The following is a 288,358-nucleotide window of genomic DNA, read 5'->3' on the forward strand; positions in this document are numbered from 1 at the left end:
AGAGCATAAGATTTCTATCCCCGCCATCCTGTTTTGACTGAAAAGTTTGTAGAGTTTATTCGTGCTATCAATATAGTTAGCGTTCTATGAGGGTTTTTTTTTTGTAGGTTTTTACCTGCTTTGTTCTACAACAGTATTCTCTAATTATTTTCTTTTTGTATTTTTGTATTTAACTTTTATTATTATTATTATTATTATTATTATTATTATTATTATTATTATTATTATTATTATTATTATTATTATTATTATTATTATTATTATTATGCTTTTTCACAGCTCGTTTTAATTCTTTAGATTTTTTATTTTGATCAAGCCTTTTATACTTTTCTTTAGGAGCCTTATTTTTTATTCCTAATACTCTGTCAGCCCTTTTCTGAACAGCACGTGTCAGCCATTGGTCTTTCATCACGAGTTCAGATAGTCTTACTTTCGATGTCCCCATTAAATGCAAAAATTAATCAATGTATCCCCGCCTCAAAGAACGTTAAAACCAGTGTACTGGAAAGTAAGAAACTATGCTTGCTGATACTCAAACTTCAATCTCCTTTCATATATATATTAACTAACTAACTAACTCTATGGCTTATGGAACCCGGAGGTTCAATGCCGCGTTCACAAAAGCTCTCCACTGACTTCTATCCTTAGCTAACTGCATCCAGTTTCTACTTTGTATTCCAATCTCTGCGAGATCCATCTTAATATTGTCCTCCCATCTGCGCCTAGGTCTTCCTAATGGTCGTTTTCCGATTGGTCTTCCAGTCAAGACTTTGAAAGCATTTCTACTTTCTTCCATTCTAGCTACATGACCTGCCCATTTAAGCCTCCTAGACTTGACGACCCTAACAATGTTGGGTAAACCGTATAAATTATGTAGTTCCTTGTTATGAAGTTTCCGCCATTCCCCATTCCCGTTCCTGTTGGGTCCGAATATTCGTCTCAGGATCCTGTTCTTAAATACTTTCAGTATATGTTCTTCCCTCAGAGTAAGGGACCATGTTTCGCAACCATACAGAACAACAGGTATGATTATCGTTATGTATATTTTAAGCTTCAAATTCCTCGACAGAATTCGCGACGACAAGAGATTTTGAACCGAATAGTAACACGAATTCCCTGCTTTTAGTCGACATTTAATTTCTCCGTGAATATGATTTTCCTCTGTTAATATTGATCCTAGATATTTGAAAGTATCCACTTTATCAAAAGTATTATTTAATATTTTAACACATCCATAAGTTGCTGTATTCCGGTCCCGACGCACTTCCATGTATTTAGTCTTCTCTGCATTTACTTCTAAATCCATGTCCCTGCAAGCGTTTAATAAGATCTCTGCATTTCTTTCTATTGTTCTCCTATCATCCCCTATTAAATTTACATCATCAGCATATGCCATAACCTGGTGCATACCGTTCAACTCTAGGCCCTGGTTGCTATCTTTGATTTTCCTTATAGCGTATTCCAGAACGAAGTTAAATAATAATGGCGACAACGCATCTCCTTGTTTCAGGCCATTTTCGACCGGAAAGCTCGTGGACAAAAATTTTCCTACCCGGACTTTACTTTGGAATTCATTTAAACATATCTTAATTAATCTAATTAGCTTTCTCGGTATTCCAAGTTCTGTAAGAACGTTGTATAATGTCTCTCCTAACCGAGTCGTATGCCTTTCTAAAATCAATAAATAGTTGATGTACCGGAGTATTATATTCGCACTTTCTTTTTAGAGTATTTGGCGAATGGTAAATATTTGGTCGATAATTGATCGATTTCGTCTAAATCCACACTGATAATCTCCAATAATTTCATCTGCGTATGGGGTCAGTCTTGCTAATAGAATATTTGAAAGGATTTTATAGGATGTTGACAGAAGAGAAATACCTCGATAATTATTACAGTCAGTTTTGTCGCCTTTTTTGTGAATTGGAACAATGATTGATTCTTTCCACTCTTGTGGCAATTCTTCCTTGTTCCAGATAAGGAGAATGAGTTTGTGTATCTTGTTCCACAATTTTTCGCCTCCAGCTAAAATTAACTCAGCCGGAATTTCATCTACACCCGGAGATTTGTGTTTCTTTAATTTCTTTATAGCGGTTTCTACTTCTATTCGGCTGGGTTCTGGAATATACGGTTCTGCGGTGTATATCTCCTTTTCTCCCCGCACATTAGTTTTTGACTGCGTGTTCAGCAAATCGTCAAAGAAATCTTTTCATCTATTTAAGAGGCTATCCATATCAGTGAGAACTGTTCCGTCAGCTTTTTTTTAATATATAAGCACGAGGTTGATAGCCTTTCGTAAATTCGTTGATTCCCTTATACATGTCCCGGATGTTTTTATTTTTATCATTATCTTCAAGTTCCTTAATTTTAGCTTTCAAAAGATCGCGTTTCTTTGTTCTAAAAGTTTTGGAAGTTTCCCGCCTGATATCTGCGAAATTTTGTGTAGTTATTTCATTCGGATTTTGTAGCCAGCGTAATTTTGTCTGTTTTCTCTTCTCTGCTAGTTTTATGCATTCCTGGTCGAACCATGGTTTGTTCCTACGTATTTCCGCGTGTCCCAATTTTTCTTTTGCTGAAATTTTAATGCTATCTCCAATTTCAATCCAGTTATCCTCAACACTAGTGCACTCCAAATCTTCTAAAGCCGAGAATTTCATACACATATACAAGGAAAAATGTATTAAAACAAATTATTATCAGAAAATAGTTAAACCACTCTCACAATACTAAAGAAAATAAACTATAAGAGCTTTCGCTAAATATTTCATCAGATTAGAATTCAAGGAAGTAGGAAGAAAATCAAAATTATAGAACAGAAAACAAGTTTGAAGCATTTTTCAGATTCGAATCGTAGTGTACAACTAAATGTTTCACACCTGACAATGGGATTGGCAAGCTTGTAATTAATCGCTTGAAAAAATGATTAATTTATTCAATTAAAAATTTTGTTAATTTTTAATTTATTGAATTAAATTTTTCAGGACTTAATTTTCAATTGATAAAGGTTAAAATGGTATGAATTGTAATTTTATTTTTATTTTTATTTTTATTTTTATTTATTTTATTTTATTTATTTATTTATTTATTTATTTTGAAAACTATGTGAAATGGTGTTCTGGTCAAACTTTTCTTAACTTGTTTTAAAAACTTCACGGACCGTTCCAGTATAGAAGTGATTAATGCAGGTCCCTTTTCTCAAAGTAGGCTCAACTTGCCTTAAAGTCTGGGTCATGGACCTTATAATAATGAAACGGCCATTAATGAAGTTTGTTATATGTATCTAATATGATTTTGACATGATATATACTTACTACTATTACTATATTTTAATATATATAAAATCTAAAAATTGTGTTTATTACCCAACAGATACACTAAAAATTATATGAAAAATTCATAATTTTCATTAATATTGTCCCCTCAATTTTATGACATTTTTATTTTATTTTCATTAATTATCATATATGTTTAAAAGCAGTAACTTTTCATAATAATCGATTCATTTTCTGATGCTCTTAATTCCATCCATTAAATTTTGTATTAACTGTCATAACTCAAGACAATACTCATTGCACAATAATCAAAATTATTTTTAATTTCAATTTTAATCGATCAATTTTGAAGTTGAAAACTATGCCCTCTATCATGTATTCTGTGCGCTATAACAAGGTGAAGGCTTTTAGATTGCTGTAAACTTTTATTTTATTCCCACACACCATAAATATTCGCAGAACATTTCGAGAATATCCCAGGTTTCTTACTTGTATGATCTCTGATAAAAATTAACTTCAGCACCCCCATGAGGTAATCAATGCAAAACCCTAAATTTAAAAAAGAATTAAAATGTTGATGCCCTTATTCATCCGGCATTCGACACATGTAACTCTCCATTTTTCCTAGTTTTAGTGTTGTCCAAATTACCTGAAGGAGAGCCAACTACCACCGACCTATGTTAGTTAGACAAACTATGAAGCCATGATCTAAAATATCTAATTCTTTATCAGTTTTCTTTTTGAAGTTCTAACTTTTATCACGTGTTTCATATTCTTTTTTACAACTTTTATCTTTCTTATTTTCCTCACGTGTACAGAGAATTATTTTGAACATTTTCTTTCAGGCTTTAAGTGAATCCGGAGACTTTGATGTGCTACCAGGAACTCCAACAGACGACTAAACCTTCTCAAACAAGGCAAGAAGCAAGACGTTTAACAGGCCTAATCACTGCGAAATTTAAATACCGCTAATTTTATAGTAATTATTGATATCTTCAAATAGGTAAAAGATAATCGAAAAGTGGAACAAGAGTGCGCTAGACAATATTATTTTACATGAGGTACCGTTATCACCATTCACTTACCTGCTTTCGATTTCCAACCATTTAGAAAATCGGCATTTATTTTCGCGTTTCTAAATGGATGCAGACTCAAAGCTACTAGGTGACTCGTGATAAATGCAAAATAATATTGTTTAGCGCACTCTTGTTCCAAATTTCGATTATCTTTTATCTATTTGAAGATATCACACAATTACTGTAAAATTAGCAGTATTTTAATTTCGCCGTGATGGAGTCTCTTAAGGACTAAATATATACCATTATATGTACAGTAAGTGTTATTCAAATGTGCCAATTGTGCTTTTTTCCCCTTCAACAAAATACAGAGATTACTAAATTTTCTTACCTTTAAATACCATCAATTTCTAATTTTTGTTTTATACATAAATGTAATGTTCAAACATATCAAATATAAATATGTACATAACAATATAAATATACAAATAAAATTCTTAAATAAAATGAAAAGCAGTATTTAATTTTTAATAGTTTTATTTATCCTTTAAAATATTCTAGTTATTACAAACGCACCTTCATAACAAATACAGCAAACTCTATGCGTGTGGCATGCAATACAGAAGAAGAAGCCGACGCTATGTACAACAGACAAATGATGGACAATACGCTATATTTTGTTAACTTTAACAAAATATTAAACAATTTAAAGCGCAGGAAGGCAATAAGTTCAAACTATTTAATATTCACTGAACAAGCTGACCGAACTTCTCGTTCGAAGATGAGTTTGCGATCATTGAATAGCTGGAAAATGTTTAAAAGAAAGAGAAGCAAGAAGTTAAAGAAAGGTCCTTACTTGTTTTATAATGGCACAGAATTTGTGCTTTTACGTCACAAACTGTGCTTGATGAAACACAAACTTTGATCTCCTTTTATATACATATATAATATAAAACGTATATAAAACAGAGTAGTTACCAGATGAGTTATCACAACTCATGTAATAGCAACTAAAAGAAGTTTCGCTAAAAATTTCATCACATCAAAATTCAAAGTAGGAGGTAGAAAATCAAAATTATAGGATAGAAAACAAGTTTGAAACGTTTTCATATTCGAATCATGGTATCCAATTAAATGCTTTACAGCTGCTTTCCCGTTCATTAATCGTATTTGTTATTGTGTGTATTTCTCTGCTCCCATCTGATGAAAAATGTAGCGAAAGTACTTAAAATTTATTTTTTTTGTAACAGTGATGTTTAATTAATGGCCCGCAAGTATTCATTCGGCCCAGGAATAAAAAAGTATTATTTGATCCTGGGTCAAATTGAGAGAAAAACGATCTCAGCATCTTTACTTTCCTAATTATGTATAATTTATTTTTCCAAACCATTTTCATTTAATCTTATTTGATCGTACTTGGAATCGGAAATTCATTTTTGAAAAAGAAGTTCGGAAAGTTTGCACGGTAAGTATTAAACAGTTTGTGAAAATACCCTGTTCTTTCTTTGTCAAATATATATTTGACAAAAATATCTAAATATTTTTTTATATATTTACTAAAATTGCTCTCGTTATGTACAATTTACAGAAAATCTACATTACACACCTGACTAATTAGTTGTTTGATCAGAGAAAAATAAATACGTGGTCATTGATTTACACTTATTCTTTGGTGTTGGTAAACAATCTACAATAGATGCAGGTATATTAAGAATATATGAAGTTTATCTCCCTTCGGAGAAGGGAAGTGGATTTTTTAAGGTTCGCTTCTCTGCTCTGGAAGTAGGTAAACTTTATATTGTTTCAGGTTCTCTTTCGATTAGATTAATTTCCTTGGTAATAACATATTAAACATTCTTAGTTACAAAAAAATTAACATAAAACTTGAGATAAGTATCTTCTACAAATAATGTTCAAAAACAAGTATTATATAGATGCAAAATGATATTTACAACTGAAATTTTATGTTTGATCAGTTATGAAATGAAATATTGACAAAATGGTGTTAGTTTTGGTGACTCTTAAGAATATGAACTCTATAGTTAATTATGAATACGAAATAGTTTTACAATATAGTTTCAAAATTCTAACAATATGACATCCTCTGAACAAAAATAAAGGATTGTTATTTAACTCTGCAACACTACCATCTAGCAAAACAGAGTTAAGGGTTTGTTGGTGAAAAAAGCCATAAATTTAAAAGATAACAATGCAGGTATGTAAGGGAAGAAAAGCCTACAGATTTTAAATTTTTCCCACATAACTTACACACTAAAATCTTGAATCCGCTTAAAGTAATTTGGACAAAAAAGAGTTTACATTGTGGCTTGACCCCTTCACTTGGACCCAATATCCCAACATTTAAATCTGTTTTAAATGTGTTATCTAATGCATACAAATTATGTATTTGCGCTGTAGGACCATGTCATGTTTCTGATGCTTAAAGATCATTAATTACTTTATAAAGGTAAACAGTACTTTTTTTTTTAAATGTTCGCGAAGCAAATGTAAAAGCAGTCATAGATCTACATAGTGAAAAAATGTTTCTCTGCATTTTCTAGCATTAAAATATACACATACTTCCATTTTTACATAGTTATAACTCGTAAGTAATGACATCTTGAATAAGAGTACTGAGCAAATAATAATAATAATAATTATAATGGAAAATGTTATTTTGGGGGTGATTACTTTACTAACTTTCTTGTGAAACAAGATGATCTTTAATGAACAGATTTTTTTAAAGGAAATTTTATGAAAATATGAAACCAGTGATATATGAATGAAGAATCATTGGTTGCATCCGAGTTCAACGTCCTCTCTCAATATCGAAGCAACATGAAACGCGGACCTACAATTCAACATAGAATTCGAATTATATTAACTTGCTATCGAACCCAGGTCTTCCATATTAAATACGATATTCCTAGCTATTTAGCCATAAGGAAAGTTCATAAGCCCATTATATATGTGTGTAAGGGAAATTTAAGGTCGTGTAAGGAGTGGGGTGGGGATGGGGTGTGAATTAAAATTTAGTAGCTATTCAAAGTTCTTGCATCCAGGAATAATAACCAAGACAAGAAAATAAAAACAAGCTCCAAACAAGTACAAGCAATGCAATGCCGATGAGATTCGTGTTGCAGAGAGTGAAGCCTATCACTACCATCTGCAGAACGTTCAAATACATTTTTAAATATTCCGTCAAAAGTTCAATAGGAAAAATTGTAGATGCTACATAGGGAAAGATAAAAAAAAAAAAAAAAAAAAAAAGAAATGCAATTGTTGTTAAACTATACATGTAACACAGTGACGTATCTAAGTTACTGCCGGGCCCCGGACGCCGGATCGGGAGGGGCACGCAAAATTGGGCAAATATTTATTTTTACTATAAGGCAAGGAAAGGTTAGCAAACTGAAGATCATAAAAAGATATGTCAGAAACTTAACAGGACAACAATGACTCACCAACTTTAGGATCATATCCATAGAGCATAAGTAAGCTATCTTTTGAGGACATTGTAAAAACCTTTGCAGCCAAAAGAGCCCGCAAAGTTAAATTTTAGTTCCAGCTTTTTGTGTTTTAATTTAATTTGCATCGATTTAAGAAATTTGCAAAAATGTCCGATTATAATACATTCATTCTTCACATACGCACATCTCGATGTGTCAAGCATGTTACTCTTAGGTTATTTGGTAATCAAATACTAATTAGTTTGGTGTTTTATTTTGTACTAAAAATTAAATTATGTACTGTAACTTTGAAATCAAGCTTTACCACTTGAAGAAAAAATGGAGTAGGAGAATCACGTGTGATGCCAATTTCAGGTGTAATCGGGAAGCGTTTTAGTTTGGTTGATCAGGAGGGGGGGGGGGGTTCTTGCCCCAGGCGGCAACTAGCTTAGTTGCGACGCTGATGTAACTAATTGAAATGATATATATATACTTTTTTTCACTCACTTCAGATATCGTATCACTAGGAAAGTAAAAGAAAAAAGTTATAAAATTTCGCAGAAAGTACATTAAGGACAACCTTTCATTTCTTAAGAATTAAAATTTCTACCGTTAATATTTACATTTGTGCTCGCATTATGGTACAATACGAAAAGTTTCGTTACTTAAAAAAAAAAAAAAAAAAAAAAAAAAAAAAAAAAAAAAAAAAAAAACCTAATGAAAAATAGAAAATCCGTAGTCGTAAAGTCACGAAATTGTAGCTTGATGCAGTAAGGAAATTCTTTATATTAATCGTTATTTAATTTTGATAGACCTAAAGTACTTGAAGCTTCAAATACCAATGTTTTTAAATTGTTATTAAATGTATTTTTCACGTAAAAGACCAAACTAACAATAACGTACGTAAGACTAGCAAATATTGGTATAAGAAAAAGTAGTTAAAACGCCGGACGTTTATACCTTTGTTACTTATTGAGGATTAAACTAAATGATGCCACATCACAAACTCCATTTTTATTCTTCTTTTAACTCGTCATAACAAACTTTCAATTCAAATCTAATGCAGAGTTGACATCTAATCAGATAGATCTACGTTGATTCTCTAAAAGAAAGAAGCATCTATATTTACCTAAACATTCTTCAAGTTAATTCTCAGCACTAATAGCCTTATTTGGTACTTCAAATCGATTGCATACCAAAATTAGAGAACTTGTAGTTGAAGTTTAACAGAAATCGCTTAACAAATAAATTCTTGCGATGCAAATGTTCCATTCTCACATGTTTATCTACCTTAAGAAACAGTAATACCTTCGATAAACTGAATGCCTTAGAAAAATATACGGAATAATATGACCTCCGTATAAGGATATGAAGAACAATATGGCGTCCCTAAATGCCAACAAAATTTAAATCTTTGATCACGTGAAGATCAAATAGCAAAACAATATAGCAAACAAATTTCTGTTCATAGGATCAGAAATGACGGAGAATGATCAAACGAAATAAGGAATCCCCTGGAAAAGAAATAGTGCCATGCCGTGGCTTGGGGAAGCGGGGCGACGACCCCGGACGCCGAAGTAAGGGGGCACAAAATTCGGGAGGAAAAAGGAAAGATATATATAAAATGCAAGGAAAAAAGTAATAAAAAGTGCTCAAAATCAGGGAAAAGCAAGGTTTATTTTTGAAAATTTTCTTACGTTTCGCACCAACCATTGTGGCGCTTCGCGGCTGGTCTGTCGATTTGATTCATTTGTACGGGGGCACCGTCGTATACTCTCGCCCCGGGCGCTGATTTTCCACGGCACGGAGCTGAAAAAAAGCCTTAGGAAGGCAAGAAAAGGATGAACAGGGAAAGAAATTATTAGGGAAACACTCAACAATCCAGATAATAGTAGAAAACTCTCTGCTACTTTTGTATGAATGTGTTGAAAGGATGAAGTTTTTCCCTAACATAGGAGTTGTTAAAGATTTAAATGATCACAAGGAACTCTAAGGAACAAAGGAAAAATAAAGTAGAAAAGGGTGTAGAAAGAAGAAGAATATAACTACGTTTTGTTGATAGCGGTGAAAAAGAGAACATTTTCTGTCTACAAAATATTACAATAACAATATACATATTCAATATGACTCTCAGTTGAGGATTCGGTTTATTGATAAATATTGTTACTAAAAAAATCAGAAAGAAAAGAAAAGACCTTACTAAATTCGCATAAGAACTTACTCAAACGTTCTTTTTTACAACGAACTTAAAAGTTCGTTACTGAATACTCTACGTCTATGTGTGTGTGTGTGTGTTTCGATAGAGCATCAAAAACTACCTGAAAGAAGTAATGGAATTTTTTGTGTCACTCTTAACGTTCTCGAGATATTGTCCAGAAAGTTCTGATTTCGAGAGATTTAAGGAACCATGTCTCGGGAACCGTAAGAGTGACGCGAAAAACACCAATATGATCTCTGTATGAGTTACGGTTTCCGAGTTATGGCTCCTTAAGTCTCCCGAAATCGGAACTTTTTTGGCCAATATCTCGAGAACGGTATATCATAGAGAGATGATCTTGGTGTTGATCAATACCTAAGAGGATGGTGAACATGTTGGTACCAAATAGTAATCGGTGACCAATGGTTATATCTGCATTTTCAGTATACATGAAGTGATAAAAAGTGGTAGCTCAATGTAGCTAATTCAATAGATCCCTTAATACGCAGGTTCCAAATATATAAGTGTATTATCTATTGAATTTAATCAAATAATTTAATATACTATTTCATATAAATTTCAAAAAGATTATTTTTTTAAAGTTCATTCTGGCAATGCTCTTGGATCATTCTCAACTGGTTTTAATTTGAAAAAGCAATATGCTCCAATAGAGAAATTAAGTCATCATCAATGGCGTATTGAATATGTACGTTGTCAATGTTGTTGTTTGTACACAAAAAATGTTTTCTTCTTCCACTTTATCAATGAAAAATATTTGATTAATACGTTTCAAAATTGATCACTTTCTGTTGAGGTTTTTTCCAAGGTATTACTGACTCTTAAGAAAGCAAATTTAACAGACATACTGTTGCTGATCGCCTTATCAGACACACGCACACGTATGCTTTTTTTATTTAAAACATATAAGATGATTACTTAGATTAAATTGAGTTTTAAAAAATAGATGATTTACATATTACAGAAGAGAAGTATATACAACATACAACACAAATGTTTAACAAAATGTTCATAAAACAGAACATTGACTAAAATGATTTGGATATGAAATTTGTATCGTACAAAACCTTTTTAATACATATTACAGAAACACGACGACTGTCTTAGTCCACACTCGAGATAAATTCCCATTTATATGTCTTTCATTGTATCCACACACATTTCCTTTCTTATGTTGATAGAGATGGCTTATCAGTAACATAAGCTTTCATCAATCTAAATTTCGAACATTGTAATCCGTTCGACGAACGAAGGCTTCAATAACGTTCAACTCACTTTCACCTATTGAATGTTCAACTTCTTCACATCCTTCAATTGTCTGCAGATTTATAGACAAGCTCAAATGATCCGATCAACTGGAAAGTAAACATTGAGAACAATCCGCCACAGACTTCATTCAGAGATAAATGCTTCTTTCATTCAGCTGCCATTCGTTAATTATAATTAAAGTAAGTAGATGAATTAGAACACTAGATTTTAAACCATTAAAATCAAATTATTTTAAATGGTACCACAATTATTTTCTGTAGATCTTTCAGTGGATGTTTGAGAATTATTACAGGTCCTCTGAACCTGGATCTGTTCTTTTCTGTATAAGAATCACATGATTAAAAAAAAAAAAATATGTTAATGAAAAGAGTCACTTTATTTACTTACACTCGTAGCACTAAAGTTCTAATTGTCGAAGAGGTAGACACTTTCATATATTAGCGTACCAGCACTAATAATGTAAAAATAATATTAGGTTATTTCCTTGGTCTGAGACTGGGAATCAGAGAACAATTCCCTTAGGACCTAAAACAATCACTTACGCCATCTTATATTAATATGAGCAAATATTTTTAGTAAGATTTCACCTCAATAAGTGATGTTGATCTTGTGAACACGATATATCGATTACATTTTATTTCTGAATGTATATTTTAATTCCAGCTGTCTATGTCTATATTTACTAATATTGAGTGACCAAGTTAAATGGCATTCTGAGTGGCGTCGCCAGGCACTGCCCTTCAAATACGTTAGAAAATTCCCCTCCCATTGCCAGCAAGGAAGATATAGTGTGTGTTATTTGTTGAGGACAGAATTTGGTTTGTTTTCTTGTGTTGACATTGGAAACAGTCTGACAGGTAGTAAATAGGTTTATTGTTATTATTGTTATTCAAGTTCATGATTCATAAGTTAAAGCTATGGTTCTCAACTTGTTCTCAGATAAACATGATGTAACATCGGCTTTATCATATTTACCACTCTAAAGTAACCTTTTTCTTTAAAACATCGTTCAGCAACTTGAACGTTTTAAAATTATTATCCAAGGGTATTGTTATCATACTTAAGATTAAATCACTACTTAAATGCCCAACTTCCATAACATTTAAACCCTCTGTATGGTTAGAACGTCTCGAGTCAGGTGTTTTTTCTCTAAATCAATACCTGGCGAAGCCACTCTTACTCTTAAGCCAGACTTCATGAAAAAACACAACTTCCCCATGTTCCCTCTTATATTACTATTTCACCTTCGATGTTTTCCATTTGCCAGCTGCCTTGAACACTTACAAACCGATCAACCAGCCTTCTGTTGATGCAATGATGCATAAATATTAAATAAAATGTCCATTGGAGATTGACTATAACGCCGCATCAGTGTTTTCCAAGAACTCTAACGACTCAGGGTTCGAATCCTCGACGTTATCTGCCGTCCCATTGGCAAGGTTTTTATTTGGGAAGTACTTCACAGGAGTGTTGTGTTCCTCGTCTGCTTCCTCTTCTTCATGCGACCTGCAAAGAAAACAATTCGCTCTTTACTTTACTCGTTTAGTTGTAAAAGAAGCGAGAGAGTTTCGTCTAACATTGAGAAACTTCGGTAGACTTCCAAACAACACGAGTCAAATATTCTAATCAGGAGTCATAAATTTATCAGAGGACAACATGAGAGAAGCTGTTCTGAGGATGCTGGACCTATATCATTGTACAAAGAATAGATTACGCATTTATAAGGTAAAGATTATACAAATTATAATACTCCTTATAGATGTTTTATTCCAAAATAATGTTGACACTCTCCAATAATAATCGTAAAATAATAAAGTACAGCATGTCCACAAAAATACCATCATATTTGAAAGTGGTATTACATTGCTTTGGATAATCGTTTTTAAATGAAATTTGGTCACATTAAAAAAAAAAAAAACTAAAATATTTGTAAACATGTCAACAATGAACAACAATGTCAGTAATAGACGAGATCAAACACAGAAAAAGTAAATTCACTCATGTTTACTTTGTGATTAGTTGATATGGGTTCATTGTTGGATATTTAGCAGGAAGTTGCTGTTTCTGCTGGGGGCCATTTGGGAAGCTTTTATGTTTCTGTACTGTTACGTCTTAATGTGCTAACATAAATTTATTTCCTTTCGTTGTTTTGTGTTTTTATTAAAGAATAAGTTGTAAGGAGTTATGGCGACCCCACAAGAATGAAGTTGGTGTGTTTTGGAATGTCACAGCACGCAGAGTCTGGTGCAGGTTCAGCGTGCTTTTAGGCGAAAGTTTGAGGATCGTGACTCCATATGTCATCAAACGAAAGGCTATCCAGGGAGACCATCTGTCAATGCGGAAATTGTGGAACAAGTGCGGGAGGCATTTGTGCGTAGCCCTAAGAAGTTTGTCTGCAGAACTAGTAAACAGTTGAATATCCCTAAATCCACCGTATCTAAGATCCTGCGTACACCACTAAAGTTTCACCCCTACAAATTACAATTAGTGCATAAGTTGAAACCTGATGACACTGTAAAACGATTAGATTTCTGTGAACATTTTATGTACTAATGGAGGATAATGAAGAACTGTTTGGAAAAATAATTTTCAGTGATGAGACAACGTTCCACGTTAGTGAAAAAGTGAACAGGCATAATGTTAGGGTTTAGAGGAGCGACAATCCACATACCATTTTGTAAGTTGAAAGAGACTCCTCTAAAGTGAATGTCTTTTTTGCCGTATCGAAACATCAAGTCTAGGGCCCATTTTCTCTCAAGAGGCCACTGTAACAGGTCCAACTTATCTTGATATGCTCATTGATTGATTATTTCCACAATTAGAAAAAGAAGAAGGCAATGACTTTATTTTCCAATAAGATGAAGCACCTCCTCACTGGCATTTACCAGTTCAGGAACATCTGAATGAACGGCTTGCAGCAAGATGGATTGAACGTGCTGAAAATGACGATAAAGTCTTCTACAAGTGTCCGCCAAGGTCACCTAACTTCTTTTTATGGGCTTTCATAAATAATTATGTCTATGAACCCTCATTGTCTCAAAACCTGCAGTAAGTGCAAGTTCGTATCAGTGTTGCCATCCAGTCCATTAAATAAGATATGTTGCGTGAATGGGAATATCGTCTTGATGTCTGCATCGCCACTCGTGGGGTCCACATTCAATGTCTACTGGGTATAGTAAAAAATATTAAAATTTTTCTTTCAAATGTGACCAATTTCATTTAAATACGATTATCCAAAGGGACGTAATATCACTTTAAAGTATGATGGTATTTCTATGGACACGCTGTATATTTCTCCTATTAATATAAATATAATATAATAAGGGAATTTTAATTAGTATTACTTTAAATATAATCATTTATGTTTAAATAATAATAATAATAATAATAATAATAATAATAATAATAATAATAATAATAATAATAATAATAATAATAATAATAATAATAATAATAATGTTTTCGAGAAGCACAAGATTAGAGTGGTCCATAGAACATTCTGACTGACTAAAGTTCTCTTTAAAAAAACGAGAAATGTATATTAAAGTAAAAGCAATCATAGTTGAGTTGATCAATTAAAAAAAAAATCTCTTGGCCCCTTTACAAAAGTATCGAGAAATCAAGTTTTATTTTTCTTATCATCTTAATTTATGTGCCTGAAAATAAGCAAAATAAGTTTTTCAAAATGTAAATTAAATGCCGGAACCCATTAAACGGGATACATTATCTGAAATTATGTATTAACAAATAAAAATAATGAAAAAAAAGTTTCTAAAATGTGGACAAGAGACGTTTTGGAATTGGGTGAATCAGTTAACGTATTATCACCAATAGTTCTCTTAAGAATACTTTCAAGGAACAATTTTCAACTGTAAAACTGGTTTAGAAAAACTGAAAAGTGGCTCTAGTAAATTTCTTGAACATATGACTTGCCACAAAGTTGTAGTTGTTAACGAACATACATAATAAAGCTATGACAAAACAGGTTTCCTGTTCGTGAATTCAAAGGAACATACTTTATGTATTCCAACACTTTTGAGTACACCTGAGTAGCCAATGAGATGCTTGGGTGATATAATACATACCACATAGCTTTATGATGACGTTGTAAATAACACAGTACTACTAACTTAGTAGAAACTTAATTATTTTCAAATGGTTTTACGTTAAGTTATTAATATTCAGAATACCTGGCAAACACATATGACTTACATGAATATTCTTTTCCAGTTCCATGACGTTCCATTCTGCCATTCTGTTTTCTAATAATGTTTTTGTTTCGAATGACAAAGCCAATGTAAAAATATATGATGATCTAAATGAATGAGATTTGATTCCTGCACACACATACACACATACGAAATCCAGAACTTTATTCACATGACTACTTCGTAGACTAACAAATTTACTTTCACTTTTTTCTCCTGGTGGCTTCATTCTTCTATATTCTTTGATAATTACTTTTACTTTTTTCTCCTTATAGCTTTATTCTTCTACATTCTTTGATAATTACTTTCACTTTTTCTCCTTATGACTTCATTCTTCTATATTCTTTGATAATTACTTTTATTTTTTCTCCTTATGGCTTTCTTCTTCTACATTCTTTGATAATTACTTTTATTTTTTCTCCTTATGGCTTCATTCTTCTACATTCTTTGATAATTACTTTTATTTTTTCTCCTTATGGCTTCATTCTTCTACATTCTTTGATAATTACTTTCTCTAATTTACTCGAAAATTTCTAATACGTTTGGAATATCTTTTGACTAAGAGTTCGATTTTAAGTGTTTATTAATAAAATTAAACACTATATAACTCTATATTTTTTTGCAATGTTGTTTAGATAACTTGTGTATTTTTGTAAAAAGTTATAGTGATCCTCTTCGAATTACTTTCAGTAAAATCAACTAGCTTCAGTCTTGCTTTTTTTTTTTTTTTTTTTTTTTTTTTTTTTTTTTTTTTTTTTTTTTTTTTTTACAAAAGATCGGCCATGCCCTCATCAATGTATCTCCTCGAGTTTTTTACATAGTTTACAATACTACTTCACGTGAGACTCATATTTTCTTTATCTTCTGTACATGTTCAGGATATTTAATAATTAGCCACAAAGTCGAAAAATACGTAACTTTTCTTTACATAAATATTCAAATTAATCTGCAGTCAAAGGTTATCTTAAGAAAATTTTAAAAACTCTGTGACAAGGTTGATATTCAATTTCTAACTAATTGTAAGAACAACGAGATTCTTTCAAAACTATTAAGTGCAAAATTCCTGTAAAATCAGCCATAAAGAAACCGGTTTTGTCTAATCAACTTTATCTGTCCTTGCACCACAAAAGTGCACATTTTTTTATAAGAAATCGACTAATAAGCTCCTGAGTGACCCATTTCTGTTGACAAAGATTGTAGCAAGAGCTGTCGAAACAATACAGGAAAGAAAATTGTGACACAATGTAAAGTAAGTTCTCAATCCTTATAATGTTTCAGAAAACTAATTAATTCTTCTCTTTAAATAAGTAGACGGACGTAAAGTGATTTTAAAATGACCAAATTGCTATAGAGATTTGATAGGATGCAAATTACATACTAATTAAAGTTATATGAATCTGTCAATTTTCTGAAAGGATCCATGGGGAGGTGACAATTATCTTTTTCCTAAAGGTTCATGGTTGAAATTTTGACTTTTTTTTATACTTTGATTATTAAGTTGCTACTAATTGGCAAAATAGCATTACTTAACATATTAATACGCTTAAAAATAAACTGTATGAAGCATGTATAAAATATCCCAATCTTTCTCATTGATTATTTTAATGTATTTAAGAATTTTGAAATTATCTAAAATGTTATCATTGTTGGGATATGACCTTCAAATGTTGTTGGGCAATAACTTTGTTATTTCTTGTTATTGGCAGCTACATCTTTATACAACATCACACTCTGAAGGCATCTACTAAATCCACTTCTTAAATTTTCTAAATGGGTTTTACAGATGGGAAGTATTCCTCGTTAGTGCAAGTGGAATGAAGTATAAGAATGTACCATTAGTATAGGTAGAATGAAGTATATAAGAATTATCCTTACCTTCTTGTTGGACAACTGAGGAGCTTGAAATCTGCTCCAAACGATTCCCCCTCCTCCAGCGTCTGTGGGAGATGAATATTGAGAGTTTCTGGTAAGAAAATGGAGGCAATTGCACCTGCCACAGACAACGCTCCCATGATGATTAGAGGCAGCACTCGACTGTACACCGCCTACAATAAATCATTAATACTTAAGATATTCTATAATAACTTTTCAATTTTTACATTTCAATAAATCGTGTACACAAACCAGCAGATTGTATTGTTCATATACAAAACAGAGAGAAGTTATAAAAATGATAAATTAAAGGCAATACAACAGTAGAGAAACATGTACTTATCTGGGTACCATATCAAGATATACACAAGACATTTCTTCCATTAGAAAGAACAAAAATGAACAGTATGTTGTTTATTCTAACAAATTATCTATACTAATTAAACAAATTCTTACAAATTGACTACTGAAGTAATCAGCTTCTACAAAAGAAAGAAATCTGTATAAAAGCAAAGTTAATTTCTCAGACTTTATCTGGAACTGCCAGCCGAAGAGGCTAGTCATACAATGCATCCGAGTCTCCAAAGTAATCATATTATCTGTTGCAGTCCTATTTTATTTGTATATATAATTAACAGATAATAGAGTATTAATTAATAATATAATATGTAATTGGACAAAAGTCAATCTAGTTAAAAAAATAGACAAACATTTCAAATAGTTGTTTTCAAGTTGTTGTTTTTCTTAAATAATGTTTCCATACAAATAAACAGTTTATATGAAAGTGTTTGATATATTTACAATAATTTTAACATAATTTTTGTGTTTATTTCAGTCTCAGGATCAAATTTAGACTTGTTGTTGTTTACTTTTATGCTTCAAATCAGATTTATAGAATAATGTTTATATTATATTCTTACATTTAGAAAATCTTTTACAGACTGAATGTTTCATATTCTATGAAGCCAATGCTCTATGTTAAAACGTAAATTGTAATCCTTTTAATACAAACGTTAACTCTTCTTCTATCCATTGCTCAGCTGAAATATTGACCTTACAACTTCATTCTTTGAATGTTAATAGTAACTATTTTCAGAAAAAATAATTTCCTGTTTTTAGTAGTACTTTCTCTACACAACCAGTATTTGCCAAGGCAAGAAAAGAAGGCCTAAGGAGAATTTGCTTATATAAAGAGTGAAAATATGCAGAACTCCAACAACAGAGAATTGCAGCGATATAAAATTGGTTATGTTTTACGTTTATTATTTATAATACATAATACGGCTGATTTACAAAACAGTGTGTGGGCCGCGGTGGCTCAGTAGTAGGGAGTTCACCTCTGCTGCATAGGGTCTCTGGTTTGATTCGAGTTCGCACCAAGTGAGCTTTGTGGTGGACGAACACCGTGAGCGTGGGTTTTCTCGGGGTTCTCTCACTTCCTTTCATTTTCTTCATTCCACCATTTCTTTCATTTCATATCATCACCGTCTCCTTTAGCCTACCCGCCATAAACGTGGGACGTAAACTGAAAGATTTCATTTCATTCTATTTTAACAAAACAATGCAATGACATATGGAGGAGAAACATGGTTAAAAAAAAGAAAGTTCATGAAAATAGATTAACGAAATGACAATGCTACGGCTGGATGTGTGAGATAACAAGAAGAGAAAGAGTGAGGAATGAGAAAGTAAGGGGAACAACCCAGGTTGTAGAGATATTTAAGAAGATCCCAGAAAGGAGACTGCAGTTCTATGGCCATATATTGAGAAAACGATTAGGTGGTCAGAAGAGTAGTGGTTATAGCGTTGGACTCACGTCCACGTGGTCCCAGGTTCGATTTCCGGCCGGTGCTTCCCAATTTTCGGCGTCCACCCAATGTCGTAAGGCAAACTCGGGAGTCACGTGAATAAAAGACGTGACGGTCACTTCGTCTAGAAAGCTCTGGATACACCTGTTACTGACAGAGTGACGCAGCGCCTTGATCACGTGTTCGTCGTTAGACTGGACGTAGTCCAGCTGGTCACTAACAGATGGCGTTGGAGAGGCTCAGGCCCACAAGAGCCTGTCACGACAAGTGTTTTGGTCAGAAGAGTGGCGGCAATAGAAGTGGATGGAAAGAGAGATAGAGGAAGATTAAGAAGGAAATAGATGGATATGGTTAACAATGACTTCAGGGGAAAAAGGTATAACAGAGGTAGAATTCTAGACAGGGCTAATCAGACTCTGTAGCTATATTACGATAGGTTTCTGTTGGGAATGAGGCTATAAGGCTACGGATACGTAATATTTTGGAATAATGGCCCATGTCTACATATTGAATATGTGTTGCTAGGTTAGATTCTGTGCAGACAAATCATGTTGGATTGTAATTGGATGAAGATAGTGTTGTGTGTCAAAATTTATTTGTTCAGAAAAAAAATCTCAACGTATGTATGCATTTAAGATAGGTGACACTGTCATAAGTGCTTACTAGCTAGCTACCCTGTTCGCTGGCTAAAGTAGTGGATGGTGTTGTCATCTGCGAGCTTTCGTAGTTGTGTAGCAAACCTCCCCTCTTCAGTTAGAAGAAATATTTAAGCAGAGGAGTTTTTTTTTTTTACTAAACGGAAATAACATGATGATGATGATGATGATGATGTTATTTTCGTTTAGTAAAAAAAATGTTTGCTTCTGCTATTAATCCTTTTGAGAATATACCACTAAACGTTCTATCCGAGTGGTTCTTTATAAAAATCCATAAGAACCTGCAACAATGGTTTAGGACTGAAGAAATCTCATGTAGTAGAATCTCTTTCTCTCATTATGTTGGTATGATTATATGAGGATTGATTGGATTACAATTAGTAACAGAAATTCTATTGCGGAATATGGAAGTGGAGAGTAATAAATATCTCTTGAGTAAATAGTGTGTTTATGTTTGGTTTTGAACAGATGCTTAAGCCTAACTCAGAGCCAAGGAACGTACTCTTATGAATGTTGAAATACTCAGTTGTTAATGCAAGTTAAGAATAATTGTGGCACAGTTGCAGTTTACACGTTCCATTACAAATATCTAACAGTTTTCAAGATTAGAATTGAAACTACAATTCTCACAGTTTTCGTATATATCGTAGTTTAATACGAAGGGCAGTCAAAAAAGGCCCACGAATTTTGTTGCAGCTCTTTATTCCCACAATATAAGTAGACATCACTTAATCGCCTTCAAAGTAGGAACCTTCGGAAAACACACTTCACCTCTCTTGGAAGCATAAACGAAAGTCCTCTTTTGGTATTTTCCGAAGTTCAATCATCACGTTGGTTTTGATCATCTACAGTGACGAAACGAGTATCTTTCAGCCCAGTTTTTCCTTAAAGCATTATCACCGTATCCGTAAACTGTTTTTAAGGCTATCAAGTCTTAGAAGCAGATTTTCTCCAATTTGCACATGAACTTGTGATGTTTATGCGTTGCTCGATCGGTGAAATTTGCCAAGTGATCACCACCTACTCCTTCATTCAACCAGACTACTCGTACACTGCCTGTTATTACCTGTTCACACTTGTCAAATTCAGAATTATCCAACTTAAGGACTGCAGTGTAGAAGATTCATTGTAATTGCATCACAAGTGCCAGAACTACAACATTCCGGGATCTTTCTGACTGCCCCTCGTAAATATATTGCATTTCTTCTGCTTACTGAAGAGCTTAGGTATGTTTGCAGAGCAGACTATCATGAAAAGTCTGACGAGGCAACACTCTTGAGAACAATACAAACTCTCCAATTAGCAAGAACTTCTTTCAATGAGAACCAAACACAAGATGCATTCATTTCTGCCCTACTTACACACCAACTGTCATTATTTTTCTAAATCAATCTCAATCTCAAAACGAACCAATATTAATTCAATAGGGGGTGATTCATAGTCCATTGCAAAGGAATAATTATATAGGCGCTACTAATTTCTGGAACAGCACCATTACTCACCAGATACACTATGTAAGGAAAGCCTAGCAGACCAATGCCTGCAATGAAAGACGCAATCCCCATGGCCTGGCTTCGGAGAACAGTCGGAAGCAATTCTCCAACAAACACGTAGAATACAGCAAAGGACGCTGCGATACCAAATTTTCCCACCATCGCAAGGGATACGGTCACCCAAACTGCATCTGAAAGTAATATTAAAATTATCAAGAATCTTTTTTTAAATCAATTTTAGTGTCTGATATACAAAAGCAAATTTTCATCAAAGGAAATAATAAATAAATGTCTTTAAGAAGAGGTTAATATAAAGTTTAGGAAACAGAAAAAAAATGTGATTAACACTCTTTTATTTTTATTTCCTGACGAAAGACTGAGAAATTTACTAAAATTAGTCAAACGACAACTTTTTTCAGCTAAAACTATTTCCAAAATGTTTCTCTTCCGTAACTAGAAATATCTTACAGTGCTAAACTCCTTGACCCACAGAGCAGTCTCCGTAAGTGACAGGAAAAGTTTACAAGAGAAATTCAACCATCTTCGTTCGAGGCTATAAGAGAATGGCTATCTGGCCTTTCCTTGCAAAGAGAAGTGAGGATAATTGGGAGAGTCTGAAATTTAGTTTAATACATACAATACTATACTTTATTAAATCTAAAAATACATAATCATAGAAAAAATAGGAAAATTTAGGCCTTGAGTTTGTACGTAGAGTATGAAAATGTTTTCCGCAATGAAGATGCTTGACAGCGGAGCTTTATTATGCAGCCGCTTTACAAGCAACAATAAAAGGAAGTCACAATAGTACTGTATGTAATTACGCTCAGTTATAGTATAAACAAATATAATCGTTGACAGATTGGCGCGACGTCATGCAGCAGAGGAGAGATGTAAGGCAGGACTATTGAGGGCCGGATTAGTGAGAGTCTAGTGTAATACATTTTATGTTTTAAAAAGTTCTGTTATTAACAATAAACACGCATCTAATCTCAAAATATCGCTGAACTAACCTATCAGAGTTATCAAGTAGAGAAAACATTAGGAAGAAAAAGGTTTAAAAAAAAATAATATAATATGAAGCAATAAAACCTTTTTCTAACAATTTTAAACAAATTTTCTGGAATAGCACCCGTTCTTTATTTATTCGTTTGTGGTATCGTATATTATTTTTCGATACAGAAAAGTTTCCAAAAGAATTATTACTTCTTTAAATCTTGAAAACCTCATTATTCCAACCAGTCTGAACTCATTTTTCAAATACATGATTTCAATACAGTTTTTCACATGATTTCTTTCTGTTAAGCGACCTTACTATGCAGGCCTTGAAAATTATCTCGAAAAAGCATTAAGAATTGCTTCATAAGAAAGAAAGAAAAGGCATTCTTTAAACTTTTTAAAAAAACTGTTTCATTGTCACAGATTACGTTTGAAGACACCACCAATAACATGTACATAAAAATTCCAATTTTTAGTCAAGTAATCTGTCTGGCTTTTAGTGGGACTATTTTAAGCTGTCCATTTGTACGACAAACCACCCTCTGGATATAAATGTAAGGAAATAGCCTTATGCAAATTTGAAATAACCCAAATAATCACTATAAGCTTATTTTGCATTTAATCTGTTCCGAGGATAATGAGGCTAGGGGCCAACGTGCTATGTGGCAGGGTATGTGTACAAGTTGGCACGACAGGGATAGGGCTGCACACATAATAAGTCACTTCCTACAACTCGGATCCGCATTGAATCTACATATTTAAACTGTAAATTTGTGTTCCATATATAGCCTATCTCAGTACCAAAACATGTTTCTTCTTTTCAACCACACGTAGTCAAAATTCAAACCTGACTTTTTTTGCTTCTTCATTTTTTTTTTCAATGTGTGCATTATACGCTTTAGAATTTCAATAAATGAATTTGGCTTAACACAATAACATAATATTCGAAATAATTATAAGATTCTACCTTCATTTGCAGGGAACTAGCTGCAAACTGAAACACTTAATGGTACTCAGCTAAGCTCTTTACTATTATTATTAGAAATGCCACAAAGCAGGTCAGAAATAAGTTAATAAAATTATGTATAACGTTATTTAAAATCAATCTCAATATGACGATACATATTCATTGGTGAAGGTAAAGTCTTTGATACGGAGATTATTTTCGCAACACAAAGTTTACAGGTTACAACAATGCTTTCATTTTTCTTCGTTTCCTTAAACGTGAAGTTTCTATTATAAATAAGCCAAAGTATTTCTTCTCTCTTCGGATCACATATAATTATCCTGTTTCTGCATAAACGTGATACAAATACATCGATTTCTTGATAAATTCTAGATAACCAAGATGTAGGTTTATCCCTCTTCCCCCCGTTGCCTTGAGGAACTATTTCTAGAGCTATTCTTCCTCACCGTGTGCCGCTTGTTTAATGACACTATTACAATATCAAGTCTCTTCTCAGAGATCGAACAAGACTAAACTTATATATGGCCGGGTATTTCGTGAAAATAATAATCGGAATTGAGCGTGAATTTGAGAGTAATTTTCGCTCAAACTCATCTATATTTCGAGTTAAACTTAACTCAACGCTCACATCTTCAAAACGAGTTAGCTCATGATAAAATTCACGAAAAACGAGCGAGCTCTAGTGAGCTAGCTCAAATGAATGTGCTCGTTTACAACCCTGCTTTTCCGCAATATACTCGTAGAATAGTTCTGTAAGAATTTGATATCAGTATTAAATATTTTGAACATCCACATAGCATGTTTTGCTTGTTCTTACTGGGTGAACAAATTATGATGACTGAAAAAAAAAAAAGAGCGATGTGAAAAATATGCATTTAGAAATCATAGTGAAAGAAAAGGTGTGAATTACGGGAACTACCCTTTGTGCAAACGACTTAACTGCCCTCCAACGCAAACTTAGAATGAAGCTAGATATACCATAACGCTACTTTGCATGAGTCTTAATTTCACATTTTCTGTTCAGACTATTTGAGAATAAAATGAAAGTATCCTTATATACTTATTCCCAACCCAAAAATTTGGACAATTCAATTCAACAAGTGAATGATAATTTGCACAGCATTTACTTGTGATCAAATGAAAATAGGTTAACCATAAATCCGCTTAAATCTAAATCCATTTGTGTCTTCTCTAAACGACTTATACAAATGCACTGTTTGAATATACCAGCGGTACAGATAAATGGAACAATTATTACATTTTCTGAAACCATCACAAATCTCAGGATAATAATAGATCAGTTTCCAGATTTGGAAACCTCATATCAACGCTGTATGTAAGAAGTCTTTGCACTCACTCACTAGACTAAAGAGAATTCTACTTGCTGAAACAAAGTTACTACTTGTAAAATCTGTAATATTTCCTTACCTTGAATATTGTGATGTAGCTCTATCAGACTTAAATGAAGAATTATTGTAGCGGTTACAACGTATCCAAAATGCCTGTATACGGTTTGCTTATAATCTTAAACGATCACATCATTTAACCCAATACTACAGAAAGCTGAGCCTTCTAAAATTTGCCGATAGACGTTATCTGCATCGTCTAATACTTCTCTTTAAGACTTTGCGTTTTGAACAACCTTCCTAGTCATGTCAACGATTGCAACCATTAAATGCTCATCACGCTCATGATACGTAAATAAACTCCTTTCTCTTCCCCTCGACATATTACTCGAATGCATTCTTTGCATCCACTATCCGTGCATGGAATGACCTTTTACCTAACATGTGACAATCTCAGTCAATCAATCTATTTAAGAAATCGGTTGACCAGACTCTCCATGAAACTCTCTAGACTTACTAATATCTGACAAAAATGCTGACTTTTATTCTTCTTACCTTTTATTTGTTTCTCTTCTTCCCTAAATGTATCCGAATATGTTATCTGTTTATTAGCAATAGTTTGTGTGGTGCATGTGATGTGTAAGTATGTGTGATTATGAGTGTAATTTTTGTTGTCGTCATTTCAATTACACTGGTCGGCATGAAAATCCTCCCACGAAGATACAAGAGTGTACCGGATAGATTTCGAGAAGCTGATTACGAATATCTCATCGAGAAAGTTCCAGCACGTAAGTTTTTTTTTTTCGGGGTGCTGTTTCCATAATTGACAGAAAAATCGTATTTTTCGTATTTAATATGTGTTTTGCGTGTTTGGAGCGCATAATTCTGAATTTTTATCTTAATCCAAGGCTATATTCCAGGAACATTCTTTTCTCTAGCTCACGACCCCCCGGAAACGTACCCCCTCCCCTTGCGTAGCAAAGATTTATTGTCGTTCCACACTGCATATACTAAAACCTAGGCGTTATTGACGGAGGAAGGCTTCGTAATCAACTTGCGATCATTCGCCGGCTCCCTTTTGTCTAGACGACAGACAGATTGTTGAAAAAAAGGCGCCAAGACATACACCACGTTGTCGCGTGAAACAAATATTTCAGTTTTGAGTTGATCTTCGTGTTAGAAGGTGGTGTTACGCTGTATCTGTGTATACCTAGGTGAAAAATATTTCTGCGTGAAATATTGACGTTTGTGTTAAACGAACATGCCGAGAACTGGCAACAATTCGACAGATTCATTCTGCTACATATGTGGGGAAGTGATTTTCAAGGGACAAAGTAGGCCATTGTCACCGTTCCTGAAGACAGCCTACCATTTGTACTTCGGGTGTAAAATCGGCGACCAGGATCGCGTTTGGGCTCCGAAACAAAGTTGTAACTCGTGTGCGCGTACTCTCACAGGATGGTTGAAAGATACACATAAATCGATGCCGTTCGCCGTACCTATGGTTTGGCGCGAGCCCCGTGATCATGTTTCAGACTGTTACTTCTGACTGACTAATATAAAAGGTTTCTCAAAAAACATGAAGCATAAAATACAGTATCCTAACTTGGATTCCACGAGAAGACCTGTGAAACATGATATTTGTCTGCCTGTACCAGTACCACCAGACTCATACACCCTGTGCAGTGTTTCATTCGATAAAGAACCTGTTGCTTGTGAGGATGTTGCACAATCTTCGAGTACACAGTCAGATCCCAATTACGCTCCAGTACTTGACACTAATGAACCACATGTGATAAGTCAGGAAGAGCTGAATGATCTGATCAGAAACTTAAACCTTCCCAAGTCTAAGGCCCTGTTGCTTGCATCACGGCTTAAACAATGGAATCTACTAAACCAAGATGTGAATATATCGATGTATAGGAAAAGAGAGGTGAGCCTAGTTCCTAATTTTACAAAGGATGGTGATTTAGTGTATTGCAGTGACATTCCATCGCTTATGGGACAACTGAAGTTGAACTACAACACTGAAGATTGGAGGCTATTCGTAGATTCCTCTAGGATAAGTCTCAAGGAAGTATTACTACACAATGGCAATGAAAAGCAAGCCATCCCTATTGCTCATGCTGTAGGCCTACATATGAAAGAAACATACGAGAACATGCGAAACCTATTGCAGAAAATAAAGTACGAACAGTTCCAGTGGTCTGTATGCGCTGACCTTAAGGTTATTGCCATCCTCACTGGTTTACAAGGAGGTTACACAAAGCACTGCTGCTTCTTATGTCATTGGGATAGTCGAGCCAAAGATCAGCACATTATCACAAAATTGCCGCCAAGGAAGCAACTGGTCCCAGAGGAGATGAACGTGCCTAATGAACGTCTTGTGGATCCGGAGAAAATATTCTTATCACCCCTTCATATCAAATTAGGACTCATGAAGGTCTTCGTCAAGGCCCTGAACCGGGATGGTGAAGCATTTAATCATCTCAGAAAACTATTCCCAAGACTCAGCGAGGCCAAGGTGAAAGAAGGTGTTTTTACGGGGCCTCAAATCAGAGACGTTTTTAAGGATACTACATTTTCTTCTAAGCTTAATGAAGTGGAAAGTGAGGCTTGGGAGGCCTTTCGAGAAGTGTGCAGTAACTTTCTAGGGAATCATAAGTCACCTGATTACAAAGACATTGTGGGCAGGTTAATTACTTCATTTCGTAACATGGGATGTAATATGTCCCTAAAGTTACACTTCCTGCATTGACACCTGGACTTCTTCCTTGAAATGTACAGCTTGGGGGAGGTCTCTGACAAACACGGGGAAAGGTTTCACCAGCAAATAGCTACCATGGAGAGGCGCTACAGTGGTAAATGGAGGGTGAATATGTTGGCAGACTTCTGTTGGAATGTCCCTGTAGACACCCTGTAGTAATTACAAGAGGAGTAGGAAAACCAAGTGACACATAACTTTAACTTTTTATGCAATTTTATCTGCATAATTTATATTGATATTTAAATTATAACGTGCAAATTATTATGGGTGAAGAATAGCATCTTTGGGTGGATATTGAAACACCCCCTCCTCCCTGAAAACTGGTACGTCCTGGAGAAAAACGGGTTACGGATTCAAACTCAGGAGCTCGAAACCTATAGGAATCACCTATTTTCGTTCGTGGGAGCGAAAAAAGTTTCATTTTGGCGACCAGTGTTATTATTCTATAATTACTTGATATTGTCAAATTAATCCTGATCATTACATGGCCAAGTGGAGGACAAGGCATGATTAGCCTTAACTTTGCCATGTACAATAAGACTAAATACATAAATTAGAACATGTATCCAAAAAGAACCTTTTCACCAATGTTACACATCTCGCATAATGGATATTTTGTTTCATTTACCAATTTATATGTTTACTTTATGATACAGAAAACCTACATTTAAAAAATCTGATGTGATCTTCCTTACCTTCTGGAACAAACATGCATGAGACACATGCGAGGCCACCAAGCATCATTGTGAGACAGAGGACCCACCGCCTACCCCATTTATCCATGGCATACCACGTGATCACATAACTGGGAATTTCCACCACACCACCAATGAAAAAAGCGAGATAGTCACTCACTCCGAGGTTTGTGGTGTTGTATGAGAGACCATTGTACACTACGGCATTAGCCACCCAGTCAAAGGCCACGATTATAAACTTCTTTCGAATATTGGGATACCGCAGGAGGTCCATCGGCGTCGCAGAGTCTCTGAGTGTAACTGGGGCGAATTTCTTCTCTCGCTGGAAACACAAAAACAAATTTAATGCATTGTGATGCATACTATACAAAGACAGATAACAGTAATATGTTAAGCATAAACAACATGATCAGGATAATGACATTGTATAAGACACTTACATTGAGTACTATACTAAATGTTTCTATAGAATGACTGCAAACACATAATCGTTGTCAGTGGCGCAACCAAGTTTTCTTTCGGGAGGGGCCAAGACTACCTGCAACGACGTGTTGCACTATCTGATATGGATAAAATTGAAAGTTCAAATACTCCCCACTGGAAGAAATTTAGTTATTCCTATTATTAATATACTCAAAAGCCTTAAAATAACAATTCAAATTCACAAATTTTCTATTATTAACGGTTACAATTTTGAAAACTTGCACTGTAATTATTATTTTGTACATCTTTATTTTTGCGTGTGATTACGCACTCTTTACTAACATTCATTACTCTAAGAAATTAATTTAAGGTTTTTACTGGGGTTTTCCTTTTGTACAGTGCTTCATCTTAATTCAATATTAATTTATACATGAATCTATTTTAGGTTTATTGATACATTACGAAGTTCGCAATACTACTCAATAAAATGTACAAAAAATACACTGTGCAATTTATAATGACGGACAATTAAATGTAGTCGTGAAGTGAAGTAATCGAAATTTTCAAATCCTATGATACAGGTGCTTTCCAAGATCAAACACTTAAATAGCTATGAAAATACAGTTAAATGCAAAATATAATGACTATCATCTAGGCTATCGATTTCAATTATTCTTCATGTACATGACTTCACAAAATTATCTAAGAAAGGTTAAAAAATGTATTATCATTTAGCACATAAACCTCGACAGATTAACGATTTCATACATAGCATATTCTTGTTAATCAACGAAATATACTTTATTAAATGATCACTAAAGATATTCAGTACAATATTTTACAATTAATTCACAATTTGAGAAGTTTCCATATTCACAATTTGATATCAAATCTTCTTGGTTTCTTGGCAAATCCAGTTATTCGAAAAGGACAACAGTAAACTATCGCAAGACGATATTTCGCACGTCGATGTCTCATGCCTCAACGCAGATTAAGAGCACTCCTTACGCATGGTGCGTGTGTGTAAGAGAGTTTGTTTATTTTTAAAGACACTGGACAAATGACAAGCAATAATGATTTTTGGAAATTTCACCAAAATTTGTCTGCAGTGCTGCTGTATAGGATAGACCAAGTTAGTTTCGGAGGGGCCTGGGTCCCCGAGCTCATAGCTTGTTGCGCCACTGATGATTGTTCATTTGTATTTTGCCTTCTATGTCTTTTGATAATTATGCAATAACCATTATTACGTAACACATTCTTAATTATTGTTTTAAATTTACATTTATTTCTCTTGTTTTTGAATTCACTAGTTAGATCAGTGTAGTACCCTTCAAATGTACTTTATACAGAGCCGTAGCTAGGGGGTCGAGCTGGGAGCTGATAGTAAGGGGGCGCCGAAGGAGCAAGGAGAAAGAAAAAGTGTTGGAAACGAGTAAAAGATGCGTCGCCCCCAGAAAGTATTGGCGCCCTATTAGATCAACATTCTTGTTGGTTTTTAATGAAATACGTAGATTTCTTAAAAATTTTCTTGCTCGCTTCGCTCGCAATTCAAAAGTTTAAATAACAGTCACAATAAGTTTTATTTATTACTTAAACAAAGTTAATATATATGATTTCTTAATAAACGTGTGATATATAAGGTGCCGAGTAATGATTTATAGTTTACGCAGGAGCATCTTCAGAAACAGAAACGGTCAAAGTCTAAAGTACGTGTGCGGCGTTTGATGGTGATGAGTTTACTTAGTTAATCACGCTTTTCTACGCAATCGGTTTAATCAGGACGATGAGAATGAAGGTATGGAAATAAGAAGAGTGAAGAGATACATGCAAGCCGCTGTTTGGGAGGGAATATTAAAAATGAAGGTAAACAAGGGGAATAATATCATTTTTCAACATGAAGCAGTTGTAGAATAGGGGCTTAAAGGGTCAGAACTTAACTCAATGAATTTCGACTTTTTTAAACTCTGATCACTATTTATTATTAAAGATTTATTTTTAAATTCCATTGACATATGAAATACTTCTAATTTGAAGGAATTTATTGGTTTCATGTTTTCATCAACATTTTGTATCGCCAGGATATTTTTTGTGCATACATGTCTAGTTGTGTGATTTTTTTTCTATCTACATACATACAAAACATATACACATATTCTTTATCTATGTACGTGTTAGTGTGTTTTTATATGTAATTAATAATAAGTACCTTAAATTCAGAACTTTCATTCATTAAGAAATTAAGTAATTACTATAATTTCAAACATATGTTGTAGTCAAACTATATTTTGGATTTTAAGTACAAACATTGAACATATTCTTCACCTCCATCGATCAATATTGAGAAATTCGCAAAGAAGGCTCCTGAATTTCCGTTACATTTCACAAAATATCTTTACAATAAAAAAAATCGAAATTAAAATGCTATTGATGTAGTCACATACAGAATAAAGTTACAACTGTTTACAATTACTACTGGGAATGCCGTCACCCATTTCGAACAATTTAAAAAAACACAGTTTCTAATGTATTGAAATTTCATTTCTTATCGATAGCATGAAACTTTGTAAATAGTACTAAATTTCCCTAACTGTTCTCGAAGTGGATTTTTATACAACCAAAGGTAGTTTTGTCAAGTTTAACAAAAAGTCCAGAATAAGACTCTTGAAAACAGCTCTTATTTGTAAAAGAATACATAATGATCGTTTTTGGTTGTTGCAATGGTCTTTTCTAGCAGATCAATAAAAAATCAACAGTGGTATAACAACAAAAGTTTGTTTACTTATATGTAAAAAAAAATGCTTGGTAAGGTGAGTGTAGGGGGCGCTGAATTCTACTTCGCCCCGGGCGCCGAAATCTCTAGTTACTTCTCTGACTTTACACTGTTTTGTGTTATTAAAATTTTCAATCTTTATTTTTGTTTTTTATTTTATTTTATTTCTTATATTTTCGCAGCGTTTAGTATTAATACATGTCTAAATTTCTCCCCTATTCTAGGAAAACATTCCATATTAACATATATGAATACTATCAGCATTAACAATCTTCTAAACAAGAATTTGCAATAGAAATTTTCTTCTTTATTGCTCTGATTGCTATTTTCGTTTCTTAAATATTTTCTAATGTCGATTTCACTTGCTCATAGTAAAATCTGTTCAACACGTCTTTCAAATATTATATTTTATTATTATATTTTAAAATTAACTTTTCCCGTAGGATACCTAGGGCAAAGATTTGTTAGTACGGTTCAGAATATGATTAGATCCTACAAATACAATCACATCTTAATGTTATTCTTTTGTTCAATTTTGTCAACTTCTAATCTTATTGATATTGTATTGATCTTGATTACTTTGTGATGTTTGGAAAGGGTTTTTCTTTGTTTTCGTTGTTTCAACAATTGACTCACACTTACCAAATTACCGAGCACAAATTTTACTATTGTAATTTTTATTTTTGCTTTCATTTTTTATTTTATTTATTTATTTATTTATTTTTTATTTTTATTTATTTATTTATTTATTTATTTATTTTTTTTGTGGTATGCTGCCACTTTGTACACACAATAACCTGTGTCCAGTGATATGTAGAATGTGTTTCGTCTTATACAGTTCCTGTGAAATAAATACTAAAAATCTGCTCTCCTATTTTGGAACATGGTGTATAATTTAATCAGTAGTTTTGAAAAGGCCATGAGTCAGAAAACAGGAGTTTGCTTTAGTCCAATTTTTTGGAACACCAATTGCTCTAAACAAGTTGTTCATTTCGTACAATGACAAGAAAATTTTACTTTTTCAAACAGAGATCGATCATTTCATATCTATCAGGAATTTTTAAAAAATTAAACAGTTTTTTTTTATTTTCTCATGACTACTTTTCTGACTCATGACTTTTTAAAAACTACCGATTCAATTAATTTAAACAGTTTTTAAATTTTTGTTTAAATCCATTGTTTTCTTGAAAGTTTTCTGAGTGATTTTTGGAATTTTTATTGTATTTTAGTAGTAAAACGATTATCAACTCACACAATTAAAAACAATACCAAATAGATAACATGCAAATAGTTAATGTTGATAAATTACTATAAAGAACCCCCGCTTGGTCTAGTGGCTAACACTCTTGACTTCGGTTCACGTGGTCCCGGGTTCGATTTCCGGTAGGGGTAGAGTTGAACAGACAAAGTGGTTCGGATTCTACTAAAATCAGTAGGTCCACGTCTCCTTTAGCCTAGCAAGCATAACCGTGGGACGTTAAACTAAATCAAACAAAAAATTACTATAACAATATTTAGTTCTTTCTCTACCTTTACCTTGGTCTCCGATGCTTTTTCCTTCTTCGACTGAACATTAGGAATCCATTGCAAACTTAACTTGTTAAAAAGTTATGTTCTAATATAAATACTGGATGTTTGATAAAACTTTACACTTTACGCTCTCACATTTGGATTTTAAAATAATGCAAAGACAACGAGCGATAAATTTGAAATAGATTTTCTGAACAAAACAATCTGCCTCAAGTTTATGTTTCTACTCATAAGTTGATAAATTGTGTTACCTCTAATTTTCGTAGGAAGTTTGGTGGCAGCGGTTTCCCATTGACTCTGGCCATCTGTTGGACAATGACTTCAGCCTCGTCTACTCTGTTCTTACTCAGCAGCCATCGAGGAGACTCTGGGATTATCCAGTAGTAGCTACAAGCAATACACTGATTGAAAATTAAATGGAAATGCTCATTTGCTATTCACCTTAATATCAGTAGAGGCATTAAGAACTGTGTATCACACCCAAATATTATTGGTGAACATTGAATAAAAATTTAAAATCTGACCAAAGCAAAAAATCTTATATTAATAACTTGAATTAAAGTTTCGGCAATACATTATAGCCTTCATCAGACAAAGTGATGTACGAGGAGAAATCAAAAAGTTCCTGGAATGTTGTAGTTTTGGTGTTTGTGATGTAATCTTGTACAATACAGCCCGTAGGTTGCATAATCATGAATTAGACAAGAATGAACAAGTCATAACAGGCAGAGTACGAGTGGCGTAGCTGAACGGAGGAACGTGTGGTAATCAGTTTGGTGCAATGTTGTACTTCGAGCAACACGTAAACATCTAGTCCATGAACAAAGGGGGAAAATCTGGTTCAGTTTATAATAACCTTAAAAACAGTTTACGACCACCTGATTTTTGGCTCATCCCAAAGTTAAAAATGGGCCTCAGAGGTACCCGTTTTGCTATCGTAGAAGAGATCGAAACCCACACGACGAGTGAACTGCCGAAGATTTAAAAAAAAAAAAAAAAAAATTCATCGGTGTTTTCAATACCGGCAGAAGTGGTGGAGCAAGTGTGTTCCGAAGGTATCTACTTTGAAAGCGATTAAATACATGAGTACCGATACCTATATTCTGGTAATAAAGAGCTTCAACAAAATTTTTGACTGCCCCTCGTATTGCCAAAACCGAACACAAGTTACTAATATAAGATTTTTTGCTTAAGTCAAATTTTTAGATTTCTACTTAAATTTATAGAATAGATTAGATCCAAAGCTATAACGAGTGATACACATAAGAATATCGATGCTTACAAATGATTTCAGTCAAGGAAAAATGGATCTATTTACAGGTGTCACCTCAGGTTAACCAACGTCAGTTGATTCAACCTAAATTGAATTGGAAGTAAAAATATAAAAATACAGAGTGTATCAAAAAGAACTTTACAACTTCGAAAACTCATATTGATTGATTCATCTTACAGACATGGTTTTGTTGTCATTTTGTAGCAAAATACATCAAGTTTTGACTCACGTAGTACATTAGTTGAGAAACAAGCCACCACAAGCGCTAGCGGTAGTTGCAGCAAAGATGGCTGCCTTTACTGGTCCCTTTACTGATTCCAAGCTGCGTGTTTTGGTTTGAAGAATCCAAGTCTGCGACAACTGTGCAACGTAATGTTCGTACAAAGTATGGTAAAGATCCTCCCAGTAGGCCTACTATTTATCAGTGGAATAAGTGTTTTATTGAAACTGGATGTTGGGTAAGACATAACAAATCTTTAGATTGTCTCCGTAGTCTGAAGACGTTGTAGAGCAAGTGAGACTTCAGATGGGATTTGTACTGCATCACCAATGGAAGCCACATTAAACCTCTTTAGGTATAAGGTAAAAAGATCCTCCCAGTAGGCCTACTATTTATCAGTGGCATAAGTGTTTTATTGAAACTAGATGTTCAGTAAGACACAACAAATATTCAGATCGTCTCAGTACGTCTGAAGACGTTGTAGAGCAAGTGAGACTTCAGATGGGATTTGTACTGCATCACCAATGGAAGCCACATTAAACCTCTTTAGGTATAAGGTAAAAAGATCCTCCCAGTAGGCCTACTATTTATCAGTGGAATAAGTGTTTTATTGAAACTGGATGTTGGGTAAGACATAACAAATCTTTAGGTCGCCCCGTAGTCTGAACACGTTGTAGAGTAAGTGAGACTTCAGATGGGATTTGTACCGCATCACCAATGGAAGCCATATTGAACCTCTTTAGGTATAAGGTAAAAAGATACTCCCAGTAGGCCTACTATTTATCAGTGGCATAAGTGTTTTATTGAAACTAGATGTTGGGTAAGACACAACAAATCTTTAGATTGTCTCCGTAGTCTGAAGACGTTGTAGAGTAAGTGAGACTTCAGATGGGATTTGTACCGCAACACCAATGGAAGCAACATTAAACCTCTTTAGGTATAAGGTAAAAAGATCCTCCCAGTAGGCCTACTATTTATCAGTGGCATAAGTGTTTTATTGAAACTAGATGTTCAGTAAGACACAACAAATATTCAGATCGTCTCAGTACGTCTGAAGACGTTGTAGAGCAAGTGAGACTTCAGATGGGATTTGTACTGCATCACCAATGGAAGCAACATTAAACCTCTTTAGGTATAAGGTAAAAAGATCCTCCCAGTAGGCCTACTATTTATCAGTGGAATAAGTGTTTTATTGAAACTGGATGTTGGGTAAGACATAACAAATCTTTAGGTCGCCCCGTAGTCTGAAGACGTTGTAGAGTAAGTGAGACTTCAGATGGGATTTGTACCGCGTCACCAATGGAAGCAACATTAAACCTCTTTAGGTATAAGGTAAAAAGATCCTCCCAGTAGGCCTACTATTTATCAGTGGCATAAGTGTTTTATTGAAACTAGATGTTCAGTAAGACACAACAAATCTTTAGATTGTCTCCGTAGTCTGAAGACGTTGTAGAGTAAGTGAGACTTCAGATGGGATTTGTACCGCATCACCAATGGAAGCAACATTAAACCTCTTTAGGTATAAGGTAAAAAGATCCTCCCAGTAGGCCTACTATTTATCAGTGGCATAAGTGTTTTATTGAAACTAGATGTTCAGTAAGACACAACAAATATTCAGATCGTCTCAGTACGTCTGAAGACGTTGTAGAGCAAGTGAGACTTCAGATGGGATTTGTACTGCATTACCAATGGAAGCAACATTAAACCTCTTTAGGTATAAGGTAAAAAGATCCTCCCAGTAGGCCTACTATTTATCAGTGGCATAAGTGTTTTATTGAAACTAGATGTTCAGTAAGACACAACAAATATTCAGATCGTCTCAGTACGTCTGAAGACGTTGTAGAGCAAGTGAGACTTCAGATGGGATTTGTACTGCATCACCAATGGAAGCCACATTAAACCTCTTTAGGTATAAGGTAAAAAGATCCTCCCAGTAGGCCTACTATTTATCAGTGGAATAAGTGTTTTATTGAAACTGGATGTTGGGTAAGACATAACAAATCTTTAGGTCGCCCCGTAGTCTGAAGACGTTGTAGAGTAAGTGAGACTTCAGATGGGATTTGTACCGCATCACCAATGGAAGCCATATTGAACCTCTTTAGGTATAAGGTAAAAAGATACTCCCAGTAGGCCTACTATTTATCAGTGGCATAAGTGTTTTATTGAAACTAGATGTTGGGTAAGACACAACAAATCTTTAGATTGTCTCCGTAGTCTGAAGACGTTGTAGAGTAAGTGAGACTTCAGATGGGATTTGTACCGCATCACCAATGGAAGCAACATTAAACCTCTTTAGGTATAAGGTAAAAAGATCCTCCCAGTAGGCCTACTATTTATCAGTGGCATAAGTGTTTTATTGAAACTAGATGTTCAGTAAGACACAACAAATATTCAGATCGTCTCAGTACGTCTGAAGACGTTGTAGAGCAAGTGAGACTTCAGATGGGATTTGTACTGCATCACCAATGGAAGCAACATTAAACCTCTTTAGGTATAAGGTAAAAAGATCCTCCCAGTAGGCCTACTATTTATCAGTGGCATAAATGTTTTATTGAAACTAGATGTTGGGTAAGACATAACAAATCTTTAGATTGTCTTCGTAGTCTGAAGACGTTGTAGAGCAAGTGAGACTTCAGATGGGATTTGTACTGCATCACCAATGGAAGCCACATTAAACCTCTTTAGGTATAAGGTAAAAAGATCCTCCCAGTAGGCCTACTATTTATCAGTGGCATAAGTGTTTTATTGAAACTAGATGTTCAGTAAGACACAACAAATATTCAGATCGTCTCAGTACGTCTGAAGACGTTGTAGAGCAAGTGAGACTTCAGATGGGATTTGTACTGCATCACCAATGGAAGCCACATTAAACCTCTTTAGGTATAAGGTAAAAAGATCCTCCCAGTAGGCCTACTATTTATCAGTGGAATAAGTGTTTTATTGAAACTGGATGTTGGGTAAGACATAACAAATCTTTAGGTCGCCCCGTAGTCTGAAGACGTTGTAGAGTAAGTGAGACTTCAGATGGGATTTGTACCGCATCACCAATGGAAGCCATATTGAACCTCTTTAGGTATAAGGTAAAAAGATACTCCCAGTAGGCCTACTATTTATCAGTGGCATAAGTGTTTTATTGAAACTAGATGTTGGGTAAGACACAACAAATCTTTAGATTGTCTCCGTAGTCTGAAGACGTTGTAGAGTAAGTGAGACTTCAGATGGGATTTGTACCGCATCACCAATGGAAGCAACATTAAACCTCTTTAGGTATAAGGTAAAAAGATCCTCCCAGTAGGCCTACTATTTATCAGTGGCATAAGTGTTTTATTGAAACTAGATGTTCAGTAAGACACAACAAATATTCAGATCGTCTCAGTACGTCTGAAGACGTTGTAGAGCAAGTGAGACTTCAGATGGGATTTGTACTGCATCACCAATGGAAGCAACATTAAACCTCTTTAGGTATAAGGTAAAAAGATCCTCCCAGTAGGCCTACTATTTATCAGTGGCATAAATGTTTTATTGAAACTAGATGTTGGGTAAGACACAACAAATCTTTAGATTGTCTCCGTAGTCTGAAGACGTTGTAGAGCAAGTGAGACTTCAGATGGGATTTGTACTGCATCACCAATGGAAGCCACATTAAACCTCTTTAGGTATAAGGTAAAAAGATCCTCCCAGTAGGCCTACTATTTATCAGTGGCATAAGTGTTTTATTGAAACTAGATGTTCAGTAAGACACAACAAATATTCAGATCGTCTCAGTACGTCTGAAGACGTTGTAGAGCAAGTGAGACTTCAGATGGGATTTGTACTGCATCACCAATGGAAGCCACATTAAACCTCTTTAGGTATAAGGTAAAAAGATCCTCCCAGTAGGCCTACTATTTATCAGTGGAATAAGTGTTTTATTGAAACTGGATGTTGGGTAAGACATAACAAATCTTTAGGTCGCCCCGTAGTCTGAACACGTTGTAGAGTAAGTGAGACTTCAGATGGGATTTGTACCGCATCACCAATGGAAGCAACATTAAACCTCTTTAGGTATAAGGTAAAAAGATACTCCCAGTAGGCCTACTATTTATCAGTGGCATAAGTGTTTTATTGAAACTAGATGTTGGGTAAGACACAACAAATCTTTAGATTGTCTCCGTATCGTTTGAAGACGTTGTAGAGTAAGTGAGACTTCAGATGGGATTTGTACCGCATCACCAATGGAAGCAACATTAAACCTCTTTAGGTATAAGGTAAAAAGATCCTCCCAGTAGGCCTACTATTTATCAGTGGCATAAGTGTTTTATTGAAACTAGATGTTCAGTAAGACACAACAAATATTCAGATCGTCTCAGTACGTCTGAAGACGTTGTAGAGCAAGTGAGACTTCAGATGGGATTTGTACTGCATCACCAATGGAAGCAACATTAAACCTCTTTAGGTATAAGGTAAAAAGATCCTCCCAGTAGGCCTACTATTTATCAGTGGCATAAGTGTTTTATTGAAACTAGATGTTCAGTAAGACACAACAAATATTCAGATCGTCTCAGTACGTCTGAAGACGTTGTAGAGCAAGTGAGACTTCAGATGGGATTTGTACTGCATCACCAATGGAAGCAACATTAAACCTCTTTAGGTATAAGGTGAAAAGATCCTCCCAGTAGGCCTACTATTTATCAGTGGCATAAGTGTTTTATTGAAACTAGATGTTCAGTAAGACACAACAAATATTCAGATCGTCTCAGTACGTCTGAAGACGTTGTAGAGCAAGTGAGACTTCAGATGGGATTTGTACTGCATCACCAATGGAAGCCACATTAAACCTCTTTAGGTATAAGGTAAAAAGATCCTCCCAGTAGGCCTACCATTTATCAGTGGCATAAGTGTTTTATTGAAACTAGATGTTCAGTAAGACACAACAAATCTTTAGGTCGTCCCCGTATCGTTTGAAGACGTTGTAGAGCAAGTGAGACTTCAGATAGGATGTGTGCTGCATCACCAATGGAAGCAACATTAAACCTCTTTAGGTATAAGGTAAAAAGATCTTCCCAGTAGGCCTACTATTTATCAGTGGCATAAGTGTTTTATTGAAACTAGATGTTCAGTAAGACACAACAAATCTTTAGATTGTCTCCGTAGTCTGAAGACGTTGTAGAGTAAGTGAGACTTCAGATGGGATTTGTACCGCATCACCAATGGAAGCAACATTAAACCTCTTTAGGTATAAGGTAAAAAGATCCTCCCAGTAGGCCTACTATTTATCAGTGGCATAAGTGTTTTATTGAAACTAGATGTTCAGTAAGACACAACAAATATTCAGATCGTCTCAGTACGTCTGAAGACGTTGTAGAGCAAGTGAGACTTCAGATGGGATTTGTACTGCATCACCAATGGAAGCAACATTAAACCTCTTTAGGTATAAGGTAAAAAGATCCTCCCAGTAGGCCTACTATTTATCAGTGGCATAAGTGTTTTATTGAAACTAGATGTTCAGTAAGACACAACAAATATTCAGATCGTCTCAGTACGTCTGAAGACGTTGTAGAGCAAGTGAGACTTCAGATGGGATTTGTACTGCATCACCAATGGAAGCCACATTAAACCTCTTTAGGTATAAGGTAAAAAGATCCTCCCAGTAGGCCTACTATTTATCAGTGGAATAAGTGTTTTATTGAAACTGGATGTTGGGTAAGACATAACAAATCTTTAGGTCGCCCCGTAGTCTGAAGACGTTGTAGAGTAAGTGAGACTTCAGATGGGATTTGTACCGCATCACCAATGGAAGCCATATTGAACCTCTTTAGGTATAAGGTAAAAAGATACTCCCAGTAGGCCTACTATTTATCAGTGGCATAAGTGTTTTATTGAAACTAGATGTTGGGTAAGACACAACAAATCTTTAGATTGTCTCCGTAGTCTGAAGACGTTGTAGAGTAAGTGAGACTTCAGATGGGATTTGTACCGCATCACCAATGGAAGCAACATTAAACCTCTTTAGGTATAAGGTAAAAAGATCCTCCCAGTAGGCCTACTATTTATCAGTGGCATAAGTGTTTTATTGAAACTAGATGTTCAGTAAGACACAACAAATATTCAGATCGTCTCAGTACGTCTGAAGACGTTGTAGAGCAAGTGAGACTTCAGATGGGATTTGTACTGCATCACCAATGGAAGCAACATTAAACCTCTTTAGGTATAAGGTAAAAAGATCCTCCCAGTAGGCCTACTATTTATCAGTGGCATAAGTGTTTTATTGAAACTAGATGTTGGGTAAGACACAACAAATCTTTAGATTGTCTCCGTAGTCTGAAGACGTTGTAGAGCAAGTGAGACTTCAGATGGGATTTGTACTGCATCACCAATGGAAGCCACATTAAACCTCTTTAGGTATAAGGTAAAAAGATCCTCCCAGTAGGCCTACTATTTATCAGTGGCATAAGTGTTTTATTGAAACTAGATGTTCAGTAAGACACAACAAATATTCAGATCGTCTCAGTACGTCTGAAGACGTTGTAGAGCAAGTGAGACTTCAGATGGGATTTGTACTGCATCACCAATGGAAGCCACATTAAACCTCTTTAGGTATAAGGTAAAAAGATCCTCCCAGTAGGCCTACTATTTATCAGTGGAATAAGTGTTTTATTGAAACTGGATGTTGGGTAAGACATAACAAATCTTTAGGTCGCCCCGTAGTCTGAAGACGTTGTAGAGTAAGTGAGACTTCAGATGGGATTTGTACCGCATCACCAATGGAAGCCATATTGAACCTCTTTAGGTATAAGGTAAAAAGATACTCCCAGTAGGCCTACTATTTATCAGTGGCATAAGTGTTTTATTGAAACTAGATGTTGGGTAAGACACAACAAATCTTTAGATTGTCTCCGTAGTCTGAAGACGTTGTAGAGTAAGTGAGACTTCAGATGGGATTTGTACCGCATCACCAATGGAAGCAACATTAAACCTCTTTAGGTATAAGGTGAAAAGATCCTCCCAGTAGGCCTACTATTTATCAGTGGCATAAGTGTTTTATTGAAACTAGATGTTCAGTAAGACACAACAAATATTCAGATCGTCTCAGTACGTCTGAAGACGTTGTAGAGCAAGTGAGACTTCAGATGGGATTTGTACCGCATCACCAATGGAAGCAACATTAAACCTCTTTAGGTATAAGGTAAAAAGATCCTCCCAGTAGGCCTACTATTTATCAGTGGCATAAGTGTTTTATTGAAACTAGATGTTCAGTAAGACACAACAAATATTCAGATCGTCTCAGTACGTCTGAAGACGTTGTAGAGCAAGTGAGACTTCAGATGGGATTTGTACTGCATCACCAATGGAAGCAACATTAAACCTCTTTAGGTATAAGGTAAAAAGATCCTCCCAGTAGGCCTACTATTTATCAGTGGAATAAGTGTTTTATTGAAACTGGATGTTGGGTAAGACATAACAAATCTTTAGGTCGCCCCGTAGTCTGAAGACGTTGTAGAGTAAGTGAGACTTCAGATGGGATTTGTACCGCATCACCAATGGAAGCCATATTGAACCTCTTTAGGTATAAGGTAAAAAGATACTCCCAGTAGGCCTACTATTTATCAGTGGCATAAGTGTTTTATTGAAACTAGATGTTGGGTAAGACACAACAAATCTTTAGATTGTCTCCGTAGTCTGAAGACGTTGTAGAGTAAGTGAGACTTCAGATGGGATTTGTACCGCATCACCAATGGAAGCAACATTAAACCTCTTTAGGTATAAGGTAAAAAGATCCTCCCAGTAGGCCTACTATTTATCAGTGGCATAAGTGTTTTATTGAAACTAGATGTTCAGTAAGACACAACAAATATTCAGATCGTCTCAGTACGTCTGAAGACGTTGTAGAGCAAGTGAGACTTCAGATGGGATTTGTACTGCATCACCAATGGAAGCAACATTAAACCTCTTTAGGTATAAGGTAAAAAGATCCTCCCAGTAGGCCTACTATTTATCAGTGGCATAAGTGTTTTATTGAAACTAGATGTTCAGTAAGACACAACAAATATTCAGATCGTCTCAGTACGTCTGAAGACGTTGTAGAGCAAGTGAGACTTCAGATGGGATTTGTACTGCATCACCAATGGAAGCAACATTAAACCTCTTTAGGTATAAGGTAAAAAGATACTCCCAGTAGGCCTACTATTTATCAGTGGCATAAGTGTTTTATTGAAACTAGATGTTCGGTAAGACACAACAAATCTTTAGATTGTCCCCGTAGTCTGAAGACGTTGTAGAGTAAGTGAGACTTCAGATGGGATTTGTACTGCATCACCAATGGAAGCTACATTAAACCTCTTTAGGTATAAGGTAAAAAGATCCTCCCAGTAGGCCTACTATTTATCAGTGGAATAAGTGTTTTATTGAAACTGGATGTTCGGTAAGATACAACAAATCTTCATTTCTTCCCCGTATCGTTTGAAGACGTTGTAGAGCAAGTGAGACTTCAGATGGGATTTGTACCGCGTCACCAATGGAAGCCATATTGAATCTCTTTAGGTATCTTGATGTATTTTGATACAAAATGACGCCAAAACCATGTCTGTAAGCTAAATAAAATAAATTAATATGAGTTTCCAAAGTTGTAAAGTCATTTTGATATATCCTGTATAATGTTTACACATATTTCAATCACTAGTTATTATTATCATTATCAATATCGTAAGTATTCTTCCATTATTAGCTGATCGAGGTATGCTAATTGAGAAGTTGTCACGTAGTTTGGTTCTCCATCAATTCCTTCGTTTTGACATAAGAATTACCCTCTTTAAGGTACTCCATTATTTTGAATCTGTTTTCTTTCCCCATTTACCTTCTACCGAATCTATTACTTCTTTCCAAATAATATTTCTTCTCAAATAATGACCCTGAAGGAATAAAAGCTTTCACGGGCTACAATAGGTATATTACTGATGTTTTTGGTAATCTTTTTCCTTCCTTAATTCAAAATTATTCTGTTCAATTTGTTTAAGATTCTAGTATATAATCTCCTGTTTAATATTCGTAATACAATTTTCGTTGTATGTGTTATTAAATTCATCGTTCTTCTCACATTTATTTATTTATTTATTCTTTCTTTTCTAATGGAATCATTACGGTCTGTAAAATACACGATGAACCTGAAAGATGTGCACAAACTCCGGGAGGTGATTTGTAACATCAAAGGAAGACAAAAAAAGTCTTGTTGCATGTTGTCGAATTTCGCGTCGTGTACGAGTGACAGGAGTGCAAACTTGGAATCGAAACGATGTATTGGAGTTTCGGAGTTTCGATTCCAAGTTGGAACTCTTGTCACTCGTACACGACGCGGAAGTCGACAACATGTAAGAAGACATTTTTGTCTTCTTTTGATGTTACGAATCACCTCTCGAAGTATGTGCACATCTTTTAGGTTCGTCCTTTATACTCTCGCCGTTTTCCCGTGTCATACACTGTTTTGTGTAGCATTTCTTTCTGCCCTTCTTCCCCCCAAATTCTTAATTAGCTTAATAGGTATTAGTATACTGAAGTAGATAGTATACCTATTAAACGAATAGGTCTATTATCTATCGCAGTTTCTTTCTAATTCTGCAAATCACGAAGAGCTTCTTCAAAATCTTCCCTCAGTATCATGATCCCTTTTTCGTCTTTACATACCGCTACATGTTTTTCATAAGTAACAAGTCAATGTAAGACACTAAATCCAAGGGTGAATAAGAGTTCTCTCAGCTGAAACGAATAGAAAGTATTCTAATAAAAATTTATCTTATAGTAAATTTGAGTAGCCAAATATAGAAGTACAGGAAATACAGGCTGGCTTTTTTCGTGAAGTGACTGACAACAAATATTTATAGCGAGTTGTGTAATGCCAAACAAAGTAATACAAAAGAATACTAAAATATTTAACAAATCACAAAAAAGTTTGATAAAGTTTTATATAAAAATAATTTGTTTCATGTAACAATATTTGAAAAGAAAAAAAAAGTTTCCTGTCCAAACTTACCTGAAAAGAAGAACAAAGGGAACGGATATAGCGAGGGATAGCTTGTACCAATTCCTCAGCAGGAATCCCAAGAAAGCGAGTAGAGCCATTCCAATCGCAAAGAACATGCAGATCACCATCCCAGCATACGTCCTATACCTGGGACCCATCAACTCTAGAGCTAGCGGAGGAAAATTACTCATTTACATAACACTGCAAAGTTATGATAAATTACATTTACCATTTCTAACACTCTGGCGTTCGCTTTCTTTCTTTATTTAAGGTCATAGTATTCATTTAATCCATAGTGAACGAGTTTATGAAAAATTACATATTAGAGGAAGAAATAAAAATTATTAGTTTATTAGTACGTATCCGAGCTTAGAGTAGACTGTGATATAAAGAAAATCATATAATTAAAAAGATTGTCATTGGTGTTGAGTCTTACTATTTTATCCTGTAGTTTACGCAAAATACAGGGTGTTTTAAAACAACACCGACAATGTTTGGGAGGTGATTCCTGACACCAAGATAAGACAAAAAGTATAGACCAATCTCGGTGCATAAATGCTTCCTTTCGGAATTATAGGCTGCCGAAAACATGAAAGAATGAACTTGCTCCAAAGCTATGAAATCTACTGTAGTCGGGTCAAGACTTCACTCAGGAACTAGTATATGCGCTATTCAAAAATATATGTTTCAGAATTATAAGGTACTCAAGCAACAATTATTATAGGAGTTTGCTTACGGGCATATAATTTGAAGTGGTCACCAACTACCTCTATAAAAATTGTTGCGGAATTACCGCAGGATTCTGAAACATGTATTTTTGGAGAGCGCATATACTAGTTCCTAAGTGAAGTCTTTACCCGACTACGGTAGATTCCATAGCTTTGGAGCGATGGAACTTTAAAGTTCATTTTTCATGTTTTCGGCAGCCTATAACTCTTAAAGGAAGCATTTGTGCACCCAGGTTGGTCTACACTTTTTGTCTTATCTTGGTGTCAGGAATCACCTCCCAAACATTGTCGGTGTTGTTTTAAAACACCTTGTATAATTCATTTCACATTTGTAAAAATACATTATTCTCAGAAATATATATCAATAGAACACTTCCAAAACGATTCATCCTTAAATCACTTGAAACAATTGTGCAGCTATTCTAAGAATATGTTTGTTTATAAAACGAGCAAGTTACATGGTGACATAGTGTATCGTATGAATCTCAACAAAAGTACTGAAAAAGTAGCACCAAATGGATACAGAAACTTTTTCACTCTTATACGACTCGGAATTCGACACTATGTAAGAGGATTTTTTGTCTTCTTTTGATGTCACGAATCATCTCCCGGAGTTTGTGCACTCCTTTCACCCTTTATAATTATATAAAGTTAAACAGCAGGATTGCTTTCAAGCAAAAAGAAAGAATATAAAGAAAATATGAAGTTGGGGAGAATAATTTGTGCCACTTTGTACACTAGCATTGTTTGCCCTCGTGCAGAATACTCATATGCGTGTGTTATATAACGAAGAATTGCCATTTGTGATTATTGACACCGTGGTCTAGAAAGCACTGCAATTGAGAAGCAATGTCTTTTTTAATTTAACGTACCATGTCTACACGCTTTTTAATTTGAAGGATAATGAAAATAAATCATTTTGAAAAAAAATTACGAAGTAAGAACGTGGAAGAAAATGGGATAACCCCGAGAAAACTCACGGACACGAAGTTGTCCATCACAAACTCATGTGGTCTGGAACCATCGGTGCGTGCTAGATCACTGCCCTTACAAAATAATGAGTCTCTCAGTATATTTCAAAGAACCTTTAGTCTCCACGTGATATAAGGATATCGTAAGAAAGTTCTTGATCACCAAACAGGTGGTAAAATCCGAGTCAAAATACATTATACATTATGGTTGTTAAAGGAGCAGTTCAACTTAGAAATGCATTTTTTACAATTTATTCCCATTTGTAGAGTTGAAAATTCTAAAAGGAATGGTGTTTGTTTGATCGCGATACGTTCAGTCGTTAGCGAGTAACCGAGGAAGAAAGATTTTGTGATGACGTCATAGGTGGGCAAGGAGCGAGAGCAGGCTTACATACTACACAATGCCAAGCATTTCGTTTGTGAGAGGTGCGGTGGCACGTTCTAAGCGCGGTTTCCTTTCCCAGAACTGATTGCAAAGACTTACAAATATCATCTGCATGTAGAAAATGATATCTGATGGTGGGCTGTACAAAAGTTTTTATAATATAAAACGTATCCTATAAAGCATGAGTTCAGAGTTTCAAAAAAAAAAAAATCGAAACCAATATGTAAATAGATGGCGGACGAGATTGCTGCAACACCTAAGTACCTTTTCTTTAATCATTCTTCCGATTTCCAAATATAAGTATGTTCATTTTCACGTTTTGTTGCAATTTTTAACGCTGACCCTATAATTTTGTGCTTCAAGGTATGTACAGGAGCGTAACATATGAGGCAAAAATAAAATAACATCTGTAAAGTTTGCCAGAATACGTAAAACACATCACCGGTTAAATTTCTTTTATTCTCATAGCTGTCCGCGGAACAACTCTCATCACCCGTTTCATCATCATTATTACATGACACAGAGAAATTAAACGATGGATCAATGTCTTGAGGAACAGTCATCGTCACTGATTCCTTCTACAAGCCGGTATATCTCACTCCCTAATTCACTTGTATAGCTTATTTCTAAAGCAGTATCTTCAGAATCATGAGTGACACCGTCTCTATTACCCTCTAATGCCTCGTCTTGACTACAACCATCAATTGCGTCTTGTACGATATTTGTACGTTGGTAACTGGACATAGATCGGTGCTTGTTCAATGGTTCGGATTTTAAACCTTTCAATAATATACTTGGAACAGCATTCTTTCTCAGTTTGCGTGTAAATAATTCTCCTGGCATTAGCCAGAAGTGGATCTAGACGGTAAAAACTCAGGGGGAGGGGGAGTCAGAACCCAGACTATGATATGTATATCATGTTTACTAAAAACTTTCAAAAATATCTAAATAATAGCTTAAATCAATTTTGTCACTCAAAAACTGGGGAGCCTAGGCCCCCGGCCACAACCTAGATCCGCCACTGGCATTAACTTTTATTTCAGTAAACTTGACTTCTCGAAGGCAGGCTCTTCAAGATGTTTGGAACACGAGTGATTTTATTTGGTACATTTTTCCCATTAATTTTCTTGGGACATGATTTATATCGATCTGGTGATTTCTCACGACTTAGAAACGTAAGAAAAGATACTTTACGTCCTCAGCTTCAATTGCACAAGAATTACAATCGAAAACACAGCAGGTGTTAGGCATTTCTACTTCACTTCACAGACACAGCACGCGCTGTACTAACACGTGTTTTCGACTTCACACTAGTGTTTCTTTCAGAAAAAAAATTCCTGGGGGGGGGGGAAGGGACACTTAGTATTCGGAGAGGCACATTATTTTTACACACTACTATTATATTTATTACATTATAGACGTATTATTTTGGTCTCCTCCGGGGAAATCTCCCAGAACTCCGGGAGACAGTGCCACCCTAAAAACATGTCTGGAAGAAACACTGTTTCGCACAACAAACGTAATTACTGATCTCTCTCTACTCTTTTTTATACTAATGCTATAGGAAAAACAACTAACAAAAACTTCCCTCAAGAATTCAACACAGAGCAAGACTGCTAACAAATCCAAAACACAATCTATTAAATCCAATGCACCTATTAAAGGTTTATCAGCTGCGTACAAGGGAGTGGTTGCTGACTCACATTGAGTTTCTCGCGTATCCCACCCATAACGTCACGATTTACGATTCATCAAAAACAAATGCCTGTAGAAGCTGAACGAGACGGCCTATCAAGATATAAAAAAAATACGGGTCTCTTATTTTTTGTTTCTCTTTCTATTGCACCAAACTTGTTTTTAACTCGAACTGCTCCTTTAAGATCCTACAAGCCACCCCTGTTGGTTTAACCTCTACCACGTACGTCTTCGGTGTACGTTGTCCTGCGTTCGATTCCTAGTGAAAGAGTCGAAATTTGAACGTATTACGGTGGTTCTGTTTCCACTTTAAACTCTGGGACCGCCTCATATAACATCGGTGCTGAACTTCAATAAATTAACTAATATTAAATACCTCCGCCAACTGATTCTTCAACCTGTAGATTTCTATGAAGGAGAAGCCTTCTTATGTCTTTGAAATGGACAGAGTTTTAATGGTTTGTTTCTATTAGCTTCTTTAAATTTGTTTAAATACCCCTTACTTGCTGATAATTATAATTACATTATCTAGATATATATCTAATACATAATTGGCTGAGAAACAAAAGTTGTACTAGTACTGCACAGTTTTAAGGAAAGAAAGTCCACAGGGCACAGGTAACCCCTGCATAAATGAAAGAGGTCCGTCAAGCACACATTGGAAGTATTCTATTTTCCGATGGAGCATATATTCCAGATATGGTATTAACAGAGCGGGGCAATAGTTCGTGCATGGTTATTCTTTTCTAGTTGATTGATTTCCAGACATAAAGATACCACACAGCGAATACGGTAGCCAAATTTAACTCTCACAACTTCTTATGGAAAGCCTGAAAAGAGGAGTATTTGCTATACGACCTCGAACACTGCTAATCTTAATAAGTGAATTGTAGAAACCATGAGCGAAATTATCCTCGGTATGGTAGATCATATTATTCAAAATTGCGGTTGATGCTAAGTTTAGGATTCATTCAACGTAATACTCAACATTTATCAGGCGTCACATTCAAGAAAAGCAACTGAATCGTTTGTTGTTAAAAAGGGAGGATGTGCTATTATGTTTGAATGACACATTCTCTATTTCAATGATGGTCACTTTAATTAAGTGTATGGATAACAAAATGGCACACTTTTATCTACTTTTCATTAAATCTTTCAATTACTTAAAATATGTTTCTTTATTTACATCACAAAACTCATTCTGTCCATCCAATTATAAAAAATACTAAGTAAATTTTTCCATCTACACATAATTATCTACACTTTGTTGTATAACTGGATAACTTCCCTATGCCGTAAACGTCGCCAACACCTAATAACTCACTTGCCATTAAATGTCGATCGTTGATATGGCAATGCAAGGAAGGATTGACTGTCTCCTTTAGCCTAACCGGCATAGCCGTGGGACGTAAAACTTAATGATTTCACTTCATTTCATTTTGCAAGGAAGATTGCCGCCAGTGTGTCGCTGGCGGCTGGGTTTCGTCGAGTCGAAAGAGGTATCTAGAGTCGGGGTGTTGAAGTTATCACCGCATAACAGCGAGGACTTCATTTTGGTCCACACTCCTTAGATTCGTCGCGGAGAATCGCGAAGGGACCAATACGAATTATCACTAGTCATGTGCGTGCGATTATTATTATATATTATTTTTTCTGATTAATTGTTCCTAAAGTGAGCTCGAGATTCAAGAGTAACCCCTGCCTCTACATCATGAAGTGAAAAATCTTGAGGTGAGTGCGTATAATTGTATGAATTTAGATGGCAATTGTCGCCGATCATTAGAAAGTGAATATGGGAGAACTATGAAATAAAGTAAATAAACGCGCGTCATTTTGTTATAAAATTACATAGCGAACGCATTTTATCTGATCCCAAACGGCAATCGTCGAATATACACGGTTAAAGGAACACTCTGATTGGCCAAATCAAAAAGACGTCAACGATTTTTCCCTCTAGAAGCGAGGATTTTTTCACCGCCTCCGTGGCGAAGCAGGAAGAAAACGCGCCAAGTAATCATAAGATTGGTGGTTCGCGCTCACCCCAGAGTACTTTTTTTATAGGTGTTTAGACTCACCTTAATGTAAACAAATCACACATATAGGCAGTAGGCGAGATGTCGGTAGTTGCCCATCGGTGGTCCACCGACGCTTACAGCATGGGGGCGGGTATAGATTATCCGGATTGGTTTAGAAACTATTATTTAGATATTAAGGGTTTTTATTCACTTTATTTTATTTATTCACTTTCCATTGGCCCCAGCGAGCTAATGCTCACATTAAGGAGCTGTACAATCCACTACGTACATATTTCAATAATAATAAAACATGACAATAAATGTTTGTCATAGACTAAAAAGAGACAAATAAAAGAAAGAAATAAATAAAGAAACAATAATGGAAATAAAGAAATAAAGTACAATTTTATATATATACGAGGGTCATTCGGAGAGTACAGAACGTTTTGCGCTAGCGCGTGCGCGTGTTCCCCCACCCCCGCTGCCGCTGGGTTATTGACCTGGGCATGCTTTAGCCTCAGTCTGGCACCAGCTGCGATCCGCTACGGTCCGTTATTGCTTCGCTGTGCGACTGTAAAATGTGCGATACAATTACTGATCCCGCCAAGTGTGAGGTTCGTAGTGTGATAAGATTTTTGAATGCAAGAAAAGTGCGTCCGATAGAAATTTATAGACAAATCACTGAGGTGTATGGAAATGTGATGAATGAAGCATCAGTTCGTAAGTGGTGCATTATGTTTAATGACGGACGGACGAATGTGCACGATGAGGAACGCTCGGGCCGGCCTTCTGTTGTGACTGACGAACTCAAAGGAAGAATTGAACGGAAAATTCTTAGCCCCCAGTGACTTCCACCTATTCCCAAAGTTGAAAGACTTTTTGGGTGGAAGCCACTACGGCAGTGATGATGAACTTAAGGAAGCTGTTAGTGATTGGTTCAACAGTTTGGCGGCAACTGTGTATGCCGAAGACATAGAAAAACTTGTACCACGGTATGACAAGTGTTTAAATTTACACGGCGACTATGTCGAAAAGTAACTTAAGTATCACATAGTATGTAACACAAATTTCGCCTTTGTATATCAGTTATTAAAGTGTTTATACAAAAACGTTCTTTACTTTCCGAATGACCTTCGTATATATAAGAAAAGGAAATATATATGGTAACTACTAAACACACGAAACAATAATAGAAATTCAAAATAATGCATAAGATGTTAACTAGAATAACAATATAGCGTGACAGTTATTTACAATGAGCTATAAACTGCTCCCAGTAATGCTGTGTCACCTGTTTCTTAAATATATACTCACTACAACAATTTTTAAGTTTATCTGGAAGATCGTTATATGTTTTGAGTAGACTGTATTTGACACTCTTTGTGCCATTGTTAGTTGAGTTCATTCTTCTTATATGTAATGCATTTCTACATCTAGTATTGTATTCATGAATATCGTTATTTTCTTGAAGCTTGAGATTAATATCAGTCTGGGAATTTATAATTTTGTAGATTAAAATACTTGTTTGAACTTTTGTAATTAAATTTAGTGGTAATATTCCTGAGGTCATGTGCAAACTATTGCTGGAATATCTGGGAGGTAATCCGTACATTAACTTTATTGCTTTCTTTTGGAGAATTGCTAATCTTTTTATATCTGATTGCCTACCATTCTGCCAGATTACCGGTAAGTAAGATAGGTGGGATTGTATGAGTGAATAGTATACTGCTCTAACAGTTGAATTTGGTACGATATTACGTAAACGACTGAGAACTCCCACAACTGGTGATATCTTCTGTGTTAACATTAATATATGTTTATCCCATTTCATATTCTCATCCAGTACCAGACCTAAGTATTTTATAGTACTTGCTCTGAGTATAGTTAATTCATCTACCTGTAGTTTGCCAGGGATCTGGGTTTTAAATGACGGCTTAAGAAACACTACAAACACTGTTTTGGAGGGATTCAGCACCAATTTGTTTTCACAAAGCCAGCAATTTAAAATGTTTAAATCGTATTTTATATTACACAATAGTTCTTGAACAGAGTTTTCAACATAAAGTATTGTTTTGTCATCTGCAAATAAAGCAACTTTACCTTTGAGGTTTAACTCTTTTATGTTATTTATATAAATCAAAAATAATAGTGGACCTAAAACTGACCCTTGTGGCACACCATGAAGAACTGATAATGCAATGCTCTCTTGACTATTAACATACACATATTGTGTTCTATTGTTCAGGTAACTTTTAAACCATTTCAGAGTCACTCCTCTTATTCTAGTTTTCTCCAATTTTTTAAGCAAGATTGCATGATCAACTGTATCGAAGGCCTTTTTTAAGTCAATAAACAACCCTGCTGCTAGTTTATTGTTGTCTAAAGCCTCTTCTACTTCAATTACTAAATCAATTAAGAAGAAAATAACAAGAAAGAGATTATGACAGTATATTTATACACCATACAACACATTTAATAATAATGTAAATAGATATGTTTAAAGTCTTACCCAAAATGAAAGGAATTTGGTAGATTGCGGGAAAGAATAAACCATTGATCGTCCTGAGAACAGTGTATACCACATAATTTGGAGAAAAGGCAGTGGCTATTGATAACGAAACTTCCAGAAATAAAATAGCAAAGAAAGATGTCCTTCGGCCCCATCTGCAATAAATAAACAAGGTTAACTTCGTAACTTTATTTTTTTATACAATATATGTAAGACTTAATTTGTTGTAAAAAATAAAGAAAATCTTATTGCGATAGCATTTTAAGATACGGTTAAATATTTACGTAAAAGCATTTACTCTTCGTAGGAAATGAGGAAGCTACTACAGTTAATATTTAGACATTATGCAGGCCGTACTGTTTCCTGTTTTAATAAGCCTTATAAGTCCAGTGGTCGAAGTGAGACGGTATGTGGTGATATGCCATACCACCTCTGGTTTTCCAATGATGAAGACATACTGCCTCTGCTTTTTAAATGATGAAGACATACCGTCACTGGAAAGTGGATGCTAATACAAAATCCAATTTTATTCACAGTAATTGACGAACAGCTTTGCATGTATTTCTTATGTACAAATCCAAACAAAAGGCAGTGTATTGAGGTGACTCGTTTAAACTGAAATCGGAAACTATTGTTATGAGTTCGTCGGGACTTCTTTTCTATCTACAATGATAAAGAAATACATAACTGAATCCGGTATTTACGAGAAATTGTTAGTTAGAATTCAATGTTATATTGTTAGTTAATGGAAATGAAATATTTTCAACATAGGCAAGTTTTTATGTTTTGTTGTGCCATATTCAACTATTTTTTTTTATTATGCATGTGTGTGTCTTATTGCCTTAATGCGTGTTTTGAGTATGGCCAGATTTAGGAGTTGTTTGCTGTGTGGAAGCGGAACTTTCAGTTGACTGGGGTCTGGGAATTCTCATGCGCGAAATTGCTTAATATTTGTTAATATCAAAACTCTATTTTTGAGCATTTTTGTGTTACTTACTGTGATACGACGTAAGGGGATATTTTTTTTATTTTTCTCAGAAAGCTGAGGAGGGGGCGGGGAGGAGGAAGCCTCTTCATGTCCACACGTAACTACGAAGAAGCTCTTCCATGGCTTGGAATCATTATGTAAATAGAAATGCGATTTTTTTTTAAGGCAACACACCCTCACTGTATTTCAACATTTAGATAGTCAGTATGTTGAGTCAAAATCATAATTAAACATACCGCCTCTGCTTTTATTCCACTTCGAACACTGCTTATAACACTACAAGTGCAATGTAGATTCGACTATTCAGTTGTAGTTTTATCTTAAGCCACTTTCTCGCTGCCATAGTATATACAGGACAGGATTGTTTAGTCTGCGCTATAGTGTCAAGTCTCGATGTGAGTTGTTTACCTGGATTTATCTTTGTCCACTTTGAGTCTCTTGAGGAACTTGGCCGATCACAATGAATTTAAATTGTATTTCGATAAAAAAAAATTCATTCAATCTGTGCATTAAGTCATACATAAAAGTTTGTTTTGTGCGTATATACGAGGGATTCCAGAAAGTAACAAACGTTTTGAAATAAGAAAAAGTAACAGAATAAACAAACCAAATTGTATTATATACAGTTGAAAGATACACTCTTAAGTTATTTTTTCAAATAATTGCCGTGCAAATTAAGGCACTTATAATACCGTGGCACAAGTTTTTCAATACCGTTGCGTTAGAAATCTGCTGTCTGCAATTTCAACCACTGGCTTACACTGGCATGCACTTGGGCGTCAGTATCAAAGCGTTGTGTAGCGAGCCATGCCTTCATTGCTGGGAAGAAATGGTAGTCGCTCTGCACCAAATCTGGGCTGTATGAAATGAAATGAAAACTTTGAATTTTACGTCCCACAGTTATGCCGGGTAGGCTAAAGGAGACGGTGATGATGAGAGATGAGTGAAATGGTGGAATGAAGTGGGAGCACGGTGTTTGTCCACCACAAAGTCCACACGGCGCGAGCTGGGATCGAACCAGGGATTCCAAGCACCGGAGGTGAACGCTTTACCACTGAGCCACCGCGCCATCCCTGGGCTGTATGGTGAGTGATCGAACACCTCCCGTAAACTGGAGGTCCTCATCGTAAACATTGAAACGACCATTTTAAAGTCAATGCACCATTGCCTCGCTTGGCCTTCACTCCTTATTCCATGTCCGTACACTTCACACAGTTGGCGATGGATTTCAATTGGCTTGTGGTTTTCTTGCCAACAAAACGTAATTACAGAACTCAAAGCACAGTAACAGCGTCACAGTCCTCATGCTACCACAGCTGGGTGCGTACTGAGTGTGGCAACATTCTGACACCAAGATGGCGACTCTAGCCCCGCTTACTGCCGCGATAGGCCAAAACGTCTGACAATTTCTGAACAGGCCTCGTATAAATATATATGAATTTGTGGTTAAAACAAAAGAATTCTAAAGTGTAGGCAGCGAAAACTATTTCTTCTTGCAAGAAGATAGCAACAGCATTAGCACACAACATTAGAAAGATATATTTATAATAATTATAAGTACTTTCGCTAGATATTTCAACACATAAGGGGGGAGGAATAAACGAAAAGGAAGATAATAGAAAAGTAGCTGTGAAGTGCCCAGGTGGGCGCCATATTGGAACGAACATCTATGTAAACATGTTAGAGATAATGTTTTCATTACTTTCTGGAATAAAATGGAATACTTATACTTACATGCGTAAACATTTTGAATTAACTTTGGATAAATATTGGTTGTTACTTTATTAGTATATACTTCTAAAGTAACGATGATTGGGTGTGAACACAAGAGGAGGAGGGGGTATGAAATGAAAAAATTACCATTAGTAAGGGGGCATGTGATTATATAATGGTGTGAAGGCAAAAATTGTAGGCAACTGCCCCACTTCCTAATCGCCGCCACTGTACCTCAATTATTATAAGTCACATTTATAATTATGTGATTAAAATATAGAAAAATATAAATGTACACATAAGTATTTTTCTCTCTTTATATAATATGGAAAGAATAAAGGACCCGAGCGTCAATTTGTCAAAATTAAAATATGTTCTTATGTGTTACATAGAACATTGGTTCATGAACTGAGGGTGTGAAAGTCCAGCAAGGGAGCACAGGCTAACGGCATGATGAACTGAAAAGGCTAAAGGAGAAGATAGGAGGTTCATTCATTCAGTGCACCTTCATTTGAAATGAAACGTAGGATTGTATACAACCACGCACATGTGATACTAAACTGATACTAATGCACACGTGTCTTAAGGGTAAGTCAAGATTTCTTACATTGCATTCACAAAGTCAACGAGTTATTTTATTTTTGGATTATTATTATTATTTTGAATTGTATTACTTTAATTAATTATTATTATAAAATAAAAATTATGGGACAACACAGTCTAGTGGTTAGAGCGTTCGACTTACGTTCACGTTTGCTCGGATTCGATTCCCGGCCGCTGCTTCCTAATTTTCGGCTAGGCTGGACATAGTTCAGCCGATCGCTAGCGGATGGCGCTGGAGTAGGCTTAGGACCACAAACTGGGCTGTTATGCCAAGAGTTTGGTTTTAGTATAAAAAAAATTTATGAGACTCGCCCTATGGATAAGAAAAGTAATCAATGCGTTCACCCTTTTGGGATAAGGTGTACATATTATTCCAAATATATCAAAATTGTATTGTAGAAATCCTTTTGATATATAAGCACTTACCATACAAGAAAGCAACTCGAATAGTGTTTCTGGTTATAAAATTAACTTTTTACTAGGATCACGCAGCGGGAGTTATAAAATAGTACAGTAAAACCTTGTCAACTTGGCCATCTGCTTATCTTGGCCTAGTTCGCCTTGAACCTGCATTTTCCTATAAGACATTCGTTACTTACTACTCTGTAAGTTAGCCACCTGTCTATCTTGGAAGTTGGCCACACTGAAGCAATGTTTATCCTATGATGATAATAATATAATTATCTGAGTATCTTGTCCATGCAAGATACCGTTTTGTTATTTTTCTTAACTCTTTCGTATTCCCATATGAGAGGCAGATGTTCTGTGTTTGTGACTGGAGACAAAGAAGCATGGATTCTTGTGTTCTTGGAGGTCATTGGTCAGAACACTACCCTGATAAAGGGATGGTGAAGGAAGATGTGAATAAGAAAAAGCACGTACAGGAATTCAGGAAAGGTTGTACGTATTTGTTTACTCTGTCTGTTTTGGTAAAAACCATTAGCTATATCAGTTCCTCTCATCAATGGGGAGCTTTAATAATTCCGGAAAATTCTCAAGTTTAAAACTAACCATCTCAATTGTCAACTATTGGCACCTGACGGCTTGTGAAAAGGTAGCGGAGGTTTTGAGATATAAATTCCCTCAAGATTTACTTAAAACTCTTTTGCTCTGAGGGAAACACTTGTAGCTCATTAGCAAGAGGTAGTTAACTACAATATTTGAATGTGCATATCTGCCAAAAAGAATAAAACAAATACGTCTAGAATGAACCACCATTCAGTAACAACTGAAAAGAAGTCATATAAATTGCATATGAATTTTGCAATTCATAACTTAGCTTTTCTTGTTTTCAATCTGAATAACTCAGTGTGCTATATTTCAATAAACTGCGTACATACGCTTCTATTTCATGGTTGTTTGTGTTATTGTGTTTTCAATCCGAGACTAGTTTTCAGGAAGAGAAAGATATGCACACATATTAAACATACTATAGTCATATTTTCAAGTACTGTATATTTTTTATGCCGTGTAACGTGGGTTCCTGTCACCACGGCATGGCGCGTCCTCAGTTTGCGGATCGAGGAGAAGGCCTCTAGATATAGAGGTTAGCTGCGAATATACTGAATAAGCAGTCGCGGACAGACGACTAGGAGTGGTCCTCCAGCTTGGGGGTTTGGGTAAGGCTAACACCCTCATCCTGTAAAAAAAGGTACTTGTTCAGAAACATTCACAAAAGCCTCGGACAAGGACTGATAACTTGGCACGACATCAGCAAAAGAAAATGGACATGAGATTTGGAACATGGAATATTAGAAGTCTTTATAGGGCAGGCGCGTTAAAATCTGTAACGAGTGAGTTAGAGAAATACAGGATGGACGTAGTAGGAGTTCAGGAAGTTAGGTGGGAAGGAAATGGATCTGAGAATTCCGGAAATTTTACGTTCTTTTACGGGGAAGGAAATAAAAATCACCAGTTAGGAACAGGGTTTTTCGTTCACAAACGAATATTACCAGCAATTAAACGGGTTGAATTTGTTACTGACAGACTTTCTTTTATTACTCTTAAGGGACGGTGGTGTGATATTATTGTTTTAAATGTACATGCTCCAACTGAAGATAAGGGTGACGATATAAAAGATAGTTTTTACGAAGAAGTGGAACGGATATTTGACCAACTCCCGCGATACCATATGAAGATTCTATTAGGGGATTTCAATGCGAAGGTAGGACGAGAGGATATTTTCAAACCGATTATAGGGAACGAAAGTTTGCATAAGGAAAGTAATGACAACGGTGTTAGACTCGTGAACTTTGCAACATCCAAAAACCTAATCGTGAAGAGTACAAAATTCCCACATCGCGACGTTCATAAATACACTTGGACATCACCAGACGGAAAAACACATAATCAAATTGATCACGTTTTAGTAGATAGAAGAAGACAATCTAGCATAATTGACGTCCGGTCGTTTAGAGGGGCTGATTGTGACACTGATCACTACCTGGTAGTAGCGATAATACGGGAGAGATTATCGTTGAATAAAGGTAATATTCAATGTCCGAAAACGGAGAGATTTAATTTAAAGAAATTAGAAGAGAGCCAGGTAAGAGAGGAATACCAGATTGAAGTTTCGAATAGATTCGCGGTTTTAGAAGACTCGGAGTGCACTAGTGTTGAGGATACTTGGATTGAAATTAGAGACAGCATTAAAAGTTCAGCAATAGAAAAATTGGGACACGCGGAAATACGTAGGAACAAACCATGGTTCGACCAAGAATGCATTAAACTAGCAGAGAAGAGAAAACAGGCAAAATTACGGTGGCTACAAAATCCGAATGAAACAACTACACAAAATTTCGCAGATACCAGGCGGGAAACTTCCAAAACTTTTAGAACAAAGAAACGGGATTTTTTGAAAGCTAAAATTAAGGAACTTGAAGATAATAGTAAAAATAAAAATATTCGGGACATGTATAAGGGGATCAGCGAATTTAAGAAAGGCTATCAACCTCGTGCTTATATATTAAAGAAATCTGACGGAACAGTTCTCACCGATACGGATAGCCTCTTAAATAGATGGAAAGATTTCTTTGACGATTTGCTGAACACGCAGCCAAAAACTAATGTGCGTGGAGAAAAGGAGATACATACCGCAGAACCGTATGTTCCAGAACCCAATCGAATAGAAGTGGAAGCCGCTATAAAGAAATTGAAGAAACACAAATCTCCGGGTGTAGATGAAATTCCGGCTGAGTTAATTTTAGCTGGAGGCGAAAAATTGTGGAACAAGATACACAAACTCATTCTCCTTATCTGGAACAAGGAAGAATTGCCACAAGAGTGGAAAGAATCAATCATTGTTCCAATTCACAAGAAAGGCGACAAAACTGACTGTAATAATTATCGAGGCATTTCTCTTCTGTCAACATCCTATAAAATCCTTTCAAATATTCTGTTAGCAAGATTGACCCCATACGCAGATGAAATTATTGGAGATTATCAGTGCGGATTTAGACGAAATCGATCAACTATCAACCAAATATTTACCATTCGCCAAATACTCGAAAAGAAGTGGGAATACAATACCCCGGTACATCAACTATTTATTGATTTTAGAAAGGCTTACGACTCGGTTAGGAGAGAAACATTATACAACGTTCTTACAGAACTTGGAATACCGAGAAAGCTAATTAGATTAATTAAGATATGTTTAAGTGAATCCCAAAGTAAAGTCCGGGTAGGAAAATTTTTGTCCACGAGCTTCCACGTCGAAAATGGCCTGAAACAAGGAGATGCGTTGTCGCCATTATTTTTTAACTTTGTGCTGGAATACGCCATAAGGAAAATCAAAGATAGCAACCAGGGCCTAGAGTTGAACGGCATTCACCAGGTTATGGCATATGCTGATGATGTAAATTTAATAGGGGATGATAGGAGAACAGTAGAAATAAATGCAGAGATCTTATTAAACGCTTGCAGGGACATGGGTTTAGAAGTAAATGCAGAGAAAACTAAATACATGGAAGTGCGTCGGGACCGTAATACGGCAAATTGTGGATGCGTTAAAATATTAAATAATACTTTTGATAAAGTGGATAGTTTCAAATATTTAGGATCAATATTAACAGACGAAAATCATATTCACGAAGAAATTAAATGTCGACTAAAAGCAGGGAATTCGTGTTACTATTCGGTTCAAAATCTCTTGTCGTCGCGAATTCTGTCGAGGAATTTGAAGCTTAAAATATATAAAACGATAATCATGCCTGTTGTTCTGTATGGTTGTGAAACATGGTCGCTTACTCTGAGGGAAGAACATGGAATGAAAGTATTTGAGAACAGGATCCTGAGAAGAATATTCGGACCCAAGAGGAACGAGAATGGGGAATGGCGGAAGCTTCATAACGAGGAACTACATAAATTATACGGTTTACCAAACATTGTTAGGGTCGTCAAGTCTAGGAGGCTTAGGTGGGCAGGTCATGTAGCTAGAATGGAAGAAAGTAGAAACGCTTTCAAAGTCTTGACTGGTAGACCCATAGGAAAACGACCATTAGGAAGACCTAGGCGCAGATGGGAGGACAATATTAAGATGGATCTCGCAGAGATAGGAATACAAAGTAGAAACTGGATGCAATTAGCTAAGGATAGAAGTCAGTGGAGAGCTTTTGTGAACGCGGCACTGAACCTCCGGGTTCCATAGGCCATAGAGTTAGTTAGTTAGTTAGTATATTTTTATGATTACTCTATATACACTATCTATAAGTAGCTGTCGTGCCACTGTGTATTAAAATTTTACAATCAAGTAACACTAGAAATCCTATTCTAAAAATACACCAATTACACTTATTTTCTGTAAGTTAGCCACCTGTCTAAGTTGGCCACTTTCCGATGGAAACGATGGTGGCCAACATAGACAGATTTCACTGTATTAGTAGGACTCATACGTCCGTTATTCCACACGATTATCTTGAACGAAAGCTATTTTTCTCAATAGATAGCTAGAGTGATTATCTTGGCTGTGTTTGTTAATGGCGTTACTCCGTTAACATCTTCAAGGATAACGGTGACGTGAATGGTAATTATCCATATATCATTTTCTTGTATTAAAACAAAGATAGTAGGAGTTACATTTCTCGCTGTTAGATGATAGCAAATATCTTCTAGATGTTCACCCTTATCGAACGAAATTGAAACTTCGTGTGAGTCTCGTTACTATCTCATCAAAGTTCATTTTGTCTTGTGAAAATAGGCAAATAAATAAATAAATAAATAAATAAATAAATAAATAAATAAATAAATAAATAAATAAAATAAATAAATAAATAAATAAATAAATAAATAATAAAAAATAAAACAAAACAGTTATAGTTTGAAACTATAAAAGTTAATTTTTGCATTAATGGTGCATAGAAAACACAGGTTTTGCTTCAACTATTACAGTTGGACCTCGATAATTCGAATTCTTTGATAACTAGAATTCTTTTTACATTCCTTTGAACTCTCTATAACACTAAATGTCAAAATAACCTCTGTAATTTGAATGTTTAAAAAGAGCTACTTCGTGGATAAGCGGTTAGCGCACGCGCCTTTGGCATGGGAGACCCGGGTTTGATTTCCGGTGGGAGCTCATGTGGTTCGAATTGCACGTTAATCAGTAGGTCTCTTCAATAATTCGAGAGGTTTTGTATATGGTAGTATAGCCTCTCTACTGAGAGGGGCATTAAACTCAAAATCAACTCAGCTCGAATGTTTAAAACTTACAACGTCGGTAATTGAATTTTAAGGGTTTCATAATCATATTTAAAAAGCTCAGTAATTCGAACTTTTGCATCTGTAAACCTCTACGAGACAAATTTTTTCTCTATATAATTCGAATTTCTCTTGATGTGACCTCGTCAACTCGAAGCTATAGCCTTATGCTTTTAAGTAATCGTCATTGTTGCTAATGTGTACTATAATTGTGTTTTACTCATGTGTAGTATTTTATTTTATCTTAGTTAATTTAAGGAACTTTTACAACTTTGAGTTATTGAAGTTGAATGCATAAAATTTCGAGTTATAGAGGTTATATAGTCACTTTACATGAGGAACGTGGAACCTTGGTATCTCGAAGGTTTGTTGTGGTCACCTTGATTGCTCGGAAACCTCGATAACTATTCCGTTCAGCTTCGAGTTATCAATGTTCCATTGTATAAACTGGAACAACACATCTTTACGTCTGCAGTCAAACCTATCATTCGATATTCATATCAACAGAGTAGTTGGTGAGGCCTTTAGGAACCTTGGCTTTGTGATGAGATTAGGAAGTGATTTTTCTAACACCAATGTCCTCAAAACACTATACATTGCCTATGTAAGGTCTAAGGTGGAATATGCAGCGATAACATGGAGTTCTGATAGTAAGAAATATACAAATAAAATCGAAAATATTCAAAATAAATTTGCGCGCTTTTTAACATATAAAGAAACAGGGATATATCCGAAATTTGAGAAGTATGAAGATCTTCGAAGCAAATATTCATTACAATCACTTGAAAGCAGGAGGAGTCACTTCATTTTATCTTTCTTACATAAAATAATTCACAGTACAGTAGATTCAGAATATTTACTATCAAAATCAAACTTCATGTCCCACATAGAGCAACCAGACCCCATAATAGCATATTCCATCTCTCAGCGCAAAGGACTAATGCATTGGATGTATCGCCTGTCAGAAAAATGTGTTTATTGTATAATAAGATGTCAGAAAAGCACCCAGAGATAGACGTTTTTAGCTATAGACAGAATTTTACTCTAAATAAATAAGGTGTAGATCATGTTATATGTATTTTAAAGTATTTTGCTATCATATTATTTTGTTATCATATGTGTATTTAAATTATATTATCATGATGGAAAACTGTAATTAGGCATCCGCCTGTTGTTTTTTGAAATAAATAAATAAATAAATAAATAAATAAATAGTTCCGCCTATCCTTTGATATGACAACTTACTTGTCAGCGATCCATCCAAAGACGACGTTTCCGAACAGAGAGCCAACGTAGAAGAAGGTAGTGGATGTGGAAGGCCACCAGCTGTTCTCGCAGACGAGATCTAGCTGCAAGAGAGAAAGGTGTTAGCTACTCATCTCATGCACTTCGGTGTTATTATGTACACTCATGTCCAAAATGATTCTCGCATCTCTATAAATATGTTGTTGTAGGAGTATAATTTGATAACGATTTCGACCGGTATTTCTTATAATGTTAGTATGTATATAATCGACGAAGACATGTACGTGGTAAATTTCATGTCAAAAAAGCAGTAAATAAGAACAATATAATAATAAAAAACTTTTTTAACTTCCTCCATGTTCACTCTGGAATTATTATTTAAATAATTAACATATTAACGTCTGAGGAAGATAACGTTACGTTATGGAAACTGTAACGAAATAATTTATTTTTAATAATGGAATGCATACTCTGGTCAGAAAAATGTTAATTATTTAAAAAAAAAAAACTTTATTGTCCATTTAGCAACATTTTGTTTTACTCATTCTAATTTTCGTATTCATAATTCTTTTCCTATGAAATTTATCATAAACAGGGGTGCCCACAAAAGGGGGCTATGACGCAAACTGCGTCATTGAAATATTTGGGGGGGGGTTAAAAATCTATATAAATATGTTTGAGGGGGTGTAAAAATTAATCGAAAAGATTTTTTTTTTTCATGGAAGAACACCTATAGATAAACAATTTGGGTGGGGTGCGTCATGGACATGAGGAGGGGTGGGCACCACTGTCATAAATATACATTTCTCGATTATACACATAGTAATAGTATTAAAAATACCCTGCAAAACGATTATCAAATTATATTCCCACAACAAGACAGTTATAAATATGCGACAATCATTTTGGACATGACTCTACGTACGTACATAATGATACAAAGTGGGTAACACGTCGAGTTACATATCTTTAATCAACAAAATGGAGAAATAATTAAAAATAAAAGAAAATAAACAGCATATTAACAATGAAAGAGAAAAATATGAACAATAAGTGCTGTATATTTTGTTTTCAAGCAAAATAGTGTAATACACACAACTTTGGTTGTTGGTCCACAAAAGTACTGTATATCAAATCTTTTGTCATGCATTCCTATATAGTATAAAAGATTTCGCTTAACAATATATTTCTAATTATTACCAATTTATATCTCTATCAGTTAATTTTCTTTTCCAGTCTTTCTTTTTTATTTCTTTTTTTAAACCTCAGATGGAAGATTCTTATACATGATGGTCATAGATGAAGAAAGCCCAGAAATCTGATTCCTATTGCTATTTCTAGAGTATCATATATTTTGAAAAATTTGAAGATTTTTGTTAAACGATGTGTTCTTTTGCTTGTTATGTACATTAATGATTTAGTTAACAATTTAGGCTATGTCAAATCAACATTACATGCTGATGATATAAATGTTCTTCAGTGGAGACTCAGTAGAAGCTCTCTATAAAGACGTTAACAAAAATTATTAGTTGGCTGAACATAAATAAACAAACTATGAATTTAGGAAAAACTAGAATTGTCAAATTTCGATTCCTTGGCCAAAGAAGTGAACTTATAACTATAGACTCTACAGAGTTATGTCAATCAAAATCTGTTAAATTTTTAGGGGTATATGTTAATGAAGATTTAACATGGAATACTCATGTTGAATACATTAATACTAAACTTAGTTCACTGTGCTTTGCATTCTGTAGAGTGCAGGGCAGTTTGTGCAAGAAGCTGTCATGTCTTTATACTATAGTAAAGTTTTTTCAATAATAAACTATGGTGTTATATTTTGGGGGAATTCAGGAATAAGTGCTAGTATATTCCGAATACAGAAAAAGAATATTAGAGTAATGTTTAATATTATCGCTGTATTGCGAGCGGTGATAATAATTAGAAATAACGTAAGTAAAAGGCTAATAGTCATGCAAGAAACAAACTACAAAACTAGGAAGTATTTTCATCATCTTTATCTTCAGCCTAGGCACACTTCGAAAAGGATTTAAACAATAGGAAAGATATTACGGATAGGTAAAAATGGTTAAAAAGAATTTTAAAAATATGTGAAGCAAAAATATTCTTGTCACTAAAAATAGACATATGTTAACAGTAATTCACTTGTCACTGTTCACTGTTGTTTACTGTTTTTCTTTTTTCATTACGTTTCAGACGGCGGAAATGAGTAGTAAAAACACTGTTCCAAATGGCATTTATGTTACCTTTATCTGAATTGAGTACCCGTTTCGTTTAATTTTCAGTTCTGTTGCTGTTTTTGCTTTTTCGATCAAACATCGATGTTGTGTTTAGTTTCTTTGAGATGTCATGCCAATCCAGATAACTGTTGTAAGCTACGAGAATTGGATGTACGAATGTGCTCAGCGATTCTGGTACGAATATTCCTTTTTGTTTGGCCTATATATATTTGGTCACACTGACATTTAACTCGATAGACGCCACTACTTTGTTGGGGATCAGTAAAAAAATGCTTTAAATTTTGTAATATATTTTTCTATAGATTTAGGAGGAACTTCGGAAACCTTGATGTTATATTTATGAATTTTTTTTTTTTTTAAATTTTGCTGAAATACGTGGGACCAGGGGGACTCCAATCCATTTGTCCTCTTCGGCATTTGTTATTGGCAGATGGTGGGTGCCGTCGATCTCCCTTTATACTTCTTTGTGCCACTTCACTAATAAAGATTTTTGAAAATCATTTTGTTGTCCAATTTTAATTAAATATTGAATTTCTTCGTTGAAGTCACGAGGTAGATCAGAAAATAGAAGAGCTCTCCTAAGGAAAAACTTCTTTAGGAAAATTTCGTAGAGTGGTGATTTTAACAAAATTTCTTGGAATTTTTAAAGAAAACAATGTAAAAAGGTGGAAACAATGTAAAAAACTAAATCATCATCTGATGGATATGCTGTAGTATTTTGTACGAAGTTTTCTTTTTCTTCTTATTATTAATATCTCCAAAACATTCCTGATATTTAAGTCAAATCTACACTAAACAGAATCAAATATGTAAACTGTTAGTTTTACTTCTATTTCCTTCAAATTTAGTTAAAACTGAGAAATTTAATAAAAAAATGGACCTTTAGATAAGATCTGACAGGAAAGAAACCAAATCGTCACGAGCTAGATTTAGGATGTCGAAAAATAATACGTTTTCCGTTCCAAACATCCTTTTGCTAATATTATTTCCACAATATGAACTTGTTTCACTTCCGATTCTGTTAAATCATGTACTAAGTAAGCTTTTCCTCAGCCACCTGCCACTGCTTGCTTTTCATTAACAAATTCTTGGGGGGGGGGGGGCACGATGGATCAGTTGTAGAGTGCTAACTTCTGGTGCTGGGGTCCCTAGTTCGATCCCCGATCAAGTAAGTATGTGGTGAACATAGTGTTCGTGGTTTTCTCGGGGTCCTCCCGTTTCCTCCCATTTCTCATTTCACTGATTCTTCTATCATTAGTCACTTGGTTTAATCATTGTGTCCCTTAGCCTAAGGAGCATAAACGTGGGACGTTAAACTGAAATATTTCATTTCATTTCAACAAATTCTTGAATGTGTTTGAGATTGATTATCTTAAATGATTGTATTCAGAGAAGGTACCAAAGTTTTCCTCAGTGAGCCTTGAAATACTTGAATGGACTATCAAATAATCAATTAAAAAAACAAAGTCTTCAACAAAATTATACATATTAAAACTGCTAATGTACATTGTAAGGAATCGGAGGGTGAACCATTTTCACTTCTACCAAATCAACATAAAAACATGAATATAAATTATGAAAGTTAGCTATATTTAAATCCAGATTTGAAATCTTAGCAACAGATTCTATTTTAATATATTACTAGCTGAACCTGCGCTCTCTACACAGCGCATCATTCGCACATGAACATGAATCTTCTTCTCATTCCTCACAATATATGTACATGTCCCTTTACAGACACAAGTGAAAGACGTCTTGATTAAACAAAAATCGGCAAGGAGTATCATAAAGGGGAGATTTTTCGATTATTTTTTCTCAATATCTCGCACCGTTTGCAAGATTTGAGCCTACTTCCGGTTGGAGTTTCTAATTCATGTATGACCAGTGTTTTCTTTCTTCTTGCATGCAGTATGTAATAAGCAAATACATTACATATATAATTAATTAAAATGTCAGTTATATATGGTGTTCATTGGGCAAAACACTCAAAAAATAAAGATTTATCTTAGACTCGAGAAATGGTTATCCTTCCTTTTTCACTATTAATTGGCCATGGAACAAACGCCTGAGACATAGACAACCCCAATATACATCATTATGGTGTTGGAATGTATAACACACAGGATATGATGCTTTAGTTAGTTTTTTTTTTTTTAATTTCAACGCTTCCAGTATACCCTAAAAAAATGTAATAAAGAAATAATGTCCATGTTTTTCTAAATATTCAATTAGAACTGAACAATCTACGCAAAATTTCCAATCGATCAGTGAAAACGTCATCTTTCTAGAGCCTGTAGTTTCCGAGATCTCATTGTCGAAAGGATTGACCACAAATGTATAAACATTATGAACCACATGTATGAACATGTATGAACCACAAATGTATAAAAGAACTCGGAAGATGGAAGCACAATTCACATGCATTGATTTTAGAGAAGGCTTATTAAAATACAAAGGCTTTGAGCAATAATTTTATATCATAAACTTTATGAAAAAGATATAGTTAACTAATTTAGACTATTTAAAGTACAAATACTTAAAATGTTTGTCTCTGTTAAACGTGAAATCACACATAACCGTAAATTAAAGATTTGAAAGTCAAAGTTATAGGTTGGAGCTCAGGCGCTTTTAATTGCTATTGTAGCATTTTAATAGATAAATAAGGATAAAATCTGTAAGACTTTATTTTAAGTAGTCGGGCAGCATTGAGGATGTAAACAAATATCTTAACAAAATTTAGAAAATGGAAAATTTACAACCAAAATCCGGGGAGATAATTGAGTTGAGTTGCAGACTGGTTTATGGCCCTATTTTCCTTTTGTTTTATTGTAAAGAATCAATTTTCTTGAACTCTTATCAAACTTTTCTTTTTTGAGATCTTGGCAGATAACGTGTGCCTTTCCCATGTTAACTATTTGCATGTAATATGTAAAGAGAAGACTAAACGGTTTGTTTCCTGCTTATTGAGCGGCGTGTATGTAGAAGTCTTGATAAATATTCTATCTCCAACAATAAAGCAAACTTATGTAAATACTTATGTTTTATTTCACTGCAAAACATGAAAATAGCATTGGAAAATATGGCTTCATTTCTAAAGATTTTTTCAACCATTGTACCGTATTTGCCATATTCCTTTATCATGGAAAGAAACGAGTATTTATGAGCACACCTGAAATATAGGATGTCCCAAAAGTCAGGACGGACTATTTATTGACGAAAATGCACCAGGACGTTAGTTTGAGAATGCAGGGCTACATGAACAATGGGGACATCTGTCAGAGTAGTTATCAACTACGGCCGCCATCTTAGTATCCGCCATATTGGATTTGACTCAATTCTTTTAAATGGAAAGGTAGACTTACACGTGCGATATATGAAAGAAGGCTAGAATTTTCTCAGAAACACAATGGTGAAGTCATTTTTTTGAAATTCATAGCCATGTTTTTTCCACTTAAATTGTGGAAAATAAACGAGAAAAGAATTTTGTACAACGTGCTTGTGTGATGATAATCTTGATAGGTTGGATATTTTACGATCAGAAAGTATCAAGAACATGTTCCTAAATTACATATTGTGTTCCATTTGGTTTCCTTTGACACTGATACATGTTTTTGTTTCCGACAAAAAGCCTTTGCATGAACACGTGACGAAACCTCTGAGGTGACAAATAAGGAGAGGAACTTTCCTCAATACTTCCAGCACGATGGAATCCAATTCCATTATTGACGTTGTGTTACTGAGTGGCTCACTCAACAATTTCCAGGGCATTGGATTGGACGGCGTGGTCCGGTGGAGTGGCCTCCACAGTCACCTAATATGGCACCCGAAGATTTCTTTCAATTTACGATATGATCCGGTATGCAGATATCATTATGGTTCTAACGATAAAATTTTATCGTAGGCAGCAATGAAATCACCCTCAATGATGTTATTTTTGATTGGGTCAGCGGTGCATAGTTTTGTTCAATTAAGTGACATAAAGCTGACACCACGAGTTTACTGTTTCGTGTGTATTGGGTTTAAATTTTGATTCCAATTTTCATTTGTAAATGTACGCATTTCTTTCTATTATTTTTAATAAATTATCCCATTTACAAATTTGAGTCTGAGGAACCGGTGAGCTTTACATGTTCTGTGAATCCCGCTCAGGCGCGCACCCAAGAAATTTTGTTGGGGGCGGTGAAAGCTTTTGGGAGAGACGGTCCCATATTACAAGCCACTTTCTCTATATAGTATTGAATTGGTATTTTCTGTACCCGAAAAGACAATAAATAATTGTAAAATACTTCTACCTATATTTTCAGAAAAAAAGAGAGAACTAGATTGCTTTTATAAGAGAAAGAGTACAGATGAAGTGTAAGATTAAATTTTTATGGTACATCAATCATTTCCCTGTCAAATAACTATAGTTCTATTGAGAAAGTGTGCAAACATATGTTGGGTTACGAAGTTTTGGGAAAAGGGGGTCGGGACCCGGTGGACCCCCGTGGGTACGCTCCTGGTCCCGCTTTAGTCTCATCCAAAATATATAGCCCTACTCAAGGAGCATTCTAACCTCTTCTGCACCATTTTTCAAAAGAGTATATGTAAATGTGCAATTATTTTCATGCTACTTCGGTGAATATCTATTTATAACTACTTTGCATCCCTCAATGCTTTATAAACATATACAGTTGGCCCAACGGTGGAAAACAGAAGGATAGCCAACTGCGACGTTGGCTCTACGTTATAATCAACTCTTTTGCCGACCAACTCAATTGTCAAATAAAATTGAGATTGAGAATATAAGGTCGAAACTGTTGGTTAAATGACGGCAAATCGTTGGCTGGCCCACAAATACTTTTAAATAATGTTTAACCAATGTAGCTCAGTTTTCAACTTTAATTTTTCAATAATCATTTCCAAACCATGCCCAACCTTAGCTTAATGGGGCCTATCAAAAATGCTGCTATTGTAAGAGAAACCGAATTTGACTAAACCTAGGACCTTTCGAATACGATCTACAGTATAAACACTACATTAGGAGACATTCCCCCTCTTTTTTTTCATTTAGTTATGCAACTTGATATATTTACTTTGAAACAGTCAAATAAATCAACGGTTAATTTGAATCATATTTTGTGCTTCAAAATAATTCTAAAAGTGCTTTGTTAGAATGCATAGATCCTGTACACCCACGCAGTTTATGAGCTCCATTTATACATTTTTCTGTTAGATGTGAGTAGATGATATATTTCAGATACAGAGAGATAAATGTTTAAGCTGTTCGGCACGTCACTGAAACGCAAACATTTTAATTAAAAGAAATGTGGCGTTGTTGATAGCAACACTTCATCTATCACAGCATTTGTTAGTCGAGTGACGCAATCGTATTAAGAATGGCTGCGTTTCCCCACTAATGCGTACAAACGAATGACGTATGGAATGCTGGGTCATGACAGATGTACGTACTTCAATACACGACCATGCACTCAGCGCACTTTACACAAGCACTTCGTCGTTGATAGATCTTTGAACAGAAAGCGTAAGATGAGCTAAATAGCTGAAACAGAACAGATGCTTTTCATCAGTTGGTGGTGGTCTTTTTTAGAAATATAATAGAAAATAAGTAACCAAGTAATTTTATAACATAGACTTCAGTTTCTGTTTTGCCTACTTATGCAACACCTAGCTTAAGAAGATCGAGACCCTCCGAGCCACGACAGGGGCGGTTGGAAGGGGTCGGTCTACCCTCACAATATAGCCCGTGTCTAACCGCAATATGTCGTCTCCAAGAGTTTGGGATTCAGTTCCGTGCCGTAGCGGGTCAGCGGGGCGACGGCCCCGGGCGCCGAAGTAAGAGGGACAAAATTCGGAAGGAAAAACGGAAAGATATATATAAAATGGAAGGAAAAAAATAATAAAAAGTGCTCAAAATCGAGGAAAACCAGGGTTTATTTATTTATTTATTTATTTATTTTTATTTATTTATTTATTTACGATTCGCGCCAAGCACGGTGGAGCTTCGCGGCTGGTCTGTCGACCTCACTAACATGTATGGGGGCTCCGTCGTACATTCTCGCCCTGGGTGCTGATTTTTTACGGCACGACACTGGTGGGATTACAAGGTCATGCCACTGGCCCTAGCTTTCTTGCTTCTAAAAAATGTATATAACTTATTCATTCTTTTTAGTTTCGAACCTATTTCAAGTCGACTCCTTAAACTTTCAATATCCCTCTATGGAAAGTATTAATGGAAAGCATTTGAACACATAGGTGCACCCGCGGAGGGATACATAGGGTCCGGATGCCAGTCAGAAAACGCTTCCGAACTGAACATACTTATGTACACTTTCTCAATAAAACTTTTCAGTAAGTCTTTGTATACTCGTTTAACAAGGAAACGATTTATGTTGCGTGAAAATTTGATCTTACACTCATCTGTACTCTTTTACAAAAACAATCTAGTTCTATACTTTTTTTTAAAATATAGGTGGAAGTATTTTACAATTACTTATCGTCTTTTCAGATGCAGAATACCGTATATACTCGAATCTAAGGCGCACTTTTTCTACCAAAATTTCAGGTATAAATGGGGGGGGGGGGGGGTTGCGTCTTGGAATCGCTTCTGAGTTGCTTCATTGAATATCCAGAAAGCATCTTAAATAGTGATGAGCAAATGCAAGATCAAAACCAAGACCTGGGTGGTCTTGGTCTTGAACATCCAGTCTTGGTCTTGCACACCCAGTCTTGGTCTTCGTCTTGGTCTTGCTGCAAGAGTCTTGCAAGTCTTGCTTTTAAGAAATCTTATGCCTTTCATACGTAAATTTTACTCTGGATAAATTCTACAATGCGCCAATAATAACGAAAATACAATGTATGTTTCTAAATGAAATATGGTTTACCTTCGTGTAAGTATGATGATAGTATGCAACATAGGTGATAATCTTTTTTTTTTTTTTTAATGGGTCGCCACGCTTCACTACTTATAAGATAAATTAAAATTATAACGTTTCCTAATCTTTTTATATTTTTTAACAGATTTAATACTCCACTAGTTCCCAAATTGGGGAGACGCATGAAAGAAAATCAAGACGGCACAGATTACTAAAATACCATAAATTACTAAATTATTTTTACACTCTAAAGGCGTCAGATATTTTTTATTTTCAATCAAGATTAGCTAATCTTTGAATTGAACAAACTTCCAATTAAATATTGAGATTTTATTTTACTGATTACAATATGTACTCTATGGAACATGGAGTTTACGCAAAAGTGATGAAAAAAATATCGGAGGCTTTCGATAAAAGAAGAGAATTAGCTGGGTTGAACGAAAAACGAATGAGAAGGTGTTAGAAATAGTAGCAGTAGGAGAAAAGAAAAATTTGAGATATAATTAAGAGTAGGAGAAGGAACTGGTTGGGACATTGGCTGAGGAGGAACTTTATTATGAAGGAAATGTTAGAGGGTATGATGGAAGGAAAGAGAGGGAGGGGGCAAAGGAGACTGTAGTTGAAGGAAGGTATTAAAACAGAAAATTGCTACGTCAAAACGAAGAGACTAACTGAGGACCACCGTATATCGAAGCTTCTGAGTTGCAACAAGTGACCTGCCAATAATGGTAGAATAGCAATGATGATAATATATTAGCAATATTGGCAAAAAAAAAAAAAAAAAAAAAAAAAAAAATAGAAAGAGAGAAATTAAAATAATAACGATGATAATCAAACATCTTAATATCAGTATAATTTGAGTAAAAACTGAAAACGACTCAACTATTCATGTCTTTTGTGTAAACTCAACTTATACAAATACTTTGATCTATATTAAAATAAAAAAAAACACAGCATTAAACTCCAAGTTATTTGAAATAACTGTACAAAGTCATTCTCGCTTGTGAATATGGATTATTTATTGTTATATAATGTTATATCGCTCAATCCTCGTGTGCCACATACCTGAGAAGACTAAAAGTTATATTGTTAAACAATTATTCAACGTATAAGCACCCGCCTATGAAATCAAACTTGTGGTCACATACACAAATTTTTGTCAATGTCATGAAAATGTTATTTCGATATTAATTTTTTGAGCACACATTAAAAATTTCTAACGGATGCTTGATCCTTGTAGCCAAGGCCATACCCATGTAGTCGGCACCTATGCTGTACGTAATTACCGATGTTCATTACTACATTTCTCTTTAGTTTTAGAAGAAGAACACCACTAATATGTCTTGAAATCATGTAATATGTCTAGTTTCACGTGCCACGATTATGCACCGAGGCTAAGAGAGATGGTGATGATGAGAAATGAATGAAATGGTGGAATGAAGAAAGTAGGAGGAAACGGGAAACCCCGAGAAAACCTACGCACACGGTCTCTATCCACCAAAAAGACTCATATGGTGTAAGCTGGGATCGAACCAGGAACCCCAGCACCAAAGGTGAACGCTCTACCACTGAGCCGGTACTTGTGCAAGACTCTTGCGCAAGAGTCTTGGTCTTGATCTTGTTCTAGCAGGTATGGTCTTAGTCTTGGTATTGCACCCCTTGGTCTTGGTCTTGGTCTTGCATCGGGATTCCTAGTCTTAGTCTTGGTTCTTGCATGCAAGACTCTTGCAAAAACTGCAAGACCAAGAGTCTTGCGCTCATCACTAATCTTAGAATTGAATACATGAAATTGGCAGAAGTTTTGAAGTTGAGAAATGAGAGTGCGTCTTAGATTCGAGGGCGTCTTAGATTGGAATATATACGGACTCATTTAATATAACATAGACGTAGTGACTGTAGTATCCCCCCCCCCCTTTAAAGCTTGGATCCGTCCCAACAAACATTTCTGAGTGGGCGCCTAACACTGAAAATGTAATGATAGACATTTACAATGTGAGTCCCTTTCCATCTCGCACCCTTTACTTCTCAATCCGATAGGGGATGAATTTAGACTTAAAATGGGATGGGAAATATCACTATTCATCTCAACGATTCCGAAAACTGGATTGGAAGCTAATATCGGTCGTTTTTAATTATCTTTACATGTAGGGATGCAAGCGAGACAAGAAATGAAAAAGTCTCGTCTCGTCTCGCAGCCTCAAATCTTGGTCTCGTCGCGCGTCTCGTCTCGTCTCGCAAATGTAAAGTCTCGTCTCGCGTCTCGCATAAAATTTTAAGTCTCATCTCGTGTCTCGCGCGAGACTTTCTCGCATGGTCTCGCAGTCTCGCATATATTCTGGGTCAAAATTTTGCAATGTGTTATTCTATGGCTGTTAATGAATGATGATGTTATATTCTGTCCGAAGGCAGGTATTTGACCTAAAAGTCTCTTGGCAAGGCGAATCCATGGTTGTTTGCCATTGCTTTCCATTGGATGAATGTTCATAACATCCTAAGGAGACGGAACCTAGAGTTCAACATGGTATCCGAACTTGTGTCCCCTCCGCTCCAAATTAAAAGAAAAGTTGTGGTGGAATTTGATTGCTGGACAATTAATTTTCGTCAAATTAATAGCATGATTTACAGCAAAACCAGCATAAATTGTTGCTGGATCCAACATTGTTTTCCAGCTTAGAGGCCTCTAGCAATATTTGGCTCTTCTAAAATATCGTCCCTACTATCAACATTTACACGTTTTGGTCGTTTCCATTATAAAGATGTTTTTATACCACCAAAAGCGCTTGTAGATAACAAAAGAACTCCTCACAACACAATACAACCCAATTCTTTCGGTTCGTTCGCGCTTGTAGGGCTTTCGCTTTCAACTTATATAGTGTTGCCAGATCTAGAAAATAAAATTACTGACAGATATAGGGCCATTCCTACCATCTCCCACCAAACCTATAGGGCCATCCTACCAAACCAGTGTTTGAATTAAACTTCCGAACTAGAGGTGGATGTTTTTGATAAATATATAGAAAGAAAATACTTATTCCATGTAAAAATATCATGTTATTTCTGCGAGCCGGACCGGGGATAAACTTTGACGAGAGGGGATTCCCCCGCCATCCTTCAACATTATCGCTAGTAGTAATGTGAAAAAGACAGAAACAACAAAAATATCACATTTCGCAGCAATAGGGAGTCTTATTCGCTTTTCAGACCAAAAACAGAAGTTCATGTATTCGTGCGCGCCCGCGTGTATGTGTTTGTGTCGCAAAATAAAGTCCTAAATCGATGCTGTAATAAATTTCCAATTTACAAAACTTTTCTTTTTTAGAAATTAAAGAAGGCTTTAATTCTGAAAATCAACATTGAATAATAATAAATCTCATAAAATGTCTATTGCCCCAATCACTTTTTTGTTCCTGGAGGCATTAACGCTCAACTTAGAAAACTCAATAAATGTAAAATCACTAAATATACATGTAAATGTAATTCATAAATGTTGCGAGACTGCGAGAAGTATCGCGAGACTTCTCGTGCGAGACTTAACCGAGTCTTGTGTAGCGTCTCGTCTCGCATGGTTCAGTCTCGTCTCGCGTCTCGCATAAAATTTTCACTCTCGTCTCGTGTCTCGTCTCGCAAATGCGAGACGAGACTTCTCGCGTCTCGCGTGCATCCCTATTTACATGTCACCCCCTTTCCACCACAAACCCTCATTCCCATATTGATGGAGGCAGGGGCGCCGATCCTGGGGGGCGAGGGCCCCCCAGAGCTCATGTGGGCCCCTATTGTATGTATGAATATGCAACATTTGACATAATTTGAGTGCAATTTGTCTTAAACTCTTCATATATATACACCTTCTGTATCTGAATGCCCCCCCCAAATTTACAGAGAAATCGACGCCCTTGGATGGAGGGATGAATTTCGACCAATAGGGACGCCAGCTTTAATTTCATGGGACACAATCGAAGGCGCAGAGACATCTTCTGGGGGTAGCTGTTTATTTGTATATCGGAAATAATAGTTTTATAATGCTTGACCTCACTGCAATACAAATGTGTTGGGGGGAAGTCAGTGGGGGCGCCTGCCCATTCTTCCCCCTTTAGTGTCCCTGATTTGTACCTAAACAGCATCGGAAGTGTCACTATTGATCAGAACGAACCCGAAAACTATCGATTGAGTTCTAACGTCGGTCGTTTTCAATTATTTTTACGTCTCTATTACATTTTTTTTACATAAATTATGACTCCCCCCCGTTCCTCCCTCAGGATATGCATTTAATTAATTTAACATCATAAGATCCTTGGGAAACTAATTTGGTAATAATGCCAAATATTTTAAATGATCAAGTAGTTATTGTACGATGCGATCGACATAAGCTCACATTGGTTTTTATATACGTATTTCACCATCTCTGACAGACTAGCGAAGGAGATGAAACCTATTCTTGGGACCCTGGATCAATTACAAAAAACCGCATCTCAATACCTTTTACCGTTTTGTACTGATGTCTTTCGACAGATAGACGGACGGAGAGACGGACATAGCTATTCTACAAAATTTCCAATATTTATACATAACAGAGTTTGGAACTATAATAATATAGTAGACCTACTTGTTAGAATACTTCATAATGTTATATAAAATCAAAGATAAAGTTTTTTTTTTTTTATCCAGCCATGTTTAGCACGATCATTAGTTTATTTCCTTTAACAGTTAAAAACACAAGCAATAGAATTTGATAACTATTTTAGTGTTGATAACTGCTTCACAAAAGTTTCGTCAAAGAATTAGTCACCGTTCGGTCCCAAATTGGACTATTTTAACATAGCTGACAAATCTGTTCTATTTGTCAGAGTTGATCGTTAAGTGGATTATAACTGAAATGGTCGCAAACTGAAGTGTGCCTGTTCGAATTGGGTGTTTTCTTACTATAGTGGTATGGATTATGAGTGAGTCATCTCTATTCTTTTATATAAAGGTAACCAAGAAAGTTCTGATCCTTTTTGTGGAAGTCCGTGTTCCATTGGCCCGCACACCTTGAGTTGATTGCGAATGGAGATAAGGCGAAGGTCAGTTGTTGGTGTGGGTATATCCAACATACTACTTGGTTGTGGCAGTTCAGTTACACTGTGAATTTGTGTAAGGACAGAGTGAACATGGGACTTCCACAGAGCGTCATAAGGGCTTGAATATTGTACGAGTTGAAACTGGTTTCAAAGGCAGCTGCAGAAGAGCGGAAGATATGCCAGCCCTTTGATGACGGTGTCGTGAACGCGGACAGTGCAGCGGTGACAAGTTTAAGGACGGTGACAAAACATTCGAAGATCACCACGTGCCGGAAGACAAAATGAATATCGGCCAGCGGCGAATTGAGGCGAATAGCGGCCAGACATGTGAGGAACTTGGACTACAATTCAGTGAGAGTGGAGAAACCATTCGGCAGCACATTCATCAACTTGGGAAGCACTACAAGTTGGGTCGATGGGTTCCACATGATTTGGCTCCGGGCCAGAAAGCAACGCGAGCAGACACCTGTGTTTCTTTGCTGTTTCGTCTGAGGAAGGAGAAATTTCTGGACAGCGTGTTGACATGTGATGTGAGGTGGGTTCAGTTGAAGCTCCACGGAGCCGTCATCATTGGTTAACATCCCATGAACCGATTCCAAAACAGTCGAAACCAGCACTGCATCAGAAGAATGTCCCGCTGTGTGTTTGGTGAACTGCTCGCGCCATCGTGCATCGGAAACTGCTACCATTTGGTCAGAGCATCAATCAACTGTGTAGTGTCATCAGTAGAGCCGTGTTGAAGGAAAACTCAAAACTCTGGAGGCAGCACTCCTGAATCACAAAGGGGTCCTGCTCTTACAAGACAACGGATGACCCGGGACACCATTCTACGCCTTGGGTGGAAAACATTATTGCATCGACCATACTCCCAGGATATTGCACCGTTCGATTATCACCTATTCCATTCCTTGAACAATCATCTTAGAGGACGCCAGTTCAAATCCCTAGTAGAGGTGCAAAATGCACTTGATACTTTCTTCGCTGCACGGCCTATCAAGTTCTACTACGATGGAATCAATGGCCTTCCAAAAACGTTGGCAGAAGGTCGTTGATGCTGATGGGGATCTTCCAGGTACATCTTAGGTGACACATCGATGTTCGAAGGTGGTGGGTGAAAAAGCGACAATAGTTTTTTCGTTACCTTTATACAAGTAATAGAATCTCATAAATATTTTAGTGTTGACAGCTGCTCCCCAAAAGTTTCGTTGAAAGAAACCGTTTGGTTCCATACTGGAATATTTTATCATAGCTGATAAATCTTATCTATTTGTCAATCAGAGTTGACCCTTAAACGGTCGCAAATCGAAATGGTCGCAAATGATTGATTGAAAACTGGAGAATACCTGTTCGAATTGAACTTTCTTTTTACTGCAGTAATATGGATATGAGTGAGTCGCTTCTACTGTTTTATACGTATGAATAGTATATACAGTATAACAATAATATAATAGATAGGGTAATAGAATAGGTGTATATGTACGTCTGATATGTTTTAAAAATTAATGAACACGTGACATAAACGTAAAGTTGTATATACATACTCATACAAAGTACCGTACATATTTAGAAAGTATATTGTTAAAACTTCATGTTTTATTTCATATTTCGGGACTATTGAGTTTCATATATATACTTTCATATATATATATATTGTTGCTCTCTAACTATAATTTTCGTTCTACTGATAGCATACTGTAGAATCTCTGTATAATTCAATTTGAAGTTGCTGGCTTTTGTTCTTTAAACTTGTATATCTGGGATGGTTTATATTCAGTTTGGTTTTGGGTATGACGGGACGTACCATCTCCAATAATTCTTATATTTATATATATTAGTAAGTTAGATCTTGGGAGTCGGAAGACTTATAATTTGCAGAAAATGATGGAAGGTTCCAAGGTTCCATACGTTTATGAATATGCTTGCTTTTACTTAGAATTGCAGGAGTAAATTGTGAGTAGAACTGTAATAGAAAATTGTGAATTTTAATAATTAGATAGTTATTTAGTAGCAACAGAACATAGAAAATTTATAATTTTAAATAAATTTCTGGTGTAATAAATTTTCACTGATGTTTAATACATGAGAGTGTCGAGTTAAAGCACATATAACTTGTGCTTTTGGAAATAAATAATATGATGGACAACATTTTGTCCGTGGGTTTTTTCGGGGTTCTCCCGTTTCGTTCACATGATCATTCCTCCAATTCTTCCATCATCATTCAGTTGCCTTAATTATCGTCTCCATTAGCCTAAAGGACAAGAACATGGGAAGTTACACTGATAGATTATTCAAAATAAAGGAGGCGGAATTGAAATCAAAGAATCAATAAACGGGTTGAATCTAGGAGCCTTACGCAGAAGACTACAGAAGTAGAAAGAAAGAGATAGACAATAAGGAGTGGGGAAGGAGGCTCAGAAAGTAATAGGCGTATATATATATATATATATATATATATATTATAACAAAGTTTGGAGCCCTTAAAAGTAGCAGTATGACAACCCACCGTCCCCCCCAGTAGTCGGTCCTGGATCCGCCCCTAGTTCCCATTTTATTAGTTGTAGTGTAATGTTTCTCTATATTCTGTATTTTTTATTTTACATAACAACATTGTTATTATTATATAATTAGTTTAGCAGAAGAATAATAAGCAATCATTTTTTTTCTAACGCATATTGATGGGCAAGTGTCGAGCTAAAACTCGACTCAGATTCAAGTCGAGTTTTGAATCCAGTCAAGGGTAGTATTCTCGAGTCGAGTTCCGAGGCGATTCACTGTTTTTGGCGTCGAGTTTCGAGTCGAGTTGAGTTTGATAAATAATATATAATAACAAGGTCTTCTAAAAGGTTCTTGCAATTTGAAGAAGTAAAGGGCTATGCTCCTTTCTTTTCCAGTAGAATATCGTAGTTACACAAATGGTCATAGTCAAAACACTCTCGTCATTCCTGTTCAAAATTTTACGATATTCGTCCGGCAAACAAGGACATCTTTATAGAAAACTCATTCGTCTAAGAAATATAGGTAAGTGAAAACGATTCGTCATTTATATTTGCATTAAACTGTCAATCTTTACTAATAAAAGACAAAAGTGTCGGTGTGTCACGATAATTTCTAATAGTTAACAATCACGCTAACACTTGTCGCCAGTTGCGCTCCTGTATGACGCCAATAAATGTCGCTAGCGTCCAGACAATTTGTAGATTTTAAATTGTTGTCACGTGACGATTTAATTGCGACTTAAAACTGCATTGTTTCAGGCTAATTACTTCTAAATAGAACCAAACTTAGATTTGAGATTCTATTTATCTTCCTCTAAGGCTTTTTCTCAGTTAGCTGGGGTCGGTTTTTCCTATTGCTATCCTTTACCTGTTTCTATCTTGTGTCATATCCACTGTGACACCACACTTCGCCATGTCTTAACTACTCTCAAGTAATGCATTGGAACAACTGAATAATAACTGTATTGTTTTGATTTAATTATTTGAACATAGATACTGATGACCACTGGTGCAAATCCCGGCGGGATGAGGGAACATATCCCCCAATCTTGGAACCGGGGGGCTGTCCCCCCAATAATCTGATTTGAAATGTGTTTTTTGGGGGGAGAAATGTGATGATTTGTGCTCGACTGCCAGAAAGGAAAGTGAGATGAAATTGGTGTCTCTTGACTTGTTTCATTTTTTTAAAAAAAGAATCTTATTTAAAGAAAGAATCTTATTTCAAACTGAACTTCGTGTTCTGGCGCATTTAGGTCACATTAATCCGTATTAATTTCGCTCCCGCTACTTGGACACAAATTGCAACAAGTGGATTTCAGAATATGTTCACGGCACTGACTTCCGATATGTAATACACAACAGGTTCACCGCAGAAATCAGATTCATCTCATCTCCCCCTCTTCCAGAATAAGCCTCAAATCTGCCCGCCTCCTAATGTGAAAGACAACTCTGCTCCCCTGATCCTCCACAGCATTGGTTTTCAACTTTATAAATATTTTGAACATCGCTTAAAAAAATATGGGAATGGTCTTATCTGTCCCCTGCCCCAATATTGAAGACAGATTTGCGCCTCTCCTGATGACACTGAATAATTATTACAATCTCTTTTGTTCTCTTTTTTGTAGATTGGAACAATAGTGGATTGATTCTTTCCACTCTTGTGGCAATTCCTCCTTGTTCCAGATGAGGAGAATGAGTTTGTATATCTCGTTTTCCAATCCCCCCCTTTTTTCTAAAATTAACTCAACCAGAATTTCGTCTATACCTGCAGATTTGTGTTTCTTTCATTTCTTTATAGCAATTTATATTACTATTATATTACTATTACAATTTATATTACATTTATTTATACCAGTGGCGGCGTTTGCACGTTAAAAGTGGGGGAGGTGAAAGACATGATCTGAATATTTGTATATCAATGTTAGTTTTCCTCGTTGTTTCTAACACTTTGACGAAAGGTTGTATAACAATAGGATACTATGTTTTTAAGTTAAAATATCGTATATCGTAATTAAGTAAATTAACAAGAGCAACGCAAGTAGGTACTAGCTCTTTGTACTCTTGAACAACGAAAGTGTAAAAAGAGATTTGATTCCTTGCACATAAACATTTTAAAATTCTATCTGGAAAATTGTGTGATCAGATTATTTGATAACAAATTTGCAAAACAAATAAATAGAAAGGATAATATTAATCATTGTAACGAATAATGAGGCTTGTTTTGTAGAAGTTACGTTGAAACTGGGGATTAATGAACAACTTATGTTTTTAATTTCACACATGCTATTAAATGTATGTTATTACTCCTAGAAAATGAAAGACAGTAAATACTACAAGCATATGCTACTACATTTAAAGAAACACGCAATTGCAATATTAATTGCTTTGAATTGCAATTAAAACGCAATTCCTGTAGCTTTCTTAACTCCACGGGAAGACAAATAACCAATATGTACTCACGCAACGGCAAATATTAAAAGGCACAATTTTTTCTTTTTATGAACAAGTAATACATACAAAAACTTTACATTTCCAAATGAAACTATATACATTAAGGGGTCACTTCAAAAAGTGGGGGCAACTGCCCCCTCTTGCCCCCCAATCGCCCTCCTGCTCAACACAACACTGAATTGTTTAAAACCGAGAATCTGTTTGACACTTCAAGCCCAATTCGGGCAATTGGTATTCCCCAGTTGCTCAACCCTCCTTTAATTTTTAAATTTCCTTTAATTAAATTTCTACGTTATCAGATGTTGATTATTTCCATTTTTAATAAACAATACTCTTTCAACGATAGCACATAATTTCTAAGTACATAAATAGCAAGATAAAATTGAAGTCTGACCGCGCCACATACTGTAAGGCAGCGTTTCCCAACCGGTGTGCCGCGAATGGTCCGCTGGTGTGCCCCGAGGAAATCGAAATAAAATTGTTAATTCATGGCAATCAAATTGCAAAACATAGGGGAAAATGTATATTTGTATTTCACATTACTATGAACCTCTACTATGAATTTACAATCTTAATTTTCATTTTCTGCACATTTTTAATGTTGAAAAGGGTATTTGTTATCATTGTTATGACCATTATTGCTTCTTTATTGTTGTAAACTGTTCCGTAATATCATTCTATCTTTTCCACAAAGCGAACATGCACACAAATGTGTTTTAAAAGTAAAAGAGATTTGTTTGTTCGTTCGTTATTTAGTGATCTACCTTCTTAGTGGAAGGTTGGATACAGTTTTCGAAAAAGAAAGTGTATTTTTTTAAAAACCTGAGTCTTGCAATTGCTTTCTATTTTTAATGAAAAATAAGCATAATAATTTACCGAAAACCAGTTATCGAGCTTTCTTCTCTGTGAGGAGATCAGTAATTACAGAAATAAATTACCACGGTATTTTATAAATAATAATAATAAATATATCTACATGAGTGTGCCGTGAGAATTCAAGTTACACCTGTAATGTGCCGCAAGTTGAAAAAGGTTGGGAAACGCTGCTGTAAGGTGTCCTGATTTCCCAAGTACAGAATTTACTTAAGCTATACTTGAGAGAAAATTAATGAAGATAAATTTTCATGTTATTCGTTGGTTCGTGAAATATACTCGTAAAGATTGAAAAAATGAGGACGGCAATGAACTGTTTCTACAAGCTTTTGATTTGACGAAGGAATTTCGGTTCTTGTTTGTATGTTGATTCTCTGACGTCCATTGTAACTATTCATTTTTGTTTCTCTCTCTTTTTTATCAATTCCTGGCAGTAATCTTTACTTTTTTCATTTGTCTGATGACGTCATAGGAGCTAAGTTTATGAATGAGCGTAAGCCAATCTTTGGAATGTTCTCCATTTGTGGACTTAAGTTATAAATGTATGCTACCTCCAAAGATGCCTTTCTTCCGTTATTGGACTTGATGGATGTTTTGAACTTCTTGTTTACACAAGATATATCTCCACATTTGATGTAACAAATCATCATTTGAATGTTGTTTCCATTATGGGGTAATTCATTGCATAGCCAATTGCTATGACGCAGTCATGAAGTCTATTTTAGGAAAAGCTATGTATATATGAAACATTGATAGACAGAGCAGAACATATCGACTATCAAGTGGAACTGAGTTTGTACTGTGTTATGACGTTTCTATCATTAACTGAAAATAACCACAATTCTATCTTTAAAAAAGGCAGCTCTCTTTCCTACCTTTGATGCACAAGGTATTGGGTTCGATTCCCTGTTGCGGAACATCAAACGCACTGTAAATGCTTCATATCCACCTTTGAGCTATAGGTCTCATCCTAAATAGAGTCGCTTCTAACAGAAGATCTATCAACTTTTTTAAAAGATACACAAATAGACACCCTATTCACAGATGAAGAAATTATGTAAATTAAGAAAAAGTAGCCGTGTCACGTGTATAGCACGCGAAGGAATTTGGTTTTATATAGAAACTAACTGAATGGCATACAACCAACCTGACGTTTAAGTACAGCTGGATTGCATATTACAAAGGGGAACTTTTTGTTAATCTTATTTTGGGTTGTCCATATCTCTTGGGAATAGCTGAGTGTATAACTTCAATAAACGAATTAGATTTTTAATTTTTGATCCTCTACATTCTTCACTACAAGAACTAAAAGTGTTTTAACATGTTTTTGACACATTTTAGAAACTGCTTTTGAACAGTGTTTAACATGGCAAAATGTGATTACGAAAAATGTCTGGAATGCATTCTGACAGTGGTTGATAGTAATTACTCTAAAAATGTTCAAAAGGTATCTGATTTCTGATGCGTCCAATGAGAATACGCTCAGGAGCGAGTAGAGTACCGAAAGATTGTAAGACATGATTATTTAGATAGAGTACACAGCCTACTAGTTTTTGAGTAATTCCTTAAATCACTTGAAATTTCTCTTCCTATCTAAATAAGAACTCTTTTCTTTCACTTGATAGTAACAAGTATCGTTATCTTAGTGTGTTTTCTAGATGTGTTTGCAAAATACGCCATAACTTTGTTTTTAGTGTTCGACAAGAAGTGTTTTAAATACGTCCTGATGGAACACATTCTGTTTCGAGAATTAACGTCTTTTTCTTTCGTTCTTTTTTCTTTACTTTTCTTTCTTCCTTTTTCTTTCCTTTGATACGCATGAGCACTTTTTGAACATTATTTCAGGCATTTTCTCCATAAAATCTGTTATAAAAGTGTATAAACACTGTTTTATTTGTTATAGTGTGACCAAAGTTGATTGTAATTCATCGATAAGTTGTTGAATTTTTTTGTTTACCAGACGGACAGACACAGTAAATATCTAAAGGAGTTTTGAAACCAAACCCTTTGAAAGCTTGAAAGCAGTTCTACTCAGGGGTAGAGAGATGAACTTACAGATCTATGCAAAAGAGAGGGAAGGGAATCGTAAGAGCGGTAAACAGGGAAGATCGGAAAGTGAAAATTACGCTTTACCCAACAAAAGGTTCCCTCTGCTTCTCTTTCGCATATTAATTACATTGAACCAATCTGCTTAAAGATAATTGGTGTAAAGATAATAAATAGTGAATATTGAAAAAGGAACTTATCTAATTGTAGAATCTATTACAGGAAAATAAAGGTGATATTTGAATAGAAAAATCATAAAAAGTAAAAGAAAAATCGAATTTCCGTTTCATTTTTTAAAAGACTTTTTAATGGGAAAACCCCCAATTCCAAACAAAATCCGGCTTTTCTGCATCTGTAGATGAGAACAACCAATAATTTGTTGAATGTAAAAGTTATCTATTATTTTGATGTACGAATGGGATTGCCAATAGAGTAAAGAGTTGTCTGCAGGTGTGCACCCAGAAATTTTTGTTGGGAAGGGTTCATGATTTTGAGGGTGTCAAGTAATAAAAGACACTATGTTTATGAAGTATCGAATGAACAGAATACAAAGATAATTCATTTTCAAGTACTGACACGTATATATTCTCAAGAAAAGTGATAAAATTAGGTTGTTTTTATCAGGAAAAAATGGTACAAATGATGAGTACTGATGTTTAGCAGTATTTTTCTGCTAAACATGTATAGTTTTATTAAGAAAGTGTACAAACGTACTTCGAGTTATGAAACTTTGGGTAGTTCTGGACCTGGTGCAACCCGGTTTTCTGTGTTGGTTCACCACATCCTTCTAATTAACCATGTCAGTCCCGGCGTCCCCCACAGGGAACATAAAATATGACGACATTATTATTTCTTTACAATTTTAAAATCAGACTGGCAACATTGAAAACTGATTACAAGGGATGATCCATCTAAAATCATCCCTGTAGACAGTTTTCAATGTTGTCAGTTTAATTTTTAAGTTGTAAAGAAATAATAATGTCGTCATATTTTATGTCCCCTGTGGGGGACTCCGGGACCGACATGGTTAAATAAATGTAAATAATTTTGAAATGGATTTTAACATTTCACTTTGATGGAATAACGTAGGGGATGGGGAGGAGGGGGCTGACTCGATCAAACTTTTAACATAGATAAGGTTCGGAGCTCGGATGCTTTCATCATTTTACTTTGACGGCATAATATAGGACGGGAAGGGGGGACATATATGTAAATAAATAAATAAAAGTGACTGTCTTTGTAACTTGATTACGCTTAAACCACCGAACCGATCTTAATCAAATTATCAACATAGATGAGGATCGGACCTGGGGTGGTTTTTATCATATCACTTTGACAGTAGAACTTGGAGTAGGAGGAGGGAGAGAGATATAAAAATAAATAAAATTTAATAACTCTTGAAACACCTGACCGATCTCGATCAAATTTTCAACATAGATGTAGTTCGAGCCTGAAAAGTATTTTTTTTTAAATATTTTACTTTGACGGTAGAACCTAGGGGAGGGGGAGGGGAGGAGAGATTAATATATAAAAATTCAATCATTCAGACAACAGTTTTCCTGCGCTTGCGCTGGACGTGCGGGTTTGCTAGTAAAAGTTAATTATCTTAGAAAGAAGAGAGGTTTTAAATAGTATTTCAAATCACGTCTATTATCACGAAAAAAAAAAATAATAAGTCTAATACTCTTATCCCCTGTCTTGGATGGAATGAATTTGTAATAACTTATTTGTAGGTCTGCCTTAAGTGAAGAAGTCTCAAGCATTTCCATAAATATATATGGGCGAGATATTTTCAATAGAAGGAGAGCACAAGAAAATGTATCTCCGCCACAGATCGAAGGCCACTTACTGCTTCTAAGAAATATTAAAATGCATCGATCGAACAATGATTCCGTTTCGTAGACAAATACTTATGTAGAAAAGGAAGCCTGTGAGAACAATGAGTACACGAGATTGAATTCCGTCTAGACACATCGCATCGCATCAATAAACGGGTCAATGAACACTGGATACCCACCTACGAGGATAACCAACCGTAGCAAAAGAGGATTTTAAAATGTCCAAGTCTACACATTTTTCTTCAGGTGAAGTCAACAGTGCCCGTAGTAGAAGTGATACAAACATTAAGAAAATTATACAAGAAACATTAATTGTAATAAAAAAAAAAATATGTTTATACGAGTAATAGTTTTTTTTTTTTTTTCAGTTAATGGAATTGAAAATTTTTATTTTGTACAGAAAGAACTGAAATACACTCGGTTTCGGTTACGCGATGGTGCAGTTTCGAAGAGATAAAATTAATATTAATATTAGATTTTTCTCTCTTTCTCTCTGTGATTTCAGATCCCGGGTTCGATTCCGATCGAAGAATTGTAAAACGCTTTTTCAGGCCAGACACCTTGAATGAGGTTTTCCTGGGTTTTTCTCATTCCCACCAGGCAAATGCCGGGGTGGTACCTAACTTATAAATCCCAGGCCGCTTCCTTCCTTCCCCCATCCTTTCTTCCTTCCACGGATAGTGTGCTCGCCGAGGGACGTCATCCCTCAAACGTGAAGGGCTAAATGACCTTAGATGCCGAAAGCCCTGAAATCTAAATCCCATCCCCATCTCTCTGTGATTTCAATTTAACATCCGATTTCGTTGAAGTTACGAAATGGGGCGGAAAATAAACTAGTGTTTGAAAATGCATTGGACATTTTTTTTTTTTTTTTTTTTAAGAAATTAGCTTTGGGCACTATTTGTCCTGTAAGAAAAATATCAAGAAGTGTTCTATCAGTAAACACACACAAAAAAAGTCTAGAATAGATTCTAACTTGTAAGAGTGGTTAATGAAAGCTGGTTTAAGGTTGGTTTAAAGGGACAAGTTTTGCCGATAGATGTCACTACAGTCTTCATATCTCTCTCATGTATTGTTTACCTTTCACGAAAAATGAAATGAAATCTTTAAGTTTTACGTCCCACGGTTATGCCGGTTAGGCTAAAGGAGACGGTGATGATGAGAGATGAGTGAAATGGTGGAATCAAGAAAGTGGGAGGAAACGGGAGAACCCCGAGAAAACCCACGAGTACGGTGTTTGTCCACCACAAAGTCCACACGGCGCGAGCAGGGATCGAACCAGGAACCCCAAATACCGGAGGTGAACGCTCTACCAGTGAGCCATCGCGCCCCCTACCTTTCACGAAATTCACGATTTCTCTTTTTCAACCGACAGACTTAAAATTTTTAGAGAAAGAACTTCATAAACTATCGAAGGCAAGAATGCATGCCGATTTTTTATTTACAATTTTCTTCATTGTTGAAATGGATTTCGAAACCTTTAACAGTTTCAACAATTAGAAAAATCTAAATACGAAAACGGTACGGATTCTTGCCTTCGATAGGTTATGAAGTTCCTTCTCTAAAAATTTGAAGTATCTAGGTTGAATGTGTAAGATAAAGTGTGTATTTTTCTGAAAGATAAAAAATACATGACAGAGATACGACCACTGTAGTGAGTTGAGTTTAGTTTAGCGTCCCGTTCAGCAGCGAGGCTATATGAGACGTGGACCTACTGATTAACGTGGAATCCGAACCACATGAGCTCCCACCGGGAATCGAACCCGGGTCTCCCACGCCAAAGGCGCGTACGCTAACCGCTTAGCCACGAAGGAGCTCGACCACTGTAGTGACATCTATCGGGAAAACTTACCTGTTTACACCAATCTTAAGAGTGTTGGAAATGTCACCTAAACCTCATGTCCAAGGCAAGATAAGGCATAAGGTAGAAACGATTATAATTACTTTAATTTAGTTATTACTTTAATATAACATTTTTTGTTTGAGGTTAGTAATTTATATCTCATATACGTATGATCTTATCTATTGTTCTCCGATAACGATTTTCCTGAATTGGCAAAATTAAACGAAAAAACAAAGAAACAAGGAATAACCGAGGTGAATAAGATTCGAATGCTTATTTGTGGCGTGCAAATTTTGTAAGCAAACCAATTTTTTGTTTATGTTTTGTTTTCTTTCTTTTTTAATTTCTAAAGTTCCTTTATATATTACCACTTAGCCATGCCGAATATTAATAAACGAAATATATTTTTGTGATTTTCTCCATCACTCTCTCTCTCTCTCTCTCTCTCTCTCTCTCTCTCTCTCTCTCTCTGGGCTCATTCTTTGATGATTACTCTTATATCCGATCAAAACTGGAAGATGCTGCTGTGATCTGGAATCCATCAAACAGCAATACCGTTACCACTTGAAAAAGTGCAATCTAAATTCATCAAATACTTAGCATACAGGAGCACTGGAATCTATCCATCTTATGAAAACTATCTAACATTAATAGACAACTTCTGTATTCCTACACTTGAACAAAGGCGAAATGTGATAGATATGATTTTTCTCCATAAAATAGTACAAAACTAGTTTAATTGTACGGATCTAATATCGACACTAAATTTCATGTCCCGACGCTTAAAACTCGTGCTGATAACTCTGTCGTGTTCTATTGTAAAAACGCAAGGACCAACGTATTATTGAAGTCACCAATTTGGAGAATATGCTCTTATAACAAAATATGTATCTGACACAAAGAAATTGACATCTGTAATATGAACTATATGTTTAAGAAAACTATATATTGTAAATTTATTTTGTAATGCATCGACACTGTAATTGGACTTATGCCTGTTGTGTTGTTGTTCACAAATAAATAAATAAATTTCTTTAATTGATTGTGATATTCTTTGGTTTGTGATATTCGATGGCTGAGTCGTAGAGTGTTCACCTCCAGTGCTAGGGGTTTTAGGTTCGGTCCCGGGACAAATGAGTTTCTGATGGACAATATCGTGACCATGAGTTCTTTCGAGCTGCAATGACGCTATTCTAGTCACTGGTCTCCAAATTTTAAAAATCTGTTCGGCGGTTGGAACGGAAAATAATCTATGCTCACTTCTTCGATCCTTTAATTAGAAAAGGAATCAATCAAGTCGAAGCAGAGGCTTTTTGTTTAATTTAAACAATGTATTTCTTAAAAGAGAGGGGCTAAAGCATAGTTTGCCGCTTTATCTAGTGTAAAGCAGGATTGAAGTCCATTTTATCCAGTGTAGAGTCAAGAGTGACATCCAAGGGGGAGCATCCAGTGTATAGCCCCCCTTGGACCCGCATCTGTATATATATGTATATATATCCCCCTCCCCTCCCACAACTTGCGGGGCTAAACTTGGATTTAAACGGCATTGAAGGTGTCACTGTCCATCTCAGCAATCCCTAAAACCATGGATTCGATACTAATATTAGTCATTTTCGATCATTTTTAAATATCTCTCCTTCCCTTAAGTTGCACTGTCAAAATGAAATACAAACTATCCCAGGCTCGAACCTTATGTATATTGGAAATATGATCGAGATCGGTTGTGTGGTTCTAGAATTATTAAGTCACAAACAGTCACCCATTTTTATTTATTTATATAGATATACGAAGATGAAACAAGGAATTAGTTAATGGAAAACCTATGAAACACTTTTTTTCAGAAAGTCCTGGTTCGACTTTACCTTATTTATAACATTCATTAACTATAATACAATATAATAATAGAAACAATATATTAAAATACAAAGAATTATTAATTCACTTATTTAGATCTTTCGCAAAAAGGAATAATGAACAATTGTATATGTAGTAATCTGGACTAGGAAAATTGTCAAATTTATGCCAAGTGGATTTTTTAAGCTATTACATACGAGAAATTTAGGTAAACTATCAATATATATTATTACAAAACAACTATTAATAACAATAACAAGCGAAAACCTCAATTGAGGAAGAAGGTTATTCGATATACGACAACATTAAGATAAGAATAGTTTAGCAATGGTGTGGGATGACCAGTTGCTAATATGGACAGTAAATAGTAGAAACAATAGTAAGGATGTAATAGGATACGGATTTTTTTTTTTTTTTTTTTAAGGAATTAAGAGCTTTTTGGTACAAAAGGTATTAGTTTGTAGCCGTAGTATAATGGCATGAAGGTAGTATAATGGCACGACAAATCTTCAAAATAAAGAAGAGCTACAATATGGTGGCCTAGATATTCTCAATTTGTGTGTGACTTAATTTGAATTGATATATTTTTGGTGTAATACAATAGTACGAGTAATCATGCTGAAGTGTACAAGTATCTAAAATATTTGTAATGATAGAACATTACCTTTAATATACATTTTAAACTAGGAAAATAGGTCTTATTAACACGTTATGTTTATATATAGTAAGTGTATTACTTATTTTGCTACTTTTCCTTTCACTATTCCGCTAAATTTATTTGTAATTTGCAGGAGGAATTGCAATATGAAAAGGTTCCCTGAAGCTTTCAATACGGCTCACAGAGGGATACCGAATTGTGGCGTCACCTCAAAACGCTTGTTTTTGTTATCGTGACGTAAGCAGCTTATATTTCCATTGTTTGAAGCGTTGTATCTCCGTAACGAAGAAATACTTTTCTGAGATTTTTGGTATGTGGTATATTGAAGACTAGTTCTACACGATGGTGTCTTTAAATTACAACCTTTGGTCAAAATGGAAATGTCCATTAACAATGGTACACTAAGAAAAAACGGCGTAGAAAGTTTAAAACCAAGGTATAAGTATAGGACTCGAGCTTTTGTTTAAGAGTACAGATGAGGAAAATACTTGGAAATATATCAGTTAAGTACTCCTGGAAATTCGAATCCGGAATCATTCCATTGCAAAGTTAGTACGCTGCTCACACTTCGAAGGATGCCACTCTGCACTCAAAGAAGAACTCTTTCGTTATCTATCACTTCTGCATTGCTTCTCTCAGGAATTTTAATGAATTTTATTGCACGCTCTAGTTCATACGTAATTCTCATGGGAGAAATGCCAATATTTCTTTATTGCTTTCGAGATATAGGAAATCTGTTTTATTAGTAGCATTTTACAATACGTTGGCTTCTATACTTGAGTGCCTTTCATATAAAACATGATACATTTCTAAATCTCGAATGTCGGTAACATCTCAAAAGTAACTGTTACCATTCAAAACGAGGAGAAGAGACGGCTTTTATCTTATTCTTGAATTTTGCAATGGTTTTATGGCTTTTTAGTAGATTCCATTACCAGATGTACTTGTATGTACCAGCATAATTGATTTATTATGGTCCTTCTGGAAACAGCAGCCTCTCTGTTTTGAGTCAGAGAAGAATATAAGTTGACGAAAAAGGCTTTCCGGTGCGGAAGAAACCTGATAAGAAGCTACAACATTGGCCTACTTTATTATCGAAACTCGCTCTTTCATACAAAGCAAAAGATAACGTACTTTATAAATGCTTATTAAAGGGTACCTATCTTAAGGGAATTTAATTTTTAGAATTTGTACATAACAGGGTATTAAAAACTTTCCAGCGGTGTTCAGTGCAGGCCTTCTGGAGCTGGAAAATTGTTCGGAGAATCCTTTACAATGAAAGATAGATTACATACGAGGTGCATAACAAAAAGTACGTGCGGCTTCGTTCTAATATTCAAGAATAAGGAAATAAAGGGAACTATCCTGTGTCTATTTACCAACAAACTCACGCTCTTTATTGATACACATCGCTCCATCCATTTTGTGAAGCATGTGGCATTAGGGATATGACTTTTTAACTTTTTACAAAATTTTAATTTTCCTGATATTGTATTTAATGAACTTTTGTCTATACGTTAGTTCTTTGGTGTTATTTTCGTTCGGGGTTGGAAAAACGTCCCGCACCTAATCTATTGTCATATGCGAGGAAAGTTTAAAAAAACGATATATGATAAGAATTTTTGATTCGCAAAACATGATAATGAAAAGAAGTCTGACATCTAGGAAAGGCTTAATAGATGTTGGTATAATATAAATTGTGGTAACGTAATCTATTTATCGTATATTTACAATCAAAATGTACAGGTCTTGTCTGCATATCAACCTATCAGGCACGCAGAAATTCAAAGATTCCTATGTAAATAGCACATTATGTTTTGTTATAAGTTATAAGTAAGCAACATAGATACAAGTTATTTTCCAAATTTTAATTATTCTATGCACATTAAACACTTTTGCAAATCAGTTTTATTGGTGTTACGAGCCTAGTAGGTTGATTTGCCGGTGATAAAACTTTAGTATTCTTTGCTTTTATATATTTTTGCAACAGTGCTTCCCTCAATTGTCTTTCTAATTGCGATCTCTTGTATTTTTAGATTTAAAAATGTCATTCAAAACCAAAAGATCAAAATTAGCAGTTGAATCAGCTGGAAAAGTGAACACAGAATTTAGCGACATGTAGAAAACGCCGTCCCAGCATACCAGAAATGAAAACGAACGTGAGTGAAATGTGTAAAATGCCTACAAACAGAGACATAGTTGGTAGATATTTGGGGTTGTACGATGAACTGAAAGGGCAGTCGGATAGAATAAAGATAATCTCTTAAGAATTGTGTAGACTTTCGGAAAAGCTGAATTTTCTTTTGCTTACTATGCAGCAAATTTCAGCAAAAGTTGCCAAGCTGATACAGTTGTTCGTAAAATATAGAAAAAGGAGGAATGAGGTGTTTGAAAAATCTCTTACTAGTGTCTTCGATATTACAAAAGAAAAAGGAAACTGGCTTTGCAGTGAAGACAAAGAATTGTATAGAAAACAACTTGAATCTGGTGGCCGAGTCGGATACACTACCGCAAAAGTTGCCTCTATATCAACGATCCATCCTTCAAAAAGGCGAAGTAGCTCAATTGGTGGGTGTACAAGCCAAGTGCAACATGTATGAGTGATACTCAAGAACGTAAGGTCAACAGTGACTCTGAATTTTCAGAAGAGCGTAATGAAACGTAAGTATCATACTGCTTCCCCCTATGAAACGTAAGTATCAAGCAATAAAATCTGCAGCCAAACTCGTGTTAAAACTGTATCTGTCTACAAGATAAGTAGCGACAATTCTTCAGAACTTGGCTGAGGAAGAAATAAATGTACCCACATCTTCACAATCGGGGATTTTGCGTCGAGTGATCAAGGAAGCTGAAACAATGAAGAACCGACTTAAAGAAATTGTTGGTGAACAGGAATTCTGCTTGCATTTTGATGGGGCCAGAATAGGAAGAAAAGATTATCAAGTGCATAATTGTGAAAGAAGTCTTCGCCTTGGAGTTTTGGTTTGTGAAAGTAGATCCGCCGAGAACATCTATACCTTACTGCAAGCCTTGTTGGATGAGTATAATGCATGGATGAATATTAAAATGATCATTTCTGACACCACAGCATTGAATATAGAACACAAAAGTGGTGTTGTTGTTAGACTCTAGAGACATTTTAAACAAATGGGTTTCGATGAGCCTCAGTTTATAGGATGTCAGCATCATATTCTTGACCTGGTTCTGCGACACTGGGTGGATTCAGTATTCCCAATAAAATCACGGTCATCCAGCTTCAACTATCAATTCATTGAAGTTTTTTTGGCTGGGTATGAGGATTTAGAAGAAAACTATTTTGGCACAGGGAAGGTATCGCCACGTGAAAACACAGAATGGAGAAATAATTTTCGCTTTCTATTTGAACTTCGTGAAAGATATAATTTCTACCAGAAGGAGAACAAGTGGCCTCAGTTGAATTGGCAGAAGCTATCTTCCTCAACAATGGTAGATGGAAGTCACGTGCAATCTATGCATGGTTGCCTTTTTTCTCCTTCCAAAACGAAATCAGCAACAACGTACTTACGACTTCACCGCAACTAGATGGACAAAGGTATGGTTTTCAATTTAGCACTATACAGAGGACATATACAATGAATTGCATGCTGCAATCTCCGACCTAATGTGTCCTAAAGCTTTAAAGTGTTTTGCTGCTCACTTGGTAAAAGAACGTTCTATGCTGGATGTGCCTCGATGTGGCCGAGTGAGCTATGAAAGTGATGCAAGAGCATCACAACACTTGTAAAAGTGACACATATCTCAACAGCAAGTTCATTAACAGTAATTCACAAATTTAAAACCACTTTACTAATGTACTGTATAGAATATTCAGTGCCAAATGCAGACTGTGTAAGTAGGCGAATTTTCTTCTAATGCTAAAACAGCATCAATGTAGGTGCGAGAGGTTTTTTCACAATTAAACAAAATCAAAGACATTTTCGGGGTTTGCAGCCAAATGTTCATTGTTTGCCACTTCAGGCTTTTCAATTTGAAAAAAGTCATATACCTAATGTGGCATAGTCATCTTTGGGAGTATGTTTCAGATATTGTAAAAGAGCACTTCCCCGAGATAATCTACTGGCAAAATAACGTTCACGAAAAGAATTCTCGAGGTTTGGAAACAACCAGAAGTCATTCGGGACCAAATCTGATGAGTAGGGTGGGTGTGGCAGAAGTTCAATACTATGGTTATCGAAGAATGAGATCATAACATTACCACGGTGTGTCGGTGCACTGTCCATGTGGAGAACGAAATTGCCATGTGCCACCTGTGGCCGTTTCTCAGTCAATTTTGGTTTAGAAAAAAAAAACCTGTATCCAAAAGTGTACGAAAATACTCGCCTGTAATTTTATACCTTTCGGAACGAGGTGCGATTATTTCAGTCCCTCGGAATCCCAGAAGATATTTCACTCACTGGGACCTTCTCATTGGATGAAATTTTTTGAGTAGTGGTGAATCTGTTTCCGCTGCATCATTTGCTACTATTCGACTTAGAGAAAGTATTCGACAGCTAACTTACATGTTTTAACTCCATTTAAAAAGAGAAAAAAGTTACTATCGTTTTACAGTTATGAAACTACAGTAGACCTTCAAACTATGAGCATTCAATATTGAAAGAGATTTATAACTTTCGGCTGCAGGAGAGGAAAAGTATGAATGAAACCTGTTGAGTAGTAAATTTCTACCAGTTCCAGTCTTTGTAAAGATATATAGGGGAAGATGGAGTGTTCTATGAAGATGCTGAATCAGTTGAAAAAGAAAAAAAAGGTTGTCACTGTCCCTTGCCATTTTCTTTCTATGACCATAAAGATTGAAACCGGAAATGGATGATTCCAACCACTCCTGGTTTTAATAGAAGGTCAATGGGGGAGATGGAATTATCCTTTGGACGCTGAATGCGTTCCGAAAAACTGCTTGTCGATATATATTTTGCTAAATGGAGATGAATATGAATACGGGAAGCACCAGTAAATTTCTATTCCTTTCCGTTTTAGTAGAGTAACACAAATATTTATTATCGGTTTTGTTCTAGAGCGTTCAACATGAAAACCGAAAATGGTTGATTTCTACCACTTCCTGTTTATATGGAGGATTAATGTAGGAGGCAGAAGCTATTCTTAGGAAACTGAACCGATTAAAAAAAAAAAAAAAAAAAAAAAACGAGGTGGGAAAAGGCTTTTTATGTCTCTTACCTTTGTTTCTGTATGCAAATCAATGTTGAAACCGCAAGTACTAGCAAACTTTCCGTATCTGTTTTTGGTAAAGTGTTACGGGTCTATGGTATGTTTTCTTGAGATGCTGAAAATAGATTCCAATACAATGGTTGTCGCTATCTATTACCGTGTCTCTTCTATGGCGATCAACGTTGAAACCGGAAATTGATTTCTACCCCTTTCAGTTTGAATAGATGGTTAACGGAGAAGTTCCAATTTATTCTTGGGACGCTTAATCGATTATCAAAAATCACTTCTCGATACCTGTTACCGTTTTTGTTCTGATACCTATCGACAGACAGACGGACGGGCATAGCCATTCTATAAGATTTCAGGCAATTATACATAGCATAGTTTGGAAAGTTCAAAAACGTCTCAACAGCCTATACCAGCCTAAACTATAAGTCACGGCATGAAATAAATACTAATGCATGCACCAGAGCCGAGTTTTAAAATTCCATTGGGGTACTTTATCAGTTTATCTATCTGTGTGTATACAGGGTATCTCAAAAGTCCCCTGACAGGCTAACTCTGTTATTAGTGTAGAGCCCAAACGGTCAGTCCGATTTAAACATATATATATATTCACTTTAAAATTGAAAACATCTTATTTGGAGACAGTTTCCCCTTTTACATTTTGTTGTAACTCTGATAATAACAGTTACCTTATGTCAGGGGACTTTTGAGACACCCTGTATATGGAAGTACGTGCACACATGTGTATGCGAACTACCTGTATATGAAGCTAATATGATGGGCCAACAAAGCCTGAGTGCTGCATGGCCAATAAATATATGTTCTAAACTTAAGAGACAATTATCGTCCCTGAAGTCATAAATGACGCCCCCGATCGAATCTATTTTATTTAAATTATTTGGTGAGGTGAACTGCGAATTCTAGCGGGGAATCAAAATGTATGCCACTCGCGATTTCCTTAAGTTTAAAACACGGAACTCTATATAAAAACTTGTCAACAAAAGTAAGTGAACACGTATTCAAATGTTTCCAAAAACTCCGCTTTTAAGGGGGAAAGGGGACCATTCATATAGTTTTCTCTTCACATTCGAATAGACTTATCTATCTCATCAGGGGAAAACGGCTGTACTATTTGAAGTGGATTTTCTGTCTACCGTACTCAGAAGTATTTAGAAATTGCAGAAAGTGTTTTCTGTGCTAAATACAGTTGAATTGAGAAGAAAAATCTTTAAGTTGAACGTATCACGAATATGTCCTTTAGGCTAAGGAAGATGATTAAGGCAAGTGAATGATAACGGAAGAATTGGTGGAATGAGAATAAGGGAGGAAACGGGAGTATCCAGAGAAGACCCACGAACCACAAACTTTCTTGGACGGGGATCGAACTGGAAACTCCATGCGCTAGAGGTGAGCGCTCTACCACCGAACCACCGTGTCCCCCATCAATTGAGAAGAGTTCCCGTCCTAAGACATAGGGGGAAAGTAGAATGTCCGTGTCAGTATCTGACAGTGTCCGTGCAATAGATGGATATGTTCCGTAATAATAAATATATTTTTCCAGGACAAAAACATGTCCTATTATAGAGATTTTCGTTATTGAAATTATGCTAGTATAGTATATAAAACATTCTATTACTAAAGAAATCGCTACGGTAAGATTTTGAGGGGGAGGGGGAATTTTTGGCCAGGCGAGATTGTGATCCACGAGTTTTTGTATTCAAATCAAAAAAAAAAAAAAAGACAGGTCACAAGAAAAAAATGTATAACTGGAACTCTGCCTTCAAGTGCCTTATCATTTGACAAAATAAGAACTGAATTAGTCAAGCATTTTTCTCAGAATTCTTCGCTTGGAGAGGTGTTATAGCTGCGAGAGGCGCTGCCAAAAATTTATGATAGTTGATCTTAAAATATTACAAGGAACTGAAATTTACAATTCCGCTTGGGTTTTGAAATTTGATGGGGAGTTTCATGAAATATTTGTTTATTTATATTTATTATATTTATATTTATAAATAAATAAATAGATAGTGCTTCTTTAAATATTTACCCTCTACTTCCCTCAACGATGAGTTTTTCGGGTGGGGCAATGTCTCCACAGAGAAGTTCCTTGAGGGCAATGTCACCATGTAGCAGGCTTCAACGAATGCACCCATTAATGACAGTCTATGGCAGACATCCGTGCCACTTCTGTGGCATTATTTTTCTGAAATGTGACGTGTGCCAGATACTATATTTTACTCTTTATTTGTCAGTTTTGTTCCCAAAGCGTAAGGAAATGAATAATGTAATATGAGCGTATACCTAGATGCCATGCTGGTTGTATATTATCCAGTTACTTTGAATATTCTAACCGAACTCATTCATGTGGTGCACATGTGACGCTTTCTGGCTTCTTTGTTTTAACGAAATATTAAAAACAGAATCAATCACGTCATACGGGAGGGAGGGGGGAAGAAGCTCAAAGGATGGTTTGCTTGAGAGAATGGTAAAAATTACAAAGTTCCACCACTGCTTTGCTGACGTTTTTCAGAGTAATAGAGAGCACTTTTGTCTTTTAAAAATTAAAACGCCTTCATCAAAATGTCCCTTTACCTAGAAGTTCAAAGAAAAATAAAATTACAGAGTCAAAAAGGAGAATATCAAGATACGAGATGTAGGTAAAAGAACAAATGAGGCATGTAAATCATATATTACAGACATGTCGTTAGACCCATATGTAGAGAATTCTTAAGAACAAGTGAGCATCTGCCAACGATTGAGGAAGATTCTGAGAAGCTATGCGTGGTGGTACCTACTATTTCTTCGTGGAAAGTAATAAAATTTTTTTTTAGAGAAGCCCCACCCCAGCCCCGTCTGTGGCATGGCCCTCCGCTAGCTCTGAACTAACCAAAAATTGGACACCAATCGGCGTCTTCTCTGAAAGATGCAATGATTGCATTTTGCGCCAAAAGCATTTTCTGTTCATGAAGCGGCTGCTTTTCTTTGAAGTCGCACACCAGCTCTGTGGCTGCGTTTTATCTGCTCACACACGTTCCAGGACAGGAAATAAAAGAGAACGAAATGATAAATTTGGGAAGTGTCCAAAAAACGTTACACATGAAAGGTTTGTGAACTTGTAGTGGGCGACAAATAAATTTGTCAACAAATTCGTGACCTACCATACGTCGCTCTCTCGTACGACGAATTTTAATTCTAATTCCGGCCTCGTTTCTATTAAAAAAAAAAAAAAAAAAAAAAGCTGCGCCTCGCGTATCATTCTCTTCTAGAAAATATAGAACGTACTTTAAAATGCTCAATAGTATCTGGTGCCAAACGCTCATAGCCATCTTTAAATATGTATTATATTAGTATTTCAAATGCTTACCCGAGTGGCGCAGAAATTCCCAACCTGGGAGGTGTTAAAAGCAAGCAAAGGCTGCAAGCTTCTGGCAGAAATAAACCGTGAAATTATAAACAAAGCACACTTGCAATAACCATTTTCAATTTAATCTTAGCAAACTCCATAGACGCTACGGGCGTTATGCAGAGTCGTTCTGAAGCGTGATTAGTGCCATACTAAAGAGTTCAACTAACATATATTTCCTGCAGTATTCAGGCCTTTAGTATGAAGCTAATCATACGTCAAAACGACTTTGCTTACGGCCCTACATGTTTTGCAAGGAGGTGGCGTAAAGTACGCAGGATTCACAAAAGGGGCGCCAGGTAAAAGATTGGGAACTACTCGAGTAGCAGGCTAAGGCTACGGCTATACGAGGATGCGTTTCTGATACATTGCCCCCCGCAGCGAACGCATCCTATGTGGCTATTCGGTAATTTTACTTTCGCCAGAGTTATAAGTCATACTGCGAGCCAGCCAGGGTTTCCAAGTCTTTTTGCTATATAACCCTCTGGTGTTACATAGATTTTTTGTGATTAGCTAATTTTTCGAATTTTCCTTGTGTTTTTGTGAATTTATTTTTGCTATACACGTACATACTTTGTAATAGCAGAGTTCCAATACTCTGCACAAAGCACCTTCCAAGCAACTGTTTCTTGCTAAAATCCCCTTGCCTGGCAAACATCTTTCCTTTTTTCCCTTCTTTTAGACATTTTTTTACTGATTCCGAAACAGCAGGCTGTCTATTGTTCCGAAACGCACCAAATACGTTTGAGCCAACGTATCCTGCACGTTTTTATTGTTTTCGTATTTGCAGCACATTGTAATTAACCATCAACATTTAAATACATGGTCAGCGTATTCTAAGCGTATACATGAACCATGAAAACGCTTGCGAACGCATCAAAACCATAGACTAAGTCTCCGTTCTATTCCCAGTGGGTGCAGAAAATTTTCGCTGTTGACCTAACAACATGAGGCAATTGACTTCCTTTCTTTTCTTTATTTTTTATTTATTTTTTTTTTTGAAGTGTAACGTTCCTTTCAGCAGCGAAACTGTATGAGTCGTTGACTACAGCTTCGCATGAGCTTCCACCTGGAGTCAAACTGGAAGCTATAACCATAAGAGAGCTTTGTGAGGCGATTGGGGATTATTTGGATTAAGAGGTAGCGAATCCTATCTAGAAAACCAGCTGGCAAACCAAAACTGTAGACTCGAAGCGTTTATCAAAATGTCTACGTAACTTTAAAAACAATGCCGTCTCATATAGCCTCGATTCTGGAGACCTACGTTAGACTCCAGGATTGGATTGGATTGTTAGTTTAGCATCCTTTTCAGCAGTAAAGCTATATGAGACGAGGACCTACAGCTTAACCTGCATCCAAACCATATCAGCTCCCACTAGGAATCGAACCCGGGTCTTCTACGTCAAAGAAGCGTACGCTAACCGCTTAGCCACGAGGGAGCTTACATTAGACTCCAGTCAATCAGTGAGAACAAGGGGGGATTTTCCTAAAAATTAAAGTGAAAGTTTAAATATAATGTGCCAGGTCTGTGGTCTTTAATCTAAGAAAGATGCACAATTATTCAATAATTAGATAAATGATAAATGGATATAAGTATTAGAAGAAAGAAACACTTAAAAAGATTTTGTTTTGAAGATCTTTTTGGATGCTAACCATATACAAAGCAAGCTTTGAAGGGGGCACGGTGGTTCAGTGGGAGCGTTCATCTCTGGTGCGTGGGGTCCCTGGTTCGATCCGAACTCGCACCAAGTGGGCTTTATGCTGAGCAAAAATCATGTTCGTGGGCTTTCTCGGGGTTCTTCCGTTTTCTCCCACTTCATTCATTCTACCATTTCATTCATTTCTCATCATCACTTGTCTCCTTTAGCCTACCCAGCATACACTGAGAAAAATCCGTTCTCCGGACAGAGCTATATTGTACAAATATACGGAATCCTCTTCTTTACTACAGAAATTAGTATGGAGCATAAGTTATCCATATGCTACATACACACTGTCCTTAGATGTTACATCATGCCGTTGCAGGATGTCTGACATCTAACAGTTTTCCGTATATCACATGCATTTACTTATGTTACATTCCTCAGCTATATGTTATATACGTTCATTTGTATGTGAGATCCTGACCGCTTATATTGTTTCGTACAGAAAGTACGTATAGATGGAACACTTATACAGAAAGTATTATAAAACATTCGTTTTCAGTTATACGTCTGTTGTACGTTAAGTCCAAAAGCTATAGAAATGACGCATGTAAACTACCTTTTTAAGTACGCCACCTACATTTTTTTCTCAGTGTAAGCGTGGAACTTAAAACTAGCTTTAGAGCATGGCCAGGGAAAAACATCAGTAGATACTGCCTTCGTCAGCAACTAAAGATTCAGTTAATTTCATTTCCAATGTTTATAACGTAAACGCGGAGAGAAATTTAAACTTGCAAAAATTCTATTTATGAGCAATCGTCCAGTCCTTGAAAAGTTAACCAGATTTTACTACACATGAAACAGATTCTACTACACATAGGCCAGCGCTAAGGTATAGTCTTGTTTGGGAAGTACCTGGCTTCATATCTCTCTCCTTTCGGTCTCTTTCAAAGAATGTTCTCGTAATTTTAGCTTCAAGTGAAGGACTCAATTGGCCAAGAACCATCCACAATTGTTCACTTCCATCTATTAAACAAAGTCTAATTTATCTTGTCCTCTCACTCCCGTTAAAAATATATGTTTCATAGTAGCTTCTGTAAAACTGATTTCGACACAATAAAGTGTATGTTCATTGAGGCTATAGCCAACAAAATGTATACACAGTAAAAAAAAAATGGTTGTGTTAATTCAACTCAATTTTAACACAGGGCACGGATCCAGTGTGATTTCCACTATGCGGAGTTAGTTCAACACAGACCCAGCGCTGTTGGCGTTTCGGTGTTAAATTCGGATCTGTGCTAGTATTTTCGGTGTTGATTCGACACCATGTCAGGGTCGGTAGTGCGGAGAAAAGTGTTGAGTGTTTCTTGTGGCGGTGTTGCACCAACACGAAGAAAGTAACACAGTGTGTAGTGTGTTAATTATTTTGAGTTAATATTACGCCATGTCAAGTATCAATATAACACAGTGTCTGTGTTACTTCAACATCATTTTCTTGTTGTTTCAACACACAATCTGTGTCATAATTAAAGGTCAAAGCCGTGCAAGTAACACCGTTTTGGTGTTAATTCAATACTCCTTGTGTTAAAATTCAAGGTCAGATAAGCAGATTAACACCATTTATGGTGTTAATTCGACTCCAGTTCTGTGTTACTATGACATCTATTTCGGTGCTGAAATAACTCCGTGTGCGGTGTTGATGAAATCTTTTTCTGTGTTGGAAAAGCTTGTGGTGTGCATGCTTACAATTACCGAAGATTCTACTTTTAAAATAAGAATAGTAAACTACAGAATACTTCGTTTAGAAAATCTTATGTCCTATTGGCTAAAGGAGACGAATTATTAAAGTGAATTGAATTGGTGGAATGAAAATGTGGAAGAAAACGAGAAATACCACCGACATGACGTTATCCACCATAAACAATCATGATCACCGATCGAACTAGGGACTGCTCACACCAGAGGTGAGCGTTCTACTACTGAGCTAGTCCAACTTAATATTATGTGTAGCCTATTATTATTATTATTATTATTATTATTATTATTATTATTATTATTATTATTATTATTATTATTATTATTATTATTATTATTAAAAAGTGTAATTGATGTATTAATGCGAGGCTAGTGTTAGAGCAGAAAGAGCTGTCAGCGTATGTTGTGTCAAAGTGATTCATGGGAGAAATGAACATTCTGCGTAGATGCGTTGAGAAGACAGATGAAAGATGGCCGTCCGTGTGTGATGTTTTAGCGTGGCAAAGCAAATGAGCACTTCGCTGCCACTCGCCTGTTGAGGATACAAGCAATTTAGCTGCCTTCCTTTCGTCTCAAGTATTCTCTATGCGATGGTCAGTTTAACAATAGCCAACGATAGCTGAGAGATGCTCTGTCATCACACATGTTGCTTTAACAGTAACAATCACTCACGGATATTGAACTTAATTGGCAATATAGGCCCGCATTTCTCCTATGGGGCAGATGGATCTTTGACAATTAAACAACAATTGATTATCTACAAAAACAAATCATTGCGTAGAAAGTATCCAACAGTATTACTAATCAAACACAAAATTCTGTATTTTGGATTTATGGTAGAGGCAGGAGAAGAAAACTAAAAACTTAAACAAAGAATTAAATAATTTTATATTTGAAATAGTGTTACTCAGGAGAGGAAACAAGAAATAAGCCTTCCTCGTCTCATCCAGGGGCGAATCCAAGACGGACTTCTGGGGGTGACGGTGGGTTGTTATACTACTACTTAGAGCTACTTTTAACAGCTCCAAACTCTGGGATGGGTTTTATTTATATATATAAAATAACAGTTTCCTCTTCTGGGGGGGGGGGGCGATTGCCCCTCCTGGATCCGCCACTGGTCTCATCTAGAAATTTTTCTCCTTTCGTTTTGTAAATTTTTTACAGGCACAAAATTTATATCTTTATTTCTTAAGAGTCTTCATCCCGGCGAAATTAAAACACTGTTAATTTTACAGTAATTATGCGATATCTTCAAATAGATAAAAGATAATCGAAATGTGGAACAAGAGCGCCCTAGACAATATTATTTTACATGAGAAAAAGTTATCATGACTCACTTATCTGCTTTCGATTTCGAGCCATTTTGAAAATCGGAATTTATTTTCGCGTTTCTAAACAGCTGAAAACGGAAAGCCACTAGGTGACTTGTGATAACGGTACCTCACGCAAAATAATATTGTCTAGAGCGCTCTTGTTCTATATTTCAATTATATTTTATATATTTGAATATATCAAATAATTACTGTAAAATTTTGCGGTATTTTAATTTCGTCGGGATGAAGACTCTTAATTTCATTTATAAGTCATCAGAATCCTTTGGCGTCACGAGAGATCTAAAACTATATTTATTATAGAAGTATATTGTAATATGACTTGTGTACCTTTAAACGTTGATAAATACTATTCGTTTTGTTCCCACAATCAAGTTATCAATTTACAGTTTTGAAGTGTTAATGATGTAACACTAAAACAGTGTTGTCAGATCTAAGACTCGGGTGACTTAGTGTTGCCACGAGACGAGAAATTCTCGTTTTGAGGCCAACAATAATTGACAATTAAAGAAAAAAAATATCCTACAAAATGTTACTATAATATAATGCGACGTTTCTCAATCCGGGTGTTGGGACCTATAGGGGGTCGCGAAAAGAAAAAATGAAAATGAATTCTTTAAGTTTTATGTCCCACGGTTATTCCGGTTAGGCTAAAGGAGACGGTAATAATGAGAAATGAGTGAAATGAAGAAAGTGGGAGGAAAGGGATAACCCCGAGAAATCGACGTACATGGTGTTTCTCCACCACAAAGTTCAGTTGGCACCAGCTGGGATCGAACTAATGACCCCATGCACCACAGGTGAACGTACTACTATTGGGTCATCGAGGAATCGCGAAAGGGGGTTAAAAAGATCATTTAAAAAGGGTCTAATAGCGGTAAAAAAATTTAAACATTAATATCATTTTCTTTTGAATTTACTCTTTCACTTTACGCACAATTTTTTCGGGCAGTGTCAAAGCCTACTGATTGATTTGAATTTCCAAATTAAAGTTTCCGTGTCAGGCTTTCTCGCACCTTCACCTTCTCAAGGTTTTATATATAGTAGGCCATCTCTTAAACATTATATAGTGCCCAATATTTTTAGTATTACTGACACTTTGATGACAGTAGCTACAAAAAATATATATGTTTTCTTCTTTTTAGGAGATATTTTGTAATTCTAAAAGTAAGTACTAGGGTTATAATTTGTGATTTTTTATTGTTTTCATATTGAATCAGATGTAGAAGTTCTCGTAGTCTCGCAACGTGAAATAAACTACAAAAATTACGAATATTTCCTGGATGTTATACTGTACATTCCAACGTCAAAGCGTTGTTGGTTGCATAATGAAACAGGATATGTACTCATTAGTAGATAATATTATTAATAATAAGTTTATTAATTTTACAGTAATTCGATAAGATTGTGTGAAAATGTTCTATTGTCTTCGGCTTTAGGTATCTCTACATCATTTTTCGAATTCTACTTAGGATGAAACTGCGTGGATTAGTTTCAAGATTTCAGTCTTTCAAGAAAACAAACAGGAAGACTACTACTAATAAAACATTCTAATATTCACTGAAAAAGTGCCGATCAAGTCGAAAAGGGTTGAATTAACCACCACAGGTGGAAGAAAGAAATATAACAAGTAATTAGCCTAATTTTCCAATGAGGAATCGTTAGGAGTATTTGGGGAGAAAAGAATCTTCTTGAAGAAAATGAAGAAGAGGAGAAGAAGGAATTTGTGTTCTGAAGAGAATGAAAGTAGGGTGAAAAAGAAAAGAGAAATGGAGAGAAGAATAGATGGATTGTATTCAAGTGGATTTCTTGGATGGAAAAATGCGTAATGCACGGAAATATTCTATATTTACAATGACTCACTAGTAGAGTGCTCGCTTCTGGTTCAAGAGTTCCTGGCTCGACCCAAAGTCATGTGAGTTTATGGTCAACAGCATTGTGCCCACGAGTTTTCTCAACCTTCTGGCATTTCCTTCCACATTCTTGTTCCATCAATTTGATCATAATAATTTATTTCCATTAATCATTCAACTTCTTTGCCCTAAAGGACATAACCATAGCACGAAAAACTAGAAATTTCATTTTATTTACATTCGCTTTTTCCGTGCGAAGGACGTTTCCTCTTATTTTCATGTTTCTCAAGACTTTAATTTCAGAAACCAGCAATCTTTGTTCAGTTCTGTGAGGTAAGAGACAAACTTTTACATCCACGCAGTACAATTCGTTCCCGGTTAGGCCACTCGGTCGAAAAAGTGTAACAGCTTTTTTAGACCATCTAACCTAGAGGGAGGTTTTTAATGGGTTTCCCTAATTCACACCAGAGAAATGCTGGGATGGTACTTAACATACAGGTCCCAGGCCGCTTCCTTCCCTTTCTTCCTCCCCGGATAGTGTGCTCGAAGAGGGACATCATCTCTCATATACGAGACGGGCTAAATCACCTTAGATGTCAACAACCCAGGAAATCTAATTCCTAATCCTTAATAGTGCAATTCGTAAAATTATGCTTTTCTGAACTGTAAAATACTAATACTGGTAGAAGGGAATGGTATATACCATGCTAGAATACTAGCTTTTCAACAATGACGGTGTTCTTCAAGCAGTGGACTCATTGAAATATGATAGATAAAATTATTGAATACCAAATTACCGCTAAGACAAATGTTTGTAGGGGGGCGCGGTGGCTCAGTGGTAGAGCGTTCACTTCCAGTGCTTGGGGTCCCTAGTTCGATCCCAGCTCTAGCCGTGTGGACTTTGTGGTGGACAAACACCGAGCCTGTGTGTTTTCTCGGGGTTCTCCCGTTTCCACCCACTTTCTTCATTCCACCATTCCACTTATCTCTCATCATCAACGTCTCCTTTAGCGTAACCGGCATAAGCGTGGGACGTAAACCTTAAAGATTTCATTTCATTTTTACAAATGTTTGTACTTTTGATCTTATAAATTGACTCCTAGAGGTCATGAAAACTCGGAGATTCAAACATAGACAATGTCTCTTGGTATATTTTATTCTCATCTCATATAACTTATAGATGTGGAATAGTGAGAACATATTCCTGTCGGCTAGACTGAGCGTTACAATTCCATTTGCCTCGTTTCTTGCATGTAGAGAGTATCAACTGAAACGTTAGAAGACAAGAGAGGTCCTAGTACAAGGGCTTGGTGTGATGTTATTAAACTCGTGTGACAGAGAATCAGCTGAGGGTATTGGCCCAGATCCCTCGCCAGACGTAACCGGTAGATCCTAATTTAACAGCGATCTGTCTCTTGCCATCTCCCTCCAAGCTGAAGAGCCTTCGGGGGAATGCTTCACATACAACAACCCACATTGCTATGGATTTCCCATAAATACAATACTCGTGGAGAAAGAAGGGGATTTTTCTTAATAATTCAACTATGTAGCTACAGGTATGTTTCAACTTAGAGGATTCTTGAGTCTCCAGAATAGTGTTAGTTTTTACAATAGAAGTTCACTGCCCCGAAAAATTCTTTCGGGTATTTATGTTTCGGGCTGCGACAAGGAAATTCAACAACTTAAATATATGATGCTGCAAAATATTCCAGAGAAATTGTTCGTAGGATTTATGGAATTTTTTATGTTGTCACTACCATAATTTAGAGAAAAACAATGTTTTCAACATAATGTTGTCCGGTATTACTATAGAATAGTAGAAAGGTATGTAGTACTCAAAACAATTTATAGCAGGCATTCGTTTACTAACTAAACTAACTAACTCTATGGCCTATGGAACCCGGAGGTTCAATGCCGCGTTCACAAAAGCTCTCTACTGAATTCTATCCTTAGCCAACTGGATCCAATTTCTACTTTGTATTCTTATTTCTGCGAGATGCATTTTAATATTGTCCTCTCATCTGTGCCTAGGTCTTCCGAATGGTCGTTTTCCGATTGGTGTTCCAGTTAAGACTTTGAAAGCGCTCCTACTTTCTTTCATCCTGGCTACATGACCTGCCCACCTGAGCCTTCTAAACTTGATGCACCTAATAATGTTTGGTAAACAGTATAAATTATGTAGTTCCTCGTTAGGAAGTTTCCAACATTCCTCGTTTAAGTTCCTCTTAGGTCTGAATATTTGTTTTAATATTCACCCTTCAAATTTCTAGCGAAAAGCACGTTGAAAATATTCGAATTCAAATATTTTTGCTTTACGTTTGAGTGACCATCTTCTATTTTCCACCATAGAAGCATCACCAACCCACATATATTTTGACCATGGTTTGATACCCGTGGTGCAAGTTGGTGTAAAAAGAGGAAACCCAAACATCTGGAAGATATGCAACCCGCGTTACGCCACGATTTTATTTATTTATTTATTTATTTATTGCTGGCACAAACATTATCAGAAGTCAAAGATGATTGAGTTTGAGTTTCTGATTCCGAGCGCTAGTCACTAGACAAGAGGGGAAGGTTAGAGGAGAGGATATTCTAAAATTTCACAGCTGGTATGATTTTTGGCATTTTACTTTGCTATTGATATGGCAAAGCGGTTCAATTACTGATATGGGACTTTGAAATAGATATGAAGAGGAAACCAGTTCAATTAAATTATTATCCTCGTTCGTTTCAAACAAATAAAAATAATGCTACCCCGCCTGATACTCATCAGATTTATTTTTTAAAATAATAATAATAATAATAATAATAATAATAATAATAATAATAATAATAATAATAATAATAATAATAATAATAATAATAATAATAATAATAATAATAATATGTAAATTATCATTCCCGTATGTACGTGTGAGGGAACGCGGGTCATGGTATAAGGCGACAGCTTTTGGACTCAGAGCGACAAACGTCCTTGAACCAGTTTTTTTCATTCTCCAGGTCTGGAAATTAACAGAAATGGAAGGCAAACATTGAATTTGAGGGGGCGGCTTTTCTAATGGCCCGGGTGACAAAATACCTATGTAAACGAGAAAAATCCCACGTGTAATACTCAAACTACGATAAGACTCCATAAATAAGGAAAGTCCTTATCGCTATCAATAGCTAAATAATACGTTTTCGTGCTTTGGCTGATTAGGAGCGGAAATACTGAAATATCAGGAAAATCCTGTCGAAAACAAAAGACAAACAACTATTGAATGATATCGTTTATGTGTTTGTTGCTAGCGTCATTTGTTTGCATCATAGAGATTGCAATATAGACATTGGAATATTTCTAAGACACGTTAATTGAATTCTAATTGCTTCGTCAGATGCGGAAGGAAAATCCCTTTGATTTCCAACGTACATTTCTTCTTAGAAGTATCCAAGCATGAGAAGACAAAATAACAGATAAAAATTATTGACAAATTTGTTTAATGCAAGTTGTCATAATGATTCTGTTCCCTTCTTATCTCAGCAATGATTTCTTAATCACATTTAGTTTCTGAGATAAACATGGTCAAACTTCCTTTTCCACTTTTTCCCGAAAATAGATGCTTAACGACGAAGTCGTCTAGTTTTGAACATACCTAGGTACTTACTTTGAATTAAACATTAAATGCGTGTTAGTTAATTTATTGAAGACGAACTATATACCAGTCATTGAATACACCGGTGGGAACGCATTGAAAACACAACCTTATAAATCATCCGATTGAAACGAAATTCGCAGCACATTGGGTGTCTGGGGAGGGCATGCTGACCTTTTTAAACAAAGTATTGTATTTTTAAATTGCACAAGTAATATCAATCCATTCTTCAACCAAGAATGGAATAACAAATGCAGAACGTTAGATCATTAGAAAATCAAAATGTCCGAAACAACTCTAGATACCCCTACAGTGCTTGATATGTCATCATTACTTATATATTTTCTATTTACTCTGGGTCTAAAGGTAGAACCATACCGCCCTTGTAAAGGAGAGGCTGATCGTAGTGTCTGTAGAAGCCATACTCACAATAGCTTAAAAGTTATCGGACAACATTATAAGTGAAGGTATGTGTGGATCGCCATCTATCATAATAATGACGGGGAACGCCTATACAATTGACTTCGAGCGTAGTCACATTGAAGCTGCAAAAGGGCTGATTCTCGTTTCGCAGAATTGTTGCTCTGATGAGTCGTAATCAGTTCCGGACTGGCCAAGTTAAGGAGTTAAGGGTCCTTGGCGGGGGTCCTTAAAGGCCCCCATATATATGATAAGTGACAAAATCATATTTTCTATATTGAATAAATATATAGTACAAAGCAGGCGCAGAAAAAAGTTGCAAGAATACTGAGACAATCAAACGTAATCGTGAAGTTACTTCAGTTACTTTAATAATTTTTTACGCAGTTCTTCACTTGATGACTCAACCTTTTTGGTAAGAAGACTCAAGAATGCATTTGCGATCGCGAAAATTCGGCCAAAGCCTATAAGTCCTGCGCCTTGTGATCCCTGCTGGGCCCCTCGTGTCTCGGGCCCTTGGCAATCGCCAAGTAGCCAACGTGGCCAGTCCGGCACTGGTCGTAATATTTAAACTCTATCGATGGAGTACACTATAGGAGCCAGAGGGTTCTCAGATGACATGTACGCGACGACGCTCCAGGGATCAACTGAAGCAAAAGATCCTTTGCGGAGCCATAACTGACAGGACGGCGACCAATAGAGTAACCAGAACCACCGTAACTCCCTGTGTCGACACACGAACACTGAACAACCAATTATTATTGGAGTGCAGTACTTGAAAAAAATTTTTTTTTTGACCTAGGCAAATCCAATTTGATACATAGCCTCTCTATATATATTGGCTTTAAATTATTTACGTACCAGACTCGTATTTCCGGTCGTCAGGATTTTTAGAGCCCTGATTGGAGACACTTTTACGTTCTCATGTTCCTCGAAAACGATTAAGCCTGCGCCTGGTCATTATACGGAACACTAGAAATTTAAATGATGTTGTAGCTATTTCTATGGTGTATAATACCTTGGTTCGGACCAAAATAGAATATACATGCGTTGTTTGGGCTCCATATTATAAATCTCTTCAGGAGAAAATAGAAAGTATTCAAAAGAAATTCCTAAGGTATCTCTATTTTAAAACAATGGGAGCTTCCGCTATAAGAAACAAAATATAGTATAAAACCCTTCTAGATAAATTAACTATGTTAGTTTGAGTAACAGACGTGAGTTTTTTCAACAATTATTTCTCTATAAAATTATGAATTCTTATGTTGACAATAGTAATTTCTTACAAAAAATTGGACTCAATGCTAGACCAAGCTACCTACATAAGCGACATCTGTTGACTGTAGATGTTCCGAGAACTGACATGTATAAAGGCTCACCATTATATAGAATGTGCAGTAGCTTTAATAGCATATCAGTATTAAACAAAGATCTAGATTTAGCATTACCTCTGTCTCTGTATACAAAGAAGTTGAAAAATATATTGTATTAGAATGTGAATACATGTATTTGCATATACATGTGTGAACCAATTATTTGACTTTTAATGGTTTCTTGTAATACTCTTCACGTTTAACGGTTTATACTCTCACGATAGTTATTATTGTCTTTGCCAGATATCTACAGGAATTTTGTCAGTATGATTATATTCACTATTATGTATAATATTATATTATATGAACTATCTATATTATGTACCTTCTGTAATTAGAGATTCTATTCTCTGTTGAAGGACAGTAAATAAATAAATAAATATTACATTGAATCCAGGTTAATATCCTATTTTAAATCTATTTATTTATTCCTTTACATAACTTTTTTATATTATTGATTTTGTTGTTTCATTTCTTTTTGTAATTCTATTCTTCATGTATTGTTTCTTCCTGCTCCTAAAAATAAGGGTAACTTCGCGCTTACGCGTTCGTCGCCGTTTTCAGAATGATCGGATTCTGAAGCCACTGTAATCCCGTCCGTTTTCCGGATTCTTTTATGCGTGAATACTTAAGAGAAACCACGATTTATTTTTGTTCCCTGTGATGAATACTTACATCAATTGCTTTCTTGAAGTTCCTCTACATTTCGCCCAAATCTATCTTGATACAATTATTAACCTTTATTTTCTTCCTCTGCTGAAGTTTGAAGAATTTAGATCCTGGACTAAGCCGAGGTAATTGGATTCCACTTTTTTTTATTTTTATTTTATTTTTTTTTTTTATTTACAAATTCAGTCTCGTTGTCTAACTGACATTCTCGGATCGGTTATATTTTAATTACATTTCTTCTTTAAAACTTCCTTTTTTGGAAATTCAAAGAAAAGTGGAAATTTTCTCTTTTACAGTAATATTCATAGGTCAAAACAAAACATGATCATTGCAAGTTCAATTTGTTTTTTGATGGAGGTTCACCGGAAATGAATGATGGAGAAACTACTGAAAGTATTCCGCCATGTTCAACCCATCTAATGTTCGTATCAATTTGTTAAGTTTGATACGAATTCGTCCTGCACTGAATATCATTCAACCAAATATGAGGTGAAATTATGAATGATGTGAAAATGTATTAAACTCCTTCAACATTGCGCTCAAAATAAATAATACAAATTGTTTGTTTAATGATTGCCTTCAACCGTTTGAAAAATGTACACCTAACGACTAATGATGATGGAGAGTTGTATACAACTTAATGGTTTCAGAAAGAAAAGAAATAAAAAAAGAGAGAAACACTGATTACGAAGGAGATGAAACATTTAAGTGATTCCAACAAGCTAATTGGGGAGAAGACCTTGCTGGACTGCTATTAGTGAAGGTAATTGTTTGGAGGGAATCTCAGGTGCTGATAACTCCAGGCGATGCATGACAGCATGACAACTGTAGATGATGACACAATGTTTACATAGAAGGCGAAACTTGTTCGACAATTACAGATTTTTTTTTTCTTAAATTCGAATTAACCTTGGTTTGCAACGAAGATGCTGCTGTCATTCCAAAAGAATAAATTGTTCCTCGAATCACGGAGGAGGAACATCAACAAAAAATAAATAAATAAAGAAGAAACTGAAAAGTAGGGGATGAATGGATGTAATAGTGACAAGGGAAAACAGTTGAAGTTCCACATTTTCGTCTTCCACTAGATACTGTGTATTTAAATGAAGAAGTACAGCATACTAAACTCATAACATTTGAGAAAAAAAGAAAATCTATGGATCAAACTGACCAAATTATTGAGTGATGAATAGGGCAATCCAAAAGCATAAAAAGCATAATAGCAATTTACACATATGGTTGGTACCTTGAACGTGGTTGTGGTTGCTTAAGTCCTAGGCTAGTCGAGAAAGCGTTACCCCCTGTAGCGAACGCGGCCAAAGTGGCTATTCAGTAATTTTACTTTCACCAGATGTGTAAATCATACTGTGAGCCAGTCAGGGTCTTTTTGCCAGGTCCAGGTGTGTAATAGTAGAGTTCCAATACTCTGCACAAACCATCTTCCACAAGCAGCTGTTTCTTGCTACAATCCCTTTGCCTGGTAACACGTCTTTCCTTTTTTTCCTTCCTTTTGAAATCTTTTAAACAGCAGGCGGTCTATTGTTCCGACCCGCACCAAATACGCTCGAGCTGACGTTTTCTCAACGATTTTATTGCTTTCGCGTTTATGATTAGCCATCTACATTTAAATACATGGTCAGCGTATTCCAAGAGTACGCATGAGAAATAAATACGCTTTGCGATCGCCTCAAATAGCCGGGTAGTAAGGGTCCAGAAGAAACTAATTTTAAGCATAATCTTAGAAAATAAAGCATAAAGCATAATTTAAAATATATAGCACAATTATTGGGAAATTCTGTTTAACTACAAGTATAACATACTTGTATTAATATTTTTTTTAAAAAACAATATTTACAATGCAAAATCATTGAGATAATAACAATGCAACAATGAAAAGCTAATTTTTATCTCTGTAAACTTTTCCTTGTAAGCCTTTAGTATAAAGAAAAGAAAAAAGGAAAAGAAGAAGAAAACTTTATTCCAACAATGAATAGCACACAAGAACTCCACACTATATTGTTATGTATGCCTCTTGAACTTCGACACTTTCTGTACTTTTTGGTGGCATCTTTTACTTTCCCTTTCTGTATATATGCACCTCTAAGGCGCACACAAATGATAGAAAAAACTGACTCGAGTAAAGCGTATCTCTTTACAATGCATTAAGTAGAAAGTTCATTAAATATGAAAGAAACTGGTTTCATAAAATATTAATAAATAGATCAAGATATTTAGAACATTTAATGTATAGTAAATATTATACATTGTACACGATTAACGTAAAACAGTGATTGAAATTAACAATAAAGCGTAATAAAGCATAATTTGGAAAAAATAAAGCATAATGTGGGCTGCTCTAGTGATGAACTAACGAATGTGCACTACTGTTTCTTGTTCTCCAATGTAACAGGAGAAAAAATAACTAGTTTGAAATATGTAGTCAGTTTTTTTCTTGTGAAAGCAATGGTTGGATAGGAAAATTGGGTTATATTGTAGCTTAAGGTCTTACAAAAATATTTCAGTTAGGTTGGGTGGATGTGAAGAACGTTACGTTATTAGATTATGTCATAAGGTAGAAGGTGTATAAATGTACCCGAAGTGACCTAAGAGACCCATGACCCGAAGTGACTCAATATGATCCGAATAGACCTATGACCAGAAGTAACCTGAAAAGACTCGTGATTCGAAGTGACCCAATGTGACGCAAGTAGGCCCACGACTCGAAGTGACCCTGTGTGATCCGGATAGACCTAAGACACGAAATGACACGGAAATACTCATGAGCTTAAATGACCCGAAATGACCGAACAGACCCCACGATCCTGAGTGGCCTGGGTACGCCCATAACCCAGATAGAACAGGTGTGACCTGGAGACGACGAAACATAGTTATATACATACATAAGGAATGTATGTAAGGTTGTCAATGTACTATAACTCTAACAAACATCAGTTTCTCCTTTCTGTCTTTTCGCTAAACTTTTAATTTTCTTTCTTGTTTATCATGTGCGTCCTTTGATATATCAAGACATAGCACTGAAAGATAACTACAAGATTTAACGGAGTATAAACCCGTCACAATCACAGAAAAAACTAAATGTTTTTTGTTATAAGCGAGAGTAAAAGGTTAATCTATCAAATTTGTAAAATTTGTCGTTTTGTATAAGATCTCATTGAGTTTCAACAATGTTTTGTTGATTCTTTTTTGTATAGTCTACGTATGTTCAAAAACCATTGTATTGTTTTTCAGCGTGGGAATACGAATAAACATAAAATTCTATTTGGAATATTCAAGACATGATACCTTGCTTAAGAAATGTCCCAACAGGAAAGAAACAAATGAACGTTAAAGGTCGAGTAGTGGATATCATTGATCTATTATGAATTTCTGAAGTAATGCTACAGAGCTGATACTTTGGCTGTTTCTGTGTCGAACTGTGTTTAAGAAGCGATACCCAGACCCTGACAACTCGGACAAAAGCCTTGATCCGAGAGATATGTTCCATCACTGGAGGTTATAGGAATTTATTATCTCTGATGTAGACTATCACTGGATTCTCCATCAAGTTAAGTCATTTCTGTGCGTTACTTTTGTTTCTAGTGATTTTGATTCGATCGTTCATCATTCCTACAACCATTTGAGGTTCTCCGCCTAAAGAATTGCTTATTACCGTTGTGCACGATTACTATTTATACACTGCTACACTGTATTGATCTAGTTAGTTGTTGTCTTCAGAACGTTTCACTTTCTCTATGCATGCCTGTGTCTTAAATAGCATAACTAATGTATTATAGTGTATTTACAGGATTGTGTACTGCGTGTGTCATCAACCACCGCCCTCCGCTTTCTATTTAAAGCTGATGGAAGGGAATGGAAGGTAGTTACATACCAAGCAGACAGGAAATAACTCTAAAACTACGTTTAAGTCAACAAATGACAGGCTTTTCCACATATATTTTCACTGCTTGTACATTCTCTCTCTTAACGATTTGGCTTTTTAACCAATTTCAAAAACAGGAAGAGGTTTTCAATTCCACTCGTTTATATTTAAGGGCTGATAGAAAGTAAGGACAACATTGTTATAATTCTTAGCTGGGCTTATGTACAGAAGAACGCTCTTACACTTCTTTAATGTAATTGCCTTCCATCTCTATCAAAATCTGCTAACGGTAGAAGGCATCGTATACTGTCAGGGCGCCAACCTTTGTTGATGTCCCCCAACAACCACCATGTGTCACGGATCATGGCTTCTCTTATGTTATAGTTCTTCCTGGGAAGTGGTTCCTTCATTTTGGCAGGAAGGTCATCACGAAAACCCTGAAAACATTTTTGTGTACTGCATCTTCTATTCTTCCTCTACTTTACAGGGGGTGAGGTGGCTCAATGGTACATTGCTCACCTCTGGTGCGTGTGGTCCCTGGTTCGATACCCGGCTAAGTAAGTTTGTGGTGGACAACATCGTGCTAGTGGATTTACTGTGGATTCTCCCGTTTCCTTCCACTTTCTCTTTCCACCAACTCTTCCATTACCATTCACTTGCTTTAATCATCGTCTCCCTTAGCATGATGGATACAATCATGGGACGTTAAACGCAAAGATTTCATTTCATTTTTCTTTTCTACTTTACTGCACTGCTGTTTTTGACTGAATAACACACAGTTGTTGTCGCTGGCTACACTTCTTCGCCTCACATTCCTTCATCACACCTACGGAAATCTTGTAATGCCCTCTGTCCTAAGAACAATCTTGAAACTTCTTTTTATCCAATCTATGAATATTGGTGGTGCATTGATTTTTATGATTTTTTTTTTTTTTTTTTTGAAAGAACATCCTTTCCCGGTGGTCCCATATAAATTTCATCATGATGTGATTATGGTCTTCGGAGGAAGACCATGGAATACCTTAACGAATGTACTACGAAAAGCATAATTAACCGACATTAATATGAGTATGTTTACGTATGACTTCGAGAATCAATTCCCACTTTTGATTATTCTTTTTTCCTTTGAAAAACTACTCTCTTTTTGGATCAAAAGACCGTATTTCAATCACAAATGTTCTTGTATACCTTATATCTGGAGAACTACATATAGTGAAGCCGAACACAAACTATCATGTGCTTCTTCCGTAGAAAATACCAAAACTCGATTTAGGGGAAGTTCAAAAATTTTGTGGACCCTGGTCCGAAAACTAATTATTGGTCAAGATCTTAATCTTTTGAACCTTTTAATTGTTTGTTTGTTTGTTTGTTTTCCTAAAATTCTTGTTGGTCCTATATATAAGCTTTATAAAGATCTAACAATAGTTTTTGGAGCTAGACATGAAACTCCTCAATGGCTGACAGTGTTAATTCCATAATTGTTTTCTTAAATAACTTAAAATAGAAATACAATTTATTGAGCAAAGCAGCGTTTATTTAAAAACTAGTTGAATTTACCCATGCTTCGCAAGGGGGCTGTATTTGGAGGTCAAAGCCTGTGGGAGTATCACAATTGATCTCAGCGACCGCGAAAACTATGGATTTGATACTAATATCGGTCATTTTGGGCTATTTTTTTACATGTCTCAGTATCCCCTTCCCCCGCTGACTCCTGACCCGCATACAATTGTAACTGAATTTGTAAGTCGTCGCTAATGGAAGTGTCACTATTGATTTCACCGACCGCGAAAACCACTGGGATAACAAAAAGTGGAAAAATTAAAAAAAAACTTAAAACAAAAATAACCTACTTCAAAACCTCACTTAAAAGAAACACAGTAGCCTATATATATATATATATATATATATATATATATATATATATATATATATATATATATATATATATATATTATATATTAGTGTTAAGGAACTTCAACAAGCCAAAACGAAAGTACTACTACTACTACCACTACTACTATTACTACTACTACTACTACTACTACTACTACTACTACTACTACTACTACTACTAATAATAATAATAATAATAATAATAATAATTAAAAGCATAAAAAATTTGAAATTTGTGGCAAGCTAAACAAATTAATGCTTCATAAAATTATCATTGAAGCTAATTTTATACTAGATATTATATTTGTTAGGCTTGACACAGACTTCAAAATTTTTTATAGATAATCCTAGTGAATTATTTTCTGCTTTTAAGTGCTTTATTACTATTATTTTCTGCTTTTACAGCCTTTCATTATACAGTAGACTTCCGTGTATCCGGCCAAATGGCGGAAGGGCAGGCCGGATAACAAAATAAGCCGGATAGGCCGGAGTTCTATGAACTTATTTCTTTATAAACATTAAACATAGCCCAAGAACAATTTACCAATACAGTACTGTACAGTTATAACCAGGAGCAGCGGCAAGCGGACTGTATTGAGGTCCATTACACACTGACGAAACAATGAACAAGGAGCAGAACGCTGCTCTTTTTTTTTTTTTTTTTTTTTTTTGGTCATAACTTGTATTTTGTATACGCCACGTAGGATGATCGTAGCAGACGCCGGCTTCCAAAGCCTTGGCAATGTTGCTAATGCAACGCCTTGCCTTCCTCATATAAGAAGACAAGGCCGGACACTACGGAGGCCAGATAGTCGCAAGCCGGATATTCGGGAGTCTACTGTATTCTACTTTCTAGCTGTTTTGTTGAATTCGGTTAATATTTTTTCAATTAAAAAGAAACATTTTACTGACTACAGAAATCGTTATATAAAAGGAATATTACCGGACGTGATTTAAATTACATAGCCTTTCCATCTTTGATCTTTGTATCTGAGGTCGATTTAACTCTGTGACGCTGAGAGTACTTTTAATAAAGGAGATCAACATGGCTTCTCATAAGTTCGTTACTTTACTTTGTCAGTATCGGCCATTACTCGTTAATATCCTTTGATAAGGTGACCATACTGCGATGTAATTAACAAAAGTATTAATATAGCTGAAACTAGTGGCCTAGTCCTGTAATTTAGTTGTCTTGAAGGCGAGATTGTGTGGTGGAGAACGACCTATACTGTGAGTGTTTATGATACATAATGGTCTGTGCTCCGGCTACCAGGCCCTATCTAGTTGGTCTAGGGGCCGCCCCCCTAAATTTTTGCCGGCCCCTCCTAAAATTTTGACGGTGGGCTTACAAATGAACCATAATATGGTCATGAACTATAATATGGTTGGATCGCTCCCCCCTACATTTTTGAGCTGGTTACACGCCTGCCGCCTACTAATTTGGAGTCAAAACCTCAGTCTTGGTTCAGAGACCACAACTTTTCAGTCCTTCAGAACTCTGTCTTGTATAACACAATAAATAAAGAAAGCAAGCAAGCAAGAAAGAAAGAAAGAAAAATATAAAAAATATGAACCTTAATAAAGCCAAAAGTTTGTCCTCCACTTTTCTCAGGGACAAATACAAAATGAAAGTGAAATGACATAAGCCCAATTTCCGTTTAACGTTTTACGATTGTGCCCTTTAAGCTAAGTGAAACGGGTGATTAAGGCAGTGAATGAATCGATGCCGGATTTGCGTATAAGCTAAACAAGCTATAGCTTAATGCCCCACTCTCTTGGGGGCCCCCAAAATAAAGGAAAAAAACTGGATTTACATTTCCAAAGTACAAGAGAAACTGTAAATAAGATAAAATCTACATATATCTACAGTGCTTCAAGTTGTGTAAGTCCTATGGTGTAAGTAATGGCCCGACTCTCTGCTAACCTAATTTTTAAAATATAACTAGTTTCTTCATCTGTATATAGGACACCTAGGTGCATCTTGACACATAAAGAGCCCCACTACCTTCAATAACTTAGGGCCCCACTAAACGTAAATCCAGCTCTGTGAATGATAACAAAGAAGTTTTAGAATGAGAAGGTAGGAGGAAACGGAAATACTCCGAGAAAACCTACGGACATGATGTTCATTACAAGCTTGCTTGGCCGGGAATCGAACAATGACTTCCGACAAATATAAAGAAGTAGCATTAAAATTGACTCCGCCGATTTCACCAATCTTCATGGAATAATTTAATAAGTTTTTAATTCACGGTTCTTCTGCAGTGTAAAAACTCGATAAGATAAATGAATGATTCCATTCTGAATAATGATAACCGTTTCAATTAACAAGGCATGTTACTTTTTTTTTTTTTTTTTAACAGCTGTTAACTTTAAGAATCGCTGGTGAAATCATTCCACCAGAAGATCTGACGAAATTTTGACACACTGCAACGATAAGGTCGTTTGATGGACATTTTAAAATACTAATCACATTTAAAAGTCTTCATCCCGGCGAAATTAAAATACCGCTAATTTTACAGTAATTATGTGACATCTTCAAATAGATAAAAGATAATTTAAATATGGAACAAGAGCGCCCTAGACAATATTATTTTGCGTGAGGTACCGTTATCACAAGTCACCTAGCGGCTTTCCGTTTCCAGCTGTTTAGAAACGCGAAAATAAATTCCGATTTTCAAAATGGCTCGAAATCGAAAGCAGATAAGTGAGTTGTGATAACGGTTTCTCATGTAAAATAATATTGTCTAGGGCGCTGTTGTTCCACATTTCGATTATCTTTTATCTATTGAAGATATCATATAATTACTGTAAAATTAGCGGTATTTTAATTTCGCCGGGATGAAGACTTAAGGTAATTACCGGAAACAAGGAGGATACAACTTAACTGTTAAAAAAAGAAAAAAAAAGATAGACATTTTTAGTGAATCTGTGTATGTAGTTTTTCAGTTTTAAACGGAAGAAAGTTCGAATTGATTACAAATAATCGTTATAACTATGGTAATTTAATAGTTATGGATTCAAAATACTTAAATCGCTTATCGATTAAATCAATCAGAATGTCAAACGACGTCAGATTGTGAAATGGTTTTTGAAGTTCAAAAATCAAGTAGCGAGCAAGTCATAAAATGAAAACAATATTACTTCGATTTTGTAACACATTTGACATTTCTGTCCTTTTCTGGAATCTTTTCAGTTTTAGGGAAGAAAAAATGTAATATTAAATATTTTTATATCAATATAATAGAGGAACGTATCCAATAATGAAAACGAAACGCGTAAAAGGTAACGTGAAGTAAAATTGTCTTTAAAATTTGTAGTTGTGTTTCAACGTACAGAAAGCATCAATGAGAAAAATTCTCTCAGGGAAGTTGTTTCACAGAAGTTACCACTCTTGTAATACCAGTGTACAAGTGATAAAAATCAAACTATTTACAATGTAGGTCTCGTAAGATCACAACTTTACACGACAATTAGAAGTTGCATCTCCTGTGTTTTATTACTTGGATAAGACTGGGTTTTATTACTTTCCATTTTATGGTATGTGTAGAAAAAATAAAGTTGCATGTTTCCAGAAACGGATTCTTATCGCACAGAGTATCAGGCCACAACAACAGTGGAAACTATGTTGAGAGAGCATTTCCCACTTTACACACTCTATATTCAGTTTGACTTGGGACATTCTTATGGTTACTGAACAGTGATACCAATCTATTTAAAAGTACAGTGTTATCGTACAAAACACGGTTAAACTATAGTTTCTCTTGTAAAATTATTAGCATTGTTCACAGTATTTTGAATTTTGAGTTATTATTATTATTATTTGCATAAAATCTGTAATGTTGCTTGCAATTGTGTTACGACATGTACATGGGAATGCAATTTAGACACGATTCCTTACAGTTTTGGGACAATTATTGTTATTGCTGTTTCTGTTTTTAAACGATTGATTTATTGGATCAAAAGATCCAATATATTACAATCAAAAATTTTCTTGCACGCCTTATATCTGCAGAACTACATATAATGTAGCCAAACCCAAACTATCACTTAACTTAGTATGATGTCCTTATTCCGTAGAAAGTATGAAAACTCGATTTAGGGGCCGTTCGAAAATTTTGTGACCCCTGATCCAAAAACTAATTATTGGTCAAGATAGCAATTTTTTGATGCATTTTTTGGATCATTCCTAAAATTCTTGTGTTATGAAACTGATCTACTTTAAATAATAATAATAATAATAATAATAATAATAATAATAATAATAATAATAATAATAATAATAATAATAATAATAATAATAATAATAATAATAATCTATCAGCAAGGTATAGACAAAATTAAGCCATAAAACATTAAAAATACAATATAAAATCGCTTCTACTCTTTAAAGCAAAAGAACAATATATTGTTCAAAGATATACCCTATTTATTTCTGTATCTCAGCTTTATTTTTTAAAGAGCCTTGTTTAATATATAATGATATGTCTGTCCCGAAATTCAGGTTATTGGTCTCTCTTTTAATTTTGGAGGATATTTCAGATAGTTTCGCATAAGGTAACTTCTGCAAATAACGCCAGTCGGATATTAACGCCATTTGAAGTGTTGCACCCTCTTAGCATGAATACATGTTTTGTAAGTCGATCATTCACGTTGTGTGGTATGCAATGACATTCGTTGTCTTTGTGTATACTGGTCAATCAAGCATCAGTTCAGAGAAATAAATTATCAAGTGTAGCCGTATATCAGTGGAAGAAGCGTGCAGATTTTCATCACGTAAAAATAAGTAAGCGTTGCGTTTATATAACATTAAGTTAAATACAGCTAACTGTATATGTCAATAGATAATCATAGAAGTAGAACATACATAATATGCCCAACTTTGATGCCAGAAGTCTGTATTTTCTTTAAAAATGATAAATTTATTTATTTATTTATCGACACAATAAATTAAATATATTAGTGCAAAATTTCCGAATACAGCATTTTTTATAGTCATACCTTTAAAATAATCATCATGGTAGGAAATACACTTGAAATATGTATACTTTTTAAGAATAATTGTAGCACATTGCAATGCACTTGAATTGTCTAATTTTCTAAGCATCACTGTTATTTTCATGTTTCCATTAAAAAATTAAATATATCTTCAGTTCGTATTATTAATAAATAATTAAACAAGCATTGACTAATATAAAATGTCGTAATTTAGAAATCCTAATCCAGAATATTAATGTCTTACAAATTTGTGTCTATTAAAAATGATTATATTAGCAACACCCCTGAAAGGAGATTGTTTAAGTCTTACCGCCCAGTGGCTGATGTTGATAAGAACTGTATCAAACGAGTGGGAGAGGGCGTAGCCACTTGCGTAGGAAAAGTCAAATATGATGAACTGGTCAGGTAGAACAATTTCCAGAGAAGAAGCAATGGAAATGATAAGATATGTGTACCCCTGAAATGGGATTTACTCTTGATTTTTTGTCTGTACAGTTTACAGAAAATTAATTATATCCACTATTTGATGCCAAAGTTATTTGAAAAGACGATTTTGTGTAAGTTTGTGATTCTTTTTTCTTTTTCTTTTCTTTTCTTTTTCTTTTTCTTTTCTTTTCTTTTTCTTTTCTTTACTACTTGTTAGTAATCGGTATCTATAATTAAACATCATGTGATATAAAGATAAAATTTTGTGTAGTAAGTTTTATGTGGAAGGGAAAAAAGGTTTCGAAGAAATATGTGTAAGCACTTGTATGAAATATTGATCTGCCCTATAAACTCAAGTCCACTTGCAGGTGGTTCCTGTTATCATCTCATATCCTATTTCTACTTAACCTTTTGATAAGAAACAATTCATTCATGACATCTAACATCGCAGACATATAGTACGTAGCTTAGTCAATTTTTCATATTAATCAAACTGTAACGAAGATATCCTATCTGTCTTGTAAACAGATAACACCTGCTTTTGACATACTTAGAAGATGACACTGGTCAGAATTTACCTCGCCAGTAAATTAAAGTACCTGATTTAAGAGCAACGTTTTAAAAACACACACCCAAAGAGACTGATTTGAGGTTGAGGTACACACATACTGAGAAAAATCCATTATCTGGACAGCGATATATTGTACAAATATACGGTTTCCTTATGTTTATTACAGAAATCAGTTATACGTTATCCGTATCTTACATATGTAGTGTCCTTTTCCCGTTTACATGTTACATCATGACATCTAACAGTCTTCCGTATTACATACGTATACATATGTTACATACGTCTGTATGTGAGATTCGACTGTCTATGTACACGGAAAGTACGTTTATTCGGAGCGCTTATACGGAAAGTACGTATAGAACATATGTTTTCTGTTATACGTTTGCTGTAAGTTAAGTTCAAAAACTACAGGATTTACACATATAACATACGTTTTCAAGTACGCCACACACGATTTTTTCCTGTATGTAGCTCCAGTCTCGCAGCGAAGGTGGTCTAGGAGATACCTGTCCCCCCATTCCCTAAATTCACCTTCTCCCCCAGATCTGAATGTGCTATTATCTGTTATATAAATACAAAACATGAAATTTAGATACCGATATTTGTAAGAGATATTTTATTTTAAATTCCTTTTAAACTCTTTAAAAGATACTAGATGAAAAATGTAGAAATCAAATTTTTAAATTTTACGTCCCACGAGTTTGCCTGTTAGGCTAAAGGAAACAATGATGATGAGAAATGAAGGAAATTGTGGAATGAAGAAAGTGGGAGGAAACTGGAGAACCCCGAGAAAACCCACGCACACGGTATTTGTGCACCACAAAATTTACTTGATGCAAGCTGGAATCGAACCAGGGAACCCATGCACCAGAGGGGAAACGTTCTACCACTGAGCCACTGCGAAATATAGAAAACAGTAGGAAAAGTAATAGATAGGGAGAATCCACATCTTTTGAGCGAAATTTCACAAATATCATTATAATTCCTCAATGACGTTATAGGTAAAATATAGCGAATGGAATTGAATGACAGTAATCACACCAAACGGAATGGCGTGATATACATGAATTTAGAAAAGGCCGAATTCAGGAAGTATACGAAACAAGTGGCAAAACCCGCAAATTCTGGCTGGAGTTGGAAAGTTCTTTATGTGTCTGAGCAAACGGGTAAGAGCTAGGAAGTGAAGAAAGTATAGGGAAAACTTTTAGACAGAGTTGTTGTGAGTATTTTCAGTTTTCAATTAGTAGAGAGTAGGAAAATTTATATTATTGAGTTTTAGATTTAATCTGTTGTACTATCGCATACAAGCTATCGGTATTATCATAAATAACTATTTCATTAATTAACCTATAATGCGATATAAATCATTTTCCCTGAAAAAATGTAAAAGGGATATTTTGTTTTTGAGAGAGATTTTTCGAAAAAGATTTTCCCGAACACTCCTCTAACGATTTTGTTCATATTTTACGAGTATAAACATTAATAACGCTATTTTTATTTTATTAATAAAATAGCGTTATCAAATTTTATTAATAACGCTATATTGGAATAAGTTGTTTCTCCTGAAAAGTTCACTACAAGGGCAAGTTTACTCTTAGCCAGAGTTTCAATCAATTGACTTGTTTCAAACACTGTTCAGCCAGAGTTTCAAACACTGTCCATTTTCATAAATAAATGTTAACAACCTGATAATATTCTTTTGGTCCTATTTCTTGTGGAAAATCCCACAAAGAATAGTTCACTCTGGGAGTGAGTTTTTCGGACGATTTTCTCAAAAATTAGTTACAAGGGAACATCTTATATTGATAGTAGCATTACCCAATTAAACAATGCATAATCGATAGAAGAGTGAAGAAAAGTAAGAAATCTAAAGTTTTACGGGCCGACACCCAGAAACACACAAGATATAGTGGAAAGAAGAATCTAGAATTATGTGAATATAGCAATGTAAATGATACACCGACACAAAAAGAACTTCAAAATGATTAAAATAATCAAAATTACATTTACACAACAGTATAGTAAGCAAACATTGTACCCACAGACATGCTCAATAAGGTTCAGGTTCAAGGTATTTTCCTTCCTTCTCTTCGGAAGTTTCATGATATGTAATGCAGAGTTGCCAACTGAGCACAAAATGAAGTTTTGTTAATTGACACGGAAAACAAATTATAACATCTAGAAAATCTGATTATGAGTAGAAGCATTATGAGTAGAGTAAGGGACACAGTGCTTCGTCCCTTATTTTTGTACTTCAGTGATTTTATTTTTGTTTGTGATCTCATATTTGGTTTTAACTAGTTCGAAAATGAAATGAAATTAAATCTTTGAGTTTTACGTCCCACGCTGATGCCGGTTAGGCTAAAGGAGACGGTGATTATGTAAGCGGTTAGCGATTCGTGGCTAAGCGGTTATCGTACGCGCCTTTGGCGTGGGAGACCGGGTTTTGATTCCAGGCGGGAGCTCATGTGATTCGGATTCCACGTTAATCAGTAGGTCCCGTCTCATATACCCTCACTACTGAAAGGGGCGTTAAACTCAACTCAACAATTAATATATTATAAATCAACACAACAACAACGATACGATATGGCACACGTAATTTCAGGTAGAAAGATGAACAATGATTAATTTAGACTGTTTTCCAAAAACGCGTATTTTGTTCATAGTTCATAAATAAAGGTATTAGTAATAACTGCAGCATAACTTGATATAATTTAACAAGTGGGAGAGAAAAAGTTTAGTGTAGTGGTCCTTACCTTTTATATTATTTCTTTTTAATACACTGCAGTTTAATACATTTGCCAGGTATTATTATTTCAATGGTAAAGAGTATTATACTTACTGAATCCTAGTGTTGTAAATAGAAAAAAAACCGTTCGTATTTTTTCAGAAATGTACGTTTTTTTTAGAAAAAAAAACATTGCCTCTCGTTTTTTTTTCTAAATTTCGTTTTTTTTTTTTTCAAATAGTCATTTGTAATGCATCTTACGTCTATTTAAGTATTAAATATTTTTATGTAGGTATAATCACCGTAAAATGCAACATAAATTAAACGCTAGATACCAATAAGCTACAAATATTTTACAATTTACATGAATATCATTCCTATTAACAATCCGGGTTTCAGCAGTTTTCATCAATATCAACTAAGAAATAAAAGTAGAAATGAAATTTTGTTTTTTCGTGAAAGCAGGCCTTTAATAAGTACGAAAATAATGTCACGAACAGTATAAAATTCAAATAACTTGTCTAAAGCTAAAAACTAATACTAATTTGCCTAATAGTATTTTAGTAAATGTCATATATAAATAATTTGTCGACTAGATATATGTGATATGCAGAGCCGGCTCTACCATGTATGCTACACGTGCATTTGCGTGGAGCGGCAAGTTCGGATGGTCCGGCAAAATCTGTCATAAGTATATTATTTAAATTAAATATTTCTTGTTGGAAACAGACTTCATAATGATGGTAGTTAAATTTACTAAGCTGACCTTCTATTTGAATACTACATTCAGAAATTATGTTTAGGTTGCATTAGTTTAAGGCCACATGGACAATGCTAAAGCAAATGGTCGAATAAATCCGAGCACAAATTGCTTGATTTTTGCCAAATGCAAGAATTTGATTCTCGAATAGTAGTGAATATCTGTTCCATTTAGTAAGTTATCACAGTTTTGATATGACAACTAGTCTTGTTTTTGTCAGAAACAAGCTCCTTATCATTGAAGATAGAAACAAGTTTTTTTTTTTAATGTTAACAGATATAGAAGAGAAATCAAGAAATAAAGATAAAAGAGCTAGTTGCACTGAAATTGCAAACTGATACATTGAGATTGAAGCTCGATAGTGAATTCTATAAAAAGGATTACCATCTTTCCTCTGCAGGTGTGTTTGCTTTATCTTTCACAAACATAATAGATTCATATATTTTTTTTTTAAACATACACAACGTGATTGCATTTTTAGTAAGTATTTAAGCCTTTCTGAGTGCGACTACACTTACCCTCCCCTTCGTTGTTCATGCTGGAGTAGCATACTTAAAATCATGACTTTTAAGATTTGTTCTTTCTGGAGAAACGGGGAGGCGGCAAATTATGCCATTGCATGGGGCGAAAATTGACTAGGACCGGCCCTGATTATATGTATATGAAAGACATGAATATAGGATGACACAATTTGAAGTAATGCAGGGTGTTTCAAAATTAATATTAGGATTTTGAAACTTTGTAGTATCTATTACAATTAACTTACAATTATAAATATTATATTAAATGAAAGAGCAACTCAAACAGTTTTGTACGTACGCATGTACATGCATTGTTTCTTCTGTCTGCCGTTAGAAAGAGCAAGCAGCAAAGATGTAGACTAGAGAGCAGAAAGTTTTTTTGTGTTTTAATAAAGACTGAGTCTGTACTGTGCAACAGTCTGTGTGAAGAATATTAAGAAGACGCTTGCAACTACGTCCTTATCGTTTGCAGTTGCTACAGGTTTAAAGCCTACAGACTACGGTTTACGTGCCAATTTCGCAGGTGAAATATTGCTGCATAACACTGAAGATTTACTGGATCGTGTCGTCTTCAGTGATAAATCGACATTTCACCTAAGAACTAATGTGAACACTCATAATGTTTGTATCTGGCCGTCAGCAAATCCTCAGGAGATGGTACACTTGAAACGAGACTCCCCTAAATTGAATGTGGTTTGTGCCATATGGCGGAAAGTTTATGGGCCTTTCTCGCCTATCGACTAGATGTGTGCCGTGTGACGAATGAATCTCACATTGTGTGATTCATGAAATTCATTTTGAAACACCCATCAACAGTGTTGGAACTAAGATGTAAAAAGAAGAGAAAATTTTCCTTATAAAGTTATTGTTTACAACAACGATATTATTATTAGTCGAGACTATAACTATAACAACAACACGAGTTAGTAGTCAAAAAAAAAAAAAAAAAATGTAATCAAATGTATACTCGGTGGCCCAGATGGCTAAAGTGGCAAACACGGGTGTGTCATTTGTTTAATCCGCTCCTGTGTGGACACTAATTAAGATATCGGGATATTATTCTTGCAAAATATGGTTGGACTATAGTTTATCATATTATTTTTTTCTTTTGGTGTCGAATTTCCTTCTCAAATTTCACCCCAGTCAAAAATTCGAGAATTTTCGAATTTCCTTTACTTCTTTTTTTCCCTGTAGCTTCCTTTGTTGTAGAAAGACCTCCTTAAGACTTGCCAGGTAGATATATCGGATGGATACCTAACTGTTGACATCAATTGGACGGGCCTGCGCGCAGTGCTGCCAATTAGGGAAATTAAAGCTTCCCTAAATTTGGGCAAAAAAATTAGAAATTTTTGTTTATAAATCCATACCTATACGTCCGAGTGTAAGTCAACTTACGCCAATCGAACATTTGTCCTTACTTAACAAACGCAAGTACAGATCGTTACAATGGGGTCATTAGGGAACGCAGGAAAAATTCGTATTTAGGTTCTAACCAGGGCCGCCCACAGGGGATATGTATGCCGCAAGCTGCGCCATTGAGAAATATTTTGGGGGGATTTTACTCTACTTTCGAACTAGCAATTTTACTGTCGGAATAGCATTAAAACACGATTTTGAGAAGCTAATTTTCAAAAATTTTCCGGGGTGATGAATGAAGTACCGCGCAAGTAGCCGTATGAAAGGAAAGGTTGGTTCGTTTTAAGAGAGAAGGGCCGCCCACAGGAGGGATGAATGGCGCAAGTTGTGCCATCGAGAAAAAAAAATTGGGGGGAATAAAAAAAATTGGGGAAGAATTTTACCCTAATGTCGAATAAGTAATTTTGCTGTCGTCAGAATAACATTGGAACACGATGCGATTTTTTTTAAAATCTCGAAAATGAATCCCCCTATCCCCTGCTTAGAAACTGTATGAATGAAGTACCGCGCAAGTTGCTATATGAAAGGATGGCGCCAAGTTCTGGTGAACAACAGTTACAAACACTCAAGGAATCACTTTCAAATTTAGATTTGAAACTTGCCTATGTTGTCTGTTGAAAATTATAAAGTAGTTGGACATAATTGTGAGCTAGTGGTAACCATACAGACAACAGCCAAGTTTCAAATCTAAATTTGAAGTGAGCCAGTGAGTGTTTGTAACTGTTGTCCACCAGAACTTGGCGCCTATTTTTGTGATTTCAATTCTTTTTAAGGCCACTCGTACTTGGCTCTTTTACAGGAATGTTTTTTGTTGGATATCACTTCTTTTTGTAGGCTAATTTCGAGGATAACATTTTCTTTTGGTATCAAACTCAATAACTTGTAACTTGCGTCTTACTTTTCATGTACAAGGGAATGTACTTTTCATGTACTTTACATGTACAAGGGAATTATATCAATATTTTGTAAAGAAAAAAATAATACTACTAATTGTAAAAAAAAAATACCTGTGCCATACACAGTGTATAGAAGTTTTTATACCCTTCAATATCCTTATAGAACATATTTAGTATTGTACACTAGCAAGACTACTAATAAAAGTAATGCCATTTTTATAATTACTACTGCTCCTACTACTACTACAAGCATTCTATAATACTACTACAGGAAATAAAAACAAAAACAAAAATAACAATTATTAGTACTATAAAAACTACTGCTACACTGGGCAATTGTTTTTAGAGGACTTGAGTTTTGAGGAAGGAAGAGATTATTAGTTTTGGGGGAGAGTGCGCCATCAGCTTTGGGGGGGATGGGCACCCCTGGTTCTAACCCTTGATTTTTCTAGTTTTTTCTTACTTTTCTGTTTACCGTAATATATTTTTAGTAATTAGAAGTTTTGTTCCTTAAATATGGTCCTAATACTTGTAGGATATATTAGTGGTGTACCAATGTTTAATTTAAGATAGTTTGCTTCTGTCTGGTAGCAGTGTTACCAGCTACAGAAAATTTTAATTCCAGATTTTAGGGGGAAATTTTGGAAAAATTATCTGTTTTGTCCCTATTATTTCCCTCTTGTTGGCTATATCGGACAAAACGTACCAGTATCTGGAAGTCTCGTCTTTGCTCTACACAACGCACTATAGAAAGTGTCAATAGGATAATTAGGGGAAGTACAGTTGAGGTTTACAGTAGACCTTGTTCTCTAATTGGGAAGATAACTGTGATTTTTTAAAAGGTAGAATGAAATATTTTTTATTGACATGCTTACTTTATTAGATATTGTCACAATACTTGTAGGATATATTAGAGGGATAAAAAAGCTTATTTTAAGATAGTTTGTGTGTGTCTGATAGTAGTGTTGCCAGCTACAGAAAATTTTAATTCCAGATTTTAGGGGCACATTTTGGAAAAATTTCCCTTTTTTATTTCTATTATTTTCTTCTTGTTGGCTACATTCGAACAAACGTACCAGTGTCTAACAGCCTCATCCTTAGCCTACACAGCGCACTATAAAAAGTTTCACTAGAATAATTAGGGAAAGTACAGTTGAGGTTTATAATAAACCATGTTCTGGAAATGGTAAGATAATGGTGAATTTCTGAGGTAGAATGAGATTTTTTTAAAATTTCATGCTTACTTTGTTATATATTGCCATGATACTTGTCGGATATATTCTTGGAGTACTAAGGTTTATTTTCAGATAGTTCTGATCTGTCTGATGGCAGTGTTTCCAGCCAAAACAATTAATTCCCGCTTTTAGGTGAAAATTCGGAAAATTTCCCTTTTCCCCTTTATTATTACCCTCTTATTGGCTACATTGAAACAAACGTACCACTAACTAAAAGCTTCGTCTTTGGCCTACAGAACGCACATTGAAAAGTTTCAATAGGATAATTAGAGAAGCTGTAGTCCCGGCATATTTGATTTTTGCTTTGAGGCGTAAAAAGTGTCAAAATTTCATGTGTATGACAGAATTTTTTCTTTCCCTCTTTGGATGGAAGCCAGCGACTTCAGGATTTCACTGTACCTTGTCAACATACCAAAGTTTCTTTTAGGTGACTTGAACCCATATAGCAGCAGTGGTACTAGATACAAAAAAAAAAAAAAAAAATTGAAATTAGGTTAGGGAATTTTTGTAAATTTTCACCCCTACATTTCCCTCAATAATTTCCCATCCGTTGGCAACACTGCAATACAACTTACACCAAAAAATAGCCACATCCATTTTCTAAAAAACAAGGTCTGAACCATATCAATCGAATGAATGGTTTTTGAGCAATAAGTCACTTACTGGAAATGTAGGAAAACGCCAAAAATGACCTGGGGCCGAAAGGAATAATCACACAATTTTGCTACTGTATAGGTACAAAGAAACAAAAGATTTGTAAGTCACGAGGGCTTCGACTCAAGTTCTGTTGATTATTTCAATAATCTGGAACGTAAATCAATAAATAATAGTTGTCAGAAAAAAACAGACATTTGAAAAAAAAACATGAAAAAGAACGATGTTTTTTATTGAAAAAAAACTTCACAGAAAAAAAAACGTTTTTTTACAACACTACTGAATCCAATGTAATCCCATTCCATTTTACAATCAGTAAATTAATAAAACTGTGCCCCACACTTATCTTGTTCAGATGAAGATAAAACAGTTTAATGATGAGGGAAAAAAATGTGGCAAAAGAAGAACTTAAAAGGTCTAATGAAAATTAATTGTTCTATTACGCTGTAAAGCACTGAACTACTTACATCATACTTCAAGAAATAGAGTTTCATTATAGGAAACCTATCAGTCACCCTTAAAAATGTTACGCTTTGAACTTTTATACAATGTATAATGGGTTGATTCATTTTTTTTCAAATATTTATTATTATTATTATTATTATTATTATTATTATTATTATTATTATTATTATTATTATTATTATTATTATTATTATTATTATTATTATTATTATTAAGAGCTAGAGTAAAGGGATATAATGTGAATTATGATTACCACGCACAAGAGATGCAATAGGATTATTAGAAGTGATCGGTGAGAGGTTTATAGAAAAAGGGAAAGAGGTGTATGTGGTATTAACTGATCTCGAAAAGGCTTTTGATCGTATGAATTGGAAATTGTTGTTGGAAGTTCTAAAGAAGGTTGGATTGGAATGGAAAGATGAGAGACAATAAGAAACTTACATATGAGCACCCAAGTAAATGTTAAAATAGGGAAGGTAATTACAGAGGAGAGTGTAATTAGAAAGGAGTTCGGGAAGGATGCTGTCTCTCGCCTACATTATTTAACATTGTTCTAAAAAGAGCCAACAAAATGAAGAGACATTTCGGTAGGACATAGAATGGTTAAGTGTATACGGTTTGCAGATGATATGGCGCTTCTTGCGGAATCTCGAAAGAAAATCAATAACATGTTAGAAAACTTGAGGAAGAGCTGTGAAGAATATGGGACGAAAGTAAATGTGAAAAATACAAAAGCTATGGTGATTGGAACGAAGGGGTCGGTGTCAAATATAGAAGCAGAAGGGGAGAAAATAGAACAGGTGAGTAGTGTTCGATACCTGGGTAGTATTATTAGTGATGATATAAAGTGTGAACGTGAAATAAAAATAATGATAGGAATGGCGAAAGAAGCCTTTAGGAGAAAGAAAAGTATTTTGTGGGACCTTGAATAAAGAGTTGAGAAAAAGAGTCATAAAATGCTTCTTATGAAGCATTGTATTGTATGGGACAGAAAAAGAGCCATTACGCAAATGATAAAGGACTGGAAGCTTTCGAAATGTGGGTGTGGAGAAGAATGGAGAGAATTAACTGGGTCAAGCGAAAAACGAATCAAAGGGTGAAAGAGAAAATAACAATTTTAGATATTATTAAGAGGGGGAAGAGAAACTGATTGGGACATTGGCTAAGAAGGAACTGTATCATGAAGAACGTGCTAGAGGGTATGGCACTGGCGTCGTTAGCTTTTTTGAATCTTGGGGGGTCGGATAAATCAAAATCAAAATCGAAATCCTCTTTCCGGCAGAAGCTATATATTTGACACACCGGTTGGGAAACGCTGACCTACTATGATGATGGTGGTGATGATGATGCCGTCTAAGTTTATATCCTCGCTCTCAAACTCCTGTAACTGGCTACGGGCCTATACGTCTCTGCTGTAAAGATTTCGAACATGAGTGTACGTGTCCAGTATTAGTAGTATTCGGTTAATAGAAGTTAGATAAAGGGTGATGGTTCAGATATACTTTTGCATAATAAGAAGTACAAATATCTGTCTTACTGACTTCTGTGTCTTCTAAACTGCTTTACTTAATAAGATGAAATTTGGCAGGGTTCTATTTTTATTTCTAGATGCCGGTAAGAATGTCAGCTCTAAAAGTAAAAAATGGTAACCTTTCCCATTTTTCGGATAAATGGCAGGGCAGGATGACGTTTGGTATAGCCTAGTTATTCATAAAAGTTCAAGAGAACTAACATGGAGCACTTTGGACAATAACTCTGAAAGAAAGTGATTAACACAGGAACAATAATTTCATCGTAAGAACTCCAATAAATTATATTATATAAAAACACGGCCACAGTGCTGGTAAATAAATAATTACAAAATATGCAATCATTATATCTTAATGCATCTGCGCTTGACACGTTTTACTAATTATAATTCTTTTGTGCTTTTGTTTGGGGAAAATTACCGAGTTCTTTAGAAGAAATACATAGCACAAATTGTAAGTGAGCATCGAGTATGGCGAGTTGTAAATGTAGTATAAAACTGTCTGTGAAGAATGGGTGGAATGAATACTGCAAACATTCATTACATAGTATGCTTGTAAACTCTGGGATGAAACAAAACAAATTATGGAAGGGGAGAGGGGGAAAGATTGTGTATAAACAAGTTTCACGTTTTTTTTATTAATTAATATACAATTTATCAAAAGCATGTGTTTTTCACACTCAACAGGAGGACAATTGACTGTTGGCCGCTCCAAATGAGACTCCTCATGGTGCTACCTGAAGGGAAATTTCCCTTTTAAAGAAAAGTTAAGAGCTTAAATTTGTTGAAAACAAAAAAACTAAAGTGAAAAATCGTCTTTTAAGATGTTACATTGCAGAGGATTAATGTTGACAGTAGGCTAAGTTACATGTGGGATGTTAACATTCAGAAACAGAATATTTATTTAAACAAGGCACCGAGAGTGAATAATATTTACATTGATATACTGTGGAATTGAACAAACTATAAATAAAATAAATCTCAACAAATCTAACGTGTCCAATAAATTAACACGGTAACAAATGCCAAAAATCTAAAACTGAAAGAAAATTTGAGGAGAGAAAAAAAATCTTCCATGCCTATAAGAAAAATTACCTTCTCAGGTCTTGGCAACACTAGACTGTATATTGAGCTTGCTACCAAAAACTTGCCACGTTAGCAGTGTGACCACCACCAGTACTTTCGTACTAGATCCAGTATCTTTTATACTATTTTAGTGTTTTTAGTACGTACACCAACAAATTTAATACTTTTCTCACAAATACATTTGGAAGAGAAAAAGGAATATTATGAAAATTTAGCAATGTACGAAAATTTCACTGTTCCTGGTAATTTTTCTCTTTTTTTTTTTTTTTTTTTTCAACAGTGGTATTTACAAAAGCGGAAATAGAACATAGATGCCGTCCGGTCGCCTCCTCCAACGAGAAGAAATTCTGGCAGTGGTTAGTTATTCTTCGCTTGATAATTCATAGGGCTCGGGAAACGGAATGATAGACCTAGTGCTTCTTTATGAATGGCGGCAAATGCTTTTGGGGCAAGTGTTAGGGTAGAGGGAAGAAAATGAACTATATAGCACTATTTACAACCTTGAAAGGTGAAATGTCGTCGGCAACAAAAATACGAAGAAACGGCATGGCAGATACTATGTGTAGATGGTCCTTGCGCCGGGAAGAGAAAGGAGTACCATAAAGTTATAAAACTTGATGGGGAGTACGGAAATAGCATATCTGAAAATAAGATGCCTTATTTGTTTTTGTGTAAGTGAGTGTAAGTTCTTTGAACGGTTTGTATCGAATTTTGGCTGTAAAAAATTAAAAGGGGTTCTTTCAATAATGTGGGGGTCACTCCCCATCCACAGGGGCGGGTGAGCAGCCGGCAACGTTCTAATAAGATATTAATTTCTTAAAATGCCATAAATACGGAGAAACTGGAGCAGATAAAATTTTAGTACTTTTTCCCCAGATCTAGTACTTTTTTCTGCATTGGTTAGTATGAAGTATTATTGGTGGGTGGTCACACTGCACGTTAGATGAAACTCAGAAAACCGGTATTCCATCGTTATCTCAAATTTCACTAGCTTCAAAGCTGTCTGTCTACTTTAAGAAGCGAAAATAAATACACTGCAGTAAGGAATATGTAAATATGGAGGTAAGTTGAAAGAGAACACGCCTATTACATTTACAGTGTCCAGTGACTGACAGATAGTACATTAGTCCAAGGATAATTGTAACTAACATAAATCATTACTACTGAGAGCTTAAAATAGCTTTTCATTTATATGAACATACAAGGGAAACACGTTACAATTGTTTCTCGAAACGCATTTCTATATATATATATATATATATATATATATATATATATATATATATATATATATATATATATAGTAGACTGAATAGTTTAGGTTATTGGTAATGGGTATCTTATATATCTCCCAAACAGACATTCTCTGAAGAGAGAAAAAGGAATTCTTAGTAGGCCTACATAGGTTAATTTAAAACATTGTATCCTATTACACATCACCAGTCATGTGGATCAGCGTATTCGCCAGGAATTTTGATTGGAAACAAGGTAATTGTTACGTTCGCTTCTCATCTCTGCTTTAATTAACTCTTTTAACTTGAGGCCTTGTACAATCTCAACATGTACGCACTACACACGTCAATTTTGACACAAAATTAATGACTACGGCTATCAATATTCACTTTTTAAGACTCTTTAATGAAAATGGTTGTATATTTTTTGTACATGGACTCTGACTTCAGTGTAATTTACATCAAAATATACATCTATTCTAGTAGAAAAATAATCAATTACAAACATATAATGTTACATCTGAAATTAACTGTATTGCCTGTCAACTAAAATTATTACAACAGACTATATTTTGTTTTAAGATGGATGGTTTACTACAAAAATATTACTAAATACTTTCTTACAGTGATGCCAACCTAAACGCTATAAAATCCCATATCGAGAGGCAAAAAATCCCATTTTGCATCTTAATTTTCCCATGTTGTATTATTATTATTATTACTACTACTACTACTACTACTACTACGACTACGACTACTACTACTACTACTACTAATAATAATAATAATATATCAAAAAGAAACTTGTGGGAGACCCGGGTTCGATTCCCGGAGGGAGCTCATGTGGTTCGGATTCCACGTTAATCAGTAGGTCCATGTCTCATATAGCCTCGCTGCTGAAAGGGACGCTAAACTAAAATCAACTCAACTCAAAAAGAAACTTATGTATGTCGCGTGTTACTATTTTCAATATCTGGATGAATTTCAATCTTCTACACTTACAAAATAGTTTGTGAATAACTATATATACCTAGGTATATATATATATATATATATATATATATATATATATATATATATATATATATATATATATATATATATATATATATATATATACATATATCTTGTTATCAGAAATCCAGACTACATGTTTGTACCGTCACCTTATACTGAGCCGAATTATACTAGAAAAGTTCTGTTCTCTTCACATTTCGTATGGAATGTTTGTATATTGATTGTATCTCGTTTTATATTTTACTTTCTTTCTTTCATTCGTTCATTGTTTGGTTTTCTTCTTTCTTCAAATAACAGAGCATAAATTTTATTTCTTGGTACTTGATTTTAAAAAATCGCATATGATTAAGAGTTTTCCTATTTGGATCTCGCAACGTCCTGGGGTGTGGTCAAGAGTATCGCGAGATTTTTTTTTTTAATTATAAATTTAAAAAAAACGAATAAATAAGTTGATAAAATGATATTAAATTTCCTTCTTTTCGTCCAGCGTATTAACTGCTTGATCGAAATTATTTCTTCAATTTTATGCGAGCAACGTTCAATAACAGCACTAAATATGTCTGTTCTTACATCTTGGTTACAATAAAATCTATGTTTTATAATTAATATCAGTGAATGAGTGTCGTGTAAAATTGCGTCGCCATGAGGAAAGGGTTGGAATACTCAAGTCATGCCAATATTTATCAGTACTAAACTTTTGTTGTTTGGTCTATCTCCGTTCGTTGTTTCCAGGGTACGTGTTATCAGGTCCGTGCTGGCCCACCGGGACACCGAGACATGTCCCGGTGCGCCCTCCGAAACATCACATTATATGTAAAGGTACATTTTTAAATAATAAATTCTTACGGTTATTATTGGTAAAGTACCCATGATAAGTACAGTGCGATCTTTACATAAGACGCCCTTGCGAAAACATTGAAGATAAACGGTTTCATTTATTCTTCTGTATGACACAGTTCTGTACCATGAGTACATACTGTTACTGTTGGTAAAGAACTCATGAAGGGTACAGTGCGCCCTTTGCAAAGGTGCCCTTGCGAAACCACATCAAAGATAAACGGTTTCATTTATTCTTCTGTATGGCACAGTTCTGTACCATGAATACATACTGTTACTGTTGGTAAAGAACTCATGAAGGGTACAGTGCGCCCTTTACGTAAGGCGCCCTTGTTATATGATTATTCCCGTGTGTTTCAGAGCGGTATTGGAATAATCAGTGTCTATTGTATTTCTAAAATATAGCTATATTGATTTATTAGTATATATTTAGCTTTATTTTGTTTGACAAAAAAAATCTTACAAGAACTAAAAAATATTTTTCTAGTAAAGAGATTTTCACAGTTTAGCTATTTACGTTATTAAACAAACTTTGGGTTTTAATACATAAAATGACGTCCGTATATATACAGGGTGTAACTTAATTAACATAAATTTAAGGAGGTGACTTCTGACACGAATATAAAACGAAAAGTATACACCAACCTGGGTGTAAAAATGCCTCCTTTTGGCACCTTGATCACACGAAAATTTGTCGGAAAAATGTAAGAATAGCCATAACTCAAGAATAAAACATCGGATCGAAGTCAGGTAAAAGAGAATGTTCATTATTTTTAGTCGTAGATCCCATTAGTGTACAGTGGCGACGCAAGGGTGCTTCCCAAAGAAACTGGAATATTCCGTCGACTATTTTATCAAACGTTGAATGAGGGCAATGAACAACAATCAAGTACAAGATTTCAACAATCAAAAGTAAATCTAATAGTACATCGTTCAAATTAGAACACTTAGAATTCGAAATATATATATATATATATATATATATATATATATATATATATATATATATATATATATATATATATATATATATGATTGATCTATTTCGTCTCAGCACAGAATACTCTCGGGAGAATAATATAAAAGAAAAGAATTCTTTAAAGTATCACAGTTATATCTTCTAGGCTATTGATAACGGATGATAAATGAACGGCTTTCTGTCCAAGTTACGAGTGCGTGAAAATGGAAAAAATAACTTTGATCCTGATTAGGTATATAAAGATCGTGCATAGGACAGTCAGGCGGTATGTAAAGAAACATAACATGTAGTATTCAAAAATGCAAAGATCATATGTGATCAACGAGTGTACAAGGGATTTTCCAGATACATATTGGGCGAAAGTAAGCTGCATTAAAGGATTGCCTCCTCGTAATATGTAATTCCGTGGAATATGATACTTCTGTGTACAGAAGCAACAAAAATGGATAAAATACGAGATGTTATACACGTTGCATAATGATACAAAGAAATGCACTGGAACAGGTCACTGGTGGAACAATTTTTTTTAGAAAAAAATTGTTTCTAGAAGAAAACACATGCGACAAATGGTGGAAAATATTTTTTCGGCGTTCTCTATGTACTTTGGAGGTGGATGAAATACCTAAACGGAGGAAAGAGAATGTGGCACTTTTGCTTAGACGTAGCAGCACTTACGGAATTATCGTCCCTTGTGTGCCACTTGCAAGTGGCTCGCGGAAGGCTGTATTGCAGTTTTGATGTGGATGGCATAAATTAGCGTGGCTGTGTTATAGTGGGCATCTGACGCAACGTGTGAGTGATATACAGTGTCCGATGCTCTTATGTTGCGTGTGGAATTGCTGTATAACAGGATAGGAAGTGTTGCGTACGACGGTAGAGTGTAGTGTCCAGGTATTCACGTCGTGAAAAACTGTAGACGTTGGTGTTTAAGTAAAATTAATTTTGTTAATCTGTATGTGCCCGCGCAATGGCAGATTATCCTGTCTACGAGCTGGCAGATATGCACCTCATTTATGGAAAGATAAGGGAAAATATCCCAGAGGCAAGGCGTTTATATCGTAGCCATCGCCCCCATAGGAGAGTAACTTTTTCTGTATTTTTTCCACGCCTCCATATTCGCCTTCGGGAGATAGGGTCTGTTTAATTTCCCCTACATGAAATCGGAGGAAATTGCACCATGTGGACAGTTGAATTTGAACACAGCGTACTGGGAATGATCAAAGATCGTCCTGAAACTAGCAGTAGCCATATGTCGGGCGTAAAAATCTCACATGTAACTCTAGTGAATGATCAGCAGAGATTTAGTGTGAGCGCGCGGTACAGTATGGTGGGTAATTTTGTAGTAGGACCTTATTTATTACCGGCCTGCCTGTGTGGGAGTACGTATAATTTATTTTTACGTAATGTTCTCCCAAAATTGTTAGAACATGTGCCCTTGAACATAAAGAAGCATGCAAGACCAAGACCAAGACCAAGACTAGGGGGTACAAGACCAAGACCAAGACCAAGACTCTTGCGCAAGAGTTTTGCACAAGTACCGACTCAGTGGTAGAGCGTTCACCTTTCGTGCTGGGGTCCCTGCTTCGATCCCAGCTTGCACCATGTGAGCTCTTTTGCTGGATACAGACCGTGTGCTTCTGTTTTCTTGGGGTTTTCCCGTTTCCTCCTACTTTCTTCATTCCACCAATTCATTCATTTCTCATCACCATCATCTCTCTTAGCCTCGGTGCATAATCGTGGCGGTAAAACTAGATACTACATCAGTAGTAGTCCCCCCCGTATGGCGAACTGAGTCAGCAAAAATTTTTGTGACGTCATAGGTCAAAGGTCAATGACCTTGGCCCGGGGTCAATGACCTAGGGGTACCTAGGACCACCCCCTCTAAATTTTGGCAGGGGTACAATGGCCCACCCCCTAAATTTTGGCAGGGGTACATAGGACCACCTCCCTTAAATTTTGGAAATTGCCAAATCTAAAAATTTGGTATGGTAGGGTAGGACCATAGTATGTACCTCTATCAGTATTGGGGGTCTATGTCGTTCCCTTTCATGGGTAAAAAATTGCCAAAAATTCAAATTTCGGGGGTTTTTGACCTAATTTATCCCCTTTGATGAGGTGTTATTACCTTATATAGTTATCTAGGCGTATACAGGGGTCCATTCCCTTTCATAAGACATGGGTATATTGGTGCACCCCTTGAAAAATTTGGGAGGGGTACCTTGGCCCACCCCTTAAATTTTGGAAATTGACCAATTTCAACATTGGGTATTATAGTACAGGACCCTAATATGTATTATGATAAATTTGGGTGGTCCACCTCGTTCCCTTCTAGGGGTACAAAATTGCCAAAATATAAACGTAAGCAATACGTAGTACCACGTGTTTGGTTTTTGGTCGATTTTATCCCCTTTGATGAGGTGTTATTATCCTATATAGTTATATGGTTATGTATAGGGGTCAATTACCTTTCATAAGATATGGGTATATTTGTGCACTCCTTTAAAAATTTGGGAGGGGTACTTTTGCCCACCCCTTAAATTTTGGAAATTGCTCATTTTACATATTTGGTATTATACTACAGGACCCTAATATGTATTATGATACATTTGGATGGTCCACTTCGTTCCCTTCTAGGGGTATCAAATTACCAAAATATAAAACGTAAGCAATACGTAGTACCACGTGTTTGGTTTCGACATAAGTTATCCCCTTGGATGAGGTCCTATTACCTTATATGGTTATATGGTCATGTATAGTGGTCCATTATCTATCATAAGACATGGGTACATTTGTGCACCCCTTTAAATTTTTGGGAAGGGTACCTTGGCCCACCCCTTAAATTTTGGAAATTGCCCAATTTAAACATTAGGTATTATACTACAGGACCCTAATATGTATCATGATAAATTTGGGTGGTCCACCTCGTTCCCTTCTAGGGGTACAAAATTGCCAAAAATATAAACGTAAGCAATACGTAGTACCACGTGTTTGGTTTTTGGTCGATTTTATCGCCTTTGATGAGGTGTTATTATCCTATATAGTTATATGGTCATGTATAGGGGTCCATTACCTTTCATAAGATATGGGTATATTTGTGCACTCCTTTAAAAATTTGGGAGGGGTACCTTGGCCCACCCCTTCAATTTTGGAAATTGCCCAATTTAAACATTTGGTATTATAGTACCGGACCCTAACATGTATTATGATAAATTTGGGTGGTCCACCTCGTTCCCTTTTAGGGGTACAAAATTGCCAAAATATAAACGTAAGCAATACGTTGTACCACGTGTTTGGTTTTGACCTAAGTTATCCCCTTGGATGAGATCTACCTTATATGGTTATATGTATAGGGGTCTATTCCCTATCATAAGACATAGGTACATTTGTGCACTCCTTTAAAAATTTGGGAGGGGTACCTTGGCCCACCCCTTCAATTTGGAAATTGCTCATTTTATATATTTGGTATTATAGTACTGGACCCTAATATGTATCATGATAAATTTGGGTGGTCCACCTCGTTCCCTTTTAGGGGTACAAAATTGTCAAATTTTAGTACAACCACGTGTTTGTTTTGGCTCAATTTATCCCCTTGGATGAGGTCCTATTACCTTATATGATTATATGGTTATGTATATTGGTACATTCCCTATTATAAGACATGGGTATATTGATGCACCCCGGGAGGGGTACTTTGGCCCACCTCTTTATTTTGGAAATTGCCCAATTTAAACATTTGGTATAATAGTATAAGACCCTAATATATATTATGATAAATTTGGGTGGTCCATCTCGTTCCCTTCTAGGGGTACGAAATTGCCAAATTTTAGTACAACCACGTGTTTCGTTTTCACCTAATTTATTCCCTTGGATGAGGTCCTATTGCCTAATATGATTATATGGTCATGTATAGGGGTCCATTTTCTATCATAAGACATAGGTACATTGATGCACCCCGGGAGGGGTACCATAGCCAATCCCTTAAATTTTGGAATTTTTTTAATTTAAGCATTCGCTATCATAGTACATGACCTCAATATGTATCATGATAAATTTGGGTGGTCCACCTTGTTCCCTTTCATGAGTAAAAAAATGCCAAAATATAAACATAAGCAATATGTTGTATCACGTGTTTGGTTTTTGGCCCAATTTATCCCGTTTGATGCGGTTCTATTACCGTATATGGTCATATGGTCATGTATATAGGTTCATTTCCTATCATAAGACATGAGTACATTGATGCACCCTTTAAAAATTTGGGAGGGTATCTTGACTCATCCACTCAGTTTTAGAAATTGTTTTAATATAAGCATTTGGTATCTTCGTACAGGTCTTCAATATGTACCACTATAAATTTGGATGGTCCACATCGTTCCCTTTCATGGGTAAAGAACTACCAAAAATCAAATTTCGGAGGTTATTGACCCCTATTTAGCACGTTATATGGTTTATTACCTTTATATGTTTATGTTCTCTTTTAAATTTGGGAACTATAAAATAACATAATTTGGTAAACGTTTTCTAGGACCCATTGGTGTTCCTCTTATGGCCAAATATTCAAAATTTAAAGGTTATTGAACGGCTTTATTATTGAATAACTACAGGATTTATTACTTTTTTCATAAGACACAGGTGTATTTGTGTACCAATCTTAAATTTCGGGAGGGGTGCATTTCTTATTGTCATATCAATAATTGGTAATTGTTCTTAAAATTGGATAGTATTTCATTCATTGGGTAAATCATTATGATCACGTGATCAGTTATTGACCTATGATGGGATTAGGAGTCCAGGACATTGGTACATTTAAACTTTGTAGGATAATTTGAGAATGCGTCATTGGTATTGATTATTACAGCCAAATATAAACGTAAGCAATACGATGTACCACGTGATTGACCTTGATGAGGTAGTGTACAGGGATACATAGCTAACCTTATTGAATCTTATGACTCATAGTCTTAAGGGAATACATGCTACAACACTGGCAAAGTTATTGTTGATGTAATTTGATTGGTTGATCACTATCTTTCGTGCAATCTGATTGGCTGATCACTATCTTTCGTGCAATCTGATTGGTTGCTGATTTTCAAATCTTTGCTGCATTCAGTTTTAAGTTTTGTTTAACATTTAAAAATCTTGGTTTCGTTCAACATTTTGCACTCACTGATAAATATGATCAAAACCGTTTATTTGTTAATCGAATAGTTAAAAACCGGATAAAGTTTGACGGTTAACCGTGAAACGTAAAATTTTTAGTTTGACATTTTTTGTTTGAAACTTTTTGTTTGAAAATTCTTGCTTTCAAATTTTTGTTTGAATTTTTTGTTTCAAAATTTTGTTTGACATTTTTTTTGACAACTTTTGTTTCAAAATTTTTTTTGTTTAAAAATTTTTCGTTTGAAATTTTTGTTTGAAATTTTTCGTTTCAAAATTTTTTCGTTTGAAATTTTTTGTTTCAAAATTTTGTTTCAAAGATTTTTGTTCTAAATTTTTGTTTCAAAGTTTGGTTTGACATTTTTTAAAAGTTTGTGCACTCATTAGTAAAGAACCGGAACTGTTTAGAGCAAAAACCTTTGACAACATTGTGGTGCAATAGTACACGTCAGAACCTGGGGTTGTACTTGAAATGAAAAAACACAATTCATTGAAATGGATCATTTTATTACACTAGACATACATCCATACCAGATAGTGGTTCTGGATATTGTCGATACAATGTATTTTGAACTTCTTGCACTAGTTTGTCTTTAGCATATAATTTTAATTCCAATTGAAGTCTTTTAAGGTCTAATGCAATATCAATTGGTGGAAACTCAATGTCCATTTGATCACAAATAAACTGTTTATCAATACAGGTATGCACTAGCCGGAACTGTTTAGAACAAAAACATCTGGCAACGTTGTGGTGCACGTCAGAACATGATAATGCAACGTCATCAGTTTTGCATCATATATAAGTATCGTTGGAGTTAGTATTCATGATAACGTCATCATGGCTACTTGTCTGCAGTTTCTAAACACACGTGATGTGATGAAATCATTTACCAAGATTACTAATTTACAACAGAATGTACCTTATAGAATCTTAGCTAGCCAAATGATCCCTACAAAGTTTGGATTAAGAATCGTAGTGAAGCTTGAAAATGATAAGAATATAATTTTACCAGCAAGATATTTACCCATTGAACCATCAAAACAAGAAGAACTGCTGCGTTTCTTAAATACTGGATCTGTATCTTTATGTTACAAAGGATTCTTGGGTCGAAGTCATCAACTTGAATTTAGTACACATCAGCAATTGTGATGAAATCATGAATTCAAACGTCAGACATAGTTGTATGAATTTGGTTGGTCAGCATGACGTCAGCAACTGTGATGAAACCATGAATTCAAACGTCAGCACATTCCTTACCAATGACGTCAGCAATAACTATAAACCAGCAAATACAGTGTCAGCTCATGAAATCATTTGAGCAAGTGCTTTTCAGGAGGAAAGATGTGTACTTCTAACGATAAAGAGTTCATCTTCGCAAGCTATTATCCAATAAATATATTTCAAACAAAACATGTGATGATTGGTATCAGTGCTAGAACATTTGAACCTGTGATTCGATTGGGCAAAGCAGAACAATTTGGTGTACAACTGACCTGTGAAGAATGGCAAATATTATGTTCACGAATCGACCAAATGAACGATTATTTTCATGATGAGCTAAATGTGACCATAGTCAAATCATTAGGCTCAAATCATGAAGTGGTGCTGCGTACAGTCCTCGAAGAGAAGATGGTGCTGTTACGTAAAAAGAGTACATTCCATGTCCCTCGCAATATGGTGTATCTAACACAAACTGAATGGAACAAATTCATCAGCGTATTTCAGTGTGTGAAACATGCAGTGGAAGTGTGCAACAAAACTAGTATATTCCTGAAAAAGTACTATTTTGAAAAATGTGTTATGCATATTGTACAACATGTATCTAGATATTGTGATGGTTGTCAACATCGTTCGTGGGTGCATACCTGTATTGATAAACAGTTTATTTGTGATCAAATGGACATTGAGTTTCCACCAATTGATATTGCATTAGATCTTAAAAGACTTCAATTGGAATTAAAATTATATGCTAAAGACAAACTAGTGCAAGAAGTTCAAAATACATTGTATCGACAATATCCAGAAAAACTATCTGGTATGGATGTATGTGGAGTGTAATAAAATGATCCATTTCAATGAATTGTGTTTTTTCATTTCAAGTACAACCCCAGATTCTGACGTGTACTATTGCACCACAATGTTGTCAAAGGTTTTTGCTCTAAACAGTTCCGGTTCTTTACTAATGAGTGCACAAACTTTTAAAAATGTCAAACCAAACTTTGAAACAAAAATTTAGAACAAAAATCTTTGAAACAAAATTTTGAAACAAAAAATTTCAAACGAAAAAATTTTGAAACAAAAAATTTTAAACAAAAAATTTTAAACGAAAAAATTTGGAAACGAAAAATTTCAAACAAAAATTTCAAACGAAAAATTTTTAAACAAAAAAAATTTTGAAACAAAAGTTGTCAAAAAAAATGTCAAACAAAATTTTGAAACAAAAAATTCAAACAAAAATTTGAAAGCAAGAATTTTCAAACAAAAAGTTTCAAACAAAAAAATGTCAAACTAAAAATTTTACGTTTCACGGTTAACCGTCAAACTTTATCCGGTTTTTAACTATTCGATTAACAAATAAACGGTTTTGATCATATTTATCAGTGAGTGCAAAATGTTGAACGAAACCAAGATTTTTAAATGTTAAACAAAACTTAAAACTGAATGCAGCAAAGATTTGAAAATCAGCAACCAATCAGATTGCACGAAAGATAGTGATCAGCCAATCAGATTGCACGAAAGATAGTGATCAACCAATCAAATTACATCAACAATAACTTTGCCAGTGTTGTAGCATGTATTCCCTTAAGACTATGAGTCATAAGATTCAATAAGGTTAGCTATGTATCCCTGTACACTACCTCATCAAGGTCAATCACGTGGTACATCGTATTGCTTACGTTTATATTTGGCTGTAATAATCAATACCAATGACGCATTCTCAAATTATCCTACAAAGTTTAAATGTACCAATGTCCTGGACTCCTAATCCCATCATAGGTCAATAACTGATCACGTGATCATAATGATTTACCCAATGAATGAAATACTATCCAATTTTAAGAACAATTACCAATTATTGATATGACAATAAGAAATGCACCCCTCCCGAAATTTAAGATTGGTACACAAATACACCTGTGTCTTATGAAAAAAGTAATAAATCCTGTAGTTATTCAATAATAAAGCCGTTCAATAACCTTTAAATTTTGAATATTTGGCCATAAGAGGAACACCAATGGGTCCTAGAAAACGTTTACCAAATTATGTTATTTTATAGTTCCCAAATTTAAAAGAGAACATAAACATATAAAGGTAATAAACCATATAACGTGCTAAATAGGGGTCAATAACCTCCGAAATTTGATTTTTGGTAGTTCTTTACCCATGAAAGGGAACGATGTGGACCATCCAAATTTATAGTGGTACATATTGAAGACCTGTACGAAGATACCAAATGCTTATATTAAAACAATTTCTAAAACTGAGTGGATGAGTCAAGATACCCTCCCAAATTTTTAAAGGGTGCATCAATGTACTCATGTCTTATGATAGGAAATGAACCTATATACATGACCATATGACCATATACGGTAATAGAACCGCATCAAACGGGATAAATTGGGCCAAAAACCAAACACGTGATACAACATATTGCTTATGTTTATATTTTGGCATTTTTTTACTCATGAAAGGGAACAAGGTGGACCACCCAAATTTATCATGATACATATTGAGGTCATGTACTATGATAGCGAATGCTTAAATTAAAAAAATCCAAAATTTAAGGGATTGGCTATGGTACCCCTCCCGGGGTGCATCAATGTACCTATGTCTTATGATAGAAAATGGACCCCTATACATGACCATATAATCATATTAGGTAATAGGACCTCATCCAAGGGAATAAATTAGGTGAAAACGAAACACGTGGTTGTACTAAAATTTGGCAATTTCGTACCCCTAGAAGGGAACGAGATGGACCACCCAAATTTATCATAATATATATTAGGGTCTTATACTATTATACCAAATGTTTAAATTGGGCAATTTCCAAAATAAAGAGGTGGGCCAAAGTACCCCTCCCGGGGTGCATCAATATACCCATGTCTTATAATAGGGAATGGACCAATATACATAACCATATAATCATATAAGGTAATAGGACCTCATCCAAGGGGATAAATTGAGCCAAAACAAACACGTGGTTGTACTAAAATTTGACAATTTTGTACCCCTAAAAGGGAACGAGGTGGACCACCCAAATTTATCATGATACATATTAGGGTCCAGTACTATAATACCAAATATATAAAATGAGCAATTTCCAAATTGAAGGGGTGGGCCAAGGTACCCCTCCCAAATTTTTAAAGGAGTGCACAAATGTACCTATGTCTTATGATAGGGAATAGACCCCTATACATATAACCATATAAGGTAGATCTCATCCAAGGGGATAACTTAGGTCAAAACCAAACACGTGGTACAACGTATTGCTTACGTTTATATTTTGGCAATTTTGTACCCCTAAAAGGGAACGAGGTGGACCACCCAAATTTATCATAATACATGTTAGGGTCCGGTACTATAATACCAAATGTTTAAATTGGGCAATTTCCAAAATTGAAGGGGTGGGCCAAGGTACCCCTCCCAAATTTTTAAAGGAGTGCACAAATATACCCATATCTTATGAAAGGTAATGGACCCCTATACATGACCATATAACTATATAGGATAATAACACCTCATCAAAGGCGATAAAATCGACCAAAAACCAAACACGTGGTACTACGTATTGCTTACGTTTATATTTTTGGCAATTTTGTACCCCTAGAAGGGAACGAGGTGGACCACCCAAATTTATCATGATACATATTAGGGTCCTGTAGTATAATACCTAATGTTTAAATTGGGCAATTTCCAAAATTTAAGGGGTGGGCCAAGGTACCCTTCCCAAAAATTTAAAGGGGTGCACAAATGTACCCATGTCTTATGATAGATAATGGACCACTATACATGACCATATAACCATATAAGGTAATAGGACCTCATCCAAGGGGATAACTTATGTCGAAACCAAACACGTGGTACTACGTATTGCTTACGTTTTATATTTTGGTAATTTGATACCCCTAGAAGGGAACGAAGTGGACCATCCAAATGTATCATAATACATATTAGGGTCCTGTAGTATAATACCAAATATGTAAAATGAGCAATTTCCAAAATTTAAGGGGTGGGCAAAAGTACCCCTCCCAAATTTTTAAAGGAGTGCACAAATATACCCATATCTTATGAAAGGTAATTGACCCCTATACATAACCATATAACTATATAGGATAATAACACCTCATCAAAGGGGATAAAATCGACCAAAAACCAAACACGTGGTACTACGTATTGCTTACGTTTATATTTTGGCAATTTTGTACCCCTAGAAGGGAACGAGGTGGACCACCCAAATTTATCATAATACATATTAGGGTCCTGTACTATAATACCCAATGTTGAAATTGGTCAATTTCCAAAATTTAAGGGGTGGGCCAAGGTACCCCTCCCAAATTTTTCAAGGGGTGCACCAATATACCCATGTCTTATGAAAGGGAATGGACCCCTGTATACGCCTATATAACTATATAAGGTAATAACACCTCATCAAAGGGGATAAATTAGGTCAAAAACCCCCGAAATTTGAATTTTTGGCAATTTTTTACCCATGAAAGGGAACGACATAGACCCCCAATACTGATAGAGGTACATACTATGGTCCTACCCTACCATACCAAATTTTTAGATTTGGCAATTTCCAAAATTTAAGGGGGGTGGTCCTATGTACCCCTGCCAAAATTTAGGGGGTGGGCCATTGTACCCCTGCCAAAATTTAGAGGGGGTGGTCCTAGGTACCCCTAGGTCATTGACCCCGGGCCAAGGTCATTGACCTTTGACCTATGACGTCACAAAAATTTTTGCTGACTCAGTTCGCCATACGGGGGGGACTACTACTACATCATTTCAAAACATAATTGTGTTCTTTTTCTATAACTAAACAGAAATGTAGTATTGAACATCGGTAATTCCGTACAGCATAGGTGCTGGGCACAAGGGTATGGCCTTGGCTCCAAGGATCAGGCATCCGTTAGAAATTTTTAATGTGCGCTCAAAAAATTAATATCGAAATAACATTTTCATGACATTGACAAAAACTTGTGTATGTGACCGCAAGTTTGATTTCATAGGCGGGTGCTTACACGTTGAATAATTGTTTATCAATATAACTTCTAGCCTCCTCAGGTATGTGGCACACGAGGATTGAGCGATATAATATTATATAACAATAAATAATGCATATTCAGAAGTGAGAGTAATTTTGTACTTTTATTTCAACTTGGAGTTTGATGTTGTGTTTTTGTATTTCTAAAGGAGGTCAAAAGTATTTGTATAAATTGAGATTACACAAAAGGCATGGACAGTTGAGTCGTTTTCAGTTTTTACTCAAATTATATTAAAATATTAAGAGGTTTGATTATCATCGTTATTATTTTAATTTCTCTCCCTCTCTCTTTGGCCAATATTGCTAACATATCATCATCATCATCATAGCTATTCTACCATTATTGGCAGGTCGCTTGTTGCAACTCAGAAGCTTCGATATACGGTGGTCCTCAGCTAGTCTCTTCGTTTTGACGTAGCAATTTTCTGTTTTAATACCTTCCTTCAACTACAGTCTTCTTTGCCCCCTCCCTCTCTTTCCTTCCACCATATTCTCTAGTATGTCCCTCATAATAAAGTTCCTCCTTTGCCAATGTCCCAACCAGTTCTTTTTCCTTCTCTTAATTACATCTAAAATTCTTCTCTTCTCCCCTATTGCTACTATTTCTAACACCTCATTCGTTTTCCGTTTAACCCAGCTAATCCTCTCCTTTTATCGAAAGCCTCCAATTTTTTTCATCACTTTTGCGTAAACTCCATGTTCCATAGAGTAAATATTGTAATCAGTAAAATGAAATCTCAATATTTAATTGGAAGTTTGTTCAATAGAAAGATTAGGTAATCTTGGTTGAAAATAGAAAAAATAATTTAGAAATTTATGATATTTCAGTAATCTGTGCCGTCTTGATTTTCTTTGATGCCTCTCCCCAATTTGGGAACCAGTAGATTATTGAATCTGTTAAAAAAATATAAAAAGATTACGAAACGTAATCTTATAAGTAGTGAAGCGTGGGGACCTATTAAAAGAAAATAAAGGTTATCACCTATATTGTATATTATCATCATACTTACACGAAGGTAAACTATATTTCATTTAGAAACATACATTGTATCAGGGGTGGATCCATGGAGGGGGCGATCGGGGCAATCGCCCCCCTCCCCAGAAGAGGAAACTTTCTTACTTTATATGTATAAATAAAACCCATCCCAAAGTTTGGAGCCCTTCAAATTAGCAGTATGACAACCCACCGCCTCCCCCAGAAGTCGGTCCTGGATCCGCCCCTGCATTGTATTTCCGTTACTATTGGCGCATTGTAGATGTTATCCAGAGTAAAATTTATTTATAAAAAGCATAAGATTTCTTAAAAGCAAGACTTGCAAGACTCTTGCAGCAAGACCAAGACCAAGACCAAGACTGGGTGTGCAAGACCAAGACCAAGACCAAGACCACCCGGGTCTTGGTCTTGCATTTGCTCATCACTAGACATAATTCTTCTCACATTGTTCATACCGGCCTGTGTCCTCGTTTATTTTATTGTCATGCTGTTGTGGTGATGCTATGAAAGTTTGGTCCTAACTTCCATTTGTCTTTCTTTTGTTGCAGATAGATCATGACCGCTCTATTAGAAGTTTGCACCAAAGAGAAACAATGAGCAGTGAATCTATCTGCAACAAGAGGGAGACGAATGGAGTAAATAGGATCAAACCTTCATAGCATAACCACACCATAACAATAAAATAAATGAGGACACAGGTCAGGATGTAAGAAGAGTTGTCAAAATTGCAGATAATTTTTGACTTACCCTCGAATATAGCTTATAGAAATAAAAGTTTAATGTAAAAAATTATTAGAGACTTTGTTTGTAACAAGGGTGAGGTTCCAGGTTCGAATGCCGTGGCCAGCCATTCTGAATTCCCAGCTTTTTCCTCAGTTCCATCAGATGAATGCCAATATACCCAATGGTGCCTTCGCTAACTTCTTTCACATTTTTGTTCCTGTTAGTGTTTCCAGGTAAATTCTATCTGGAAGTTAAATAAATGCGTAACTAAGTTATACATATTTATGGCTATGTATACCAGAAGCGAATGAGATTCGAATTCCAAGATGAGAGAAGCAAAAAATGTCAATATAAAGAAAAAAGTCCCATCTAGTGAAGTGTTGAAGAGTAAGAGATACGTGGAAGGAAAAACCATGTCAAGGACACTGAAGAAAAAGGAGCTTCTGATAATACGAGATTGAAAGAATATTGACGATCACCAGACGACGAACTTGGCCCCATTCAAGGAGGACCTCCAACACTAGAAATGTTCAACGGGAATGGCTGCAGAAGATCTCTGCCAACATCCCATCTTAATTAGCCCACAACACAACCGTGACACGTGAAAATTACAGATTAAATTAGAATCAAAATAAAATGAAATCCCTCAGTTTAACGTCCAACGTTTACGCACCGTAGGGTGACAGAGACGATGATTAACCCCTTAGCGCATGCCGTGCCATATATGTCACATACCCTTTTTTCACTTTAGCTTTTTTGTGATTTATCAAAGGCACCAAATGACTGTTTTATCTGCTGTGTGAGATATTGACGTGTATGAATAAGAGATTTTTGGTGTCATCTGACATGTTCTTTGTGACTTGTAAGTGTGTCATATATGACACTTACTTATTTCTCGTCGGATTTAAATGAAAAATCTAAAATTCAAATTCTAATTCATTTTTCAGGTTCCCATATGAGGATTTCCAATACTGATTATTTTTGTTCGCTACAGAAAGGGGTTAAGGTAAGTGAATGATGATGGAAGAAATGATGGAATGAGAAAGTGGGAGGAAACGGGAAGAAAACTCACGGACACGATGTTGTCCACTAGAAACTTATTTGTACGGGGATCGAACCAGGGACTTCACGCACAAGAGGTAAGCGCTCTACCACTGAGCCTACAAATTAAATTAAAGAAATAGGTTAAGATAGTGTGCTGAAGAATCAACGAGAATACGCCTCTCTCTCTCTCTCTCTCTCTCTCTCTCGCTTTTATTTATTTTTTGTTACTTCTAAGCAGCCAATGAGGTTCATCACAGGCAGCCAATGAACCTCGTATTTTCTGATCACTTTTAGAAACACCTAGAACCTTCAATAAAGAAATATTTTCTCTTACAGAGAGAATCACCGTACTTAATACTCTCACACTGAGAAAAATCAGTTATCCACACAGCGATATATTGTACAAATATACGCAATCTATATGTTTACTACAGAAATCTGTATGGCACATTATTATCCGTATGCTACATAGTACTGACTTTTTCCCGCTTAGATGTTACATCATACCACTGCAGGATGTCTGACATCTTACAGTATTCCGTATATTACATACGTATACCTATGTTACATACGTCAGCTATATGTTGTATACGTCCATCTGTATATGAGATCCTTAAGGCTTATGTACACTTCTTTGTTCCATACAGAAAGTACGTTTATTCGGAACATTTATACAGAAAATACGTATTAAACATACGTTTTCAGTTATACTTTTGCTGCAGGATATCATATATACTGGTACTTTAAGCCCGAAAACTACAGGATTTACGCATGTAACCTATGTTTTACGTACAACACATACATTTTTTCTCTGTGCAATCGGCATGATTTTTCTCTCCTCAATTTACCTTCTATCACACCTCAAGGAACACATTTCTCTTTTGATTATCTCCAGCAAAGCATTTTCTTATCTTACCAATATTTGCTAGTGATACTTCATTTTCTCTGTTCGCCCTTTAGCGCACAGACTCCCAGGTTCGATTCCCGGCGGGAGAGCCTTGATAATTGCATGCATTACCGTGGCCCGGATTACAGGTTAAATTATAGTGCAAAATTATCCTTGTGACCGTGAAGGGGTAAGTAGAGCTTGGTAGAGTAAATGATATGTCCGGAATCTTTCCTCACTACCGGTTTATTAAGAAAATTCCACTATAAACTGTATTCTACAGGAGTAGTACGATAATGTAACTTCTGTAATACAAGATAAAGGTAACCCAAGGCCTGAGCAGCCAGGGGCAGAATCTCAACAGAGCTTCACAGCAAGCTAGGTTGAGTGAATTATTAATCCCCAATGCTCCGAAGCAAGCAGGGAGATGGTTTGAAAAGCCATAGAACTTCGAAGCACGTTAAATAGCTGAGGTTAGGAATCCCGACAGAAGCAAGCTGAGGGGGGAAAAAGGAAAAGTGTAGAGTTCCGAAGCGAACTAGAAGCTTTGGCTTGGATATCTCTTAGAGCTCCAGGCAAGCTAAAGGCGGAATGACCAATCGCAGACTGTTGACTCCCTCTCCATCATGTAGGCGGTGGCGCTGGGATCTCTCTTCGTCACGTGATTGTAGGTATCGCTGATGTCTTCGTCGTCTACTACTTGTACTATTCCAACGTAAAGTGCACGTGGCTATTGTTTATAAACAGGAGCACGAGTAAGTTGTTTTGTAAACACGATCACATGTTGGGTGTTTGTAAACACAAGCACGTAGTACATTACAATAGATTCACGTTTCGTATAGCCTCGGTGTTGAAAAGGGCACTAGGTTCCAGCCAACTAACAAGAAATAATAGTACTATATTGGTGTTTGTTCCACCGAGGTAATTGGCGTCATTCTTCTCCATATCCATATGTTTCGAATATTTCTGTTAAGAAGAAGCTTTTCCTTTTCTAAATGTTTTGAAGATTTAATAAATAACTTATAAGCTTTGAACATGTGACATACCTAAAGAAAAAATGATCATTATATCTACATTTTGGAAAACTGAAAACATCCCACCTTTATGGCTAAAGGAGACAAAATGATTCCGAAAGAATTGGTGGAATGAGAATTTGGAAGAAAACGCGAAAACCCAGAGAAATGCCACGGACACGATGTTGTGCATTACAAATTCACACGGCCGGGATCGAATTATGGATCCCCCCACCCTTTAGCAAAGTGAATGCTCTAACATTGAGAACTGTTCCCTGACCTATATTTATCTTAAACATGTCGATAAAATAGATGTTGATGGACATCCAATAGAAATGTGTATGAAACTGACATCCACTCGAAGTGCATATTTTGTCTTAATTCTTCCTGGACTTGAAATGGTCGTATTGGATATGATTTGGACATCCGATGCTGTTTGAGTCATATTTCATAATAATTATATATCGTAATTATTTATTTATGACATAGGTTAGAAATGGGTTTATATTCCATTTGATTCTAGGGTTAAATAGGCCTAGTTGTGTATGTTTCACAATTTTGACCCCTGCAATGAAACTCTACTTATGCTACGTCAAATTAGCACATTATCCATTATCACAGTTAAGAAAATTAGTGTGGATATTCCTCCTTAACTGTTGATCAAATATATCCTAAATGTTATTATCCACAGCTGGAGAAAATTTTGAAATTTCACTTTTTCCCTGAAAATCATAAAACAGAGGTGAGTTTTCATTAAGGGCTAACTTCAATCAGATAATAAAAAGTAGTTTACGAAACAAAAGTTACTTCGGTAGTCACGTATGTACCTTTCTGTTCGTTTACTGTGAGAAAATTCCACCGGAAGTTTGTTTATTTACGCATTCGTATGATGCATTCAGTACAATATCTTTATTTCGTCACATTCTAAGAGTTAAGTGATCAAACAGAAAAACGCTGTTTGTGGAAGAGATTAACAGAGGCAGGAGAACAACGTAATATGCAGGGGGGAGGGGTAGGAGGCATCCACTGGTCTTTTTTTCTTTAACATATAGATACCTTCACACCGCACGTGGATAGAAGCTCTCTCGACACACGTAGGCTTCAAAGGCGCCGAAACAGCTGCCACCAATATTATCATATGCTTCTTTGACTATATATATATATATATATATATATATATATATATATATATATATATAAAAGAGAGAGAGAGGCCTCTATATGAAAGTGTGTATATTCGTTTGGAGAGGGAGAATGAAAGGACACTTAAAAGAACCTTCAAAGGCGTGACGTAAGCGAAGTCGTATGTGTATTATGAAAGCCTAAATGTCTCTTGATAGATTCAATGAATTTATAATTTATTATTATTGTTATTAAATTTACTACCAAGAATTTTTTTCCCCTCTCATTGATCGATTGGAGCTTGATACTCGTTTGGAAAATGGTGTTTTATGAGATACGATTTACAGCTTTAAAGTAAGTCCAAACCACTAATTACCCTGGGTTTTATCCAAGGGAAGTAGCCACACTAGGAATGAACCCGGGGCCACACACGTCTTAGCTATTTGCCCACAAACAAACACTACTACTATTTCGCTCCAAACTAAAATTAAATTACTTTCACACAGCCGGTGGCGTATTTTGTAAGCTACCGGGTCTACCGGCGGTAGCCCTAGAATAGGACAAAACAAAGTTATTATAATATAAACTAAATTATATTGATAATTTTATACTGTAGTATCCTGTTTCAATGATACAAGTTTCTGAGAACTGTATGCATTTAGAAACATCCACTAACTTCTATGCACGCAGTCTGTCTCGCTTCCTTAAGAGGTCTTCGATATGACAACGCAGCAGAAACCACTTCTCTAGTTACTGTACTGCAGCAAAAATCATGTAGTTATCAGCGCATTCCCCTTCGCTCCACCTTCACCCACACATATAAACGGGCTGCCAGGTAACACCAGTTGCCTCTAGAGAAATTAGTTTCTTGGGCGTAAGCGAAGGGTGAAGGGAAATTATACTAGTAATGACAGTGCATTTTAGGGTCTCTGGGAATTGTCTCGGACATCTTGAGCCTCGTTCCGCAGCGGTTTGCGTCAATACAAAGAAAATTTTGTGTTTTATAGTGTTTTGGGATAGTTCATTATTTGCGTTACATTGCGAAGGCTCTTCCAAACTGAGGCTCTTTCGTTGCTAAACGCCTATTTCAGAGTTCTTTCCTTACTCGGACACCTTCCATTTAGTTTAGTGAGTAGTGTTACCACCTACCTGACGCAAAATGTAGGGATACCTCATGCAATAAATGAAGGTAGAAATGTACGATAGTTTTTTCCGTAATACTAGTAAATTAATGTGTCTTGCTAATGAAGAGAAAATCATATTTTATCTAGTTGATAAAAGGAAAATATATTGTAAGGTTTTTCTTATTTTGAAGACTGTATAACTACGTGAAAACTAAACTCCAATAATAATAATAATAATAATAATAATAATAATAATAATAATAATAATAATAATAATAATAATAATAATAATAATAATGTACTGGTGTTATAAAAGTTAGTGATAGCCCAAGCCATAAAACCGGTATACGCTACTGCACACAGCTTAAGATAAAAGCTGAGTTTTTGTAGGGGAAGAATACACGGTGGATAAGTGGTAGAACGCTCACCTGTGGTGTGAGGAATCTCTAGTTCGATGTGAACTTGTACTCGAAAGCCATCGTGTTCGTGAGCCATCTTCAACTTCTCCCGTTTCCTTCCACATTCGCATCTCACTATTTCTATCATAACCATCCACTTTCACTAGTTATCTGTGCCTCCTTGAGTTTAGAGGACATAAAAGTAGACGTTAAATTTAAACTTTCGTTTTTATTTCCTTTTTTTGAGATTTTTGGTAGGAAAAAGGAGAGTGAGCATCTCTGTATTTAATATTTATTTATTATTTATTTATTTATTTAACAAACACCAGATACAGCTCAGAGGCCATTTTATACTGGATATCTAACAACAACAACAACAACAACAACAATGGAAAGGATTTGGGAAGGTGTCGGTCAGGGCTTGTTTAGTGGGTACTATCCCGGCATTTGCCTGGTAGAACTGAGGAAAACCCTGGGAAACCCCAGTCAGGATGGTCGGCAGCGGGATTCGAACCGGCGACCTCCCGAATGCGAAGCCAACGCTCTACCACTTGAGTTACTTCGCTCGTTTAATATGCAGTTTCCATTAGACCAACTTGAAATTTGCATAACCAATCATACAGTACAATATGACTCAGATCTTTGTTATTCACATCACAAGTTGATTACAAATTTTACGTGAGTCTAAAATTCCTATTGACACGAAATTGCTGGCCGAATACTTTCACTGCAACAGTGGGACCTGCTTATAATTGGTCATAATCTATTTTTAAAAAAGCGGTAACATTGAGCAGTCAGAGGATTAGTCAATGAGCTCATTTATCTAATAGCGTTTAGTACTTAAGTAAAGCTCTGTTTAATGTTTTACACACTATAGTAAATAAAAGTACTAAGGATTACGAAGCTGTTCACTGTAAAATTGAGTAATCCTCTTTTTAATATTAGCGATTCACAATCTGACTCTTGCCCAAATTTAATGATAATCAATAAAAGCAATTCTTAAGCTCCAAATTAAATGTGCAACAAATTTCATAAACATATATACAATACCCATACATCTATTCATACATATGAACTAATCTGAAATATTTTGTTAAATTCCAAGCAACACCAGTATAGCTCATTGGGAGGTATCGAAGGAACCAGAAAGCATATTTAATGAAAATAAGCTTCTTTTTACAAAATATATTACTAACCACTTAAAATCTGCTGATCCCTCCCTTTACTTCTGACTAACTTCAGCTCTAAGCAATAGAGGCTATTCTTAAGTCTCAAAGATATTATATGCTTTCGTACATGAAAATATGTAATTTTTTACGGAATTTGGGTTGGCCAATTTCAGTTCCAAACAATGGGTAAAAAGTCCTAAAGAAGAAAGAAGCCATATTTCATCAAAACGAAGTAATTTCTACGGAATTATATACATTGTTATTACAGTGTGTATAAGTAAATACTCTCAACTTATGTAGCTTTCAGTCGGGTTTCAGCCTGAAGCAACACTTATTCCTGAAGCTTTGAAGCAAACATACGCTAAATTTTACTAAAATTGGGTAAATTTTTACGCTTCACGAATAATTTAATTCCACATAAGTTGATTAGGTTGTTAACTTTGTGATACGTACCGTATTAGCTCGAATAAAATGTGTACCTTTTTAGAATAATTTTTGTTAAGAAAATTAAAAAAGAAAATCTAAGTTTTACGTGCCACTGTTATGATGGCTAAGCTAAAGGAGACGGTGATGATGAGAAATGAACAAAATAGTGGAATGAAGAAAGTGGGAAGAAACGGGAGAAGCCCGAGAAAACCCACGCACATGGTGTTTGTCCACTACAAAGTTCACTTGGCGTAAGCTATGAAAATTAGAGTACACATTAGAATAGATAGCGCGTTAAAATAAGAGTATCAAAATTGTTTTGCGATAGTTTTCTAGTGTTGAACAAGCATAAGTTTGGCAAAACATGATGAATCATTGGTTTTTATGACTAAGTGCAAAGTCGGACTTAGCAGGTGCGCGTCCCAATGGGGAAGAATGTTTTAGGGGTTTCAAGTTCTTAGCCAACTTGCAAATACCACGGACACATATATTTATTAAGTTTGTAATAGAATAGAAAGCAAACAAAACTTGAGCTTGAAAAATGCGTGGGAGCTAATAGACGAAACACATGTAATCTACGTTTTAATCAGGGGTAAAAGTGAATCTGAAAATGGTAAGGGGACGCATGATGTCACACTGTTCCCCGTGCCTATCTTTGCCCATTGTGATTTAATAGGAAGTGGGGAGACGACATGATATTTTTTGAAGTAGGGTAACGGCGTCCCCCGCATTCTCCCTCACGTTTACCCCTGATTTTAATACAAAATTGCATGTATGTAATCCTACAAGTAACTAATAATATTTGTATATCGCCTCTGAAAAGTATATAGTCACGATATCACTTATTTTAGTAACTGTGAAATAGTCTACTTTATTTTTTTAAAAATAAAATATTTATTTTTGTTCAGAACAAAAATGAAAATTTGAGTGCACTATATATTGAATTTCTAAAAATCGCTTAATAGTCATAAACTATAAATGAGTGAATTTAGTATTCATTTTTCTTATGAAAAAGTTATTGTCTTTGCTTGTTTCTCAGCCAAGTCTTTTGGAATTCTATCTAAGTTCAAACTCCTGCTAATTTCAGATTCGTTGGGAAAAACATTGCCAAACTTTACAAACCTTCTTACTGAACTGATAATATCAAATAAGTTTTGGTTAGTCTCAACTTGGAACTATTCCTTTCTCCAGATGTCACAGTCACTGAAATTGCCATGAAAATCTTATATTGCTATGTGTTCTTGTATATATTTGACAAACTCAGAGTAAATAACACTCTAGCAATCGGTCCGGTTGGCCCTGAGCAAGTATTACACATTGCTCCTCGACACAAAATTCCACTGTTTATCAGTATGTAAAGTAAAGTTGTTGTATGAAATAGACTTATTTCATGTCCGCATTCAAAAGACTTTTTCCAGCTTTAAGATACATGAGTGTACACTCCATGTGATTAAATAGTACTTTTTGTTGTAAGCCTACTGTACACTTGCTTCAAATTCAGTTTCGGGAAGAAAAACGAAAACATTCTGAGAATATTTTAAAGTAGTGTCAATTACCCGCTTCGCTTGGTTAAAATAGAAAAACTTAGTAAGAAGTTCCAATTACTTTTTACTATTACTGAAGCACTCTGATATCGGCCGTTTTCAGCCAAGTTGTGCAGCTGAATTTGGATTTAAACAGCATGAGAAGCAAAAGTCACTGTTCATCTCAGCAACCACGAATACTATGGATTCGACACTAATATCCGTCATTTTCAATCATATATATATATATATATATATATATATATATATATATATATATATATATATATATATATATATGTATATATATATAGGGGTAAAAGTGTTGGGGAACGTCATCTCCCCAGTTCCTAAAAATTACAATGGGCAAAGATAGGCAGGGGAAACGGCGTGGCGTCATGCTGCTACCCCTACCGTCCTCCCACCTTTTCAGATCCACTTTTACCCTTATATATATATATATATATATATATATATATATATCCCTCCCCTAAGTTTCACCCTCAAAGTGAAGTGATAAAAATCATTCCAGGCCCGAACCCCATCTATGTTAAAAATTTGATCGAGATCGGTTGGATAGTTCAAGAGTTATTAAGTCACTTTCATCTTTATTTATGTAGATAGCTATACAGATATTGTAGTTAAACGTCTCTCTATAATAATACTACAGGCATCAGCACACGAACGTCCTTGGAGAGTGACATGGAAACCAGTCCAATGTAAGCTGTGTATTTTGCAGGAAGACTTGCTGTGTTCCAACTAATGAAGTGATCAGGAATTGAGGACAATGTTGATGGTAACACATAAAGATGTTTCTCGTTATGTACAGGAAGTATGGATGGACATTTTTATTAATTAAGCCAGTGGAGCGTAACCACTTTTCTATTGCGAGGGGCGGTGGCTCAGTGGCAGGCTGATGCCAACAGTGGAGTGATCGGACAACGTGGGTTCGAGTCCTACTAAAGAACAGGGACATTGTTAACTGTCTTCCAAGCCCCTTTCGGGCTCCATTAAGTAAAATCTGGAATAAGATGAATTAGAAAACATGGAGCTGGGAAGAACTAAACAGAAAAGTGGTGGACCGACGGGTTCGATCCCAGGCGATGAGACTTTGTAGCGAACAACTTTTTTGTTCGTAGGTTTTCTAGATGAAGATGTAGTTTCCTGTTTCCTCCCACATTCCCATTCCACCAATACTTTCATTATTCATTTGTCTCCTTTAGGCTAAAGAGAATAAGCGTGAAAGGTAAAATTATAAATTCCATTTCATCTTTCTATCGTGGGCCACTACTACTTTTAAAGATATATCGTGAATCTACATTACATTCTATATCATTACGTAGTTATTATTGTTACTAGACCTCTCGGATTTTTATGCACTTAAAACTCATGAAATATGTATACAACTATGCTCTTAAATGTGTTAAAATATGGACTTAATATGCACTAACAATGCAGTAAAAGAGAACACTTTCATACATGCAGCGGAGTTGTGACAAAGTTTTGTAGTTGATATATAACAACGAAAATGTACTTGACCTTTCAGGGACTCCTCTTCAGAATTTCTTTTGGTGACAGTTACAGTTTATGTGGTCCTGTTTTTTTTTTTTAAACACGCAAAAATTATGAGATTAAAATAAGTACATGAGAAAATAAACACAGTGATATGAGAACACGATCTCTTAATTTTTCTTCAAATTTCTTCAAATAATAGAGTGGATTTACTTTATGCGAAATAATAGGAGCCTCACTTTTCCATACGTTTCTTCTTCTTCTTTTTTAAATCGATTTTAAAGATTTACTCGTTTCTGCAATTATTGTTACAGTATATCATAAGATGCTTCTCTTCATGTTTTGGTGTCGGTTTGTGACACTCCTAGCCATAAAATGGCCTGTTTACATCACTAGATGTTACTGGACAATATTTATAAACGAGAGCAAGTTTAGTATCTATATTTTCTGGCAATTTTCTATATTTTCGCTCAAAATATATGTATTCTCCCTGTCTATTACTTTTCCTACTGTTTTCTATATTTCGCGGTGGCTCAGTGGTAGAGCGTTCACCTCCGGTGCTTGGGGTCCCTGGTTCGATCCCAGCTCGCGCCGTGTGGACTTTGTGGTGGACAAATACCGTGCTCGTTGGTTTTCTCGGGGTTCTCCCGTTTCCTTCCATCCTCTTCATTCCACCATTTCATTCCTTTCTCATAATCACCGTATCCTTTAGCTTAACCGGTATAACCGTGGGACGTAAAACTTCAAGATTTCATTTTTTCGGTTTTTAACTCCTTGTCCGGTGTCCGTTACGACCTCAAAACCGTACGTTAAATGTCCGGTATTTTTTTCTGTTACTAGTTCTATTGTTTGTTCTATTCAGATTATTTTGGAGTGACGAAAAGAATCGTTTGTCGATGAACATTGTTAAAGCAGAGCTTATAATTCGCTTTGATTTCGATTTGTCATGCAAAGAATTTGCTGAAGAGTTGAAGACAGGGAAATTTACTGAACTTATCAAAATTTCTAAATGTCAACAGAAAGCACATTTTCAAGAGCGCAGCTAGCACTGCTTTATCCTCAACAACATCTTTCAATTAAATAATGCATCCAGATCCAGTAAAAGCACGTAGACATTATGAGACATTACCAGTCCCAGCGAAGCTGCTAAGAATTGTTCTCAAGTTTATTTTGTGCATGCCATAATTATGTTGTCAATTATATTTGCTTTTCTGTTTTAAATATGATGTATTATTAATGGTATACTACAAAAATTACACGTGCCCACTCAACCAAAACTGGGATAATTAAGTTTAATAAATTCTTCAAAAGTAAATCAAGTCCGAATTGCTCAATTTTATGACAAGTGACCACTTTCATGTTCTTCACATTTTGGAGGAGCAATAATGCCAGAATCTCAAGACTACATGTACTCCAAGAGGGTGTCCGGCAGTGGCGTATTTAAGGCGGTCTTCCAGGCTTAAGCCTCCCCGAAATTTTATTTACTATTTTAAAGTATTTGATATATTTTGCAGAATAGTCATACTTCCAGGAATAAAGTTAGGAAAGCTCCCCCTCCGAAACAAAATCGAAATTCCACACTGGTGTCCGGTATTTCCATTTTCAAAACTTGGCAACCCTAATTTAAAGAGTGTCATAACTAGGAGAACCCAAAAGCATAGCAGCAATTTACACATATGGTTGGTACCTTGAACATGGTTGTGGTTGTCTAAGGGTCCAGAAGAAACTAATTTTAAAAGTATAATTTTAGAAAATAAAGCATAAAGCATAATTTAAAATATAGTACAACTCTTGAAAAATCTGTTTAACTGCAACTTTAACATACTGTATTGATGATTTTAAAACCAATATTTAAAATGCAAAATCATTGAGAACTAGGGATGCGCACGAGACGAGTCGAGACAGAATTTTCCTGACAAAATTCGAGTCGAGACACAGTTCTTCAAATAGAGAAGAATACATTTTTCGAGTCGAAACATCACTTTTACATCACATTTTCGAGACGATGCAACCTCAAATCTTGTCTCGTGCGCATCCCTATTGAGAACATAACAATACAACAGTGAAAAGCTTATTTTTATTTCTGTAAACTTTTCGGTGTATTCCTTTGATGTGGAGAAAAGAAAAGGAAGAAGAAAACTTTCTTCCAATAATGAATAGTACACAAGAACTCCACACTATATTGTTGTGTAGCTCTTGAACTTGAGCAATTTCTGTACTTTCTGGTGGCATCATTTATTTTCCCCTTCTGTATATATGCACCTCTAAGGCGCACACAAGTGATAAAGAAAACTGACTCGATTAAAGCATATCTTTTTACAGTGCATTAAATATGAAAGGGAAAAGTAGAAAGTTCATTAAATATGAAAGAAACTGATTGCAAAAAATATTAATAAATAGGTCAATATATATATATATATATATATAATATTTAATGCATAGTAAATATTATACATTATATATGATTAATGTAAAACAATGATTGAAATTAATAATAAAACGTAATAAAGCATAATTTGAAGAAAAAAATAAAATAAAAAAAAAATACAGCATAATGTGGATTACTCTAGTCATAATATTTCGAGTACATTATACTATATGCTTAGAAGTAGCATGCTGTGTTGAATGTATGAAGTAACATTGTGAATCATATCTTTTTCTCCTTCTTTCTTAAAATAATTGATTCTTTGCTACATCGCTTTTCGGGAACTTAACAATGGAGTAAAAAATTGTCATTTGACAAAAGTGAAATACATTTTGAACTCAGGAGAAGTCATTTTAGTCATTCTATAATTGTAAGATATTCACATATATTTCTAACTGAATCTGTTGTTAAAAGAAAACTGTCTTTAATGGAAAGAGATCCGTGGATTTTTATCTGTACATATAAAAAATAGTTTGTACACACATAACACAAGACGTCCATTTATTAATAAATTTTCCATTTTCCTATTATTTGTTTATTTTGGAGTTCTTTTTTTTTTTAACATTATGGTCATTTATTTCTTCGTGTTACAAATGTAGACCTGCTCTCTGACTCGGAATTTGAATTCAAAAGAATATAATTTTACTGAACTCACCGAACTATTTTTTTCTCTCTAACATTATAATGGTAGTAAGGTATTTCTGTTGTGTACGTATATATCCACACACGTGTATGCATTACTTTGTTATATATATATATATATATATATATATATATATATATATATATATTGTTCATAATTGTACAGTATTCTCGCAGAGTTTTAACATAGTTTCAATTTGAATACATAAAAATAGAGTCATAATATAATATCGATATATAGAAATTAGATTTAGTTGTTTTATTTCTGCAGAACTCTATTTAAATATGATTCTCTGTTATCGACTATTAACTAGAATTGTTTACACGGAAAAGAACCAAGTATCTCGAAATGTATTATAAACAAATAAATTAATAATAACAATAATAATAACAATAATGATAATGTTAAAGTAAAAGAGAAGACAGGGTGATATCGTTGGTTGAGAAACAGCGGAAGAGAGGGGGAGGGAGGAGCCAAAGACCACGTGACCGGAAATAGGTACAATCTGTTTCAATTGGTGGAGATCGGCTCGCTTGGGGTCGCAGAGTGTCAAAAGTAGCTGGGGGGCTCCGTCACACACATGGATTATATATATAGCCATAGCCCTCTCCATTCCATTAAAGATAAGCTCTCAACAAACCCAATCGTATCAAATACACAGAAAATAGCATCTCTCAAAATATCGACACTAAAGGTTTTTAAAGTAAAATTAGAATGAAATACTGACAAAATTTCTTGTCGTTACATTATCGTTAAAGTACAATCAAGTATAATATGGAGATATTTAATGTTAAATAATATTTGATTTTTTTTATATTGATGGTTAGTTTTGCCGTTAATTGGTAAAACCATTCTCTAGAGATGTTAATAATATCCCGTCTCAACATCATTAATTATACTTAAGGATTATAATATATATATATATATATATATATATATATATATATATATATATATATATATATATATATATATATATATAATGAGTATACTATATAACAAAAATAAACTGAACAAATGATGAAGTGTAACGAATGTAAAGTGTTGAAGTAATAGGCCTATAAATTATACTTTATACCAGGGATGCAAATAAGCAACAAAATTTTACTCGCTCAAGAATAAAGCTACCAGCCTACATCCCACAATAAAAACCATTTGCTTACCTTCGATATGATATTAAATATTCGCCCGCACCAATGAACTACTCACCCCGCGAGTAAATTATAAATGGATAGATATATTACAAGAATTTTTTAAATGAGTATAATAATAAAGTATATAGAACAATTGGTATAAAGCCTGTAGATCTGCAGTTCTGCAGTTCTAAATAAAGGAACCACAACTTAGTTGGTGGAATGAAGAGAGTGAAATGAAATAGGAGAACCCTGAGAAAACCCACGGATGTGAAGTGGCTGACCATGGAATCAGTCAATATGACAATGGAAGCAAGGTGTGACAAGCAAGCTAGACTGAGATTAAATATCTAACACAACAAGGAAATGAAACAAATCTGTAAGAATCGTAAATAATATAGTACCGTTAAATGTTCTAGTATGCGATACTGCATTACCACGTAGCACCTACTGATATATAATCGGCATCATTTTACAGATATTCCTTTATCACTGAGTATTCAAGACACTTATGAAGAGGAATAAAAACTTTCTTAAGATGAGTAATGTCTGGGGAAATTATGCCATTCAATTAAACATTATTTATATATGTGTATTCATTAATTATACGAGAACCTATTTTATGCAAGTATTTGTTTAGACCTATATGGGCTGGGCATGGCATTCAAAGTTCATTTGTGGCGCGTTTATTGATTAGGCTATCATTCAATATAATTTAACGTTTTGTGTGTGTGTATTTTTTCCCATAAATTACTGAAACCATAAAAGAGCATAAGTTGAAAGTTTGCTGCTATGTGTGATTGTATATTCATGCACAGAATTAGCAAACGCAATGTTCGTTTATTTGTTTATTGAGGTCCAGTACTGAGGCTATGTACGGTTGCCAACTGTCCAGTATTTTACCGGACAGTTCGCTTTATGACCTTCTTCTCCGGTATCCAGTACGACCTGAAAACTGGACGTTAAATGTCCGATAATTTTTTCTCTTACTAATCCTATTCTCTGTTCTCTTCAGATTATTTTTGGAGTGACGAAAGAAATTGTTTCTCAATCAACATGGTTAAAGCAGAGCTTATAATTCGCTGTGATATCGATCTGTTGTGAGGCGGAATTTGCTGAAGAGTTGAAGGCAGGGAAATTTACTGAACTTATCAAAACTGCTAAACATCAACAAATTACATTTTCAAGAGGGCAGCTACCACTGCTTCATCCTCAGCTACAAATTCTAATTAAATAATGCATCCAGATCCAGTAAAAGTAATTAAGGCATTATGACACATTACCAACTGGTAAGACTTATTTTTCAAGTACATTTTGTGCATGCCATAATTAGATTGACAATTATATTTGCTTTTGTATTTTAAATACGGTGTATTATTGATGTTAGACTTCAAAAATAACACGTACCGGCCTACTCAACCAAAACTGGAATAAGTAAATTTAATAAATGCTTCAAAAGTAACTGAAGTTATTAACTTCAAACTCTCAATCGCTCAATTTTATGTGAAGTAACCACTTTCAGATTGTTCATATTTTTGACGAACGATGTCACAATCTTAAGATTATACGTATTCCAGGAGGGTGTCCGGTATTTCTATTTTTAGAAGTTGGCAACCCTAAGGCTGTGTGAAACGTGGATCTACAGTCTAAGCTGGAATCGAACCACCATAACGTGTTCATTGCTCTCGCACTAGCTTATCCTCTTTAGACAATATTATAGTGTTAAACAAAATTAATCATATTATTTCACTAAGCGCACTGTATGCTCTATCGTCTTGGTAGTGACGTAATGTTACTAATTAGTGTGTTTTATCTTAACACGTAGCTGTACAGAATCAATTTTTAGCTTTATAGTAAATTACTTTCTAGATTTTTGGAAAATTATATGTGAGGATTAACAGGCACCCACTTCATTTTCAGATTTATGGATTGGCATTTGTCTCGTCTTTCAATACTTTTTTTCGTTATATATTAATATCATTGTGGAATTTCTTAAAGCTTGTATAGTGAATCCTTCATTAACAGACACCTCTCAACAATGAACAACACGGACATATTTTGTGTCCCAGCAAAAATATATGTATTATTATCGGATAGAATCCTCGCTTTTACAGACAACAAGTGTTCTTTTACCCCTACACGTTTTATAACCTTCATGATAGACAAGGAATCAGGACCACAACCAGACACAGAAGTTGGAAGGGGGGGGGGCATGAATAACATAGGGAGGGCCAAGTCATTAAAAATTCTCTTACAAATATCTAAATTGTGATTTTAGTATTAATAATAGCATTTTGTATTGAGGTCTGGAGGGGCCATGAAAAGTTTAAGGGGCCAGGCCCCCCTGAATCCCCCTCTAGTTGCGGGCCTACAAGGAATTATTCTCACCTTGTTTAGCTCTGAAAATACTCTCTGCAATTGGAAAATAAATCTCCAGTTGCAAGCATATAACGATGAGAAACTAGTATCCATACGAGTACATGGCAGATAAATATTGTAATTTCCCCCCAGGAAATTCATAAACCGTCACGATTGGTTCCTTCTGTTTGCATTTTCATTATTTAACAATAATGTTTGCATGTTCTAAGCGGGTTACTTTTACTTTTAATACACTTAGTAAGCGCTGTAAGGGACTTTTATGGAGGTAGGAATTGTGGTCGATAAAAAAAATAAATAAATAAAAAATACCACACAAGCAATATACACCGTATTTTGCGGTACTTTTTGCGTATTTTGCCGTACACGCCCATATAAACACATCCCCCAGCGATACCGTTGTTTCTTTAGAAAAGAAGATTTCCTTCTCATTGCCCTTGCAATTTCAGCAGTAAGCACAGTATTTCCACATTATTCTATATTTACATTTATAACGAGTACATTTACTATATACATACTGGATATAATCCCATATCAAATGTGAGCAGGGGCGTACCCACGGGAGGTTCATCGGGTTCCCAAAACTTCCTAACTCAACAAAATTTGTACACTTATTTCAAAAAAAAAAAAAAAAAAAAAAAAAAAAAAAAAAAACTACTGCTGTTTCAATGAAATGATTGATGTACCATAAAAATTTGATCTTATACTTCATCTGTACTCTTTCTCTTATAAAAACAATCTAGTTCTATCATTTGTTTCTGAAAATATACGTGGAAGTATTTTACAATTACTTCTTTTCGGTCGCACAATAATACGGTCCGTTCAATACTACGTAGACGTACTGGCGACTGTACGTAATCTCAATTTGTGTATTGTATCTCTAACGAACACACGTCCCAGCAGTGAGCATTAGAGATTCGCCACGTTTTCAGTTTCGAAATAGTTGTAAACCAGTTAAGGGAACATAATAGTACACCCTATTCAGTATTCTATAGAAGTAGATGAGAATAATGAAGAAAACATGAAAGGGTTTCCGGCTTGTCCTAAAAATACTTAAAAAATAACAGCGAATTTCTCTACAAGATTAATACTGATATCTTGAACAATATTTTTAAAATGTCGGTCCCAAGTTATTTATTTTCCGTTATTTTGAAAATGGTTATTATTATTAAGTATTCTGCCTCTTGGCAGGTCCTGCGACTATTGAGGTTTTTTTCTTACTTTTAGATTTGGACCTGAAAATGTTTCTTTCCCGTTTCTCGATTTTCAACTTCCTCTTTTAACTTCCAACATTTTCTTCTATTTTTCAAATCATCGATCACTTGTGTTCTTCTTCCTATTCCTCGCTTTCCTTCTATTTTTCTTTCTATGGTGGTATGAAGAAAATTTCTTCGCAAGATGTGTAAAATCCAATTGGCCTTCCTATGAAGGATGGTGGCTAGAAGCGTCCTCTTCTCTCCTATATGTTTTAAAATATCTTTTGTTACTCTTTCTGTCCATTTTATCTTCTCCATCTTCCTCCAACACCACATTTCAAAACTATCTAAATATTTTTTCTCTAACTTCCGTAATGTCCAAGTCTCTGAACCACACAGTCCAATACTCCATATTAGCACTTGATCAACTTCTTCTGTAGTCCAATATTAAGCCTGCTAGTTAAGAGTAATAGGGTTTTTTTTTTTTTTTTTTTTTTTTGTATGCTTCTTTGGCTATGGCAATTCTTGACTTAATCTGTCTGGTGCAATACGTGTCTTTCTTCAAAATACTTTCTAGTTATTTGAAATCATCGACCTCTTCAAGTTCTCTTTGCTCTACTGTGACCCGAAAGGGCGCGTTTCTACAGGATATTTTAATGATTTCGATTTTTCGATATTGATTTCCATTCCATATAGTTGTTCAATGTCATATTTTATCAGTCAACTCCTGTAGTCTTTCTTCGGTTTTAGCTATAATGACCGTATCATCTGCATACTTGATCTTGTTAATGATCTGGCCTCCAATCCTGAAATCTCCAATTCCCATTAATGCTTCCTTCATTAACCATTTACTGTAAATGTCGAATAATTGGGGCGACATACTGTATCCTTGTCTGACTCCTCTTTCAATCTCCACACTATTGGTTTCTCCTTCATTCAAGCGCATCTTGACTGTTGTCCTATGTACAGGTTGCGAATGAGTCTTCGGTTAGATCTATACTTCATCCATATTTCTTTAAATATTTTCAGAAGTTTGGTCCAATTTACTCAGTCGAAAGCTTTCTGCCAGTCGATAAAGCCCAAACACAACTCTTTCTTTACGTCAAGAACTCGTTCTGATATAATTTTCGTCAACCGAATATCATCTCTGGCGCCTTTCCTTCTCTGGAATCCAAATTGATCTTCCTCCAAAATCTCTTCTATCTTACTTTCTATCCGCTTGTTCAGTATGCGTTTAATAATAACAGGTGGGAAATAAGACTAATGGTTCTGTGATAATTGTTCTTTTTCTTGGGCAATGCAATCATTGTAACATCAAGAAAATCCTTTGGCGTCGTCTCCAGTGGCCTTCCTCCTTCGCATGTCATTGATGGCTTGTACTAATTCACTTTTCAATGTACTGGGTCCTTTTTCTTCATCATCCACCTCTTCCTCTGCTTCGATCGCAATATCTTTGGGACGGTTTCTTAGATTTTAACTCCCAGATTCTAAGGATTCTTTGATGGTCAATGACCACATGACCTTGTTGATCTTCGATTCCAAACGTTTGTATATTTTTGCTAGCTTTTTCTCCTAATTCTTATACTTTCTGATACATTAGATTATATCTGCCGCGTCGTTGAAGTTCCATTACTTCTTCACATATCTGTTTCGTGTATTTTTTCTTTGTCCGTCTCTGTTCTCAATTCATTATTCAGTCTTCTGTATACTTTGATGTTTGTAGTTTTCGCCTTCTGCGTTCCTCCATCTTTTTAAGCATCGCTTCAGTTATCCATGGTTTTCTCTGTGCTGTTTCCATTCTGTTAACATTATAGTGAAGTGTGTCAAGAAGAATCTGTTTAATTTTTCCCTAACTATTTTCTACATTGCATACCATATCGCCCATTGGACAGAATTTTCTTCAATCTCTTCTTTCACACTACTATCTATACTTCTCAGCTGCTCTAAATTCTATTTCCGATTTCTCCTACCATTTCTCTTGATCGACTTTAACCAGGTTTGCACTTCCGTCACTAGGAGATTGTGATCCGAATCAATGTTCGCTCCCGGTATTGTCTTCACTTCTCGTACGCTATTCCTGAAACGTTGCTTGAGAAAACTGTAATCAACTTAGCAGCGTTTCTTATCACCTGAACGTTTCCACGTGTACAGCTTGGTTTTTCTTTTCTTAAACCACGTGTTCGTCACCACCTTATCATCTTGCTTGCTGAAGTTCATAAGCATTTGTCCCCGTACGTTTCTTCTACCTAATCTTCTACCTAATTGGACTAAGGAAGAAAATTGGTCAAGTGCTAGATACGGAGCATTGGAATTTATGGTTCAGAGAGTTGGACACTACGGAAGTTAAAGAAGAAATATTTAGAGAGCTTCGAAATGCGATGTTGAAGGAAGATGGAGAAGATAAAATGGACAGAAAGAGTAACAAACGAGGGCGTTTTCAAACGGACACGAGAGAAGAGGACGCTTCTATCCACCATCCTTTCTAGAAAGGCCAATTCGATTTGACACATCTTGCGAATAAATTGTTTTTTTCACACTGCTATAGAAGGAAAGATGGAAGGAAGGCGAGCGAGGAATAGAAGGAAGAAGACCACAAGTGATCAACGATTTCGAAAATAGGTGAAAATATTGGGAGTTAAAAGAGGAAACTGAAAATCGAGAAACATGGAAGAAACATTTTCAGGAACTGAAAATTAAGAAAAATATCACCTTCATTAATCCCAGGACCTGACAAAAGGCAGAATACTTAATACTACTACTACTACTACTACTACTACTACTACTACTACTACTACTACTACTAATAATAATAATAATAATAATAATAATAATAATAATAATAATAATAATAATAATAATAATCATCCAAGTGATCTCTCTACTTTACTCGCAGCGCAGCTCCTTCATCTACTACGTTGTTGAAGTCTGTCCCATTCATTACTATGGCGTCGACCTTACCTCTTCCCTCCTGATTGAATTTCTCACTAATCTCATCATATACTACTTCTACTTCAAAGTCATCATAGTCGGTTGTTGGCATATACACTTGTATATCACAATATCCGCTGGTTTTGCACTTAATTTTACACGTTTCAAGCGTCACTGCAGCATTCTACTTTGATAATATTTCTTGCTATTTCGTTCTTCATTTCAATTGTTACACCTTATCGCCATCCGAATAGAATAGTGTATAATTTCCCGATACTATCTCACCTTTTCCTGACTATCTTACTTCACTCAAGTCCAATACGTTTATTTTACATTTGTTTATGTCTATTTTATGTCTATTAGAGGAACGAGAATGGGGAATGGCGGAGGCTTCATAACGAGGAACTACATAATTTATACGGTTTACCCAACATTGTTAGGGTCGTCAAGTCTAGGAGGCTTAGGTGGGCAGGTCATGTAGCTAGAATGGAAGAAAGTAGAAACGCTTTCAAAGTCTTGACTGGTAAACCCATAGGAAAACGACCATTAGGAAGACCTAGGCGCAGATGGGAGGATAATATTAAGATGGATCTCGCAGAGATAGGAATACAAAGTAGAAACTGGATGCAATTAGCTAAAGATAGAAGTCAGTGGAGAGCTTTTGTGAACGCGGCACTGAACCTCCGGGTTCCATAGGCCATAGAGTTAGTCAGGGGCGGATCCAGGACCGACTTCTGGGGAGGGCGGTGGGTTATCATACTGCTACTTTTAAGGGCTCCAAAGCTTGGGATGAATTGTATTTATATATATAAAATATGAAAGTTTCCTGTTCTGGGGGGGGGGGCGATCGCCCCGATCGCCCCCCCCCTGGATCCGCCCCTGGAGTTAGTTAGTTAGTTATGTCTATTTAAATTTCATACATGTATCTTTACATTAAATTACAAAAGTGTACCATACATTTATTTTTACATTAAATCACAAAAATGTAAATTTGTTCTGTGTAGTACGAGTGTTTGTAGAATATGAGTAATTTAATTACGGATCTGGGCATGGACAGTCAACAAGCGAGGGAAATTCCATTGAGATGGACTGAAATCTTGAAGGAACATCTTTTGTTTGGAATGTCATATTCACCTCTTCACTTCTTCAGCAATGAAAAGAAACATGTTTGTCGTGCAGCGATAAGTGTATGAGTAATATCAACGAAATACTTGTACCTTCCTCTCTGTAAACAGCTCGTAATTTCTCGATGGAAACTAACGTCGAAATATCCGTTCGTGTGCAAATACTTAAGGTGTCTAGTGGGCGGCCAGACTCTCTGGTGCAGGCGTCAAAGCACTCTCCTGTACAGTTAGAGCAAACATTCCTTCTGAAAGGCTGTGTCCACTGGGTTCTACCTACAAACAAATATCTGAATGGCGTTATTTACACTAATAAAATAACTATGATTTAAGTAATTGATAGTGTTTAGTTTTTCATTTTCAGTTTGACAACTCAGCTCGTCATGCAAATACATTAGGTTTTCAACCAACCTTGGCTTGCAATGTGAGAAAATTAACGTAATTAATATGAAGGCGTTAGGCTGCACACTTGCACAGTGCCACGAGGTAGGTCTCTTCAGGAGAGTGTAAGTGAACCCTTGGAGTCCTGCAGATACAACCAGTGCTTGAAGTAAGGGAGCTTATAAGGCGTTTCCCTTACTTCCTAAAAATGAGTATCGTTTGCAGCAGACATAGTCATAAACACTTCTCTCTATCGGTTGTTCTTTGTTTGTTGAAATGTAGCGTTCTTTTTCAGCACCGAGGTTATATGAAGTGTGAACCTACAGTTTAAGATGGAATTTTGAACCACCATAATGCGTTCAAATTCCAAGCCTCACCCACGTGGAAAACGAGCCTGGATCCCGCACATTAAAGACGAACCTGCTAGCTACTAAATGAATAAGAAGGACTCTATCGTTATTCTTGTTACTAAAAATTTTTAATATTTTTCTTTCAACATTTTCAGAGATACTTCTTGTGGATATATTAAGATCGTTGACGATGCATAATCTCACAAAGAGAGCAATGGGGAATAAAGACATCTTCTGTCGGGATGGCACGGTAGCTCAGAATGCTTACTTCTGGTGCTTGGGGTCTCTGGTTCGATCCCCTACTCCCGTTTACTCAGCTCTATCATTCTGCCAATTCTTCTATCATTATTCACTTGCCTAAATCATCCGTCTTCCTTAGCCTAACAGGCATCATGGTGCGACGTTAATCTGAAAGATTTTATTTCATTCCTCTCGGGTTCGGAAACAACATTAATCATTGGAGGGGAAACGATAAAGGGTACGAGATAGAGTCCATAAATAACCGGGTAACATTCATAAGTCCTAAACAGCATGTCCTAAAAAAAAATATGGCCACAAGCCCTAAACTTTAAGCCTTTTGCCGTTTAAAACTTCTTCCTGTTCCATTTACTTGCTTTAGTTCTGAAATTTGCCACCACCACATAGAATTGCGAGAGTGCAGAAGTTGCCATAATGTTGCTACGAACGTACTTAATTCATACAGTTAACTTATTATTATTATTATTATTATTATTATTATTATTATTATTATTATTATTATTATTATTAAAGTATTAATACTTTTTTAAATGGAATATCTTCGGTATATACGAGTAGAAGCAAATACTGGCATTTAATTTTCTGTTTTCTCCAAAAAAAGAATTAGACATGGCCTCAGCCCTTTATTTATTCGTATTCTACGAAGAGTAAAATAATACTATGCAAAAGATGTTCCCAGACACGCAGTGAAGACTGACAACGAAGAATTTTCTATTTTTCTAAGTTTTAAATGCTGTTTGTAAAGAAGAGGATGGGGAGACCAGAAGTTAAGTTTTGGCTATAATTCTTTACATACATAGAACCACAGACATACAACCTACCAAAAAAAATAACACCATCAAATTTCCAGAGATGATTATTTATAGCTACTAACGAAGGAAACAACCTATGATAAGTATGGATTAAATAAATATCTTCATTCAGATTTATAGTTGCCGGAAGTTTAATATGTTTTGATATAAAAGACGGAAGAGGGATTTTGATTAATAAAAAGTCCCGATTATACGATAACTGTTTCCTGACTAAAGGAAATCCTCCGACTAAAGCAGGAAAGCAATCAGATAAGAAGTTGGTTTCCTTAACGCTCGGAAGCGATAGAACTTTCCCATATAATAACATTGCATATTTAATTCGAAGTTTTATAAAAATTATTATATTTTACACATTTCAAAATTCATTCAGATCTGGTTATTATTGATACTATATTGTGTTCACCGTTAGTTTTTCTTCCTAAGGTAACATTGGAACACTAGTTAAAAATTAATTTTCTTCCATTTGAAAGCTGTTTAAAATATGCCCTGCATTTGACAATCGCGACCGGAAGATCATTTTGTAGCTAGAAAGACAGACTTCTTTGATTCTCTTCCCCTTCAAGACCTAAATGCGTGAGATTTGGAATGGCAACAGAGTGGAAGTTCATCTTTGAGCTACTCAGGCAACTTTGTCCCAGAAACAATGACAAGGAAGTCCGTTTGACCGCTGATAAGATCAAAATCTATTCTTCGCTCGTAAAAACTTTTCTCTATTCAATTCGGAATCATCATCATCATAGGTATTCTACCATTATTGGGAGATCACCTGCTACAACTGAGAAACTTCCATAATCCACGATCTTCCGCTAACCTCTTCGTCTTCACGTGCGACTTTTCTGTTCTGATATCTTCCATTAATTGTAGTCTTCTTCGCCCCTCCCTCTCTTTCCTCCCACCATACCCTCTAGCACGTTCCTCATGATACAGTTCCTTCTTAGCCAATGTCCCAACCAGTCTTTCTTCCTATTCTTAATAACATATAAAATTGTAATTTTTAACCATTTCCAATACCCTCTCATTCATTTTCCGTTCGACTCCATTCTTCTCCACACCGACATTTCTAAAGCTTCCATTGTTTTTCATCATTTTTGTGTAATGTCCATGTTTCTGACCCACAGTACAATACTGAACACGAAGCATTTTATGAGTCCTTTTCTCAACTCTTTATTCTAGGTTCCACAAGCCGCGGTGGCTCAGTGGTAGAGCGTTCGCCTCTGGTGCTTGGGGTCCCGGATTCGATCCCAGGCCCCGCCAAGTGAACTTTGTGGTGGACAAACACCGTGTGCGTGGGTTCTCCCGTTTCCTCCCATTTTTTCATTCTACCGTTTTCATTCATTACTCATCATCACCGTCTCCTTTGGCCTAACCGGCATAACTGTGGGACGTGAAACTCAAAGATTTCATTTCATTTTTTCCAGGCTCCACAAAATAGAACTTTCTTCCTCTTTAAGGCTCCTTTCGCCAATATTATCCTTGCTTTTATTTCATGTTTCAAACTTCATATCATCACCAATAATATTACCCATGTATTAAAAACTAGTAATTTCTTCTATTTTCTCTTCTCCTATTTGACACCCACATTTTCATTAGAATCACTATGGCTTTTGTCCTTCTAACATTTATTTTTATTCCATATTCTTCACAGATCTTCCTCAAGTTTATTAACATCTTATTCATTTTCTTATTAGGTTCCGCAACAAGTACCATGTAATCTGGAAACCGTATATACCTAATCATTCTACGTCCTATCAAAATGTCATCTTCATTTGGTAGACTTTTTTTCAGTATCTTTTCTAGATAGATATTAAATAATGTTCGCAAAAGACAGCTCCCTGTTCGAATTCCCCTTCCAATTGCATTTTTCTCTGTCATTTCCTACCCTATTCTTACACTTACTTCTTGGTTGATATAGTTACGCCCCTGGGCCCGTTCCATACATAACAAATTAATTAAGGGGACAATATTAAATCTCAAAGCCATACGCATAAACCTTGTTTCTAGGGCACCTAATAGTACACATTTTTTAAAACGGGGAACTATGGTTTTATTTCGATTGATATAAGGAGCAAGGAAAATAGGCTATAACCGGGCATCAATAGACTGCGCCATTGGGGTGTCGGAGATGAAACCCATCTAAAGACTATAGGCGTTTGTTTTACTATTCACAAACTGTCTGTGTTCGTTTTCCTCTTGTATTATATTAAGTAAAAGACACAAACTTTAAAAGAACTGATAACCATTTTTACTTCGCAAGCAGGATTTCCTGGTTTCGAAACCGGAGGATGGACATCTTCAATGAGATTATTCCATATTTTTTTCCCTCAGTGATTTCGGAATAGTGCCTTTCCATACAGTGGACCATCGGACCACTAACTTAATCCGTTCTGTAACATTATTCACGAACGGAAATATCCGCAAACAGAAATTATTTTTCCATTGAAATTAATGTAAATGCAATTAACCTGCTCTAACCACAGAAACACGCTACTATATGTATTAAACTAAAACATTTTTAAACTTTTTTTTTTTTCAAAAATGAAGAATATAGAGTGACAATTGAATGATCCTTATTTAAAGACAAATAAGTAATGAGAGTTGAAGCAACAAAATAAATTTTTATGAAAAGTACATTTTTAACTATACCACTCTGACAAATAATGTTTATAGTAAACGCGTGCAATTGTGGGTATAGGCATATCTGAGCGTTCGTACCCAGATATATCGTTCATGTGCTGAAGGAAAGGTTCGTGAACCGATTTGTTTGCCAAGACAGGGATTCGTGACCCGTACACCCTCTGTATAGGTTTCTTTTTGCTTACCTGTTTCGGTACCTTACAGTTCGTTAAATAAATGAATCGCGTTCCGAAATTATTTTTTCCTCCTGCTGTATAACTGGTTTTTATTTAGTTTTCGGGGTAGTTATCCTATAGGAGCTTGTTCGTAACGAAATGTCAATGTTATGTAAATTACAGTCGACAACAAATTTTAACTTTTTTCATGCTTCGAAAAAGAAAAGTACATTTTCTTATGCAAATGAGGATGCTGAATACTAAAATAAAAATTAAAATAATGAATTGGTTCGAGTTTAAGTGTAATCGATAGAAATGTGTGTTATGTAGTGTTGACACTTAGATTCTTGAATTTTCTATTTGGTCTTTCACTCAAGTAGCTATTGCTTCAACTCTGTTCATCCGGTTTTCTTGGTTCATATGTCATTCACTTCAGAATAAACCAAGCTTGCAAATGGTACTATGCGCATGTGTACATGGTGTATAAGAAGAAGGAAATTCAAGGTAATTTCCCGCCCAAAAGTCCCTTTTTTCAAATGTAGCCCCCCCTGGTACGGCCCCGACTAAAGGCACCCAAATATAATATACCTTTAAAACTACTGTAGTTTATAAGTAATACATGTGCCAAGTTTCATTGTAATACCTACAATAGTTGTGACGGAAAAAATATTTCTAAATTCTGCTGGACAATACTAAATTTCATATAGGAAAAAGTAAGATAACTATAAAATCAAATGAATCCGAACAGTATTATTTATTTGAGTATCATGACTTATACGTCATTCTCTTCAGAATAAAATAGGCTTTCAAGCAGGTGTGTGTGTGTGTTGTACGAGAAAAAGGGAAATTGGGATAAAATTGGGAATTTTCCGTCCAACAACAATCGGTAAGACCAGAGTTACTCCAGTAGCCCTGATATCGTTTCTCCATGATATATATAACTTGGTAGAAATGTTTCCCACGTTCATCAATGACTGCTCCGCAATTTTCTGGGAAGAAATCTATGTGGGAGTGGAACATATGTATTTTTAGTGATACATTACACCCTATTGCTTGGTAGAAGGTATTAGGTGCAACTCTACTTTCCTATAGTTCTGAGACCGCTCGTTTTCCAAAACATTCGTCACACTTTTCGGAAAGAATCTCATGCAATCCTCTCCTCATTTTGTAACACTGCATCAAATTCAGGATCATTGAGGAGTTAGCGAATTTGAGTGCCAATAAGGGTTCTTACCTGATTTTAGTTTCAGCAATTTGTGGAAGTTTACGCAGAATATATTTGAAGAATAGTTTTGATGCGTCTATGAATAGCCGCCATTCATCGAGATTATCGTCTATGTTAAGTTTACTCATAAGACCAGTTAGGCTTACATTGTTACAACGTAATATGTCACTTTCCACTGAAAATACTGTTTAGGGATTCTGACGTGTTCAAAACAGGAACACTTCTAGATATTCAGAATAAGCTCCCCACTTCTTGAGTTTGGATGCCAGCAATTCTGTGCCACTTTTGACAACTCCAGGTAATTTAATTTAGGTTGAGTATCATATGGTGAATAGATATTGATATTTTGGTTTTGTGAGGTTAGGATCGGTGGAAGACGATGAATCTGCAGCAGAATTTGACAATGTGGGTCGACATTGTACGTCTTTTGCTCTTCATCGGGTGAAACACCGGAGTAAGGTACGGGAAGTTGTGGAACCTTTAGCTCTTCAGAGTGTGGCACAGTGACGAACATTTCAAAGAATATTTGAATAAGTAGCAGTCCACTTTTTTCTTTTTTGGATAGACCTTTAATTGGAAGAACTATGCAAAACTAGCAGTTTGAAGTATGATCTTTCGGTTCTCTCCATATCATTGCAACTGCAAATGGCACGCATGGCCTTTTTCCGTGTAGCCAGTCCCGCAAATTTGTAGAACAAGTATTACAACATATATGTGGTGCTCACTTCTTGTCCACATCTCCCACTTTACAGCCAAAGTACAAGTGATAGGCTTTCTTTATGATAGGAGCGAAATTCCACTTTTCGCTTCACTTCGTTAAAAACAACAATTTGCTCTGCACTGCAAACACATTTACGCGACATGTTTCTGTTTAGTATAGTCATAGAACGATAAATAATAATAATAATAATAATAATAATAATAATAATAATAATAATAATAATAATAATAATAATAATAATAATAATAATAATAATAATAACAGCACCCAATATCTCACCACCACTACGTCCGAGATGGCAAATTGTAACTACAAAAGAAAGTTACACAACATGTTTTGTCTGGCAAACTCTTCAATACAAACTAAACCGTGAAGTGGTTGATATTTCTTTGTTAGCGATGAAGTGCGAGCAAGATGGATAGCCAGAGACTACGTAGGAATTTATTTCGAGAGGGGTCCTAAGCTTTTCGGGGGTCCAAATACAATTTGAAGCTAAATTATATTAAAATTTGTAAAATTACACCTGAAATTAGAATTAAATTTACAAACAAATCGGGGTGTCAAGACCCGCAGGACCCACCCCTGCGTATATTCCTGAGGATAGCAATGAAACTAACCGTCAAACAATGGAAGTTTGTTGAAATAAGTAGACAGCTCCAGTTGCCACGAACCCTTAATTTGCCCAGCAGAGCACATCGCGTGATAACGTATTTCTTTGAAACCCGAACCAATCTTCAAAAACTAATTTTATATTCGTTATCAGCACCCTAAAATTAATAAGAATTGGTTAGTTTTATCTCCGAAGAATTTTCACTGTTGACCAGTGTTATAGAAAAACAAGACAAGGTTTACTTATTGAATTAGTTTGACATATGTTGCGAACATCTTTTCTTTTTTCGTCACCATCTTTGGTTCGTCACTAGCCCAACGAAAATCACTGCTGTGAAATAAAATACGGACTTTGAAACTTGTTTGTTCTCAGCTACTGTAGTTTGTGGATAATAATAGCAAAGTTAAAGGACCGTTCCCAAAGGTGGCAGACTTTCCATGTAGGTAGATAATAATTTTATAGGGTGTGTCCCATTCATGCAGATCACAAGTTGTTAACACGTCTTGATAAAATATTCAACAGTTCCCGAAAAAATTCAATGTCTAGTTCCAGAAGGATCAGGACAATGCACTAATACACGAGACCGTAACCAACGGTCAATGAGGTTATTTAGCTCCCCTTGCATCTCAAAGATTTATTAATTAGCACACCTAGATTATTCCTGAAATTTTACCTGCAGTATTTCTTTGTGGCATTAATGAAAACTAATTGCGTAAAAAGCTACAGGATTTGTTTTATTTTAAAGCTAGCATTAACGTGGGTGTGAGCACAACAGTTTACAAGGACGTTCAGATTAAAATATTACCAGTTCTGTCATTTATCCGCATTTTCTATGACATCCTTTGAAGGATTTAAGGAATCTGAAGAAGGTTCAATTTAGGAACCAAATACAAATTAAGAATATTTGGAAACGATTCTCAAATAACATACTTATAATAATATTTTTTTTTTTTAATTTGATGACTGCTCTGTTTAAACTACCTTTCAACCTACGGTTAAATGACCGCTGCTACTAATTTGCATCAAGTTCTTAAGAAACATTACAGTTGTAGTGTAGCAGTCTGTAAGGGATCCATTTACCAACGGATCCATTTGTCAAAAAGGACACCTCGGGTTACCTGAGAATTAAAGCAGACGAAGCACATTTTCCCTCTAATTTATGAACTGGGGTCGTGGGAGTGCGAAGTCTTCCTCAACATCGCCAGTCACTATTGGCCTGACCTTTAACGGGCACTAATACACGTTCTTCACAATCATATAATAGGAATTATTTGAAAAAAAAATGAAATGAAATTTTGAGTTTTACGTCTAGGAATTATTTGACCTCTTCCGCAGCCTATAGATGAAATGTTTGCTTTCAGTGGGCATTGTGAAGGTTCGAACCCTGCTGGAATATTATACCTCGAATAAAACTCAGACCACGTTCCAAATTTAACTTTAATAGGTCTAGTGTACCAGGCAGTGGTGGGTGGTGCTCTTTCTGATCGGGGAACAGGTTATAATGCCAATATATCCTTCGGCATTGACAAATACTAACATAATGTTAGCATGTTAGTAACATGGACATCATCATATCCGGATTTTCTCGAGGTTCTACCGTTTCCTCCCACATTACCATTTTAAGAATTAATTCACAACCATCGTCTTCTTTAGCCTAAGTGACATAACCATTGGAAAATTTTCCCACATCGCCACTCTTTGTCACGTACTGTAACACTGTTCAATGTTGCTATGACTGTTATTTTGTCAAATGAAATTTCAACAAAGAGAGAACTGAAAATTTCATGCCCTGTTCCATTAAACATTTCTACTGACAGAGTTATTTAGTTCATTCACATTTCTATTTGAAGTTTTAACATGTGCTTGCTTTCAATAAATGGTTTGCTATTTTCTAATCATATTTTACAATCAAATTCAACAGTTGAATGTAGTTACTTTCATTCATTGACTTGCTACCTTCATCATGTGTTGTAAAGTTTCAATCCCTGTTTTGGAAAGATAACCTCTGACACTAATCAACACTAGTTTAATTTCTGACTTTTCCAGTAAGGAGAGGGTGAGACAAGACTGTCCACCGACGTACGAGTTTTACATTTTCTAGTAGTTTATTAGTATATAATTTATTAAAATGTACGTGCTTCTCAAACTCAAGGGGAGCGGTTGCTAGCACCGCCCTCCCAAATGATCGCTGCTAGTAAGACATTCCTTATTTGTTTGTTTCTATATATTCATAATGTTTAACTATCTTATAACGATATTGTTTGTTCACTTGAACATCAACCCCTGTGCAATCGAATGTAATTGGATGGAGAGATATTTTGGGAATATTCATGATGACCACCAACCGCATTGGGAGGAGGATTGGGTGCTCTAATGATCCCAAGAGCTATGCCGGAGAAAGTTTCGCTATCAGAGGGCTTCCCATGTCGGACAGGTCTTTAAGGGTAGGAGCTACACGAAAAGAGATATTATGGTAGTGGGCAGCAGGTCTACCATTACCACACTGAGGCTGAACATGATTGACATGTTTCACTGCGAGGTGGAAGTACTTGGGACACCACCATCTTGACTCATTCCCTAGAAAACAACAAATAACTATATATATATATATATATATATATATATATATATATATATAAAATATTAGGGAATACGACACTACTGTTTCACAAGGGACGTCCCGGCAGTGGAGGGAAACCAAGCAGGGCTTCCTCGGTCGTCATCAAACGAAACCCCTGTAGGATAGAAACCTGGAATGTGCGATCTTTGTTATAGTGTGGAAAATCTGAAGGGGGAAATGGGACGCATGAAGGTAGATATCTTGGGAATCAGCGAAGTTAGGTGGCCTAATGGAGGAGACATGTGGAGCGGGAACTTCAGAATGACTTACTCAGGAGCTTTAAACGATACAGCAGCAGTCGGTTTTGTATTGAATAAGAAGATAGGACAGAAGGTTATGGGCAGCTGGAGATACAATGAAAGGATAGTAACGTTGAAGATAGTAACCGAACCGAGGAATATGACGATAATCTAAGTATATATGTCTCTACATCCATCTACACAGATGAGGAGGTACAAGAAACTTATGAGCAAACAGAAAAAGTATTGATAAAGTTCAAGACCAGGACAATTTAATCATCATAGGTAACTGGAACGCTGTAGTTGGCGAAAGCAAAAAAGAGAATGTAACTGGAAATTTCGGCCTAGGAGAAAGGAACGCGAGAGGCGCATAACTAGTTGAGTTCTGCAAAAGCCATTTGAAATGTGGTGTTGACGCAGAATGCTGCCCATATCACGGATCGAAAGGAAAAGGGATGAAGACGTGCTAAAGGAAGCTAATGAAGGACCCTGAAGATTATGAGAAAAAGAAGAAACAGTATGCTTGTCCATCTTATTCGGCACTCCGATTGGATCACCGTGTAGAGGAAAAGACAGAAGGAAAACCGGGAAGAGAAAGACCAAGGATAGAATATCTAGATGCAGTTACGAAGAAGAAACCTTATCAAAGTATAAAACAGATCTCCCAAGGCAGAGAAAAGTTTTAAAATTTCCATGTTGCCCACCAATTATGGTTGAAGTGAATAAGAAGATCAGTGAATTCTGAAACATTCCAAACTTTTTCGGTAACAAAATAAATATATGACTACTAATATGACAAAATAAAAACTAATAACAAAATAAATACTAATATGACAATTTCTCATTTGATTACCCAATTAATCGTTTCGTAGAGTAACTTCGGAAATGTACCTACAGGTAGCACAAAAAGCTTGTAGCATCGCATTGAATTACATGAAAATGTTTAAATTTGTTTTCCAGTTTAGTCGAAAGTTAGAAAATGTCATTATCATACTTTTGCGCCAAGCCACTCGCTTTAAAGTCAATTTCAATACAACCAAATAGGTATATACTCATGAGAGTCAGAGTTGTGCAGGGTGGAGAGGAAAGTCGGTGATTGCCCTTAGACTAAGTATCTCTCAGAATTTGACCCGGATATCCGACCCCTGAGCAAGGATTATACTCTGACTTCTCAATTAATCACCAACCCATATTAAAGTATTTTTAAAATATGTTTCCCCCTACCACACCGGATTTAACTAGTGGAACATTATGATAATCTGTTATGTTACACTTGAATGTACTATATATGTTTCTGTGATAACGGTTTTTGTATATATTACCTCAACTTCCAGACATTAGTTAAAAAAATTCTCGGATAGCGTTATGGAAGGACAGGAAGAAAAATGTTTGATAACCCAAAGAAAGAATGTAAAGGTCCTCCCAGACTTTCAAGGCTGACCTCTTCTCCTGAGTTCAATGATTTATATGATTAACAAAGTTAGGCTTGTTCAAAGCGGACTTACTGGAGTTTTAAAAAAAGTAAATAAGTAATGTTTATACTTTCTTAAGAGGTTATTGTTATTGAAACATGTATGCTTCTTCTCTATAAACAGTAATGCTTGGTCCTTGTCAAGATAGTCATAAAGTTATTTCCTTTTTAAGCGACATAAACAAATACCGGTACCAAGAAATAAAATATAATTATTTATAAAATATATGAGTACTTTCTATAAATGCATAGTACGAACTGTATTTTCTAAATACCACGAAGGTGATTCATAAACCAACAGAAGAGAAATACCTACATTTAAGAATAAAATTACTATTATTATTATTATTATTATTATTATTATTATTATTATTATTATTATTATTATTATTATTATTATTATTATTATTATTATTATTATTATTACTACTACTACTAATGATACATGTTGTTTTCTCGTCAGGGGCGGACCCACGCGGGGATCCTCTCAAAAAAACTTCATAAATTGACATACATTGTACGCTTCCTAAATAAAATTAGATTTGTTTAGCATAGAAATGATTGATATAGCATACACTTCTTTTGTACTCTTTCCTTTCTCATATATACTAAACAACCTTATATATATATTCTTTTTAGAATATTGCTGGGATTACTTAACAATTGCTCATCGCCTGTTCGGATGTAGAATGACACAGATTCAATAGTAAATAGATGCAGGTCTTGTAGTATTGGGCACCGGTCCCCCTGAAATTCTGGATGCGTGTGTATTTTTCGTTTCTAAGGGTAGCGTACTCTCGCTCTCTTTGTGAGTAATTCGGTCTGCCTCCTGGTCTAGTGGCTAACGAGAGTGTAGTATCGCACGCGCATTTACAAGTAGGAAGAGTGTACGTAAAGAAGTTATTATTTCACTGTTAGAAAAAAGGACGAACGTCAATAGAGACAAGCTGCTAGTTCACAATGTGTTTCGCTACATAAACAAATACCGGTAACTTTGTTCAACGAAATAAAATTTCAATCGTGAAGGACATACTTTTAACTCTTCAAGAGTTCGTGTTTTTATTAACTTGTAAACTACGCATGAGAACTTTTGTTCAGCTCGATGTGATCGATAGACTTATATAAATAATGTTTTTGAACAATACTTTAGTTAAACAGAAATTAAAATTAAAGAATTAAAAGTACTTTTATATATCATTAATCATATTGTGTATGCCATGGTGATTGGGAACGAAGGGGTCGGTATCAAATATAGAAGTAGAAGGGCACATGTCTAGTTTTCTATACCTGGTTAGTATTATTACTGATGATATGGAAGTGTGAATGTGAAATGAAAGGAAGGATAGAAATGGCGAAAGAAGCCTTTAGGAGGAAGAAAAGTCTATTTTCTAGGACCCTGAATAAGGAGTTGAGAAAAAGACCCATAAAATGCTTCGTGTGGAGTATTGTACTATATGGGTCAGAAAGATGGACATTTCGCAAAAACGGAGAGAAATGACCGGGAGCATTCGAAATGTGTGTATGGAGAAGAATGGAGAGAATTGGCTGAGTCGAGCGGAAAACGAAACAGAGGGTGTTAGAAACGGTGGAGGTGAAAAGAACAAATTTAGATGTTATTAAGAAGAGGAAGAGAAACTGTTTGGGACATTGGCTAAGAAGGAACTATATCATTAGGGAGATATGGAGGCAGGAAAAAGAGGGAGGGGACAATTGATGGACGATATCAAAACAGAAAAGTCGTACATGAAGACGAAAAGCTTAGCTAAAGGCCGTCGAGTATGGAAGTTTCTTAGTTGAGGCAAGTGACCTGCCAATAATGGCAGAATACCTGTGATGATGATCATATTGTATTGGAATAATAAAGATGTTAATAAGGATCAGTTTCACTCCAGTAAGCTACATCATTGTTTTATAGCCCGGGTAGGGAAACGTTTTTTCGCTTCGAAGGTTACATTGACAACGACCATTTTCCAAGAAAGTTGCATATGATACTTTTGAATACGGATAACTTTTAAGATAAAGTAAAACGTATTGCTCATCTAATGACTTCTTTGAGACTGTTTTTCTACAGATTTATATTTCTCTACATTTAATACTCTTTGTCAAATTTAGTATTTCTCACAACAGGCCCGAAAGCTTCACTTTATGAGTCTGAAGCCGCAGCTTCTTCACCTTCCTTGTACAGTCCGCAGCAAAAAACCTGCAACATGAGCATTTGGGTTTATTCTGAAACGACGAATACTTTTGTTCCAAAATAAGTGTACAGGGGAGGACGCCGAGGTTTCTCTTGACGTGATTCGTGCCACTTAGACGTTATGTTGATTCCCTGCACTGTTAGGTATAGTTTCACAATAAACTTACATGGTCATGTTCCAGGTTTTCTGCTGCGGACTGTACAGCATCAATTATTAAGTTTACATAAAAGTAGTTTTTTTTCTCCATTTTATCGAAAACCTACATGACATTTTACACTCACGTATATTATTATGTTTAGCTTAACAAGATTTATCAAATGGTTCATCCTTGGATGTTGTAGAATTTATTTTTAATAGTATGCGAAAATAATGAGATTGCAACAAGTACAGTTAAATTTCCGGAAAATTAAGGGACTTTGCAGCAAAAAATGCTGTGGTTTATGAGTACACGTTAAAATATGATCACCATAATGACCACTATCATAGATTCTAAACAATTAGATATTTTTACCGGCATTTATGACAGAGGTACTAAAAGAATGACGTAACATGTCTCTTCAATTCACAGAAAGAAGTTTTTCTCTAGCGGGTAAATAACGTTATAAACTCTAATTACTTACTCGTAGCTGTGGAAAGTTGTTCAACTATAACGACACGCAATAACCATTTAACACACACAAGTCATGCCTTTTATGTGAACTGACATAGAAGCACTTTAGCGAAGTACACTCATGTTAAAAATTATTGTCGCATGCCTATTGAAATATGGTGTTGTAGGAATATAATTTGATAACGAATTCGCCCGGTATTTCTTATAATGTTAGCATGTGTATAATCAGCAAAGACATATATGTGGTAAATTTCATGTCAAAAGACCAGTAAATAAGAACACTATAACGAAAAGGAACTTTTCTTGTCCATTTAGCAACATTTTGCTTTACTCATTCTAATTTTCGTATTTATAATTCTTTTCCTATGAAATTTACCACAATCAGGCACGTAGCCAGGATTTCGTTAAGGGGGGGGGGTCCGTGACATGAAATGCTGTGGTCATGACACCAGGGACTCGATCATTCTGAACTATTTTACTGGAATATATATTGGTTCGTTTCGAAAGGATTTCGTAACGGCGGGGTGAGGGGGGGGGAGAGTGACATGAAATTCTGAAGGCCCAGGAGCTCGATTAATCTAAAGTACTTTACTATCAACATATATTGGTTTGTTAGCATAATAAAATAAGGATATGTTGGTAACTATTTTAATTATAAACTATGAAGAAATCCCGAGTAAAATAATAAAACAAAGCATTAAAAAGATTATACAATATTTACGTCCTTCCTCTGTTTATTTAAATATAACACTTTTCCTTTCATTATGACCTCAACTATTGTAAAAAGTACATATTCACTATTATAAAAAGTACATACTCAATAATGTCTTGTAAAATATTTTACAATATCTGCCTTCCTTTCTTTGTTAAATCAAATGTTAACAGAACTTTCTTTCCACATAATTTTTTTGTTTTTATTATTCCGTCAACTACAGTCTGTTCCAAATGACAGGTTAAAGGAGCAGTAGAAAATTGTTTTTGAAATAACATGTTTGATACTCCAAGGATGCGATGACGAAAAATTATGATAAAAAATGTCCACACTGTTACAGAACGGCACTATGCTTTCGGAACCTTAAAATCTTCCTGACTAGAAATTCTGAAAAATCGGTAACTTTTCTAGAAATTTCAAATTCCCTGACTCTTCCAGGATATCTCGCTCACTTCGCCACCATGTATTTCAAGTAATACAAATCTCCTCATAAAAAGAGTAACCAAAAGCTTCCTGTAGTTTATTTTTAACTCTGATCCTTCTTTTTTCTCATTTCATTTTGTTTATCCTTCCTTATTTTTTTCATTTCTGGTCTCGAAGAGGGGGTCCAGACTCCCTGGACTTCCCCCTTGGCTACGTGCCTGCCAGAATATACATTTTCCGATTATAACACGTAGTATCAGTATTAAAAGTACCCTGTAAAATCATTATCAAATCATATTCTTACAAGAAGACAGCTATAGATATGCGACAATTATTTTGGACATGAGTGTACATTTTTTACACCAAGATTAAGTATAATCGCAATTGGCGTAGATTATATTTAAAGACTTTCTACACCTTTCAGAGCAACTGGAAAACTTTGATGACAAAAGGCTTCCTAGCGATTTGGAAACAGGTGTTTGCCTACATAAATCAACGCCTACCGTAATATTTGTTGATTATGTGCAAACGAATCTCAAAAGATCATTCGTCCCACTTTGAATAGCTAACGACTAGAAATGTCTTTTGTATTTCATTCATTGAGAGTAAACATCAAAGACATCTTTCAGCATCCACGAAAAATAAACTCTTCCACTTTTCGTTTGTTTTCGTCAAGAGTAGCGCTTGACTTTCCAAACAATAACAAAAAAACGTTGATTGGTTTTGTGGCGAATAGAAAATGCCAATTTGTCAGAAATAATTTCATGAAGTTTGCTTCCTGAGTGATCAATTAAAAATAGCGAAATTGGAATGTTTTCAAATCAGTGTTTAACGCTTTGATTTCACTTAATAGAGGTACAAGAAGAAGCATGAAATTTAAGCTAAGATTGCCAGAATTAGCTTCCTACACACAAAACAATAATAATATTACGATCACAGACAGCGTTATGTTCAAATAAAGAACGTAAACGAATATGAATCATTTGACTGAAATCTTAGATCACTTCATTTGAAGAAAACACGCAATAAAGTATTTTAATATACCAATAATTCTTTCATACAATTGAGGGTATTAATATATCACATTATTATTATTATTATTATTATTATTATTATTATTATTATTATTATTATTATTATTATTATTATTATTATTATTATTATTCCTTTCGGCAGGTCATGGGACTAATGATAAATATGTATTTTTTTAAATTTTAGACTTGGGCCTGGAAATGTTTCTTCCATGTTTCTCTATATTCAGTTTCCTCTTTTAACTCCCAATATTTTCTTCTATTTTTCAAATCATCGATCAGTTCTGTCTTCCTATTCCTCGCTTTCCTTCCATCTTTCCTTCTATAGCGGTATGAAGAAGACAATTTTTTCGGAAGATGTGTCCAATCCAATTGGCCTTCCTACGAAGGATGGTGGCTAAAAGCGTCCTCTTCTCTCCTATCCGTTTTAAAACATCTTCGTTTGTTGGCCTCTGTGTCCATTTTATCTTCTCCATCTTTCTCCAACACCACATTTCAAAGTTCTCCAAATATTTCTTCTCTAACTTCCGTAGTGTATAAATCTCTTAACCATACATTACCTAGGTATAGTACTGCATATATAGCACTTGACCAACTTCTTCTTAAGTCCAATATTGAGCTTGGTAGTTAAGAGTGATCTCTCCTTGTTGAATGCTTCTTTGGCTATGGTAATTATTGATTTAGTATAGTAAGCGTTTCGCGTCACAACATTTCCCAGATACTTGAAATTATCGACCTCTTCAAGTTTTCTTTCTTGTACTCTGACAAGTAAGGGCGCGTTTCCACCTTAATGCTATGGGACACCTACGCTTTTTTTTTTTTTAGCCTATTGATTTATATGGAGAAATTTTCTTTTTTCTTTTAAATAAACTGGCTTTTACTGATTTGTTGTTCAAATTTAGAATTGTCTCTTTGCCTTCCAAAATAAATTTGAATTTAATATAAATATAACATGAAGAAGAAATTACTACAATCACGTGTTAAAATAGACCTATTAAATTTGCAAATCATTTCAGAAAATACAGAAAAATAACTCTCGGTACAAATAAATGAGCTAAAAAACAAAGATATTGCAGGTATTCCATACCGTTAACTGTCATACTCTTACGGTTTTTCAAAAGCCCAGGAGTGGCCAAGCATACGGTTCGTGGAGTAGAAATGTCCGTTGCCACGTAGAATCAAAAGACGTTACAGACGACAGTGACTAGTTAAGGCAAGTAACCTTTGGTATATCCAACATTTCTAAATCATCAACCGCGCCCAGTCTCCCACTAAATGTATTCTGTTGAACAGGCGATGTTCACTGGAATACAGACAATTTATTAGCTGATTTTATGCATGAATTTAGACTGAAATATGATTAACGAACAGTACTTGGAAAGTAGCGACATCTAATGAGTGCATAATATGTCGAAGTGAAACTTCTCAACACCAATATCCCGTTGAACGATCAGTCCTTAGTCATTCGACTCACTCGATTTCAAAGATCCTCAAAAACATTGCAGAACTTGATCGACAAAAAAATGGGATTGATTGTAATATGTAAATTAGATTTTAGGTATTTGAAAGAATTACATAATATGAATATATATTACATAGAATTACATATAATGACACGTGGGTGCCAAATGAGTTTACAGTGATCTGCGAATAACACGTGAAGTGCAAGTATATATACATTCCCGCTCTCAAGAATAAGCGAAAAGAATTTCTGCATCACACAATCTTACATGTCATGACAAGTAGACATGGTATGCATAGGATAATTGTATACAAGCATCGTGAAATGGTAATAAAAGTATCCTTCACCCAATGTTTGGTGCTTCATAGTTTGAGATATTTATTACATCTTCTTAAATTGTGAGGTGAGTGTTGGGGAAAATGAGCGGGGACTTAGAATCCGTCATTGATTATCAAGTCTTTATGTTGCATGATAATGCACGTCTGCACACTTCAAATACATATCTAATATCTTAGTTAACCTTTGGTAACTCGTAGTGCGAAATCCTTCTTCGATACCATATGTCCCTCCATGTTACGTGTCTATCTACTTCCTACATTTTACCTGGATGTAGTAATACTATATATTCCAACTACAGATTATTTTCTTCAAATTATCCAAATTAATATGTGACTGAAGTTTGAAAAATCATGACACGTAACTAACAAATAAATTCATTAAAATAAAAATGAAAATAAAATTAAAATGAAGTCTTGAATCAGATTTTGTTTCATTTTGAATATGCTATGTTTGTTTGTTGTTTGCTTGTTTCTTGGAGTTTAATGCCTTTTCAACAACGAGACTATATGAGACGTGGACCTACAGTTTAGGGTAGAAGTTTGAACCATCGAAATGCGTTCAAGTTTCAATGCTTTCCCACCGGGAATCGAATCCGAGACTACATGCACCAAGGTGCGGGAGATAGCCACCAAACCAACAGGGAAGTCGTAAGTGTATTATCCTATCGTTAAAACAAAGAACATATTCCATGTATGCATATCAAAGTGATCCACTCCAGTATGCTTCTAATAACACTGTGGTTTGATGTAGCAACATTAGAATATAATTAGAATTGATGGAAAGTATAGTGTTGCACGTAGAGTTTGCTTATTTTGTAGTGAACCTCGTGGTTTTTCAAGGTAAGAACTGACGTTACATGTTAAAGCTATGTTCATGTAGGTGAAGTCAGGAGTACAAACAGGCGAGTTTTATGGATCAAGAGATTATTTGGGGGGGGGGTAATGATTTTTCATTGAAAATAGTACATTCAAACTGAAGAAAACGGTAAACTTCGGGAGGTTGCGACTAGGCCCTTGGAGGAGGATAGGTACTCATGGGTGAAGTAATGTTCCATCTTCAAGTACAGGCATTTCTAAAGGACTAAAGACTGGCAAAAAATTCAGAACCTGAAAGAAAATTTAACGCCTGGAAATTCTGGACAATGCGAAAGTGTCTATCAATCTGTTAAACTTGAACGTCTTCTTGGAGATTTCAAGACCTTTATAGAGAAAAGTAAGAAGTAGTCAGAGCAATTTCTTCGGATAGTTTCTTGTAAACTGTTAAGCTCCTCAGAAACTTAATACGTTCTTATAGACACGGGTTGTGGGATCCTCATGTGGATACTGTTAAAGAATCCGCAACCTCTGTTTGCCGTGTTTGGAATTCTATCTACCTGGGAGACATGCGAAGGTCACAGCAAACACATCCTGAAATATTCAATATATTCTTGGAAGGAAAACATTCTTAAAATATTCGATTATAAATTCACTGTCGTAGGAACTGATATGGACTTAGAGCGGACAAACAAGAGATCACAGAAGAGTACATTAATAGAAGTATTATGGGCCATACCAAACAGAAACAGTTTGATACGTAATGGGAGCTTATGAATTACTAGCAATAACATTTTTAAATGGTGAAGTAATGCAATCAATTTCAAAAGCAACACACTCGCAAGTTCATCATAAATTTTCCATGTCAGAGACTGAACACAGATAAGATTATTGCTACAATGAAACAGTTCATTTTATCAAAGGAAAAGTCTCACCGAGGAGTACAAATGCTCCACGATTTAGTTAAGCAAGTAAATGTTAGAAAATACTACGTATCTAGAAAGAAGGCCAAGATGTCTATGAAACACTCAATACAAAAAGATACGTCGAAAAATCAAATAATATTTGGAATACAATTCACCTATGAAATTTGCGAACTACGATACAGTCCCAAAGATCATTTAGAAGGCAAAGAGAAAGGGAAAAGAAGCTACCTCTTCATTGGCCATTGGTTTGGAAGACAGTTTACATGGTTAGATCATCAATGTTTGTTTAGTTCTTTAACTAATAGATAATTCTAAGCTACTAAATAATAATATGTAGATTCCTTCTAAAGGCTCAAAAAACATATTATTCAGATAGTTAGAGGAAAGATATGCACCTTCTGATTTTAAGTAGATAGGAATACCTGTTTCATTTATAATGTAATGAATTGCTTTAGCAAGATGCTTTCTAAAGATCATAAAAGGTTTTCTCATGTTTCTGCTACTTACTTGTCTTACACAACTGGCATTGTTCGTGATGTCTCGTGAATCTACCACGTATTCGATAATTACCATACATTTTCTCCAAACGATTTAGAACGACTAAGCCGACAAACAGATTATGTCATAGAGCTGGCAAAAATATCTGCTGATATCCCGTTGCTGATTTAAAGCAAAACATTGTGGTTCTCATCGAGGAACAAGTTGATGCTATAAAAATACATAGCTGAGACTCCTCAAAAAACAAAGGCACTTCACCGAACTTTACAAATGCGTTTTTAATGCTTCCACAGGATCAGAAGAAGAATCGATTTTTAACTGAAACTCCATTTACAATGGAGGCTTATAGCTTTCGGAACTAAATTATCTCTCTGTAGAAGAAGCTGATTTTAGAATGACGATTCACGCACAGCATGCTGGAAAGACTGGTATTTGGAAAATAGTATTTATCCTGTCTGATACTGGCCTATATTTGTTTCATTTTAGGAAGCTCCAAAAGATGGGTATAAAGGAAATATGGATTCATGCCGCCAAGAATGGTTTTTATCCATCATATACCAAACATTTTAGGGCAAGAGCATCATTCTGTCCTACCTGGAGTTCACGCATTGTCTGGTACTGATTATGCTAGTACAAGTCAAGTCAAGTTATGTCAACTCCATCTCATAAAGAGTTGGATGGATGTCTAGCTTATGCTATTTTATTCATTGTTCCTGTTAAGAGTGTGTATTTTGAAAGACATCAGGGTAATATGTTTAGAATAGGAACTGTGGTCTAATGAGAAATTCTGTCTGTGCAGTTTTATTTTACTGGTTTGTGTAAGTTTGATGTTACTGTACATTGTTCTAATATTAGATGTGTTCTTTGTAGTTGTATTATTGGTGTTGTCGTTCTTCTAAATAGATGATGTTCTAAGGACCTATCCATCTGGAGTCCGCACCAGCTCTCAGCCTGCCATTTAATTGAAAAACAATTGTGATTTAGTTGGTTTTATTCCTGTAGTCGTTCATTGTAATAATTTGTTAATGCCTGAAGAATAGTAGTTGGCTTGTTCTTATATTTCTTGTCGTCATTGATAAAACTGGAGTTGATCAAATTCTTTCATTTGGAGTTTATGAAAATATTTGAAATTTAATTTATTAATTGTTTGTTCCATAGGCTGTAATTCGGCTAGGTTATAAATGGAGTCCTTGTTACCATCTTATTAAACGCTTGCAAGACATGGGTTTAGAAGTAAATGCAGAGAAAACTAAATACATGGAAGTGCGTCGGGACCGGAATACGGCAAATTATAGATGCAATAAAATATTAAATAATACTTTTGATAAAGTGGATAGTTTCAAATATCTAGGATCAGTATTAACAGAGGAGAATCATATTCACGAAGAAATTAAGTGTCGACTAAAAGCAGGGAATTCGTGTTACTATTTGGTTCAAAATCTCTTGTCGTCGCGAATTCTGTCGAGGAATTTGAAGCTTAAAATATATAAAACTATAATCATGCCTGTTGTTCTGTATGTTTGCGAAACATGGTCGCTTACTCTGAGGGAAGAACATAGACTGAAAGTATTTGAGAACAAGATCCTGAGACGAATATTCGGACCCAAGAGGAACGGGAATGGGGAATGGCGGAAACTTCATAACGAGGAACTACATAATGTATACGGTTTACCCAACATTGTTACGGTCGTCAAGTCTAGGAGGCTTAGGTGGGTGGGTGGGGGGGTCATGTAGGTAGAATGGAAGAAAGTAGAAACGCTTTCAAAGTCTTGACTGGAAGACCAATCGGAAAACGACTATTAGGAAGACCTAGGCGTAGATGGGAGGACAATATTAAGATGGATCTCGCAGAAATTGGAATTCAAAATAGAAACTGGATGGTGTTAGCTAAGGATAGAAGTCAGTGGATTGCTTTTGTGAACGCGGCATTGAACCTCCGGGTTCCATAGGCCATAGAGTTAGTTAGTTAGTTAGTTACCATCAATCTGTAAGATACGTCTGATCCAATATAGTTCAGTTTTGGCAATTTCTTCTATATTGTTTCTATTGTAGACTGGATGGCCATAAAGGAGTACTGATCTGATTAGAAGTTTATAGATGCGACTTTTTGCCTTAGGTGTCAGTATGATGTTAGTGATTGTTTGTTTTAGTTTTAGTATTATGGTAATTGCTTTCTTCTTAGTATTGGCAATGTGTGCTTTGAGATTAAGTCTAGTATCTAAGGTGACACCCAGGTATTTTGCTGTCCTGGTTGGAAAAACATGCGTATTTTCAATCATAATAGAATGGTTGAGGTCTGTTCTTTGGTGGCTTTGCCACCAGGATAGCATAAAAGGATTTGAGTTTTCTGTGGATTGAGTTGAAGATATCATCTGCTGTACCATATGTTGAACTAAATGACTTGTGTTTCAATCTGCGTAGGATGAGTTGTGTATTGTTTGCCGTATCCATTATGCCGTATCATCAGAAAAAAGTGCTAGATTACAGGTATTTTTCGGGAGGAATGGTGTGTCATTAACATATAAAATATATAGTAAAGGTACTATAGTTGTTCCTTGTGGGACACCTCTATTGAGTAGAATATTCTCAGAAAGTTTGGCATTCATTTTAAGAGATTGATTCATTTATATTAATACGGAATCAACGTGCAACTGTACGGCGCATGCGCAAACAATCGCCATGAGATTGCCACGAGGCAAGCAACAGTATGTCATTATTGACGCAGTAGAGCAGTCTAGTAGGGCTGCTGAAGTCTGAACAGATTCTGAAGGGGTCCAAGTTCGCTGCGTCACGTTCTATAAATGTATCAAGTGCGTAATCTTCGTATAGGTCATGCCTGTTAATCGTATTAAACAGAAATATGAGGCACGGAGTTCTGGGCTCACCATACCAACACGAGCAGCTAGAACCGTTTCCTAAAAAGCTTCATGATTGTGGTCGGTTTCTCGTACAGGGTCAAACTGTGTCTCCGAAAGGAGGAGCGAAACGTCAGAATCAATTCTGCGTACTACCAGACTCATGTCTTGACTGAAATGTACCAGGATTGTGCGGACAAGATGTAAACCAGATGCAACTACACCAAGACAAAGCATCCAGCCACACGGCGGAAATATTGCTGGAATTGTATCGCTATATGGAACAGAAAACTATAGAATTTCGGCAATTCTCTTCTTTGACATTCTTTCAAGAGTCCAGATGCCAGCCCATTGGACTATTGCGTTTCGGACTTCTCAAGTAGCGCCTGTCCCATCGTTGAGTTCACACCGTCATCGACCTGGGGAAAGCCTTTAAAGAGTAGTGAGATGCAATGCCCACGGTCCAGCTGCACCGTGGACTCTGCAATGGAAACTCCGATGTTGGGGAATAGTCAGTGGAGGTGGTCTGCAGATTGAACATAACCGGTGGTGAAAACATAACGGCATTTCATATGTAAGTGCCACATTCAAATTTGGCTCAATATAAGTGAATCAACCTCTGTATATCTGATGCAGAAAAAACAATTTTAGATTGCAAGCTTAGAACATATTTAAAAGATATCAGAATTACTTCAGAACCATCTGTAGAAGTCCTAAATGGCAGAAGAACATTTCAGTTGCTGAATTTTAACATCCCGTTTTAGCACTGAGGCTACCTCACTGTTTGTTGATCTCAGAGACAAACAGGGTATTATCCTACCGAAATCAAACCCATCTCTGCCTAGTTATATGAGACTGGAACATGGAACCCAAACAACAAAATGAGAGATGATTGTTTATTTTTAAAGTAAGAATGCACTACGTTGTGCTGTTTCTAGTACGAAAAAAAAATCAATCAGAGTTTTGTTCCTTCATTTCTTAAAGGAAGAAGGCGTGTCAGAATGTTTCGCAAGATTTATGAGTTAATAGCCCTGGATTGCAAGTATCAAATACATGCTATTGCCTTATAGACATTTCATTCCAAGGACGAACATCATTCTTTGTACTGATGAAATACTGACGTGATTTATCTGGGAATTAAGAGAGAAAAAAAATCTTCAGCCTAGTTAACGTTCCTGTCGCCCTGACACGCAACTCGTCTAGATTACCTGTTGGCAATGTGCACCGGAGCGAACTGCTACCTGGGAACTTAACGCCTTCTGGATATTTTCCCAGCAGATCGATAAAGCAACAGACAATAGTACTAACAATTAATGGCTCAAGAATTCCAAAAATTCATCGCCACAGAAACAAAATCTCGTATTGAAAATTCTATCATATGCCCAACCAAATTAGTCAGAATTGTTTTTACTCACCTCTGTAGATCATACTTTAATTTCTCAATTTTATTCTTCGGATGCTGGTCTTCCTCTGTAGCAAAATTGCTACGCGCGCAATCCTAGGATCGATTCCTCGTGTAACGTTTATACCTTCCAATCACACTTTAAGCAGCAATAGATGCAGACTGAGCTATTCCAATAGACGCAGACAAATATTCTGAGACGAGACAGCTATTCCAATAGATACAGACGATATTTTGAGTAGTGATGAGCAAACGCAAGACCAACACAAAGACCTGGGTGGTCCTGGTTTTGCATATCCAGTCTTGCTCTTAGTCTTGCACTGGAATCCTTGGTCTTGATCTTGCTTGCAAGAGTCTTGCAAGTTTGGTTTTAAGAAATCTTATGCTTTTCATAGGTAAATTTTACTCTGTATATAAGGGATAATAAATTCTACAATATGCCAATAATAACGGAAATACCAGGTATGTTTCTAAATGTAATGTAGTTTATCTTCGTGTAAGTATGATGATATAAGCGATGTCTTACTTTTTCTCAATGGGTGCTCACGCTTCACTACTTATAAGATAAACCACAACGTTTAGTAATGTTATTTTATATTTATTAACAGATCCAATATTCCACTGTTTCCCAAACTGAGGAGGCTACCCTTGAGACACATGAAAGAAAATCAAGAAGACACAGATTACTGAAATGCCATGAATTGCAAAATTATTTTTACACTCGAAAGGCGTCAGATTTTTTTCTCTTCAATCACGATTAGCTGGTCTTTGTATTGAACAAACTTCCAATTAAATATTGAGATTTCAATATGTACTTTATGGGACAGGAACATGAATATTACGGAAAAACGATGCAAAAATGAAGGCTTTCGAAACAAGGGCATTGTGAAAAAAGGGGAGAATTTGCTGGGTTGAACGGCAAACGAATGAGAAAATGTTAGAAATAGTAGCAGTAGGGAAGAAAATAAGAATTTTAAATATAATTAAGAGGAGGAAGAGGAACTGGTTGGGACATTGGCTGAGGAACTGTATTATGAGGGACGTGCTAGAGGGTATAGTGGAAGGAAAGAGAGGGAGGGAGCGAAGGAGACTGTAGTTGAAGGAAGGGATTAAAACAAAAAATTGCTACGTCAAGACGAAGAGACTAGTTGAGGACCACCGTACATTGAAGCTTCTCAGTTGCAGCAAATAACCTGCCAATAATAGCAGAATAGATATGATGATGATGAAGATGATATGCTTAGCAATATTGTCCCTCCCAAAAAAAAAAAAGAAAGAGAGAGAGAAAAAATTAAAATAATAATGATTATAATTAAACCACTTAATAGTTTAGAATAATTTGAGTGTAAACTGAAAATGACTCAACCGTGTCTTTTGTGTAAACTCAACTTATATAAAATACTTTTGACCTTGCTGCTGAATGGAACGCTAAACTCAAATCAAATCAAATAATAATAATAATAATAATAATAATAATAATAATAATAATAATAATAATAATAATAATAATAATAATAAACTGTGGAACAATGTTGCACTGCTTCGCTAGCCGTTCACTTAGTTTCGACGGCAGTGACGTCACTAGGCATTATTCGAGGGGGCTTAAGCTCCCTAAATTTCTATGAAGCCTCTCAAATTTCACACCGAAAATATATTACTTAAAAATTTGTTTTAATATGCAGAATTTTATATGCTGTTTAATATTGGCTTTTTTAAACTTTATTATACAGGGTGGCCCAAAAGTGGGTAAACAAAATGAAATGAAATGAAATCTTTGAGTTTTACGTCCCATGGTTATGCCGGTTAGGCGAAAGAAGACGGTGATGATGAGTAATGAATGAAATGGTGGAATGAAGAAAGTGGGAGGAAACGGGAGAACCCCGAGGAAACCCACGCACACGATGTTTGTCCACCACTAAGTTCACTTGGCGGGGGCTGGAATCGAACCCGCGACCCCTAGCACCAGAGGTGAACTCTCTACCACTGAGCCACCGCGGCCCAAGGAGGTAAACAGTCCCGTACTGATCAACTCATTGCTTTTTATATAATTTCTTATTGTTATCCATCAGGTAGACTTAGTTTATTTATTATTTGTTCTTAAAGCCTTTTTACTTATACTTTAAGAATGGAAATATAACCAATATAGCCAAAGCAAATATAACCAAATATAATACTTGATCAATGCAGAAGGTGTATACCTACTTTCAAGCCACCCTGTAGTATATGTACTGTTTTGGGCAGGTCAGAAGTCGAAAATAAAAATAAAAATAAAAATAAAAATAAAAATAAAAATAAAAATAAAAATAAAAATAAAAATAAAAATAAAAATAAAAATAAAAAAGTTTCTCGAAAACTAGTTTGAGAAATAATGTCTTTTAAAAACAGAAGCAAAACGGTATGTTTGTGTTCGTATTTTAATGAATTGGTGAAATATTAGAATGTGCATTTCCGAACAATAAAGATAGATTTATTTGCATGACTAAGATATTAAAAATGTGCAATCGTAGAACAGCAACAACGTTCTTTAGTCCCCAGGACCGGCACAGCAAGCGAATTTCACTGTGTCTTTGATTGGAGGTGACTCGAAAATACTAAATGAAAGTTTGGAGTTGCTTTGTAGTCTTCCCCCTAAAAGGGTCTTCAGCCCTCCCAAACAAAAATCCCAGTGATACTTCTGTTTGATAGTTGAAACCTCCACCGACATAAAAGTTTCACTTTTTAACTAATATATTTGAACACAATTGATTAAGGTATATATATTTCTCAAACTCAGGGGAAAATTACCCCATGCCATTCCTAAATGATGTCCCTGACACATATGGTTCTCTTTCACCTCTGGAGCGTGGGTCCTTGGTTTGATCCCAGTTCGCGCAAAGTGAACTTTGTGCTGGACAAATACCGTGTGCATGGGTTTCGTCGAGGTTCTCCCGTTTCTTTCCACTTTCCTCATTCCATCATTTGATTCATTTCTCATCATCACCGTCTTCTTTAGCTTACACAGCATATGCGTGGGACGTAAAACTCGAAGATTTCATTTCATTTAGAATTGTTTTCTTTTCCTAAGACAAGATAATAACCTCTAAATTTAAATCACTACTAAATAATTCATTGGGCAAGAACTCACCTGTCCAGCAGGTTTAAAGATATCTGCAATATTTCGACTTTGCTGCTTTAATAGAAGTCCTTCGTTCATATTGCACTGATAAAATGGTTTTACAGTCCTCAAGTGTTTCTGTTTTTCATTTTTATTGCCACTTTATTCTTAGATTTTTTGCATAGTTTGCAAAACCCATAGGGATGCTCCCTACTTCCTGCAACAACTTCGAAGTACTCACGAAATTTACTTTTTGCGCACGCCACTTGCGTTTTGATTTTGCAAATTTTTTCTTACGCTTTACGAAAGTTTCATGCATAGTGCTATCATTACTACTATCGTCTCGTGGTACAAAACTACTACTATCACTTATTGACACATCTGTTAATAATATTGTCACTCATTTTTTCAGGACTCAATCTTGCAATACTAGATGTTATTTTTTTAAAAAAAAATCAATTGACTTGTTTCGAAGCTAAAAAGGATTACTTATGTCTGTTCAGTACTGAATGAGACTTTTTCAATTTCGCATTTAGTTCTTTATTGGACTTTTGTGTCATTTCGTCAGCAGACTGCCTCAAGCAACTGAAGGGTAAAAAACAAGTTCCTCTTTTGTTATATTTATCACAGGACGAGCCGACAAACTTTACCAGCTTGAAAGTCAAAGTTTTAAGTTTACTCCAGAAAACATACACCTGTAGAATAGTGTGTGATTTCTCAATAAGTAATCCTCATTGTTTAGAAACGCAGGAATGCTACGCTTGTATGCAACAAGTTTTGATTAGAATAACACCTGTGTGACTTGAAACGAGTAATAACTACAGAAACCACGAAAAACCGATTCAGAAAACGACATACGACTCACACGGATTGCATAAACTACTGGGGACACCTTCACTTCAGCGGCATTTTTACTGAAGCCAAGAAATTTAAGTGAAAAATGTAATGATTCCCCCCCCCCCCTTCCTTTTTACATTCTATAAAAAATCAAGTAGTACCGGTACTCGTGCAAGACTCTTGCGGAAGAGTCTGGATCTTGATTTTAGTTTTGCATTGGGACTCTTTGTCTTGGTCTTGGTCTTGCATGCAAGACCAAGACTCTTCCGCTCATCAATAATTCTGACATAACGCAGAGCTATTCCAATAGATTCAGACGACATTCTGAGACTAACAGAGCTATTCAAATAGATACAGACAATATTCTGGGACGAGACAGTTATGGAGACAATATTATGAGATGAGACAAAGCTATTCCAATAGATATAGACGATATTCTGAGATAATACACCACTCTCACGGCACCTTTTCCACACAAACATCCTCAATTCTCAACCCTAGTCTCGATGCTGAAAACGAACGAGAAACTCCCATTAATCAAGCATTCTCTGTTGAAAGATTTCTTAACCAGAAAAACCTCTAACCCTGCGACAACACCCACCTCATTTCCCATTAAAGAGACAGCTTCCACTGTCTTAAATGTCTTTATTTTATTATACGAATTATATTCAATAGTCAGTGGCAGAAAACTAGGGAGGCAACGGTTTATCATTTTAAAGAAGGAAGGGAAATCGTGATCAAATATCAATGGCGCTATAAGCAAAGCACCCCGCGGAACCAGCATCGTTTCTATAAATGAACTCTTACAAAACAAAGTTTCAATTTTCCCTGTTCAAGTATGTTATGGGCCCCAATACATACCACCTCTGGAAAGCTTGTTTCATGCTGAAAAGAATGAACTATAAAATATGGCTTTCCAATGAACAGTGTTGATGCAATAGCTATTTCACTGCAAGTCTACGATTCACTGCAAGTCTGCAAGTCTTTATACTAACTGGGTTAATGAGGCCCAGGGACTTACTCCGTTGTCCATGGCACCTAATGTTTTGTGTATGACCATATCTTTGTTACATTTATCGAACGGACTAGGTTTGATTAGGAAGTCCCGTTGATAGGTTCATGTCCTTTCCTTGTAAGATGTTGTATAAGATACCAAAAAAAGTTATTCCCTGTTCAGCGTAAGCTCTAAACTCCGATATACAAAATATTTGTATCCTTCCGCACGTCACAAATACGATTGGATACTGATGTATCACTCCTATTCCCCACGGGGAGGAGCAAATTATACACGTGCATTTTGACAATACTGTCTCGTGTTGTCCAGATACTTACAGCAGCAGCAAAGAGAAAGAAACTCGAAATATATATATATATATATAAAATAATAATAATGAATTTCGCTGGTAAACAATTGTTGCTTAGTGAGTAAACGTTTTCCTTGTTAGTGTTTCACCACAACACTCGCAGAAACCGGGATTCATGTCAGCCGCCTTTCAGGCTTGACAGAAAAAACACGCGTCCACAGTTGACTTGGCACCATAATTACTGCGCATGCTTAGTGTTTATTTCTATTGTTTCATTAGCCACACTCGATTGCAGTTTTATTAGATAATCCGTATTATATTTTTGTCATTTATAATAATGTCAATGTTTTATATGGAGCTTCATAGTAAAAGTAATAATCAAATCATATGAACTATTTTGCGAAGGAGTACAAGCGTGGGTAGGCCAACAACAAATCAGCGAGATTTAGTCCCATGTGGCTTTGTTTATCACAGTTTAGAGCTTAGGCCGAACAGGGTTTAGTTGGATTCTGTCTCTACAAAGAGAAAAGCAATAACAAGTCAAAAATAGTGGAACCTACCTCCAGTATTCAATTGATCCCTCGGTGGTGGAACTCACCGGAACGTGAACCAAAGAAAATAAGTCATGTAGTGTGTGCATTATCTGCAAATGTTTGTATAGGATGAGTCAAAAGTCCCTTACCATCCCTTATAAAATGAAAGCGAGTGTAGATAGCCGGAATAGGTAATTGTAAGGGCATGCTAAGTTGAGGGGAAACTTTTATGGGGTGTATCAGGTGAGAAATCTCCGCCATTTTGAATCTCGGTCAAAAGTTCAAAAAAGGAAGGGATCTTTTGATATATCAGATAAAACTAGAATTTTAGAAAAAACTCAAAGGTGTAACTAGATTTAACATAACTGTAATAACTGTGAAGTTATAATCACATTACACTTAACTTTCTCTCTTAATTCCAGATGCTGAACTATACCATTAGCCAAAGCCGACCGCATCGAGATCGTGAAGATGTGTGGTGGTAGAAATGCCCGTGCTGTAGCTCGTGATGCCAATGAAAGGCATCCTCAACATGCTCCAGTTTCGCATGTTTCAATGGTACAGTTACTGACCAAGCTTAAGAGACACGTCTGCAAACATGCATAGCACAACATAGCTAGCACATTGAACACATTTTGCAAGAGGTAATCTGCGTTTCATATGATTATAACTTCAATGCTATTACAGTTGCGTTAAATCTGGTTACAGCATTGAGTTTCTCTTAAAATTGTAACCCTATTTTATATATTATATGATCCCCTTCCCATTTAAACTTTTTGAGCAAGATTCAAAATGGCAGACAGCAGGGTGGCGCCCATTCACCAAACACGCATCATAAAGGTTCCTCTTCGGCCTAACGTGTCGCTACAATTATCAATTCCAGCTATCTATACTCGTTTTCATTTTATAAGAGGCGGTAAGGAAATTTTGACTTACCATGTATAATGAATGTTTCCCAACCTATTAGGATAATCTCAGCAGCAGGGGTTTCCGCGTTGTTCTGCTGCAGAATAACACCTGTGTGATTCAGGAGCACTGTCTTCACGCTTTTCAGTTTTTCATGTACGCGTCCAATCGTTGCGAGTATAGTTATATGATCGTCTGGCAAGGTTGCAACAGTTTGCGATGCACAATATCCCGAACAGTTCATCAAACACACAGCATAATCTTATGCTGATGACTTTGGTTGTTTGGGAGGGATTTCGTGTGCTGCGAACCAAAGACGACGGTGCAGACATTTTCTCTTGCTGCATTCTGAGTCACGATGAGCTCATGAGACATGCATCGTCCAGCTCTCGTTTTCCAAGCTGATGAAGGTATTGGCAAATGATGTCTGTAATGTAATTGAATGTTTCTGACAATGGTTTATATGGTTGACGACCATCGTCCCCAGCATTCACCTTAAGTACCTTCTTATTTAGTATATGAGTCGTGCACGTGGTGCATCCTGGAGAGATTCATGAACGTTCTTGAATTTTCAAACCACCGTTGTCCCCTCATTTAAACATATTCCTGTATTTTTCTTCCCGTTTCACTAGTGTGTTGCCAGTTGTTACTGTAAGTAATACAAAACTGTATAACACTGCTTGCGTTTCCCACGTTAGACCTGGTCTCACTTATGGCGACCACAACTAGCACGTTGCAATAGGAAATACTCCCAAGCCAAACACATTATATTCTTTATTCTTTCTCTTTTTTTAATCTTGAGACGAAAAATGATTTTGACAAAACGCATACAAGTTAACGGTATAAATAATGGACGTATATTTTAAGAGCTTCACCGTAGCTGTATGGTTAGCGTAGGAGCCTTTGGCATGGGAGGAGAGAGTTCAACTCATAATAGGAGAACGTGTGGTTCGGATCCCACGTTAATCTGTTGATCCATGTTTTATATGGCTTCATTGCCGAAATATGACATTAAACTCCAAATAAACCAAAAAAATATGATTTTAAAACATATTTCTGACTATTTAAAAAAACAAATAAAAAGTTAATAAAATTTTATTAGTGATTTTTAGGACAAAAATATCTGGTCATAGATAATAGCATAACTTTAGATCTGAACTGCTGATTGGATAAATTGCTCTGTTTTGACAGTTTGTGAGAGTTTAAACTGTCAAAAGATGAAGAACTTGCTTTTTTGTGGGACAGATGTTCAATTTACTGACCTCTACATATCTCAAATCATATCGTCTATTTCTAGTCTGTGCAGCTGTTGCTTTAAGTACCTTGCTGGGATTCTCTTTGCTTAGAGATGAAACCACTTCTTCGTTTGTTTCACTGCCCTCAACTATTTTTGATATGTAACGGTGATTTTGTAGTCACTAGTTCGATTCCTGGCGATGTTCGCTCAGCATCGCGAGGTAATAGAGGAGACGCTTGAGTTGGAAGGAAGGAAACTCCAGTCAGAAATCCTGGGACGGGTGCCAATGTGCTGATAACAAACACATAACTAAAAGCCATGTGGCAGGCAGCCACAATCCCTCGTGGGCTCTACGTCTGACGTTTATTTCTCTAGAGCAGGGTTTCTTAAACTTCTTGTGGCTACGACACAATATTTGACAACCAGAAAAATGTTCTTACGCGAGATCTTACACTTGATTTCCATATTATCTAAAACATACATTTCTCTTAGTTTTACCGCCAAGTGAATTTTGTGGCGCACACACCCCATGTGGGGGGGTTCACGGGGTTCCTCCCCTTTGTTCATTCCACCATTTCATTCATTTCTTATCATCAACGTCTCCTTTATCCTACACGGCATAATCGTGAGACGTAAAACTAAAAGATTTCATTTCATTTTTCTTAATTTCACTATTCTAGAAAATAAACAGTAGCCGGAGTTGTGTATAAAATATATTAAATTACGTTTAAAGTATAAATACTGCATATTGACAAATTGAAATAGTTTTTTTCAGCTTTGTTGCATATTGTTGGTTTTTCTAGGGTTTTAGAGCTTTATAGCACACCGTTTGAGGAACATTACTTTGGAGACTAGTGACATGGACCAACAGTTTTAGTATAGCATGCACCAAATATACTGCGAATATGTATAGCATTCAAAACTTTGTAGAAATGATTATGGAGCGAAATGAAATTAAGTGGACAAATACCGTCTGGGTGGATTTTCTCGGGGTTCTCCCGTTTCCTCCCACTTTATTCATTCCATCATTATCATCGATCCCAGTTTCACCGTCTTCGTTAGTCTCGATGCATAATCGTGGGACGTTAAATTAAACAAAACATTTGGTTAAGTACCAGACACCTGCAAGAAGTCTCAGAAAGTTCGCCGCCGATACATTGATGATAAAGGTAGTAGAATTAGTATACGAAATATTGCCCCACTCCCATACTCACCGGACCTAGCACCGGACTTGTTTCTCTTCCCAGAAATGAAGCATCCGCTCAGAGGAAGCCATTTTGACACTAGGGATGACATCATTTCGGAGATTGAATTGTGGTTTCAAAGCCAAAGTCAGCTCTCTTATGGCTAAGCGGTTCGCGTCGCGTAAGCGCCTTTGGAGTGGAAGACCCGAGTTCAATTCCCGGTGGGAGCTCATGTGATTCGGATTTCACGTTAAAATGTAGCTCGACGTCTCATATACTCTCACTGCTGAAAGGGGAGCTAAACCGAAACACAAAAGAAACATGAAAACCAAACTGCAGTCTTTTACAAAACGGGCCTACGGAAAGTGAAGAACCGCTGGCAAAAATGTGTCGCTAGGTACAATGACTACGTAGAGAAGGACTAATACTATTATGGTTTCAGAGTTCTCTAGAATGGATTTTTGATACCGCCTCATATGATAGATTATACAGAAGTATAAGTGTCGATTGAGAGTTCTTCCAAGTTACAAATAAATATCCTGATCAGGTACGCCGGACAAGTATGCAACCTGGAATGTCAAACTATTTGCTAGGTTGACTACTTTCTATTTTTTTTCTTTTTTTTTTCATCAAAATAAATAATCTCAGAATTCGAAATGGTAGTCATTCATTGTGATATTGTGAAACTTAACTGAAACAAAGACTGCTGAAGACTACCAGTGAAAACTGAAGATGGAAAGAATGGACAAATACACAGAATATAACTACAATCATGAATCTGGATTAAATCCTTGCAATGACTGAAAGGAAGTAACTATTTCACTGAAATATTATTAACACTACATATGCATTTAGGCTATGAATATCACTCCAGAGGCGGATCCAGAACCGACTTCTGGGGGGGACTGCTACTTAGAGCTACTTTTAAGAGCTTCAAACTCTGGAATGGGTTTTATTTATATATATATATAAAATAAAAAAAGTTTCCTCTTCTGGGAGGGGGGCGATCGGGCCGATGGATCCGCCACTGTATCACTCAACGTGTGATCACATTAAAAAGCAAATGCGCTTTCAAGATTTTTCCACGTTCAAACTAATATTTCATTTTTATTTTTATTTTTTTTTTATTTTTTATTTTATTTTTTATTTACTGAAAACCATTAACATTTCACAACCTGTTTCATTCTTACATGCGCATCAACCTCCAGAAATTTCTGCTTTCCTATACCTTAATGTACAGTGTGTATGACATATGTCAAGTGTATTTTTAGTGTTATGCTAGAAGCTAGGTCAATAATGTCATGAAAATGCAGTCAGAGTTACCACAATAATTTATACTAACAAAATACTTCAATGAATTGTCAATAATGGAGCAAAACGTACTATAAATAAATGGTAAAACTGTTTCACTTTAGTCTTTTAAAGAAATACATTGAAGTTGGCAAATGTTTTCATTACCTTATTGTTAAATTCCTTTAGGTACAAATTTAGGTATAATTTGAGGTAAGTTTAAGCATTTTTTTAGCCATATTCCGTGCTTCATTTAACTACGTTCTGAAGCAGTGGCGGCGATTGGACGTTAAAAGTGGTGAGTCAATACATGATCTGAATATTTATACATCCATGTTAGTTTTTCTGGTTGTTTTTAACACACTATATTTTTCAGTTAAAAATACCGTATACCGTATTTCATATTTTTATTAAGTAAATTGACAAGAGCAACGCAAGTAAGTACTAACCCTCTGTACTCTTAAACAAAGAAACCGTACGAAAAGATTTGACTCATTTCTCATGAACATCATAAAATTCTTTCTGGAACATTGTGTGATCAGATTATTTTATAACAATTTTGCAAAACAAATAAATAGAAAGGATAATATTAATCATAGTAATGAATAATGAGGCTTCTTTTGTAGAAGTTATATTGAAACTGGGGATTAATAAACAAGTTATATTTTTAATTTCGCACGTGCCATTAAATGTATTTTATTACTCTTAGAAAATGAAAGATGATAGGCCTAAATACTACAAGCATATGCTACGACATTTAAAGAAATACGAATTTGCAATATTCATTGCTTGCTTTGAATTGCAATTAAAACCCAGTTACTGAGGCTTTCTTAACTCCATTTGAAGACAAATACCAATCGTACTCACACATTTATACTATATGCAAATACTATATGACACCATTTTTTTCTATAAACCAGTAAGACATACAAAAACTTTACATTTCCAAATGAAACTATAAATACATTAAGGGATCACTTCAAAGAAGTGGCAGTCAACTTCCTCCTCTTGCTCCTCCCCTAGTCGCCGCCTCTGCTCTGAAGGTACCTGCTGGCAACACTGGTCGTACTTCTTTCTCTTAAATTCACAATATTCTCAAGACGAAAATCAACACAAAATATGTTCTGCCTGAACTGGAAAATGATCCCGAAACCACGCGAGGAAAAATCACAAAGTTGTTTCGCTATAATAATAATAATAATAATAATAATAATAATAATAATAATAATAATAATAATAATAATAATAATAATAATAATAATAATAATAATAATAATAATAATAATAATAGGTTCCCTATTAAGCATTTATTCCTATTATTATTATTTTAGTTTTAGTTTCTATTCGTGGAAATCTTACACGCATAGAATCCAAATAGAAACGCTCTTTGTACTGATACGTTTAATAACGGTTCCTTCTCTTTTTTTATGCAAGGAACATTAAGAAAAAATAAAAAGTATTAACATTCCGCTCTCGTGGTACGCCTGCTGTAACCCTTTTCCTTCTTAAAATTCCACGTGTATCATAAGACACACACACACATCACTCGTAGTCGTAACTTCCGAAGGGTGCAGCCTCCAAATATATTCCCAATGTCATGGGAAAGTCATTGCTTCTAATCTCAGATCAAAAGCTAAAAAGAATAAAAAGTACAGATCCCTCGCACTAAACTTTTGCTCAATTTTGATTGGTTGTCGGATTTCATATAAATTCAACAAAGCTTTATTGTAGTGTCTTTGACAAATTTTGTTGTGTATTCATAGTACTGAGGTGAGTCGATTTTGAGTTTAACGTTCCTTTCAGCAGCGAGGCTATATGAGACGGAACCTACTGATTAACGTGGAATCCGAACCACATGAGCTCCCGCCGGCAATCGAGCCTGAGTTTCCCACGCCAAAGGCGCACACGCTAACCACTTAGCCACGAAGGAGCTCCTGTACTCATAGTATTGTTCCAGTGCTTGTGACTGCGATAGGTGTCCATGAACATGGCGATATTAGCACAAGTTATGGGTATCTGTTACTTGAAGTTTGGAGTCCCTTTCAGCAGCGAGACTACATGAAACGTGGACGTACAGCTTAAAGTGAGGCCCGAACGACAAACTTTCCTAGCGGAAATCAAACCTGAGCAAAGAGTATTTGTAAAAGGAGTTTACAAAATAATTTTTGGAGCCAAAAGTAAGAACGTGTGGTGAATGGAGACGCATTATTATATGACTCCTAAAACAGCAGTGCCGTGCCGTGTGGTGGGGGGAGAACGGGACGACGACGCCGGGCGCCGAAGTAAGGGGTCTCAAAATTCGGGAGGAAAAAGAAAAGAAGGAAAGAAAAAGAGAGAGGAAAAATTACTTGGAATATTTTAGATCAACAGTAGTGGAATATCCATTGCACATATATAAAATGGAGAAAAAAAGTAATAAAAGTGCTCAAAATCAAGGAAAAGTAGGGTTTATTTTTGAAAATTTTCTTATGGTTCGCACCAACCATGCTGGTGCTTCGCGGCTGGTCTGTCGACCTCACACATATGTACTAGGGTGCCATCGGACACTCTCACCGCAGGCGCTGATTTTCCATAGCACGGCACTGTAAGACGGGCAGGACACGTCTCTCGTAGGAGAAACTCACGGGAGGTGAATAGAGCTTTAGTTAAAAATACTTTGGATAAGACTGTATTTGCCTAGGGGAAGATAGTATGACAATATACAACAAGCTTTTTTAAAAAGTTTTATTCCCTTTAGGATAAAGGAGACGGGCGTTTAATGAAAGTGAATGACTACGATACAATGGTAGAATGAGAATGTGGGAGGGAACAGAATAACCCTGAGGAACCCACGGATGTATCATTGTCCGCCACAAACTCACACGGTCTGGGACCGAACCAGGAATCTTTCGCATCAGAAGTGGGAGCCACTGTGACCCTCTTGAAAAAGTAGAGTATAGTAACTACGACTGCAGTAGTTCCCCATGTTGTAGGGTGCAATCACGCTCTTTGTTTCTGTAGAGATGAACCTCAAGGTGCCTTAACCATCAAGTTAGCTAATTGTGGACTGAAAACAGCCTATCTTTAATTAAATCATGACCATCATCATTCACTTGCCTTAATCCTCCGACTCCCTTAGCCTAAAGGGCATAAGCGTGGGGCGTTAAACTCAAAGATTTCATTTCATTTCAATTAAACCACGAATGATAGTAAGCTGTTGTATGTGTCACTGTTGGGAGTATGTATATCAACGTTACCAAAAGACAAATAACAATAGATACCATTTGCTACTTAGCAGTGAATATTTTCATATACATTAGAGCTGAAATGGTCTAGCACTAAAAAATGTCATGCTGCGGCCAGTCAGCCTACTGTGAGCGTGGGCACCGTTCTAACATCGAGTCCGTTCGTTGTTGTTCCTTTTCCTCAATCCTTGGACTTTAGTAGTCCTTCAAGGTGTCTGTGTGTCCCTCGACCTTGGTTCGCAATTAGCTATGTGACCCCTATACTCTCACATAGGAAGTAGGATACACCAATTGCGAGGCCAGACCGAAGTCCTAAGTACCTATCAGTTTACCTTATTGGTCCAGTTGGCTCTGCTAGCGAGTCAGGCCCTTCCATATTCTGCAGGTGTGGCGTCCAAGTTTTGTGAGGCAAGCTCACCTCCCATTAGTTACCGCATCCCAGGGTTTGACCTTAACCCAGTCGAAACCAGCCCGGGAGTCGCAGGCATGCCCGAGGTAGCATGATCATTCCCGACCCTGCCTATCTCTATCGTTCAATGTTTACCATGAACACATCGATATACTCCTGTATCTCATTCCGGATCCAATTCCCATGTAAGGTCACCATTTCAATTCTATTCCTGGCCCTTATCCTCAAGAATTTCTTCCCTTTCACTGGTATCGGAAGCCTTTACCTAGGTGGCTCGGAGTGGCACCTTTATCCATCCACCGTTCAATCCCCTTCCAGGCAAAAGACTGGCATTCATCACCCCGTAGGATCGTATTAATAATATGGGACTTCCTTTAGTTACGGTAGAGATACACAATACATGTCCAAAGCCAATGACTGATATAGACCAAACATGACGTCTCTGAACAAACATATTCATTTGGGAATACAACCACCTTCGTGGCAGGCTTGCCCAAGCAATACGGTGCTTCCTATCTGTAACGTGTTCAAGTACAGCGAACCACAAAAGTATCTCCCCCTAAGTGCTCTAATTCCATTACTTGGGGTCCAGGTCATTTGCAGTTGTGAGAACGCCTAGACAGATGCAACCCAACTTACACGTAACTTTTCTCGGCACTGGCAGCAGTTGGTAGCCCTGATCCAGGTGTTTATGCAGGTAAAATTGTAAAGTAGGTGACTAAAGAAACAGTTCTCCATTCTAAGATGAATCTCAATGATTCGGATCGTCTTTTCCAAAGAATACCATATATTAATCTCAATATTGCTGTATATATAATATATTATTTCTTTATATAGTGTGGTTTAGAGAAATAAAAATACTGACCACGCATGAATCAGGAAATGCTTGAAAGTAGCTGAAAATATCAAATCTAAAACAACTGCTGGAAATAAGTTTGTAAATGATTGCCTCCATTAAGAGGCCTTCTCCAATTCTCCTCATTCCAACACCTCTTTCTTTCTGGAGGAAAGATCTTGCTTGTCACACTGAGTATGTTTTTAAATTGAAATTGAAACATTTGAAAAAGTTTCAACCTGGCCGGGATTTGAACCCGGGTCTGCCGAATAGAAATTCAATACGCTAACCACTAGAACTTACTTGAAGTACTTATTACTTAATTTTACTTGCTTTACTCGTTTACTTGACTTGTTTCCAATCACCTAGAACGAAGGGACACGAATATAGAAACATCGAGGACAGTTAAAATCACAAAGGCTCTCCACCGGAAATCGAACCCAGGACCTCGTACACCAAAGACGCACGTGCTAGCCACTAAACCAGCGGGGAGGGCACACGCTCGGCTACGAGGCAGCAATTGGCATTTACTTTCCGCTATATGTGGGTCATGATTCTTGATGCCCTATCTGTATCGGCCAATAAGATAAGAGGATATCTGAAACTCTTGGGATCCGCGAAAATGCAAGCCGGCAGACATTATTTTCGCATTCTTTGAATCGCGTCAACACGTGCATAAAAGGAACGTTCTACTTTTATCTTCCGCAACTACTAGTTTATCTTTTATTTTTGCATGAGGAATTTGTGGTAGATTGGCAAATTATGAAACTCGTATGGCAGAGGCATCGGTTCGAATCCCGTTTGGCAATTATTTTTTCTTAATTGGAAGGTATTGTTTACGTAATTGATATTGTAATACTGTTATTCCTTTATTATTATTATTATTATTATTATTAGTAGTAGTAGTAGTAGTAGTAGTAGTAGTAGTAGTATTGTAAAGTTGAGACATGGCTACATATTTATATTTTATGCATTTTCTGATTGGATTTCAAGTCTTTTGTTGAATAATCAACACATTCCATTGTAGGGGGTTTGGGGGAGGGAAATAGTATCCTGTTGCTCTTTATTTGTTTCCTTGCACGCACACCAAGCCTGGATACTACATTTCACCTTTCTATATCTACGGAAAGTACCTACAGGTTTTGATGATCATAAGAAAGTAAGTGAATAAGTTTGTCAAGGGTTCGAAGAACCCTAAACGTCAGAGGCGGATCTAGAAGGTAAAACCTGGGGGCAACCGGAACCCGGCTATATGTATATTAGATTTACTATAAACTTTCAAAAGTATTTAAATAAGAGCTTAAATTTTTTGTAACTCAAACCTGGGGGCCTAGATACGCCACTGCTAAAGGCCAATTTATCCTGAATGGCCTTGCGTGTTTGTGTATCTTTTTAGTTGTCAATTTAAAGTTGAATTCTCTGGACTATTCTTTCTATATAATACTTTACTATTTTATCATGACTGAAATCAGAAAATTTCACCATTATTACATTGGAATCCTAAAATTGTGTAATTACTGAATTCACTGCACATCGTGAGTCGTGGCTTCCCTAACAACACAAGATGTGCTAGGCATGTACCATTTAGGTGTCCCAGCTACGTTTTAGGTACCCGACACTTGACACATATGATATTCAAGTGCTAAGTATGTACTTCAGCTACTTACAGTTTTAGCTACTTTTTATACCTAATTGATATTTGCAACTATGTACCACAAATATAGCATTTATATACCTGGCCCAGTTTCGCACTCTATCAGTCATTTGTTTTTGTTGTCACTTGGGACATACGTTTGTCATGTTCTAGGTACGTTCTTTAGATACATACTGTTTCAGATACCCTAACAGCACAAGATGTGCTAGGCATGCGCCATTTAGGTGTTCTAAATTCATCTTACACAATTGATGCATTTGTTGCTTCTTTTTCTAAGCGAATGTATACTAGAAGCAACAAACGCATCAACTTTATTACATGGCAACTGATCATTTGGAAGTGAATATGGAAGAACCATGACATAAAGTAAATAGACACTCGTCATTTTGTTATAAAATTATAAGGTGAGAAGATTTTATCTGATCCCAAACGGTTATCGTCGAATATACGCGGTTAAAGGAGCACTCTGATTAGCCAAATTCAAAAAAAAAAAAAAAAAAAACCTCAATAATTTATCCCTCTACAAGCGACGTTCTCTTCATCGCCTCCGTGGCCCAGTCGGTAGAGCACGCGGCTAGTAATCCAAAAGTTGGTGATTCGCGCCTACCATGGGGTACATTTTTTACTTGTTTAAAATGGTTTCAGACTCACGTTAATGTTAACACATTACATATTTATGCAATTTAACATATTTTAGTGGAGTAATTTTGTGGTTCATTTACTCTTACGGCATGGGGAACATACATAAAACATACTAGGCACGTTCCCCAGGTACATGTCAGGCATGTGCCTAGGGGCGGACATAGACTGTGACTGTCACTTGCCATCCATGTGATTTCTCTCTCAGAGGTACATAAGGCACATACTGGACACATTTCCATGTAGTTGAGGGAACATGATAGTCATATGCCTGCTACGTAATTGTGCTGTTAAGGTTAAGCGTTAGTTTCATAATGTTGGGGTCCCGGGTTTGATTAACTCTGAGGCAATAAGGAAATTTTTATAATTTGCAATATTGATACTTCTGATGTATACTAACATAAAAAATATTCAATTTCTCTGCGTCTCAGAGTCGAGACGGTTCCTTCACAAGTGAAATACCAACAACACAAAATTACGTCATCCGTATCAACCCTGATTCGTACTGTCTGTCAACGTAACGTGTTTGGACAAGAGCTGATGAATACATAAGGGCTAAACACGTCCTTACTGCTGTAGTATGAACCAAAATGAGTGCTTAGGATTTGTTCCTACCTGTGCACAAATTGCAAATAGTGATCGAACTTACAACTCTAGTCACGAGAATGATCCTATTTAAGATATTACCTCACCTTTCTATCTAGAAGAAAGGCGAAGCAAAATACATTACTGTTATCAGCTAACAAATCTTTATACTCCATTTCTTGTCATAAAATGATAATTCAATCTGTAAATCCAAAACGTAATAATATTATTGCGTTCATGTGTAAACCTAAGAAACATCTGACATACTGTATATCTTTTCTGTTCCTTTGAATAGCTTCCTATGTTACTTTTTCTTTCCTTCTGTGGTAATAATAATAATAATAATAATAATAATAATAATAATAATAATAATAATAATAATAATAATAATAAAGAAATAACAGAATTGCAATACCAATTATATAAACATTACATTCCCATACAGAAAAATTAATAATTGCCACGACGGGATTTGAACCCAGGTAGCTGCAATGGGAGTTTCCTGCTTTCACAATTTTTTAAACAAATCGCCCCAACCTGAGTATTGTTCGCCACTGGCACGTCATGTCCTTTCGACGTATTACAAACACTAAAGGGACACGAACAAAGAAATACCGAGGACGGTTAAAATTCCGTCATTGCTCTTAAGGAGAACTCGAACTCCTAGTGGATTGCGCCTCATGATCAAAAGCCGAAAGCCTGAGATCACTCGGCTAGTGCCACTGGCTCAATCTGCCACAAATTCCTCATATGAAAATGAGAAAATAAACTAATAGTAATGAAACATAAACATAGAACTTTCTATTTGTACAGTTCGCGGCAAAATAAAAAAAAATGCACATGAGCATATAAGTTTATTGTGAAACTACAAGTAAAACGCATTGAATCAACATATCGTCTAAGTGGCACGAATCACGCCAGGGGAAACCTGGGCGTCCTCTGCTGCACACATATTTTGAAGCAAAAGACTTCGTCGTTTCACAATAAACCTACATGCTCGTGTGCAGGTTTTTTGCTGCCGACTGTACACGTATTAACACAATTCAAAGAATGTAAAAATAATTTCTGTCGTCTTTTCTTCCTCGGAAATTAGAAGTTATGGTAAAGAAGAAATGTAATGTAAATCGGGACCATCCCTGAAACCTATCATATAACCTCAACTTGAAGAACGTTTCGTGATAGGCCTATTTTCCTCATTGATATAACTTGTTTTTGAGTTAAACAAGTAAATCTCAAGTAAGTCATTAAGACACTCACATAAGCATTAGTATCTTGTGTATATTCTTCCATGAAACGATTTTAACTAGGTATTAGTTTGGGTGGAAGATAAAGTGGCGCGGTAGGTGAGTGGTTAGCGCATTAAACTTCTATTCGGTAAATCCGGGTTCAAATGCCGGCCCGGCAGAAACTTTTTTAAATGTTTCAATTTCAATGCATACTCAGTGTGACAAGCAAGATCTTCTCTTCCGTAGAAAGGAAAGATGTTTGAATAAGGAGAATTTGAGAAGGTCTGTCAATGGATACAGCAATTTATAAACTTGTTTCCAGCAGTTGTTCTAGATTTGATATTTTCATCTACTTTCAAGGATTTTCTGATTCATGTGTGATCAGTGTTTTTCTCTCTTTGAATATACAGTATGTAATGAAATAATACATTACATACACAGCAATATTGAGATTAATATATGGTGTTCATTGGACAACACGCATTGAACCAGAACGATTCATCTCAGAATGGAGAAATGTTTCGTGCGTCATCTACTCACAATTTCGCTTGCATAAAGACCTGACTCAGTGCTACCAACTGCTGTCAGTGCCGAGAAAAGTTACGCGTAAGTTGGGTTGCATCTGTACAGGCGTTCTCACAACTGCAAATTACCTGGACCTGAAGTAATGGAATTAGAGCACTTAGGGCGGAGATACTTTTGTTGTTCGCTGTACCACGTACACGTTCTAGCTATGATATATTCCGAACCCAATGGCTACCATTTGGGAGGGAACATACCCTTCCTCGGTTATAACGTTTAAACAATACGGAACTTCATTACGGTAGAGGTACGTCGTACATTACTAGACCCAATGGGTGATGTTGCCTGTTTTCTTTTTAAGGCAATGATCATTTAAGAGCGGCGGTTCCCCTGGTAGGGTCCTTGATCCTGCACCCTGTAGATTTTTTCTTTGTTTTCTTTCTCAAAAGATATGAATGAGAATTTACCTTCAAGTGTACAATTTTGTTGAGGTCGATATATGGCCTATTCATCGAAACAAAAATTAAAGTAAAAGAATAAATTTAATTTGGACTACATCTTATTAACCATTGGACGTGCCATCGTGTTCCTGGTGATATAATGAAAAGTTTCATGAGAATGGTATTCAGTTGGTTTATTGTAATAGGTGCATGATTATCGTACAGCGTTAGTTTCTAGGTTCATAAAGAAAATCCATTTTTAGTGGATAACCAGACCAGGATAAGGATTCACATTCAGCAATATAATTTTGATCATCTCAATAAAATGTATTTGGTTGATTTGTGTCTCATCTTTAGAGATTTCTTTGTTGTTGACTGATAATATTGAAGAATTAATAAAAGATTTATATATTACACGTGAAGAAAATAGTTTATAGTTCTTGTCTAACATAGTTATCCCAAACAGCCAAGTACTCTCCTAATACGTAATCGGAAACAATGAATTATGCCACATTGTACACTTATAAATGAAATCCTTGTTTATCAGATACAGGGGCGTCATTTAGAGGGTCCGAAAGGAGCAATTGCCCCCTCCAAGAGTTTGAGGAATTCATATACTTTAATCGATTGTCTAGTAATATGCTAGTAGAAAACGTGAAAGTCTTATGTAGGTGGTACTTTTGCTCCCCCCCCCAAGCGAAGTCTGAAATGACGCCCCTGATCAGATAAGGACACATTGGTTTTAGTCGTTTCAGGAAAAGAAATCCCCGAACCAGTGACGAACTAGGGGGGGCAAACGGGGCTTGTGCCCTGGGCGCCGGATTAGGAGGCGCAAAACTGGGCAAATATTTATTTTCATTATAAGGAAAGGAAAGGAGTTTTAGCAAACTAAAGATCATTTAAAAAATCCTCCAAAACTTAAACAGGACAACAAGCCTCACCAACCTTAGAATCATATCCATACAGCGTGAGTTAGCTCCAAAGCTATCTTTTGAGGTCATCGTAAAAATCTTAGCAGCCAAAAAGAGCCCGCAAAGTTAAATTTTGGTTCCAGCTTTTTGTGTTTTCATTTACCTTACGTTCATTTAAGAGATGAGTATAATTCTCGAGACAAGAGCTTGACTGTTTGTCATAATTAAATATTCTATTCTAAAGCAACAGACTGTTTATTCATTATACACATATGCACATCCCGATATAACTCCAAACATTGTGATTTCTAGTTATTATGATAGGCTTATAAAAATATGTCAAGCAAATTTCAAATTATTTGGCAATCAAATACTAATTAGGCCCTAGTTTCGTGCTTTACCTTGTACTAAAAATTAAATTATAAACTGCAATTTTGAAATCAAGTTTTACCACTTGAATAAAAATGGAATAGGAGAATTACTGTGTGATGCTAATATCAGGTGAAGTTGGAAGGCTAGTTCTTGTCACGGGCGACAACTAACCTAGTTGAGTCGCTAGCCCCAACAAAACTTACTCAATAGCAAATTTTGTTTTCGCGTTTTCTTAAAGATTTATGAAATATAAATAAAATAGTTGAAACCGTTTTCGAAAAATTCGTAATTTTTAAATTTTTATTTTGGGGTAAAAAAAAAATAAGATTTGGTATGACTTGGTTGATTGGTTGTATAGGTAGTATGCACTTAAATACATTCAGACGAACACACAAATAAATCCTTCACTATGTAAGAGTCATGAAAGAAGTAAATTGTAGGAATTTCAAGCCTATCTTCTTTACTATTATAATTCACCCAGCATTTTAACGTTACTAGAAAGGGAACAGGTCTGTTGACGAATTTAAAGCGATTTAAAACTAAAGTAAAACAAAGAGAAAAAAAAGAGAGAGTTCGTAACAGAATCCAATTCTTTCAGAACAAGAATAAAAGAATAAAAATACAAAGAAAATTCCTTTGGCACAACATTCACGTTTCCGGAGAATGATGAATAAGACAGCATAACATAGATTACTCTGACGATAAATAATTTTCAGAACAAAGGAAGACAGTTATTTTGGGTATTTCACTGCTGAATGGAAAATACATTTGAAGAAAGTACAAAACTTAAAAAAAAAGTGTATTTCAGATTTAGAATAAAAGACACTGTACATAGAATTAACCAAAGGGGTGAGTGAATATTCTCTTGTTATATACGAGGGTGATTCAGAAAGTAATGCCTCCAAGCCCACTACTTGGCCAATAGTACTGCAAACATTCTGAATTGTTTATCATTAATGCACTGATGTTTAAGCTATAGAATGTCATTTGTTTCACCCTCCTACCTCTCCTCGTTCCAAAATAATGGAGCAATCGATGGCATCTAGTGGTGACGTCCGGTTGAAACAGCTGGCTGCGAAAGGTTGTGCTCCGAGAAACATTCATCGCCGGCGACTAGTCGTAGATACATCATTATGACATCATTATTACGAAACGAAGAGTCAGTCAATGGAGCGTCCTCTCCACCGCCAAAAATTCAAAGTTGTCCCAAATGCTTTCAAAGTGTTGTTAACATTCTGTCTCATCCTACCTATAGCCCGGATCTTGCGCCCTGCGACTTTTGGATTTTCCCCAAACTTAAAGATCCCCATAAGGGCCAACGCTACAGTTGTGACACGGAGGTAAAAGTAGCGGTTCGGCAATAGTGTCACCAGCAGCCACCACAATATTCTTTGCCGACAGCATGAAGAACCTTGTTTCGCGTTGGCGGAAGTGTGTTGCCCGTAATAGGGACTATGTTGAAAAATTATGCTATCATTTGTAGCTGACATTTTAGTCTTTTCACTGATACCACTATCGGTACTATCTGTCAAACACAAATAAAGCTATCAAGTGGGAGACATTAATTTCTGAATCACCCTCGTATATTGATAAATTAAAATTTAATTCGAGTGATAGAAGTTATTTTCGTGGATGATGTTTTTAGAATTAATAGTTATAATCGAACATTGTCAACCTGTTTCATGCCACTCCACCTATCTCATCCCCTCCCCTTTCTTGCTCAACTTGTTCTCTGTCTCCTGCCTCTGATCGTAAATGCCCGCTCCTATATCACATGTTGGCCAGTTCGAAATGACTAAAATTAATAAAATTTGTTTTATAATAATTAGTGGTCATGAATAAACTTCAATTTAGACACTGATCAGATTACATTTTCATAAACTAATGTTCGAATAGGCTAGAGAGAGAAAATCGAAGACGTTAAGACGTTCTACTATTTAGGAAGTCTAATATCCTCAGACGGAAGAAGTGAAAAAGACGTAAGTTCAAGAATATCGGAGCCTAAAAAAGCATTCAATGGAAAAAGAAACTGCTAACATCAAGAAATGTGTCGTTGGACTTTTTATATCAACTTCTTGGCAACACTGAGTAATAGGCTTTTGGAAGAGAGAAATTATTTTGAAGAATAACATTACTGTTAGAATGTGGTTGAAATTACATGTATACGACTTTGATTAGACTAAATCTAGACCTGGTACGTAAGATTATACAGCTGATGAAGGAGAAAAGTCATTGAAGTTTTTTGAGCATGTTTCTCTATACTTTAAATTAACAAATAAATAAACAAAAATTTTGTTCAAACAATTTTATTTGTCATTATAGTAGTAGTAATAGTAATAAAAGCTGAAAAGACAGTGAAATGCGGACACTGCAAAGGTGTTTTCGGTCATGGTGAAGTTGCCTCATTCTCGCTTGTGTTTGCTAATGACTTTATCCTTACAAACACAACACCCAACGAGTACAACATCCACGTGGCTGCTTGTGTGTCCGTGAATGATCCATGCGCACGATATGACCACAATATATTGACGAAATCATTTTCTGTAAACGCTACGGAAACAGGAAAAACAAAGTTTATCTGCGGAAACGGAATTTCTTAATTCGTCATTTATTTTGAATGTTATTTCCTAGGATTTTTACCTGTGATAAAGAACTCACTAAAACTAGCTTCGGTTTAAGAAGGCCAAAGGTTTATCACCACAGAACTCATTCAATCCCAAATTTATCCACTAACGTATAGTGTATTCACTCAATAGGAGTGCAGTTCGGCAAATGTCTTTGAAGTAGCGATGGCCACAAAGTTTCGGTTAGGGCGGAACCAGTTCCGCGAGAAACCGGTTCTTGGAGATCCGATTTTCAGAACCGGTTCCAGACCTGGATCCGAAAACCCGGTTCCAGAACCGGAACTTAAGAACCGGTTCCAGACCTGGATCCGAAAACCCGTTTCCAGAATCGGATCTTGTGAACCGGTTCCATACCTGCATCCGAAGAACCGGTTCCAGATCTGGATCCGAAAACCCGGTTCCGGAACCGGATCTTCTAGAACCGGATCCGTTCAGAGTCGAAAACCGGTTCCGCCAGGAACCGGTTCTGGCCATCTCTACTTTAAAGTCCTCATGCTGAATTTTACAACAATATCCCTTCCTCCTTCTATCTCTCTCGCAACCACATTTGCGGGGTTGCAACGTCTTAACACTCATTATATGTACTTTCTTCCCAATGCAATGACTAATATGAAACAGATGCTAGGCAATTCAAGAACAAGAAAGCTGGTGTTGGAGACAGGGAATCGAGCACGAATTTACAAGACAGCATTTGGAACTGTGACAACTAAGACGCCAAGTAGAGTGACCAAACGACTGTCAATTGTTTGAAATGAGGGTTCTCGAACGATGACTTATTTATGGCACTAGCCACCACACGTACAAGGCGGCAATTTTTTTAATATACGAACTGCACTCGAATTGAAGAAACAGACTATATCTCTTTGTGACGCGCGGCCAAGTAGTTAACGCTCATGTGAGTGATCCCAGAAGATATCAGCTAGGAGTACAGATCAACATATAAAATCCCGAGTAATTACTTACATCCCAAGAGTTAAACAATCTAACAATTAATGTGTGGATTATTATAACATTCCCTTAAGACTCAAATACATATATTATTATCTCGCATTGTCGTTCTACAACAAGCCTCCTTCCTGAATACGATTTTCAACTAGCGCTATATTAACCCGTCTTATGTCTAATTTAACATCGGTCTCGAGCCCGACTCCCGGTTCGATCCCTTCAAAAAAGATGTAACAGATTTTTCAGATCAGCCAGTTTGAGTGAAGTTTGTCCTCATTCACACCAAGTAAAACCATGTCTTACCCTGCAATTCTGATTTCAGGTACAATTGTGATGCCTTTTTCTAGAGTCAGTTTTTTTTATTCAACACCAATTTATGAAGGATGGCGCTACAATTAACGTGAGTTCCAAAGCGAGACCTGGACATGATTCCGATGAAGTTGGCGGGTGCGTAAAAGACCTTCCCTATCATACTACCTCACCTCCAGGAGAACTGGGCTACAGGACTCGGCTACTATCTACTAGAAAAGCGGATTCTGCACAGGTGACTCAAATTTAAAATTTTTAACAAAGGAATCCTCTCTTTGAACGGATCTTTTCTATTAACTCACAACATTATCCTTTATCTCATCAGCTTCAAACATATTTCTTTTTAACGTATGGCTAGTCATGGGTAGGTTTAAGGTTGCTTATAAGACGAAAGTTCAGGCTGTCTCGTCTCGAAAACGTGTTGTGAAAGTGATGTCTCGTCTCGATAAGTGTATATGTTTCTTTTGGAAGAGCTGTACTTGTTTCTTACCACTAAATTTTTAGGAAGAGCTATAGCTCGTATCTTGTCACTAAATTTTATCTCGCTTTTTTAGTAGTCCTAGGCAAATGTAAGAAACGCCAAAAGAAAATACTAAACATAGATTTAATGCAAAAAAAAAAAAAAACTAAGGAAAGGATAAGAAAACACACACACACACACACACACATATATATATATATATATATATATTATATATATATATATATATATATATATATATATATATATATATATATATATATATATATATATATATATATGTGGGGGGGGGTGTACGTGTGTTTGTGTGTGTGTAAGAGAGAGAGAGAGAGAGAGAGGCAGTGTTAGTGTTGTCAACGGATCCAGCGGTTCGGCTCACGGTTTAGTCAACGCCGAGCCATACCAACAGCTCACCCAACAGAGTTGGCTCGAGCCCTCGGCTCACTGTCAGTTGGGCCGAACTGAGCCGAGCCGATGACTCACCCCAACCGAGCCAGCTTGAGCTTGAGCTGAGTCGAACCGAGCCTATGGTTCAATCCAACCGAACCGGCTCGAGCCAATGGCTCACCTGAGCCAAGTAGAACCGAGCCGATGGCTCGTTTCAATCAAGCCGGCTCGAGCTGTTGGCTCAGTTGAATCGAGCCGAGCTGAACCGGTGGCTTAAGGCTCGAGCCGAGCCAGTTGACATCAATAGGCAGTGTTTGTTTCAGGCATGTTTCCTGGGAAGTAACGCCCTCCCCCGGAGGAGATAAGTTTATTACGTACTAGAATAGTACCCAGCAGTGGGAGATTAATTTCAGGATACAATAAATAAATAAACATTTTAATATTGTTACTTTACAAGTTTTCTAAAGCTCGTGCTGAAGTTTTCTTTTTTATTTATTTATTTAGAGATTAGGTGTATCTTGTGTCTGTAACTGCCAACCTTGAACAGATAAGTGACAATTGAACGTCTTGTTGCGTGTACTTCAGAAAAGCGTAAGACAAGTAGCTGTTGGCTTTTTAATACGTACACTGAGAAGAAAAAAGTATGTGTCATAGTTAAAAACGTAAATTACATTTATGTAATTCCTGTAGTTTTTGGATTTAACGTACAGAAAACGTATATTTTCTAACTGAAAAAGTATATTTTATACACTTCCGTATATGTGTTCCGAATAAGTGTACTTTCCGTACGAACGAAAGAACTGTATGTATAAAGGTTGTCAGTATCTCACATACAGATAGACGTGTGTAATATACGTATACGTATATAATATACGGGAGACTGTTCGATGTCAAGACATCCTGCAACGGCATGATGTAACATCTAAAGGCAGTGCGTGTGTAGGATATGGATAACGAATGCTCCGTACTGATTTATGTAGTAAAGATGAAGATTCCGTATATTTGTAGAATATACCGCTGTCCGGATAACGGATTTTTTTCAGTGTAGTTTTAGAATTCCTTTCCCCTGGCACGTTTTCTGAAAGAAACACTGGAGAGGCGTGTGTGTGTGTGTGTGTGTGTGTGTGTGTGTGTGCGAGAGAGAGAGAGAGGGGGGGATTCATGGCCACATACCACCCAGATGAACCAGGTTCGATTCACCCAAGTGATCTTTTTATTATTATTATTATTATCTCTGTTGTGTTTTACATACTCCTAAATACAGCTTAAAGTTCATCAGCCTCTCTTAAATGAGTTCCTTATCAGGGGCGTCATTTCAGACTTCGCTTGGAAGGGGGGGGTAAGAGCACCACCGACATAAGACTTTCACGTTTTGTACTAGTATATTAGTAGGCAATCTATTAAAGTATATGCATTCCTCAAACTCTTGGGGGGGGCAATTGCCCCCTCCTGCCCCCCTAAATGACGCCCCTGGTTCCTTTATTGAGGTCTGTCGATGCTAATTCAACTCTTCTCATTTATCTGAATATACACTTAAAAATTATTCCAATCGTCTGGGAGAGGAAACGAATTAAGCTCATTTCGAGTAAAAAAAATAAAAAAGTAGGGGTAAAATTTGCTGAAGTGCTTAGAACAGCACTAAAACAAAACGTTTTTAGTTGATGGCACAATAAAATTAAAAAAAGAACGTTTACTGAGGACGTTGGCTCCAGCTGTAATGCGGAACCCTTTGATTATAGTTACCCACTGACTAACAAACACGCTCACTTAAATTACGCTTTATGCGTCGCTTTCAATTAGGCCCAGAACCATTCTTTCCTAGAGACATTCTAAGACCTACGAAGGGGGATTAGCAGATTAATTATAATGAAAATAACGTTAAAATATGGAGAAAAGCTGCTCTCAAATAAGATATTTTACATGCTTTGTGAAATTGTGTATATCATTTGGTCTATTAGATTTATATTGCAGGAAACTATAAATTCTTCAAATCGGAAATGTTAGAACGAAAATATTTAAATTGCACAATTGTTGACAGTAACAGAGATGTTCTAAGAAATTGTTAGAATTCAACAATTGTAATAAATAATTTTGTAACAATTAACAGGATAATACATTTTCAATTGTTCAATTGTTCAAAATTTTCTAGGAAATTGTCAGAACTAACAATTGTTCAAATATGTTTTAGGAAATTATTAGAATTAAACAATTGTAAAAAAATATTATGGTCCTTAATTGTTACAAAATTATTTATTATAATTGTTGAGTTCTAACCATTTCTTAGAACATCTTTGTTGGTGTCAACAATTGCGGGACTTCAATTTTTTTAGTTTTAACACCATAAATGCAGTACAAGGAGAAACCAAAGTTCAAGATGTGAAAGTCTGCAGGTGAACGAATTCGAATTCAGCAGCGCCATTTCATATTTTGATTGGGAGGAGCAAACAAAATTAAGTGTTTCAAATGTTTTAATAGTATAGTAGCATACAATTGATTAAGAATATGTATTTCTTGAACTCACGAGGGGATTTTCCTTCTGCTCTTCCTAAATGACACCTTCACTAAATTGGAACATTATGTACGAATGTACTTAACATTTCTTATATCTTAATTGTCATCGAATGTATTATTCCTCAGAACTAACTAACTCTATGGTCTATGGAACCCGGAGATTCAATGCCACATTCACAAAAGCTCTCCATCGACTTCCATCCTTCGTCAGCTGCATCCAGTTTCTACTTAGCATTCGTATTTCTGCGAGACCCATCTTAATACTCTCCTCCTATCTGCGCCTAGGTCTTCCTAATGGTCGTTTTACGATTGATCTACCAGTTAAAACTTCAAACATGCACCTACTTTCTTGCATTCTGGCTACATGACCTGCCCACCTAAGCCTCCTAGATTTGATGACCCTGACAATGTTTGGTACACGATAAAAATTATGTAGTGTCTTGTTAAGTTTCCGCCATTCCCCATTCCCGTCCCTCTTGGATCCGAATATTCGTCTCAGGATCTTGTTCCCAAATGTTTTCAGTCTATATTCTTCCCTCAGAGTAAACAACCATGTTTCGCAACCATATAGAACAACAGGTTATTCCTGTTAAAAATATTTATATTAGTATTGAAAGTGACTGAATTATATTAATTTTTACATATTTGTTTTTCTCCTGTACTCCTCATTTTATTAGGTGTTTATTAACAAAATATAATTCAGAAGTTAATAGTTAAACATTTCGCTATTTTTTTAAGTAAGGGGTATTGCGTTAAGAATTTTCAAACATTAATACTTCTTCCCCCCCCCCCCAAAAAAAAGTAGGCTCCTTGTTCTACAAAGATTGAACTGAGACTCCCGAAGCCAAACTTGTAATATTACATTCAGCAGCTTCGAATTTCCGAGAACGCAAACAAGCTGACTAGAGCCCTAGAACTCAGAAGGGCCGCAAAAGAAAGAAAGAAAGAAAAAAGACCAACATTTGAGACGATTATTTTTCTGAATAATGATTGTAACGTCTTGCGTTTTGCTCCGTTTCGTACATTTCGTGATTACTCTAAAATAACAAACCCAAATTTCATGTCAAAACAACTTTATACAGTAGTTGACACTTTCAACCCTGTTCAGAAAGAGTTGCATGACGTTATCTAGCAAACTGTCGATCTCAAAGATATCTGTATTGTAAAACACACTGAGAAAAAAATGTATGTGGCGTACGTAAAATCGTACGTTACATTTGTAAATCCTGTAGTTTTTGGACTTAACGTACAGCAAACGTATAACTGAAAACGCATGTTTTGTAATAGTTTGTGTATAAATGTTCCATCTGTACGTACTTTCTGTGTGAAACAATGTAGGCGGTCAGGATCTCACATACAAATGGACGTATATAACATAGACCCCTATAACTGACGAAGGTAACATACAATATAAGGAAGATTGTTAGATATCAGATATCCTGCAACGGCATGATGTAACATCTAAGGACAGTACCTATGTAGCATACGGATAACGTATGCTCCGTACTGATTTCTATAATAAGCAAGAGGATACCGATACCGTATATTTGTACAATAACCGCTGTCCGGAGAACGGATTTTTCTCAGTGCAGTCTGTCACAACTGTCAAAGATATGTTGGAACCATTTCGTTAGTGGATAACTTATCACAGAGTAGATGTAGTGGCAGGTGAGGGACTTCCGGCCATAATTGCTTAGTAGTCCAAGATGCCTAAATCCGCCACTGATGTTCAGCTAAAAGCGATGGATCCATCTAAAGGAAATCAAATTTACTAAAACAAAAAATTATCAAATATACTTGAGTGCACTTACCTCGGTTACAAGTGTACTATCGTAATCTTTTTTGTCATAATTCCAACCAAAGCGACATTTGGTCACTGTCCAGTTGGGATCAGGGGCCATTGGCCAACTGTTTTTCGCACTAAATAAGTCCGTAAAATTAACGTCATACATCTCACACTTACTAAATTGGATTCGACCGTCCTCACGCACTATTTTGGGTATGGAGAGCTCTTTCTGTTTTTCTAGGGATAATGTTGAGTCCTCCAGGTCAGGGACCCTGCACCAATGGTCCGGAGACGCCGACACAAACACTTGGCTAAAAGCAAGAAATGCAGCCGGAATAGTGGCCGGAATGCAGAGTAAATAGTACATAACATTCTGGTAGCGGCCCTTCTCCCCAATGTGTTGGAGCACTACATCGAAGTCAATCGAACTCATTTTGTACGCGCGGATAATTTCTTTTTTAAAAAAATAATAAATAAATAATGTAGTATTGACTACTTAAGTTTCACATAAAAAATTAACTTTTTTTGTTTTTTTGATATTAAAATCTAAAAACTAACACTCCCTCATCCATTCGACATTTTGACCATTTTGACCAAACCAACACGTGCGAACACATAATTCTTCTTTTTCTTCTTCTTTTTTAAATTAATTCTTCAACTGTTTCTTTATCAATGTTCTTGCACCTTCTGTGACGACAATACCTATGAACATACAGGAAGTGAAAATTCGGTTCATATTGCTCATCATCGTAAGTTACGGAAATCAACAATCGAAGATCGCGCGGGTAATTTCACACAGTATTTCATCCAGAACACGTGTAGTGCCGGACGTCAAACAAATAATCAACACAACTTGCTGGCTGTAGCAACTCATTCAGTCTATCATTTTTGAGCGGGCAGAGCATAACCATTGGTTTAGGAGCGGAGTCTGCGCCGCCGAGTGGATGCTCCCTGCAACAGCCTAGCCGTAGTTCCCTCCTCAGATAATGAATCCAGCGAGGGTTCCCTCTCATTCTTGATTACTACTTCCACCAGTGTGGATCGCAGTACATCAGTCACTCTCCACATACAGCATCCTGATCACTTAAAAAAAAAAAAGTTTAAAAAAAGTTTAGATCTCACAAACAGTAGGCACACGAAATAATTCGGAGACTTCACACCTGGGAAGTAGATGCACAAGAAATCGAACACACAGCGCCCAGTAACGATTGAGGCGTAGTACTATAAGATAATTACAGGCTGGTTTTTTTATGTACTATCATTCACGTTTCTTTTGACATCTTTTTTTTTCTCTGTTGTGCTTTAAAGATAAGTCGACGTCACAAGGACTTTTACCTTGAGAAACGTGACGTTGATCCAAGATATAAATGACGTGGAACGCCCATTTTCTGTTGATCTTACACGTTCATTTCAACCAGAATCTCACTGCAATCTACACAACGAATAGTTAGTCCATATTTATAAGATCAGGAGCGCCCATCATGTCGCAGAATGCTTCGCTAATATTTTAGAGGTCTAGAGAATTGAGCTGGAACTCTGGACCAGTTAATAACCAAAAATATGTATGTCACAACTATATCGCTTATACAAGAAAAGCTACCTTTTAACCAAGGCCATATGCAAGGTCTGTGGGGGGGAAGAAGGGGGGGCTAGATAGAAGTCAGAACCATGAGTAAGCTTAAAAGTTGTATTTTACAGAACCATGAGTAAAAGTTGTACTTAGGGGGAAAGGGGCTCAAGAGTAGAATTTGGAGAAATGTATTATCCAGTAAGGTGAGATGGATTAAATTTATTTATTTATTTATTATCTATCACCTATAACAGAGTTTAAGCTCCAATTACAATAGGCATTATAACTATGTAATTAGTAATATACAGATTTACGAACACACAATATATCACAATATACATAGGCTAGAAGACTGTACAAATAATCAATATAATATAAATATTCGAAATTACATCATAATTCTTAACCATTGCACAGCATTACAGCCACAGCATACTGTGAAAAAGAATATACCAATAAAGAAAATAACAAAAAGAGACTTAAAGAATAAAATAACACAATAAAGCGAAGCAAAGCAAAAATATACATACATGAAAATACACAAAAATAATCTCTTCAAGGCAATATAAATTCAATATTTCAAAACAAATTTCAAAATAATTTTTAAATTTCGTAACTCTAGGCCCTATTCACAATTAGAAGTACTATTATTTCATGTACTTAAATTCTCCCTTAAATTCGCCATAAATACTTTCATTGTCATTGCAAAATCGATTTCATGTTTTCGTTTAACAGCATTATTATGTTTCCTGGAGAGTCTTATAAGTGGTGAGTTTTGATGAGACATTGAATTAGATTTCTTACAATAGAATGGTTGCCGATTACGTAACGCCTTCATTTTAACATTGAAGTTCAATAGTTGTAAACACTCATCACATTCCAGAAGGCCATTTACAATTTTATACAAAAATAAATGATCTGTTATTTCTCTCCTTAATTATAATGTATCACAAGTAAATTCATTAACTAAATTATTATAAGAAATATTTTCTTCATATGAAGATCTCTTATATTTCTTGTAATACATATGTCGCAAAAATTTAATTTGTATTCTTTCAATTTTGTTAATTTAACAGTGATTAAAAGGATTCCATACCATGCTTGCGTACTCTAATCTGCTTCTTACATAGCTATTAAATAGCTTGAATGCAGTTGGAACATTATTTAAATCTTTTGAATTTCGTAGCACAAAACCAAGTAGATTCATTAACTATTTTGTTCAACGTGTAATTCATATGTAAGTTTGTTGTCTAGCCATACACCCAGATCTTTAGTAAACTTTACTCTGGTTAATGTTTCACGATTCATAACATATTCATGGATGTATGGAGTACATTGCCTTGAAAATGTACAGACTAAGCATTTCTTTATATTAAAATTAAGTTTATTTTGCAGCGACCATATGTAACAACTATCTATATCTTGTTGTAGCTCAATACAATCGAGTTAGTTAGTTATTTTCTTATAAATTTTAAGGTCGTCAGCAAATAAAAGACATTTTGAGAAGTTAAGAACACGTGGTAAGTCATCTATAAATAGTATAAAAAACAATGGTCCCAAATTGGATCCCTGTGGTACACCTGAATTCACATTAAACATAAAAGAGTGTAATTGCTTATATACTACAAACTGCTTCCGGTTGCTTAAGTAAGAAGAAATTAATTTTAGTAATCCATAAGAAAAATCAAAATTCGACGACTTCTGAAGCAAAATAGTATGATCCAATTTATCAAATGCTTTATCAAAATAAATGTATATTGCATCCACAGAGTAACCATCATTGAAAGAATCAGATATAAATTGAGTAAATGTGACCAAGTTTGTAACAGTACATCTTTTCGGATAAAAGCCATGTTGATAAGTTGATATATAAGATTTAACATGCTCAAAAATTTTCTGGTATAAAATTTGCTCAAATATTTTCAAAGGAATAGATATAAGTGAAATCAGCCGATATTTTTTTTTACTTTACATGGATTGCCCGACTTGAAAATAGGTACAATTTTACTAATTTTCCAAATATCTGGAAATATTTGAGATTTCAAGATGCTATTGTATATATATATATATATATATATATATATATATATGTATATATAAGAGGAACACAAAGAACTTCCCCACATGCTTTAAATATATAAGTAGGTATTTTATTATAACCACTCACTTTACTTGATTTTTTTTTTTTTTTTTTTTTTTTTTTTTTTACAGATACCTCGTAATCTTTTACAGTGATAGTAGAAATATTTAAACAGTGTGTTGTTTCATGATAACTCGGTTCAGAAATTGCATAAGAGCAATCCGAAGAATAAACACTCTTAAAATAGTCTGCAAAATAATCCACAATTTCTTTACTGGAATTAAGCAATTTACCTTCACAAGTCATCTGATTCTGTTTCCTGTTATCCCTCTTTTTATTATTTATGAAACTCCAAATTGTTTTTGGATTCTCAATTATATTATTCTCTACATTACTAATGTATAATTTGTAAGATCTACTTATCATACTTTCAACTTTGTTTTTTGAGAAGCTTCGAATTTTCATCTAATTTTTCGTGTGCTAAGTTTAACGACTTTCCTAATTCATCTTCGACTTCCTTGTTCGATTTTTCAAATCACTAAGTTCTTCTTTAATAGAAAACAGTAACTGATAAACTTCAAGTAACGAAGGACACTGTGTTGTAGTCTCCAGTAACTTGTCACTATCTATACTAGAATGCGTAGCTCGATCGCAATTGTCGCATCGCCAAGCTTGATCATTCGATCGAAGAAATTTAATATCATCTTCCGCGAGATTAACACAAGTATCATGATATATGTTTTTACAAGCTTTGCATTGTATTTTCAGATTTAGTTCTTGCCTGGGAACAGCTTTGGAACATTTACTGCAAACTCCCATATTTAACAATAAATTTCTTGATATTTAACAAAAAGTTCGAAAACTTGCTCCTAATCCATATTTTATTAACAAAAACTGGGAAATCTCATGTTAATCATATTTAATAAAAGTATTTTCAAGTAGTGTAGCTTTAGAAAGTATCTATGACACTAACACAACACGGCAATTTCAGTAATGAAAGTTTCGAGATGTGACCTAGTAACACTGAATTTCCATCGCAATAATTTTCTAACACTGAGTTTCCAATGCTGTTTCTGGTTTGTTTACATTCATTAGATCGATCACTTCAATATTTCATTGCTGATAATTCACTGAAATGAACAACCAGCTAGAAAAGTTAATAATCCATTATAATCTACAGTACTTACTGTTTACTTCACACTAAATATAATTCAATATCGGATATTTCTTCCCATATTAATATACAAAAATCTGCGGAGGACAAATCACCTTCAGACTGTCATGATGGGAACTTTTGTAGTATTGAAGTATTATTTAATACAGCTACTAAAGTATTGACATGCTTAACTCTTTTAGGCGCGGATCCAAGGTAGGCTAAGGTGCTATAGCCCCCCTTGACGCTAAGGTATAAAATGGATAAAATGGGTTTCAATCCTGCTTTACACTGCATAAAGCGGCAGACTATGGTTTAGCCCTCCCTTGATCATATCCTGGATCCGCAACACTATAACTCTTTTCGTGTTTTATATATATATATATATATAAAAGCAAGTCTTTGGAAATTTTCAATCCGGACCATCAGCGGATATAGACCTAGGTAAGATCTTTTCTTATATTCCCCATCATTTTTTTAAAAGCATTTAGAAACAGTTCAATAAAAAAAAAAAACAATCAAATTATGAATGGTTCAGCATATATTCTAAACAACTGTTAAACATTAATCCTGTTCATGTATGTAATGTTATAATACACATATTAATGAATCAAAAAATTTACTTAAGGTTAATATCTGATTATGAACAACATACTGTAAGTACACTTGTTTTCTCTTTTTCCTTTTCTGTATCTCTTTCTTTCTCTCTCTCTCTCTTTTTTTTTAGTTTCATTGATTAGAAATATTTAAAAAGAAACATAAATATTTCATTCACTATAATGTTTGCAATTCCGAAATATTTCATCGCTGTTTCCGCTTTGCACTTAGATGTTTAGGTATTTAGCCTACTTGTTGTTTAGAAAATAAAGTGGCGATCACCATGGCAACGAAAAGGATGTGATGTCACACTATTTCAGTCTATTGCAAATGTGTTTAGCAATATTCGCCAAAGGAAGAAAGGAAACTCGAATGAGTGCTTGAGTCCCGGAGCACCCATGTAGTCGGCGCCCATGGTTTGCATTGATAATTTGCTCTTGTCTTCCATGACTAGTCTCATTAAATCGTTAGTTGTCTGAAGTTGTGGGCACGAGTTGTCTCTAGTAAAAGCAACCAACAAGATTGTTAGTCAAATAAAATCTCCAGTTGAAACTCACTTGGGGCGCTGAGGATATAAAGAATTGGAACGGTGTGTAGAAGACGACAGAGGGCACATGTTATAAGGGAGTGCCTGATATACTTTGGCCATCATTTGATTCATTTACGATAGCTCATGATTGGATTCTGTGAAGACAGCAGGTCAACTAAAAGTAAACTAACTCACCGTGTTAGTGGAGCTGTCCTAAAACTACATGCCTCCTAGAACTTTACCTGCCGTCGAGAGAACAAAAACTCCATTTCCTGTAACAAAAATCTAACGTAATTGATTTTTAGCATAAAGGGAAGATGGCAATATTGTTTAGCGACAAGCAAAACTTTCCCACCCCTTCTTGTCATATTTTGGGTTCAGTGAATGTCAAGGTCAGAGCTCAATTTACCGCGCAATGCTTGCAATCCTCTATAGTGAAAGTGGAGCCTCTAAGCAACACAAACTGTAAATAGCTATTGGATACTTTGTAACATTTTTCAAGGGCACACTTCTTGAACATTTGGCTTTATTACAATTATCGTTTAACGAAAGTCAATAATTATTAAAGAATTGCAATTAATCGGCCCAAACCCGGCCCGATCTGAAGAGAAATTAGTGTCGGCCCGTCCGAGCCCGGCCCGGCCCAAGGGAATAACAGAGTCGGCCCGCGGGCCGGGCCCGACTTCGGGCCTTGGGCCGAGCCCGACTCGTGCAGGTATCTAGTGGAAATTGGAACACTAACACCAAAAAACAAACATAAGATAGCTTCGAATGACACGGAAGACGAGTGACTTTTTCTGTAGCAAGGCATTAGATAAGTTAGCAGAAATTATAAATAACTTTTTTGAGGGGCGCAGAATTGTGCTTTGGTTTAGGCCTTAGAAATGTGTCAATGCGAATCTGACCATCACACACAACGCAAAGAGAAAAGCAGCTTTTGACAAATACAGCTACGTAAATAAATATTAATAAACATGCGAAAAATATTGAAAGTAGATATCACTGATATAAATAAAACTAGATTATTTTCATATTATTTGCCCATAAAGCAGTTTTATAAGACGTCATCTTGAGTTGTCAAGGCGATTCTTTTGTAGTTGGACTCTAAACATCTTCACTCCGTTCAATTAATTACTGGGAGCGAAGAGAGAAAATTAGCTGCAGGTTAGGTACTTTTGCCTATTATACTGCTGTTCATAACCAGAGGTACAGTTCATTATATTGTGTTGAAAGGTTAGGGAGGGGGAATCGAAGGTGTCCCGTATTCTCATGAATATATATATATATATATATATATATATATATATATATATATATATATATATATATATATATGGCAGGCTTACTTTATTTTATTTTATTTACTTTATTCTACTTTACTTTATTTCTTATATTCAGTGTAAAATTTCCCTATAAATAGAATAAAATGTCTTAATACTAAGATTTGAAATTCTCTTGCAAGCAAGGCCAAGACCAAGGGCTGCAGTAGAAGACCAAGACTCGGCTGGTCTTGCATTTGCTCACCACTACTGTCAAAGGTGCAGTGGTGCGTGGCAATAGCTACAGACTCATGTTTGTGGTACCTCTTTACTGTATGTCAGAATATCAGCACTGTACTCTCCATGTGTGTGCAATCCTTTCAAGATAATATGCCGATATTAAGTTCACCTTCCCAAATATAACTTAGTAACAGGTATATAAAAATAAACAAACCGAACCAAATAATATCTGTTGCAAAAGTATTGAAGGCAACGTCCAATGTTACCAGAAGCAAAATAAATAAAAGCTTTTCTATTGAATTCATTTGGATTCCAACATTTTATGATCTGCACTGCAAAAATAAAATGATTCATATTTATGAAGATACAATTTGAGAGATCGCCTATTTCTGTGAATATTTCAACATATTTGCATGTCTTGGCAAAAAAGAAGAAGAAGAAGAAGAAGAAGAAGAAAACTCAAAAGAGAGAATGCCTTAGTCATACGCAATAAACAAGCAAGAATCGATAACACGTAACATGTCGTGTCAAGAAACAGTCACGCTCTCACCCTCACTGCAAGGTCTTCCGCTTCTAACGAAAGAAGATATGAAAATGTAACCCAATGCAAAATCTACAAAGGGAGTGGCATCCGAGGTAAACATTACATTCCCAGAAAGGTTTATGGCACTTTAAAAGGTGTTTGTCATTTCTCGGGGATGAGCGTTATCAACATATTTTCCCCATCTTTAAACATATAGTTCTTGGTGAAGATATCAATTTTGGTAGTGGCCAAATCATTGATACACATACACTATTTCCTTTGTAAGTGGTCCAGGTTCGATCTCTAGTGGGCTGTAGGCAGTATTTCTCTCAGATACAAACCGAAGAAGAGTGGTTTGGGACAGTTAGGTCCCGTCTCCTGTGGCCTCGATGTTGTAAAAGGCCTTAAACACATAATAATCATAGATCAGTAATAGGTCGCTCACCTCTGGTTCAATTAATTGATTGCAATTTATTGGGACGTCAGCATCTTGGGGGACACGGGGGGCTGGGGGGACTGGGGGAACACGGGGGCTGGGGGGACTGGGGGAACACGGGGGACTGGAAATATAGGGACGGACCTTGGGTTGACAACAACCAGCTTTTACGTAGTTCGGAAGTGTAGGCAAACTCAAAGTAAGAATCAGTGACGAAGTGGCAACGGGTTCACCTGACTTCTTACTTTCGATGTGAACTACCACTACAACCAGCCAGCTCGTCCTCCTCGGTAGCATTTAGGAGATCACAACATGATATTACACCGCGAGAGACGTTTAGTAGACGGTGGGATTCTACCGACACGTTCAGTGCTCCAATGGTAGTCATTTTTAGTAACTTTGCTGTTTGCTTCTCGTCGACCGTTTCCACCAGTAAAGTGCCATTCTGTAATTTCTTGATATCTTTAACCCATTCTGCGTTATAAGTAATTACTTTATTAATAAGGAAAGGGGTCCAGGACTTAATAACACTTGGACTGTTAGCTTCAGGATTGGCACTATCAGCATCTTCATTTAATTTACAAGATATCGGATTGCAGGCATCACGATACTTGTCTTCTCCACATCATCGAAAACTTGAGATTTTGTCTCCCTCTCATTTTGTTTGGCTTCTTACGAGAAGGCGAGCCCGGACCCGATTTTATAGTTTCAGTACCCATGAAATGTTGATGCTAAATATACATGAACAAATAGAAAATGCGAGGGAACGCCGCAACCTCAAACCGTGGCGCTTGCAAGAAGGACTTATTTTTATTTTTATTCTCCTGGCTATCCCCTGGCTATCCAGAAGCATGCCCTCAGCGTAGGATCAGTGTGGGGCCGACCCGACGCGGTCGAGGGGAATTGGTATACAAGGAAACTATTCCATGGTCCCGGAAAAGGAATAATTGGAACTAAAAAGAACTAAACTGTCAAACTACACGGATAGACTCCCACCAGCCCAAGAGAACAAAAGATGCGGATTTTTTTTTTTTTTTTTTTTTTTTTGTCTTCTTGTGATTTTACAATTTGTTTTTAACTTTTAATATTTTTTGTATGTTTTATATTTTGAGACTTGGACACCAGAGAACACAAACAATGGACGCACACAACAGCAGGCCGGGATGGCTGCACGTCCACCCTAGATCAGAGCCGTAACTAGAGATTTCGGCGCCTGGGGCGAAGTAGATTTCGGCGCCCCCTAAATTTACCATACCAAATTTTTGCCGCCTCTTTTTTTAATATAAGAGAAGCAGCTTTTGTTGTTATGTTATGCTGATTTTTTTTTTTAAATCAAGCTGCTTGGATAGACCATTGCAACATCCCAAAACGATCATTATGTATTCTTTTACAAATAAGAACTGTTTTCAAGAGGATTTTTTTAAAATTAAAGCCACAAAACTACCTTTGATTGTATACAAGTCCACTTGGAGAACAGTTATGAAAATTTGCAGCTATTTACAACGTTTCATACTATCGACAAGAAATGGAATGTCAATACATTAGAAACAATGTGCTTTTAAAATGTTCGAAATAGGTGACAACATTGATTTCTAGTAATAATTGTAAACTTTTGTAATCTTATTCTGTATATGACCACACAAATAGTATTTTTAATTTCGATTCGTTTAATACCAGCAATTAAACAGATTGAATTTCTTAATGCTAGACTTTATTTTATTACTCTTAAGGGTCAGTGGTATGACATTATTGTTTTAAATGTGCATGCTTCAACAGAAGATAAAGATGACGATGTAAAAGACAGTTTTTACGAAGAAGTAGTAAAACGGGTATTTGACCAACTCGCGCGATACCATGTGAAGATTTTATTAGGATATCTCAATGCGAAGGTTGCATAACGAAAGTAATGACAACGGCATTAGACTTGTGAACTTTGCAATATCCAAAAACCTTATCGTGAAGAGTACAAAACTCGCACATCGCGATGTTCATAAATACACTTGGACCTTGCCAGATGGAAGAACACACAATTAAATTGATCACGTTGTAAGGGACGTTCACATATTACGTAACGCTATTTTTGACCAATTTTTACCCCGTCCCTCCCCATTGTCACACTTCGTAACGCAAGGCCGAACCCCTCCCCCCTTCGTTACGTAACACTTTTTGATTTTTTTCACCAATTTTTCTCATTTTGGCGGTTATTACAATAAAAATCTATTTTTAATGGTAGAACTTTTTATTACAAAATGTTTGTATTCTTAATACATTTGCAGTGTTTTTCGCCAATAAATCAAAGTACATATTATAAAATAGTAGAACCGTAATAATATTTGAACTCCACAAGGATTTTACCAGTCCTAATTCTTCAAAACTGCATACTGTTATTTTCCCAAGGAGATCGCACCCAACCTTTTAGGTTACCAATGATGATAAGGAGGAAATATTGTGAAGTAACTATGTATTGGATATAAAGAAACATGAACTTTTGAAAACTTTGAAAGAAAACTTTGATTAGAAGTGTACATTCTCAGACGGCTTTTGTAAATGCATATTTGTTAAATAAACTCGACTAGCTTCCTTCTTTCCTTTCCGCATACCTTCAAGCACAGCCTGATACTTCCCGATTAGGTCATCATTCTTGAATTGATCAAAACCACGAGGATCAGAACAACAGGGGGTATTCAACACACGATTGGGACAGGTGCAGGATCATCGGAGAGAAGCGGATCCCACCATTGAAGGACCACCGACTCCAAGTTTAAGGAATACCATTCTGCCGGTTCATCGCCGCAGATACTTTGGTCAGTTGTGATTAGAGTAATGAAAATGTAAGAGGACATCCTAAAGAAGCATTATTCCAGAGACGCATCATGGAGAGAGTTCGACGCCCCTAGCAGTCCAGCAGGATTGAATTCCAGTTGTTGGCTGTTACCAGAAGATCCAGGTTCCTTCACGGCAAACCTTTCATCGTGCCAGATGACCAGGACGACGCCAGCCCTGTTGGATCTATCAGGCTAGTGCTCATCCTTTATCTTTTAGTCATAACCTTTCTCTTTCTCTCACCCTTTTTCCCTACTAGTCATTTTCAAATTAGAAATATTTGAATTTTATTTAAATTCAACCACAATTTTACAGTTAAGTACCGTGCTGTGCATCAGTTCCATCCTCATTTGGTTGCATTTATTTATTACGTATTCTGAGCTACAACTGATGGCACAGCAGCGGCACAATATTGCCCGAAGCTGCAGGTCAAACAGGATCTAACGAGCTGACATCGACCTCTTTTTCAGGGATCCAGGATGTTTCGTGCATTTGAAGTTCGCCAGTGTCAACCATGCAAAGTTCTCTTCCTCGTTGACCACAGATTCGAAGTGGCTGCACACTTCACGTGAAGGAGCAGGGACATCTCGTTTGTGACAAGCTTTCGAGCATCTTATTTGAACTTCAGTTTACCCTTTTCAAATTCTTTTTGTCCTAAATCAGTGCGAGAATGCGAATAAACTCGATTTCTTCCGAAATATTCAAATCCAAAAATCAAAAAATTTAGTACGAGATGAATATCCTACACATCAGGTTTTTAATTTCTTATTTTGATCTGCAAATCGTTTATCATTCCGTCGCGGAAAATATTATTTCACGAAAAAAACTTTCGTCTTTTTCACATGCGAAACCTTAGTAGAAAGATGTGATAATAGTAGGGTATATATGTATGTTCTAGCGCACTTTTCCCCCTCCACCCCCTAACTACCAAAAATTACAAAATCCACCACTGTCCATTGCACTTTAAACAAAGAAGAATAACACAAAATTTTTACCCAATTTACAACTCCGAAGTAGATTGAGTATTGTACACTATGCATTAGCTTTCATGATATTTAAAATCATAAAAACTTACATCTAAAACTACATTTACTTCTCCTCTATCTTATAATGACCCCAAGCTAATGTATTTACCCAATCCCGTAATATATATCTTTTATCATTTGAAGAATCTAATGCTAGCTTATGAACGGCTATATTATGCTTATAACTTCTAATAAGGTTTATGTCTTTATATGTTTTAACATTTTTAAATAAGCTTTCTTTATAATCATTAAAATGCAACTCCTTGGTTACCACACATTTAGTTACCCCTTTAGCCTTTTTCTTTTCTTTATTTTCTACTTTAAAGGCATACATCTTTGATCTCAATCCAATAAATTCTGTCATTATCTTACCTTTATTCTCATCCTTCATCTTACCTAACACTTTCTTATTAATGAGCGGTATACCATCTATATTATTCTCATCATATTCACTTGTATCAAAACGATAAATCATTTATCCCATATCCTTATAGAAATCATCCGTCTCAATCTCATATATAAAGCTGTCAGTATCCATATAACATAAATCTATATTATCTCCATATTTCGGCTTCATAGTGTTATAGTGAAAATCATACTTTAATAGTTTTGATAGTTCTAATACACTCAAACCAACATATATTGGCTTATTAAATGTCAATTGCTCTTTTTTCATATGTATTGCACAGAGGTTCTCACTAAATATTGTTCTATAATCAAAGTTGGGTTTTGCAATTATTTTTTCTACTCTTTGAGGATCGCATTCTAACTGTATAGGTTGCCTCTTTCGAATATTTTCCATTGTTTTCCCAAATACTGAGTTATTCATATTGATTTAAATCAATATATTTCTTTAACCAGTCTGATTGTTTGAATTCTAATACTCTAGGCACTTTCTTTAATTCCATTCCAAGTGACATATATAGTTTTAAGTTCCTATAGTGAATTACATATCTTTCTTTATTGTAAAGTGTTGTTAGTAATTTTGATTGTTTAGATTCTGGCGGACACATGTTTTCTGGAGCTAATGATAAATCAGAATGTTTGTTATGTAAACACTTTGGATATTCTAAATCAACTTCTAGTATATAGCCAGTTTTAGAATCATCTGGAATATTCATTACATCCATATCAGGTTTAGTCCACTTAAAATCTTTTAAAGGCATTCTTTGACTCATAGCCCAACCATACAAGTTATTTGCATCTAGATATGCTAAATATGTTGAACACTCATCTTTATTATAATTTGCCATGTATTTGTTATTTGCTTTTACATATCGTTTACTACATTGTGAAATTCCACCTCTTATACCCTTTTCTATCATTAATATTTTATCATAATCAGTTAACATTTCTAGCTTAATTTTAGTCATCTTTAACATTGCATCCCATGATAAGCCAGGTGCTGTATAATACCATGCGGGATCTAATCCATATGCTTTTAAACACACATCTCTAAAGTTCTCAAATATATCTGTTAATTGAAGAACATCTGTTTTGTTATAATGTTCAGTATAGTCCCACATTAACTTCAGATCGAATTCTTTACAAAGTCGTACATGGTGCTTATGGCGCTCAGGACTCATTTCTTCTCCTGTTAATTTGTTCGTAAATTTGTCTGGAGATAATGGAACAGGTTCTTGTAATTTTTCAAATGAATCAACAAAGTCATATGGGTAATCACCTTTAGTAGTAAGTAGCTCAAGTTTATCAATCGGGAAAAACTTTAATGTTTTTCGAAATTGTTCTGGTTTTAAATTACTAGTTAACTCTGCTAAACTCTTTGACATAAATCTAAATGAATCAACAAATCTTAATACCCTCTTTTTTTCGTACCTTTATATATTTTCATATGTTATGTACCTTTCCTCATTATTTGCAATCAGTTTTATTTCGTTTGTATCATAAGCTAACTCTCTAATGAACAAATGAGTATCATAACCAGTTAAGTTGTGCAGAAATACTGGGAAAAATTAGGATTTTTATAGTTTAAATTAGAATAACTATGAGCTGCACCTCAAAATTTTCCAGTTAAATGATCATGATCTCTTACTTTTGCCTTATTTTTATTTATCTTATACAAACACTTTTTTAAGCCATACCCCCATTCTTTTATTTTTTCATTCATATCATCTCTATTTTTGTAGAACTGTATTTTCTCCTTTATTCAATGTCCATACTGATCCTCTACCTTCAAATTCTTCCATTTCTCTACAAAGCCTTTGTTTGGCGTGGGATATATATTCATTTAAGTCACTTGATTCTAATATTGTCTCGTTTGATGTTTTGAAATTGCGCTCTTGTATTTCTTTATTTTTAATATAGTCACAAATGAAAACAAGGTTTACTTTAACTGGATGAAATTTTAATTCTTCTTTGATTTTGTTAATAGTAACTCTTCCACTTATATCTAAAAATTTTATTGGATCTTTATATCCGCCTGTATTTTCAACTTTAATAGTTTGTAAACGCTTCTCTAATGCTGTTTCTTCTAATTCTACTTTGATGGGCATACGCGGTGGTTTAGTTTCTTCAAATACTTCTTGCTTAAATGGAAATATATTCTTTAAATGGTTATTTACTTTTGACTCTTCTTGTATAGGCTTATCTTTAAGAAAAATATCTTCAGCTTCTTTTCTGTTTAATCTTTGTATAAGTTGACTTTTGTTTAGTTGGCTATAGTTTTCAATATGTTTTTGTCTAGCAATTTGTTTAAGTTGTGTTACATTCAAGTTAGTATAGTTATCCACATTGTAGAATGGTAGTTGTGTGAGATTGTCATATTCAATAAGTTTGTCAATCAATTCATGTTTTCTTAATCGGGAATATCCTTTGATCCCCTTTTCCTTAGATCGTCGCCTTAACTCTACTACAGTAAATCTATTATAATTACTCATCCTATTTACTATATAGAAAATCACCCTATCGTTTTTTATATTCGTCAAATAATTTTAATCATTTTCGGCCATTTTAACACATCACATACACATATGCACGCGCCTGCCATTGCTTACATATGTTTCTTTGATGTGTTACTATAGAGCTTTTATGGGAGTATCCATCAAAGCTACATATATACATTTTAAACTGAATCATTTTTGTAAACTTACTCATCATCACTACCATATTCGTATTTATCACTACTCAAATCAGATATCTTTATTCACCAACCTTTTATGGAATAATAACCATAAAAGACTTTATATATCTTTATATATTTACACTAGACTTTATCTATCCAACTATTATGTGAATCATCAAATCCTAACCATTTAACCTATACTTTGCTACCTTTCTTTCTCAACACCTTCTCCACTAAATATTCATCTTTATGTTTTGTCTTTAATAGTTCTGGTTCGTAAAATCTACCTTGAACATCTTTTAAATCTTTAATTCTATATGTAGGTGGATTAGATGGAATAACTTCACTAATAACAAATACTTCTGTTGACCAATTAGGTGTATATCCTTTTCCAAATAACCCTTTCGATTTACTTGTACGAACATAATCACCTAATTTGTATTAGGGTTTAACACGCTTATATTCTTTTTGATACACTTTCTTCAATATTGTTTGCTCATTCTTCTTGTTAACTTCTATAGGCTTTAAACCAATTGTTCTATGAATTTGATTATTATACTCGTTAACTAGTGTTGGCAATATCCCTATCCATTTATAATTTCCTTGTGTTGTAAACTTCTTCCACATGTTCTGTTTAAGTGTTCTATTAAATCTTTCAACAACAGAAGCTTTCTTACCACTATAGGTTGAGTAATGATTAATCTTATTTACCTCCATCAACTTCTTAAATTCTTTATTGTAAAACTCTTTACCTTGATCTGTTTGTAAGTTATTAGGTTTCCTAATTTTTAATATTGATTCAAATGCTTCTGTAACATTTTTACCACTCTTATCTTTAACAGGAACAGCAAATGCATATTTTGAAAAAACATCTATAATCATTAACAAATACTTATAGCCTTTATTTAACTTGGCAACACCTTTTAACACACCACTATCCATTTCCACAAGATCAGCTTGCCATAAATCATCTATACCTTTAATAATAACACTTAACCTAGGATAACTCTTTCTAGAAGGTTTATGAATTTCTTGTATAATGTCTTTTCTAATACCTTTACCTTCATATAGTCAATCTTTCTTTTTAATGAATTGATATTTAGTAACATCACATACAGAACAAATGCCTTTCTTTAGATATTTTCCATTCTTTGTTCGTTCTATCCTAATGGTATCTTTCTTTGTATCTGTTGATTTCTTACACTTAACACAATACATCCTTTTTATTGTATAGAAAATCAATTAAGTTCTCTTTCTATGTACATAATAACAGACAATAATTGACCTTCTTCAAAAGCTGAATTTTTATCTGCTTGAAACATAATTGTATCACCTTTTTTAATGTCTAAAGGAAAAGTTTCAACTAGAGTATCGTTCAAAAATATATATAGGTAGTATTTATCCAAACTTAATTCCATATGCATTATTTTCCCATTATAGAGAAACTTATAACCATTCGATAGATTAAATATTCTAAAGATTGGGTCTTTAACATTTTTAGTTCTCAATCGACATAATAGATTTATAGTTTCTTTCTTCATAATGAACATATTTGCTTCTCTGTTTGATGTTTGGAAATCTTTTTTGTAACAAATTTATCTATATCACTCTTTCTAACAACATTATCTAACTGTGATGATACTTCCGCTTTGTATTGATTGAATTCTGATATAGGAACCTTTGCACTAAACAAAAGAACTACATTATCATTAGTCTTTTTGATTTCTTCCATATAATCTTTCCTTAAAACGTTAATATCATCTATCTTTACATATGTATCTTGTAATGATTTTAAAACATCTTCAAATTTGTTTCTATCACTTTCTAATTGACTATTTATTGATTCAAACTGATGAAAAGTTACTACATCTTGTTGGTCAATAGCATCAGCAACATTAACAAGTCTTTTGTTTTTAAAATCAACCCATGTTCTATTATTTGTTGTGAAAACTTTATCTAGATCACTAACGTTTTTAAGCTCTTTATTAATAATATCATTCTTCCTACTTTTAACATTACGAAAGATATCCATATTTATTATATACAAAATTTAGATCTATTTAACAGCAAGAAGAACAGTTATACGAGCTCCACCAAAATCAATCAAATCACCATTCTCATCTTGAATTGAAACTTTGATATTATTAAATTTGTTGTGATGTATTGGGAAAAATATTTTTTCTTTAGGCTCACATATAATTGGTTCTCTAAACTCTGCATTTGTTCTAAACGTTGCTATTAAATCTGTTTCGTTGTGTGTTGTATCATTATGTTTTAAAATCATACCTTCTGCTAAATCACAGTGAATATTTATAGTATCAAATGGATGAAATTTTGGTAGCTTATCTCCAACATGTTCTGAGCCTTTAACTAACTTCTTCTCACTAAAACCTAATACAGTGTTAATAGTATCTAAGGTTATATCACACAAACTGCTAAGTATTTTAACTCTATTGGTCTTTCTGTCCTCGGTGAATTTAATACTTTTATAAGATGCGTATTCGTTTGGAAGAATTGATTTAATATATTCTTCTAATTCCTTTAAACTATATTGGCCAGGTTGAATTATGACTTGTTCTGTAAATGCAGGGTTATTGCTACAAATTGTTAACTTATTATTTTTTCTGTAATGTTTGGTGTTAAGTATGTTGTGTAAAATCCTGCAAGAGCTACTTCTAAATCGTTTTCAAATGGATAATGCAAGTACATGCTTAGTTCAGATGAATAACCGTTTAAATTAAATACTTTCATTTATTATATAATAAAAGTTGAAATGAATAAATGGGATATTCAAGTAAGGTTATTAGATCAAACTGTAAAAAAGAAGAAGAATGGTATATTGTTACTTAATGATATAAGATTTTAATTGTAGGACCTAGTGGTAGTGGAAAAACGACACTAATGATTGATAACTTTTTACTAGCACCATATTGGCTTAAATATGTGAATGTTTATATCTATTCTAAAAGTCTACATCAACCTAAATATCAACGGCTAATACAACTTTTCCAAGATGTAGAACGAGATACTAATAAGACAATTGCAATAGTAAAAGGAAACAATGAAGAGATTATTCCGTTGGATGAGTGTGAGGACGATTCTGTAGTTGTGTTTGATGATTTCATTTTAGAACAACAAAACCACGTTAGAGAATATTTTACTAGAGGTAGACATAAAGGTTTAAACTGCTTCTATCTTGGACAAACATATTCTAAAGTACCAAAACAGCTAATAAGAGAGAACTTAAATTTTCTTTGTATTTTTAGACAGGATAACACAAATTTAAAGCACATATATGATGAATTTGTTGGATCTGATATGACGTTTGAAAAATTACAATCAGTCTGTAGTAAGTGTTGGGAAGAAGAGCATGGTTTCTTAACAATAGATATGACAAGAAAAATGAATAATGGGAAATACAGAAATAAAATTAAAAAAACTTCTTAAAAGTATAGAGAACGTAATTGAATGTAGGTGAACGTAGGTGAACATAGATAAACGTGTATGTTATATCACGTTTTTATTTTTTCTTTATATAATAAATGAGTGAGTTAGATGTTGCTGAAGCTAAGAAATATATAAAGTTAAAAGAAGAACTTGTAAAAAGATTTAAGGAAATTAAACAGACTAATCAGGGTAGATATGAGAAATATAAAGAACAAGATCAGCCTGTTATAGATGCGATTGAAGGCTTAGGACAAAATATAGCAAAAGTACAAGAAGAAAACAAAAATCTAATTCAAGAGTTAGTTCCAGTTGTAAAGAAAAGTGCAAGAATAGATTCTGATTTATTTGAAACACCTCCAAGAACAAGTTATGATAGTTCAATAGATGATGATGATTCGCCTGTAACTAAAGAAATTAAGTATATGAGAAAACAAATTAAACATAAAGTAGAAGGTATAGAACCAATTGAAAAAGGAACACGATTTGGTAAAGTAGCTACAAGATATTATACAACAAGAGATGATAAGGTTTTCGGAATACAAGCATATAATGAGAATGGGAAAATAATAAATATGGTTGGAGATAAAGAAGTTAAAATAAATGGTGATGATTTAATAATAAACAATCGACATTATACAGGAACAGAAGGTTTATGGGAACTATTGACAAGAAACAATCTAACAAATTATGATGAGGATGATTTGCAAAAATATACACAGATAGTTATTGATTCTAATGTTGCATTTCAAAATAGCGATCCAAGTAGGAGAAAACAAAGATCTAATAGAGGCAAAAATATCTAGAAATCATTAAACCTATTTGGGATGAATATATAAAACCAACATTAGGACTAACACCACCAAGAAAGAAAACACCAAAGTCTGGAGAAGGAATCAAAATATACAATGAATTATCTAAAGAATATATATGGATGGATGATGTGAGAAAGTTAATTGATAGGTTGATAGTTATAGATGGAGAAGAAAAACCTGGAAATGATAACTTTTACAATGAAAAAGTAGGCATAATGGATATGATTAATTCTAAACTTATACAATTTATTCCTAATGATCCAAAGGGTATAGGTTATTTGATTAAGATATTGAATACGCTACCACCAAAGTTTTGGAATAGTGAGAAGTATGGAAAAGGATTAATGAATAGGATTTTAAACATGAAGGGTATACCAGAGTTACATATTCCAGGCTACGAATTTTGCGGACCTTTTACGAAGCTGCAAGAAAGATTAGAAAGAGGAGATAAAGGTATTAACCCATTAGATGAAGCTTGTAAAAAACACGATATTTACTACAGAGACAATAAAGATACAGCTTCTAGACATATTGCAGACAAAGAATTAGAAAATAAAGCATGGGAAAGAACATTTGCTAAATATGCAGATTTGTTAACAGAACGATTACCAGCTTTAGGAACTGCTTTGGTTATGAATACAAAAGTAAGATTTGGTTTAGGTTTATAAGTATTTGTGTTTAATTTTTATGTTCTTATTTTTTTCATAAAAGTTTTATAATATATGAATATGAAGTTGACTAGTTTTACATTTAAAATTCCTAATGAAGAACTTAACCAATTAAATATTGATCACATTTTAAGTAAGAAGCAAATCAAACAAAAGGAAGCGAAACTAAGTAAAGGAAAACATGTCTTTAACTCTTTCTATACCGCAAATTAAGAAAATAAAGAAATGAGGGCTAATGATAATAAGGTTCATTATGGAGGTTTTATATTTACAATTCCAACTATTTTAGCTTTAATAGGTGCTCTTGGTTCAGCTGCTGGAGGTGTGGCTACTATTGTAAAAGCTGTAGATGATGTAAAAAAGAATAAACAGGAATTAGAAGAACAAAAGAGACATAACTTAGCAATGGAAGAAAAACAAGGTGGTAAGATTTCAAAAACCGAAAAACCCAAAAAAGTAAAGGAAAAGAAGTCAAACCTTTAAGTAATTTAGACCTTGTACAACTTGTTAAATGGCTTAAGATAAGAAACTTTAGAGGTATGCTTATGAGTGATGAATTGCTTAAACAGCCGAGGAAGAATGAGTGTGGTATTGTTAACTTTGATACATCTAAAAATATAGGAACACACTGGATTTGTTATTGGAAAGAAGGAAATAGAAAGTATGTGTTTGATTCATTCGGGGGAAATTCATCTAAAGCACTCGTAAAATATCTTGATCATAATATAGAGTACAGTAACAATCGAATACAACATTTTAATGAAGTAATCTGTGGACATTTGTGTATTGTAGTATTAAAAATGTTTACAGATGGTTATAATTTTTCAGAAATCATTAATCAGGTGAATAGGAATAAGGATATTTGGAGAAGTTATATATAAGTTGTTTTATGAGTTTAATTCAATACTTTTTCTTTATAATAAATATGGATAAGATAGTCTTATGAGTTACAAACCTTTAAACCTAATCAAAGAACAATTGAAAATCTAAAACCAAACAGATCAATTGAATTTGATATTGATGTCGGTGACGGATTCGTACACCCTTATTATGCTTATATGTATGTAAGTTTTGAGATTAGGGGAAGAGATGCAGGCGGTGAATACACTGGCACACCAAATATTAAGCTTAATAATTTTTTCCATATCTGTTTTCTCAAATACAAATCAGTAAACATGGACAAATATTAGATACTATAGACCATCCTGGGTAACTTCAACAGCTGTAAATACATGTACGATTTCAAAACCAGAAGCAAATCATTATGATGAAAACGGATGGGAAGGAATCAAATGGTGGAGAACAGATGAGGAAATATTATTTCTATTAAGACTTTTACCAGGATTTTGTTTTGATTATAAAGACATTATGTGGAAAGGAGGATTGAAATATATATTTAAAAGAAGTGGATCTGATGATAGTGCATTTTTCATTTGGAAAACTAAGAAACAAGATGGAACATATGAGAATGATCAACCACATCCAGGTAAAGTTAAGATTACAAATATGGAGTCGAGAATGCCTGTTGTTAATTATGAAGCTAACTATTCTACCTTGTTAAGAAATAACATGTTAAAAGAAGGCAAGGTTCCTATTTCCTTCAACACATACCAATGTTTACAGAAGACAGTTACAGGTAAATATTTAGAATTCGATTTAACTACACAATTTAACTCTAATGAATTTGATATGCCAAGTTTCGTGATTGCCTTTTTCCAAACTGATAGAAATGAAAATCAAGAAAAAGACTTAAGCAAATTCGATCATTGTAAGGTTCAAAATATTCACTTTAAAAATGGGAGAAATGAATGCTTCCCCTTAGAATCTTTGAACTTAGATTTCGAAAAACACAAATATCTTAAAGCTTACGAATGTATACGGTATATAAGAGAGTCACAATTGGAAACACTGAGATGTATTACTATCTAAAAGAATTTTTAGAAAATAGACCAATGTTTGTTATTAATACAAGCAAGCATAAATCAGTAACTGTAAGTGATAGAACTAATTTGAAATTAACTGTTAATTTCGAAAGCGATGTCCCTGATAAAACGATTTGTTATGTGGTTATGATCGGTAAGAAGAACTTTGAATACGATGTGCGAAAAGAAAAGATGATTGAAAAATTTAAATTTGATTTATATGTAGTGTTTTTATGGTAATCATCATAAAAAACTTATTTAATTGGAACGAAATGTTGCACTTGTGTTTAATCTAGGGTGACTGTTGTAGTATGTTCAAGTGGTTTATAGACTGTAAGATGATTGTTTTAGGTTGATTGTTTCTGATATGTTTAAGCTATGATGAATGTTTTGATGTGTTTAAGTTTGTAAAGTGGTAATCATCATAAAAAACTTATTTAATAAAATGAGCATTCCAGATAACATTCCACGTGAGAATCTAATTACACTAATTGAGGATACGATATTAACACTTCAAAACTTACTAGCAAAAAATAAGAGGAAATTTAAGAGGTTAAAATGTATTTATGTTACTCTTATTGCATTTTCGATATTACTTTCTGCTTCAACAGGGTTTATCAATATAACAACAGCATTTGCATCTGCTTCGGCTGTTATCACTGGTTTATCAACACGATTTAATATAGCTTCAAAAAAAGAATATTATAAAAATATTGTTACTCAAATTGCTATATTTAAGGATGAGCTTAATGTTATTAAAGTAATGAATGGAGAATTAACAGACGAGCATATAAAAGGCATTGTTGATAGAATTAACTTTATATATAGTGAGATAAGATCAATACAAAAATGACTAAAAAATTTTCTAAAGTAAAAAAAATCGAGTGGTTAGTATGAATCCTCAGAAGAAATTTATATTTACTAATAATTTCAATGTAATTGTGAAAAATGTGCAAACAGAAGTTCAAGTTGTTTTTGATATAAACGGTTGTCTATTTAGCTTGAATTATGATCAGTAGACAGAGTTTAAGAAGTCATTGTTTCCAATAGAAAACGAGATTAACAGAAGATTTCATTATCAATATCCGAACTTGTAATTTTAAGTATGTTCTAAGTGTAGTGTAGTTTTTAGATGTAAGTTTTTATGATTTTAAATGTCATAAAAGCTAATGCATAGTGTACAATACTCAATTTACTTCGGAGTTGTAAATTGGGTAAAAATGTTGTGTTATTCTTCTTTGTTTAAAGTGCAATGGACAGTGGTGGATTTTGTAATTTTTGGTAGTTAGGGGTGGAGGGGGAAAAGTGCGCTAGAACATACATATATACCCTACTGATAATGATTGAAATCAAATGTTTTAGATAATATTCTGAGAAATAGCAATACGAGTGGGAACACGAGGGCATTTTCAAGAAGTGGTTACGATCACTATCAACTAACTCTAGAAAGCGTGTTTCTGTAAGTCCAATGCTGCGATAGCCACGAAACGGAGTTTTATTGTATTTTAATAAATGCAAGGTTCGTCACCAGTCATGCTGGTGTCTAGTAGCGTTTTCGAACCCCTTCTGTATGATTCAATTTATATAGGCTATAGTTCGCAATTTTGCAAAACAATAAAAAATATCTATCTATCTATCTATCTATCTATCTATCTATCTATCTATCTATATCTATCTATCTATCTATCTATCTATCTATCTATCTATATATATATATATATATATATATATATATATATATATAGGGTGTCTCAAAAGTCCCTTACCAGCCCTATTAAAATCCAAATGGATGTACTTTCAGCGAATTTGTTGTGGTAGGTGAACTTGAGGGTTAGGGGAACACTTTCTGGCATAGGGTACGCGGACGGCCGCCATCTCGAATTTAACTTTTTTATTACAAACGCTACGTGGGTCATGTGATACATGACCATAGACTAGAATTTCACCAGAAAACCGAATCTGAAGTCAAAATGCATTTATCTTTATGTGGTAAACAGTTATCCACACTTGAAGTTGTGAATTTGACTGCGTTTCTTTTGTGTTGCAGGTTGTGAATCATGCCTTAACGAGGGACGAACGCATCCAGATCATCAAAATATGGGGCGGGAGGAGTGCCCGGCCCGCGCAGTGGCTGCCGATTTCAATGCGCGTCATCCACAACGAGCACCTGCATCGCATGTTGCAGTGGCACGGTTATTGACCAAATTCGAGGAAACGGCAACAGTTGTGGATAGATCCCGTAGTGGACGGCCAAGGACAGTCACGGACGAAGAAACAGCTACTGACGTGCTGGCCTCCTTCTCGAAGTCACCGCAGCGAAGCGCACGTGGTTAAGCAATGCAGTGTGCCTTGAGTCACAGTTCAGTGCACAGGGTGCTCCAAAGGTATAAGTGGCATTCATATAAGATGCAATTGCAGCAACATTTGTCGGAGGACGATTCCGATCGTCGCGTCCAGTTTTCCGAGGGTTCTATTGAGCAATTGAGGGTAAATCCGCAGTTCATTATGCAGATACATTTTTCGGATGAAGCCCATTTCTACGTAAATGGTGACGTCAATAGGTGAAACATGCGCTATTGGTCCCGTGACAACCCCGCTTGGACAGATTTCTCGAAAATGACCAGTGCAGGGAAAACTATTGTATGGGCAGGCATATGGGGAACAAAGATCGTCGGTCCGTTTTTCATTCCAGGAACGTTAAATGCAGACCGATACCTCGCGTTGTTGCAGGAAAACATAATGCCGGCACTGATGTCCTGGTACCTTCCCCAGGTTCTTCCAACAAGATAGTGCACCTCTCCATTATGGCATCCAGGTGCGTCAGTTCCTGGATGAACAATTCCCTGTGGCGTGGATTGGTCGACGTGGACTAGTGGAATGGCATGCCCAGACTTAACCCCCCTTGACTTCTACCTGTGGGGACATGTGAAGGCTATGGTGTATGCTGTGAAAATTCGTGATGTTCGCCATCTGGAACAACGTATCATGGCTGCCTGTGAACAAATATCCCCAGAAACCTTAATACGTGCCCATAGCAATTGGGAGAAGCGTCTGAACACGTGCATTGCCCAGCACGGACATGTTGAGCACATTATATAGTACGAAAGGCACACCTGCAATTGCGGATAACTGTTTACCACATAAAGATAAATTCATTTTGACTTCAGATTCGGCTTTCTGGTGAAATTCTAGTCTATGGTCATGTATCACATGATCCACGTAGCGTTTGCGATAAAAAAGTTAAATTTAAGATGGCGGTCGTCCGCGTACCCTACGTCAGAAAGTGTCCCCCTGACCCTCAAGTTCACCTACCACATCAAATTCGCTGAAAGTACATCCATTTGGATTTTAATAGGGGTGGTAAGGGACTTTTGAGACACCCTATATATATATATATATATATATATATATATATATATATATATAAATGAAAGTGACTATGTTTGTAACTTAATAACACTTAACCACCCGACCAATCTCGATCAAATTTTCAACATAGATAAAGTTCTGGCCTGGGATGTTTTTTATAATTTCACTTTAAAGGTGCAACTTGGGGGAGGGGGAGATATATAAAAATGTTCGACAATGACCAATATTAGTGTCGAATCCATAGCTTTCGGGGTCGAGGAGATGAACAGTGGTACTTTCAATGCTGTTTAAATCCAAATTCAGATCCCATTAGTACTCCTAAGGGGAGGATAGTGGCATGTAAAAATAATTGAAAATGACTTATATTAGCGTCGAATTCACAGTTTTTGGAGTCCGAAAGTAGTTCGGCGACAGTTTTGGTGCCCTTTATGTTCAAAATAAAACGTATTTTCTCCTTGCGAAGAACGAGTATTCTACTAGTTTATTTATAAAAAAGAAAAGAACAATAAAATTATTTGTTTAAAAAAATTGCATATAAATCTGAGAATAAAAATAAAAATTATAGAAAAAAAGTGTTACGTAACGAAGACCTAACCCCCTTCTCCCCTTTGTCACGCTTCGTAACGCAAAGCCAAACCCCCTCCCCCCTTTGCGGCGTTACGTAATATGTGGACGACCCCTTAGTAGATAGAAAAAGACAATCTAATAATTGATGTTAGGTCGTTCAGAGGACCTGACTGTGTCACTGATTATGTACCTGGTAGCAGTCATAATAAGAGAGAAATTATCGTAAATAAAAAGAATATTCAAATTCTAAAAACGACGAGGTTTAGTTTAAAGAAATTAGAGCAGAACCAGGTTAGAAGTGAATACCAGATTGAAGTGTCGAATAGAATCTCGGTTTTAGAAGTTTTTGAGAGCACTAATGTTGAGCATACTTGAGTTCAAATTAGAGATAGCATAAAATTTTAGCAAGAGAAAAATGAGGCCTGCGGAAATAGGTAGGAACAAACTATGGTTCGACATGGAAACTAGCAGAGAAGGTAAAACAGGTGAAACCGCGTTGGCGACAAAATCCGAACGACGTAACTACACAAAATTCGTTGACATCAGATGGGAAACTTCCAAAATGTATAGAACAAAGAAACGCGATTTTTTGAAAGCTAAAATTAATGAACTTGGAGATAATATTAAAGAAAGCCGACGGAACAATTCTCACTGATACAGATGCATCTAAAATAGATGGAAAGATTTCTTTGACGATTCGCTTAACATGCAGTCTAAAACTAATGTTCGTGGGGAAAGAGAAATGTACACAGCAGAATCATATATTCCAGATCCTAGCCGAACAGAGGTAGAAATCGCTAATTAAAGGAACAAAAATCTCCTGGTATAGACAAAATTCCGGCTGAGTTAATTTTAGCTGGAGGGAAAAACTTTGGAACAAGATACACAAATTCATTCTCCTCATCTGGAACAAGGATTAATTACCACAAGAGTAGAGAGAATGAATCATTGTTCCAATTCACAAGAAAGGTGACAAAGAAGATTGTAATAGTTATCGAGGCATTTTTCTTCTGTAAGCATCCTATAAAATCCACTCAAGCATTCTATTAACAAGACTGATCCCATACGAAGATGAAATTATAGGTGATTGTCAGTGTGGATTTAGACAAAGTCAATCAACTCTTGACCAGATATCTACCATTTGACAAACACTCGAAAAGAAATGGGAATATAATACGGGATACCCCGGTATATAAATTATTTATTGATTTTAGAAAGGCTTACAATTCTGTTAAGAGAGATACGTTGTACAACATTTTTGCAGAATTGGAAATATCAAAAAAGCTAGTTAGAGTAATTAAGATATGTATAAATGAATCCCAAAGTAAAGTCCGGATAGGAAAATTCTTGTTAACGAGTTTCCATGTCGAGAATTGCCTGAAACAAGGAGATGCGTTGTCGATATTATTATTCAACTTTATTCCGAAGTATGCTATAAGGAAAATCAAAGATAATAACTAGATCCTAGAACTAAATGGTATTCACCAGATTATGGCGTATGTTCATGATGTAAATCTGATATTAGATGATACAAGAACAGTAGAAAGAAATACAGAGACCTTATTAAACGCTTGCAGGTTTAGAAGCAAATGCAGAAAAAAAAACTAAATAAATACATGGAAGTTCGCTGGGATCGTAATACAACAAATTATGGATGTGTTAAAGTGTCAAATAAAACTTTCGATAAAGTGGATATTTTCAAGTATCTAGGATTAATATTAACAGACCAAAAACATATCCACGAAGAAATTAAATATCAACTGAAAGCAGGGAATTCGTGTTATTATTCAGTTCAAAATATTCTGTCGTCGCGAATTCTCTCGAGGAATTTCAAGCTTAAAATATATAAAACGATAACTATTCCTTTTTTCCTGTATGGTTGCGAAACATGGTCACTTACTTTAAGAGGAGAATGGAGACTGAAAGTGTTTGCGAATAAAATCCTGAGACGAATATTCGGACCCGAAAAGGAACGAGAATGGGTAATGGCGGAAACTTCATAATGGGGAACTGCATAATTTATACCCTTTACGTAAGATAGTTAGTCATCTCCTATGTAGGAAACTCAGGGGGCAGATCATGAAGCGAGAATGAAAGAAAGTAGGAACGCTTTCAAAGTTTTGACTGGAAATCTAACCGGAAAACATCCATTTGGAAGACCTAGGCCCAGATGGAAGGACAACACTAAGATGGATCTCACAGAAATAGGAATACAAAGCAGAAACTAGATCCAATTGGCTAAGGATATAAATCATTGGAGAGCCTTTATGGACGCGGCATTGAACCTCCGGGTTCCATAGGCCATAGAGAGTTAGTTAGTACTGTTACGGGAAAATAATATTTTGTGAAGTAGAACGGAAATTAAGAAGAAGCTCTCTTTGTAAATTTCTGAGTATTGATTAATTGAGATGAAGAATATGTTTAATCTTTGGAAATTATCTCATTATAAGCTTGTACCATTAACTACCGCTTAAATTACAGTATCATCACTCCTTTTAGGCAACAAAATTATTTACTTGATGTCATAAGAATACTAGTGACGTAAACGCAAGAAAAATAACAAAAAGAAAAACAAATATTATAATGAACAAATTATGATAAACCTAGTTAGTCAAATAGGATTGTAACACGTTTAATAAGAAATTAAGTATTTTTGTAAAAGTTGTTGGTTGCCATGTGTATATAGAACAACACTAATGATATGTCACTAAATAATTCCTCATCATGTTAGGTTGTTGATTTAATTACTACATGTAGTATCATTTTAACATTTTACTCCAAAGCACGATGGAGTTGAATTGACACCAGGTGTATGTCTAAATTTAATCAACTCGAGTGACACAGAGTGAATGCGTTGAACTAACACAGGATATTTTTCTTCTTTTGCTGTGTAGTTTCTTGTTGTAAGAATCTGAGTCACTTTTTTTGTTGTGAAAGTCAAAAAGTTGGCAAATCACAAGCTTCAAATAGCTGCTTAGACGTTTCCTTTAATTTGTAGTTCCTATATATGCCATTGAACAGCCCAAATTCTCTGTTTCCATTAATATTTCCGAAACATGGAAGCGTGAGAGTGATAATTGCAAGCGAATTGAGGAGCCATTTTTTTTTTCCAGAAGCCACCAAAAGCGAAACATCAAATTAAAGGGCGGCAGACGACCAGCATAGTGTGTGACTCTTTTTATTAGGTTGATCATATTTAAAGTTTGTGAAAATTGACTAATGAGTTTATTACCTTACTTCCTCTAGTAGAATATCCCCCTCCGCCCCTCCCCTCCCAGCGCGGATGTAGGGTAATAGAAACCGTGGAGTCATTGAAGAATCACAAAGACTATCTGTGAGAAAATTCTCGGGAATGAATTTACGTCTTTCCTCAAGACAAGTGGCGCGATGAAGGGTAAAGACATAAGCAATCGTTCCCTAGAATTTAACCGGAAGTGCAATTTTTTGTGTAGACAACCAAAACACGTACCTTTATGATGAACAATAGTGTTGCTGGCTGATTCCTTAAATTGCATTCGTCCTAAAATAAAAGTGATTGTTCAAGGAAAGAATGATAAGCATTTCCATTTTCAGAACACATTTGGTTTCAGCGACAGCAATATGTCTGACACGAAAGCATAACCCATTTCACACATACAGCACATGTGCTTTCACCTCCTGGATACAAGTGAAAATTAGAAGATTTAGTTTACTTAGGGCTCTCAATCTTCGTTCAAATAAAAAAGTATTACGGGTGGAGGCTGATTTAAAAAAAAAAAAAAAAATTCAGATAAAGAAAGAAAAGTGGGTACAGAGAAGATAAGTTCTCCGCTCAGTTAACGGTGTTGAGAAGTAATGCCATCTTAAACTAAAGGACGTAAACGTGGTACGTTAAACTGAAAGATTTCATTTCCTTTTTTATTGTGACCGTCAGTCTACATTGCATATCCTCGGCACCGTTTTCTTTGCGCTAAAGGGTTGTTGGCGGTGATGAGCGGTTTCGAAATTGATGTTCAGGTTATAAGTAGTGTGGTTCTCGCAATAGGTTCCTCCGGATGTCAAGTGAGTTCCTCAGTCTTTAGGCACTGTAATGGCGTTGGTGAGAATCTTCTTTAATGCTGGGCTAATCCGTGTTACTGAAGCTCTTCTGTCCATTGATACTCACCGATGCTGTCTTCTGTATGTTATCATTTGTGGTCTACAAACGAGAATTTTATGAACTAAGACCACATGTAAAATCATGAATGGTGTCTGAATTTGTATCGTAAATACATGACTTTTCAATAAAGTGCACAACTGTTCAACACGAAGTTCTTACTAAACATAAAACCCGAATCAAGTGGCAAAAATTTTTCTTGTGCTTTGTTCGAAAGCAGATCTACGTACACTCACGTCCAAAATGATTGTCGCATATCTATAACTGTCTTCTTTTATGCATATAATTTGATAATGATTTTGCAGGTTACTTTTAATACTGATACTATGTGTATAATCGGGAAATGTATATTTGTGGTAAATTTCATAGGGAAAGAATTATAAATACGAAAATTAGAATGAGCAAAACAAAATGTTGCTAAATGAACAAAAAAAGTTTTATTTTCGTTTTACTGTTCTTATTTACTGCTCTTTTGACATTAAATTTGCCACATACATATCTTTGCAGATTTTACACATAGTAACATTATAAGAAATACCGGGCGAATTCGTGATCAAATTATATTCCTACAAAAACATATTTATAGACATGCGACAATAATTTTGGACATGAGTGTACATGTAGATCTGAAACTCTTCTTATACTATTTTTCTTTTTTTAAAAGATTTGTAGCCTATATTTTTTGTGTTCGTCCCACGAGATTCGGGTTGGATTTTCGACTCGAGCTCACGTCGTTTCAATCCCACGTTAAACTGTAGATCCCCGTATCTTATAGCCTAGATGTTGAAAGGGATGATAAATTTCAATCTCACCAATTTGTGTTTGTTTATGTTCTGTATGTGAAGATGAGGCTGAAGTCGGCAGCTTGGTCATAATTGTGATGACGCCTATGCCTAGGCTTATGTTTATAAAATAGAGGATCTGCTCATATGAATCTTTGTCCTAGTAATCCAATGAAACCAAAAAGAACCGAGCGGCGGCATATTTGATTGGCTACTCTCGTTTCCGCATAAATGTTGACTCAAAACATTGCGATCTTATTGGGTGGAGCGGACAGAATGGGTTGGCGAAATTGTGACGTATGACTTCATGATTTTGTTGCATAGGCAAATCCTCTATTTTATTACATCTTTGGTTTAAACATTGAATATCAGCGCCACTCAATACGTGGCTTACCATATTTTAGAAGTAAAAAAGGATATATGCCTAGAACATTTATTTACAAAATGTGAACAAGTATAAATGTCCTTTTATCTTTTAAATGACTTTTTGCTTACTGCTTTACACAATTTCAAACAAACACCAATTTCCGTTATACGCTGAGCAAATTATAGCCATCTATTTCCTGCACAGTGTTAGCTGCGTTCGATTATTATGCACTTCCTTTGTGGTAGATAGATATAAAGATTTGCAGGAACTGATATGGGACTATTCAAATTTCTTTTCTCAAATTGATAGAAAAAACGAACAATTTCATTGTGACAAAAAAAAATCCGGCCGACATTTTATTAAGATTATAATGTTAAAACATGTACGCATGTATTTACGTCCGTTACTCCACGCAATGCTCTTAAATGAAAGCGATTTTTTTAATTCTGTTTTTTGCAATACAGAACTACAGCGATTAACTCAGCCAAACTCGTTAATAAAGAGAGTTCGTTACTATCTTCACGGTTAATTATGACTTAAACGGTGTGTATGCGTGTCCCATATATGGGGATATTTACTGAAGTGAGATTGTTTTACGTTAAAAGGTAAAATATTTTTAAGGTTAAAATTTTTGAAGTTAAAAGTGTTTTCGAGATTAAAACATTTTTTGGTTAAGCCTCATAAAATATTAGTAAGGTTAAAACATCACGTACTTAAGGTATATAATAGCAACTTCAACTACCATCATAGATTTATCCATAAATGTAATTTTTACGTGACTGACTGTACTGTTTTTACTAGAGTTTATTGTTCTCTCAAAAAGACCATGTCCGAGTAAAAGAGCATCTATGCTAACTCTGTCCAATACGCCCCTTTAGTTTTAGTCAAACCTTCTGAGATACAGTGTGTCATCACAATATTAATTTCAATAGCATATAGGAACCGGAACATACAATACAATTGCTAATAAATTCATTGAGTTTTATGTGCATATGAACACAATAGACTTTCGAGAACTGGGCCTAATGTGGACCGGAGGGTGGCCGAGTTTGTGAAAATGCCGGGTTATCGGAAGCGGGGTTAAAAAAGAATAAGTATGAGTGTTTCCTCAGAAAATACAATAGTGTACTTGAATGTATTAGTTGCTTCAGACTACAACAGAGAATAAACTGCCCAATTACCCTTAAATAAAGGACTTTATGGAGGCATAGACCCTTTACTATAAATGAAAATGAAAATTAATGATTACGCACTGTGCAGTAATTTACCTGACAAGATAGACCTTATAAAAATATCCAACAATGATCTTGAACGGGTCTGCGCGCAGGGTTTTTTCGCTCTGCCGGGTTATCGAGTGCCGAGTTTTAGGAACTGTATTGTATTGTTATAAAAGGAGTAAGAAGTGGTTTGGGATCAAGAAATACAAAATGGCGCTGAATTGATATCACGTTCGTGTAAGCGGCTTGCCTTCAACACTGTAGGGTCAATATAACGAATATCGGATAGTTTCCCAATATCGGATACCGAGAAATATTCTGTGTAAGGTGCTGCAGCCTAGCGGCCATTATCGTAAATGCACACTAATCAGTGGACCATTAGACATCTGAGTTACGATATCTCTAGCAACATGTTTATTTGTGTGGTGGTGTTTTGTGATTTTCACCTTGTGAAATATTTCTAATGCTGCAGTTCACTGCATTATGTCGTCCATGAAGGTAACCTAATTATATTCATGCTATAATTGTAATATAGAGTAAGAAGAGTAGTTTTATATTACATGATGGTTAGGTAGTTCGTTTCTGTTTACGTGATGTATATAGTTGGAAGTTGCCACACGACCTACGTTGTCAAATATCAGATAGTACAGAGGTTCCAAATATCAGATATCAGTTATTAGGAAACGATATTGCTGATGTCATTCTTCGATTGTTACAAATGACAGAAATCGCTCGAAGGAAAAAGGGGGATCTTGAGACTATATTCCAGGCTGTTGGTGCCATCAAGGGAAAGAAAATAGTGTCCCTCAAGGCATCCATAATTTTCAATGTTTCTCGATCTTCAAACTCACAAGCTTCTGTATCATCAAGGATAATTTTCAATCCTTTGGACATTCAACTACCAACAATCTTACCTGTACGGTTCTCTAAACGTGGTAGGGATCGTCCTGCTGGAAATGCTGTAGTCATAACTGCTTCCCCGTACAAGAAAAGTCTGGAAAAAGTTAGAGGCCAGCAAAAGGATACGAAAGACAGTGCAAGAAACACCGAAGGAGAACCCCCTACCATCTTGCAGCAAGACACTTTTTTTTTTCTTCCACAAAACGAAAGCGCAACGCAGATCCTATGAGCAAGCATTCTTCCCCCCAAAAAATCATAATGAAACGTATTCTTCAGACAATTCATTCAGTTCTCTTCTCTCAACCGATGCGGAAGATAGTACGGATGACGAATGTGTTTTGTTCACAGCCGTATAAACAAGACAGAAGTGATGAAGAATGGATACAGATGAATAGAACAACGTTTAGTTACCAATACATCTACATTATTAGAATCATACATCTACCAATGTACACCTACATCTAAAGCCTGTGACAAACATCTTGGCATTTCAGCTAAACAAATAAAACGCAAGCTCTGACACGATGTTGCCGAGTGCTAAGGGGTGTGGCTATGGCTAAGCAGATGAACTACAGCGCGATCAGGTGGCAAAGGAGAGACGTGGATGTGTACAAAATAAACTTAGCAATACCGTTGGCCTCTCATTTGCTAGCAGCATTTAAAGAGAACTTGGAGCGCCGCCTTCAAATGCCAAGATGTTTGTCACGCCGTTTACATTATCTCTTCTGTTTAACAACGTTTAAATACCAGAAAATCTGCATATCTTGAAATGTGTCTGTTTGATAGAACAAAGTTTAGTTAAAAGGAAATCTACGTGTTGAAAACGTTTACGACTTTGTAAACCAATATTTAGTTGAGAATAATTTACATATATACGGTACATATTTAGAAAGTAGTTTATTTTATAGAACAACGTTTAGTTAAATCTACATGTTTTGCAACTTTACGTTTTGTATATGTTTACGCCATGCAATCTAATTAAAATAATGCATAGTTCTTCTCCAGTTGTGTTTTTTTCTTAAATCTTTCTCATTTAATTTCCGTCCGATATTAAGAGCCCTTATTGGGCAACCTTTTTGCGAACTGAGAAAACTGCCACTTTCTTTCAAAGTACGTACGAGGGCTATCCAGCAAGTGGTACCCGCTTGCGCCGCATGAAGCGCTGACAACTCGGGGAGCCGCTGGGCAGGGTCAGACCGCGTCAGTGACTTGTCTGCCTGCTCTGTGCGAGGTTGCGTGACGCTAGCAGTGCCTGTGTTGTGTCTGTGCTCGTTTATAATGATTAAACGAATTGAGAACCCCGCCAGTTGGGAAGTGTGGGCCGTGATTAAATTTCTTAATGCACGAAACGTTCGACCTTGTGAAATTCATCGCCAATTAAAGGAGGTGCATGGAGACAATGTGATGGACGAGTGGTCTGTTCGGCACTGGTGTCGCAACTTCAATTTGGGGAGGGGGAGTACACACGACAAGAAGCGTTCAGGGAGACCATCTGTCATTACAGACGAACTGCTGATGTCAGTATTCGAATGCGTGAGGAACGATCGGCGCGTCACAATTGATGAACTCTGTGAACATTTTCCTAATGTGTCTCGAACAATTGTACATGAAATTGTCAAAGACCATCTGCATTATTCAAAAATCTGTGCAAGGTGGGTCTCTCGCATGCTCACAGATGAGCACAAAACCAAGCGTATGCCTGCAGCACTGACGTTTCTGGGACGTTATTCCGATGAAGGAGACTCTTTCCTGAACCACATCATTACAGGGGACGAAACCTGGGTTTGTTATGCATCACCTGAGAGTAAACGACAGTTCATGGAGTGGCATCACGCTCATTCACCAACCAAACCAAAAAATTCAAGACATTTCCTTCCACCAGGAAACTCATGGCAACCATATTCTGGGATCGACGAAGTATACTGCTCATTGATTTTATGGCCCGTGGAGACACAATTAATGCTAATGCATATTGTGAAACATTACAGAAATTACGGTGGGCAATACAAAATCGACGGCGAGGTCTGTTATCTACAAGCGTCATTCTCCTTCATGACAATGCCAGGCCCCATGCAGCTGCGAAAACATAATTTCTGCAGCAATTCAAGTGGGAAACCTTCGACCATCCACCGTATAGCCCGGACTTAGCTCCTTCGGATTTTCATCTCTTTACGAAGCTTAAAGACTTTCTGGCGGGAAAAAGATTTGGCAGCGATGAAGAACTTAAACGAGACGTGACTACGTATCTCAATACGCTGGCGGCAGAGGACTATGACGATGGAATACAAAAACTCGTCACACGGTATGACAAATGCCTCAATTTGCTTGGTGATTATGTGGAGAAGTGGTGTAAAGCATGCTCTTTCCAATAAAAATATGTATATTCGTTAATATGTACTACTGTGTTTTTATTGCACAAACGGGTACCACTTTCCGGATGGCCCTCGTATCTTTCTTTTAATATTTCCTTATTGCTTCGGAACTTTCAAGTTATAACCTTCAAAGATAACAGAGCATTTAGAAGAGACTACTACGTCAATGAAATATTTCTTGGTAAAGTTTTTATCCTTTTTTTTCAAACAGTATCCTATATTCGGCACTTTTCCTATAAATGTTAAATGACAAATATTGTTAATGAACAATATTTATTCTTTGGTTTAAGCTATGCTGTTTATGTTTTTTAGTTTAACCTATGATGTTTATGTTCTTTAGTTTAACCTGTGATGTTTATGTTCTTTAGTTTAACCTATGGTGTTTATGTTCTTTAGGGCAAAGGAAGTAGATGATAGGAGTTCCTTAAATGAGGAGAGGAACAGCAGAAACACAAGAAAGCCGCCAACATAATGTTCCAGAAAAATCTTACGTAGCGTAACCAGGAATATTTCGAAGCAGGGAGGAACATTCCACCACTGGCCCATTGTGCTCCCTCTACCTCTTCCGCTATTACATAACTGCTGAGGTTGAACTTCTACATTTAAAATAATAATTGGAAGCATCATTCGTATGATCAGAAGATAAGTATGAGGTGATAGATCCGTGAATGAGGATGATTTTTATTTTCTCCTTGAACAAGAAATATTGGTAATGAAGCTGTCACTGGAAACACGGTGCCATGTTTTATTAATGTAATAAATAACAGCAACGGCATTCATATCTCTTAACATCTGCATTTAATCTTCTCAGAATGTATTCGGAGAAGTCGTACGTACCGTTGTCCATAAACAGAAGAACATTAAACTGCGATGAAATCAGAGTAGGGCTACTCCATTGAATAAATTGAAGGTTGAAATTCACTTAAATAAATATTAATAAATAAAATAATAATGTCCGAATATGAGACATCTCATTTAGGAATGCGCACGAGACAAGATTTGTGGCTGTCTCGACTCGAAAATGTGCTGTAAAAGTGATGTCTCGACTCGAAAAATGTATATTTCTCTATTGGAAGAGCCATGTCTCGACTCGAAACTCGTCCCGTGCGCATTCCTAATCTCATTTAACAGAACAAAATGCTTAAATCTTGAGGCGTTTTGGATAAAATCGAGAGAATGGATTTTTCTATCTAAATCTAAACAAGGTTCTATCGTTTTCTACGATAAATAAACCACGAATTAAAATGAAACTATATACTAATTAAGTTTTCCATTTTTCAAACGAAAGAACATAGTATAGTTAATGAGGTGTAGTCCCAATACTATGCTAAACTCTTAGACTTTGTTTTTTAAATTATAATATTGTCTAAAGAGGAGACATCTATCGTCCATAGATCACATTCAGCTGAGTAAAATGAAATGCTTGAACGTAATATTCTAATGCGTAGTTCTCGAGACATTCGAGAAAAACGAATTTTATGGCGTCAAAAAGTACAGTTAATATTCTGCAGAAACAGATTGCTTATTTATTTATTTATTTACTCTTATAGCCTATGTGTAGAAAAAAAGTTAAGTGACAGATTACATCTATTATTATCTTCTAAAGTGACATACATAGAGGAAGTGCGGGTATAGTGGACCCGAGGGTTCACTTTATCCGATCATTTTGCAAACGGGCAAAACTCGCCAATTTTTATTTAACAAGGAATAACTGAAAACTTAAAACAACATAAGTGAAATTATTATATTCAAACATTGTACAAATAAACAAAGAATTGTTTTCTTCTAATAGTATTCAATACATTTGTATATTGACAAATTTGTGTTTAAAAATAAAAATGGAGGTCCAAATCACCCGCACTTCCTCTACTCCAATCTGTCACATAGAATCCTAAACGTGACAAATATAATTCTAATAGTAATAAACATAATCCTAACAGTGGCAAATATAACACTAAGGGTGACAAACATATTGCTAACAGTAACAAACATATTTCTTACAGCGACTAACATAACCCTAACACCCACAAATGTAATCTTAACAGTGACGATCATAATCCTAACATTGACATCTCTCTCTCTCTCTCTCTCTCTCTCTCTCTCTCTCTATATATATATATATATATATATATATATATATATATATATATATATATATATATATATATGTACAGAGTGGCCCTCTGCATTGATCAAGCATAATATTCTATTCCTTGTTCAGCGTAAGCTCTAAACTCCGATAAACAAAATATTTGTATCATTCCACTTGTCACAAATACGATTGGCTAGTGATGTATCACTCCCACTCCCCACGGGGAGGAGCAAATTATGCAAGTGCATTTTGACAATACTGTCTTTTGTTGTCCTGGTACTTACTGTAGTAGCAGAAAACAAGGAAAAAAACTCGAAAGATTAAAAAAATTGAATTTCGCTGGTAAACAATTGTTGCTTAGTGAGTAAAGGTTTTCCGTGTTAGTGTTTCACCACAACACTAGCGGAAACCAGGATTCATGCCAGCCGCCTTTCAGGCTTGACAGAAAAAACATGCGTCCACAGTTGACTTGGCACCATAATTACTGCGCATGCTTAGTGTTTATTTCTATTGTTTCATTAGCCACACTCGATTGCAATTTTATTAGATAATCCGTATTATATTTTTGTCATTTATAATAATGTAGCAGTTTTAAATGGAGCTTCATAGTAAAAGTAATAATCAAATCATATGAACTATTTTGCGGAGGAGTACAAGCATGGGTAGGCCAACAACAAATCAGTGAGATTTAGTCTCACATGGCTTTGTTTATCGCAGTTTAGAGCTTAGGCCGAGCAGGGTTTAGTTTATGTATTTATTTACTTTGACTCTTCTGAGCTTAAGATATAAGTAAACAGATACTAATACAAATAATAAAGAAACTAAGTCTACCTGATGGATAACAATAAGAAATTATATAAAATGCAATGAGCTGATCATTACTGTTCTGTATACCTACTTTTGGGCCACCCTGTATATTGGTGTTTAAACATAGGAAATTACTTTACCACTGGGCTCTACTTCGTTTCTAAATAAGTGCTCAAATATAAATGTCGAAAACTGCTAAATTTACTAATATGTGGTATCCATAGTATACAAAGAATGAAACTGCTATTTCGTTATAAACCTATTAGTTGAAAGAATTGCTTGTTTAAACTTGTATTATCGTTGGAAAAACATTATTACAGTATATTTATTATTGTTAATAAATATGTCACATTTCTATTTGCTTTGCTATTGGGATATACACTTCAGGCCCGTGTTAGTCTCAGCTTATTGTTAAAATATTCTAGAGGCAGAAACTGTTGAACAAATCACAAGAAATTGTTGGTTGGACAACACAAATTGTTGGATAAATGACGGAAAGTTTTTGGTTGCCCAATATAAGTTGTTGGATAAACGATGGTAAATTGTTGACTGGCAAATATGAACTGTTGGAGACATGATAGCAAATTGTTGGCTGTCCAACATAAACTGTTGGATAAATGATGGAATATTGCTGACTGGCGAATATAACTGTTAGAGAAATGATGGCAAATTGTTGATTGGACAACAGATACATTAAACTACAGTGAGCCAACGTTCATTTACCAATCATGCCAACCATTAGCTACATAGGGTCTACCAAATGTGTTGCGAGAGATGTTACTTTCTGAACACCCTGTATGCATTAGCTTTTCTTTTTTTAGAACGAGTAAGTGCCAGTTTCGATTGGTATTTGTGCTTGGTTATGAAGATATGGGGTTCTGTGAAACAGCACCAACTGGTCTAGGAGCGGTACCAGTCATCATGACTTCATCTCTGTGATTATCGAAAGGTGAGGCTACACCTCCGCAACGCCTTTGCATCAAAGAACAGAACACTTCTTATCATACTTGGAATTCTCATCCGTGGAATTATTAGAACACAATCAAACTTAAATCTTCCAAGAATAAAATTAATATTTGCAGTTGGTTTAGGGTTTTTCCTTAAATTTGTCCCAGTAAGAGTTACGCCCTTCCTCCCAACTCATTTAAACATTATATACAGGATGGGTATTCCAAAAGGCATAAAAAAGGTTGTCTTTCACATACACACATATAGTCTTGTTTTTAAAAATGCCCACTCACCTCACTTTAAAAATCCCTCTATCCTTATCTGTGGATGGGAGCTAATCAAAGAAACTTGAATCTTCGTTAGTCAGCTATCGTCTTTAGTTTTGAAGATAAAACTCTTAAAATATTCTAAGAATGAATTTAAGTTCCTAGTTTTACGTTCCACGCTTATGTCCTTTAGGCTAAAGGTGACGGATGATTAATGAGAGTGAATGATTATGAGAGAATTGGTGGAACAAGAATGTAGAAGGAAAGGGGATTATCTCAAGAAAATAAACGGACGTGATGTTGTCTATCACAAACTCATGTGGCTGGCTATCGAACCAGGGACCTCTAACATCAGACGCCAACTTAAATTTCTACGAGAAGCAGAAAATTTTGGATGGTCAGTTAATATATATCGAAAAGTATATTACTTGACCTACATTACATGTCTGAGGCAGGGGCACACCTACGCGAGGGATCCACGGGCGCCGATTTCTCTGTAACTTTGGCAGAGGGGGCCATTCAAATGTGCGTTTGGTTGAAGACAAGGGTCTAAGAAAGCATATAAGAGGATTTTAAGGCAAATTGAATTCAAATTATGCCAAGTATTGTACACCGTATGTTCATAAAAATATATACAACAATAGAAAAACATATAAAATAAATATCCATAAAAATACATGGGGCCCACATGAGCATTGGATCCCCCTCCCTGGATCGACGTTCTTGTTCGAATCCCCTCTAGAACTTGGTAAGTTGCCAATCTTGTTTAGCACAGCAATGACTGATGACAAAAAAAATGTAATTATATAATTTAGGTGGTAGTACTTAACAATGGACATCAGCAGACGGAAAAACACATAATCAAATTGATCACGTTTTAGTAGATAGAAGAAGGCAATCTAGCATAATTGATGTCCGGTCTTTTAGAGGGGCTGATTGTGACACTGATCACTACCTGGTAGCAGCGATAATACGAGAGAGATTATCGTTGAATAAAGGTAATATTCAATGTCCGAAAACGGAGCGATTCAATTTAAAGAAATTAGAAGAGAGCCAGGTAAGAGAGAAATACCAGATTGAAGTTTCAAATAGATTCTCGGCTTTAGAAGATTCGGAGTGCACTAGTGTTGAGGATACCTGGATTGAAATTAGAGATAGTATTAAAATTTCAGCAAAAGAAAAATTGGGACACGCGGAAATACGTAGGAACAAACCATGGTTCGACCAGGAATGCATTAAACTAGCAGAGAAGAGAAAACAGGTAAAATTACGCTGGCTACAAAATCCGAATGAAAGAACTACACAAAATATCGCAGATATCGAGCGGGAAACTTCCAAAACGTTTAGAACAAAGAAACGCGATTTTCTGAAAGCTAAAATTAAGGAACTTGAAGATAATAGTAAAAATAAAAACATCCGGGACATGTATAAAGGAATCAACCAATTTAAGAAAGGCTATCAACCTCATGCTTATATATTAAAGAAATCTGACGGTACAGTACCCACTGATACGGATAGCCTCTTAAATAGACGGAAAGATTTCTTTGACGATTTGCTGAACACGCAACCAAAAACTAGTGTGCCTGGAGAAAAGGAGATACACACCGCAGAACCGTATATTCCACAACCCAAGCGAATAGAAGTAGAAACCGCTATAAAGAAATTAAAGAAACATAAATCTCCGGGTGTAGATGAAATTCCGGCTGAGTTAATTTTAGCTGGAGGCGAAAAATTGTGGAACAAGATACACAAACTCATTCTTCTTATCTGGAACAAAGAAAAATTGCCACAAGAGTGCAAAGAATCAATCATTGTTCCAATTCACAAGAAAGGCGACAAAACTGACTGTAATAATTATCGAGGGATTTCTCTTCTGTCAACATCCTATAACATCCTTTCAAATATTCTATTAGCAAGACTGACCTCATACACAGATGAAATTATTGGAGGTTATCAGTGCGAATTTAGACGAAATCGATCAACTATCGACCAAATATTTACCATTGGCCAAATACTCGAAAAAAAAGTGGGAATACAATACCCCGGTACATAAACTATTTATTGATTTTAGAAAGGCGTACGACTCGGTTAGGAGAGAAACATTAGACAACGTTCTTACGGAACTTGGAATACCGAGAAAGCTAATTAGATTAATTAAGATATGTTTAAATGAATCCCAAAGTAAAGTCCGGGTAGGAAAATTTTTGTCCACGAGCTTTCACGTCGAAAATGACCTGAAACAAGGAGATGCGTTGTCGCCATTATTATTTAACTTCGTTCTGGAATACGCTATAAGGAAAATCAAAGATAGCAACCAGGGCCTAGAGTTGAACGATATTCACCAGGTTATGGCATATGCTGATGATGTAAATTTAATAGGGGATTATAGGAGAACAATAGAAAGAAATGCAGAGATCTTATTAAACGCTTGCAGGGACATGGGTTTAGAAGTAAATGCGGAGAAAACTAAATACATGGAAGTGCGTCGGGTTCAGAATACAGCAAATTATGGATGCGTTAAAATATTAAATAATACTTTTGATAAAGTGGATAGTTTCAAATATCTAGGATCAATATTAACGGAGGAAAATCATATTCCCGGAGAAATTAAATGTCGACCAGAAGCAGGGAATTCGTGTTACTATTCGGTTCAAAATCTCTTGTCATCGCGAATTCTGTCGAGGAATTTGAAGCTTAAAATATACAAAACGATAGTCATGCCTGTTGTTCTGTATGGTTGCGAAACATGGTCACTTACTCTGGGGGTAGAACATAGACTGAAAGTATTTGAGAACAAGATCCTAAGGCGAATGTTCGGACCCAAGAGGAACGGGAATGGGGAATGGCGGAAAGTTCATAACGAGGAACTACATAATTTATACGGTTTACCCAACATTGTTAGGGTCGTCAAGTCTAGGAGGCTTAGGTGGGCAGGTCATGTAGCTAGAATGGAAGAAAGTAGAAACGCTTTCAAAGTCTTGACTGGAAGACCAATCGGAAAACGACCATTAGGAAGACCTAGGCGCAGATGGGAGGACAATATTAAGATAGATCTCGCAGAGATAGGAATACAAAGTAGAAACTAGATCCAATTGGCTAAGGATAGAAGTCAGTGGAGAGCTTTTGTGAACGCGGCATTGAACCTCCGGGTTCCATAGCCATAGAGTTAGTTAGTTACTTAGTACTTAACAATTACTTATCGGCTTATCGGTTGTAGAATAACACGGCTTCAATACTACACAAACGTAGTGTCTTGTATTACTGGACACCTCCCAACAAAAATTTCTCAGTGCGGGCTTGGATTGAGGGCAGGTATATCCAGCTCTCACTCTTATCCCTTTCTTATGTTGTCACTTAAGATGAACAATGTACACTCGTGTCCAAAATTATTGTCGCATGTCTATAAATATGTTGCTGTTGACAGCGAATTCGCCCGGTATTTCTTATGATGTTAGTATGTGTACAATGGGCAAAGACATGTATGTGGCAAATTTCATGCCAAAAGAGCGGTAAATAAGAACAATAAAACGAAAATAAAACTTTCTTATTCATTTAGCAAACATTTTGTTTTACTCATTTTAATTTTCGTATTTATAATTCTTTTCCTGTGAAATTTACCACAAATATACGTTTCCCAATTATACACATGGTATCAGTGTTAAAAGTACCCTGCAAAATCATTATCAAATTATATTCTTATAAGAAGACAGTTATAGATATGCGACAATTATTTTGAACATGAGTGTACCACTGAGCCATCGTGCCTCCTAAGATATGACTACGAAAATATGGCCTGTTAAACAGAAGTAGGCTTCCAAATACACACATGGGATCTCTCAATACTAACTGGGTACATATATACCCTACTAATTTTTTCCCGTTAATGATATGTTCACAACCATCAGCGCAAATCTGTCTTCTACATTGGGGGCGACAGGTAAGACAGCTCCCATTATTTTTTTAAACTATGTTCAAAATATTTATGAAGTTGGAAAACAATGCTGTGGAGTATCAGGGGAGCAGAGTTGTTTTCATCAATGGGAGGCGAGCGGATTTGAGGCTTATTCTGGGGGAGGGGAAGGTGACACATTACGATAGATGAATCTGATTTCAGAGGTGAACCTGTTGTATATTATACAGCAAGAGGGCATCAATTTGATCTCACTTTCCTTTGTGGCAGTCGGAAACAAATCATCACACTTTTCACCAAGAAACACATTTCAAATCGGATTATTGGTGGGGACAGTCCCCCCCAGTTACAAGATTGGAGGGTACATGTATTCTCATCCTCCCGGAATTTGCGCCAGTGTTTACAACAACTACAACTCACCGAATATCATAAAATAATAATATCAAAATGTCTTGGATATTATAAAGCAGAATAATGATATCTAAGAGCAGATATATAATATAAAGCATAGGCCTATAAGAGATATGGGTAACAACAATGGACTTGGTATAAAATGAAATCCAATGGGAAACATTTGTTTCGGTGGCGATGAGCTTTTAGTATTTTCTTAGCCAGAGTCAAATAATTATTAGGGCTATGTTTTCCACTGAATTTTCGTATCCAGCTACAGTTGCTCAAACTATACATGTCTGCGTATATACGAAAAAACTCCATATGTTATTTCGATCTTTGACCCTTCTCTGTGCTCCGAGCAGCTTCTTTCTGCTGACTCTTTTCACTCGAAGAAATCCGTGTGTGACAGAGAGGTTCTTCGTCACTATTCGGGATAATTGAAGATTCAGTAGTAAATTAAGCAACAGAAACTGTAATAAGTATTTTTATTCGTTAATCAACAACTTTGATGTCGAGATTATTTCTTAGAAGCTTGATACACAATGTCATGTTTTTTTTTTCTTTTAGAAAATAATATAAATTTCTTGCACCCACAAGGCTAAATGCTCCGTTCTGAATTTCGTATTTGCATAGACGTGAATGATTTTGTTCGCAAAACTTTTAGGAACATCTGAAAGTGCAATGGAGAGATGACGAAAATTTCGCAGAAGGGCACTTGGCCAATTAATTGCCAGTACTCTTTTCCTCATAACCATGGCAATATATTATAGCAAATTACACCTTTTTTAATTCTATAAATTCTTAAGAGGGAAACATGTTTCGTGGCATTTCAATGAGACGATGAGATCAGTGGAGGCCTTGGTCACTCTGATAAACACGATTTAGTAACAAAATTTATTCACGATTTTAAGCTGGGTCATGACGCAGAAGTTTAGCATAGCCTACGATTACTTCATCTAATAGATATTTCAGAGCCTCTCCTACACACGCTGTTAGAATATTAACATCTCATCAGATGGACATCTTGTTTCACACTCTGCTGGAAGTTTTTCTTCACTGAAGGCTCTTCCCTAGCTTTAATTAAACTTTCCTTGTTTTACTGAGTAACTTAAAAGACAACGGAGAATATAAGAAATGTAAAAACTGCGAGACCATAAAAACTGAAGGGAATGGGGAACACTTCGCACTCCAATGTTTCGACATGGAGAGCTCACATATTTAAACATATCCATAATTATTGAATATTTACCGCTAAACAGTAGTTCAACCGTTAATTACATATAAAATGCCTGTTAATTAGTATAAACCGATTATGTATGCCCATGGGCGGAGCTATAGAGGGCATGAGGGCATTGCACCCAACTTTTGGACGAAAAATAGAAATGCCACCTATAAGGTGACACCTACCAAGACCTGTCAAAATTTGCTACACTGTACAGTTGTCAAAATAATTAGAAATGAGTTATTCATATTAACTCCACACTCTAAGAAGTATTCCACAGGTCCGAAACCGACCAAAATGTCTACCCCCAGCAGGTTAATTCCTAACTTCGCCCATGACCTCGCCATTAAGTTATCAGTGGAGGGAGAACTTTCTTCAAGAAATATTATGTTTGGGAATCTCCCTGGAGCCGGGTAGTATCTTTTTAAAATGCTATGAAATACACTCTTTCCGAATCGTTTCTTACAGACCAGAAAGGGTATTCAATAGGCCTATATAATGTCATATTATTGGGAGCAGAAACTTATAGACTATACGAAAGATTTTGAAAACAGTTCACTCAATAGCATTTTGCACCGTAGTATGTACTAGCTTTCATTCTGTTTTAAATATTTTTTTCATAGTTGTTCACACAATTCCACATTGTCGTTGTCTTCTTCCCAGTTTGTTTCACACACACACACACACACACACATATATATATATATATATATATATATATATATATATATATATATATATATATATATATATATATGGAGAGAGAGAGAGAGAGAGAGAGAGAGAGCGTTCACCTCCGGTGCTTGGGGTCCCTGGTTCGATCCCAGCTCGCGCCGTGTGGGCTTTGTGGCGGACAAAAACCGTGCTCGTGGGTTTTGTCGGGGTTCTCCCGTTTCCTCCCACTTTCTTCATTCCACCATTTCACTCATCTCTCATCATCACCATCTCCTTTAGCCTAACCGGCATAATCGTGGAACGTAAAACATAGATTTCATCTGTATTTTATGTTTTTTTCTTTGTTTTTGTTTTCTTTTTGTCTTTATGTTTTACAGTTTCAGCTAATTGTCATAGCGCTGTATGAAACTTTGTGAATAAATAAATAAATAAATGTCTTCTTTAAAAAATATAAAGAAAGAATAATTGTGTCTAAGCAGAAGAACATATATGCATGATAATAATAATAATAATAATAATAATAATAATAATAATAATAATATAATAATAATAATAATAATAATAATAATAATAATAATAATAATAATAATAATAATAATAATAATACAGGTAAAGTGCCTTCTAGTTACATGATTAACGTATAAATCTTCGGCACGGTACACTCAGATTCAATTCTCGGTTGGAGCTGATGTAGTTCGAAAGTTTCATTTAACCTCGGTACTGAAAAGTGACTTTACACTCCAAATCAGCCAAACAATTTCTTCATTTGATTTCAGTTTAGCGCCCCTTAAAGCACCGACGCTACGTGAGACGTTGAGCTTAACGTGGGATCCCAACCACATGAACTCCTGCTGGGGAATCGAAGCCGGGACTTCCACACCGTACGCTAAAAGCTTAGCCTCGAGAGAGCTCCTGCCTCCATTTAGAAGACGGATGCCTCATACGGCCGTGATGTAAACAGGGGGGCTGACCCGGCTCAAACCCTTTCTTAGTAGTGATGCTGAAAGTGGATTCTGTTTACATACAGCATGTTCCATTTATGATCCCAGATGTTACGTCGATTTTTGTAATTTATCATAAATTGTACAATCATGCTCAAAAAAATATTTCCCAGAAACTGTCTTTAACACCCCACACGATTTCAGCAAAATTACTTATTACACATTGTATTCACCATCTTTTTGAGCTCTCCTAGCATATGCATAAAAAGTTACTATTTTTCGATGTGAATAGAGACCATCAGAAAAACAAGATTATTGAAAAAATACAATAAACATAATACAAATTATAAAAATATACTGGAAATTCCAGATACGAAAATACTTTTACAAAATACCAAAGGAAAGACAAAATAAGATTAAACAATGTAAATCCCAATGGATAAATCTAAATTTCCTTTATTTACATTGTTCTTAATCGTTCTCTAAAGGAAATCGGAGTTCCAAATTTCCTATACTTTTAACCATATCCAGTATTCCAAGGATTATTGGGCTTCAGATTTCCACAAGTCCCATCTTCCAGTTCCGGGCAATGTAACTTACAATATTAATTCAAATATTTGTATTTCAGTAGAAAATAAATGCTCACATAAGGAGATTGTACGTGAGGGCGTGTGTATCAATCTGCTGATTAATAAATGACTTTAAGCTGGACATTAGTTCTCTAATGTTGCTTCTATTTGTTCATATTCATGGTATTTTCTACCCACTGTGAATTTAAACGTTTGTAGCTTTTCATATTATTCTCATCTGTTATCTCAATCGGTAATTTATTGAAATTTTTGTTGTTATACAATGTAATTGATATTATGTTATCGATCTAGTTATTCTTAGTACGAATAACTTTCTGTGTTACACTTTTAGTTTCATACATATAATCAGCTGCTTGTCATTCATTTGGGATATTTCTCAGTTAAATTAAAACAGATTTCATATATAATTTATTCCACGGGCGTCTCTGGCGGGGGGACGCGTCCCCCCAATATTTTGAAGTACAAAATATTCAATATTTTATTCTAATTTAATTTATTTATTAACGACAGAATATCATATAAATAATAATTATTATTATATTTATTTGGAATATAATATTCAGGCTGTAAAACGATTGCAATCGAGTTCTTGATATACCTTAGGGGATCCGTGAACGTAAGCAGAAAGGTAACAAATGGAATCGAAGTTAATAAACAGGTTGAACTAGATAGTACCATTTAAATCACTTTCTTTGATGTTCCCCCCAAATTTTACATGCCAGAGACGCCAGTGATTTATTAGTAGATAAAACTAAAAATTCTTTACATGGAGTTTCTATGTTTACTTTTTCAACTAATCGTTTCTTAAGATTTTGCACTACAATTGAGTGCCTGAAAGTGAGAAGGGGCTATGCCACACAATCTGAAATTTTGATGCGGATACAGTTCCTATTGGTGCTGCTAACATTTTTTTTTTCAATTACCCTGTTGATATTTGAAGGCAAATAAGCCATTGCCCAATAATAATAACCATACGTTATGCATTTTGTACTTAGTCTAATAAAACTTCATTTTTCTCAAAACTATCTGTTTGTGGCATAGCCCCTTCTCACTCTCAAGCACTCAATTATTGGTTTAAGTGCGGAATAAGCAGCACTCAAATTTAATATACCTTAGTTTAATAGCCTCTGTACAAGAGCATGGTATATCAGACACAATATTTCCAAATTAACATTTCTCAGTTGAACAAATGTGTATGACAATTTTCTTAAAACTTTAGTAAGGTATTGAATTAGGGATGCGCACGAGACGTGTCGAGACAGAATTTTTCTGATAAAATTCGAGTCGAGACACAGCTATTCCAATAGAGAAGAATACATTTTTCGAGTCGAGAGATCACTTTTACAGCACATTTTCGAGACGAAACAGCCTCAAATCTTGTCTCGTGCGCATCCCTATATTGAATACGGTAATACAACTTTAAATGGTTATCAATGTTTATTTCTAAATAATTTATGTTTTCTTCTTTATTTTTTACTAGCAGCGTTCACCCCGCTTCGCTGCGGTCACCCCGGAACGCAATAAACTTTGTTACTTAGATAATTTTTACTTTTTCGCTTTCAAGTGATATGATAAAAACCATAGAAGATTGCAGTAAATCTTAACATTATATCGCCTGTCATTTATGTTAACCCGCCCCGCTTCGCTGCGGTCATCCCGGTGCTGGCATATTGTAAAAGTGTCTGTAAAAATAAGCAAATCAATTAAAAAATTTTAAACAGAAGATTCAAGCTATTTTCCGCTGTATATCGCCTGTCATTTATGTTAACCCGCCGAGTGACACGGTCATGCGGGTTGCATATAAATACGTTTATTTTTACCTATGATGAACTAATAACAAAGGATTTGTACGTTATGGACACTTGAATGGTCAATTATCTTAAGACACTGGTAATTAAAAATTAAAGTGATATGATAAAAACCATCTAGGGTCCAAATCCTAATAACCCCCCAAAAATGAAAGAAATTGGTTCAGCCGTATTAGCGTGATGAGCGGACAAATTTTTGTACGTTCTCTTTTATATATATAGATTTTTTTTATTTTTTTTACATTGACCCTACTTTTACAACTTATGATATTAGGGATTTATTCGTTGGGTGTCCAACAGAAGTAGGTGACAATATAAAATATACAGTTTTATCAGTATTTAGTACTAAAAGATTATTACTGAGGCATAGCCATTTTTTTCTCAGTTCTAGTTCGGCTTTTAAGAATGTTTCATCCGATGTAAGGGAAATGCCATCAGCGAAAGATTAAGAATATGCCCATCTATTTCTAGATTAGGTTAATCATTATTATATATTAAAAATAAAACTGGTCATAAGATTGCTCCTTGTAGCACACCACATTCTATAGTTCTACATTCACTTCGAATGTTTTCAATTTCGACAGTCTATTTTCTGTTACTTCAATAGCTACCAAACCAAGATTATGCTATTCTTCGTATTCCACATTTATTAAGCTTGTGTAGCACAAATCTGTGTGATATTGTATCAAATACTTTAGCTAGGTCTAAAATACTGTAATTACAATTTTGTTATTATCTGTTTTACTAATAAATTCTGTTAAAAATATATATAACATCTGATGTTTTTCTACCAGTATACATATTCGTTGAAAAAAAAGAACATTATTTTCTTCTATAAAAGCAACTATTCTATTTTTATACATTTTCCCAATAGTTTGGAACTGAGTAATTATATTGTCTTTATTTACATAACTTCGTTTTACCTTTTCTGTATATAGGTTTTACAACTAAAATTTTCAATTCATCCAGGAACGTTTTCGTTTCTATACTTACAGTTAGATTAGGCATGTATTGCAGTGGTTTAAGGATATATTGTTTACTTATCTTTAATACAATTACAGTTTTTTAAAAATCTATTGCAGTTGCTGTTTTTGATTTTAATTGGTTAATGATCTCAATTTCTTTTTCAGTGATGGGAATAAAAAAGATAGGATCAATTATTTTTATTTTAGTTTTATTTTTCTTGTGTTTTGCTATTTAATTTTTCACCCACTTGAATAGTGTTCGTTATGTGTATTTACTAATAACATGGAATTTTGTTCAAATTTTACCAACCCTTTTTTGCATGCAATTCACATATTTCTATTTATTCATATCGACAATATCTGAAATAACCTTCCACAGTTTTCTTGAATTATTTTTACATTCGGAAAGTTTCTTTCTGTAATGCTCAATTTTGACTTCTTTTACCAAATGTGTTACTTTATTTCTATATCTTTTGTAAAAGTTCCTTAATTCTATATTTTAATGTTTGTGTGGTAGAGACAATAACAGTACGGGATTCTACAATTCTAACCCTTTACCTACATTCATTGTATAAAAATATTAATAGTCTTTCTATCTAAATAATGGATATCTTAAAATGTTCCTTATGACTAGTGAGGTCAATGAGGAGAACGTTTTATATGGGAACCCTTTAGCCGTCACCAGGTTATAGAAGTAATTTTTGTGGACACTCTGTATAATTCGTAAAAACAGCAATCATTCTTCGATTTATACTTATATATATGAGTGAACGGTAAAAGACTCTTTTGTTCTGTTACGTAGGAAGGAAGCAGTTCCCACCAAAGAAAGAAATCATTTGCGTCGCAGAAATAAATATCTGAAACGTTTTTGTCACCGTGAGAGAATTTTAGTAAGCGAAAAAGACAACGTTCATTTTCTGAACTATATATATGATAGTCTTTTTTTTTTTTTTTTTTTTACTTGAGTTCGCAGTGTTTCTTCCTTACCTATTAATATGCAAATATTATGTTCTATAGCCATTTTGAACTGAATTAAGTGCTTTTTTTTTAATCATTTATAGAAATATTGCAGCAGATCAGATGTTTGAACGACAGATCGGTGCCAACCAAATCGTTCAGTCAGCCTTTATCTAAAAGTTCTCATAACAAAGTTATCGCAATGTTTTGTATATACATTGTGGCCAGTGAACTGTGAATTAACGTCAATTCTTTTAACATGTAATTTGCATATCCATACAGGTGATTTAACCTGATTGCATTTTAAAATGAACTGCCAACATTGACCAGTCGGTCAATCCAGCTCGCACCTCGAGTGTCTCAACTCGAAGAGTTTACTCCAAGTCTTGATATCACCAACACGTTTGTTGGATTCGACATAGCATTATGTAAAGGGGCATACGTATAATAGCCGGTGAAGGACTTGCACAACGACTAGCCCCTAATTAGTGAAATCCCGGGTTCGCAAACCCTGTGCGAATAAGTAGTAAACGGGCATACCAAGTAGTGATAAGCGCAAGAGTCTTGGTCTTGCAGTTTTTGCAAGAGTCTTGCATGCAAGACCAAGACCAAGACCAAGACCAAGACCAGGAATCCCGATGCAAGACCAAGACCATACCTGCAAGACCAAGACCATACCTGCAAGACCAAGACCAAGACCAAGACTCTTGCGCAAGAGTCTTGCACAAGTATGGTACTACTTGATTTTTTATAGAATGTAAAAAGGAAGGGGAAAAATCATTATATCTTTCACGTGAACTTCTTGGCTCCAGTAAAAATACCGCCGGAGTGAATGTGTTCCCAGTAGTTTATGCAATCCATGTGAGTCGATCTGCTACTGTAACATATAGCTACAGTATGTCGTTTTTTGAATCGGTTGTTCACGAGACGACCGACAGCATAATTATATAGCTATAATAACTTCAGTGTCTGATTTACTTTGGTCATCATTTGATCATTCACGACGGCCCATGATTGGATTTTGGGAAATCATACGAAGAATAGTTGTGTCCATAAGAAGTGGATAAGCAAAAATAAACTAGAGCATCTTATGGACACGGTAGCTCAGTGGCAGAGCGTGCACCTCTGGTACATGGGCCCTGGTTCGATCGCAGCTTGCGCTATGTGAGCTTCTTTGGTGAACAAACACCCTGTGCGTGGGTTTTCCCGTTTCCTTGTACTTTCTTCATTCCACCATTTTTCATCATCACTGTTTCCCTTAGCCTCAGTGTAATAATCGTGGGACGTTCCAAAACTAAAGAAATGTAGTATTGAACATCGGCAATTCCGTACACCATAGGTGCTGACTACATGGGTATGGCCTTGGCTCTGAGGTTAAAGCATCCGTTGGAAATTTTTAATGTGTACTTATAAAATTAATATTGAAATAACATTTTCATGACATTGACAAAAACTTAGCGCATGTGACCGCAAGTTTGATTTCATAGGTGGATGCTTATACGTTGAATAATTGTTTATCAATATAACTTATAGTCCCCTTAGGTATACGGCATATCTAGGATTCAACGATATAACATTATACAACAATAAATAATCTATATTCACAACTGAGAGTGATTTCGTAATTATTTCAAATAACTTGAAGTTTGATGCCGTTATTTTGATGCTCTGGTGTTTGGGGTCCCGCGTTCGATCCCAGCCCCCGCCAAGTGAACTTTGTGGTGGACAAACACCGTGTGCGAGGGTTTCCTCGGGGTTCTCCTGTTTCCTCCCATTTTCTTCTTTCCACCATTTTCATTCATTTTTCATCATCACAGTCTCCTTTAGCCTAGCCGGCATAATCGTGGGACGTAAAACTCACAAATTTAATTTCATTTATATTCTAAAATATTAAGAGGTTTAATTATTAATATTTTAATTTTTTTTCTTTTTTGCTCAATATTGCAAAACATATCATCGTCATAATAATAGCTATTCTGCCATTATTGGCAGCTTCAACTACAATCTCCTTCGCCCCCTCTTTCTAGCACGTCCCTCATCATACAGTTCCTCCTCAGCTAATGTCCTCCTCTTAATTACATCTAAAATTCTTCTTTTCTCCCCTACTGCTACTATTTCTAAAACCTTTGCATTCGTTTTCCGTTCACCAAGCTGATTCTCTCCTTTTTTCTCCATGTCCACATTTCGAAAGTCTAACTTTAATCGTTTTTGCGTAATGACCTTGTTTCTGCCCCATGCAGTACATATTAGAATCAGTAAAACAAAATTTCGATATTTAATTGGGAGTTTGTTCAATACAAAGATGAGCTAATCTTGGTTGGAAAGAAAAAATCTGAAGCCTTTAGAGTGTAAAAATAATTTTGCAATTTATGGTATTTCAGTAATCTGTGCCGTCTTGGTTTTCTTTCATGCGTCTCACTGTCAGGGGTAGCCTCCCCAGTTTGGGAACCAGTGGAGTATTGGATCTGTTAAAACATATAAAAATATTACGAAATGTTGGGATTTATCTTATAAGTAGTGAAGCGGATCACCCATTTAAAAAAAAGTAAAGGTCATTGCCTATGTTGTACAGCATCATCACACTTACACGAAGGTAAAATATATTACATTTAGAAACATACATTGCATTTCCCTCACTATTGACGCAATGTAGGATTTATTATCCCTTATATCCAGAGTAAAATTTACATATGAAAATCATAGATTTCTTAAAAGCAAAACTTGCAAGACTCTTGCAAGCAAGACCAAGACTGAGTGTGCAAGACCAAGACCAAGACCAAGACTAGGTGTGCAAGACCAAGACCAAGACCAAGACCGAGAGTTCCAGTGCAAGACCAAGACCAAGACCGCATGTGCAAGACCAAGACCAAGACCAAGACCACCCGGGTCTTGGTCTTGGTCTTGCATTTGCTCATCACTAATACCAAGGAATTAATTAGTAGTGCAACTGTCTGCATTCATTTGCTGGAGACCAACGTTAACTTTTACGGATTCTCGCAGCAGCTACAAAACTACTTCGTGGGATTACCCTAGTGTTACCCTACAGTGCTAATCCCCCATGGGTATCCGCTGATGGTCTGAGAAAAGTGTTATAGTGAAACCCCAATTATAATCTTTCATTCATCTATATACGTGATACAAAGGGCCATAATATAATAAAATGTGAAGTGTAATTTTGTTTGTGGAAATAGTTAAGTGTACAGTGTTGAGTATTGTGATTGTTTTTTCTCCAACACCTTTTTTAATAGTGTCATTTTATCTAATATGCTTGTGTTTTATTTAATATGTTTTAATATGTATGAGTGATGTTTGTGTGCGCTGTGGTGTGAGCGACTATCTGAACGTCCGTGAGAATTTCGAGACGAGACACCCGAACCTCTCGGTGCTTAATGCTCATCTCATTGTTGAGACCGGAGGGCGATCCGGGAAAAGATATGTAATTCTTTCTTGGAAATGTTCTTTGATGTCTTAACACGGTAAGTTCAGGTCTCCTGAAAGTACTCATTGGTGGGACAGCAGGGGGGGGGGGGGGCAGATCTGGAAAGCGGTTACAAGCTCATAGCAGCCTTCAGGGCGTTTTGTAGTGACTTCATGATATGGCACTTTTTGGTACCTCCTTAGCTCATAGCAGCCTTAAGGGCGTCTTGTAGTGACTTCATGATATGGTACTTTTTGGTACCTCCTTAGCTCATAGCAGCCTCCAGGGCGTCTTGTAGTGACTTCATGATATGGTACTTTTTGGTACCTCCTTAGCTCATAGCAGCCTTCAGGGCGTCTTGTAGTGACTTCATGATATGGTACTTTTTGGTACCTCCTTAGCTCATAGTAGCCTCCAGGGCGTCTTGTAGTTGCTTCATGATATGGTACTTTTTGGTACCTCCTTAGCTCATAGTAGCCTCCAGGGCGTCTTGTAGTGACTTCATGATATGGTACTTTTTGGTACCTCCTTAGCTCATAGCAGCCTTAAGGGCGTCTTGTAGTGACTTCATGATATGGTACTTTTTGGTACCTCCTTAGCTCATAGCAGCCTTAAGGGCGTCTTGTAGTGACTTCATGATATGGTACTTTTTGGTACCTCCTTAGCTCATAGCAGCCTCCAGGGCGTCTTGTAGTGACTTCATGATATGGTACTTTTTGGTACCTCCTTAGCTCATAGTAGCCTCCAGGGCGTCTTGTAGTTGCTTCATGATATGGTACTTTTTGGTACCTCCTTAGCTCATAGTAGCCTCCAGGGCGTCTTGTAGTGACTTCATGATATGGTACTTTTTGGTACCTCCTTAGCTCATAGTAGCCTCCAGGGCGTCTTGTAGTGACTTCATGATATGGTACTTTTTGGTACCTCCTTAGCTCATAGCAGCCTTAAGGGCGTCTTGTAGTGACTTCATGATATGGTACTTTTTGGTACCTCCTTAGCTCATAGCAGCCTCCAGGGTGTCTTGTAGTGACTTCATGATATGGTACTTTTTGGTACCTCCTTAGCTCATAGCAGACTTAAGGGCGTCTTGTAGTGACTTCATGATATGGTACTTTTTGGTACCTCCTTAGCTCATAGCAGCCTCCAGGGTGTCTTGTAGTGACTTCATGATATGGTACTTTTTGGTACCTCCTTAGCTCATAGCAGCCTTCACGGAGTCTTGTAGTGACTTCATGATATGGTACTTTTTGGTACCTCCTTAGCTCATAGCAGCCTTCAGGGCGTCTTGTAGTGACTTCATGATATGGTACTTTTTGGTACCTCCTTAGCTCATAGTAGCCTCCAGGGCGTCTTGTAGTGACTTCATGATATGGTACTTTTTGGTACCTCCTTAGCTCATAGTAGCCTCCAGGGCGTCTTGTAGTGACTTCATGATATGGTACTTTTTGGTACCTCCTTAGCTCATAGCAGACTTAAGGGCGTCTTGTAGTGACTTCATGATATGGTACTTTTTGGTACATCCTTAGCTCATAGCAGCCTCCAGGGTGTCTTGTAGTGACTTCATGATATGGTACTTTTTGGTACCTCCTTAGCTCATAGCAGCCTTCACGGCGTCTTGTAGTGACTTCATGATATGGTACTTTTTGGTACCTCCTTAGCTCATAGCAGCCTTCAGGGCGTCTTGTAATGACTTCATGATATGGTACTTTTTTGGTACCTCCTTAGCTCATAGTAGCCTCCAGGGCGTCTTGTAGTTACTTCATCATATGGTACTTTTTGGTACCTCCTTAGCTCATGGCAGCCCCCAGGGCGTCTTGTAGTGACTTCATGATATGGTACTTTTTGGTACCTCCTTAGCTCATAGCAGCCTCCAGGGTGTCTTGTACTGACTTCATGATATGGTACTTTTTGGTACCTCCTTAGCTCATAGCAGGCTTCAGGGCGTCTTGTAGTGACTTCATGATATGGTACTTTTTGGTACCCTCCTTAGCTCATAGCAGCCTTCAGGGCGTCTTGTAGTGACTTCATGATATGGTACTTTTTGGTACCTCCTTAGCTCATAGTAGCCTCCAGGGCGTCTTGTAGTGACTTCATGATATGGTACTTTTTGGTACCTCCTTAGCTCATAGTAGCCTCCAGGGCGTCTTGTAGTGACTTCATGATATGGTACTTTTTGGTACCTCCTTAGCTCATAGTAGCCTCCAGGGCGCCTTGTAGTTGCTTCATGATATGGTACTTTTTGGTACCTCCTTAGCTCATAGTAGCCTCCAGGGCGTCTTCTAGTTGCTTCATGATATGGTACTTTTTGGTACCTCCTTAGCTCATAGTAGCCTCCAGGGCGTCTTGTAGTTACTTCATGATATGGTACTTTTTGGTACCTCCTTAGCTCATAGTAGCCTCCAGGGCGTCTTGTAGTGACTTCATGATATGGTACTTTCTGGTACCTCCTTAGCTCATAGTAGCCTCCAGGGCGTCTTGTAGTGACTTCATGATATGGTACTTTTTGGTTCCTCCTTAGCTCATAGTAGCCTCCAGGGCGTCTTGTAGTTGCTTCATGATATGGTACTTTTTGGTACCTCCTTAGCTCATAGTAGCCTCCAGGGCGTCTTGTAGTTGCTTCATGATATGGTACTTTTTGGTACCTCCTTAGCTCATAGTAGCCTCCAGGGCGTCTTGTAGTTGCTTCATGATATGGTACTTTTTGGTACCTCCTTAGCTCATAGCAGCCTCCAGGGCGTCTTGTAGTTACTTCATGATATGGTACTTTTTGGTACCTCCTTAGCTCATAGTAGCCTCCAGGGCGTCTTGTAGTTACTTCATGATATGGTACTTTTTGGTACCTCCTTAGCTCATAGTAGCCTCCAGGGCGTCTTGTAGTTGCTTCATGATATGGTACTTTTTGGTACCTCCTTAGCTCATAGTAGCCTCCAGGGCGTTCGTCCAGGGCAACCTCAACCTCAAGAGCAGGTGTAGATTAAGTGATAAGTGGTCAACTGATACTTCTGTTCTCTTCGGGTGTACTTTTATAGGCCATTTCTGGTTGACATACGAGTTAAAATATACGCTACATACCAGACAGAATATTATGACTACCTACCTAATTGTCAGTATGTCCACCTTTGGCACGGATAAGAAGGGAGACGCGTCTTGGCATGGACGCAATGATCCTTGGTAGGTCTCTGGAGAGAGTTCGCACCACATGCGCGCACACAGGTCACCTAATTCCCGTAAATTCCGTAGGGAGGGGGGCGTTGCGCTCTGGTGTCACGTTCAATCACATCCCAGATGTGTTCGATTTGGGTCAGATCCGGAGAGTTGGGGGGCCAACACATCACTTGGAACTCGCCCCTGTGTTTCTCGAACCACTCCATCACACTCCTAGCCTTGTGACATGGTGCATTATCTTGTCAAAAAATGCCACTACTGTTCGGAAACATGGTCGTCATGAACGGGTGTACTTAGTCTGCAGGCTGTGTGCGATACGCCTCGGCCGTCATGGTGGCTTACTCGAGCTCCACAGCTCCACTAGACACATGGATGCTCACGTAAATGTTCTCCGAGCATAAATAAGCCGCCGCCAGGTTGTCTCCGTCCAGTACAAGTGTCAAGAAGCTGTTCCCTTGGAATACGACGGATTTGCACCCTCCCATCGTCATGATGAAAAAGGTATCGGGATTCATCAGACAATGCAACGCTCTGTCACTGCGCCGAGGTCCAGTGGAGATGGTCACGTGTTCATTTTAGTCGTAGAGTCGTAGTTGCCGATGTCGTGGTGTTAACATTCGCACAATGGATAGGTCATCGGCAGCGGAGGCCCATCGTTAGGAGTGCTTGGTGCACTGTGTGTTCAGACACACTTGTACTTTGCCCAGCATTAAAGT

General features: G+C 35.7%; 2 protein-coding genes across 2 annotated transcripts in view; one reads left to right on the top strand and one right to left on the bottom strand.

Annotated features, from left to right (window-relative positions):
• The window catches only part of LOC145669808 (uncharacterized), a 330,876-nt gene extending 326,070 nt beyond the window's left edge, over positions 1 to 4,806 (top strand). The window contains exon 43 of the mRNA XM_081738154.1: positions 4,118 to 4,806. Coding sequence (XP_081594280.1) covers positions 4,118 to 4,174 — 57 coding nt within the window. The 3' untranslated portion in view covers positions 4,175 to 4,806. The remainder of the gene's footprint in view (positions 1 to 4,117) is intronic.
• A 4,267-nt stretch (positions 4,807 to 9,073) lies between these two features.
• On the bottom strand, positions 9,074 to 230,795 carry LOC145669813 (carcinine transporter-like). Its single transcript, XM_081738158.1, has 9 exons — positions 229,639 to 230,795; positions 62,789 to 62,892; positions 52,546 to 52,700; positions 44,252 to 44,411; positions 33,007 to 33,142; positions 28,033 to 28,354; positions 21,268 to 21,449; positions 17,305 to 17,474; positions 9,074 to 12,727 (listed from the first exon to the last, which is right to left on the bottom strand). The coding sequence occupies exons 1-9, from the start codon at positions 230,044 to 230,046 to the stop codon at positions 12,577 to 12,579; spliced, it is 1,788 nt and encodes a 595-aa protein (XP_081594284.1). The 5' UTR covers positions 230,047 to 230,795; the 3' UTR covers positions 9,074 to 12,576.
• Between the last annotated feature and the right edge of the window lie 57,563 nt (positions 230,796 to 288,358).

Source organism: Thermobia domestica, chromosome 2, assembly GCF_964235325.1.
Source record: "Thermobia domestica chromosome 2, izTheDome1.hap1.1, whole genome shotgun sequence".
Lineage (NCBI taxonomy): Eukaryota > Metazoa > Arthropoda > Insecta > Zygentoma > Lepismatidae > Thermobia > Thermobia domestica.

Bases quoted from the DNA above. Each gene is read 5' to 3' on its own strand.
- LOC145669813 (XM_081738158.1), bottom strand. From the start codon at position 230,046: ATGAGTTCGATTGACTTCGATGTAGTGCTCCAACACATTGGGGAGAAG. The intron at 44,412-52,545 runs GTAAGACTTTAA...TTCCTCCGCTAG, and splicing joins CCAAATTCCTTTCATTTTGG to CTCTAGAGTTGATGGGTCCC. The intron at 28,355-33,006 runs GTAACACAATTT...TTGTGTTTCCAG, and splicing joins ACTTCCTACGAAAATTAGAG to CGAGAGAAGAAATTCGCCCC.